At 43.8% G+C, this 285,357-nt stretch overlaps 27 protein-coding genes across 37 annotated transcripts in view; 12 read left to right on the forward strand and 15 right to left on the reverse strand.

Moving 5' to 3' along the window:
* The first annotated feature begins 7,950 nt into the window (after positions 1–7,950).
* On the forward strand, positions 7,951–34,546 carry LOC120905511 (dorsal-ventral patterning protein Sog). Its single transcript, XM_040316357.1, has 9 exons — positions 7,951–8,188; positions 9,384–9,678; positions 10,331–11,103; positions 23,230–23,333; positions 23,930–24,062; positions 28,859–28,921; positions 29,005–30,840; positions 30,931–31,430; positions 31,519–34,546. The coding sequence occupies exons 3-9, from the start codon at positions 10,965–10,967 to the stop codon at positions 31,711–31,713; spliced, it is 2,970 nt and encodes a 989-aa protein (XP_040172291.1). The 5' UTR covers positions 7,951–8,188; positions 9,384–9,678; positions 10,331–10,964; the 3' UTR covers positions 31,714–34,546.
* Positions 34,547–47,151: 12,605 nt separating this feature from the next.
* LOC120906309 (F-box/LRR-repeat protein 4-like) lies at positions 47,152–53,334 on the reverse strand. Of its 7 annotated transcripts, none has more exons than XM_040317875.1 (5): positions 52,812–52,862; positions 49,667–50,146; positions 49,359–49,562; positions 48,480–49,258; positions 47,152–48,409 (listed from the first exon to the last, which is right to left on the reverse strand). In XM_040317875.1, the coding sequence occupies exons 3-5, from the start codon at positions 49,539–49,541 to the stop codon at positions 47,671–47,673; spliced, it is 1,701 nt and encodes a 566-aa protein (XP_040173809.1). In that variant the 5' UTR covers positions 49,542–49,562; positions 49,667–50,146; positions 52,812–52,862; the 3' UTR covers positions 47,152–47,670. The 7 variants fall into 7 exon arrangements, with proteins under 7 accessions (XP_040173809.1, XP_040173807.1, XP_040173808.1 ...); XM_040317873.1 differs by having other exon boundaries at positions 52,712–52,862; XM_040317874.1 differs by lacking the exon at positions 52,812–52,862 and adding an exon at positions 51,784–51,872.
* Positions 53,335–54,451: 1,117 nt separating this feature from the next.
* Positions 54,452–58,605, reverse strand: LOC120906452 (probable methylthioribulose-1-phosphate dehydratase). 2 transcript variants are annotated; one of them, XM_040318149.1, is made up of 6 exons: positions 58,454–58,605; positions 56,340–56,363; positions 55,953–56,047; positions 55,741–55,854; positions 55,314–55,670; positions 54,452–55,231 (listed from the first exon to the last, which is right to left on the reverse strand). In XM_040318149.1, the coding sequence occupies exons 1-6, from the start codon at positions 58,493–58,495 to the stop codon at positions 55,144–55,146; spliced, it is 720 nt and encodes a 239-aa protein (XP_040174083.1). In that variant the 5' UTR covers positions 58,496–58,605; the 3' UTR covers positions 54,452–55,143. The 2 variants fall into 2 exon arrangements, with proteins under 2 accessions (XP_040174083.1, XP_040174084.1); XM_040318150.1 differs by lacking the exon at positions 56,340–56,363.
* Positions 58,606–64,430: 5,825 nt separating this feature from the next.
* Positions 64,431–69,118, forward strand: LOC120906531 (sorting nexin-25). Its single transcript, XM_040318277.1, has 4 exons — positions 64,431–64,755; positions 64,818–65,107; positions 65,191–65,299; positions 65,383–69,118. The coding sequence occupies exons 2-4, from the start codon at positions 64,987–64,989 to the stop codon at positions 68,645–68,647; spliced, it is 3,495 nt and encodes a 1,164-aa protein (XP_040174211.1). The 5' UTR covers positions 64,431–64,755; positions 64,818–64,986; the 3' UTR covers positions 68,648–69,118.
* Positions 69,119–73,028: 3,910 nt separating this feature from the next.
* LOC120906302 (protein GPR107) lies at positions 73,029–81,610 on the forward strand. The gene is made up of 9 exons (XM_040317861.1): positions 73,029–73,224; positions 73,314–73,481; positions 73,572–73,682; positions 73,783–73,928; positions 74,019–74,301; positions 74,370–74,758; positions 74,850–75,240; positions 80,163–80,332; positions 80,421–81,610. Exons 2-9 carry the CDS (start codon positions 73,380–73,382, stop codon positions 80,575–80,577), a joined length of 1,749 nt encoding a protein of 582 aa, XP_040173795.1. The 5' UTR covers positions 73,029–73,224; positions 73,314–73,379; the 3' UTR covers positions 80,578–81,610.
* Positions 81,611–83,244: 1,634 nt separating this feature from the next.
* Positions 83,245–160,337, reverse strand: LOC120906463 (probable cyclin-dependent serine/threonine-protein kinase DDB_G0292550). Its single transcript, XM_040318167.1, has 4 exons — positions 159,613–160,337; positions 129,683–130,222; positions 91,802–91,889; positions 83,245–84,765 (listed from the first exon to the last, which is right to left on the reverse strand). The coding sequence occupies exons 1-4, from the start codon at positions 159,713–159,715 to the stop codon at positions 84,567–84,569; spliced, it is 930 nt and encodes a 309-aa protein (XP_040174101.1). The 5' UTR covers positions 159,716–160,337; the 3' UTR covers positions 83,245–84,566.
* On the forward strand, positions 126,006–128,129 carry LOC120906464. The gene is made up of 2 exons (XM_040318168.1): positions 126,006–127,005; positions 127,080–128,129. The coding sequence occupies exon 1, from the start codon at positions 126,176–126,178 to the stop codon at positions 126,998–127,000; it is 825 nt and encodes a 274-aa protein (XP_040174102.1). The 5' UTR covers positions 126,006–126,175; the 3' UTR covers positions 127,001–127,005; positions 127,080–128,129.
* Positions 160,338–167,615: 7,278 nt separating the features above from the next.
* Positions 167,616–168,768, reverse strand: LOC120906278. Its single transcript, XM_040317824.1, has 2 exons — positions 168,100–168,768; positions 167,616–168,020 (listed from the first exon to the last, which is right to left on the reverse strand). The coding sequence occupies exons 1-2, from the start codon at positions 168,735–168,737 to the stop codon at positions 167,936–167,938; spliced, it is 723 nt and encodes a 240-aa protein (XP_040173758.1). The 5' UTR covers positions 168,738–168,768; the 3' UTR covers positions 167,616–167,935.
* A 2,143-nt stretch (positions 168,769–170,911) lies between these two features.
* On the forward strand, positions 170,912–171,746 carry LOC120906029. Its single transcript, XM_040317430.1, has 2 exons — positions 170,912–171,499; positions 171,567–171,746. Exons 1-2 carry the CDS (start codon positions 171,095–171,097, stop codon positions 171,570–171,572), a joined length of 411 nt encoding a protein of 136 aa, XP_040173364.1. The 5' UTR covers positions 170,912–171,094; the 3' UTR covers positions 171,573–171,746.
* Positions 171,747–182,084: 10,338 nt separating this feature from the next.
* On the reverse strand, positions 182,085–182,958 carry LOC120906038. Its single transcript, XM_040317436.1, has 2 exons — positions 182,376–182,958; positions 182,085–182,308 (listed from the first exon to the last, which is right to left on the reverse strand). The coding sequence occupies exons 1-2, from the start codon at positions 182,778–182,780 to the stop codon at positions 182,303–182,305; spliced, it is 411 nt and encodes a 136-aa protein (XP_040173370.1). The 5' UTR covers positions 182,781–182,958; the 3' UTR covers positions 182,085–182,302.
* A 5,249-nt stretch (positions 182,959–188,207) lies between these two features.
* On the reverse strand, positions 188,208–189,770 carry LOC120906251. Its single transcript, XM_040317788.1, has 3 exons — positions 189,669–189,770; positions 188,692–189,574; positions 188,208–188,612 (listed from the first exon to the last, which is right to left on the reverse strand). Exons 1-3 carry the CDS (start codon positions 189,751–189,753, stop codon positions 188,528–188,530), a joined length of 1,053 nt encoding a protein of 350 aa, XP_040173722.1. The 5' UTR covers positions 189,754–189,770; the 3' UTR covers positions 188,208–188,527.
* Positions 189,771–191,494: 1,724 nt separating this feature from the next.
* On the forward strand, positions 191,495–192,373 carry LOC120906525. The gene is made up of 2 exons (XM_040318270.1): positions 191,495–192,082; positions 192,150–192,373. The coding sequence occupies exons 1-2, from the start codon at positions 191,678–191,680 to the stop codon at positions 192,153–192,155; spliced, it is 411 nt and encodes a 136-aa protein (XP_040174204.1). The 5' UTR covers positions 191,495–191,677; the 3' UTR covers positions 192,156–192,373.
* Positions 192,374–202,484: 10,111 nt separating this feature from the next.
* Positions 202,485–203,356, reverse strand: LOC120906526. Its single transcript, XM_040318271.1, has 2 exons — positions 202,776–203,356; positions 202,485–202,708 (listed from the first exon to the last, which is right to left on the reverse strand). The coding sequence occupies exons 1-2, from the start codon at positions 203,178–203,180 to the stop codon at positions 202,703–202,705; spliced, it is 411 nt and encodes a 136-aa protein (XP_040174205.1). The 5' UTR covers positions 203,181–203,356; the 3' UTR covers positions 202,485–202,702.
* Positions 203,357–208,465: 5,109 nt separating this feature from the next.
* Positions 208,466–210,152, reverse strand: LOC120906518. Its single transcript, XM_040318261.1, has 3 exons — positions 210,043–210,152; positions 209,066–209,948; positions 208,466–208,984 (listed from the first exon to the last, which is right to left on the reverse strand). Exons 1-3 carry the CDS (start codon positions 210,125–210,127, stop codon positions 208,894–208,896), a joined length of 1,059 nt encoding a protein of 352 aa, XP_040174195.1. The 5' UTR covers positions 210,128–210,152; the 3' UTR covers positions 208,466–208,893.
* A 949-nt stretch (positions 210,153–211,101) lies between these two features.
* Positions 211,102–211,751, reverse strand: LOC120906529. The gene is made up of 2 exons (XM_040318274.1): positions 211,562–211,751; positions 211,102–211,495 (listed from the first exon to the last, which is right to left on the reverse strand). Exons 1-2 carry the CDS (start codon positions 211,593–211,595, stop codon positions 211,176–211,178), a joined length of 354 nt encoding a protein of 117 aa, XP_040174208.1. The 5' UTR covers positions 211,596–211,751; the 3' UTR covers positions 211,102–211,175.
* Positions 211,752–223,920: 12,169 nt separating this feature from the next.
* On the reverse strand, positions 223,921–224,843 carry LOC120906524. The gene is made up of 2 exons (XM_040318268.1): positions 224,244–224,843; positions 223,921–224,176 (listed from the first exon to the last, which is right to left on the reverse strand). The coding sequence occupies exons 1-2, from the start codon at positions 224,682–224,684 to the stop codon at positions 224,171–224,173; spliced, it is 447 nt and encodes a 148-aa protein (XP_040174202.1). The 5' UTR covers positions 224,685–224,843; the 3' UTR covers positions 223,921–224,170.
* A 1,803-nt stretch (positions 224,844–226,646) lies between these two features.
* LOC120906519 lies at positions 226,647–228,064 on the forward strand. Its single transcript, XM_040318262.1, has 3 exons — positions 226,647–226,793; positions 226,888–227,770; positions 227,847–228,064. The coding sequence occupies exons 1-3, from the start codon at positions 226,709–226,711 to the stop codon at positions 227,929–227,931; spliced, it is 1,053 nt and encodes a 350-aa protein (XP_040174196.1). The 5' UTR covers positions 226,647–226,708; the 3' UTR covers positions 227,932–228,064.
* Positions 228,065–230,415: 2,351 nt separating this feature from the next.
* LOC120906522 lies at positions 230,416–231,638 on the reverse strand. Of its 2 annotated transcripts, none has more exons than XM_040318265.1 (2): positions 231,550–231,638; positions 230,416–231,405 (listed from the first exon to the last, which is right to left on the reverse strand). In XM_040318265.1, the coding sequence occupies exon 2, from the start codon at positions 231,388–231,390 to the stop codon at positions 230,617–230,619; it is 774 nt and encodes a 257-aa protein (XP_040174199.1). In that variant the 5' UTR covers positions 231,391–231,405; positions 231,550–231,638; the 3' UTR covers positions 230,416–230,616. The 2 variants fall into 2 exon arrangements, with proteins under 2 accessions (XP_040174199.1, XP_040174200.1); XM_040318266.1 differs by having other exon boundaries at positions 231,504–231,592.
* A 2,218-nt stretch (positions 231,639–233,856) lies between these two features.
* On the forward strand, positions 233,857–234,724 carry LOC120906527. Its single transcript, XM_040318272.1, has 2 exons — positions 233,857–234,420; positions 234,488–234,724. The coding sequence occupies exons 1-2, from the start codon at positions 234,016–234,018 to the stop codon at positions 234,491–234,493; spliced, it is 411 nt and encodes a 136-aa protein (XP_040174206.1). The 5' UTR covers positions 233,857–234,015; the 3' UTR covers positions 234,494–234,724.
* Positions 234,725–245,848: 11,124 nt separating this feature from the next.
* On the reverse strand, positions 245,849–246,702 carry LOC120906528. The gene is made up of 2 exons (XM_040318273.1): positions 246,122–246,702; positions 245,849–246,054 (listed from the first exon to the last, which is right to left on the reverse strand). The coding sequence occupies exons 1-2, from the start codon at positions 246,524–246,526 to the stop codon at positions 246,049–246,051; spliced, it is 411 nt and encodes a 136-aa protein (XP_040174207.1). The 5' UTR covers positions 246,527–246,702; the 3' UTR covers positions 245,849–246,048.
* A 2,234-nt stretch (positions 246,703–248,936) lies between these two features.
* LOC120906520 lies at positions 248,937–250,161 on the forward strand. 2 transcript variants are annotated; one of them, XM_040318263.1, is made up of 2 exons: positions 248,937–249,025; positions 249,170–250,161. In XM_040318263.1, the coding sequence occupies exon 2, from the start codon at positions 249,185–249,187 to the stop codon at positions 249,956–249,958; it is 774 nt and encodes a 257-aa protein (XP_040174197.1). In that variant the 5' UTR covers positions 248,937–249,025; positions 249,170–249,184; the 3' UTR covers positions 249,959–250,161. The 2 variants fall into 2 exon arrangements, with proteins under 2 accessions (XP_040174197.1, XP_040174198.1); XM_040318264.1 differs by having other exon boundaries at positions 248,983–249,071.
* Positions 250,162–252,432: 2,271 nt separating this feature from the next.
* LOC120906523 (sex-lethal homolog) lies at positions 252,433–253,696 on the reverse strand. The gene is made up of 2 exons (XM_040318267.1): positions 253,024–253,696; positions 252,433–252,946 (listed from the first exon to the last, which is right to left on the reverse strand). Exons 1-2 carry the CDS (start codon positions 253,629–253,631, stop codon positions 252,862–252,864), a joined length of 693 nt encoding a protein of 230 aa, XP_040174201.1. The 5' UTR covers positions 253,632–253,696; the 3' UTR covers positions 252,433–252,861.
* Positions 253,697–257,725: 4,029 nt separating this feature from the next.
* On the reverse strand, positions 257,726–258,599 carry LOC120905848. The gene is made up of 2 exons (XM_040317076.1): positions 258,000–258,599; positions 257,726–257,932 (listed from the first exon to the last, which is right to left on the reverse strand). Exons 1-2 carry the CDS (start codon positions 258,438–258,440, stop codon positions 257,927–257,929), a joined length of 447 nt encoding a protein of 148 aa, XP_040173010.1. The 5' UTR covers positions 258,441–258,599; the 3' UTR covers positions 257,726–257,926.
* Positions 258,600–260,349: 1,750 nt separating this feature from the next.
* On the forward strand, positions 260,350–261,866 carry LOC120905844. Its single transcript, XM_040317070.1, has 3 exons — positions 260,350–260,423; positions 260,518–261,400; positions 261,478–261,866. Exons 1-3 carry the CDS (start codon positions 260,405–260,407, stop codon positions 261,560–261,562), a joined length of 987 nt encoding a protein of 328 aa, XP_040173004.1. The 5' UTR covers positions 260,350–260,404; the 3' UTR covers positions 261,563–261,866.
* An 8,461-nt stretch (positions 261,867–270,327) lies between these two features.
* LOC120905850 lies at positions 270,328–271,187 on the forward strand. The gene is made up of 2 exons (XM_040317078.1): positions 270,328–270,907; positions 270,975–271,187. Exons 1-2 carry the CDS (start codon positions 270,497–270,499, stop codon positions 270,978–270,980), a joined length of 417 nt encoding a protein of 138 aa, XP_040173012.1. The 5' UTR covers positions 270,328–270,496; the 3' UTR covers positions 270,981–271,187.
* A 10,560-nt stretch (positions 271,188–281,747) lies between these two features.
* Positions 281,748–282,588, reverse strand: LOC120905852. The gene is made up of 2 exons (XM_040317081.1): positions 282,018–282,588; positions 281,748–281,950 (listed from the first exon to the last, which is right to left on the reverse strand). Exons 1-2 carry the CDS (start codon positions 282,408–282,410, stop codon positions 281,945–281,947), a joined length of 399 nt encoding a protein of 132 aa, XP_040173015.1. The 5' UTR covers positions 282,411–282,588; the 3' UTR covers positions 281,748–281,944.
* Positions 282,589–284,290: 1,702 nt separating this feature from the next.
* LOC120905845 (polyadenylate-binding protein 6-like) overlaps positions 284,291–285,357 on the forward strand; it is a 1,218-nt gene continuing 151 nt past the window's right edge. Inside the window, exons 1-2 of one of the 2 annotated variants that reach the window (XM_040317072.1) lie at positions 284,291–284,372; positions 284,517–285,357. The exon at positions 284,517–285,357 is cut by the window's right edge and continues 151 nt beyond it. In XM_040317072.1, the coding sequence (XP_040173006.1) occupies positions 284,532–285,305 (774 nt within the window). In that variant the 5' untranslated portion in view covers positions 284,291–284,372; positions 284,517–284,531 and the 3' untranslated portion in view covers positions 285,306–285,357. Of the gene's footprint in view, positions 284,419–284,516 lie in introns of both variants that reach the window. The other variant, XM_040317073.1, reaches the window with a different exon arrangement.

A 285,357-nucleotide genomic window follows, 5' to 3' on the forward strand; every position in this document is an offset into this window, starting at 1 on the left:
AAAAAAGCAAACAAAAGACATCATGATCTTTACAGTAGACTGCTAGGAAAAAAAACTGCGTGAAACGTACGAAATGTTGTATTGAGGAGATACTACTTTGCAAATTACATTTTTCTGTTATTCCTTTTTTTATTCTTCTTCTTCTTCTTCTTCTTCTTCTTCTTTTATTTTTGCATAACCTTCATCAGCCAAAGCATCCAATTGGTTGTAAAAACTCTCGATATCCGACAGAACATGAGATAAGCTAATTTGATCTAGAACGAGATTTGAAGTCGCGTACCACAGCAGGACACACACGCCCGAGAGACGCTACACGTCGTACGACTATCCGACTGCTCCACGAGCCTACCGGCTCGGTATGCCGGTCAATCTTCGTACTTATTCAGGCACTGCTTTCTAAGCAGAACATTACAAGCAAAGGCTGCTGTCACTACGTAATTTCGCAAATTAGTTCTAGTCCTAATTAAAAAAAAAAAAAAGGTTGCGTGTAAAAATATTTCACCGGCGAGGATGGCTGAGACCCCCCTCCTTCCCGGCCGGCCAGGCCCATCCCGGGCAAAACTCGGTACACCGTCCCACGATGAGGTCATACCGGGACTGTGCCATGTACGCGCCGGGGGCTGGCTTGGCACACACCGGGCTGCCGGGCACGTACCGCGAACGTACGTATTCATCATCGCTCGGGAATGTCGGTACGGTATGCTGCACGGTGAAAGACACACACACCTTCCGCTTACCCCGGGGGCCTACAGACAGTGGCGTGGCTGCCCGCTCAAAGGGATAGGAATAGACGAGACGTGACCCACCAACACGGGACACACCTTCCCGAACGTCGTCGTTGTCGTTTGCAAGCTCGATCACGATCACGCGAGCAGCAGTGGCACAAAGAGAGAGAGAGAGAGATAGAGAGAGAGAGAGAGAGAGAGAGAAAGAGAGAGAGAGAGAGATAGGGGCGAAGCCTTGCATTCCCGTCCCAAAAACCCACCCAGGGGGAGGAGAAGGGGAGAGTTTGTCTGTACGTGGTTAATCGAAGCAATGATTTGCCGCTAGCGGGGGGGGGGGGTTTGTTTTTGTTCTCTTTGCAGTGACACACACACACACAGACACACATTGAAAACAAACCAAAAAACACGCCAACTACACGACGTTAGATAGTGAACGGTCGCGTCAGTCCTCGGTCCTGGCGACTCCACTTCCTCACCCTTCCCCCCTCTTTCCCAGGTCTTTGGCTCAATCACATCAATCAGCGCCAATGACCATCCCCCGCCCGTGCTCTCTGTATGTGTGTGTGTATGTGTGCTCCCTCAGAATGGAATGTGACGCCGCGCTCGTAAAACGAAAAATGAGAGCAGCGCGGCAATATTGCGGATTAGGGCGAGTGTAACGTAAATTGACGGAGCGCAGATGTCGCAGACATCTTACTACATTACTCCACCCAGCCCCACCCCCTCCCATTCTACTTCATTTCGGCCAACCCTCTCCGATCCATTTCGCGTGAATTATTGCCGATTGGGCCTACCGGTTAGAAACCACCGTGTGAGAGAAAGAGAGAGAGAGAGAGCGAGAGCGAGAGAGAGAGAGGATTGACACGATCGAACCACAAATCGGTACGGATCGAGCAGCTTTTGTAGAGGGGGAGCAGCAGCACCATTTGGAGCAATCGATTGAGAAATGCAAACACACACACACACACACTCACACGCGATAGGCACACGTGACATTTGCGAAGCACTGCTTTCGGCATATTCTACGAGCATGTAGAATAGTTCTCCAGGTCACTCGCTCAAGATTGGGACTTCAAGTAAATGCGTACTGCGAGGGGGAGTAGTTGTACGCTTCTATTGCAGGGGGTTTCAAATGATCTGATAAAGGGGGATTTTTATGACACTTGCTAGCTTTTCGTATGGAGTTTGACTTGGCGATTGAAATCTTGTCAACACACCAAGTACAACGTCAAACAAGCTACCGATTTTCAGTCTACATAATTTCAGCCTGGAATATGTACACAAACGGCTATTCGTTGCAGGTCCTGCTCATGAAGGCTTGAATATTATTTTTGATAAGCATAAATATGTTGTCAAGAAAGGTCAAAAACTGCTTGCATGTATATTTTTAATATATTTTGCATCTATGAACTATACCTCTAAAGTTAACATCCTTCCTTTTTTCTCTGTTGACATGGTGAAATATGCAAAGCGCTATATATTTTTTTGATGAGAGTGTCAGATTGTTCTTAAAGTTCTTGACAATTTAGTGTGAAGAAAGATATATTTTTACTAATCAGTACCTTTGAATTTTCAATCCTTAAATTTCGTGCCCCAATTTGGTACCAGATAGACAAGGCTATTAGCGGCTAAAGCAGGCCTAAAACGAAACAGAATTACGCTCATAAATAGTCATTAACTGAACGTCTGATAAGGATGGATGAGGCAATGTCTATCTATTACGCCAAAATCCTAAAACTTGATATTACTTGATCTAATAATTATAACATGAATTTAAAAAACTGATGTAATTATTGATGCAAGAATCGGGATATTATCAACTGCAAGGAACTTTGAACGGGCCACTTTAAAGTGAAAGGCATTGGGAAGAATGATGCTATGACGGAAGCTCGGATACGCAGGCCAGCGGGCTGCTTTGAACTTTATTCGTTGATAGGATGCGGATGGGAGTTGCCGACAGCCGGGAAACGGGGAGTGGGAAGAAAGGATTGGGTTGGATCAGTCTCGGGCAGAAAATTGGAAACATTTTTGGTACATAAGGGCGGCTCAAGCTGAAGCCAAATCAAATAGAAACAGAACTCTTGAAACTCCTAGAAACGGAAAAATGGAACTTGCCGTTGCAGCCAAAGCTCTCGAAACTATACAAACAACAACATAGAAACGGAAAACCAATGTGTTCAGGATTTTCAATCAAGATCATCCGAAAAGTCCGCTGAAACCTCTATAAGGGAAGGATTCCTCTTGTAGCAGCAAAGTAGTGTTGGGAAAAATGAAGTTTTTGTCGGAATCGATTCTGGCAAGCTCCGAAGTTTTTTAGAATCGATTCCGGATAGTAGGTCCGGAATTACTTTCCACAATTGGCTCTGGAAATGGTTCCGGAATCAGAATCGGTTACGGAATCGTCTCCGGATTTTGGAATTGGCTCCAAAATCAAAATCGGAGTCAGTTTCGGCAACTACATAAAAATAGCCGTGTGGGTCCAATGATGCTTCATACTGATATTCACAAAGAATCCAAATTTAATCGTAAACGATACATTCTCGTGGAGATTCCCGGATTGATTGCACTTCTAAATCTTCTCATTTCAATTCAAGAACTGATTCTTATTCTGGAGCTAATTTCAATTCTCGATACAATTCTGATTAAGTTTCTGGGGCAAATTGCGATTCCCAGGTCGATTCCGATTCCGGAGTCGATTCTGATTTCAGATCTAATTCCGATTCCGGAACCGATTCTGGATTCGGAGTCGACTCTGGAATCTGCTCTGGAATCGGAGTTGGCTCCGGAATCAAAATCGGCTCCGGAATTCTTTCTAAACATCGATTCCGACCGGGTCCGATTCCTAGCTCTCACCACTACAGCAAAAGCTCCCGAGATGTTTGATATTTGATAAACTGGGAAGCCCGACTGTCAAATCGGTAACAACCCATTGGTGATGAATATTGTTCCACAGACTCCAGCTTGTTGGCTTCACACAGCAAAACGGCTCATTATCAGAACGCGCCGAAAACCCCTGTGCTGTTCTCACCTCTCCCTCTCTCTTTTCTTTTTTTGTTTGTTGTTTTGGGGAAGAGCATCCCCAGAATGACAGGTAGTCCGGTATAGACAGGTGTGAAACAAAGAGATGGAGGGGGGGGGGAGATGATAGAGATGAAAAGCAGAGACTCCCAGAGCCATCGCACATGTCGTGATAGGTGTACGCGTGCGCAAGTGGGAAGCGGAGATTGGAGCGCGGACCCCACCATTACAGGGTTTACCAATTCGGCATCGTCAAAACGTTATCGGTCGCCGTAAATACTTTTTCGGGCGACGTAAACCCTCAATTACATAAGTTAAATTATATAAGTTAAATTACATAAAAAATGGTTTATCCAACAAAATACAAAGTAGGACGCTTTCATTCTGTACTTTGCCCGATTCATACTTCACAAGGCCCGAATAGAAATGACAGTGCCCAATTGAGGGTTTACGTCGCCCGAAAAAGTATTTACGGCGACCGATAACGCTTTGACGATGCCGGATTGGCTAGGTAAACCCTGTATCATGCCGCACAGCAGTGAAGTGAAGGAACGCACCGCGACACAACGCCACAACGGTTTCTGTTGGATTTTGGGTCTGTAGTTCGCTTTGCGTTTTTTTTTTTTTTTTAATTTCGCAAACCAACTCGTACGCGTGTTTGCGCCCCCGGTTGCGCAAAAGCGATGGTGCGCGAGCGCGCGCGCGCGTACATACGCTCGCGTATCTAGCGGCCAGCGCAGCCAGCAGCCAAGGAGCAGTAGGTATTAGCCACAGCGTGCGTGAAGTTGTCCGTGTGCCTTGCCACTGCGCTAGTGATGCGACCGCGACCGCCGTGCCAAAGCACGAACCACAACGGCTGCCAAACCGCTGCCGAGTCGGAAACGAGCCGAGCGCCAATGCCGTGGTGGTGACCGTGCGACCGTTTTGTGCGCTAAGCAAGTGAACTTTTTTTCTCGCCCCGGTGTGAAGTGTGTAACCTGGGGAGCGTGCAGCGGAAGACTCCAGCAGTTGCGGGACTAGGGACGCTCGTTAAAAGCGCCCAGGTGTCCCTAAAGGCTGCGTGTACAGTGTGTGTAGGTAACAGTAACGGACACTTTTTTGGTACAGCGCAGCCAGGCAGGCAGGCGTCGGTCAGTCTTCGGTCGCTGGTGTGTGTGTGTGTGTGTGTTGGTTAGTTGTTTAGCGGTTGCGCGCGCGCGCGAGAGAGAGAGCGCCATCTACCGGGCGCCGATAATACGCAAGGGTGAGTTCTGATGGGATAGTATTATTCTTTCTGTTTTTTTTTTGCTAATTGCACTCGATATAGGAAGGAAGGAGAGCTCGTGATCTATATTCCGTCCTTTTAAAGGGCCGACTGTGTGTGTGTGTGTGTATGTACGAGCACGATTGTTGGAACAATAATAAAAAAATAAATGTATTTTTAAAAAAATAGTGTCTGTTTGTGTTCCAGCACATACAGCACCGCTTATCGGATAGTATCTACACGCTTACGTGTCTGTCCCTCGTCCTTCGTATCATCGCGTGCACACACACACACACACACACACACACACACACACACACACACACACACACACACACACACACACACACACACACACACACACACACACACACACACACACACACACACACACACACACACACACACACACACACACACACACAACATCTCATTGCGCCCGTAAACTGCTAGAGAGTGCTGCCGCCGGCACCGGAAAACTCGCTCTGCAAACACAAAAAAACACACACAAACACACACCCTGAGTAGTATGAGTGAATGGTTTATCTATTTTTCTATTCTCCCAGCCGCCCACTCAGCAGCAGCAGCAGCAGCAGCTGCCAGCACAGAGAACTTCGCACGGGAGATCGACGATCAAACGCATATCGAACGACAAACGACGACGACGACGACGACGACATCCGATACAAACGACCACAACAACAACAAACCACTACATTGGCAAGGATCGTGCGAGTGGTTTGCTAATCTCGTGTTCTTCTTGACACACGCAAACACAGCACACACAGCACAGCACACAATCGGTTTGCCGAGACGGGCCGGAAAAGGCAAGGAAAAACAAATCGCTCCCCCGGTAATCGGTGGGCAGAAGATTTATATCAACAACAACAAAAAAAGGTGAGAGAAAAACCACCGTACCTCCGCCTGCCGTAATCTGCCGTAGAGACCCGTTTGTGCGTGTGTGTGTGTGTGTGTGTGTGTGTGTGCGCCTGCACGCTCCGATCGTGGTGAGCGTGTGGGGGCGCGCACCTGGATCGTCCCCAGCACCCAGCAAGGTGTGAAACGGCGGCGGCAGCAGCTGTAGTGGAGCCCCGGAGCCACCGTGACACTCAGAACCAGAACGTGGATACCCCTCCGTTGGATACAGCGACCAAGAGAGAGAGAGAGAGAACGGAGCTGTAACTGAGTATCCGCTGGGTGCGGGTGTGTGTGTGTGTGTGAGAGTGAGGGGGTGGGAAACCCGCGAGGCGAGACAATTTATCATCGACCGCGCACGCCGCCGCGTGTTGTAGTTTTCGCACCGTTCCGGCCGCCCAGGGCACAAAACGAGAGCGCGCGTACGCGAGAGAGAGACAGAGAGAGAGAGAGAGAGCGCATATCGTGCAGCATCTTCACCAGCAGTCTCGAGAACCGCCAGGCGACGCATAAAAACGAAAAAAAAAAACGCAGCAACGAGACACGCCAGAAGGCGTCCACCACCACCACTACCCCACTCCTTGCCGCTGTCAATTTTGCAGGGGACGAATCAAAACCGCGCAACGCGAATGATTTGCAACTCGCACCAAGGTAGGTTGTATTTGAAGAAGGGTGAGGGGGGGAGGGAGGGAGGGTTGGTGATTATCACTCGTGGCGCGTGATCTTATTTTAAACCCGGCGGGTGCCGGCGGGCTCCTCCGCATTGCTTGCGGTTGTGCAGCGCTTAGACAGCGCTTAATCAGCTGCACATTCTGGAGTGCGTTCAGCAGGAGCGGCGGCGTAGTTGAGCGATTCACACGCACGCACCAGCACGAACGTCACCTGTCAGAAAAGGCGCCGAACGGCCAGAAAAAAAAAGAAATGCAAAAAAAAACCGTTGGTTCCGTTTTGAACCCGTCCGCGCAGCCGAAGCTGCTTCGCACGCATTAAAGCGTGATTAGCACTTTCTTGCACAACTTTTTTCTATCACCGCCTGCTGCTTCGATGGGGGGGAGGGGGGAGGGAAAGAAACCCAATAACACACAAAAACCAAACGCCTACCCCCCCTCCCCTCGGCATCGTGCGTGAACAAACTCTCGCGGGAGCGCATCAGTGTCCCCGCGAATTATTGTGCGATAATTACTCAACCCTTCCGCCTCCCACCACCCACCCAGCTAGGCCCAGACGCCGGGCGGGTAAACCGGCTCAGAGAGATCGGGATGCACTAAAATTTAACCCCTCCTTGTCCCCTCAAAATGCGTATGCCGAGGGCCCCGCTCAATCTGCTCTTCATATTTGCATCCCATCCGTTTCTTTTTTTTTCCTTCATTCTCTCTCTCTCTTGCTCTGTCGCGGCGAGTCCGGCTCAAGTGACTACGGCGTTTGCCCGTTTGCCGGAAGAGGGTTGGGGTTTTGGGAGGGGGAGGGGGAGTTGCATTTTGCACCCACCACCATCAAGTCCAACAACAACAACAACAACAAAAAAGGCAACGCGAGATGCACGCGAGGGCGAGAGAATATCACCCGAGCGAAGAGCGAAACAGCAAAAGACAGAGAGGGAGAGAGCGCGCGCGCGGCCCATAAGTCGTCGCGCAAGTGTGTGGCGCAAAACAAAATGAAAAGTGAATAATAAAAAAAACGCCAGCCTGCCCCGTTGCACGAAGGGCGAAAAAAGCAACAACAACAAAAACAGAAAGAAAAAGGGAGTAAAGCTGCTGCAAAAGGGAGTCTGTGCGCGCGCGAAAGAGAGAGAGAGAGAGAGAGCGACCGAGCGACCGAGCGCACACACGGCTCTCCGATGCACCTCGCAAGTAACGCAACCGACACCGGCGCAAGAGTGCGGTGCGAGCGAGCACGAGCACGCAGCACAGCGAACGAGCGTGGTGCGCGAGAGCGCGCGAGAATGAGCCGAGTGCGACCTAAAAAAAGAGAGAGAGAGAGAGTGCGAATGAGGGAGCGCTCGAGCGCTCGCAACCGGTGGAGCAGCCAAAAAGGTTCGATTTCCCATCGAGCGGATCGCACAAACGCGCGGTTGCTCGGTAGAGTCAGAACGTGAGCGTGCAGCCAGCCAGGGCCAGTAGAAGTTTAAGCAAAGCAAAGCAAGCAAGCAGCAGCAGTGTTTCGTGCAACCCGGGCGCGCAGGCAGTGTTGCTAGACCGTTGGAAGCGTTGCCTTTTTGGGGCCGTCTATTGGTCCGCCCTTTACACTCAGTTGGCGGTGGAGCACCCGCGCGACCGTTTTTTGAAAGGTTGTTGTTTGGTTTGTTTGTGTGCATCTTTTTTCTTCTTCTTTCTTGTAGCTGTGTGTGTGTGTGTGTGCAGTGTGACATTTGAGACAGCGGGCGCTGCACAGCAGCAGCAGCGATCGCGCAAAAGAGCATCCCCTGCCTGCGCTCTTCTCTCCTTTTTGGTGGCTGCGCGAAATTTCGCATTTTTTTTTTGGCAAAGAGAGAAACAGAGAGAGAGAGAGAGAGAGAGAGGGAGAGAACGCAAACTCGTGAGTGTGAGCAGTGTGTGGTGAGGGGAAGGAGGAGGAAATAAATTGAAAAATTAATAAAGACATCACAAGTCATCGTAAAGTGGTAAGGGGAGGGGTGGCAATGGGGGAGGGGGGTTGAAATGGGTTGCAAAAAAAAAAAAGGTGATCCATCCTGCGCTGCACCGTTTCACCCAGCCCACCATCCGTGTGACCGACCGAGACAGTGTGTGTGTGTGTACAGTAGTATTTGTGTGCCTGGGTGGTGAGGAGGAGCAGAGGCGATGGAGTGATGTACGTGTGAAAAAGGGGGGAGTTCCCCCCCCCCCTCTCGAGCCCGGATGGTATCGTGTTTCATGCGCTCGCCTGTGTGTCTGTGTGTGTTTGTGTCGCACGATCCTGCCAACGACGACGACGACGAGTCAACGGCGCAGCGCTGCAAGCCCGTCGGCGCATCTCATCAACCTCAATCGCGCACCCAAAGGCAGGGGGGAAGGGGGGCGGGATGAAGTGATATGGTGCCAGGACGCCTTGGTGCAGGTCATGTTTGCCGCCAACAAACAACCGCAACGCCGCTAGCAGCAACAGCAGCAGCAGCAGCAGCAGCAGAATAATTACGCTCTACCATCAACAACAACAACGGTCACACGCTCAAAAACCCGCCAAAAAGAAGACGAAGAAGAAGAAAAAATTGTGATTTTGCCTCCCCCCCTACCCTACCCCTGTACCCTTCTAGTGTAGAGAGAAAGAGAGAGAGGGAGAGAGAGAGAGAGAGAGAGAGAGAGAGAGAAGAAAAAGAAAATTGGGTTTCCAAATAGGAGTTGCGTTTGGGGTTTTTTTTTCTTATAAGTATTTTAAAATAAGTATTTTAAATTTAAATTCTTTTTTGTTTTTTTTTTATATTTTGATTCAAATTCGTTGCAATTCATCCTAACGTACTCCTTTTCCTTTACCGTGTCCCCCCCCAGTGTTTGGCCGCGAAGCGCAGGAAAATGTAAGCAGCCGCCGGGCAGCAGCAGCAGCAGCAGCAGCCGGTGCCGCTACTAGACGGACGATCGAACGAACGGAAGCAACGCACGGTGGGACCGCACCGGGCAGCAGCGTCGGCAGGAGCAGCCAGTGCAGCAGTGCCGTCGGCCGCCGGCCAGCGTACCGGTGGACGCGCCCGAAGCAGCGCAGCACCCGCAAGCGCCGGAAACGCAAGCCGCCGACCGCCGCCGCCGCCGCCGAGTGAGCCAGCAGCAGCAGCAAAAGCGCAGGAAGGTGAGCAGTGTGGGGGCGCACAAACCAAACAGGATTGATTTACGGGGTGCAAATAACGCACACACACACACACACACACGCAGAGCTGAAAACAGAGTTTTGGGTTTTTCTTCTCCGGGAAATCCCGCTCGGCGCGAGTCCTGGCGCGCCCCCTTCGCGGGTATATAAATTGGCTGCAGTAGCGGCGCAAAAACCCCCTTTGTGGGAGAGAGCGTGAGAGAGTGAGAAGGGTAGGACGAAAGGTAGAGGTGTGTGTGTGTGTGTATGTGTGTGCGTGCGTGTGTGTGCGCTCTCTCGGCTCTCGTCTACCCTAACACGGGCAGGTCCTTCTGGGTGCCGGCGCGCGCGCGTGTCTCGGGTTGTATGGGTGCGTGCGCATGTATAGGCGCGCGCGCGCGCGTGTGTGTGTGTATGTGCGCAGGTGACCCGTGCTGAGGGCTTCGCAGCGGCAGGACGGTTCAGTCGCTCGTGAGAAGCTGCCCAGTGCGCACATACATAGCCGAGCAATCACACACTGTTCGGAGTCGGGAAAAGAAAGGAAAACCAATCCCAGAAGCACAAACAGTTTTTCTGCTGTGTGTGTGTTTTTTTTTTTGTTTGTTTCTAATTTGCTCTAATGTTCTCTTCCCTCCGCACCCGGTGGTCGCTGCAGCAACAGAACACCCTGCGCTGGTGCAAAAGTGCCGCCCAAAAAGGGATAATACGTCGGCCGACCGGCCGGTCGCAACATTAACCCAGCCAAAACAAAAACCGTGCAGTGCAACACAAAAAAGAGCGAAAAAAAGCAAGAAAGTGCATCAAAAAACGCCCCGAAGTGTGTGAGTGAGTGTGCAAAAACGTCACGAATTGTTAGTGTAGGTGCAGTGTTTTGAGAAACCACCGGCCCGTTTGTTTTTGCTTTCAAACAAGGAAAAGAAATAAAAACCGCAAGCGAGGAACCCTCGCCGTGAGGAAAACCAAAAAAAAAATACAAAAGTGTGTGATTTGTAACAAAAAAAAAAACGGTGAAAGTAAAGCAACAAAACCTGCAGAAAAAAAACAGTTTTGTTAAACATCAATCAATCAAATAGTGAAACAAAAGCCCTGTGCAGTAGTGCAAGTGTTTGTTTGTGCTAGAGTGCAGTAGTGCCGAAAGGAACCAGCCAATCCTCAATCCAACCAGAGCGCAGAGAGAGAGCGCGCGCGGTAGCGCTCGTACGCGCGGGAAGGACGCTCCAACCAACCTCAGCACCCAACCCCATACACACAAATTGCCAGCCAGCCAGTCACAACCTGCGCAGCCTGCGATGGCTAAATTTATCGCGACACTTTGTCTCCTGTGGCTTTCGGTGCTGGTGCTGGTCGGGTTCGCCGCCCGACCGGTAGCGGCCCGCCGCCACCCGCTGCTGATCGAGGACGAGGGAGCGCGCCGCAACCGGCCCGCAGGTAGGTGTCCTTTTAGCGTGTAGGCACTAGCACAAAATCGGTAGTATTAAGCCGCCCCCTTTAACATTTTTATTAAGGTGTCTTGCCCGAATTCTACAATTCGGTGACGAAACGCGAACAGCAAACAATACAAACAAAACAAATAAAAACCCTCACGCTTTACGGAAGTTTCGAGCTCTGCGAACGAGACCGAGCGTGAGCATGGTCGTGTCAGGTTTGTGACGTGCAGGGAAAGGGAAGGAGCTATGTAGGGGGCTTGTTGTGGGGAGAGACACCCGGCAGCCCCATGGGGCAGGCCAAGCAGCGGACGTCAGTTGCTGATCACGAGATATCTATTTTCGCCCTTTTTTCGTTGTTGTTGTTAGTTGGTGTGTTTTGCGCCCGCCCGTGTATTTGCAATCGCGCTCTAGGGCGCGCCCTTTTGCAGAGGGGAAGGGAGGCTGCAAAACCAAAAAAAGACAACTTACAACTGCTGCTTGCAAAACCGCACGGGCCACACCTCCTTTTAGGCAGGGCTTTAGCAGGGCTCGCGCGTACGGCGGGGAACCTCACGTGAGCGCTGGCTGGCGCGTGTTCTAAGGAGAGCGGGGGGGGCACCTAGCCAGTGCATCTTCGCAGACGAATTTCTAGCGTGCATCTGCCGGCCAGAACCGTGCTCAGAATTGGCTTATCGCTTTCCGTCGGGCGCAGAATTGCGAATGTCTGAAAACACCTGGAGTTTGTTTAGCTCAAAAAAAAACCCCTGGAAAAAAAACATGTGTGTGTGTGTGTTTTTGTTAATTTGACTTTTAAACTCAAAGCCCTCAATCCATGCCCTGCCCGTAAATAATGCTCTCTTGACCCGTCGTGATGTGAAAAGAAGAGCAGAGCGGGGGACATTTCCCCCATGCCGCAGAGCAAAGAAGAAAAAAATCATCCCGTCGGGGCAGCGCGCACACGCGCGCGGGGGTAAAATATTTCATAATTTCTTCTAGCTTCACTCAAAGGCAGGTGTCTTTTTGCTGTTGTTGGTTGGTCTTTTGCAAACCAGAGCAAGCCGTGACCACACACGTTAACGCAACAAGAACCGAACGCGTTCGCTTCCGCCGATGTGTGATGATGATGTTTTTTCAATTATTTTTGTGTCCCGACAACTGTCCAACTTCGGTTTCGGTTTGGCTCGGGGTGTGCTGGTTGCGTCGTTGGCGGATTTGGCCGCATCGGCAGCTTTTTTGACTTTTGGGAGGAGGAAGAGGAAAAACAAAAACCTTCCCGAAAGCAAGATTTTTGAGCGTGTATAAATATATTGAAATGCTGAAGAATGCGTGCTCTTTTCCGAAAGAGCTAGAGAGAGATAGAAAGCAAGTGCTCTGCGTGCCGAAGATGTGATGTGTAGATCGTCCTGAAGTTCTTCCAACACCAGGTGTGTCCAGATGACTGTGTGTGTGTGTGTGTGTGTGTGTCTGTGTTGGTGTGAATCGGAAGTGACGCTTCCGTGATTTCCGCCCCAGGGGGGAATGTACAATCGGACACCCTCTTTCCCGCGTCGCACATTCTTTGTCTTTTCCGACCAATTTTTTTGTTGCTTTCTTCACCTCCCATCCCCGGAACGGGCGGTCCAGGTTCGGAAGGGACATTCCAGTGTGCGAGCCAATTTGTCTTGCAGTCCTGCAGCTATTGTCTGTGTAAAGCTACCCGCTGCGTCAATGCTCCCTCCTCTATTTGACACGTTTGGTCGCCCGCCCTTGTAAACCGTAGTTTGCTTTACGGTTGCTTTATGGTTTATCTTTTTTTTTTGGTTTTTGTTGGGTTGTTGGGACGTGTTCTCAGATCCCAGGCGCGCTTTACCTGCTGCAGCGGTGTCCCCGGTGCTACCTGAGAGGCTACCAATAAGCAGGAAAGGAAACGATACATTGAGCTATGAGCGGTAAATTCATTCTGAAAGTGTTGGACGTGACCGGCTGTGTAACATCCCAGATGTTGATGTCGCAACCTATGAGACCACCATGCTCCCTCACAACGGCTGAACATCGGGGTGTACATTAGGATCCTGACATTCTCAAACACTGTTCGGAAGTTTGAAGTCTTTCGCTCTCCGACGAGTTGCGAGACCATTCCTCGGAAGTGTCCAGCGTTTTCTTGCTTCCACTTTGTTTGACCCACGTTCCCGGCGCTGGAACGTAGATTCTTTGGAACTCCCGGCGTGTATGAGCCTTCTTGTGAGCCTAGGCTTACGACCACCTCGTAAGCCTGTTGGCATTCTGGGCCAATTTCTGTACCTCATCATCAGTCCGCGTCCGTAAATAGCTGCTGACTCCTATCGCTCTGTCTTTATCTCTCTCTCTCTCTCGGGGGGGCATTCAACCTCTCAAGCCTGGAAAGCGCTCTGCACCGTGTAACCGGAAACGTAACGGAACACGCGCCTCGGAAAACCGGGCTGCGCAAATATTTTTGCGTACCTTGTTGTGTGCCGCTTTACTCATTTGCATTTGCTGCACGAGGGACGGGCACACACACAGGGGGGAGATGACGAGTAAGAGAGCTTAGAAATTGTACACTGGGGCCGCTCACCATCCCACCTTGCGAGCCCCAAAAACTGGCTCAGCCGGCCGGGGGAGCTCGAACACCTTGGCGGGGAAGAGATGCAACGATTGAATTACACCGCTTTCCCCCTTCTCACAACAAACCCTTTTTGGCGAGTCTGTGTGTTTCTGGCTTTTTGAGCTGAGCTAATTGCATTGTTGGCTACACCTAGTCGCCTGGGTCCTGCCACAAAGTGACCAGTTATAACCTCGAAAAACAAAAATGCATAGTTTTCAGCATGCACGGTTTGCTTTGGTGTTGGCTGCGTGTGCTATTGGAGTAATTGAATGCCTCACTAACGGAACTTTACTCCTCGAACCGTGCCCCCCCCCCCACACACACACACACACACACACACACACACACACACACACATGCGTTAAAAATGCATTACAAATGGGTGAAATTGGAATTGGCCCGCACGTCTCGTCGTGTGCCCATTGCGTAGGTTGACAGTTAGCGCGTTTGCGTTGACCTGGATGACGGTAATTAATTGGATGGCGGACCGTTGGCTGGTTGGCGATAGGCGGAACAACCCAAGTTTTTTTTTCACCAACAACCAACCTTCCAAACTAAGACATCCACAGCACAAGTCCACATTTGGGCTTTGGCGCGAGGACCTCAGACATCTGTGTCATCTGGATGTTCGCATCACATCTTCCTCTCCCGGAATTCCAGGGTTTTGGAATTGGGAAAGGAAATTGGGAGCCACTCGCACTTCACATCTGACTCACTGTTTCGCCATGTTGGGTTAGCGGACGCAAGAAGTCGGACAACTAGAAACGAGGGAGACCTCATCACAGCGCGTAGGTTACCATTTTGATTTTGCGCGTAGGTTTGCGGGGAGGAAGTCGTTTTTTGTTTAGCAAATGTAAACGTACTTGCCAGCAGTTCATTGAACTCTGAGAGCGTATGTGACGTTCGAAACAGTCCCGGAAAGAGGCGGGTCGGGAAGATTTGCACGGGATTTTGCAAAACAAGGATTGCCGTCGTCGTTCCTGTGAGCGCACGCCACAAGAATGTGCACACAGAGACGGCATTTCCACGTAGCAGGAGGGGAGGTAAAAAGATTTCCCACTTTTAAAGAAGGGGAGTGGTGGGGGGTGGGAGGGAGGGTCGAAAATAAGGGGCACAATCAAAACACACACAACCGCGCGCCCGTTGGAGGTTTTTTTTGTTCTTCGTTCGCATACTTCAAAACACAACACACCGTCCCAGACATATCAGAATGAGCCGCCCTCGCTCCCTGAGGCCACCCGCTCAACAAAGTGAAGTGGTGAAAATTGTTCACACACAAACAACAACAACGGAAAAGAAGATACCCGTCCAATTAATCGTGCAGACCACAGGCGCACGTCTGCGGCACGATGCGCTCAGGTCAGGAGGAGTCAGGGGCCGTGGTGTTACGATTTGTAGGGGAGCTCCCTGTACTCAGACAAAAAAAAAAACAAACATACACACACACACTCAGACATACCTACACCATGCAAAGATGGCGCTGCAAAGACCATTCAACCATTCATCGGTCATGCTCTATCGTAGACTATTTTTAGTGAAGTCACCGCCGTCTTGACGGGCGCACGGCCACTACTCTAGTCGACATTCGCTACCGACTTTAGTGTGTCTTTTTTCATCTGTTTCCTTCTTTATAGTTGTCTGTGTGTGTGTCTGCTGCGTAGCGAATGCTCCTGGTACACCTAAGCGGAGCTGCGAAATATCTCTGGAACTGGTCGAAAGGCTCCTCAATTCGAAGGCGTCGGTTTTGGCGTCGTCCGTGCGGTAGCCATTTTTATACAGCCTCACGACACACCACCATGGCATGTGTGTGTGTGTGTATGTGACACAGTGGTTCGCGATCGAGATCGAGATATCGCCCTCAGTGATCGCAGAGACGTGCGATTGGGGAATAAGAGCTGTAGTTGCTCAGCATTCTCCCCCCATTAGAGTCGATCAGCACTCAGATCAGGAGACAACAGGGTCAGGGGAGGGGCATGCAACATTCCTCACGCACACGCCGCAAAGGGGGATGGAAGTAAACCGGCCTTGCCTGCGTGTGCGTTGCATGCGTGCGTTGGCTGCTACTACACAACGCAGCACGTACTTCGAGCGGCTACTAAAAAGGCCTCTGTGCGTGCGTGTCTGTGTGCGCACTGCATACGATTTCATACACACACACGCGCGCGGGTCCACAGCTCTAGTCTCTTAGAAGAAGAGGTCTGGCGGTGGTGTAGGAGATGTGGCGGGCAGGCAGGGTAGTCGTCGGCGACAACGGTGGCGCGCGACATGAATTGACTTCGCGCAATTTAAAGTTCAAACCGCGCATACCGTTTGCTATTTTTGCAAAATCCATTTCAAACGGCGTTGACAAACACCGAGAGAGAGAGAGACACGGTGGTATTGGTGCAGGAGAGCACAGATACGCATATGCACACATGGTGCGGCAGCACAACCGCTTCTTGGGTTCGGTTGGCTGATCTGATCTGACCAAGCGGCAGACCACGGCAGACCAGAAGATTTGTCGCATTTTTGTTGTCTCACTTCCCCGAGGTGTACGGCGAGTGGTTCTGTGGTGCATCGCGTTCCCACGGCCTCAAACTTCCTCTCCGAAACGGTTGGAATGTGTGGCGGGGACACTGCACAACAGCACAGCGGAGGCATTCTTCCTCTTCGCGTTAATCGATCTTCCGTGTCCGGTTTGCCGATGCTCCAAGCGGTAGTGGAACATGAAACCGTCATTACTACGACACCGTCTCTGACAGTGCTCCATCAAACGGGGATCTTCAACTTGTCACGCATAGGAGGGGGGACGGTTTTCACACGCATATTTGCACGATCAGTGCCTACTTGTTCGATCCCGGTGGCGTCTCCAAAACTCCAGCTTCAAACGCTTTGCGTTATCTGCGTGCTGTTGCTTTTCCACGTCCCCACAACTTCTTGGGTTGTAAAGCCGGCTGGAACACTCGCCCTACCAAGCAATATTATTGGGTATATCTTTACATTGCAGAGCTCTTCCCATCGATAGGAGGAGGTCCAGAGTGACTGCCCAAACAGACTCGTCGAAATGTTCTCTGCCGTTCTTAGATCCCGAAGGTTCGAAGGTACTCCACTTTCACCGGGGCTAGAGGAGTGCCGCCGCTCGGTCTGGTCAGATCCCCCGAGCTGTCGGGAAGCGGTGTCGGCACATCCTATCAACACTACCGGCCCTCACCTCAACAGTCGTCCCACCAGTTTCCTCGCGCCACCTGCTGATGTGATGTCGCGCCCAGGGGTCTCCTGGGTGGTTGTGCCTGACGACCAGTCCAGAGTACTTTTCTGTGTCTTCTTCTACTTCTCTCCGTTTCTGTTTGTACCCCCTTTGCTCCCAAATGCAGACAGTGCGTCTGGGCGAAACGATCGATCCGATGGGCGGGGAGACCACCTGGGAAAAGAACCTGGAGGAGCGGGTCTCTGTAATCGAACATCGTGTTCGGAGTGTGCGCGCGCGCGCTCGCTCGCTCGCTCGCATTCTTCGGGGAAACCAGTCCAAACGCCGGGCCGGGAAATGTAAACAGACGGGCCGCGGATCTCCCGTGCGCCCCGGCTTCGCTCCCTTTCTTTGGCTCTTTCCTTTCGCCGCGAGTGCTATCGAATCGTCTTGCAACCCCACCTCCCGAGCACGGCTATGTTTATCGGCACTCTGTCAACGACCTCTTTCAGGTTTTCAACTTCCAGCGGGGTTTGGTTTCGTGGTGCTCTCCACCCCAACCCCGCATGCACTTGGAGAGATGGAAGAGTTTTATTGCCCGATTTTATATTTTTTTTCACTTCTCGTCAGTCAGTCGCGCATCTGCCCGCCGCCTCGAAACACCCAAATATTGTGTGACCCTATCGAGTGTCAGTTTGTTTGAACAGGTCGTAAATTACTCTGCCACTCTGCCACGTACCGGCGTACTTCAAACGGGTACCTCTTCCGGTTTCGCAACCAGCAACCCCCGCGAGGGCCCCCCGGTGTTGCGGTTGCTCTCCTGCCACCACCACTCTCCTCAGAGAAAGGTGCAATAGTTCGTCAACGACCAACCGCCGCTGAACGTTGGAAGAGGATCCTGCGTGTGCGCGAGCGCGCGCTCGTTCGCGTGTGAATAAAATACGGCACGCCAGCTGCAGTCGTTGTGCTCTGATTCGCCCACACACACACACACACGTACCTCCGCTTTAATTAATAGGCCTCTTGAAAGGACTGACCTCATCTATCTTGTCCACAGCGCGCCACAGCAGCGCCGAGTGTGCTGACACTCTCCCTGGGTTAAAGTCTTTCTGGGCCGCCAACACGTTACCTACGCCACCAACGATGGTGTTGTTCACTACCCGTCGTCTCCGGCAAGACATTGGAGCTCCGCTGGTGTTGGAGACTGACGTCTCGGGACTCAGTCATCATCGATAATGCAATACCATCGGCCATCTTCGATGTCTGAGGTTGAAACACGTTCTTCTGGAGCTTGATGTTGAGATCCGAACTCCTGCCGAACATCTCAAGGCTTTCCAACAAGAGATTTAACCCTATCTTTGAACAACATTGAGATTTTGATTCTGATCAATCGGGAGAACTCCCGAATATCCAAAGGCTTTTCAATAAGAGATTGAACCTTATGTTTTAACAATATTGAGATTGAATTCTGATCAACCATACCTCAACTTCACGCTGTTCGGGAACTTCTGAATATCCCAAGGCTCTCCAAAAAGAGATTGAACTTGGTGTTTGAACAACATTTAGATTGAATTCTGATCAAACACAACTCAACTTCGCGCTGTTCGGGAACTTCCGAATATCCCGAATATCCCAAGGCTCTCTCCAAGAAGAAATTGAGCTCTATCTTTGAACAACATTGACATTGAATTCTGATCTCAACTTCACACAGGTGAACTCCCGAATATCCCAAAACATCTCTCCCTCTTTCCTCCTCCTCCTCCTCCTCCTCCTCCTCCTCCTCCTCCTCCTCCTCCTCCTCCTCCTCCTCCTCCTCCTCCTCCTCCTCCTCCTCCTCCTCCTCCTCCTCCTCCTCCTCCTCCTCCTCCTCCTCTACAATGAGGACCAACTCGAATGTGCGAAGTGCTACCACTGCCCCACACAGGGGCCACTGTTGAGTGACCGTTTTGTCGCAACAAGACGACGCGGGGGCCCGTTTTGCCCGTTTAAGTTTAATTTAATGATGATATCATCCGATCAGGTTTTAGTTGGCGTTTTGCTACTTTCGGGGTTGATTGTTTGGAAACGATGAGTGGGGTGCGTCGCGTGGGCCCGTCCCACACCGCTGATGCGCGCGCGCACCAAAAGCGCATTGTTGTCTGTTTTAATTCGTGTTCGTTTGTCCCTCTCGCTGTCTCTCTCTCGTTGTTTGTGAGTGGAAGAGGCAATCAGAAGTCATTTTTTGTTGTTGTTCCTGCAACAAAATGAAAAGTACCCGAATTAGTCGCTTGTCCAGAGTACGGTTTTTTTTTTTCTTTTTGGTGGGCCTGTAGGTGGGCCCCCGGTGATGACCCTTTGTTTGGATCGCCGCACGCAAAACCCGCTCCATCCCACATCCTTAATTGGGGAAGAATCAATCATGCATTCGGGGTGTATATGTATGTAGGTATGTGTGTGTGTGTGTGTGTGTGTGTGTGTGTGTGTGTGTGTGTGTGTGTGTGTGTGTGTGTGTGTGTGTGTGCTCTCTCGCCGTTTCACCCCTCCAATTGATCTTGTGTCCACCTTCACGGCGTGCGAGCTCTCTTGCGTCTCCTACGCAACCGGGAGGGTATGCGGGGGTGCGTTTTTTTTCGTTTGTTTGCGCCCCAACCGAAATGCGCATAACGCGGGCAATAAATTTCAATTTCTGCACGGTCGAAAGATGATGGGCTCGGTGTGTGTGTATGCGTGGGAGGGAGGGAGAAGAAGCAACATAAAACACTTCAAACTTTTTCGAAGCGAAACGAACGAAAAATATACATTAAAAACACACACATACATGCAAAGAACGGACAAGAACAGTGTTAAAGTTGTTGTTTTGTTTTTGTTTTTGCAAAATTAAGGAGTAAACAAGGCAAAAGCAAGGAAAGAAAATGTCAAACAACAAATAAAAAGAGAGAGAGAAAGAGAGCGACAGAGCACACAACCAGTGAGGAAAATAAAATTCAAACAAAACGGCTACAAAAAAGTGTAAAAAAAAGTACCTCCAGAGAATCGCTGGGCGCGCGCAAAAAGGCAAAAATAAAAACGTCAAACATTCCAGATCTAGTAAACAACCACCCCGCACGCCCCCCCCCCCTCCCCTTCCACGGGGAAAAGAAAAAGGAGCGTGCAAAAGGAATGGGAAAAGGAGACGTGTGCACCGCGGAAAGGAAGGCAGCAAGAGTGGAAAAGAAGCACACAGAAGAGGAAAAGGTGTAAAGTGTGTACATCTTCACCGCAGGAAAGCAACGGGAACGGGAAGGGTGAGGTGGGGGGGGAGAGGGGGAGAAAATTAACCTCCTTTCTTCCTCCTCGGCACACCGTACGCGGGGGCGCGCGCGTGTGTGTGTGTGTGCTTCATATTTCTTTATTTATTTATTAATCGCGTAGGCGGAGGCGCAAACGGTCCGGCGAGTCCCTGCCTGCCTTCTGAGGCCCCCGTCTGGAGTCGTCGCTGTGTTGTAATGATCGATAGGTGGCGGGTGGAGATGTGATGATGATCATCATCACCGCGTGTGTGTGTGTGTGTGGGGTGAGGGGCTGAAGAAAAATGGGGTTGGGTGGCGCGGGCAGAGTGCCGCCAACATGTGGAGGCGATTACTTGAGACTCGATGGAGCCATTTGGTCCACCAGATGGTCCGCGTGATGGCCCGTGATCGACCCCATGTGTGTGTGTGTGTCTGTGAGGAGTTATTAGGGTTTTTTTTATTGCTTCTTGCTTCTTTTGTGCACCGTTCATCTCTAAGAGGACGGGGGAGAAAAAAGCAGGAGAGAGAGAGAGAGAGCGTGTGCAAGATTCCGTTTTTATTGGAGGTTGAATTGGTTGCTAATGCATATGATTGCCTTTAATTGACGAGCGCGCGAGACTACTCCCCCCCCTGGCGGAATCTCAATCTCCTCCCCCCCTCCCCAAACGGGCCGTCTCTTTCCTCGTCTTGCGGCGGTTGGCTGGGGAATGGGGGAATGGGAATCGGAAAGCAAAATCCTCCTCTTTCCAAAAAAAAAACACAAAAAAACATTTCATCCCACTTTTCACAACCACATAATTAAGCGAAGGAAGGGGCTTGAGCGCGGCAACAGATGCGTTTCCGAGGCGCGCAAGAGGTGCTGCTAAGGGGCACGCGCGAGAGCAGAAGGAACCCCTTTCCGGGCAGCGCGCGCGCGCGTGTGCGATCTCATTTTTCCATCCGCCCACCCACCCCCTATTTCCACTGTGTGTGTGTGTGTGCTTTCCGTTTGGGGGGAGGAAAACGCCCGAAGATCATTTTCTATTTTTGTGCGCATCATTGGCGTATGATTTGTTGTGAGCGCGTTTCGCAATCTTTTATGGGAGCTTTTCCGAGCGCGCGCTTCTTTAATGGGGGGGAGGGGAGGGAGGGGGCGTGGTGATGGGACTGGACGGGGGTTGATGTCGATCAAGATATTATTATTACTATTTAAGAGGCAAACGAGCAAACAGGGCGTTTTTGGAGGGGGGAGGGGGAGGGGGTGATATATACCCGTCACACACACGCGTGTCCTCTTCGTTGGGTTTGGGAGTTTGGGAGGTAGCGGGCGCTCATCAGCAGGAATTTTCCATTCCAAGCACACACACACACACACACACGCACACAGACACACACAGAGGCAGAGACGCGTCTAAATGCGCCATTTGGAGATGTGCTTTTTTTTGTTGCTCAAAATCAGATTTGTGACATTCACTTGACACACACCATGTTTGTGTGGTGGTGAGGGGCGACGGGGGGGAGGGGGGGTGGCACAAAATCACATCCGGTAGAGGGCGGCCACGGCCCATTGGTTGCGCAGAATGGAGCGTACTGTAAGCGAGCTCGCGCGCCCTCCCGTGCATACTAAAAACGCGTTCGTCTCGTCACACACACATACACACACACACTTAATATCGCTCAACTAAATGTGTGCGTGTGTGTCACAGGCGGGAAGAAGGGTGGTTTTTGCGTAGTTTTAACGCCCGCCCCGGGGTAGGTAACAACACGTCAAAACCGAAACGCAACAAAATAAAAACAAAAAAACCACAACCAACAACAACACACACACAGAGCGTTTGACCTTGATCTTCGCTCGCGTTTTTCCCGCCACTCGGGACCAACCCTCCTGCCCTCGGCTGCCTACCTCCCCGTGGAGGAGTCGTCGTCGTCGTCACCCTTTCCCCCCCCCCACTCCCATTACATCATGGTTGTTGTGGATTTTCTTTGTTGTTGTTGTTGTTGTTGTTGGGATTTGCTTCCTTTTTGGTAAGATCTTCCTCGACCATGTGCGACAAAATAGTGTTTTTTTTGTTCCTGTGTATACCGGCCAGCAAACACACACACACACACAGGTATTTTTATCCCACAAAAACCCATGCCTGCGCCTGTCCAACCCTTACATAATGCACTCTGTGTGTGTGTGTGTGTGTGTGTGTGTGTGTGTGTGTGTGTGTGTGTGTGTGTGTGTGTGTGTGTGTGTGTGGTTGATGTTTTTTTCCTTCTGTTTTTCGGCTTCGAACCGGATCGGAAACCCGAGCGACGAAGATGAATGGGACCATAAATTAGCTCTCGGCAACAGCAAAAACCGCCCCCAATAATCAACCCTTCCCCCCCCCCAACGCCTCCCCCCACCGTTCCACTTCACTGGTGATGAATGTGAAATCGATCGACCGATCGATACAGTGCTCCAGCACCAAATCCAAACGCGCTGAAGAGCGTTGGGGCCTCCGGGAAGTCACCGAACCTGCCCGGGGGCGCTGCTTCGGCACCTCGACACCATCTGTCATTTGTGATCTTGGGGGAAGGGTGGGGAGGGGTGGGGGTGTAGAGCAAACGCCAGACCCTTGACAACTAAGCAACGGATACGTTCGTGTTCGCGCCTTGAATGAGGAAAACAACAAAAAAAAAAAAACACGAAAAATCCGCGGATAACTTGAATTTAGCGGTTCTGCTCCAAACTTCCTTCCAGCGCGCGATAATGCTCCAACCCGGCGAGGAATTGCCGGTGAACAGCAAGGAAGGTGGCAAAAGACGGCCATTGCGGTCTTCCGCCACCTCTTTCGCTGTCCGACGACCTACCGACAGCAGCAGCAACAGCAGCAAAAAAAGCAGATCGATCGCGCAAATTGGTGGCGCCAGTTGTTAACTAATCTGTTCCTCCTACCCTGTCTCTCGCTCTGGTTCTCCTCCTTCTCCACCTCCTGCTTTTAGCGGCTAGACCATTACCGGTTCTCAGTTTTGTGATGCCACTGTTGTACCACTTCTTTCCTTTTGGTCTCTTCTTGGCGTTCGCTCGCTCGCCATCCCCACTTCCCCGACAGCATCCAAATGTTTTCTGTCTTGCTCAATCAATCTAACGTATGCTCCTCTATCCCTTTCTCTCTCTCGTTACAGAGTGCCAGTTTGGCAAGACCATACGCGAGCTGCACACGACCTGGTTCGCCGATTTGGGCCCCCCGTTTGGCGTCATGTACTGCATCATGTGCGAATGTGTACCGGTAAGTAAGGGGCCGTCATGGCCCACCACCTGAAAGACCACACAGACTTAGACCTGACACTGTCGCACCACAAACTGGGAAAGCTATCGGTTGTGGGATTATGTGTTTGGGCTAGTCTCCCAGTTTTTTTTGTTTTTTTTGTTGTTGCTGGTTTTGTACAGTCAAAACCGGAATCCGGCAAACACTACCACTCCCTCCCCCAGGAGACATTCAAAACCCGTGCGGCTCATTTCAAATTCATTCGGGCGATCATTTTTCCCCATTCATCTTCTTCCTGTTTTCCTGCCCAGACGATCGCGGCAGGATTTATTGCCTCGTCAAAGTCATCGATTATCTCGTCCAAGCTGCACGAAAGCATCCTTTCCCCCGTGCTCCATCCCTGATACCTCCCCCTCAATGAATTAATTATTTCCCCGCCACATGGTTGGGTGCCTTCGGGAGAAGTCATCCTAACACACCCACCCAACAGCAACAAAAAAACGAAAGAAGCGGGGGCTTGGAGTTTGCAAATTCATTCACACCAGCGCAGACACCTCTGATCGTTCTCTCGCTACATCTCTCACTCTCTCTCTCTCTCTTTCTACCTCTCTTTCCAGTTCCAGAAGAAGCGTCGCGTCGTGGGCCGCGTCCAATGTCGCAACATCAAGAACGAATGTCCGAAGCCGACCTGTGACGATCCGATCCTGCTGCCGGGAAGATGCTGCAAGACCTGTCCGGGAGATGCTCAGAGTAAGTACCACTCTATATGTCTGTGTGTCTCTCTGTGTATGTGTGTCTGTGTATGTATGTGTGTGTGTGTGTCTTGAGGAGCGTAGACCACCCTTTGCGGAGGCTTTGCGAGAGGCTAAGTCCTCACTGTTGTGCCCCCTTCTTATAGGAAAAGGTTCTGAGGTAGCAGTTAAACCGTTTCACACAGTGCCTCACAGGCTTTAGTGTTTATGAGCAGAGGGGGGGGCACAGGAGCCAACCATTTAGCGCCGGTTCATTGGCGTGTGTGGTTTTGTTGCTTGTTTTAGTGTTTTGTTGTTGTTGTTGTTGTTACCCCTTCAGCCACCATTCACAGTGAGTTCAATCGCTCGGCTCGCGGCGAAGGTGGCGGAGACAACGAACCCTCCCCTCTAGAGAAGATAGACAGACAGAGAAAGAACGTAACAGAGGCAAAAAAAAACACATCACAACAAACGAGTATGCTTCGCGACAGGAGGCAAAAGGACGACTTAATGGGGAGGGGGGTGGTAGGGGGGAGGTGGACAAGAAGTGACCGGGTGACCGCACCGCAACAAGGGCAAAAAAGTGGTGGCAGCAGCAGCAGACTCGCCAAACCATCGCCACCACGACCGAATGACGTAGTCTCTTGAAGCGCGACGGCGCCATCACGGTGCGCGCTCGCGCTCATTTCATACCGCCGGCCCCCCTCCCCGTCTCCGTCCCGATTGTGCGCCCGGCAGTAGATTTTACGCGCGTTTATTTTGCCCTTACCCCCCCCCCTCCCCCATCTTTGTCTACCCCGTCCCCGTCTACTCTCACTTGGTTGATCTCTTTGCCTACGGTACGGCTTTTGGCACTTTGGCTCGCTACGTGTGGTGTGGTGTGGTAGTACTCCACACCTTCTATATCTGGTGAGGCTCCGTCGTCTCCGTCGCAAGGAACGGTTCAGCTTTTTTTCTTTTTCTTTTTTTTTGTACGAGCTACTGGCGACACCCACACCTACACCACCACCTGGTGGCGAGGCGTGGCGAACAGAGCGTTCGCTTTTTTTTTGTTGCCCTCTCTCTCTCGCTCTCGCCCCTCTCATTGTCCAGTAGCCTGGCGCTACGTGCACTGGACCGTGTTGACCGCAATCGTTATCACCTTGTCAGGGCGCCGCCCGGCGGCTACCCAACACCTGATATCACACCCCCTTGGTAAATCGCATCTGCTTGCTGTGCTGCTGCTGCTGCTGCCGTTAGTGTCGTCGCCCGTCACCCCGCATCGCTCATCACCATACTTCCACTGCTTCCTTCCTTCACACACACACACACACAAGTTCGCACAAACGACGTGTGTGTTGGCCTTGAGCTTTTCTGCAGGAGGGCGCCCCCGGTGACGACGGCGGCGACTCTGTGCGACTGGTGCCATCTCAGCGAGTCCTCAGAATTCTGAGGATCTTAAGGACTATTAGAAGGGGTTAGAAAGGGGTCATCTTGCCATGCATGCATTGGGATATACGCCAACACCACTTCCGGGAATGGAGATAAGCGCTCATTGTGCTACCACACTACTGCCCGCGACGACTCGCTAGCAGCCTAATATGTCAGAGCGTCTGAGGAGTCCTCACTGCAAGAGACGAAGATCTTCGCACCAGACGTCAGGTTCACTTCCTTCTTCCAGCCATGTGTGTGAGGCATGTTTTGCACAAGCGCCTCCGGTGTGTGTGTGTGTGTGTGTGTGTGTGTGTGTGTGTGTGTGTGTGTGTGTGTGTGTGTGTGTGTGTGTGTGTCTGTGTGTGTGTGTGTGTGGTTTGCCTTCCCCATGCAAGTCACCACACACACGCACACCCCAAAGGGGGGCCCCGACCAAAGATACCAGTGTGTGGCGCCCGGAGCCACTGGTTTGCGCGGGTCTGACCTCGACCGATTTTCTCCCCCAGTGTGTTGCCGTGTGTGTGCGTGTGCGTGCCTGCCCGCCAGCCCGCGGTTTTGTTTGCCCGTGGAAGTGTTACTATTATTGATAGCAGTGCGCCGTGGCTTCAGCAAGCTTGTGGAGAGGAAGGGTGAATCGGGGGTTGTTATGGCTCCTTCCGCTAATCGCGCGCTAGTCTGGCCTATGCCGCCTATCGCACACTCCAATCGCTCGTCAGAGCTCCCTGCCGCCCCTTTGCAAAGTACCACCCCTCCCAACACATATATGGTTGGAGCAGTTTTTCCAAGAAACCACCCAGAGCACCTGATCGATTCCTTCGAACCGAACAACACCAAAGCGCGTGTGTGTGTGTGTCAACAACTCTTTCCACATTGCACAGCTGCGACGACGACGGCGACGACCCATTACTACTACATATTGATCCCCATGCGAACGTTCGATCGTGTCTTTTCGTTTTTTTGGGGGGCGTCTTGTTTTGGCGTTCAGCTGGAGTCTCCTCTTACTCCTCCACCTGCTCCACCTGCCACTTCCAACACCTCCCCTTTGGGGTGGATTCACACACAATGCCGACATCTGTGCCAGTTCCGTTGCCCGCTTTTGGGGCGGCGTCGTCATTCCGGAGAAAGTGTGGCCAGTTTTTGGAGTTTTATCGGTGCCGTCTTTGCCGTTTTTGCGTGTGTGTGTGTGCCCCTCCTCCTCGTAATCTGCGTGCGCCTGCCCGCAGCCGGAATTTACGCACTTACCGAGATATGCAAAGATAGCGTTGTGTTGGGGCGCAACTAAGGCCTGCTTCTCGTTCTAGAGCGCACAAAACAAGGCTCTTGCACAGTTGCGTAACCCTGGCACCCGGTCGTCGTGGCTGGCTGGCTGTAGCCCCCGTTCGGGACGGATCGACGCTCTCGGACGAAGAAGCTGGCTCTGTGGAGGGATTTTGTGAATGGACACACGGTGGGCACACCAAGCGCGGTGATCCCCTTTTCGCGGTGGGTAGCAGCAGCAGCAGCAGCAGCACAAGACGCCGGAGACCGTGTGGACGTGCAAACACAGCTCGGGGGCGCACACAGGCAAACAAAAGGCAAATCGTGCAAATAAACAACCGTGCCACCACCAGCGTGTCGTCTTGGCGCGGCTTGACCGCGCCCCGCCCCGCATATCCCCCAGACAGGTAGACAAACAAGGAAGGGGAGCGGCGACGACGGCGGCAGCCCCTCGGGTCTGTGACGCAACCACTGTATGTGTTGCACGGACCACCCCCGCCCGCACTCACACACACACACACACACACACACACACACACACACCGGGAAGGGGGGAGGGGGGTAATCTGACACGCAGACACACACACACTCGCACGCACACACACATACATACACCTGGTCTGTATCTATCGGGAAGAAATTGCGCCGCTCGGAAAGGAATTAGCACGCAAAACTTGACATCAAACAAACCATGACTGACGCTTCGAGAGCCTTCCGTTTTGGGGTTGGACGGGTTTCCGGGGGCCGTTTATTGCCCCCCCCCCCCCTCGGGTTGTGGGGGATGTGATCTTGAAATTAGAAAAGAAAAAGAAACCATAGGGCACAACGATTCACAGCAAACCATAGTGTTCGTTCGTTTCCACCACACTTACAGTGCGTAACGTAATGTTATAGTTACCTTTTTTTTTAATTTATTTATTTATTTATATTTTTTTTGAAAAAAACCCATGCAAATTGTGGGTGTAATGGTGATCCTTAACTCAAGTTTTTTTTGATAATGGTTGATAACCAAAATATTATATTCAAATACAGTGGTGGTTGGGTCATGTCAAGCGGAACACTGTTAATGTTTAGATGCTGGGCCTATTTGAAAGCTGAAGGAGCGATTAACGAGAGTGATTTTCGCATTTTGAATGTGTGTGTGTGTGTTTATAACTTCTTCTTCTTCTTCTTTGGCTCAACAACCGTTGTCGGTCAAGGCCTGCCTTTACCTCTTGTGGGTTTGGCTTTCAGTGACTAATTGATTTCCCCCCATAGCAGGATAGTCAATCCTACGTATGGCGGCGCGATCTATTTGGGGATTGAACCCATGACGGGCATGTTGTTAAGTCGTACGAGTTGACGACTGTACTACGAGACCGGCCTGTGTGTGTTTATAACAGCATAGCAAAAAAAGAACAAAAATAGGCATTTTTTCAACCGACTTTTTATGTTGATTTTTAAGTGCACTGAAAACATCATCCTTACCTGTCGCTCCCATTTGTAACTATTTGCAAAAAAAAATAAAATAATAATAATAATAAAATCTGCTAGTTGCATAGTTACGCTAAGTACTGTAAGTTGTCAGCGCGCCACACAAGCGCGATAAGCGCGACCTGGCGTATCCGAAACCTGTGCGCGCCCCGGGGCCTTTCACTACCTTGACCAGGGAGGGGTGCGGGGGGTGGTAGAGGGGATGGAAGGTAAGGGGGGGAGGGGGGCTGGTGTGTAAACGCAAAAGTGTTACGTCCTTAACGCCAATAAGCAGATAACAAGACCATGGAAGGGGGGGGGGGAATGGGAGATGGTGCAGTAAAAGGTAGTGAGGTTCGTCGCTTAGGGCCCGGCGCCGCTAGTTTTCGCACAGAAGCAGTTGCTTCCTCTTTTTTTTGCTTCTTCTTCTTTGATTGCTTTGCCAGCAGGCATTGACAGGGCAAGGGTTCAACGCAGGTCATTGCTGTTTGTAGAACGACAGACCAAACCCTGCACCATTCCCCACTGTCCAACCCTCAAAAATCACCCTTGCCGATCGATCGTTATCTTCGTATTTTGCACACACACACACACACACACACACACACATGGCAACAGTATCTTATCATGCAGCAAACGTGTACTTATGTGCTTTCTTTTCTTTTCTTCCCCTTCTCTCTCTCTCCCTTCTAGGTCCTGACGTGGTGCAAGATCTTCCCCAGGCGACGATGCCGGAAGAAGAGGAGCGCAGCAAACGTAAGTATTCTCCCCCACTTTTTCCCTTTCTCTCTTTCGTTGGTTGGTTGTTCTAACGCTCTCTCTCTCTCCCTTCTTTTTAGACTTTGCGGCCCTGCTGACCGGGCGCACCTCCTCGCTGCTGAAGAAGGACGACATGGGCACGATGTACTCGACGCTGAACCCGCAGAACGTGGTCGCGACCGGCCGGTTCTCCTTCCACAAGAAGAACCTCTACTACAGCTTCTACGTGTCGGAGCGGGCGGCCCGGCCCCGCTCGATCCAGTTCGTGCACGCGAACGGCAACATCCTCGAGGAGCACACGCTCGCCCTGCCGTCGGACGAGGGCCGGCTGAGCGCGTACCAGAACGGCACCGGCAAGGTGTGCGGCGTGTGGAGGCGCGTGCCGCGCGAATACCGCCGGCTGCTGCGCGACGAGCTCGTCAGCGTGGTGCTGCTGTGGGGCAGCAAGCACCAGGCCGAGCTGGCGATTGCCGGCCCGATCGCCAAGTATCCGGCCCTCGCGCACGAACTGTTCAGCTCACTGCTGGAACCGGCAGCGGCGGCGTCGACGTCCGACATGATGGGCGGGGCGGGCGGTACCGCCATCGTATCCACCAGCAGCGGCGTCACCTCCTCCATCCACCTGACGATCGTGCTGAACGGGCTGTTCGCGCTGGACGACGTGGCCGACGTGCCGCTGAGCGTGCGGCTCGAGTCGCTCGACAAGCGCCAGCTCATCCTGGAGGACGTGCAGCGCGTCCGCAAGCCGGCCCACGACATCAACGTGCTCGAGGTGTCTTCCCCAGTGTCCGTGAGCGATCTGCGGCTGCTGACGCGCGGCAAGCTGACGCTCACGGTCGAGTCGCGCCGCCATCCCGAGCTGCTGCGGCTGCAGGGTCCGGTGCGTGGTCGGGTCGCTTGCGAAGTTTTCCAAACGCTGCTCACCTCGCACGGGGCGGACGCGCGCAGCGACGCGAGCGGGCTCGCCTGGATGTACCAGAACCGGGACGGGGCGCTCGTGTACCACGTGCAGACGCACCGGCTGCCCCACCACCACGGGGCGGCGGCCAGCCCCGTCCTCACGCTGCTCGACGACAGTGCGAAGCGCCGGCCCGAGCTCGAGACGCTCACGCGCGCCTTCACCGGCGAGCACGCGTCCGGCCTGATCGACCGCATGGGGCCGCGCGTGCTCGAGCCGCTGTACGCGGGCGAGCTGGCGATCCAGGTGGCGAACGAACAGAATCTCACCCTGCTGCACGGCAAGTTCGTGACGCGCCAGGTGGCGGACGCGCGCGACTCGGCTGCCCCGGTGCTGCTGCGCCGCGGTGCGGACGCACCCGCCCCGCTAGCGCACGCGGTCGGGCTCGCCTGGCTCGCGGTCGACAACGAGTGCAGCCTGCACTACGACCTCTCGCTAGCCGGTGTCCCGGGCGCCTACCATCCGCTGCAGCTCTACCTGGAGGAGCTGCCGCTCGAGGCGCCGAACGCGCCGGTCGCCCGCCGCCTGCTGGAGGACTTTAGCGGCAACCAGCTCGAGGGCTTCCAGCTCGGGCTGCCGCCGCGCGAGCTCGCCAAGCTCGAGACGAGCGTCATCTATCTGGAGGTGCGCTCGAACGGCACCGCCGAGCCGGTGCTGCGGGCCCGCCTCCACACGCCGACGCGCGTCCCGCCCCACTGTACCGGCGGGCTGGACAACGAGGTGCAGCAGGACCCGTTCGCCGCGAACGACGTGCCGACGGTGGCCGCCAACGAGAAGTGCTTCCACTCCGGCCGGTTCTACGACGAGGGCGAAACGTGGCGCAGCGCGGTCGAGGCGTGCACCATGTGCTCCTGCGACCACCAACAGTACAAGTGCGAGAAGATGAAGTGTCCCCCGCTGCGCTGCCGCAAGGAGGACATCGTGCAGAAGAAGGGCGAATGCTGCCCGTCCTGTGCCGGTAAGTGTTGACACGCTCTCCGCGAGCTTTTTATTACATCCCCGCCATTTTCTAACTTTCCTCTTCTTTTGTTTTTGCCCCTTGCTACAGCTCCGAAAGTGGCGGCCGCACCGGCCCCTCCAGCGGCGGCACCGCCGCCGGCCCCGGCCAGCAGCAACGGGCGGGGCTGCAGCCTCGGCGACGAGTTCCACGAGGCCGGCACGACCTGGCACCCGTACCTGCACCCGAGCGGCTACGAAACCTGCACCATCTGCACGTGCGAGCTGTTCACGCTGCAGGTGAAGTGTGCGCGGGCCCAGTGTCCGCCGCTGCCGTGCAGCGACAAGGTCGCCTACCGGCCGGACAAGAAGGCGTGCTGCAAGGTGTGCCCGCAGGTGAAGGAACCGAAGGTGTCGAAGCGGACGCACGGCGCACGGCCGGACGTGCAGTACGATGAGGCGGGCGGCTCGGCCGGCACGCTCCGGTCGCCGCAGGCGATACTGGCGGCCGGCGGCTGCCGGTACGAGGAGAACATCTACGAGAACGGGCAGGAGTACCATCCGATACTGGCGACGCACGGCGAGGAGAAGTGCATCAAGTGCCGGTGCAAGGTAAGCACGCTAGCGAACGGAGCAGCGCAACAGGATGAACGATCACTAAACGCACCATTTTCTTCCCCTCTCTTTCTTCTCGCAACAGGATGGGCAGCTTAACTGTAGCCGCAAGCGGTGCAATCGCGCCATGTGCAACCGACAGAACGCGAAGCAGCGTGCACTGCAGCAATCGCAGCAGCAGCCCGCCGACGAGTGCTGCCAGTGCAGGCCCGCCCGCCACCACCGGAAACGGCAACAGCAGCAGCAGCAGCAGCAACAGCAGACGAGCGTCAAGAGTTGAATTCGAGCTGGCGTTGTGCAGCTGGCCGAGTGAAAGTAGTAGCAGCAGCAGCAGCAGTGGCGTTTAGTAGCGACGCGGAGTGCCCGTGGGTTTCCCTGTGCCATGTTAAAGTGTGTTGCTCGCGGGGCTCCGCACCATCCACACTTACCTGTTTGTTTTTTTTTAATTACCACCATCCTCTCCAACCCCCCCCCCTCGTCCTGTGCTCTCGCTCCATCACACCGCCTCTCTCTCTCTCTCTGTCCCTGTGTCTCAGCGATGTCAGAGCGACACCCGCGTGACACGTGATGGCTGGCGTCATATCGGCGCCATTTTGTAGCGTTTCTGTGCGCCGGAGTATTGTATTCTTATTTTTCGAGAAGCTCCGGCACTTTCATCCCCCCCCCATCCCCCATCATTTCCCATTGCGCTTTTGCATTCAGCTTTAGCAATGCCCCGTTACGCGTGTAACGCCCGCCAAAAAACGTAACACCCGAACGCTTTCTTTGCTAGGTTGGGCAAGGTTTAGTGTACGTTATTAATAATTGGACCCTTTTTTGATTCAGAAGAAGAAGAAGAAGAAGAAGAAAACAAAGATACACACTCACAACAGTGTATGGAGCGTGTGCAGCGCTTCCTTGAAGATCGTATTAGGGCGAGCGAGCGAGCAAGAGAGAGAGAGAGAAGGAATGGGAGAGTGAGAGCAAGGATCTATTTATATGTACTTTAAAAAGGAAAAAAACCCACACATACATACATACATACATACACTCTCACATAATACACATTCAACACAAACACACACACATTTTACATTTTAACCATGTAAGGATAAGGAATGCAACACGCATAATAATTTTAATATAAAATCGTATACCTTAACGTATCTTGTAGTGAACGTGCACCCGCAACCCACCCACACACACACACACACATATGCATGCACACGCTTTACGTGTGTTCGTGGCGTGTGTGTGTCCGGCATGGGCATGGGGTACAGGGTAAGCCGATGAGTGACCTTTTTGAAACGATATACCACATACAAACAGAAGAGAACAACAAAACCCCACAGTAACACACGTACAGCAGCAAGTCCCTCCCATAATCCCCCCCCCCAACGTCTGTATGGATATATATTCATATATACCTTTTTTATATAAATATATATACATTTATATACCTTGTACATGTAGGCAAACGTAGGTTAACGGAATCATGATGTACTAACTAGCGCTTAGTACACTACCGATGTAAGGACACGTATTTATTTTTGCAAAACAAAAACACGCACACACACACATACATACATGCTCACACACACTCACACAGATACGGCAATTGAACAGGACCGTCTGCGCGAAAAGCAAATAGGAAAAAAAACAAAGGAAGAGAGAGAGAGAAAGGATGGAGCGGCGTGTGGAGCGTCGCGTTCTGTGTTGCGCCACTCCACGTACCAAAGCGATTTAAGGCGGGCAAATTAGTAGATCTAGCGATAGGTTGGGTGCAAGAGATAGAGAAAGAGAGAGAGAGAGAGAGAGAGAGAGAGAGAGAGAGAGCGAGAGCGAGAGAAAGAGAGAAAAAAGAGAGATAGAAATGAATCGCGCTCGCGATGGAATCGAATCTTTTGCCAAGGTTGTGTGGGAGTGCGAAAAGCGAACTTCTTCCCCCGAAGCAATCCGGCCCGATGCCAGCCGGCTACCCAGGAACGACAAACCCGAGAGCTTTTGGTTTTGGGCGTTTGCCTGTTGCTTTGCTTTTTTGTTTTATTTTTTTTTCGCTTTTGCAACTACTGAGCGTGTGGTTTGGGAAAAGCAGAACAGGAAAAAAGGTGGCAAAAAGGGTGAAGGGGGGGGGGGGAGGGGGTGGTTTGGGAGGAGGGAGGGAAACTGCCGGAAAACATGCCCCCGCCAGAACAGAAAAGGAACGCATTTAACCGGTTTATAGTAGCTTTGTTTGGTGTGTCAGTATAGGTAAGCGGAAGCGGACGGAAAGCAGAAAAGCAGGGAAGACGACAGAAGCAAACGAACAGAAAAGGAAGAAGAAGAAAAAGAAGAAGACGAAAAATATGATAAGGAAGAGGAAGAAGAAGAAGTAGAAAAAACGAAAACAAAACGGTAGCAAACAAAACAAACAAACGAAAGCGCGAACAGAAAGGAAGAATAGAATAAAAGGAAGCAAAAAATAACAAACAAACAAAAACAAAAACACGCCACCCATATTACATCATTTTGTCTTTCTTCCGATGTTGCCCTGGTTTTTTTCTCTCCTTCTTTTCTTGGAAAACTCACGGGGCTGAAAGGGCTGGCAGAGAACTAAGACGTACACTAAGGCCTGTGAGCGCCATCTATACGATTGTGTCTCTGCTTTATTGCACCGAGCTTCGGTCACCCCTGGGTGGTGTTTTACTGCACTCTTTCGGTGTTTATTAACTGGTACAAAAAGCGAAAATAGAGAGAGAGAGACGATTAGAAAAGAAAAACAAAAAAGAAAGGGAAGGAGAGGAAAGGCCAAACCCCCGCTCCCTCCTCCCACCCCTAAAAATCCCAAAAGTCCTAGTAACAATCCTCGCGCGGAATGCTGGTCATAACAGTTATATAGTTGTTTTTTTGGTTGCTTAAAGCGTAACTATTTCGCCATCGTTCCACCATTTTTTTTTGTTTTAATTTGTCGAATCGTTTTTCGCACACCATGGGGTGGTGTGTGGATCGCAAAATTATCGTATCAAAATTATACATTACCTTAGTAGTACTTAGTAGCAGCAGCAGCAGCAGTAACGTTATCGAATGCCAAAAAACAAAGTCACGAGGGAAGGAAAAAAGGATGCTTAGGTGTGTATGGAAGTAAAACAAAATGCTATGTAAGAACTTTTTTTAACGTTTAGGCCTTTCACTTTAATCACACTTTTGGTTTCGAGTAAAAGTAGTACTAAGAGAAATTAAAAAAAAATACAAAAGGGAATAGTACGTTTAAAATCAATCAAACAAAAACAAAACACACAAAAAAGCTGAGAGCGATATACAAAATGATTTCTGCGAAACGAATACTAGGAGAATACTTAGAAAGCAAGAGACGGACAGAGAGAGAGAGAGAGAGAAAGGGCAATGAGTAGTAGAGGAAGAAAATACAAAGCTTAGAGCGACAGAAAGGGCAAAGAAAGGGAAAGCAAATATGAAGCAAAAAGTCGATGCCTCGATCTCTAGTCAAGCGTCGCACACACGTTGCACGTTCGGGAGGCGATGTCACGAGCACACTAACTGACTGAATACTGAGCCCCGGTACAAAAAAGGGTTTTTTGCTTTACTGAGCGGCAGTGGTGACAGCTGCGAACTGTCACGTTTGGTGTTTGGACGGTCACAAAGCAGCCGTCACAAATTCAAATCAAAACACACGTACAGTGGAGACAAATCGAATGGAATTCACACATACAAACAGACAATAATTACATTAAATCACACTTACATACACTCACACTCGTACACTCGTACACACACACACACAAACACACACACACACACACACACACACACACACACACACACACACACACACACACACACACACACACACACACACACACACACACACACACACACACACACACACACACACACACACACACACACACACATACACACACACACACACACACACACACACACACACACACACACACACACACACACACACACACTTTAGGAGGTAAAGCAGATAGGGAAGAGAGGCAAGCATTGTGCGCTGCAAGGTTGTTGCGCAGCCAGTCTTAACAAGTCTTAAAACAAACAAACAAACCAGCCGCTAAATACTAATGACGGTGATCGATACCATATACACCTATATATACATTATATATATATATATATATATATATATATATATATATATATATATATATTATATATATATATATATATATATATATATATATATATATATATATATCTAGAGATGTAAAACGCAAAAAACTACGGTTACTATGTCTAAAATGTAGTATTTTAAGTATTACTACCCGCATACACATATACATATATATATATACAGAAGCAGATATTGCTGTGTACGCGCGCGCACGGCGCCGTACGACTGATAAGCATAATTACAGCTTTTTTGTTGTTGTTTTTGTTTCCTTCGCCATCTCCTTCTCTTTTCCTTTCCTTTCCTGCTCTAACGCAGCGTGCCCAGAGTCCGAATGTCGCAAGCTAGGTTGTGGGTGTTTCCGTTTTGTTTGTTCGTCTCGTTTGGTTTTCGTGCATGCATCGATTGGGAGTAACGTCACGCTGTGTCACGCTTTGCGTCGTGTCAAGAAGCTGGTCGTGTGTTTCGCGCTTTTTGTATGTGGAAGAAGGGCGGTGGGGGGGTAGACGGTAGATGAGGAAGGTACCCTGTGGCAAACTCTAACCTCAGTAAATTAAACTCCCACGGCTACATGTTTGCTGCCCTGCGTTACGGCAGGCCATCTAGGAAAAGCAAAACCTCCCTAAAAAGAGATGGTCAGTACACACTACAAAATACAATGGGTCAGTTGGCAATCAAGAATACAAAAAATAGATAATGGAAACACACACACACAATTAAATACACACAACAACTCTTCCCGTTTTGGTTACCACTTACCAAAGAAGACTGAATATTTTAACAGTATACAGAGACGAAAGGGCGAAAAATAATACGCAAAACCAAACAGGCACAAACAGAAAGCAAAAAAAAGAGGATGGAGGGAGGGGGAGGTGGTGAGACATGCCCAACACTCCAGCTAGCGCGCTACCCCGCGCGCATCTTCACGACGTGGCGGTTGTAATCCAGCTTAGTAGCTTCGGTAGTAAGCAGTCGGTAGTGATGGTCATAGTGGAGCGATTGGGTGGAGCAACCCATCCCTAATGGTAGTTTCCTTTAATTATTGTCTTTTTTTTACTAAACTGTCTGTATTTAAAATGTAAATCGAGAGCTTTAGCCGCACTGGGTGGCTGGACATTCTGTCGAAAACTTAGTGGTAGGTGGTAGCAGGGATCGAACCGATTTGTTTAAACAAAAAGGTCTAGAGAGTATGTTAGAAGCGAGAGAGAGAGAGAGAGAGAGAGATAGAAAGAGAAAGAGAGAGAGAGGGAGGAAACTCAATACACACATGGAATGGAAGTTAGATTGTTAGAAGAAGTCGGTTTTTTTAACTCTTACGCACATCAAACGTGTACTAGGGTAAGTGTACCAATAGTGGTGCAATTTGTAGTGACACAGATGTGTTTTAATGGATTTACATGGTCAGGAAGGTCAATTTGTGAATATTTTAACACATAGCAATTGGAATATGTTTTATCTTCGCAATCACAACCATGTTTACCATGAAACACATCAAATTTACGAAAAAATACATATTTTTGTGACTGATTTGTTGTACCTATAATAGTGGTATGGTTCTTATAGTCGTCGTATTGTGTTCCTATAGTGGTGGTAAACAAAGAACCTCCAAAACAATGTATAATATCAATGAAACTTAGTTTCGAAGTTGTTTTTGTATGAATAGCAAGGATAGCTGCCATAATAATGATTTCTTTCGTAATTTGATCGTAAAAAATGTATGAATTTGGTTGAAGAAAATATTGACTAAAGTACTGAATAACACCTGTCGTCAACCCACACCCGGAAGATAAAGCTTGATTTGAGGTTGATTTTTTCACTCAGCCAGATAAGCGAATTTTGGCCTTTGTTTGGTACATTACTTACAGAAAACTCATTTCTGTTGCTTATTTTAATGACAACAGTACGACATGTCAAAAATTGCATCGAAAAAATCTAAAACGAACTGTTTTTTATTGATTTTATAAATATAACCACTATAGGAACATGCCTGTTTTGTGTACCAATAATGGCACTATGGTAAAAAACACTTAAAAATGCATAAATATGGTCAAAAGACCAATAATTTTAGTAAAACAATAACATTTCATAACAGTCATGTTGAAAAACTAGTAATTGCGTGGGTAAGTGATCATTTAGAACGTTAACAGAAATATGAGCTTCGTTATGAAATCCTAAGGATTTTGGAAAAATGTTGACATATTTCACAAAATAATGGATTTTTCGGTCACGAAGTAACAGAATGGTCCCATTGATCTTTTAAATTCTTTGTAAAAGGCTTAATAACATTTCACACTGACGAATATAACTTAATTACTTTTAATTTACCGTATGGACCGCATTTTAGTGCAATACCACCACTATTGATACTACCACCACTATAGGTACATTTACCCTACGTATAGGTCTAGACGGCAAGCTGAGGGCTGGCAGGCGTTGGAAAACGCAAGTACAAGACGGAAAAGAAAGCTTGGTGGAACAAAATTGGACAGTATTCATTTTGAAAACCCCAAGAAACGAAAAAAAAACAAACTAAGAAACCAACGCCGTAACGCAGCGTAACTAAAGATTGTTCAAAATATCTCTTTTTTACCGAAAAATCCTCCGTTCCTCCCAGTGCACACCGGGAATCGCTATTGCTTAGGAAGGGCGCATTAGTTGCGTAACCCAGTTGCGCAGAAAAGCGTTGGCAGAATAACAAATAAGCAAATAAAAATCGCAAGCGAAAACAGTTTCGAAATTCGGAACGGTCCCTGCCAAGTGTGGCACTGAGCAAACGCGCATAATAATTAATAAAATAAAACCAACCAACTAAGAGCTACAAACACTTAACGAAATTCTTCGTGCTTTATTTCTTCTTCTACCTTTTCTAGTCACAGCTAGATAACGATTAGTTACAGGTGAGTGATATTGTAGGCCGGTCTCGTAGTACAGTCGTCAACTCGTACGACTTAACAACATGCCCGTCATGGGTTCAATCCCCAAATAGACCGCGCCGCCATACGTAGGACTGACTATCCTGCTATGGGGGGAATCAATTAGTCACTGAAAGCCAAGCCCACAAGTGGGTACAGGCAGGCCTTGACCGACATCGGTTGTTGAGCCAAAGAAGAAGAAGAAAATATTGTAAAGCACAAAAAAGTACGATAGGTGCTGTAGTTTCTGGTTGAAAAACGGCTTTTAGATCCTCGTTAGTTCAACGAACTAGTCATAGGTAAAGTTGGCAATCGCCAAATCCGCATAATCCGGATCCGTCCGGAAACGTCCGGAATCATTTGGAGTTGTCCAAAGTCATCCGGAGTCGGAGTCATCCGGAATAGAAATCTAACGGATTTGGAATCGTCCAGAGTCAGAGTCATCCGGAATCGGAGTCGTCCAGAGTCACAGTCGTCCGGAATTGGCGTTAGAGTCATCCGGAATCGTCTGGAGTCGTCCTAAGTCGTCTGGAGTTGTCCTAAGTCGTCTGGAGTCGTCCAGAGTCGGAGTCATCCGGAATCCGAATCCAACGTTGCCGGAGTAGTCAAGAGTCGGAGTCAGCCAGAGTCGATGTCGTCCTGAGTCGGCCGGTGTCGCCCAGAGGTGGAATCATCCAGTATCGGAGTCGTCCAGAGTCGCAGTCGTCCGGAATCGGAATCTAACGGAGTCGGAGTCAATGCCGTCTTGAGTCGGCTGGAGTCGTCTGGAGTCACCCAGAGTCGGATTCCTCTGAAGTCGCCCAGAGTCTGAGTCGTCTGGAGTCGTCCAGAGTCGGAGTCATCCGAAGTCGGAGCCATCCGAAGTCGAAGTCGTCCAGAGTTGCAGTCGTCTGGAATTGGAATCTAACGGAGTCGGAGTCGTCCGGAGTCGGAATCATACGGAGTCGATGTCGTCCGGAGTCGGCTGGAGTCGTCTGGAGTCGCACAGAGTCGGAGTCCTCTGAAGTCGCCGAGAGTCGGAGTCGTCCAGAGTCGGAGTCGTATGGAACCGAAGTCGTTCAGAGTTGCAGTCGTCCGGTATCGGAGTTGGAGTCATCGGGAGTCGGAATAGCCTGGAGTGGCCCGGAGTCATCTGGAGTCGTGCGGAATTGGAGTCGAACGAAATCGAATTCGAACGGAGTCGGAGACGCCTGGAGTCGGCCAGAGTCGTCTGGAGTCGGAGTAGAACCTGTTTACGAAGTGCACACGCAAGACCAGAAGACGAATAACACTATAGGAAATAAAATATCATCTCTGGACCTTGACTTTAACCGACTCTGGGCGACTTCGAGCGACTTTGACTCCAGGTGGAACTACTGGTTCCAATTTTTCCGGAATCGGACTAACAATAACCGGAGTCGGATCCGAGTCGTTCGTCGTCCGAGTCAACGAACATTTACATATTCTAGTTCTGAAGGCTCTCAATCGGAGCCTATTCCCGCTCCGGGAAGTGATCCTGTCATCGATCCTGAATCTCTTCCAGCACAGGAACAATTAACAATCCAACTACATTCAATAGAATAGTTCAATAGAATTTACCAAGGTTCCAGCAACTTAACCCGTATAGACTACAGCACGCGAGTATCGAGCCGGAATCCGTTACGATCCAAAAAACATACAGGCGTACCCCGAGTTAACGACCCTCTCGAGTTACGACGATTCGCAGATACGACGATTTTGATTTTGACAGTTAAAAGTTGTTATTGAGACGAAATTGATACATATTTTTGAATTTCTGTGCAGATAACCGATACAAACATATTTCCTCAGATTCCAGATTCCCATCTTGAATATCTATATTGTGTAAACAGCTTTTGGAGGAAACATAATACATTATCGTATATTGTTTTAAATAAAATATACGATTTCATAGATTCCGAGTCTTCAATTTCGGTTATATTCTGTTTTCTGTTACCTCAGACATTTATTTCACTCTCTATAATAGTTTACAGAATGCACAAAAGCTTATCGTCCTCTTTTGCCGGTGTCTCTATTCGCAATGGCGCCATTGCTCCGCTGTCAGATATGCAGCGCTCTGTCAAAGCACTGTTATACCGTGCTCTGACACTGCAACCTCACACAAAGCAAACATCTATTCGCAAATATACAACATCCTCCTTACACTAAAAAAATTAATACATAATGTAGTCTTTCATTCTAGACGGCAACGTTGTGTTACGTTTAGGTCGAACTTGTTGTGATGTCATCGGTGTTTCAACAGTTAATGAAGATTGGAAGGAATCGGGAGACTGAATGGATTGTTCTTCCTCGATGATTGCTTCTGATGTCGTACGTTCAGGGGATTCTTGCCTTGGCTTCAAATGAACTAACGTACGTCGATAATTTCGCCCATCTACATCAACGACATACGACCGTGAGCTAAGACGTTCAGAAACATATCCAGGTGACCATTGTTTTGTTGTGTCTGGTGTTAGTTGCACAAAAACAGGTGAACCTATTTTGAGTTCTGGTAGTGTCCGTGTTTTCTTGTCATAATGCCTCTTTATCTTCCTCCGTTGGTTTTCAATAGCCGAGGGTACGTTTGTGACCACTTTTGGAAGCAGATTGTTACCCGTGATGGGAACGCCACATTTGGTCGATCTTGAGAAGAGGCGAGCAGCGGGACTAGATCCTATCTTATTTGGAATGTTCCTCCAGTTCAGTAGCGCTAACCAAAAATCGATTCCTGAATCTTGAGCCTTTTTTAGTAATCGTTTTGCGATTTTAACAGCTGCTTCCGACTTTCCGTTTGCCTGTTGATGGTGTGGTGCTGATGTGACGTGTTCAAAATCCCATTCTTTTGCAAAAGATGTCATTTGTTTGTTGACGAAATTTGTTCCATTGTCCGTAACAATTCTCTGTGGTCTGCCATGTCGAGCAAAATTTCTTTTACATGTAGCAATGACAGACTGTGGTGACATATCCTTTAAAATGTCTACTTCGAAGAAATCGGAATAATGATCAACAGTAACTAGAAAATTTCGCTTGTTTCCGCGATATTCCGCAAAAAATACATCCATGGACACTATTTGGAAAGGATGTACTGGGATGATATGGGTCATCATTGGTGGATTGCGTTGTGAATCTGCAAACTTTGCACACACATTACACTTGCTTATCACTTCCTTGATTTGACAGCTCATTCCGGGCCAGAAAAGATTAGCCCTTGCTAACTTCAGTGTAGCTTCAATGCCATTGTGGCTCCAGTGGCAACGATCAATGAGTTTATGACGTAATCTTTGGGGAACCAAAATGCGATCTCCTCTAAATATTATATCATCTTGTACTGCAAGTTCATTACGATATCCATAATATTGTTTAATTATGTCTGGCACTTTATCTACGTTATCAGGCCACCCATTACGAATAAACTGTATCAATAATTGCATAGCTTCATCTTGTTTAGTCTCCTCTTCAATTTCTTTTAAACGAGTATCTGATACTTTCAAGAACTTTTGTAATGGGATATTTTCTATTTCGTCAAATATTCGATAGATATTCAGTTTCTTGTATTGGTCCCAAAGTTGACTTTCTACTTCTGGACCTCTTGACAACGCATCTGCAACAACATTATCTTTACCTGTGACAAATTGTATCGTGAGGTTATATCTTTGAAGATTCAACAACATTCTCTGCAATCTACGGGGAGCTGTAATAAGTGGTTTTTTGAAAATGTTGATTAGTGGTTTATGATCGGTCTTTACTATTGTGTTTTGATTACCGACAATTAGTTGATCAAAGCGAATGCATGCGAACAAAATGGCTAATAGCTCTTTTTCTATCTGAGCATAATTTTTTTCGGTAGAGGTTAACGTTCTTGATGCATAACCAATTACTGCATTGTCTTGATACACTGCTACGCCGAGCCCAAAACCACTTGCGTCACATTCGATTACTAACGGTTGGTTCACATCATAGTATTTTAGAGTGCTTATATCAGTTACAAGAGATTTTACATAGTCAAACTCTTTTTGTTCCACTTGCGTCCATCGCCATGGTTGATCTTTTATGATAAGTTTTCTCAGGTTCGTTAAATTTGTGCTTAAATTCGGTATGAATCGGCTTAAATAATTCACCATTCCAATAAATCTGTGGACTGCTTTGCTATCAGAAGGTGTTGGATAGTTTCGGATTGCCGATATTTTTGCTTCATCTGGTTGTAGACCTTGGTTAGTCAAAACATGACCAAAGAATTTAACCGAAGTTTGGCATAAATTTAACTTATCTCTGTTAAGTTTAACGTTACGTTCTGCTAGTCTGCAAAATAATTTCTCTAAACATCTGTTATGTTTTATCAAAGCTTCTTCTAACGTTTCTCCTGTACCATAAATAAGCAAGTCGTCTGCTATGCACTCGACATTTTCCAAACCCTCTATTACTTCTTTCATTTTCCTTTGGAAAATTTCAGGTGCTGGAGCGATTCCGAACGGCATTCTTAGCCAACGATATCTGCCAAATGGCGTCCAAAAGGTAGTTAATTTGCTACTATCTTCGTCTAATAAAACATGCCAAAATCCTTTCCTTGCATCTACCGTCGAGAAAACTTTTGCTTTTCCCAACTCGGGAAGTATTTCATCAAATGTGGAAAACTGGAGGTTGGGTCTTAAGAGTGCTTTGTTCAAAGGGATTGGGTCTAAGCACACCCGAATATTTCTTTTTTCTGGATCACCCTTTTGAATAAGTACGATATTGCTTACCCAATCTGTATGGGCTGTTTCTTTTGCTATTATTCCATCCCTTTCTAGAGTTACTAACTCGGTTTTGAGTTTATCCCGCATTGCGATTGGAATACGTCTTGGTGGTTGTATAGATGGCGTGACGGACTGATCAACTTCTAAAGTGATTTCTCCTTCTAATTTACCATATCCCGAAAACAGTTCCTGGTGATCTTCGGCTATCTTGTGAGCTTTAGCTCGATAAATGCTGATTAAATTCTTTGTATTAGAAATTGATTCATGTACCGTAATACTATTACAGTATTTTATCAGACCTAAATCTCGACAAACTTTGGCTGAAAGTAATGGACAATGATCACCTTCCACAACTTGAAACACGATGTTGTAACATTTCCCGTATCTACGGCATGCTATTTTGATTTCACCCATAACCTTTATAGGAAATCCACCAAACGCCTGTAGGCGTTTCTGTGACGACGATATTTTTAAGCTAGATTTCCACAGATCCCTAAGATGATCTTGACCAATTAGACATGTACTTGCTCCCGTATCAATTTCGCATAGTACCTTTTTCCATTTGTTATCATATTTAAAAAATAATTCAGCTTGTACATTCCCTCCGTTGTAAGAATTATCAATGACTTTACCAACCATGTACAGTTCTTCATCCTCAAATGAGGTATCATTTATTGACGACATATCTTTCACTTCCTTTACCTTGAATGAGCGTTTTCGACAAACTTTTTCAAAATGGTTTTTTCCGTTACAGTTACGACACTTTTTTCCATAAGCCGGACAGGCACCCTTTATAAACTCATGCTCATTACCGCAGAATTTGCATTTTCTAAATTGAAGATTGTTTCCACGTTTATCGTTATGTTTGGTTATCTTGTTAACTGATGATTCACCATCTGTCGCATTTACTCTTTTCAATGAAATTTCTTCCACTCTACAAATGTCCATTATTGTTTGTGTTGTTAAATCGGTCATACAAAGCATTTTCTGTCGCAAGTGGGGCCATTTATTGGCAGTTGCGAGTTTATACATTATTAATTCGTTATTAATTTGGCCCAATTTAGCTACTTTTGCAAGAAGTTTTAATCTTGTGGAAAATTCGTCAATAGATTCACTGCCCAATTGTTCTGCGTTAAAAAAATCCATTCGATCTAAAAGAATGTTCCTTTTCGGCACAATTTTCTTTCTTATCGCACTTAAGGCTGTTTCTGGAGAAGCACGTTCCTCCTTAGTGAGCTCAAAGTTAAAGTACTTCTTTTTAGCTTCTTCTCCGATAACCGATAGCAAGTAGCTCACCTTTTGTTCTCCCTGCGTCGCTGGCCAATTGTTCATTCCCGTAGCCTTCACGTAGTCATTCCAGCTTTTTTCGAAGAAATCTAAATTCTCTTCTATATCTCCCTCTAACAATAGCGGTGATGGCATCGGTACTGATGGAACATGTAGCAACTCTTTGCTAGGACCCGCTGTATTCTGGATGTTTAGTTGTTTCATCATGTTTCCAATCGCTTTCGTCTGGTGATCCAAAAATTGAGCAAACTGTTGCGCATCCATTTTCTAGTTCGTGATGCCGTCTCGAATCCAAAATGGCGTACTGTCGCTACTTGATGAAAGCTTTTCTCTCAGCTTATTTCCTTTCTTGTTTTAAAACGGTTTACGACGATATAGATGACGTCGAACAATATTTCAACCGTTGACCACTTCTGACACCATGTTTTCTGTTACCTCAGACATTTATTTCACTCTCTATAATAGTTTACAGAATGCACAAAAGCTTATCGTCCTCTTTTGCCGGTGTCTCTATTCGCAATGGCGCCATTGCTCCGCTGTCAGATATGCAGCGCTCTGTCAAAGCACTGTTATACCGTGCTCTGACACTGCAACCTCACACAAAGCAAACATCTATTCGCAAATATACAACATATTCACAGATATTCGACATACGACTATTTCGACTTACGCCTTGCTTTGGGACATTCTTTTGGTCCCAAATACAGTCGTATCTCGGGGGACACCTGTACTCGTAACTTATCTTAAGGCCGGGCTACATTGATCGTACTCGCAAGCGTAATTTTGATTTTCACTAGCGCATCTGGCGGCGACCAGCGCAAGCTAGATGTGGGTATAATTTAAGTGCCAAAATTATTCATACTTGGTGTCTCATCAAGTTTCGACCAGGCTACCTGTTTGCCGTAGGAAATGTTGATAAACGTCAATAAATTGCAACAAAGTAGGCCGTTAATTGTTGTTGTTGGACAAATCGTCATTCATACAAAGCGCTGAGCCACATTTTTCCCCATCTTCCAATCTCTATCCATCACTGGGTAAAATTATAGCCTCCTCGACCCAAAACGTTTTTTGACAGATAAATTATGCCAGCATCTAGCTTCAACCCGCCGCCGCTAGATGGCGTATGCGTTCACAAAAATTACACTATGGAGTATGATCAATGTAGCCCGGCCTTTACGCTGGGCAAACAAAACCTAAAGCTAGGTAACTGTTCTCAGTCAGGGGTTGAAGCGTTACGAGCGTTACGGGCACACTTATTTCGTTCGCCGACTGCTTCCCCTACCGGTTGATAGATGGCGCTAAATAACCCGCAGCGTGTGCGCACTGTAAAAATCAATCGCAAAAAAAAATCCCATCATGTTTACATGCCCTTGAAGACCCTTTTCCACCAAAGAGTTCATACAGCGCCTACCACAACTAAATGGACAGTCGTTTTTCGCGATTTGCAGAAAATCCATAAGAGATAGATAAAAACAGTGAATGTATGAGTTGTGCAGGATACTATTTCACATCTTCCTATATTTTTTCCCAATTTTTTAATACATTTTTACACGGCTTATGTCGAAAAAACAAATTTATGGTCGTACCATAACTATAAAGACACTTCGAAAAACAGGTTTTATGTGCTAACTAACGCGTTTATAAATCGTTCAAAAATATAAATAACATATTCTACAAAGGTACATAAATTCAAAAATACATTTTTGAACGATTTTTAAAAAGTGTTTTTATAACTTATTTTAAGGTTTTATAAGTTTTATAAGAGTAATTATCAAAATATATTTTTTTCGAATATCAAAAAATTTCACAAAATTATTTTTTTTCGCCAGTAATGATTGTTTTGAAAATGCAAACCAAAGTATATAAAAATTTTTTCAAAAATTATTTTGAAATTGCCATGAGAACCTTATCAATTTTGTGAACAACGGTTCAAAACTGATCCGATCAAACAAAAGCGACACAAAAACCTCAACAACGATTTTTTAGCAGAATCTAAATATTTGCTGCTGTTACATACATAGTTGAGGAATGTAATCCTAGTCCGATATTTTTTTCCTCCCACCACCCACTTCACCATCGATGTTCTCTTAGACCACTCCAAAGTCGCCGGTAGCCGTCTGCTTGTAAAGTTTAGTCGTGAATTCGTTAGGTAGTTTATGAGCCTAAATAAGGACTGGCTGAATTAGTGATGTGATATTTACATGTATTAGATAAGTATTTGTAAAGTCGGTAAGAATATGTGCAAAGAGTAATACTCTAGGCTCATTGCAATTGAATATCGTGTTCGTGTGCACTTCCTCCAAAACATTTACGGGCGCCTTTGTAGCGGTCTGATTGTGTTAAAAATGTGTTAAAAAAATGGAAAAAATATAGGAAGATGTGAAATAATATTCTGCACAACTCATACATTCACTGTTTTTATCTATCTCTTATGGATTTTCTGCAAATCGCGAAAAACGGCTGTCCATATAGTTGTGGTAGGCGCTGTATAGGTTCATTTTTCCCATGTACTTTTATGCGCAGGATTGCAAAAAGATGGTTTGTTGTCGTCTAAATGCAAAAGTGCGTTCGCAATTCACTCTGCCACGAGCGAAACAGTGCGAGCAGAGAACAGAGTATTTGAGCAGATGGACACCTCATCTAATCAGGCTAGTAAAAGAAAACACACGCACAGGTGATTGTGTGTTCGAGTTCAGCATCTTCCTTTTTTATTTCATTATAATTCAATAAACAACAGTCGCGTCGGTGTTATAAAACTAAATTCGCTTGCTATAGTTCACATTAGCTAATATAATCCTTTTCAGTAAAGGAACAACATTGTTTAAATTCAATCCGGCGGCTAGCATCCATTACCGTCTACCTAGCTTTGTAGGAGAAGAAATAAAAACTAATAAACGAAAAACTGCCAATACCTCGGCGGATATATACGCGTCCAACGCCTTCGCCCGCGTCAGTGGTCGGCGTTTTAAAACGAAATTCACTTGCAATAGTTCACATTAGCTAAGAAAGCCCTCTCAAATGAAGGAACAACAATTTTTAAATTCAAACTGGCGGTTAGCAGCCATTACCATCTACCTATCTATGAATGAAACGGGCGAAGCAAAACAAAAACAAACCCCCCACCAAACAAACGAAAGAGCGCCAACACCTCGCATGGGCGCATCCGCTTCCACCACACACTCTCCTTCTTCCCCGCCTCAGTATTGGTGCTTCACGTCGACGTGCGGGAACTCGCGGCGCCACATGTCGAACCACTCCTTCTCGATGCCGTTGCAGTAGCTCAGCTCGAGCAGGCGGAGCGCCGGGCAGCCGATGAAGATCGCGTTGATCGCCTCGCCGGACAGCATCACGGAGCTCATGAGGTCCAGGTACTGCAGCCGGGGGCAGTGGCGCGCGATCGCCAGCAGATCGTTGTTGGTGATGCCGCGGAACCCGCCGAGCACGAGCCAGCGCAGGTCGGGACAGGCCGCCGCCAGCCGGGCGAGCGTACCCTCGGCGGAGTCCTCGTGGTTGCTGTAGCCGAGATCGAGCTCCTGCAGCTTGGTGCAGTGCTGCAGCGGCACCAGCCCGTGCGCCCCGAGCGCGTGCGTCTTCCACAGCTTCAGGCTGAGCAGGGCGCGGTTGTGCTCGCCGATCGTGTGCGTGATGTCGGGCAGGCTCGACTCTTCGCAGCTCGCCAGGCTCAGGTGCTGCAAGTGCGGATTTTGCTGCAGCAGGGCCAGCAGCGTTTCGGGCGCGCACTGCGCTCGGCTCAGATCGAGCACGGTCAGCCGCTTGCAGACGGACGGCTGGTAGCGCTGGTTGTCCAGCACCGCGTTCTGCATGCACAGCTCGGTCAGCTCGGGACACAGCTCCAGCACGAACGACATGGCGTGGAGCACGCCGATGCAGTTAAGGCGCAGGTGCGTGAGCGTGTGCCCGTGGCGGTTGAAAAAGCTGCGAAAAAGAAGTAGAAGAAGAAGGTAAATACAATTAGCACATCAGCATCCTCTCTCATGCGGCTTACATCCGCAGGTCGATTATGTTGAACTCGTTGACGATGCCGCATCCGGACAGATCCAGCTTCTTGATGCCGGCGCACCGGGTGCCCAGCCACAGCAGGAAGTGAGAATCGACCCGGTCCCAGTACGGGCGCAGGTTCACCTCCCGGTAGAGGCGGGCGTCAGCCACCACCTCGGCGCACCGGACGCACACCTTCTCCACGTCGGTGAGAGCGAACCAGTCGAGATGGGAGAGGATGTGATACAGTATCTCGTACGGCATATCGGTAAGGTTTGGCTGGCTGGTGCCTCCCGCCGCCTCCACCGGTGGTGGTGGTGTTGGTGATGATGCGGCAGTCGATGCTACTGCTCGAACCTTCGCGCGCACTTCGCGGATGTCCTGCACGCCGCCCACCAGTATGATACCGTCCAGCCCGCTGATGTACCGGTGGTCGCGCAAGTTTAGCTCGAAGCGCAGCACGCGCGTCCGGTGCGGGACGGTGCGCAGGGTCGGCAGGAACAGGCGCGCGGGGCTAGCGCCCCCGTCGCCCGCTACGTGCTTCCACTTGTCGGAGCGGCCGTCCCAGAGACAGACCCAGCCGACCTTCACCACGTAGCACGTGATGCGGCGGACCGTGCCCGGATGCAGCGTTTCGTACACGCCGACCTCGGCCGGATAGACGGCCTGCTCGAAGCTGGCGACGAAGAACTCGTCCACCGGCGGATTGTCGCACGGCGCTACCCTCGCCAGCCCGAACTCGGGCCGGTACGACGGTGCTAGCCGGGACCACTCGCCGTACGATGACTGGCCGGGGAAGGCAAGGGAAAGGGAGAAGAGTGCGGTTAGCATTTTGGTTTCGTTGTTGTCGCCTGTCGCCCGCTCGGTGGGGGAGAGGCACACCTACCAACAGGTACGAGTCCGTATGGTCGCCGTAGTTCGGGAAGTTGGACGGCCAGCCAATCAGATTGATCGAGCCGTAGGAAAGGTTCGGCCCGTACTCGTAGCTGGCCATCAGGATGGACTCCACGAACTGCTTCCGCTCGCCGGCATAGCAGACCGGGGTGAGCAACGGCCGCTCTCGGCTCATCCTTCAGCAGCTAGCAGCGAGCTGGATGGAAGAAAACAGAAAAGATGGATGCTGGTGAGCTTGGCGGACGGAGAAGAAGCGGGGGGACAACTCCCGGATGAGCGTAGTAAGATCGTGCCACTCACGGAAGTTCGCGAACACTTTGCCACAGCGCTCAGCGTCCGGATACTGGCTGGCGGTAGTAGGCATCGCTAGGCGGAAAGTGGGGCAAGGGAAGCGTCGTGCGCGACACGTTCGATTGTCCTTCCTTTTGCGGTCACACACAAAACAGAAAACAAAGCACCAAGCCACCGGTGGCCGGGAAGTCGTAAGCTACTGCCACTGGCCTGCTTCGTTCGATGTCGCTGTCGCATTTGTTTACGTTTAGAGCGGTCCGGCACTGACAGCACAGTGACGTAGACGTAGCCACACGCACACACACAGAGCAGAGCAGAGCTCGCGCGTTCCCATTCCCGCGGATGACGTTTAGCCGGATGACCGAAAACCACTCGTCGATGGCGGACGAAACTTTTCGAAATTAAACAACCTCAAAGATGACAAAAAGCCTGGCGCGGGGCACAGGTCGGGAAGCAAACAATGAGCAGTGCCGAGAATGGGAGACTGAGCTGGAAAGGGTTATAATGCAACGTTGGGTCTCATTAACTCGTAACTCGGACCGTTAATAACTCATTTGGATATTACGGTGTCTACTTCTTCATTCACTAGAGGTGCTAGAGATGCGGGATTTTCAGCAATTCATCCCATTCATCGCGAGACATTTCTACGGACTGTGGGACTGTTGCTATAATACGCTGCACGAATGATTGTTCTTGTGCCGTGTTCCTAGTATCGTCAACACATCTGCTGAAGAGGGCTGCTGGTCTTGAGTTGAGTTGCAAAGTCTTGTATATAATTCATTCATTAAAAAGTATGACGAAAGTATGTAAAAAGTATGATGAAATTGCGAGACGGTATAATTGATTTTCTCTTCTTTTCTGTTCTAACCGAGATCACCCGTGTCCCGAGAATTGAGTAAGGCCCGTGTCTGTGCTCCATCGGATGCGATTTTATCGGAAGGCCTGTCAAAATTTTATATGAGATTTGACAGATAACGTCGGACGTGCGATTTCGTCGTACGACGGAATCAAAAAATTTTGATTTCGTCGGACGCCGTATCCGATTTTATCTGTCAAACTAAATGTGTGGTGTTTGGCAGGAACAATCTCAACTTAATTTTTCATAATCGTTATATTATTAAAATCATCCAAATAATCGCAATATTATACGAAAAAGCGCTTGACAGCACGTGCGATAAAATCGCATGCGATGGAGCACAGACACGGGCCTAAGGGCGGTGGCAACGCTCATCGGATGCGATTTTATCCGACGAGATTTGTATGGGATTTGACAGATAACGTCGGACGTGCGATTTCGTCATCCCGAAATTTGACAGGGTGTCCGATAAAATCGCATGCGAAAAAGCGTTGCCACCGCCCTAACAGAGGAGACACAATGTACCTCGGGCCTGGAACTCTAACCTAACCTTGCATACTGCCAACACAACGCCGCCTGCTCCGACAGTCCGGCAGATACAACTTTCACAGTTTAGCACACTTTTGCAAAACTATCTTTAATACGCAGACCTCAAACAAACCTGCTTCCTATCCTCTTAAGCACGCCAACAAACTGGAGACGCTCTAGCTCATTGATTTCATTTCAATTCCAACCAAAACGAGAAGCGCGTGCTGAGAATTGAGCAACAGATGAAACATAATGTACCTTGGGCCTGGAGCCCTAACCTAACCTCACATACTGCCAACACAACGCCGCCTGCTCCGCCAATCTATCAAGCTCAATTTTCGCAATTTAGCACGCTTTTGCAAAACTATCCTTAATGCGCAGACCTCAAACAAACCTGCTTGCTATCCTCTCAAGCACGCCAACAAACTACAGACGGTTCCAAAGAAGATCACCACTTCCCGAGAATTGAGCAACAGATGAAACACAATGTAACTTGGGCCTTGTAACCTTGCATACTGCCAACACAACACCGCCTGCTCCGCCAACCTAGGAAGCTCAATTTTCGCAATTTAGCACACTTTTGCAAAACTATCGATAATGCGCATACCTAACACAAACCTGCTTGCTATCCTCTCAAGCACGCCAACAAACTACAAACTGTTTCAACCAAGATTACCCACTTCCCGATAATTGAGCAACAGATGAAACAAAATGTACCTCGGGCCTGGAGCCCTAACCTAACCTCGCATACTGCCAACACAACGCCGCCTGCTCCACCAGTCCAGCAAACTCTATTTTCGAAGTTTAACACACTTTTGCAAAACTATCCTTTAGCGCGGACCTAACACAAACCTGCTTCCTATCTTCTTAAGCACGCCAACAAACTGCAGACTGTTCCAATCAAGATCACCCACTTCTCGAGAATTGAGCAACAGATGAAACATAATGTACCTTGGGCCTGGAGCCCTAACCTAACCTCACATACTGCCAACACAACGCCGCCTGCTCCGCCAATCTAGCAAGCTCAATTTTCGCAATTTAGCACGCTTTTGCAAAACTATCCTTAATGCGCAGACCTCAAACAAACCTGCTTGCTATCCTCTCAAGCACGCCAACAAACTACAGACGGTTCCAAAGAAGATCACCACTTCCCGAGAATTGAGCAACAGATGAAACACAATGTAACTTGGGCCTTGTAACCTTGCATACTGCCAACACAACACCGCCTGCTCCGCCAACCTAGGAAGCTCAATTTTCGCAATTTAGCACACTTTTGCAAAACTATCGATAATGCGCATACCTAACACAAACCTGCTTGCTATCCTCTCAAGCACGCCAACAAACTACAAACTGTTTCAACCAAGATTACCCACTTCCCGATAATTGAGCAACAGATGAAACAAAATGTACCTCGGGCCTGGAGCCCTAACCTAACCTCGCATACTGCCAACACAACGCCGCCTGCTCCACCAGTCCAGCAAACTCTATTTTCGAAGTTTAACACACTTTTGCAAAACTATCCTTTAGCCGCGGACCTAACACAAACCTGCTTCCTATCTTCTTAAGCACGCCAACAAACTGCAGACTGTTCCAATCAAGATCACCCACTTCTCGAGAATTGAGCAACAGATGAAACACAATGTACCTTGGGCCTGGAGCCCTAACCTAACCTCACATACTGCCAACACAACGCCGCCTGCTCCACCAGTCCAGCAAACTCTATTTTCGAAGTTTAACACACTTTTGCAAAACTATCCTTAAGCCACGGACCTAACACAAACTTGCTCCCTGTCCTCTCAAGCACGCCAACAAACTGGAGACGCTCAAACCCAGTAAGTGGGCGAAAAAACACGCAATTCAACAACACACACTCACACAGACATAGACACACAGGCACAGGTCGCGTAATGCTGGATGGAGAAGCCGCACAACCGTTTCCATTACCGGAAATAAACCACGGGACTGTGGATCGATTTTCTCACGAAGGTTGCGACGACCACGGACAATGACGACAACGGAATGGTTCTTCGGCGACGGACAGGTAGTAATGGCGGATTCCCGTAGCGACAAAGCTGCTGCTGCAAATTTCATGCCGGTGATTTGTTCTCTCAAACACTTGCCCGCACACCGACACCAGCAAGCCCCGCTAAGAAACATTAACGATTCCACCCAAACAATCCCCAAAATCCTTACCGTGAACGCTCAGCTACGGTTCGTGTCCTAGCCTGTGCACGCCTTTCTCACTTTTGTTGGAGTGTGTGACGCTTTCTTTTTCTTTTTCTTTGACGCCAACTCTCCAACGAACAACGCATGTCACACAGGATCAGCAGCGCCTGTGTACGGTAAAGGGTTCGTTTCTCCCGATTTTTGGACACACTTCCGTTTAAATTTAAGCCTATGCCGGTTGACTCACCTCCAACCCGGGATTTTGATTGCTTATTTATCCGATAATAGTAATCTGATTGACTTGAAATTTAGACTATGAGTGTAAATTACAGTCATCTTGCGCGACGTAGCACGTCATTTTTCTTGTCTTTTTCTTTTAATTCTTTTTTTTTGAATCTACCCGTGTAGCCAAATCAAATTTGATTGGTTATGTCTCTGATTCTAGTTATCCGATTGACTTGAAATTTGGAAGATGAGTGTAAATTACAGTTTTCTTTGTTTATGATTTTTATAAGAATTTTCGGATCAAATTAAACCCGTTTTTTGAATCAATTATTACGGTACCCTTTTCCAGGCAACCGGGTTACACGGGTAGCCAAGTTTGTTTTGATTTCTTATTTCTCCAATTGTTGTAATCCGATTGACTTAAAATTTGAACTGTGTGTAAAGTACAGATATTTTTATCTGAAAATGTTGTTTGAGTTTTAGGATCACAAAAAACTCGTTTTTAGAATTAATTATCACGATTCCAGGAAACAGTCTACACGGGTAGCCAAATCAATTTCGATTGGTTATTTATTCGATTCTAGTAATCCGATAAACTTTAACTGTATGTGTAAATCACAGTTATCTTTATCTATAATTTTTCTTTGAATTTTTGGATCAAAATGAACTCATTTTTAGAATCAATTATTTCGTTCCCCCTTTTCTCATGCAACCGGACTAAGCGGGTAACCAGCGGTTTTGGAAGCTTACAGGTTTTGAGTGCGCAATCCAATAAGAATGCAATTTTAGGATGAAAATTAAAGCAACTAATATAGCTTCCATAGCTGTGCATCGATCGGTTGCTCCTGGCTGCTAGGGAGTATATTAAAGCTGTAACATACGCTATGAAGATCTTTTATACGAGTAACTACAAAGAAAAAGGAGTATCCATTTCAAAATCGCCAGCTAGCACGTGTATCTCGGAAACCTGAAAGAAATAAAGGTTTTTTTTCGGTTGTCAGAGAAAACGTTACAATCAGTTTTGTTTTTTTGTTAAATTGGGATTGGTGCTGAAAACAACAGCGCGCTTGTATTTCTCCAAAAAAGTACCTACACTAAAAACCGTTCGTACAAAAATGTGTATTGTGTGTGTGTATGTGTGAGGGTGTGGGTGTGTGCGCGCGCGCTTCTATCACGGTTCGTTTTGTCGTATGCAAAAAGCCTCGATGAGCGAATGTGGCCTTTCCCTCTTCTCTTTCTCTCTCTCTCTCTCTCTCTCTCTCTCACTCTCTTCTCTCTCTATCCCTCTCTCTCTCTCTCTTTCTTTTGCTACAACATTTGCATTCTGTAAAAATCACTGTGGTTGTGCAGCTTTTCCCTACTTTTGCGTGTGGGGGTGCGTGTGTGTTTGTGTTTACATTTTTTTGTTTAAAATCAATAATTGATACAACAACGCACGACAAACGGAAGGCAAAACACCTCTGGGTACGGGTATTCGGTAAAGGCCTGAGAAAAATTGGCGCAATGCGTGTGTGTGTGTGTGTCTTTCTGTGTGTTTGATCGTGTGGTAGGAAAAAATTCACGGCTAGGCCATGATAACAACTAATTCGCTACGTCCACTATTCGATTATCATGCATCCACGTGGCTCACGAGGCGGGATTCGGTGATTATCCTTGCAGGAGGTTTTGTTATTGCGGGAGGAGGCAGGGTGTGTGAATGCGTTCGTTGCATCTAGTACCGTTTCGGGACGGCGTTCGCGTCCAGGCCCACCTTGTGCATTTCCACGGCGAGCGAGAACAGATAGTCGTAGCACTCCGCCCTAGAAGGGTGTAGAAAGAAAACATAAAATTACATTCTATAGGAAAAACACACACACAAAAAAATGACCCCCGAAAACGTACATCGTCTTTGCCTTCTGCCAGTTGTGGCCCCACACGTACACGCCGTGGCGGCGCACCAGGATCGCGGACGTCCCCGGGTAGTCGCGCAGCGCGTTCGCCATCGACTCCTCCAGGTCCTTCTCGAACAGCGTGTTCTCAATGATCGGCACCACCAGCTCCTCGTCGTACATGAGATTGCGGTTCAGCTCGTAGTCGTAGATGCCCTTGATCATCTCGAGATGCGTGCAGCGGAACTCCTTGCCCGGCCAGAGCAGTGTGGTCATGACGGCGGCCGGGCTGTGCGTGTGGATTACCGCCCCGGCGCTGCGCTCCTTGTACGCGAGCATAAACAGTGGCGTGCACTGGCTCTTCGTTAGTCTGTCGACAAAGAAAAACGGGAAAATATAATATCCAATGGGGTTTTTGGTTTTCGCCCGTGCAGCGTTACTTTTTGTAGTCCGGTGGCGTTTGCAGATCGTCCCCCTCGATGTTCTGTATGAAGAGATCGTCCGGCTGGATCCGTTCCTTCTGCACGCCGGACGGGGCAATGTAGATTTCATCGCTAAAACGGAAGCAACAAAAAAAAAGAAACCATTAGAAAATACGGCATTCCAGGTGGTGAGGCGTTTGGAGGGACGAAAAGGCAAGAACTATACGAACTCCAGCTTAATACTTATACCGCCACCGGTGCCGGTCACCCATCCGAGGTTGTAGAACTGTTTGCACAGCTCCGGTATCAGCTTGCGGGGATGCTCCTGCACAGGAAACGGGAACGCCAGCGCCGATTTTTCGCATCGATGATGATGACAATGGGTGAGAAAGACAGAACAGACAGACAAAGAGATTGTTAGTTAGAGCGCTGGTTTTCTCAGCCAACAAACGACAACGAAATAAAAAATAAATAAACAGAAAAACACAACAAACAGTCAAGAGAAAACTGAAAAAAAAAACACAGAACAACGAAACAAAAAGCCATCGCATAAATCGCGCATGGTAAACTAAACAACGAAACAAAAAACAGTGGCAATGTGTGTATATGAAATTTACCTTATTGATTACATTATCATAAATCTAATACGAGCGAGGAGAATAACCGGACACAACAGAGGCAAATCAAGAAAAGAAAAGGTACATTCATTACCAAGGGTGATCTTTATTTTTTTGTGTTATTTTAAGTTGAGTGCTTGTGTTATTTGTGGCTGCCTTGTGGGCGATACGGGGAATGGAGGGGGAGAGGGATGGGGTGAAACGATTATGTCAGTTTTTTTTAAAACGGGAGGATGGTGGGAAGCGGAAGGGGGTTTTCGATGGGATTTGATTTTTGAACAAGGGACTGAACTGTGTGTGTGTGTGTGTATGTGTGTGCTTTTTGTATGTTGCTACAGCATAATCATGCAGGAAGCACAGCGGCGATAACAGCGACGACAAGAATTGCGGTTCGGTCCGTACTAGTGTTGGGTAAATCTGATTCAGATTCATGATTCTGAATGAATCTTTGGAATGATTCAATGAATCTTGGTTAGAAAGATTTGCAATGATTCATGAATTCCAGAGATTCTCGTAAGATTCATAAGTCTCAAAAGATTCTTATATCTCGAAAGATTCGCGGATCTCTAGGGATTCATGAATCTTTTGGACTGTTTGAAAGTTTGGACTTGTTTTTATTTTTCTTCTTGGCGTAGCAACCTACGTGGTCATGCCAGCCTATAGAGGCTTTCGAGACTTTTTGGAAAGTACCACGCAGCCGGATAGTTTGCTTTGCTAAGGGGAGACGGTCCATGCTAGGCTTGAACCAAAAACCGGCAAGTTTTAGGTGGAATTGGACAAATTCAATATTTTGGAGATCATACATCTCTAAAGATACATGAATCCCACGAGATATATGAATTTTAAAGGATTTATGAGAGATTCATGAATTTTAAAGGATTTATGAGAGATTCATGAATTCTTGGAGATTCATGAATTCTTGGAGATTTAGGAATTCTTATAAGTTTCATGAATACTTAGAGATTCATGAGTTTTTCAAGAATCATGAATTCTTGGAGATTCATGAATACTTAGAGATTCATGTTTCTTGAAGATTCACGCACGTGGTCGTGTTGGTCGAACGGTTGTACTATTTTGTGTGAATTTAACACAAACACACACACACACACACAGATACAAGGGGCTCCCCCAAAGGAAAGGAAGAAAGTCGTGAAAAACCAACCAGAAAAGGAACAAAGAAGAAGAAAACCAAAAGAACGGTCGGGAAACAAGTGGCTATTGTGTCTAGAATTACCCTACTGCTTAAGGAAAGGAATTTTTTTTTTACGAGACACACACACACACACACAGCCACACAAACACAAACACACATACACCCGTCTTGGCGCACGTGCTCGTGTGCTCATCCTGGTTAGCGGCGCCGCGGAACGCGCATTATTGATTTCTCCGTCCGGTTCCCCGGTCGGTGCCTTACATCACATCAGCCCCAAAATCGATCGACTCCTTCAGCTCCTCCCCATCTTCTCCTCCTCCTTTCCCCTCTCTCTCAACCCACAATAAGGACCCACTTATCGAAACCTCAATAGCTTCGCGTTGGTTGCGAAACGATTTGTTCGGTGGCGCTGGAACCAATCGAGCGTCCGCGGATTTTCCCGGAAAACAAAAATCACAACAATTTGCTCCTATCAATGCGGGGGAGTTTTGCCACAACGTCTCGTGTGCCTCTTAATTGATAGCCTTAATTCTCAGGAAATGTACTGGGTGTACCTGTGTCTGTGTATGTCTGTGGCTGCTAAAGACCGGCTTAAAGGTGAGATTTCTAGGCTAAATTATCAGACATTGGCTAGAACAAACATATCCTACGCAACACCGGGATATCGAGATAGAGAGAGATACATTGAGAGGGAGGTGGCTGGGGCAGGGAGGGTGTGGTACAAGTGGTTAAACAAAAGATTAAACATTGAAGAACGGAACGTAAAAACCGTGTCTGCTTCATTCATTCCTTTCCTAAGCAGAGAGAGAGAGAGGTGCGTTCAAATAAAATCCCCCGTCCCGTGTACGTCCTCCCAATTTCCTTTTATTTTGTTTTTGCTTTTATATGCTGCTTTTGGGTTCGCACTACAAGGCACGGTCCCCAATCCCTGGACTCACCCGGACTCCGGAATCGAACGTACCTCGGACAGATCCTGATAGATGGATGACCTTCCCGATGCCATGCCCTCGCGATGCTTTGGGGGGGAGGGGGGGGAGAAACTGGGGAGACCCTAGGAGATAAGCGACAACACAAACTCGTACACACACACACACACACACGTGCGCACTCAAGCACACACACTTGCTTGTCCCGGGAGAAGCCTTGCTGAGAGGCTTCGGATTGTGTGCTGAGCGATATGGAAGCTGCGACACGGTGCGAACGACTGACAGCCCGACACGGGCAACTGTTTATACCAAGGTGGATTAACAATATCAGGTGGTGGATAAGGGCCTTTGGGGGGTCGCCATAGTTGAGGGACTTTACGTCATTTTTGAACCGTTAACCATTGGTTTCCGCACACAAAGCTTAGCAAATAGAACAGATTTCTTTGTTATTATGTGCATTTTTGTGTGTCTATTGATTTTATCGAAAAAATGAGATATATTAACAAAAGATTTGATGATTTGTTTATGCACGAAATTTAAAATCATGTGAGTAAGAGTTCTAATCACACGTAAATTGTTCATGCGGCTCGTAGATAATGGGGAATTTATGTGAACATTGATACAAATAATGATTTCTTAGTTTTTATAATCAAAAATGTCGAAAACACAATGAATTATAGAATAAATTCACGGAATATCACAAAAAAACACAGTTCAATCTATGTTTTAATGTTAACTAAGAACTCGCAAAGTCTTAAATATATTTTTGAGGAATTTTCAATCGAAAAAATGAGGTGGATAAATTATATGGACAAATTTTATAAATGTAAACAAAGTTTGAATCCTGGGGACCTTACGTCAAGTGACGAATTGTCAAAATGCACTACAGTCCACCACCTGATATTTTTAAATCCACCTTGCTCCAACTCTCTGCCCTTTCCCCATCACTCCACAGCACGACCAGTCCAATACACAGTGGTCAGCAGCTGTGTCAATACTGATGGGTTTGTAGTGATGGAGCTGCGTTCCATATGGATTCGGAATCGAGTCCGAAGTAGGGGATGCCAAGTCCACCCCGATATCGAACGTGCATCTAATTTCGGTATAGGACCGTCGCATACAATGTTTTCAGCCATCCTGAAGGTTTTGTAGGTTGTAGGTTTTGTAGCAACAAGCTCAAATATATGTTTCAATCTCGTTAAACTATAAAACGATGCCAATAAACCCTAAGAACTATTCAATAGCATGTGGTAAACGGTAAATAAATTGTTAAATGAACCTAGCAAGATTACCCTGCTAGCATTGAATGACTTCAAAGTCATTTAGAAGGCATTTAATGCTTTAAATGCCTTACAAGGCGATTAGCATGAACTTTCCGAATTTTTTCACCGCATCGAAAATTTACTTGATTTGCTTGAAATTCCTGTCATGAAATGGTTTCAATCAGAATCATCCCACATGATTTAGTTTACATTTTCGGATCCAAACAAAACCAAGCCTTACATTTGTTTTTTAAACGTTTTTTACTGTGTGGATTAACTTGAGTCAAAAAATGGAATACTCGAAACGAATAAGAAAAACTGCAATGCTTTATAGAGCACAGGCTACCCAAGTGCCACAAATCCACTAAACGACCACTAAACGGCTTCTAAACGACTCAAGCACTCTACCTAAACGGAATATAGAAAGACTTCGTTTAGCAGACAGCAAACGACTCATGCATTCTAAAAATTGCAAAAATGCTGGTGGCGCCATCTGTTTGTGGGATACCCAACCAGTTGAGCTTCCTCGTTTGGAGGAGAGCTTTCTCATTTCCTCTGTACTGTTGTATGGTTTCTCATTGAAGTTATGCATCGCTAGAACTAGAACGGCGATACGATTGTTTAAATACTAAACTCCAATGGAAACCACCAGCATTGAAGCAAGTGAGATTTGAGTAATGGTCGTTGGTGTTGATACCCACGTATCCGACCACACGACCATTCATATAGATTTTTGCTCGGAAAGTTAGAAGGCTATATAGGTCATGATAAGATGAAACTTGTCGAAACACATTGCAAGAAAAGGATAGCAATATAATAATCAGTTTTAATACGCCATCTATTGATCAAGCCAATGAAGCTGTGGAGCTTTCATTTTTTTTTCTATGGATATTCAATTTTCCAGTCGTTTAAGCTTAATCTGTGGCGCTTGGGCGTCTATCTCTTAATCAGCCACAAAGTACGACATCGGCCCGACTTTTCGTTAAACAGCCTCAAATCAGCTATGAAGTACGAGTTGGCGATTTGGGTGGTTTTGAATAAAAAAACACGATATCATATATTTCGACTCTTTAACTTCGGGTCTTTATATTGACAGATATTCGACATACTAGGCAGGAAATCCCGGTCTCGTAGTACAGTCGTCAACTCGTACGACTTAACAACATGCCCGTCATGGGTTCAATCCCCAAATAGACCGCGCCGCCATACGTAGGACTGACTATCCTGCTATGGAGGGGAATCAATTAGTCACTGAAAGCTAAACCCACAAGTGGGTACAGGCAGGCCTTGACCGACATCGGTTGTTGAGCCAAAGAAGAAGAAGAAGAAGGCAGGAAATAGACGAACCGAGATCATCGCTGTACCGCGAAAATCGCGTATGACTTGAGCTGTCAATTCTGTTATAACATCTGACATATAGCCGAGATAATCGCGGTTCGTGTATGGAACCATCCGAGGTCTGGTGACGATTGAATGTGCTAAGAAGAAATATTTTTCTATCAATTTGCGAATCAAATTATTTATTTCACATAGTTTGTGCAAAATAAAATACAAAACTCATTTCTTGACACAAGTTTTCACACAAATCCGCCAGAAAAAGTAAAAATAATCGGTTCGTGCTACCGCGAAAATCTCAGCAATACCGAAGTTGGGTATCTCTGCGAAACAGCAGGCGCGATTGGAGGCGCGGAAGATTTGACATCTCTACTGTTCTACAACTGTTAGGCCGCAAATACACGACGCGCGTTTCCGCGGGCGCGTTCAAACGCGTATAACAGTTCCGCAGAGATATCCAGCATGAGCATCTCTGCGTTTCCGCGGTAGCGCGTTCGAATGACATTTCATTTATATGGCTGGATTGTTATACGCGTTTCCGCGGGCGCGGAAACGCGCGTCGTGTATTTGCGGCCTTATAAACAAGGCGCGAATTTCGCGATACCGCGACAATCTCGGTTCGTCTATTTCCAGCCCTACTTTTTCGACTTACGACTCTTGCTTTGGGACATTTTTTCGGTCCCAAATACAGTCGTATCTCGGAGGACACCTGTAGAAATGTTTGAAGGGTATATAAGCCATGATTAGATGCAGTTAGGCGAAACACATTGCAAGAAGGACAGCAATAAACAGTAGAAGGTCGATTATCCTGGGACGGATTAACCGGCGGGTGGCTTAACCGTGCGCGTGAATTTGACAGTTGGTCTAGCGTGGCGAACATTTTCGGCGATGCAGCACCACGCTCTCTTGGGTTAGCAAAAACATTTGTTGTACAGCTATCTAGTGTCTAGTGATATTTTTTTACTTCAGTTTTGATAAAAGACAATTGTTAAATCTATTGTTATTGATTCAAAAAATATTCTACTAGTGATAGTTTGATTGGTTTCATGTGAATTCCTAGTAAGGCCCGTGTCTGTGCTCCATCGGATGCGATTTTATCGGAAGGCCTGTCAAAATTTTATATGGGATTTCACAGATAACGTTGGACGTGCGATTTCGTCGTACGACAGAATAAAAAAAATTTGATTTCGTCGGACACCGCATCCGATTTTATCTGTCAAACTAAATGTGTGGTGTTTTGTAGGAACAATCTCAACTTTATTTTTCATAATCATTATATAATTAAATTCATCCAATTAATCGCAATATTATACGAAAAAGCGTTTGACAGCACGTGCGATAAAATCGCATGCGATAGAGCACAGACACGGGCCTAAATCGGAGAATTTTATAATTTTTAAATGATTTTGACATTTCTTGGATCATTATCCAAATCTTATTATTTCCATATGTACCAAGGATAATGTACAGTAGAACGTCGATTATCCGGGGACGGATTAACCGGCGGGCGGCTTAACCGTGCGCATAAATCTGACAGCTGTTCATACCTACGGCGAAAGTTTGCTGCGATAGTCAATTGGGTAACCAGTTTCTTGTGCAGCTCGGTAGTGTCTAGGGGTATTTTCGCAATTCATTTTTGTTCCTGAACAGTTGTTAAACCTACAGTTATTGATTAAAATAATATTATACTAAAGATTAATCGATTGATTCAAGGTGAATTAATAATAAAACTAGTGAATTTGATATGTTTTGTATGCGTTTGACATTTCTTGGACCATTATCCGTGCAAATCGATTAACCGGCAACCGTCCGGTCCCGAGCTGCCCGGATAATCGACGCTTTACTGTATTTAGAAGGTTGATTTTTATCGCTTTTGCTGGGCGACATTGTGGGGGACATCTGTCACTATCTGCATACAAATTTCATTACCCCGCACCAGCCCTCCCCGATTTTTATACCGGAGCCCCCGGAAGAGATGTGTCAAGTCGAGAAATGTCATTTTGCTCTGAACAACTTCACCTTGTCATTTATAACACCTTGATATGTACGCATGGGGGGGAAGGTGGATTAGCCCTATTCCAGGCAACCGGCTACCCGGGTAGCCAAATCGATTTCGTTTGCTCATTTCTCTGATTCTAGAAATCCGATTGACTTGAAATTTGGAATATGTGTGTAATCCACAGCCATCTTTTACTGGATTTTTTCGTATAATTTTTTGAGTATAATTAACCTGTTTTTTAGAATTAAATTTTTCAATACCCCTATTCCAGGCAACCGGGCTACCCGGGTAGCCAGCAACTTTGGAAGCTTATAGCTTTTGAATGCGTAATCCAATATTGATGCAATATTCCGATGAAAATTAAACAAACTAATCCAGTTTCTATAACTGTTCATAGATTGGTTCAACTCGCTACCGTTTTTTAGTTATAGCTTTTCAAAGTTGGCAGGATTTTTTTTGAAAATAATTACAAAATGTGAAAAATATTTTTTTCAGTACTTTACAAAATTTTCACAGCAAAATGGCTCCAAAAGCTTTGAGAACTGTATGTTACACGTATATTTGAGTAATTATTTTCAAAAAAATCCTGTCAACTTTGAAAAGCTATAACTAAAAAACGGTAGCGAGTTGTACCAATCTATGAACAGCTATAGAAACTGCATTAGTTTGTTTAATTTTCATCAGAATATTGCACCAATATTGGATTACGCATTCAAAAGTTATAAGCCTCCAAAGTCGCTGGCTACCCGTGTAGCCCGGTTGCCTGGAATATGATGTATTTTTGGTTGCCAGTGACAGGGTTAAAAATATCAGATGGATTAGGGCCTTTGGGGAGTCGCCATAGTTGAGGGACTTTACGTCATTTTTGAACCGTTAACCATTGGTTTCCGTACACAAAGCTTAGCAAATAGAACAGATTTCTTTGTTATTATGTGCATTTTAGTGTGTCTATTGATTTTATCGAAAAAACGTAATATGTTAACAAAAGATTTGATGATTTGTTTATGCACGAAATTTAAAATCATGCTAGCATGAGTTCTAATCTCAAGTAAATTGTCCATGCGGCTCGTAGATAATGAGGAATTAATGTGAAAATTGAAAAAAAATAACGATTTCTTAATTTTTATCATCAAAAATGTCGAAAACACAAAGAATTCTAGAATAAATTCACAGAATAACACAAAATAACACACTTTAATGTATGTTTCAATGTTAAATAAGAACTCACAAAGTCCAAAATATATTTTTAAAGAATATTTATTCGAAAAAATGGGGTAGATAAATTATATGAACAAATTTAATAAATGTAAACAAAGTTTGAATCCTGGGGACCTTACGTCAAGTGACGAATTGTCAAAATGCACTACAGTCCACCACCTGAAATTTTTAAATCTACCTTGCTTGAGCCTGCCTCTCCTGACACAACGTCGGTAAACAATCGCTACGCTACACGCCCTGTTGTTCCCCGAATCCAACCACATCCAGCCGTGGCGGAAAATCGTGTGGTCGTGCCAGAAGTAAGATGTTTTCCCTGCTGGCACGGTGCCACTAGACTCGCGCATCGGTTCGTGCGTAAATCCGTCGCAGTATCCGCTGTCCGCCGTGCATCGGTTCGTCGTTCGGTGCGTATGCTTGCGGGTGCATACGGTAAATAGAAACACACACACGCACGCATAGCTACAGGTCTGGAAAGTTGAAGCTCCCGCAATATGTTGCGGGTGGCGCACGCGATCACGAGGGCGTAAGCAGAAACTTTCCCAAATTCCCGCCGGTCAAACCCGCTCAATGTCCTTTTCCAAACAGCGCTTCGTGCGGCAGTGGTTGCCTGGGTGAAAGGAGGGTGGTGGGTGGCTAGTGTGCGAAGCGCGTACCAATATTTGTGGGTACGCGCAAAAAAAATCCATCAAAACCAGTGTTCCAGGTGTAAGCGCACCAGCCGCCAGTGGCTTCTGTGCAGGCGTGACCTTCCGGCATGAGGGTACAGTACTGGATCGGTGCGATAGCAGCTGTCCTCTGTGCCGTGTGCGTGTACTCGCCCATTTTCCTTTACTTTCTGCTGTTCGTCCTCTACTCGTTGGTGCTGATTGCTGTCGGTAAGTCTGGCGCGGCTGTGGAGTGGTTGGGCAGGAACAAAAAGAAAAAGGTAATCTTGGTCGTTCGTTCCCCCTTTCTGCAGCGGTGTTTGGCACCATCTATGTGCACTACAAGCTAACCAACCGTGAACCGGTCTCGTACGTCGACCAAGGGGAAGACCAGCAAGCGAATGTCCTGTACAATGCCACACGGTAAGACGATGCGCGTTCCTCCCTTTACGACACCCTGTGATGCACAAACCCAACTAACCCTCGATTTGAATTTTCTCGCCCAGCTCGCCGCTGTTTGGCAACGGTACGCCCGGATCCTCGCCCGGGATCTCCCGCCACCAGGGGAGCCGTTCGGCGGGCGGCACCGGCGGATCGACAGGCGGGTCCGGGCACCCCCAGCTGCCGATCATCTTCGGGCGCACGGTCGACGGGCTGCTGCAGCAGATCATCGACAACGCGATGCGCGATCTGGTCGGGCCGGCCCTAGAGCTGGTGGTCGCGAACCCGCGCCGCATCGTCGAGCTGCTGCGCGAGGACATCTGGCTCAGCATCGAGAAGCTGCACGAGCGGGCCGCCCGCATCGACGCACCGAAGCTGATCGCTTGCGACTTTGTTGCGAAGGTGACGCTGCATCTGCAAAAGATCCGCCGGCAAACGGCGGCGGCCACGAACGGCGGGACTAAGCGTGAGGGTGGGCCAGCGGAGGCTACGGGCGAACAAGCCGATCCCGTCGTGACCGCCTCCTACCTCGCGTCGACCGAGAAGGAGCTCGACTTTCTCAAGAAGATTGGCGAGATACTGGTCATCTTTCTGCTACCGCGCGGCTACTCGCTCTCCCCAGTGAAGGATCTGCTGAGCGAGGTGCTCGCCTACCGGGTGCTGCACCCGGCGATCCACTACCTGACCGCGCCCGACTTCATCAACCAGCAGATCGTGGAGTGCATCGAGACGCGGCTGGTCGCGGTCGCGATCCAGAAGCGCAGCCACGAGTACGCGGCCAACTTCGAGGACTTTCTGCGCATCATCGACATGACGCAGACGGTCGAGGAACTGCAGTCGATACGGGCGAGCATCGTGAGTGACATCCGGCAGGCGACGGCAATGCAAACGATGCAGCGGACCCGGGGCGGCTTCGCGATGGCGGCCTGTGACGGCGCCGACACGGGCGGGTCGGCCGACAACGGTGGTGCCAGCGGTGGTGATGGGGAGCCGGCGGCCGCCACTCAGCGCCTGAAGCGCTACATCCAGCAGCTGTCGTACGCGAAAAGCCAGTGCGAACAGTGTCTGGCGCGGCTCGGCTGGGAGGGATGCGTGAGCAACGATGTGGACCTGTCGCTCGCCGACATTCTGTCCACGGTCGGGGGTCGCCGCGCGCTCACCGCCTTCCTCGAGCCGCTCAACGCGGCCAGCCTGGTCGGGTACTACACGACGGTGGAGGAGCTGCGCCGGGCGGCCCGCTCCGCCTGGCACCAGCTCGGGGCGGAGATTTTCTACACGTACGTGCGGGCGCCCAGCTCGGAGATCCCGCTCGACAAGGCGACGCGCAAGCGCATGGAGGCGTTCCTGGTCGGGGACGTCGGCGACCCGGACGTGTTCTACGAGGTGCAGCGCGAGTGTCTGGCGCTGCTCGAGCAGAAGTATTACCGGCCGTTCCTGCTGAGCGATGAGTACGGCCGGCTGAAGCGGTCGCTGACGCAGGACGAGTTTAAGGAGCTGATCGCGTCGGGCGGTACATGCGGCGTCAGCGGCGGAGGAGGCGGCGGGCTCGAGAGCGAGCTGATACTGCAGCACGCCACGAGTCAGGACAGCCAGGAGAGCCAGGAAAGCTCGACGGGCAGCGCGGCGAACGGGGGCGGCAGCGAGGGCGCCACCGATCCGGCCCTGGCCGATCTGAGCAACCATTCGCAGTACGCGCGCAACAAGCTGGACCGGCTGGACGAGAAGCTGGCAAACAAGCAGCAGGCGCTAGAAGCGCTGAAACAATCGCTCAAGCCCGACTCGAAGCTGCTGCTGATGCTGGAGCGGGAGATCGAGTGGCTGCGGGGCGAGCGGCGCCAGCTCGAGTCACACCTGCTGCGCACCGCCGTCTGGGGCGAGTACCTCGGCAGCTGGCGGGCGATCGTCGAGAGCGTCGACTTTTCCGACGACCGGGAGCCGCCCCAGTTCATGATCGTGGTGCAGGTGGACGAGATGAACGACTACGGCAGTGGTGGTAGCGGCGGGCGGGACGACACCACCGTCACGACGGCACTCGAGGCGACCGACACAATCTCGACCGGGTGGGTGGTGGTGCGGTCGCTCGCCCAGTTCCACGCCCTGCACCGCAAGCTGCGCCCGATGTGCGCGGAGCTGCGCCAGCTCGATCTGCCCTCGAACAATGCGTTCAAGCTGTTCCTGCTCAAGAACGATCGGGCACTGCTGGAGAAGGCCAAGGCGCAGGTCCAGCGCTATCTCAGCTTCATCCTCGAGGACGACCACCTGAACCAGAGCGAGGCGGTGTACGAGTTCCTCAGCCCGAGCTCGGACCGGCTGAAGCAGGGCGTGCTGACCGGCAACCCGTCGCCGTCGAAGAAGCCGACTTCCAAGTTTTCGCTTGCCACCATCTTCCGCAGCAACAGCGACAAGCTGGAGCAGCTCTGGCATGTCGGGAGCGGTGGTGGTGCTGGCGGCGAGCGCCCGTTCGGCGGTGGCGGCGGCGGCGGTGGCGGTGGCACCGACCACCATCCCGACTTCACGCCGGAAGATGCCGATCAAGTGTCGCTGTATCTGGAGGGTGGTCCCGCACCGTCCGGCCCCAGCTCGTCCGGCGCCTCCCCGCCCACCGACGGTGCCGCCGTCGCGATGGAGCTGCGCGACTCGATTGCCGAGCCGCTGTACGGGCTGCTCGGCGAGATATTCGATCTCGGCGGCGTGTTTCGCTGGCTGCGCAAGAGCCTCATTTCGTTCGTGCAGATCACGTACGGGCAGACGATCAACCGGCAGCTGCGCGAATCGATCGCCGCCCTGTTCGACGAGCCGATGCTGCACGCGTACGCCAGTGCCGTCCTGCGCAGCCTCTGGCCGGGCGGCGGCACGTTGCAGGCGGACGGCGTCCGGCTCCTGCCGCCCGCCGAGCGTACCGAGGACGAGCGCGAGATGATCATGAACGCGGCCCGGTCCCTGCTGCAGGACAACATACCGGAGCTGCTGTGCAGCCTGATCGGGGCGCAGAACGCGCGCCAGGGTGCGCTCAAGCTGTTCGAGGTGCTCCAGAACCCGCTCTACAACAAGCAGCTGTTTTACGATCTGCTCGAAACGCTCATGCTGGAGCTTTTCCCGGAGATACGCCAGCTCAAACCGGCCGCGGCGGGCAGCACCGGCAATGGTGCGACCGTCGCGCCCGGCCACGCTACCGGCAGTAGTAGCAGCAGCACGGTCCTGCGGCCACGCGAGTACCACCATCAACCGGCAGCGGCGGGTTCGTCGCCTGCCGCACCGATCTATTCACCACCGACGCCAACGGGGGCGGTGGGTTCCGCTTCGGGAACACCTATTAGAAGCATATCATAAAATCCCCCCCGCCCCCTCCATCCACCTTTCACTGCAGCTTTTGCGAAGGAAACCGATCTTTTTTTTATATCGATTTTTGTTTTGAAAAGTATTATTATTATTTTATTCTCTGAATTGTAGAGGAAATTTTGGACAAGCATTCCCCATGTGCTTATGCCCATTCCCTGCCTTAAGGGACCCCCCTTATTGACCTATTGCAATTTCCTGATCGTTTGTGTGGGCTGGCGTGGCAGCTAAGACGAGGCCTAAACAGTGCTGCAAAATGTCACTGACAATGTCATACAAAAATTGACTGAAACAAAATCCACGTTAGCGTCACGTACTGAATTGTGATAATCAGAGGCGATACTCAAAACGGTTGGTGAGATAAATGTATGCTTCGTGACATTTTTGCGACCAACGCTTGGTCAGTCACTATGACATGACTTTTTTTCACTGTGATCAGTTCTGCAAAAATGTCGCTGACATAGTCATGACAAGTTCCGGCTGAAACAAAATAATGTCCGCGTCACGTGCTCTATTGTGATGATCAGAGGTGAGACTCAAACAGTTGTTGCGACCATCACATGCTTGGTGACATTGTGTGCAACCATCTCTTGGTCAGTCACTTGGTCGCGACATTTTCTATCGATGATAATCACGATAGTCATGGGAGGTATGCGGTGCGTGCGAGTGCGAATTTGCTTTTATTGTCTGTTGGGTCAAACAGAACGAGAAAGTATGCTCATTTTGTCGCTCGGGACCATATGCCAAGTATATTCCAAGAATATTGTGATTATCACCGACAGAAAATGTCGTGACCAAGTGAGTGATCAAGAGTTAGGTGCTAAACCAAATGTCATCAAGCATGTGATTGGTCCACCAACTGTTTGAGTCTCACCTCTGATCATCTCAGTTGTGCACGTGAGCTGATTTGAGCTTCGTTTCAGTCATGACTGGTGACTGAAACAGTGGCATTTGGCAGCACTGTTCACAGCCAGAAATGATTATGCTTGTGACAGCATTAAGCTCAGCTTGTCAGTCAAAGTATCGCGGTTGACTCAAGCACTCGCATGCCCTTTCATTGAGTATCAGCAATGAGCATCAAGCTACTACGAATATGTTCGTTGGTGAATATCACGTGATGCTCATGACATTTTGCAGCAATGCTTCTAACCATGCACAAACAGTTTGCACCGTTCACGTCCCATAGGATTTGTTTGAAAAACTGAATTGGCCATTTACTAAAAGACATAGATGTAAGCCTCTCGTATTAAATATCAGTTCGAAAAACTCCCCAAACTGGGGTGATAGTGCTATAATAAGGGTGCATCTGGCGTGCATCGACGAGTCTAGTCAAACATTCGCAATGACATAATCGTACATGTTTAGTGTGGTGCACGAAGCTGGCCAATGGGCGAACGTGTTAGGCAAAGCCCCAGGTTCGTTTGCTTAGCAGGTTAGGTTGAGTTACAACGCGCGTTACCCATCCTGAGTGCAGCATTTCCAATCACTATGTTTAAGCGTTTAGCCATAAGCCGGGAACGGGTAGAGTAGGTGGTGTATTTAATGCATTCCTTTGTCGGTACGGTACAGTATTTGCACACATCCTCGGATGCAGTATTGGAGTTTATTTGCCGTTCAGGGTAACCAGAAAACCTGCTAAACGTATTTGCTAAACTAAGACTATCCAGGTGTGGGCCCTTTTTGCTCACTTGTAGGGTTAAGGCAATGTGTAACAAAAACAAGTGAAACCAAAAAAAGGAAACACTGTATGTAGGTCTAATTTTTCCCTCTATCCCATCCCACCCAAAAACACCCACACATACACACACAAAAATAGTGCAAGTGGAAAAAGCGAAAATAAAGCAAAATATGTGTGATGTTGCTGCTCTGCCAGCCTATCCGCGGTATGCATATCGCTTTAGAAAACGGTGTCTAAACCTAGGAGCGGTAAAAGAGCATATAGCAAAAAACGAAGAAAATTGTGTGTCGATGTGCAAAAGAAACATGTTACAGCATGTTAACAAACCAAAGCAAACCAAACAGAGCAAAAAACCAGCATGCGAAGCACCAGCACCTGCTGTGTCCGTGATGTGTCCTTTCCGTATACATATACATATAAATATGCTTTTAAATGTGCTGTGAATGAATCGAACTGGACAACTGTGTGAATGAGTACCATATGAGCTGATAAGACAAACCAGAAAACAATGATAATAAATAAAGATTTAATCAAAGTATGTATCATGCGTTGTGTGGTTTCCTTTGCAACGTTTTTTTTATTACAAACAGAAATCGATTCATGATTTCAAATTTCAAGCAACGGTAGATCTGACGCAATTGGTTAAACACGAAAGAAACATTAACCTAATGAAAGGCTATTTTCGATAAAATCTGTACAAAAATAAACAGAGATGAACGTGGAAAAGGGAAACACGAATGAAACTGAACAGAAAGGCTGCTTTCGGAAATTTACAAGATATACGCGTTTAATTTCGGAGAAGAGCAACATCCCATTCAAAATTTATGACCTACCCGTGTATAGTTCATAGTTATAGAAGTAAGGGTTACACTTTGAAATACAATTTAAAAAAATATTTTAAAAAATTGTAAATTTTTGGCATGTTTTTTGCTGCAATGAAACATGTTTTTCTAGGCATTCAAGTCAGTGGGGCTTATTCTTTTATTTTTTTTTTTATTGGAGTCGAGTCGAGAAACTTGTCTCGATTGCTTTTTGAAATATGCTTATTGTTAGAGAAGTCTGCTAGCTAAAATCCATCGAAACGGGCATCCGAAATCGCAGTAGGCATCAAAGCGCCAGACGACGAAATGCATTGAAAATGCGTGCACAGAATTTGAATATAAGCAAAAATTAGGAATTTCCTAAAAAAAAAGAAATCACCTTTTTTATATAATTTCAATACATTATCTCTTTTGTGCCTTTTGGTCCATCAAATTTCAATTTATTGACGTTTAAATGATTTTGCTTTAATTCATATTAACACATACTAGTACTTCATTTTTCATTATAGGGAAGTGGAATATTATACTCCAAATTATACTCCATTTCCCGCAAGGGTTTTGATTAGTGGCGGGAACTCGGAATCTGACCTACCCGATTCCGAATCCTTGTTTGAAATCAATTCTGGAGTTAACTCCAGTATCGATTCCACAATCAGAATTGGCTCCGGATTCGGAATCGTCCCTCGGAATCGCAATTTGCTCCGGTTACGGAAACATAATTGACTCCAGAATAGGAATTAGCTCCGCAATGAGAGTCAGTTTTGAAATCGAAATAAAAAGTTTCAAAGGCGAAATCAGTCCGGGAATCTCCATGACAATGGATCGTTTCCAAGTAAATTTTGCTTCTTTGCGACTATCAATACGTAAGACCCAAAAGCCTATTCTTATGGAGATGCCGAGACAGACTCCGATTTCGAGGTCAATTCCGATTTCGGGGCCGATTTCGATGCCGGAAACTAATTGCGGACCTACTATCCGGAATTGATTTCAACAAACATCGAAGCTATCCGGAATCGATTCCGACGATTACTTTATATTCATAACTTCATAACTTCATATAACCGTACCGGCGAACTCGTTCGTTCCTGGGAACGTTCGCCGCGACGCTCATTTTCACTCATATCGTAGCCCTCTAGATCAAAAATTAGAAAACCGTATAGATTTTGTACTGGCCAACCTAGTGGTACAACCCTGTCCACTCAAGAGCGACGAATGTTTCTCGTCGAACGAGTTCGCCGGTACGGCTGATTAATAACTTAAAATGTAAAACATACCCGTGTAGGTGGTTATAAAGATGAAGCTTAACAATGCATGACAAGACATTCGACGGCTGAATGTTAAGAGGCGAAAGAACTCCGATGGAGCCAAAGCCTCTATAAACTATTCAAACAACATTCATCAGCTGAATCACACCCAATGTGTGGTCGTAGTGTGATTTTGCAGCTAATAATGTGCTTCAGTGGACAGAGTTAGACGGCGATAAGAAAAGGGAAATTAATGTGTACACCCTCAACGGTTAGTAACAGCAAGGAAAAATGGTACAATGCCGCGCACAAACATGCCCGTCTGACGCACGTACCATGCGAACAGAACCTACACACCCGTGAGTTGTAGCATTACAGCGTGAGACAGCGTGAGGAGAACACAAAATGCATCATCAAATGAAGTGGGAGCAAGGGGATGGTTTCTGCTAGCAAACAAATTAAAATAGTTCAAATCAGAGCAATTTAATTAAATTCTGTTCGATTTGTTTGATTTTCATGCACAGTGTGACCGTGGCGTGACTGCTGTGCCGCGCTGTACCTTTTTCTCACCTCACTACTGCTCACCGCTCACCTTCCGTCAAGCTAGCTCACAGCGCGTTGACAGCAGGCGATATGTCAACACGCACGTCAGCGTACGATTTTCACTGTTTGGTTGTGTTTATACTGGTCGCCCCGCAGTGAAAACAGCGCAAAGGGTCGACGGAACTTTGTCATCATTTTTCCGAGCTGGCACGAGCGCTTGCTGGGGGAGGGTGCGCTGGGTCGATAAAGTTGCGCTACCGCTGGTCAACGGGAAGAAGGCATAAGGTAGGGACAGGCGACCGACACAGTGCTGCGGTGGGAACGCAGTGCCCTTTCCCGCTGGTGTCTGATTGGCGTTTTTGTCCTCGTTGTAGGCAAAAGACAGGGTCAAGGCGCGTACGGCACCGAGCTAAACTGCACGCCGCCAGCCCGGGAGAAGGATGAGCCGGAGGTGGACCGGACCGCTGCGGTCGGCGGCGGCACTGATCGTTGCACTGCTCGTGTCGGCCGCCGTCGCCCGACGGCACCACCTGGAAGTGCGGGTAAGTTTGAGTGGCCGCAGGCTCGCGCAGCAAGGCCGTACGCTAATCCTTTCCCCTCTTCTCCGTGGCATCGAACCATGGTTTTGGTAGGATGATTTCCGCCGGTACATCTTGCTCAGCACGTTCGGGTTTTACGCCGGCGGAGTGCTCGACGTGCGGGTGTCCCACTTTCGCGTCGATCCGGGCACGGAGGAAAACATGGTAAGCGATAGCGCAAGCGGGTGGCGTAACCGTGTGCCCCTTTTTGAACGATTTACTGATTGGCCTGTGCGTTGCTCCCGTCCCGGTTTACTTGTTCCAGTTTGGCCTTTCGTTGGACAAAACCATGTCCGATTCGATGAACCCGTACCTGGACTCGCACCAAGACAAGTGCATACTGACCGAACCGGTCGCGGTGCAGAGTAACGGACCGATCGTGTTCTTCAAGATGGACCTCAAGCAGAATGTGTGAGTAGATTCAAGGGCGAAGCTGTTTTTTGCCGCAAGGGAACATATCCTTAAAACCATTCTCCCTCCCCATTATCGTGTGACCGGCAGCGTGCACGTCAGCTGTTCCAAGGATTGGCAGAACATTCACCTGTACAAGGATCGGAGCGGTGTGCCGGCCCTGCGGTCCAAGCGCCAATCGTTCGCCGAGGCCAGCGACTCGAAGATGGTGTATATGCAGCGGCGCCGCCGGTCCTACCACGTGCCCGAGTCGGACGATTTTGCGCCGGGCGCGGCGGCCATCGACGGCGGCAGTGCGGCGACCGTCTGCAGCAAGCTAACACTGCCGCTCGAAGTGAAGGCGGACGATATGTTCAAGTACTACAGCTTCAATGTGAGTGAGCGTGGGTGAAACTGTACCACTGTACACGGTACTCACACTGTTGTACTCCTATCTTTCAGTTTGCCATTTACGTTGCCACCAAGCAGGAGGAAGGGCTGTACAATCTGTACTTCCACAGCTGCCCGAACTACGCGCCGAACAGCCTGTACGAGCTGAACTTTAACGTCGACATCGAGGAGAAGAACAGTGGCAACTATCTGTCCGCGGGCGAGATGCCGCTGCCGGCCCTGTACTTCATGATGTCGGTGCTGTTCTTCCTGTCCGGTCTGTTCTGGGTGTTTATACTGCGCAAGAGCAAGCATCCGCTGTTCAAGATTCACTATCTGATGGGGGTGCTGGTGTTTCTCAAGTCGCTGTCGCTGATGTTCCACGCGATCAACTTCCACTTTATCGAGGTGCAGGGCGAGCACGTGGAAGCGTGGGCCATACTCTACTACATTACCCATCTGTAAGCCATGTGCGGGCGTCGGTAGAGGAGAGCAGGACATTCATCCCAGTCGCTTTGCGTGCTTTTTTTCTTTTCTTTTTATTCTCCGCAGCCTCAAGGGAGCGGTGCTAATCATCACGATCGTGCTGATCGGCACCGGTTGGACGTTCATCAAGCACATACTGGCGGACAAGGACAAGAAGCTGTTCATGATCGTCATTCCGCTGCAGGTACTGGCTAACGTGGCCGAGATCATCATTGCCGAGAGCGACGAGGGCGACAAGGAGTACGGTACCTGGCGGAACATTTTCATGCTGGTCGATCTGCTGTGCTGTGGCGCGATCCTGTTCCCGGTCGTCTGGTCGATCCGGCACCTCCAGGAGGCGGCCGGCACGGACGGCAAGGCGGCGATCAACTTGCGCAAGCTGAAGCTGTTCCGCCAGTTCTACATCATGATCGTGTGCTACATCTACTTTACGCGCATCATTGTAATTCTGCTCAAGGTAAGGTGCAGCGCAAGCCGGGGGAAGATTGATTTTTCGTTTCCTACCAACTGATGCAAGCATTAGAGGTTTGTGATTTACAGGGTTTTCCAGGAGTTCTCATGGCTGTGGGACACTTTATTGACTCGTTCTTAGGTGAAATGAACTGTGTGTAATGGGAATTGAACTCTATAGCACCCTTGTTCGACACATCCAATAGGAATTTCCATGGAGTTCGTCCATCAAGGGTGCCATGGATTCCAATTTCCATCATATGAAGTTCACTTCACATAGGAAAGAGTGAAGGAAGTGTCTCACAACTATGAGAACCCCTGGAAAACCCTGTATGATACGACGATACGAGATGACATGTTGACACTTGCAGCATTCTAGGGTTTTCCAGGGTTCTCATACTTATAGGATAATTTCATAACTCTTTCTTATACGAAATTAACTTTATGTGAAAGGAATTGGACTCTATAGCACCCTTTTCGGATAAATCCAATAGGAAATTCCAAAAAGTCTGTTCAAAAAGGGTGCAGTAGAGTCCAACTCTTATTATATAAAGTTCATTTCCCATAAGTAAGACTCAAGAAGGTATCCCACAGCTATGAGAACCCATGAAAACCCCTGTATCTAACCCCAACGGATAGTTTTCATTTCAATCAAATTAAATTATTTTACATTACGTTATCGTCGTTTTTTTCCTTTTCCACGATAATTTGTTTTCCAGATTGCTGTTTTAAAATGTTTCTCCTTTTTAAAGGCTAGTAGTGAAAAAAAAGCTTTAGCCGTCAAAACTCCAAGCCAATTCTCGGATTCGTTTTTTTTGCAATACGCTCACAAAATTCGAACATAAGCCAAAACTTAAGCCATTTCTCCGTAGCTGATAGTTTCTATTCAATTTATGCTAAAGTTATATTTTATTTTTATTTTAATGCTTTTCGTTTATTAATTTTAAAGTTTATTTGATCAAAAGTGTTCATTGCAGAAAACTGATTCATTTTAAGTAACATTTTTTTCTTCTTAAATTTGTCCTCGATCCATTTCCAACCTTCGATGTCGAATTAGACCTTCGATGTCGAAAATGACGAGTTAGAATCGATTCGTGGAAACGAAAAAGTATTTGTCTAGCTGAATATTTCACAACAAAAGGCTAAATGTTCGAAAAGTATTTGCTTCACTGGGTTTTAAAATAATATGCGTAAAAAAATATGCGTTAAAATAATATGCCCGATTTATAGTTTCTCTGTGCAATTATGTCTACTTCCAGTACCAGTTGCGACGAAATAACTCACCTCATCCTTCTTGTAAACTTCAGTTAAAATCAGATCAAATAACTAAAACCTACCGCTTCCTGCAAAATTATATGAAAATTTGCCATAATTTGACTGAAAACCTCGAAATTTGACATGCGATAATATTGCCGCATTATAGCTATTGCCTCTGGTTCGCATTATAGCGTATATCGGGGAATACCTGTATGTTTGTATCATGGGAAAAATATTGCATTTTCCCATTAACTGCAAAAAATGTCATTGAATTTGTATTGCGACTCTGTTTTTCGCCTCTTTGATTGGTATTATGTTCGAATTGAATTGCAAGATTCGATAATTTTTTGGTATCCTTTTTCCAGAATTGGAACTGAAATTTTCTTTCAAAAATGTAATATACAAATTCCCAGCTTTTATTCGAATCAATTGATCGTGATTTTCCTGCTTCTTCATCAATTCAATTATTCATCATTCAATTAGGTCTAATAATATGGTACCATCGTGAAATGATGAAACGAGATTTTGCTGTTGCATTTCAGTATTTCAGTATTTATATATTTCCGTTATGTTTATCTCAGATTATACAATAGCCGTCTTATCTCGGTGTGTTGAACCTTTTGTAATCTGTAAACATAAGGTTGTTTTGAAATGACTTTCGTTATTATTTGACACTCTTTGCCAAATTTTTCAAACCATAACAATTAAATACAATATGACATATCTATACACGACATGACTCTTTTTTTCAAATTGTTCTCCATCACGAAATGTACCGATTCATGGGGTCTTTTTGATTTCCTACCCAATTAATAGCTCTTTCCGTTAGATAACTCATAATGGGGAATAGGGTTGTTGATAAGTTTTGTAATCTGATATGATAGTATTATAGATAGATGCAGAATTAGGAAACGATGTTAATTTTGAACTCAATAGAATATTGATGATATTGGACCTTCGTACATGAGTCAAAAGTTGTAAAGACAAATACCGTTTGTGCACCAAATGATGTACAGGTTTTTCCCGATAGCTATTAATGCGGACCGGAGGCAATAGCGTATCTCTTACTTACTTACTTATCCGGCGTTACAACCGTTTTGCGGTCTTGGGCTGCCTCAGGAGTGTCCGAAACCGCTCACGGTCTCGCGCCTTCGTCTGCCAGTCCGTTATCCCGGCCTTAATGGTGGACGCCTCCACGCCATCTTGCCACCTCAATTTGGGCCTACCACGCCTCCTCTGTGCTTGTGGACGGCCTAAAAAGACTTTAAGGGCTGATCCAAGATAGGTGAATTGTGGGACGATTTCAAAAATGCGTTCACCTATCTGCACGTCACGCCTACGTAGATTCTGATTATTTGTTGGTAGGCCCGCTGATGTTGCCACCATCAGTTTGGTCTTTGCCTCGTTTATCTGCAATCCGAGGCTCTCTGCCGCCTGCTCGATCCCTTCTGCTACATAGGAGAGCCGCAGACCAATGATGTCTACGGATGGCCCTCTCTAGCGGCAGGTTGAATAAGAGACAAGCAAGCCCGTCCCCCTGGCGCAGACCTTTGGTGGTAGGAAAAGGTCCTGAGAGTTTTCCATCCACCCTCACCTGGCATGTGACGTTGGTCATAGTCATTCTAACTAGCCTTATCAGTTTGGCCGGGATTCCAAAAGAGCTCATAGCGTCATACAGTTTTACCCTGGCTATGCTATCATATGCGGCTTTGAAGTCTATGAAGAGATGGTATGTGTCGTGTCTGTATTCAGCCATCTTCTCCAAGATCTGCCGCATGGTGAAGATCTGATCAGTGGTTGATTTTCCGTTTCGGAATCCTCTTTGATAGTTTCCGACTATCTCTTCGACGTGCGGGACAAGGCGATCCTGAAGGATCAGGGAGAATATTTTATAGGCGGTATTCAACACCGTAATACCCCTGTAGTTGTTGCAGTTCAACTTGTCTCCCTTCTTGTATATGGGGTAGATGATGCCGAGATTCCAATCACAAGGCATCGATTCGCTATCCCACACCTCAGTAACAATTTGATGAATCTGGTTTTCTAGTCTTGCACCTCCATTCTTGACCAGTTCAGCTGCAATTCCGTCGGTTCCGGGTGCCTTGTTATTTTTCAGCCGACGGATAGCCTTTCGTGTTTCTTCTATGCTAGGTGGCAGTAGCATGACACTATCTGCTAGTGGCGCTTCTAGCTGTTCGTTAAACTGGTCGTTGAGTAATTCATCAAGGTACTGAGCCCACCGCGAGAGGACCTCTGGTTGGTTACTAACCAGATCTCCATCCTTGTTGCGACAGCAGGTAACCTTAGGTACAACGTTGTTTCGGTGACCTGCTATCGCTTGGTAAAACTTTCGTGTCGGTCCGTACGCCTCTCTGGTTTGATCGAGTTCCCGCACTTCCAAAGCATGCTTCTTGGAGCGGTGAACTCGTTTCTCTTCGCGTTTGAGCCGTGAATATTCCTCTGAGCATGCCCGCGTTCTATGTCGTTGCTGCATTGCTCGGTATGCAGTATTCTTTCGTTCGGTCACTTGTCTGCATTCATCGTCGAACCAGCCAGATTTGGTGTTGCCATGATGTGGTGGGAGTATATTTTTTGCACAGTTTATTATTTTTGTGTTTAGAGCGTTCCACCTCTCGCTCGTAGTTCCATAACTGTTTTCTGGTAGTAGAGACTCGTCTAAAGCGGCTTTGAATTCCTGTTGGACAGTAATGTCCCTTAAAGAGTCCGTGTTGAGCCGAGGCTGCGTGTTTTCTCCGCCCCCATTGGCCCGGGTGCGAGCGATTCTACAACGTATCACTAAGCCAGCGTATCTCATATTTAGAAAATTTCAGGGAATTTTCAGTGAAAATTTGTAGGGAAAGTTCAGTTTAATTTTGCTTGAAGTCGTAAGTTTTAACCACTCAATTAATTATTTGACCTAATTCCAGCGGATGATTACCATATTCTACCTTTTAAAATGGGATTTAAAATTAAACCAAAATGGAATTTAATTTGTATTTTGTAGTAAAATTTTCTCAAATAACTGACAAACCTAGAATATCGCGTATATCGAGAATGGCGTATATCGGGGCATACCTGTATTCATGTTTTTAAAATGTTTTCGTGGTTATTATACTATTTGAATGTTGGTTTTTTAGTAAATCATGTGAATTGGATGGACCTTAAATCCTTGATCGTTACTTTTTTCGTCCCAAGCCTGTTGCTACTAGAATTCCTTATGCCTTTTTTCATAAAATACTAGACTAGACGAATGAATTTTGCACGTTTCATTGGAAAGCACGAAACGGTTGTCTAGGAAAGTGTTTCACTGGAATGCACGAAAGCTAATGGCAAAGGAATCCTCTTTTCCTATTTATTTAATATTCAATTTGACGTTGATCTCAATGAAAGACAGACTTGAATCGAATTTCGTATCTACGGAACACGTAGATCAATTCATGCGTAAAGCTATACGACTTGATGTACTTCTGTGAAAACCACAAAACTGCATTTCGAGGCGAATAAGTTTAGGCGCAAAGTAAACGCTTGGTTTCCTAAGCATTTCATTTCTCCACGTCGAGATAACTCGATTAGAAGAATGGAAATAAGCCTGCTTATTTGCACATTAAAAAAAACTGCAATTTACGCTATGCCTGTTTGCAAAATAACGATTGACTTCCATTTTCTTTGTAGATTACGGTCGCATTCCAGTACGCCTGGCTGGATGAAATGTTCAAGGAGATGGCCACCTACGTGTTCTTCGTGCTGACCGGATACAAGTTCCGGCCCGTGTCGCAGCATCCCTACTTTTCGCTGCACGGCGAGGATCTGGATGACGATGACGATGATGGCGAGGTCGAGATGTAAGTTTCTCGCCAACTGTTGCTGGGTTTATTTTTTTGAATCATCGAAATTCATTGTCACTTTGTTTTTTTACTCACACACACGTAGTTTGTCGCAGTCCGGATTGAGTGAGGGTATCAGCAAGATCACTAACCGCTCGCAACCGTCTGCAAATGCTGCGTCCGGTACAACCATGGTAGAGTCGCACGAAGAGGAACGCGAGAATTTAATCAGCAAGCGAGAATCGTCTCACGAGTACGACTAAAAAAACATTACCACCTCCTCCCACCTGGGGAAGGAAAGAAAGCTGTGGGGGTTTCCCACGTGCTCCATTAACGTTAATTTGCACCCTGCCCGGTAGCTGGCTGGAAGGGGTTACACACTATTTACTTGCGTTCGGCTCGGTGTCGCGTGGCAATGGTTGTTTGTAGAAGCAGATGTAGAACGTTTGCAGGCTCTAGGGTAAGGTGTGATTAGTTCCCGCGTATGTGATGTCATTTCAATCGCCCCGCCCCGAGCGCTTTTACCCGTGCACACCCCCATCAGCAAACAAATTCGGCCGATAACAATGGAATTTATTCAAAGAGAGCATTCAGAGCGAGCAAACAGCTCACAAAGTTTTCTGCAATTAGTGCAACTAGACGAACCGGAGCCAAAACTCACCCGCAAGCGAAACTTTCTGTTTTTAGCAAGGCAGCGATTGAGACCAATTTAACCTGGCGGTCGGTGTGAGCACTCATCCCAGAGCATCCTGCAGTGGCGAGGCATCAGATAGGTAGTAGTAATGGTAGGAGTTAGTTGTAACAGCACATTCACTCGCCGTGATGGTCTAAACCGGACCGGAGGAATCGTCTTTTTTCCATTCCCTCCGTTGATTGATTTGCACCGTGCCGTGTGTGATTTGTGGCGCCTCCGTCACGCATGACGTCTGGTCTCGTACTTTGGGGGTAGAGCGTGTCGCGTTTGGGATGATTGATTTTTTTTAAATGAAAGGACCACGCATACTAATAAATTAATGTAGCAAAAAACAAAAAAAAAAACAAAAAAAAACAAAAAAAAACAAAGAAACACTAGAACAAAACGGAAAATCCATACCGTTGCGCGCGCTCTCGAGGATAGCAATGGAAGTGAACGTCCCTCGGCGCCCCCCCCCCCCCACTGGCGTACAACGGAGAATGGGCAAATGAAATGAAGCTAAAACAAAACGACAAAGCAAGAAGGAACTAGACATACATTCGTATCTGTAAACTAAATAAAACCACCATAAATGATAAATATAACTTAAGCGATCCAGTTTACGAGCTTTTCACCGATGCACACACGCGGTTTACGGTATTGCTGCTTCTCTACTCTTTATTTTAGTAAACTTTCAGCAGAGCAGTAGAGCTTTCGATTGCTTCTAACCGGTGAAAACTGGCATAAATGTTTATGATGGCTCCAGCGGAGAGTTCGGAACCGTAGCATTTAGCAAGATATACTTATCGTTCGCCATACCCGTAGCATCATGGAGCATCATGCAGCGGTACCACTTCCCTGGGAAGTTGATCCGGCTGTTAGAGGCCACCATGAACGGGGTGCAGTGCAAGGTGAGAGTGTCGAACTTGACGTCGGAATCGTTCGAATCTCAAAGGGGTCTGAGGCAAGGTAACGGACTCTCCTGTCTACTCTTCAACATCGCCCTTGAAGGTGTCATTCGAAGCGCGGGGCTAAACAACGACATCCGTGGCACGATCCTCTATCGGTCTATCCAATTTCTTGGCTTCGCGTATGACATCGACATCATCAGCAGGACAACAGTGAAGCTGTGTGAGGCGTACACCCAACTCAAACGCGAAGCAGCAAGAATTGGAATGAGAATCAATGCGACGAAGATGAAGTACCCAGTGGCGATTTTAACGGTAAGCAAAGTAAGCAATTGCGGGGGCCCCGGAATCTTTAGTCCATTATCCATCCAAGAGTTGATAGAATATGGCACTGTATTAGCAAGGAGGGCCCCGTGGGTGATGGACGTTGGGGCCCCGCGCTAGACGAACCTTAAGCATCCCCCCCCCCGGCAGCTACAAAATTTAAGTTGAAATGTTACATAATCAAAGACAGATGCCGAGCACCCCCGGAAATCATGTACAGAGGGTCTCATCAATTCTTACTGCTTAGGGCCCCCGACACTGTAAACCCGCTACTGGAAGTATCTGCTTGCCGGAGACTCAGACCATCTGGGGAGCAGTGTATTAGTTGGCAGCGACAATCTCGAGTTAGTAAAGGAGTTCTGTTATCTTGGGACGGTCGTTACTTCGGACAACGACATCAGCAGCAAAATCCGGAGACGCATTGTTCAGGAGAATCGGGCATACTATCGGCTTCACCGACTGCTGAGATCCAGAAGACTTCAAGCCCGCATGAAATGTGTTATATCGCACATTGATTCGCCCGGTGGTCCTCTATGGACACTAGTCCTGGACCATCCGAGCGGAGGATGCAAACGCTCTGGGCGTGTTTGAATGACGCATACTCCGTACCATCTTTGACGGTGTGTTCGTGCATGGAGCGTGGAGGATAAGGATGAACCACGAGCTTGCTGAGCTGTACGGCGGCCCGAGCAATCTGACGGTGGCGAAGGCTGGTAGAGAGATGGCAAGAGAGAGATGGCTGGGGCATGTCTTGAGGCCGGACTCATGCCCCACCAAGAAGGTGTTCGATAGTGATCCCCAGTTCGGCATAAGGCGCTGGGGAGCACAGCGAACTTGATGGCTGGACCAGGTGAAGCGAGACCTGACGGAGATCGCGTGTCTGCATGGATGGGAGGCTGCAGCCAGGGACCAATCATCCTGGAGAACAATTGTTGACCGGGTCTTGTCACATGGACGTGCTCTAACGTGAGCAGGCCAACAAGAAAGAGAGAAACCCGCAGCATTACTCGGTTCCAAAACGCGTGTTTTACATGTTGGTATATGTCCTTTATTCATACTACTTGATTATTAGCCACAGAAACACAGCTTACAGCTGTCGAAGTGTACTTTGATTTCTTTGGGATTTGTTTTTTATGCGTGTGTCTGTGTTTAGTTTCATTTCTTAATTCATATCGCCTGTTTTGGTTGCATTTCTACTACAGTTTTGCTTTTTTTTTAGAAAGAATGATATAGTTTTTTTGTTGCGTTGCTTTCCTTCTCATTTTTTATCATTTCAAAGCTACCTGTTTTCCATATCATTCTCCTTCGGTGCACCTCTTTCTGCTCTTGCATGCCTTCAAAATCCTGCAGCTGTCCGCGGTCGTGTTGTAATGATATGAATATTTTAATAGAATTTGGTTCCACGTCGTTTTTTCTGCCATCGGAATGCCTAGGTAAACCTTGGGTATGCATGGGACGACAAAATGTTTGGTATGTTTTGTTTCACTTTTTGTGTTTGTTGGGCTTTTTCACCATTGATATCCTCAACACGCTGCGTTGGATACACATCGCACCCTTTTTTTTAACTCGTGATGTGCCTGCGTGTATTTGTATGTGTATATGTGTGTGTATGTTTTCCAGTAAATATGTTTGGCATTATAATTTCCGGACCGTGTGTGGGTTCACACAGTCTGTTGCTAGTCTATAAATGTATCTCAATGTTTTTGGCTTTGATATTTACTTTATTTTGTTTAGTTCCTATCTGGTAGCTTTGGGATTGTTTTGCGCACAATATTATTTGCTTATACGTTCTTTCGTCATTTGTAACGGTCGTCTGTCTTTTCTAAGGGTTCGTGTGAAGTACAAATAAGCTTGGAAAATAGCAACCGTTTTGTTTTTATAGACACCTTAGACACCAACAAGGGAACAACAAGGGCGCAGTTTGGTCTGGTGGCACATAGTTGTGCTGCTAAAGAAGGAACTCATCCGACGTGTCTGGGGGAACTACGGTTTTGGGAAAGTCTTTCCCATACAATACGTCCAAGACAGTCGAATTCAAAACATTGCTGCACTTGCCACGCAAGGAAGATACATTTCATACAGCTACGGAAGGATTAATATCTCTGTGGATAAGCAACGCGTATAACATATAGTGCGGTAGGGCAACAATCATCATAACATCACCAATATTTTAGTTGTCTTCTTCTTCTACTACTTTGGCGGCTACAAACAGCGAGTTCCAAAAAATGTACAGCGGCAATGAAAAATCTCTTGCTAAACATAACTCCCTTCAACACGTAACAAGCTTCACAGAGTTCGTCCGGGTTTGTCAGGAGATGACCAGCACCGCCCCTCGTCAGAATGCCGCTTACAGCAGCCGCTCGAGGTCCTCACTTTCCGCGTCGCTGGTGCCCGACTCGGTGTCGGTGTAGTCGTCCTCGTCCCGGCGGTTACGCCGGCAGCACGGTAGTCGCCGGTCGTCCTCGTAATCGCTCCAGTGCTCGAACTCTTCCTTGTGGTGCTCCAGCAGCATCAGCGACGAGAAGAGGCTATCGCAGCCACTGCAACTGTAACGACAAGGGGAATGGGGTGAGCGTGCTGGTTGGAATATTGGGCACAGCTGGAATGCATCACATGATACGTGCGTGTGCAGCAGACGGGGTCGGCTGACGGCTCGCTTCTCACAGCCCAACCTCCGAGGCATGTTGCATCGGAAGCGGCCCACGCCAACGCCATCTGTATTTGACAAATTTTGCAAATTTGTTTCAAACTTGCTTAATACACCGTGTGACATTCCTCGACCAGTCTCTTGATTGATTTTAAAGCTGTAGGTGACAGGCCAGGGGTAAACTCTTTGTAACGCTCGGTTTGTGTGCCAGTCAAGCTGATCTGGCTAACTAGAATGACGTCATGTGCCATGTGAAAGTGGAAAGAACCAAAGATTATTTGCGCCAGTTTACTTGTGTTAGTAAAACGATTGACCATCAGAGCGATTTTACTACTGTATTTAACCAAAATTCGTCTGTCTAGCAAGTCTAGCAATTTATTTATGACATACAATAATTATACAACATTACATCTTCAATCGAAAGAGTTATATGTTTCTGTCAAACTAATAGCCATCGCAGTCATTCGATCATTATTTTCATATGCACTCCTGGTTTGGTCAGTTCATAACAGCCTATATAAGATATTGTCGCAGGCCCTTTGAAATTTACTTTAAGTCAGCGGTCGGCAACAACTTTTAGCATGAAATTTCATACCGTTGCATTCTTCGTTATGGTCGAACATAAGGTCAAATCTCCCGTATGTATCACGTATGTATTAAAAAATATCTTCAGTCTGGATGCAGTTGGTTTATACAAAATATTTAATGTGAACTTCACATTAACATGCGTTAACATGCAAATGATGCAAATAGTAGGTGCATCTTTGATGTGTGATATTCATTTCCTACAAATTTGCAATAAAAAGATCTAGAAACTATGAAATAGCTCCATACATTATTCCCCGGATACTTTATGATATTTATCCCCAGAGCTCCTCACAAATAGCTGCATTTACTTTAAAACTGAAACGAACCAATAAATTCCCAGTTAATTATTTGCGTTTGCTTTTTACGAGAACAACGATAATCAATGAGCGTGAGGAATTAGTTAGAAATTTGTCTGAAATAGCATTACTTATTCGATAAGCATTTTGATAGTTACCTAGCAAATATAGGTTTTTTTTCGGCCGTTAAGGATTTTGCACCTCACAAAAAATACCTCTAATATTTTTTTGCGGTATACAAGGTGGGGATCATCAAGAAGCGATATTGCTTTTGCTTTGTTGTTTTGACTTATCACATTTTTTCGCACTCTGTTGTTGATCCTTAACTGATGAACCTTAGCAATTCGTTATAATAATTAGAATTACCAATTTTGAACCCTGCTGTGTGGTGGTTGTGGTTGATATCATTAACAAACTATTTTTCTTCAAAAATTGTTAGAGGATGTATTAAAAAAACGCAAACATAAAGAAACGCATTTTACTGGCTCTCGATCATTTAAAAAATTTTACCTTTCGCCTAAAAAGTTTGCTGACCGCTGCTCTAGGCCATGCGTCCGGAGAATCAATAATACCTTGAACAATTTCTCTCATGACATGACATGACATTTTTACAGCTACGCGGCATAGCACGATTATTATTTACGATTATTTTACTGGATTTTGAAAGAGATACTCAGTCGGACTAATCTACAAAATCACTTTAGCTGAAAAACAACTAAAAACCTTTTTACATAATACGTATAACATATTACGTACCACAAATGGTTCATTCATCCTCATCCTCATAAATTCTCATCCGTCCTCAACATTCATTGAAAATCTATTGACCGATTCTGGAGCTGTTTAGCTCTAAGAAAAAACGTGTGTTAGTATTTTTGATAGTGCAATGCCAAATGATAAGTCTTTATTCACTGGTTGCAGTTTAATTAACCCCTTCACTCTTTTGTCATTTTGAAAAGTGAGATAAGAAATTGTCTAAATCTAAATAAGAAGCAGAAAAATAGGTTTCAGACATTCCATGATGGCTGAAGAGTATGCATCTATGCTAGTACTATGTAGAAATAGAGTAGTTTCCAATCGAGGGAAAACGATAATTAGTTCAATATGGTTCAATTGCAACGACTAGTATCATGTTTACGTACAAACATGTACAGACGTGTTTTCGAAGCAATTTCGTTCGAAACCATTGCAGCGCAACGAAAACAGAAACAAAACGGACGATAAAATTCTGCCCAAGACTTACTCGGGCAAAACTGGTAAGGGGTTAGTATCCTTCAGTCTTTCAGTCACAAATCAAATGTTTTTTTTTTTTATTTTATTCAGAGGTACGGATATAAATTAAAGATTTTAGCGCAACGAAATTAGTTTTTTAAAGATCCGCCTAAAAGAGTGCTATAAATACGCATCATTACGAGCTTTTTTATAGCCATCTTATGAGGAAACTGCCTCTAATTTACGCTTCAACGTTGTGCAGGTAGTTCCCGAGATACGCGAGATACCTCTTATACGCGGATTCGGAGATACACGAAAACCATGAGATTCGTTGAAAACGCGGAAATTCGAGATACGTGATTTCTTCACGGTCCAAATTAAAAACGTAGTTCGGGGACAACCTGTAATCGGCATTTCTTTTGAAGAATCGCTCTTTGACGGGTTACATTTGTTTACGCCATGAACCACTGCAGACCACCGGCTGGAGAGGCTGCCGGTAAGCGTGTGAGCCCCATTTTTTTGTTAAAGATTTTTATGGTCCAAAAGATCGATGGTCTAATTTAAAAGGGTGTTGGATGGTTTCGACCAGGTAGTAAGAGAAAACGGGGCAAAAATTTTACCTCTTATTTAAGCATTATTTCACTGCAAGGATAAATTCCAAAACTCAATATATATTCATTGGAGTACTTTTGAAAACTATATAAGTTTTGTGATCCGTTATGAAACAACAATAAAGAAACATACGAATTAAGATTGAATAGTCAAATGACGTAAATTGTATAACTTTGAAAATAAGCTTTAAGTATTGTCGCAGAGCTACTTGAAAGTTTTACATGGTATATTTTAAAAGTTATGATATTTATAAACAGTTTGTGTATTGATGTAACAAAACATACAAAATTGCTTCACGTGGGGCAAAATGGGCGGTTACGCTTGGTATATGGTGATGCTATGGTGATGCTATATATATATATATATAGCATTGTTTATCCAAAGATAAATAGTAAAGGCATAGAATAACGATACAATAATTGTGTTGCGTGGAAAATTCATATGGCTATTCATTAAACTGCCTAACATGCCCGTTTTGCCCCGCTTTCTCCTATTCTCGAATAGCCTTGAACATTTAGCTCGGAGTTGAAGATGTAGATTCTTGCAAGTTATGGTACGGAATCAACTCTGCACGAAGAATTGTGTATGACTCACTCCGACTCTCCATGCATACTCATTCTTTCGGGGGTAAATTGACGCTCTGTGAGCTTTTGAGCTGAAGCGCAAACGAATGCAGGTTTTGTGTGGTGGATTTGTTATGAGTTTTCTTTCTACACTGATTCAGCTAGGGTTTTCGTAGAGCACCCGTTGACACATTGGATTAAGTCGGTTAGATTTTTGGTAGTGTCTCACGTAAAGTTCCGTAAACGAGCCAGGTAGGTGCCCCAGAGCCCTCCAGAAGCGACACAGTCACTACCTCGTCGTTCTCTTCTGCGGCAGCATAATCAGCATAAAAAAAGACTACACAATTAGTTTCGCATTCAGCGCCACTCCCGCGGTTCGGAAAAAGTTTCCGCGAGACATATCTTTGCGAGACAAACACTGGCGGAACTGCTTGCAGAGAAACATCGTTTATGCGCTACTTGAGTGCACACCTTCCAAATCACGGTTGAAAGCTCGCACGTGTATGTGTGTGTGTGTGTGTGTGTGTGTTTATGTTTCAATCCGTCGCATGCTGGCGAAGCAGAGTGCTGCTTGGCATTGGCTTTATCGTGTTTGCATTCTTTCTCTCTCTCTCTCTCTCTCTCTCTCTCTCTCTTTCTCTCTCTATTTCTCTCTTGTAAAAAAAAGCGGATGAGTTGCTACGCGTTTGATCGTGGCGGTGAAAATTTGAACACGCTCGAGCAACATCCGGAAACATCCCGAAGCCAAGCGGGTGGAAAGTTTCTTCGGTTGCCGCGGAAATTTGGCATTGGGAGGTGCGTTTTCCGAGACGACAGGAGCGGGTCTCGGTGTGTACGTGTGAGCGCTTTCCCATCTCGGCCTCGTGACCGGAGTCGCCGAACCGTTAAATGATACTTCGATCGGTTTGTTCTAACCTTCCCCCTACCCCTGACAGTGCTACTTATACGAAATTTGTTTATATTAAAAAAATTATAATTCTTCGCTTTGCTTACAAACCAACATGCGTGCGCGTGAAGATTGGCTTTTATAAGTGAATGTTAAGCTCAAATTTAAAGTCAGCTTTTTGGTATCTACTGTATATGAATGTTTTTCATTTTTAAATTTGCCTCCATTCAAACAGTCTCGTCCAATTCATTACTGTCGTTACTGTGACGCCGATTGAGAATGCTTGCCGATCGATAGCTTCGTGGTGGAGTGTTCGCCGCAGCCCAAACACAACGTGCGACATACCGAAGCATCGATTGACACGTATGCCACATGCAGCCTTTGCGATCTGCATCCCCCATCCTCATTATTCCGTAACGTCCCGAGATATTTTCCGACACCCATTTTCCCGCCGCCAATATCGGGCCAGGCTAAGCAATCAAAGCAACCATCAAACGGGCTGCAGCGTACACGTATCTGCCGGTCCAACACAGCAAGGGCAATGGAATCCCACTCTTCCACGCACAAGCGTTGCGGGGATTTGCTCTACGCAGTGTGTGTGCAGTGACAATTTTACGTCAGTCATTCCATAAAACGGTGCTATGCTCAAAGGGACCGGAATGCGGTTCTGTGCGCGTTCCGCCATTGGGGACTCCCTGCACCAACATTGAATTACATTTTGGGCGTATTCATGTATGTGTGTACGTATGTGTGTTACGTTGTGGTCCGCTGGATTCGGGACTGTCCTGCCTAACCCCGGTGTTTGCCAAACATTGCGCTGCAATAATGTGTCGGGCGCTCGTGTGCTTTTCTGGGTAACCGCTCCCCGGAGATTAGGCTGTAATGTGTGAAGCATCACCCTTCAGCATCCCACCGGTCCGGCAGGAGTTTTCCACTGCCCGTACGGCAGGACGGCGCCAGCTAATCACTTGACACGGCCCGGGCCGTCCTTTTACGAGGCGGATCCGGTATTCGGCCTAGCGTAGGAACGGCGAACGGGTTCCAGGAAATTAACTGGACTGTATAGTCTGTATGTACCTATGTATAGATGTGTGTGCAAAATCGAAATGGGTACCATGCCAAAAAGGATACATGGGTCTATTGCGACAATAGCTTCATCCGGGGACGTCAATTACGCCGTACGTCGAGCCGGCGAGCGAAAGTAAGTCGCTGTCGTCGTCGTCACCGTCCACAAGCGTACACTACTTATCGACCGACCGGCCGTACATCCCGTGCAAATAGGTGTATGGTAATCGAATCGAATCTTGTTCGTCGCCAGAAATAGTTTCATCCAACCGGCTAACCGGGGCCTATTATCTCAAACGGCGTGTGTGCTCTTTAGGGCATCAACTGGGATCTAGATGGCATGAATGTGAAAGCATTAGGGGTAACATTTAACCTGCCTGTGTGTGTGTCGCACACCAAGAGCCTTCCAACTGGACAGAAATGTGTGATAGAGGTTATCCAGAAACAGTCACATTTTGCCTGGATACGTTCAAAAGTCGTGCGTTTGGAAGTCAAGACCAAGAAGAACCCCAATAAAAACACCCTCGACGACTCGGTGAACAGTTGCACATCAAAACAAGAAGCACGGCAAACGGTGTGAACATTTGCATAATGAATGGAAATAAAAACCTTTGGGTCCTACCCCACTCCAGGTTAGGGAAGGTGGTGGAGCAAATATCGAAAAATGAAACGTTTCATCTTCATCACCATCATCATCATTTTCATCTTCAACCTAGCCGGTACCTGGAATTTAATTTTGTGGGCAGCGTAAGAAGGAACATGAAAATAACGCGTTGAGAAGAGTAGCTTGAGAAGAAAATTATGTATTCCGATTTTCCACCGTGCCCCGTTTGATGCATCATTTACAAATTGTGCACCATCAGCACGAAAAGCACACACAGACACACATACGTACACACTCATTGTGCACAAGGACTATGCTGGCAAGGTACAATTAAACGAGGAAGCGAGTGCGCGTACGCTGCTCAGAGCAGCGGATGGACGGTAAAGAGCCGCCGTAGCGCAATCGCGCACATTCTTTTGAAGTTGAATTTAATCAGTAGGTTCTAGGCGCCACAAGCACTCTGCCGCAAAGGCTGCGGGAATGGATGAACGCCCAGATGAGATCCAGGGGATGCTGCGGAGAAGCGCACGGACGACTCGTTTCGGGAGATCGCCTTCGGATTGATACGCAGCCGGAGACGGCCGACTACCTGGTCGGGTTATCCCCTAGTTACTTATTCAAAAACCTAATTTCTGCTCAGGGTGCTTTATTAAGCTTTATGAAATACCTTGGTAGCTGCCACGATGTGGCCGCTAATGTACTGTTCCTACCGCTGTGTGGCCACTGCCTTCTTCGGTACGGGCGTAAGTGTCCTGGAGTTGTTTGATGTCTGCCTAAATCAATTCGCGGTACCGACGGGCGTTTTTAAAATGGGAGAACAGTTGGAAAGACAACCCCCCGCGCAACTAAAACTGCCGGCTCCAATAATGAAGATGGCAGTTACGAACAATATGGTCTCTGAAATATATTCCGATATTTTGCACCTTCTTGGAGTACGGAAATGCATTCTGGTGGAAAGAATTACGCTCAAGGCTAACGCTCAAGGCTAACGCTCAGAAAATTTAAATTTGATGAATGTGTGCCGTAGCTTCATTCCCCAATTTGAGTGTTCGGGATTAGAATAGCAGAACTTCGTCCTGCCAAGAACGCGCGGTTATTGGATGACTTACCCGAAGTGACGCTTCTTCTGTTGATGGGACGCCAGCTGACGGCGGCAGCGGAATGCCCGATCGCACACGTTGCATGTTAGCGACTCATCTGTGAAAACGAGAGAAAAAGATGGAGATTAAAGTGTACAGCTAGCAGTGCTGCAAAATGTCACTATCAATGTCATAAAAAAATCTGACTGAAACAAATTCCACATCAGCGTCACGTACTCAATTGTGATAATCAGAGGTGATACTCAGTACGATTGGTGCGACTAACACATGCTCATGACATCTTTGCAACCATCGCTTGGTCAGTCACTATATCACGACTTTTTTTTGCTGTGATCAATTTTGCAAAATGTCACTGACATAGTCATGACAAATTCCGGCTGAAACAAAATCATCTCAGCGTCACGAGCTCTACTGCGAAGATCAGAGACGAGTCTCAAACAGTTGGTGCGACCATCGCATGCCTATAGAGCCGTCTAGAGTCATTCGGAACCGTTGGAGTCATCGGTTATCGCATTGCGCGGCTAGTCTGCAGTCAGAAATGGTTCCGGTCGGTCCTACCGATCTTAATGCCTCTGACTGCCGAGTAAAGGCTTCAGTCGGCTCCGAATTGCTCCGAACGGATCTGCACGGCTGCCACCATAAAAAATCAGTTAATATCCAATATGTACGACTTATCTAAAGCGTTTGTAGCCAAGTTCTCACATTCTGCAAGACAAATTGTACTTTGCAACCTCCCCAAAAATCAAAACCAAAATGAAATGATTATGCTTAAGATAAAAGGATTTACATTAAGGATTAAAATAAACAAAATGCCAAAGTCCTGCAATACATAGCTAATTAGTAGGTTAGATCACACAGTCCTTTCCTTAATTCGCGAATCATTTCCCTTCAAGTGTCAAAAAAATATTTGCCAATCTTTTTGGGTTCACACACCACGAATCTGCGTCGGATAAAATATCGTAATTTAACAAAATTATTCATAAACAACAGGTTCTTGTTATAAGAAATGAATATACCACCAGAACATTTGGAGGAGCGAAAACTAATGTTTAAACACGATTTATTACAATTTTTCTCTTGAACTATCAAAAAATTGCAGGCAAATATTTTTGTTATTCATCCAGCGATGGATAGCTCGGATTGCTTATAAAAAAATTCGCAACAGGCAGCTAGATTTCCCCTACCTCAGTGAAAAAGTGAGGATTAGCTATATTTTCTAACAGAACTGCCGTGTGAGAACGCGACAAATGAAAAATATCCTATTTTAATAATAAGGATAAATGAGATTGCATGTGACTTTAAAAGTATATTAAAAAAATTTTAATTAAAAAGAGCACAATGAAATATAACATTGAAATTTTTTAAATAAGAAACGATTCTAGATTTGAGGCGAGGAGTACAAAAAGTTAATTTGTTTAACAATAATGATTGGAAACAGCATTTTATATAAATATTGAGGTATGTTTTTTATTCTCAACTTTGCGGCCCGCGAATCACTGAAAATCTGTATTTGCGGCCCTCTGATGAAATGAGTTAGAAACAGTTGGTCTAGGAAATCGTTTTGCAAATCGTCTTGGAAATCGCATTCCCAGCACGGCGTAAAAGAGGAATCAAATGCAGATGCAAATCGATGAAAACGCGCTTTGAAACAGAACTAGAACCCATAATCTGGTCAATTTATTATCGTCACCAACCAGCAATTGGATGCTCCAAACATCTTCTCGGATAGTCCGTGCGCGTTTCGCACGCGCACTTGAGGACGAAAATAGTTTGCACTGGCCCTAAACCCCACCGATACCCACATCAAATGCCAGCGCTGCAATCCGGTAACATGATTTGAAGCGCACCACCCTCCCCCCGTCCAGCCATGGTCTGGTGCGACTATTTTCTTCCCGGACGGACATTCCGTCAGCCGTCCGCTCGGGCGCAAAGTTCGCGAGCGTGCAATGTATTATTCATGGTGCATCTGTCCGCCAAGCGATCATGCTGCCTAGTGCCACCTAGGGATGGGTAGAGCAGAAGGGAGGGGGGGGGGTGTTCGTTTCAGACCGGATCCGGGGAGATTCCTTTGCGGCGATGTAGAATGCGTGCCCGCTTAGCCCTTAATGGGCTAAACCGCAGTGACAAGGATATTATGCGCTGCCTTCTTCCCTCGTCCGTCACAAGTGTGACTATTCCAACCGTTTTTAGAGAACCGTTTTATTCTTCATGTTTTCGAAATCAATTCACGTGTAACTTCGGTGTTTTGTTGTTTTTGTTGTGTGTCATTGTGTTGTGTTGTTCTGGTAGCCGCTTCTCGGGAAGTATACGTTGGAAGCTGCTGCTGACTGGAGAATTTTGTTTTGAGATGTTGTTGCTGTGTTTATGGGAAAGTTTATCTGAACGTGGTCCTTTTTCTACGGAAATTGGAAAGGGTTCGGTGCACTTGCTGAGATACACGGCACATATATCGTTCTTGCCATGATGCAGCAATTTTCCAAGTAGTACAACTTTCATCTCATACTAGACACGCTGGGTGTAATGATGATTTATTCCTTTTTCATGCTCTCCATCCCAGGTTCGCAATTGATGTGCAGCGCCCAACCGCCCAGTTACTCGTATTCTATTTTAGGGATATTCGATGAAAGTGTTAGCACACAACTGCAGGGATTAAAATTGGATTTGCCTGACTAAGAATAATCCTTGCAGAACGGTAGAGCAGAACCTGGAACGATACGGTACCGTTGCGTGTTTCAATCCTGGAAACAGCTCGGAATACTACAACCCAACGGAAAATAAATACTGCTAGAGTGTGCCTGCCGAGCTGCTTCTGAGCGCTCCTTAAAGCGCCGATTGATAGCAACCATCAATACTCTAGCTCCCGGCCAGCAGCACAGTGTCTGAGCTGGACTGTGGCGTCCTCCCAGCGTGGTTCGATTTTTCAATCAATATCGCACGGTGTGCGCACAGACGCAGATGAGCGAATGGGCACTAAATCTTTTCCCATCCCTGCGCCATCCTCTCGACGGTTGCTGATGCTGCTGCTGCTGCTGCTAATTGAGAATAATGAGTATTATATTATAAAGTGCTTGAGGAGCGATGAACAAAGCGAGCCATCAGCACGCATCTTGGTCGGCTTGGAGTGGCTGAAGTGACTATGCCGACTAGCAGGCCCAGGCAGTTGTGGCAAAACTCGCACGGATGAATTTACTTGGGCGACGTGAATGAGGCATCATCTTCACTTTTTTCGCCCATTTCCACCACACCCACGCTCTCTCTGGCGAGGTTCTTACTCTGGCTCAAGATGGTGGCGCGATTATGTGATTCTGCCGGACGGCTCGACTGGAAAGGGCTAGAACGAATTATGTGATGATGCTGGCAGAAATGACCGCATCGGAAGTCATTGCACAGCTTTTGTGTGTGTGCGTGTGTGTGTGTCTCGTTTAAGTATGAGCGACCATTTTGCTGACACGGGCACACATGAAAATTCGGGACGTTTTTCCCTTTTTTACATTGAAAGATCGTTTCGCTGGAAATGCGGGAAGCACCGAACGGGCGATAAATAAGCTTGTGGGTGGAGGGAGGGACTGCTCATAAAACCGGGCAGTGACCACGGAGGAAATCGCTCCGCTTACCCGCAAAATGGTAACAAATCAGCGATCGGCAGGGATGAAATCGTGCCATAATCCGTAGGCGCCCCTTAAGGAAACGATAGCGTTTGGTCACGCTTTTACTTTGACCCCGTGGCCCCGAAAAAGATGATGATGGTTGCAAGCGGCGGAGTGCGGCCTAGAATTGTGTGCGAAGCAACGGAAAATTTGAGGCGGAGATAATGGAGGTACCCATACCGGGCTTCCGGAGCCTTTCAGCAGCTGCTGGGGAAGGTCTGGAGTGGGATGCTCCTTCAGTGACAGAGCAGCGTGAAAAAAGCGACGATAAAGCAAACGTGGCGTGGGTTTGCCATCCTGCCGGTCACAGGCGGGGGCAATATCGATGGGGAATGGGGACGGAGCTCGAAGGGAGCTATGGAGGCGATGAATGGTCTTGAGCTGGTTATAAAATGATGCGGGTGGAAATGAAGAAGAAGAAGAAAGAAATTGGAGAAAAAAAAAAACAAAAGTGTACAAACTTTACGCTGAGCAAGATTTTAACGGTAGGATATGCCGAGGTGTTAGCGATTGTTAGAAAAGGAAAGAAAGCAGAAATCAATAGCAAAAATCTCCCACCGTCGGTCGATAGAGTTTCGATTTACGTTTTGGCAGATGAGTGTGCTGTTTTTTTTTGTTTGTTAGCCCTCAAGGCATTGCGAATTCTATGGACGGTAGAGAGACAATACGGCTCGGTGGGAGCAAACAGTGGTAGGTAGGCGTCCACGCGCTCGAAAGAAAATCTCCCGGGAAGATGGCACGACATTCATCACTTTTATGGTGGCACGCACAGCGATCATCGATAATTTTGCTGGCCAGTGTTCGCAGGCGAAGGGCGAACGATTCGGCCGGAAATGTTTTAGCTAGACGAAATTGTTAATGTGCGTGGAATATTCTGGTTGGGATGTTATCACAAATTCCAGGTAATATTTAGGATAACAGTTTGCTCATATTACAGACCTTGCTAGAAATCCAGAAGTTCCAGGAAAATGTGCCAACAATATGCGCAGGAGTTCAAAGATATTATAGAGACGATAGCGCGATACAGGTTTGAAAAGATTGCAAAGCGATATGACGTCAAGGAATCTGCTATCTGATATATTCGTTCTAGGTTCAATGTAAGGAAATTTAACTGCGGAAATGTTGCCAACAGCCTCTCGCATTAACTCGACCCGAATATATCATTCATTGGGTGATAGGACATTAACCACCATAGGCAGACAGATCATTCTCACAAACTCCCGAATGGCCAGTCAGCACAGTCCCAGTGTATTTGTCAGCTCATATTACTGCGACAATAACAACAGCCACTTACACTAAGACTCTTCAAGGATGTAATCCAAACCACGGTAGAGCATCGACGAATTCTACCAATGGGAGATTTTACGATACTAACCAGCAGTTGTACACGGATCGCATTGCGCGTACACGGTTTAACACTTGGCGGCTTAAATCATGTCAACACTCCATACCAAACGACACTTCTCAAACTAGCTGCATTTCTTCAGACGCCGAGATTTTTTTTTAACAAACTAGTGATGAGAGCTTCGGATTGGATTCATGAATCCAGTCCGACGCTGTCATTCTTAATCCGGATACGACTCCGAAATAAAGATGGCTTCGAATCCAGTTGCTACGAACGAATACAGATCCAATTGGCTCCGATTGAATCCGGATTACTCGGATCGCATCCAAATGGCTCCTATTAAATCCGTTTTACTACCGTGATTAATTTGTAGAGCAAAATACTTACACTACATAAGTAAGCTTGAAAGCAACCCTAGCTCATAGCTAACATTGCTGTCTTCATAGCTACTCATATAAGCAGAAATTCGATCGTCTATGTGCGTGCCGGCAAAAACCGTGTACTGGTTGTTTCCAGATTTTTATTTTGATAAATCTCGTCTGTTATTGTTTGCTTTCCTAATATATTTGGATTCCTTTTACGATTTAATAACAGTTTCCCGCATTATTTTTATCCATTTCCACAACTAGTTGGCATTATCCTACCATTTTGCATCCAAATAATAACAATTTTGAGCAACGTTACATTGTTGAATAGTTTAAATCAATTAATTGAATCTGAACTATTTTCAAGACCATAAGTGGTACAGACAGGCCTTGACCGACAACGGTTGTTGTGGCAAAGAAGAAGAAATAATTTCTGGAAGCTAACATTAAATCGTGAGCTGAGCCGAAATAAAAATCGAAAAGTATTAAAAAATCACAGGAAACTTATTGCTACGTGAATATGTAGAATACAATGTAACAGTTTGGCTGATAAGTCCCCGGTCTGACACATAGATGGCGCCGCTGATATTAAATGCATATTTTTTTTATATAGTACCAACCTTCAAATGATTCGTGTCACAAATTTGACGTCTGTATGTCAATTAGTTTGTTAGACAGAGCGTCTTTTGTCAAGCAACTTTTGTGTTGTGTTGTTCCACCAAGACAACGCACCGTGCCACAAGTCATTGAGAACGATGGCAAAAATTCATGAATTGCGCTTCGAATTGCTTCCCCACCCACCGGATTCTTCAGATCTGGCCCCCAGCGACTTTTTCTTGTTCTCAGACCTCAGATGCCCAATTCATTTAGCCGGTCTCGTAGTACAGTCGTCAACTCGTACGACTTAACAACATGCCCGTCATGGGTTCAATCCCCAAATAGACCGCGCCGCCATACGTAGGACTGACTATTCTGCTATGGGGGGGAATCAATTAGTCACTGAAAGCCAAGCCCACAAATGGGTACAGGCAGGCCTTGACCGACATCGGTAGTTGAGCAAAAGAAAAAAAAAACTATTTAAAAAATATGCATTTAATACTAGCGACGCCATCCATGTGTCAGACCGGGGACTTATCAGCCAACCTGTTATGATGATGATAAGTCTCACCTCTTACCCCAACACAGGTTTGATAAGGGCCTAAGTATCTTTAAGGTAATATTACTCTTGTAAAAATAGTGAAATAGTAATAGTAAATACAGTAAATACAGTAAATACAGGCTCCAGGTCCAAGGCACTACCTTCCGAAGCAGATGAACCTAATGTATCTGGAATTGGCCACTTACAATAATGAGTGAATCCTGCTGTGATCCCACAGACCGTGTGCAGGCAGTGAAATCGCTAAATAGAATCCGAATGTCCACTTGTACGCGTGCGTCGCAGGCTTGATCGCAGAGCTACCTCAATAATGATTGATGTTTTTTTTCCCGAAGCATACATATTTTGTCAAAAGGGATAAAAACTGTTTAAATCAATATTTTTAAATTTAATAAAAGTACTATAACTCATTTCAGACACGGCGTCATGGAGGAGTTCACTACGGAAATGTCACTAAAACCTTTTCATAATAATTCCAACCGATAGGGGACGGATAGCATCGCCAATTCGTACAACAAGACTTATTCCAGTTACTGCCTAAGCCAAGTTGTATACTCGTATCAGCAAACTTCCAATACCCGTTAAGTCATCAGCTCTGTATCCATCCAATAATCATTCCAAGTACTGGTACTTGCTAAGCTCTGTACTCTTATTCGCTAATTCTTCCAAACAGCCAGATTGCAGCTCGTGCAAACTACGAACATTGTCACCCGCGCGCGCCCAGCGCCGCCAGCCAAGAATTATGCGGAACGATGGCGCAGCGCGCCGCAAGAGCTTATAAACAGAGCAATCAACTGCGCGATTTAACGACACACCAGTCCGCCCTTTAATGTCCGCAGCGCGAAGTGGCACGCGCGTCGCCCCTGCAAGACAGCCCCTTTACGGGGTAGCACTGTTCGGATGGCGGCAGCAACGCACATAATTGATTGGCAAACCGTCTAATGGAGCGAGAGGATTAACTTCGCCGGTAAGGATTTCACTAAATTTGCGCCCCTCGTTTCGAGTTGCGTGCGAGGGGGCACGATGGGTACGATGGGCAGGGGTGACAACGAAACCAAAATCGAGCAATCATAACGAGTCAATAGGGTACGTCGCGGGCGGGTGGCTTTACGCTGTAGCTGTAACGGTATTAATCGTAATGAAATTGATAGCGCCCGTATGGTTGTTTGCACACGCCCACCCACTTTACGATGTGTTATGTTGGGGGACGGGGGTTGGTTGTTTGTGGTATTAAGAATTGTTTCCGCTATGCGAATTTGTGATCCTTTCTCCCGCTGCGCGCTGCGGTTGGTTTCTCTGTTTTCCCACGGCAGTACTCACCGCCGAAGGTTCGCACAGTGGCAAAGAATTATGCAGAAAATAATTTAATAACGTCGAACCAACCGAGACCCACGTCCCTAAGGGGTCGCAAGAGTTGTCTTGCAAGGGAGGCACCGGAACCAAAAAGCTTTCCTTTCAGCGGCGGATAAATGAATTAATGAATGAAAGTAATCATCACGCAATTCGAACGCCGTGTTAGGGCGGGAAAGGTAAGGCTAGGAAAAGAATAGCTCCCAATACGCACACACATACACGCATACACAGCAGCGAACGGGAAAATTGTGGGGAAAACCCATCCCGCGTGGCACCAAGAGCGGCCATCTTTCCTTGCTTTCACAGATCACGTTCGTTTACCCCGTTGGTGGGACGGTTTTTTTTCGTTTCCGTCCAGAAGTTTGTATCGTTGGAGCCGCTTAGCTGCTCACGGCTCGACAGTCCTTCCTCACAGTCCGTACCTCCTCTTGCTGTGTGTGTGTGTCTTGGTTCGATCGCGTTCGCTGTCCAAACAGGCCAAACAGGTTTTGACTGTAAACCATTCCTTGTCTAACCGAAACGGAATCGCTGAACCGAAGGCTGTAAGTTATTTGATGGTTTGAAGCTTAGGATGACAGAGAGGCGGCAGGGGGTTTACCATCGCATGTCATGCGATCGCGGTGTGTTGGGTGTGCTGTGCTGGGAGGAGACGGAGCAAGATTAAAGCAAAAAGTTAGTCCCGGGAGCCCTGGGAAGTTTGGTTGGTTTAGGATTAGTTCGACACAGCAGAACGATTTTTTTTTGTGTTTGTTTACTCCTCATCTCTTTACTCTGTGTCTCGCTCACTCGCACACTCGCAACTTGTCATCTTATTTTTGACGATGAAGTTTGTCGGCTTGCAAGTTATGCTGCTGATAACATGAACCAAACCAGAGTTGTGGCAACAAGCGCGAGCGAAGTTTTCGGTATATTTTCATCATCGCTCGTCCTCGCTTCGACCCACCTTCGGTTTTATGAATTCGTTACGTTCGATTCATTACTTCTCGTGCTTATTGCGGCACGGCGGGGCACGTTGCCCTTGGACTTGCCCGGGTCACATGCGGGACGAAAAAGTCGATCGTCTTGGCGAATGGTTGCCGTATGTTCGGTGTGCGTTTTCTTCCAAATGCAAATGTAGTTCAGTTTGAACGGTTAAGTTTGCCATCAGTTGAGTATCCGCTTGTGTGCCTTTTCGGCACGGGTAGTATGGATGTTCCCAACGTGCAGCTTCGGCAGATCCAAACCCATGCGCAAACAATTAAATTCTCGCTTCCTTCCTTCACACCTTTTCGGCATCTTCGTAACGCTCGCAAACGGTGTTGAGGTGGTCCACATTTTTATGACACCACCGTGAATCATTCAAGCCGCACACACACGCGCTTGCAAAAAAGAATTGGCTCAGCTCGGGCAGATTGATACCGTCTCGGAATTTACTCGGCTCACAGTGACGCGTACTTTACGACTTTTGTTATGATTTACGACCGTGCGCGGAGGTTCGAACACCAAAGCACAGCTTCCGAAAGACTGGAAGATTTCATGCATGCAAAGAGGAGGGTAAGTATGGTAAGGGACGGGTAGGGGGTTCGTGCCTTTGCGCTCATATGCACAATTGCAATCGGACCTTGGCGCGTTGGAATAAAGGCCGCTGGTCGTTGGCCTCTGGGATCGAAAGATGAGGTAAAAAGGGTAGCAGACCGGCTTGTCCTTGCTGGGCTAGAAAGTTTGCGTTCGTCGCATACCAGCAGCGCTTTTTTCTTCTTCGCATGCCTACGGGATGTTTCTTACACAACCGTTTGCAGTGGGTCCCATGTGCACCAGTGCCATCCATGTCTTGGCAGAAAAGCGCACGGCAAAATCATACATAGATTCAGATCGTCCTGTTACGCGTTCGGCACGGGAAAGTCAACCCGCGTGCGGCTCGTAAAAAATAATGAACGATGTTGCGAGTACCCGTATCGACTCCCTTACTCTGCAGAAGAGGGGGGAGCGATGCTATAAAATTAGTTTGCTGCTACATCTTTCTGCGCCTTCTCGGCAATCGTGGGAAAAAAAACATGGGGGCTAAACGGGCCACTCCAGCTTTCAAGCGGAGAACTCTTTCCTATTAAAAACGATGCTCTGTGGGTGTGCGTCTGTGTGAGGCGAAGACTGTGGCAAAATTAGGTTTTGTCGGCTTGCCTGCAGGGTGGTGCCGCACAAGGTGAAAGAGTGGGCCAATTTTTGAGCCCCAATTGTGTGTGCGGGCGCGTGTGTGTGCTGCTTCTCGGAGTAAAAATTGCTTCCGTGCGGTCGGACAGTTTCCGACTTGCTTTTGCTTTTACTTCCAGTGTACAATGATTTACATCCATTTTGAAACACACACACACCCACCGCCTGCTGCAATGATGCCGAAAACGGCAGGACTGGCAGCATAATTTTATTTTCCATGAATAATTTTAATTTTCCAAAGCCACATATTACACACAGACAGTAGTTAAGGTTGGCGAAAAAGTTGCGCGCCACACGGCGGATGCTACAGGAAGTAGGGAAATTTGCCCGACAAAATAGCTCTGTGTGTGTGTATGAGTTTGTCCGTAAACTGGCGCTAGGAGCTTGTCGACATTTGCATAACACAACTGAGATGGGAGGTCCCAAAAAACTCACTCTTTTCTGATGCTTCCGAAGCAGACTTCGGTGTAAGCTTCGGTGTTGGGGTCGGTGTCGTCCGCTTTTCCTGCAAATAACTTCGCACCCCAGCTCTTCACGCATTCGCTCTAGCAAGGAAGCTCCGGTTCGCTTTGCTGCACATATGGGCGGGTTTGGTCGGGGCCCTAAAGTTGGACTAACTTTTGACTTTTTTGTGCACAATTCGTCATTACTTTTTAAACGTACCGACTTTACGTTTAGAAAGTCTGGAACTCCTGAAAAGCCGCTGGGATTCACCTGCGCTCTTGGTAAAGAGTGCTGTTCAGAGGCTGGTACCGATCAGCCATCCAACCTGCTAATCCTCTTTTTCAATTGAGTGTCTTTCAGCCCGTCGGTACACTCGCTAGCCAACGCAGCAGTCCGGGAAAATGGAGCCCCAAACAATGAAACGTAATGAACGGTGAGAGTCCGGGCCAAAAATAGCTTTTTGAACCGAGGTCGAGGCATCCTAACATCCTGTACCGAGGATGTAAACCGAGACGACAGAGTCTATCTCCGTGTGTGTGTGTGTATGTGTGTCGGAATTGATGTTAGAGGCAGGTAATCCTTCACGTCTACACACGGATGAAACCCACTATCCTTTGTACTTACGGTGTTCCCACGGTTGGCATCTCTTTCGGGTCGCTTTTCCTTCCCAAGGACGCATTACGCACCCTTAACCTTTTCCCACAGTAGCCGGTTGAAGCATACCGATCATTGAACGACCGGCACAACTTGCCAGGAGTTTCAGAGATGAAGCGTTCGGTTCATGAACGTCATCAACCATCTAGTTTTAGGCATGCTGGATAGAAGTCAAACCACAGTTTGTATTTTTTTTCTTCCACTGCCTAACTTAATTTTCTCAATTACGGACTCCGGTGTATATCTGGCCTGACTGGCGAAGTCAATTATTCCGCAAGAGCATTGGAGTTGAATGCACCCAGAGCCTGCCCGTACTTTGCATCTGATTCAATGGGCAGTGGTTGGAGCAATTTTGGTAAAGAATGCCCCCATTTTCACTGCTGCATGGGACCTTGGGAGTCCAAGAATTATTGATAGACCTTCCATGAAGGCTACAATGTTGTTGCATGTACAAGGCAGCACTTGAAACCCCAAAGAATATTTTTCGCTCAACCAAGCGTTTGAAATGCCATGGAATACTAACTTTGCCACATTTTCCGAAGGATGGTTGTCTGTTTGCTCGCATCTGTGTCGCTTTGATTCATGGCATCATAATTTGACAACTTCTGAGCTTTAGTTGGAAAAAATCTCAAAACCAGGAACGCATCCAAGTAGAAGCCAGGAAACCATTGAATCGCCTTCCGCCCATCCCAACCAACAATGGAGCATTGTGACAATCAAGTCAGTTATTTCCGAGAACACCTCGTCTGCCATGAAAACGCCACCCGGAACTGCTGTATCTATGCGCACGGGGATGGGAAGCGCATATAGAAGCATCTCTTCCGTTGCTTTTTCTACGAGCCAACATGAACTCAATTTATCTATTCCAGTGTCGTGCGCCAAGTACACGTCTGCCTCGGGTTCTCACTACGTCATGGCTGACTTACTGCGGCTTCCTGCTGCTTCTGCAGCGGAGCGACTGAAGATGCGACCTTACCCGGTTCCGGTCGGGTACCGCTCACTACTCTGTGTTGCTACAAATTTGCCATATTAATGGCCGAACGACTACTCTTCCAGGCGAGTGTTGCGTCTCATAGCGTGCAGGCATGGCGATTTAATATCCTACCAACAAACACCCCCCCCCCCTCCATCACCAATCGACGGTGCGGGAAATGGAAAATTTTGCCAAAATAGACGAGCCGTACGAGGTTTCCTGTTTTGGGGTTCTTCGGGGGAAGGATATCGCCTTGCTCGCACTTCTATTTTATCGTCCTCGTTATTAATGTACCGGTGGTCGAGCTGGACGAGCTCGAGTGTGCCGGGCATACTTCCACGCTCCATCTCCCCGAGCCGTCCTCCCTAGCAAACACACAGCAGCAAATAGGTTGTAATAGTATTCATTAAAACTTCACCCTCAATGACCGACTCCGTACGTGACTCCGTGTACACGCTGTGTGCACTTGAACCACCCTCCACGGTGCCGGGGACGAGCTTTTTATAATTTTATTTTTGATACAGCTATACCCCCGCCGCTTCTCGCCATGGCAATGCCCGGCGGCAGCTTCGGTACAAGTCACTTTGCAAATGGTAATTTATTAATTTCGGATGAATCACAGGCAAACCTCTAGGGCAGCGGAAGGACCTTTCGCTCATGGAATGATGCCGCTGTATTTGTGTGTGTGTGTGAGTGAGTTTCCCACGTTTTCCCGGCTGAATGCTTTTGAAGAAGCTCGTGGGCGGTAAAGCACCGTACATCCATTTCCATATTCACCTTGCCACATCCGAAGAGGGCGGGCGTTCGAGATGGCATTTGGGGACGGTAGCCGTCAATAGCAGGACCGGGTGTTTTTTTCCGGATTTTCTTTTATTCTGTATTTTTTTTTGCATGCCACTTAACATCTTCGGGCATATAGTTGATACGCCACACAGGGCAAAAGGGAAGAAAAACAGAGGGACGCGCAATGGTGGTTGCAAAGGGGTGGGAGACGCATCGCTAAGGTCGTGCCGTTTGCGGCTGTTCCGTCCATTTATTCATTAGTTTTAAGGTACTTTGCTCGCACGGTCGCCGGCAACTTACTTTGCATTTTTGCGGCCGTATTTGCACAGGACTTGTGTCGCCCGTGTGCACAATAAGCTTAGGAGTGTGCTTATTTGATTATAATTTCGACCGTTGGCACGTCCAGGCAGCAGCCGGCCGGCCCTCGCTTGGTAGTAGTCTGTGGAGGGTTTGATGTTTTTTTTTGATAGAGCACACACATATACGCACAAAAAGCACACACGCAACAGAACATTAGAAGTAGAGAGGACTGTATGGGATGTTGCTGTTGGTCGATGAAGGTGACATCTTGCTTGTCATGGGCCCAAATGTTGCGTGAATCCTCTAAAGCGTAGTTCATAAGTGGATTAGGCAGGAAAACATAAGAAAAACAACAACTAGGAGAAAGTTGAGTTTGCCTGTTTTACTTTTACTTACATTATTTTTATTAAACAGAAAGCAATATCTTTCGATGTATCAAAAAAGAGTGTTATTGAAACAGGCGTTATAATTCCTGTTTCCTTGAAATTCATTCCGACTGTTAGGATACGACTGTACCTTACAAAGCTATTCGGCTGCTCAATTCATGAGCATGACATGTCCCCCTAGCTAAGGTCAGGCTTCTTGTCTCCAACACTTCCAGTAAGGGAAGACTTTTACAGGTTGTCATGATTGCCTGCACGAACATTTGCCGATAACGAACACTCGACGTCGACAGGGTTTCAGTTCATCCAACGTTGGTAAAGCGATAAATTTCCATCAATCCGATTCTCGGTTAACAACTGAATTTTCAGCTTCTAGAAGATTATAATCAATTTATTGCTGACTGGTCTAGCCTGGTCTTGAATACGCAAGAAAACGCATATGTCATATGGGATTTCTACGGAATAGGTGTGAATGATCGTATTAAAGCAATCGAAAAGAAATTTCCACCGGATATACGGAAATCGTTTCCCCTTATGCGAGAAGATGCGAACTGTTCTGCCTATAAACGTTAAAACAGAGATGTCAAACTGGCGGGCCAGCTGTGGCCCGCTAGGTCATTCTGTATGAGGTTGAAGCGGTTTATCTTAAGAAATAAGATAATAATGTGATAATAAAATGTGTATTTTGCTGAAACGAGAACTCGATTCCGGACACACTATTTTTGCTTAGTAAAATGGTACACAATAAATGAAAACACTTTTAACTCATTATAAACCTTGCATAACCAAATGCATAACTTTGTAAGGAATTTTTACAATTAAATAAGAAACGTTTAGTTTACGTTTAGCAAACTCATACAAAATCACAAATTTCTGGAATTAGCTGATACATACTGTATGTTGTACTTTAGGTATGGTTGCAGTTAAGAACATTATACTTCTGTAAATCGTTTAGAAATCAGCATTAGAGCATTAGCAAATTAGATGTCAGCACAGACACGTGTTACTTTTGATAGGATGTTACAAACGATCTCAACTTTTCCATAAGGCAGCATCAAGCAGACTAGATAAGCAACAGGTAGACTTAGGGCTCTGATTTTGGTCGCCATAATGAATGAGGATTTTTATGGAGATTAGCAGGTAGAGAGTAACAGTTACTAAAGACTTGTGAAACACATTGCACTTCCCGACTGTCAAATACTATTACCAAGCCAAGATTAACCAATTGGAAGCCGGTCTGGTGGTACAGTCGTCAACTCGTACGACTTAACAACATGCCCGTCATGGGTTCCCCCATACGTAGGACTGACTATCCTGCTATGGTAACAATAAGTCACTGAAAGCCAAGCTCACTTCACTAGTGGGTACAGGCAGGTTGACCGACAGCGGTTGTTGTGCCAAAGAAGAAAAAGATAGGATTAACCATCGTAGTTAGTCGATGACTGTTTTTGCCATTATTTTTACGTATTTAATCTTGCGTTGGGTCGGTATCGTTAAGTCCGTTTCGTATCCTTCTGATGCTTTCTGTAGTCAGTTGTTACGTGAGACTGGGTGACTGGCCCTGCGCCCACGTGGCCGTTTTATTTTTCGTCGGGTTGCCCCCCCCGACGTTCAGGCACCCAGTTTCCCGGGATACCGACGAAGGCGCGAGACCGTGAGCGGTTTCGGACACTCCTGAGGCAGGCCAAGACCGCAAAGCGGTTGTAGCGCCGGATAACAAAACAACAACAAAAATCTTGCTAATTCACACAAAACTATGCAAATTTTTAAAATATCAAAGGGTATATAACTCATTGAAAATAATCTGCTTCACACGTCTTTCAGTAACATGTTTTTTAGACTTAAAAAAATGATTACACATTTAAGTTTTTACTGTTGTAAAATAATACTTATCTCAATATAAAATGGAAGGAATTGCTAACGATCTGATTTTTGTATAATCATATAATATTATATAAAAACTAGGTTGTGGCTTGTCATAATATTTGTAGGGAGTGAAATTGATCCTCAGAACTTCTTGAGCTGCTTAGAATAGAACACCTCTTGTATAGTTCACTACGTCAGATCTTCTTCGGATCGAACAGACCTTTTATCCGATGCATATTGACATTTCATAACTTCGTGTACCGCTTTGAATTTGCCTAGAATTGATTATTTGATTCCTTACTTTCTCTTGATAATCATATCCTGTTCATGTTATCTCTCGGTCCTTATTCTGGACATTACAACCAGTTTTATTTTCTCTATTCTTGTTTATTTTTCAATGTCTTAATTATATGTAATTTGGACCTGATTTGGACCTTCTTTATAAGATTTATTTGGGCGGTGACTTAGACTTATTTCATGAATTACCAATGATAAAATTCCAAAATATTACATCATCTAATCGATGGCACAGCCATCGTTGTCGGTCAAGGCCTGCCTGTACCACTAGTGGCCTTGACTTTCAGTGATTTATTGATTAACCAAAGCAAGATAGTCAGTACTGCTTACGGGGGCACGATTCATTCGGGGCTTAAACCGACGACGGGTATGTTGTTAAGTCTTACGAGTCCGGAAAAACAATAAATAGTTTACAAAATGAAGTTTATGACTTTAAAATGAATAAATCACTCAATCAATTTTTTTCACATAAAATATGAAAAACGTAGATTGCCTATTTTGCGATTCGCCGTCCATTGTTTTGAAATATGATGTGGTGTAAACGTACTTCTTGTTTCCGATCGTTTAGACGGGTTTAAACATGTAAACAGGACTGAAATAAACAAAACCATAATCAGCTCTTTTCGCTACATATCGTACGCCAAAATAGGAAGCAAAAACACCATCTCCAACGTTTTTCTGATCACGAACCAATATACCGCCGGCGCATTACATTCGGGTTGGCCCTATACCCTACATATTCCTCGGCAGTGCAATCCCGTGGACGGGCACGTGTGAGTCGCCATCATCTTCTACCATGCCTGGCGCGAGCAAAGACTCGCAACTATCTTAAGAAGTGATGTCGTGAAATCGTTCCGCGTTGGTGAAAAAGGCACCATCAGCGTATGGATTTGATTTTTGTGCTCCCCTTCTCAATCCTTGGTGGAACGTAAAACCTAACACTGGAAGGTCTTTCGTTCCACCAAGGATCCGCAAAAATGTTCAGTGTGTTGCGTTCGTTTGTAGTGGTTTGCCTCAAGCCATCGAGCTGCTTACGGCGAAGCAATCACCGTAGAGCGTTGTTTACTGGTGGTGCATGAAAAAGTGTAGTGGAGTGTTTCTCTATGCTCGTCTTCGAAGGCCTGCTTTATCTAAAAAAGACTAAAAGTAATGTTATCTTATTATATAATTTTTTATTCAGGAAGAATGTTCCGAAAAGGCCGTATGACTATACATATTATATTATATTTTAATATATAGTATATACTATGTGTATAAAAAGGTAAATTTATGGAAAACACCACGCACTCACATTGCTAAGGTTTATTGATAAGATTTCACAGTCTTTCATGAGGGGGACGCAGGATATGGTATTTCAAAACCATTTTTAGAATATCATTTTGTGGGTCAGAACGGAATATTGAACCACCCAAAATCCAATTCGTCAGTTTGCGCAAAACCATCCCACCCACAAACCACATGTTTGATGTTGCTCGTGTGGGTAAGTTGGGATGGTGGCCCCCTTGTGTGTAAGGTAGGTTGAACAGGCTTTGTAGCAGCGAAGAAAATTGCTAAAAATAAGAAAATGTACGAGATTGCTGCTTTTCCCCATTCGTTTTTTAATGCACATTGCAGTCTTGCGCGGAATGGAAATGGGTGAAAAGGGACCTGGGAAACAATAAGCTTCTTGGCAAACTTTTCACACAGATACACGATTCTATATGTATACGTATCTAACATTTTCACACATCAAAGTACATATAAAACACACACACACACACACACACACACACACACACACACACACACACACACACACACAAAGTACATCACCCTTCCTACGTGGTTACCAAAGCTCGATCCGTTTGCTTTGTTTTGGGCAGGCTTTTCTCGGCATTCCCGTTGATTGGCTTCGTTAGAGCTGGTCTGGGACCAGTTTTCCATTTACGATGGTGAGTGTGTGTGTGTGTCTATTATTTCGACTTCAATGTTTCACTCTTTACTCCTCCCTCCTTCCCCCATCACATTCCTGGAAACAGTGATGCCGAAACGCCACATTGGCAGGAAGAAACACCACACCATGAGCTTCTGCACCCTGCGCATTTGTAGCGACGTGTGTTTTACTTCACGTTGCTATACTGCGTGTGTATGTTTATGGCGAATGCAACCACCAACCACCGTTTTGGAAAACCAGATGCAGACGGGAGGAAATTGTATATGAAGGCTTGAATCAGGCCGATTGTAGAGGTGCCGTCAGCACCGTCGGTTGAAAAGCGGCTAGACGGTTCTTTAATCGTTTCCTACCCTTGCACATTTGGATGTAACTAACAGTGTTGACCCCATTTGTATCACAATGCTACCCCTACTCCCCTCCCGTACGGTACATATTATTTCACAAGTACACAAGTACACAGTATGTGAAATAATACTGCTCTAAAATTGCAAATGAAACGAACCTCCCAAAACTACACGGGTATCGCTGCACATAAACGCTTTCCACAGAAACCACAAACCCATCCACGCACACACACATATATTGCAAGAGGTGAAGCAGTGGGAGGGGGAGGGGAGTAATATTTCGGAAGCAGCATTTCCACACCCGACTGGTATGGCAATCACCGCCAAACATCCGCGGTGGGAGTCCTGTGTGAAAGGCCGGTTTTAATGAAACCGGAAATTGAATCCGGACGGCTTGAATTTACATTTGGGTGGGGTGATGGGAGGGGAAGAGGGAGAGTACTTACGAGCCGTACCACCTGTACACTTAATACATGGGCCTTACCCGCGGGAAACCACTCGAGGGTGTGTGTGTGCCGAGGAGATGATTTATCCCAAACCCTGTGTTTAGACAGCGGGAGATAAAAATAGTCGCAGAATGAGGCCGCGGTTAGGCCAACAATATGACGACAGTAAAACGTGTCACGAACGACGGTCAGCAAATGGTTGTCAGTGGTTAAGTGCGACAACATGTGTTATCGGTCCAGATATACATTTTAAAGACAACGCGTGGGCTGATGCACCAAAAAATTTCTGCTCATACTTCAGTATTATTCACATTCTAAGCTTAAACTCCCATGTCAGTCCGGGATGCAATAATTGTTCGTATTATAAAGTCACAAATCAACACAGAGTAAAGTTATTCGTCCTTTTTAAGCGGTGATTGTAAAAAAGGAGCAACACCACAGGATTTCTCATCAGCACGCGAAACTTACTAGGAAACGGTGTGCTTACTTTTCAACGATCCTATATTTGCAAGGAGTAAAGTCTTCGAAGATTGATGAAGTCGAAAGAGCACGAGGAAGAAGATCGTTAGAGATAGGAATCATTAGATCATTGGTTACACCGGCTCAACAGAGACATGAAGGTAATACCATGGCAATGGTTACTTCCTGACATACATAAATTGAATTTACCGTTGTTAAGAAGGCTGAGATTCGGCGTATAATGTGAAAACAATTATTACCGCCGAGAACTTGCGCTGCATGTGCCGTGGGAGAAGAGAGCAACCTGGAACACAGTGGCGGATTTAGGGTACCGGTAAGGCGGTAAGATGTGCTGAGGCCCCTGTAAATTGTGACCGGGGGAGTGGCGGTGGGGTGATTATGGCTCTCGCCCCAGCCGACCGCCTAGTTAGATCCACCGATGCTGGAACATTATGGACCTCGGTCACTTACAGGGTTTACCAGTTCAATAAATAACTGTCCACTTGTTTATAACAATTGTCTTTTAAATAGACACGGCTATCTACTACTTTTTCACACTTCAGGTGGTGTAAGCTACTCTGGCCAATTTAATAACACAATTGTCATCTTCGATTTCCCAACGGTCAGATTCGGCACAGTTTCAAATCGGTCTGATAAAACATAGGATAATAAATCCTTGCTCGCTAAATAAGAAGAAGAAGAAGACATATGGTCAAGTGGTAGATAGCGGTGTCTATTCAAAAAGACGATTGTTAGAAATAAGTGGAAGAAGAAGGTTAGAAATTATTAACTCTGTATGCTCCCTAGGAATCATCATCACAAGGAAGCGCGCCGTCAACGTGCATGACGTGGTCACGCTATCTATCCTAGCGCAACATCAATTTTCTCAAAAAATCAAGGAAAAAGTGGTTGCTAAGTAGCCTCAAAATTCCAAAGAATTCACTTCTGTCCCACTGGTTTATTCACATCTCTTTGTCGCACGTTCCATAGTATTCACAAAACACATCGGTTTTGCAAATGTGTCAGTTTAGCGTCTCACCACGCGCCGGCCTTTCAATGAGTGCACGTGCCACCAAACATTTCCGTGAATGGGTTTCAGGTGTAAAAAGGCTGTACATATAAGGGGCAGGCAGGTTGATTCGTCGATGATATGGTCATCGTGGAAGGAGTGGGGAAGGATGTATCAATCGACTTTTCCTTAGGTTGGAAATATTTTTTTTTTTTTGAAAGATAAAAATGAGGGTTTAATTCAGCACAATCGTGGACTGGGTTTTTGTTATCCTTTTAGTATACAAGTTTAAAAGGTCGAAAGCATCGCGCTCAGGGATAAATCTGCTCCGTCAACTAGATTGAATAGAAAACTCAATACACATATCTAAAGATGCTAATGCTTCAAAGAGTCGGTAAGCTATTCAACTATCACTCTTTTTGTTTTGTATAATGCACGTTAGTATTTCGCACCGATCTAGAGAGCGGCAGAGTGTGTGATCTCATTCGACCGTTCACTGTGAGGAGTATTTCTTGTTGTCACATGAGTTTCCAACAAGGTGAAATGGTTGCTGGCCGTGTGAGCAGAATAGGAGAAAAAAGAACCAGACCAAAGTCTATCCTTTTTGCGCTGGTAGCTTTGGGGCACCGCTCAAGGATCCAGCGTTTTTCAGCAGACGTGCAATGAATACGGAATGCTAGCGCTATCGCTCAACTTACCGCTATCCTTCGACGCGTTATTTCAGTACGCGTGAAGCCGGACAGGGGATTTCAATCTTCCGAGCGTCTTCAATGGAGCCTACCTCTCACGGAATGCAGGGCGAATATAGCGAGAGAGAGATAGAGAGAGAAAGAGACAGAACAAGAGAGAGAGAGAGAGAGAGAGAGAGAGATCCCAGGCAGGCGGTCGCACACAATATTGTCACGTGCGAAGCCTAAAAGGTATGGCACAAATCTATAATATCCCTTCCCCATTGATACCTGTTTCGCTCTGATGTCTGGTTTGTTTGTGTGGTTATGGTTATTTATGGTTTTCGTCATCATCTACCTGCCCCCCTGTTTTGGGAAATTTGGCATTTTATTCTCCTATCTGAACGCGAGGGGTAAAGCATTCATGGTTGCGAAATTATGCTCCCTTATTATTGGTGGGCACATTTATTGGCGGGTGGCAATAGCCCGAATAACAAGAGGTAATAAGAAGCACCATTACACACATACACACACAAACACACACTTACACACACACACAGCGCATCATTAACCGGGTGGAATTGATTAGTGACATTTCATGCAATACGGGAAAGTCGCTTTTACTGTCACCATTGTGAGCAGGTGGAGTGATTGAAATTGATTGCCGCGTGCCGCTGGGCGCCCTGTCATTTGACGATGGCTGTTTATTTTTATATTCGGCTTCGATTGCCTTCAATAAAGGGCGCTACTTTTATTTGATGTTTAGTCAGCCTAATTTGGCACGCGTAAAACTGAAAGCAATTAATGGAAAAGCGCGATGGCATCGCATCAGAAAGTCAAACTATATTTTTTGGTTTCTGTACTTTCTTCTTCTTCTTATCCGGCGCTACAACCGCTTTGCGGTCTTGGCCTGCCTCAGGAGTGTTCGAAACCGCTCACGGTCTCGCGCCTTCGTCTGCCAGTCCGTTATCCCGGCCTTAATGGCGAACGCCTCCACGCCATCTTGCCACCTCAATTTGGGCCTACCACGCCGCCTCTGTCCTTGTGGACGGCCTAAAAAGACTTTAAAAAGGTTTCTGTACATTAAAAAACGTATTTTGAGTTTTAACTGTCTACGAACTAACTAACTACGAATTAGGTAACTACGAACATATTAACGGCAGTCAAAATATACTAACAGTTAAGAAAGAGTACTGTTCGAGTTCATAATTGTTACAAGTTTGATATAAGTGAGTTATATAGAAAGTAGAGATCAATTGTAAATTGAAGAATATCTATTTGTTTAATACTGAAAGTTGCTATATTTTTCATGTTCTTTTGAGTATCCTTTCTAGTTTTGAATACGTTGTTTACCCATAACAAAATATAATCCTTTCAAAATATAAATAAGTTCTTGAAAGTTGAAGCTGACATACGCTGTAGGCAGAGGCGGATTTTCCTATAAGCGGACTGAGCGGCCGCGTGGGGCCCCGGCCTGAAGGGGGCCCCGAGCTAAACTTTCATATGTTAGTTCACTTTTATAAGCGATTGATTTTTTGTTAATAATGCACAAACGAACGGAAAACTTAATCATTCTCAAAGTAGTACATTCTTACAAGTAAGTGTGTGGAATGTGTTGATAACGTTTATAGCAATTAAAAGTTGTTACGAACTTTGGAGATAACTTTTGAAGGCCAAAACAAATATTAAACTTTCGCACTCTTGCATATTAAAAACAATAAATCCTCTCCTGACAATAAGACATAAAGAAGCTCCTGGGACGATTAATTTATATTTTTTAAGAACTTTCTAAACCGTCTCGATTGCAAGGACGAAAAGACTACAAATACGCAAGAGCAGGATAACCATTGTCGGACGCTTGGATTTCAGGTACATGTTTTATGTATCTGTGAAACAGGAAATCACACAAGCTTTGTATAGTGGTTTTCACTGCTCATGTACATGAATAAGCAAACAAATGTATTGCAAACTCTGCTCTAAAAATACAAAAGTATAAATAAGTAAAATTCAGATTTTTTGTCAGGTTTTCCAGATATAACTTTATCTATATATGCCTAGATCTGTACTGAAATTCAGAAAGTCTGGAGTTTTAATAACTACAGTTTATCATTTCATCGTTCATTGATTCATTTTAATATAAAAGACTCTTTGCTTGGATTAACGATCTAATGCGTACTTGTGTTGAAAAACTACTACAGAGAAAGAAATGCTTCTTTACTCTAAACACTAGTAACACTAGTATAGCTAGTATTTATTATAGTTTTGATGTTTGCAATACCGGAAACAACGATGATGCACATCCTAAAAATATGCAAAATATGTTAGCTTGATTACACGAAGACTATAGAAGCTATTAAAATAATTAACTAACTGCCATAAAAAAACGACAGAAAAAAATTAATCCCTAACGAAATCAGGATGACATATTTGGTATTCGTAACAAGATATTCATAAAAAAGCGATATTATTTTCTGGACTTTTAAGGAAACTAGGGGCCCCAATTCTATCACCCGCTTAGGGCCCGGAGAGGATGAATCCGCCTCTGGCTGTAGGTAAGTACTGTCACAGCAAGCAAATCAGCTGTAGGTCCATTCTTTAATGAAATATGTCTGCAAATATATGATGTTGCAATGACATACATACAAATTACTCCTTCACACGAAATAATTATACTGTACTCTAATTGTACGCAATTTTGATTATGAATTATAAAATTTAAAAAAAGTAAAACATTAACCTTCTTAATCATGATCAGTTATCTAAGTTATGTTATCATAGAAAACTGGCGAGAATTGTCGGTGTTTATAATTAAAGTTATTAAGCAATACGGCCTTTTCGGACCGTTCCTGCTGAATAATTTTTTTTTTTAGTTTTTATGTCCTATTTATATATTTTATTTATATTATTTACATTTAAGTCAGTCCTGTCCCAATATATGTTTAAGATAAATGGTGAGAATGCTAAAAATATTATGTTTAAATGCTGCAGTCAAAACTCTCAAGCATCTTTTTGCAAAACCCGGAGTAACCTCTTATCGTTTGAAAAGGCTCAGGTACTTTTTAAAGGCTTGGTTCAAAGGTATGGATAACACCTATTATAAATACATTGTGAGATTAAAGTGTAGAGGCAGGATTACGTCAACTACGTGTTATAGTAAAAAAAGGTAATGCTCAAGACAAGGTTTCGATGTGTTGAAAAGCTATTACGTTATTAACCATGTAAAAGGATCGCAGGTTTGTTCACACGTTTGTTTGTCTGTTTGAGTAAAAATTTTATTCATTTTTTATAATATATTTTTTGATTTCAACATTTCTTCTTGTTAGTGTGAGGTTGCTCATAATATTGTGCTCGTTAGCTGATTTAGTTTTTCAAAAGTAGCTACGTTCTGTCTTTGTAAATCAGTCATTAGTTATTTGTTTTGGGTTGCGTTTGAAGCATTGACATTGGTTTTTGTTTGAAGCATTGGTTTTGATTTTTGAAGCATTAACAACTACTCTATTAATTCTTATACCTTTTTTATTGGGAAGATCTAAATAAGTTGATTTGGAAGCAAGTATCATCCGGTGGTAATATCCAAATGCTTCTTCATGATACAATAAGTATATTTTATGTTTTGAGTCTTTCTAATCCGTCAACGCAAAAGCGAAAATTGTTGCAATGTTGAATGCATTTGGCAATTGAATGCAAAAAAAAAATGTTTGAATGCGTTATAAATAGTTTATAACTATCATTTGAGTTGTTGTAAACCCCAAAACAATGCAATAAAATTCATAATTGCTTTTAATATTTGTCAAAGGGCAACACGGCAAGAGTTTAGTGTGGTCAACGTCCGGGCAACAGTGACCGGGCCAAGTATTACCGATGGCTCACAATACGGCCACGGGAGAGAAGAAAGGTCATACTTTCTTCTAAGCCCGAGACATGCGACGGATTTTTATTTTCACAAATAAATATCGATGCTTCAAAACGGCTTGTTTTTATTACTCGTAATAATTTACACCGGGCGAAGGAAAGAATACTGTTGATTTGTTGCATCCATTTTCTTGTAACTTGAATTTAGGTTGCAGGACTTTATACCAACAGAGCTTTTCAGTATTGATGGGTTTCTCTGAAGTAAAACAACTGTACTCGTTGTATGCGATTTGGGTGGGACATTAATTTACAAAATTAACTAGTAAAGCATACAGGGTTTCTCAAGCAAGCACAATATCGTAACACTATTTTTCGAACACATTAAACGAGTGTCAACATCGTACATACAATTCGAATCCATAAACTCTTTTCGATTTGGTAACACTAGGTTTTGAACGCGTAAACTCCCAACTCGAATCTGGAAAATGTATAATGGGTGACAAGACAGCCAATGGGCAAAATACGGCTCACGAGCCGCATGCGGTACGTTGCTTGATTTATCTATTTGGCAGTTTTGGTCTTAGTGTATCTGTTTAGCATTTTACGCGAAACTCTTAGAACATTTTTGGAGAATTAGGCACTTTTGGTTGTAAAGCGGTCGGTTTGGGTCGGTTCGGTTTTAACGTATATGTTACATAAGAATAGCATTACAAATTCTATAATTGCATTACTATCTGTGAAACAATTAATGAAGTTTTATACACTTTCACAATGCACTTTGTACCAGTAAAGATGTGTCAATATATAATATTTTGTTTTGTGTTTATGTTTTCACTGCTCTTCATAAAATTATACATCAAACGATTTTTAAGAATTAAGATTGACTTACGTTCAAAATTTTGTCACATCGAGATTAAAATAGTTGTCTTTCAGAAAGACTTAAGAATTAAGCAAAATAGACTGTATTATCAAAAATATTACAACATTTTGATTTGCTGTACATTACAGAGTTTTCTTCGATTTTGTATTCTCATATTATTGAATCTACCCCACCATTATTGAATGTATGCCATTCAGTACACCATAAAATCGACTACAACTAATTATAAAGAAAAAAAATCTATGCGAACTCTTTACATTAATTGTTTGAGACATGCGCTGCATACATGTTTTTAAATTTGTTGATTGAACAAATATAGTGTAACGTTGAAACAGTTTATTTTCACGTATTCATTGATCATTGCGTTACTTATGGCAGGAGCAAACCGAGTTCGAACATGCCTTTTTCATTTGTCATGTCTGCTTATACCCCACCGACTCCAACCCGAGTAAGTAAGGGACATACTGCTCACTAACACTGCGGGTTGCAATCTCATCGCCAGTAAATGTGGAAATGATGATGATAATGTACCGTTTACTCTTCCCTCCTTATACCTAATATCGCGAATAATATAGGAGGGGTTGAAGAGGATGGTTAAGGTGTTGGGGACAAAAAACAGTTTGTACTGCATATTGAACTCTACCAACGAATGAGCGAAGAAAAACAAAGCATTAAACATCAACAACACTCAAAGCAGAATATAATGGTGTAAGCACTAAGGTACTTATATGCTTTACGGCAACCGTTTACAACAGTTGCAGGTGTACGGTACAGCTTCCCAGCGTGTACAGTGCTCCTTGTCAATGCGTTTGCATACTTTGTTCTCTTCTACCCTTCCTGCCCCGCAGTTAAGCAAAAAGCGTATATAGCGATTGTGGCATCGATCGCAAGGCACTATCGAACGCCGGCGCCGACAGTGTAATTACTAAATCTGATCAAACTCACCCCGTCCTGGCTAGTTTGAAAAAGATTGCACTGCACCGGAGGGTGGGCGTTGGCAAAGAGATAACAGGAGGAAAGAACGTCGGGTACTCATCGTTCCAATGCGTCCATACACAAAAAGGACTATCGCTGCGCTATCGAACCGGTAGCAGTGGAGTGCGGTTTTGTGCAGTATAATGTAAAAGTGTGTGTGTGTGTGCATGCACTTACTAGCAATAGCAACTCTGGCACAGTAGCTTTTTCTACCATCAGCTCTTTCTCTTTCGCCCTCCCCATTATGCTGTGCGTTCCTGCGGCTAGATGTGCGTCCGCTGGGAGCGCTTGCGAAAGGATGGGAGGGTTGTTGATGCTTTTAATGGAATTTGCTGACGATGCTACATTTAGCGCCCGTTTCTGTACTCTTACCAGGGAGGGGGCTGGGCTTATTAAATATCTCCCTCCCCTGGGAAGATAGCATTCCGAAGAGAAATTCTTTGGACATATTCGGGACAGGACGCAGCCGCGAGCACTTAACGGTGCAGATTAGACCGGCGCTCGACCGAGTGCAACTGCCAGAACTGGACCACGTCTGGTAAAACACGAGAGACGATGGCAGCAAGAATTGCCCGACGGATTGCATAATTCGAACTTGTAAACAGGAGACTCGCTCGCTCCCTTGTTTCAATGCTACCAAGTTGCTCCGTTCTGGGTCTGTAGTTCCGTTTGGCTTCAAAGGCTCGTTGCTTTACGTAGCAGAGGTTTGACGGAAAACTTTGCAAGCAGTCGCAACGTTAATGTAATCGAGCAGGCAAGGAGAAAACCGTCCATCAAGCCAGATAAATTTGACATATCTTTCCGTTGCAGTGCGTAGAATGGCAATAACACTTGCTGTGCCCCATCTAGATATAGAAGAGTGTGACAGCTTAGCGCCAAGAAGACGAAGGGAATAGACCAACCGACCCGTAAGTATGACTCGTAGAATAAATGGCGTTTTAAATCCTGCAGTGACACCAGGGGCTTTCCGCTTTATCTCTGCCCACCGGGATCGAGAAACTTCCTCGGTCTCGGAGATGACATTCGTAAAACGCTTTAACCGAAATGGTGGCGAAGGTGGAGTGTTTGTTGTGTATATTTTATGTGTATGTGTGTGTGTGTGTGCTATCTTGACTTTAACTGCCAAGTGAAGCGATAAAATTGATATCCAGAGCGGATCAGATTTCGTATGTGTTTCTTCCCTCTTCTCCCTTAATTCTTCTCCGCAATTTCTCTCAAAATCATCTTCTCAAATGATGTGGCACATGGAGCGTCTGTGTGATCTATTGCAAAAATATATTTTTGGCTGTTGGTGCTTTGAGATGATTTTTTTTATTACACTGTCGTGCCAAATATTTCCAATTTCCCCTTCCCCGGGAATCCCAGGCGTTGGTACGGAAGAAGATATAACTTTCGCGCAACGTCATCGCCTCCGTGCCCACTGTCGTCCCGTGCACGAGAGATCGCTGTTTGCGCTGAGGCAAGGATGCGAAAATTTTGAGCTGTCTCATCGCTGGCTGCTTGGGGATGCCTCCTAATCCACCACCACCGCTAAAGCAACCTCACCGCGCGGTCCCACTTGCGAACGGGATGCTTCATGGGAGATCCAATCAGTTACCGTCAGAGCCGGGCGGGTTGGCCCACCATCCAATTTCGGGTACGCTCGCGCCCAGTGTGGGAGGCGGCAGCAGAATGTTTGTGTGTGCCCAGGCTTAATCAATCTTAATTATCCGGTAAACTGAAAGTTTAATGGAATTAAGTTGGATTTGCACAACGGGCTTTGCGGCACCAGCAGCGGCAGACGTGTGACGAATGAGGTAAACGAAGCGATCGGCCCACCATACGACAGGTGCCGCAGTACACTCTACGAGACGTACGAGAAGATAAGGATACGAGCACGCCTGCGTGTGTGTGAGTGTGTGTATGTGTATTGTAAATGAGCATCGTTTGCCGGCTTATAATTAGCTCCCATAGCTGACACACGTACACGAACTTATTAAATTTTGTAGAAATTGGCGTATAAACGCCTCGGTGTCTAGAAAGTGCACTACAGATGTCACCCGGGATGAAGCTTCGACGTCGAGGATAGGCACTTGACAGGTGAAATAATCACTCCAAGCCAAAAGGGGTGGGCGATTGGGTTGTTAGATAAATGCTTTGGTTTCCGAAGAGACAGCCCAAAAGTCAGAGATCCTTTATAGAGTGAATGCGCAAAAGAGAGCTAACAACTTGCCCGGAATACTGAACGCCTGGTTGCAATACAGGTAGATATAAATATTTGATACACAGAAAAGGAAGAAAGGATGGGGAGTAGACGGGGAAAAAGGTGTAAACAGACCATCTTCGCCTTTCTTTCCGGGCAACGACGGATATGAAACATGGCCAATCTCGTGGCTAGGGTCTTGATGTATGTGGCGCATTCTAATCAAACATTCCAACCATTTTCCACTTCGGGCGATTTCGCAAGCCCAAGTCCAAATGTGGTGTGGAATTTCAGCTAGCTTAGTGACGCATACATACTTACTTACTTACCTTTCGTCGGTGAGCCCCAAAAAGTTCCGCACGAAGGTTCGAGAGTTCACCGGAGATATCGTTGGCCGGGTGTTAAGGATGTTTCAGTCCCCTTTCTGAATCTCCAGCCCTCCCTCCTCTCTCATCCCTCCATCATGTCCTCATCCTCCTCATTCTCTCAACGAATAGAGGAAGGGAGGAGTGTTGGTAAATTGCGCGCAATAAGGAATTCGTCGAAAACACAAACTTTGTTAAAGCCTTCGCTGCCCCCGTGCGCGAAACAACCCGCATTGGGAGCGTACACACGCAAACGAAGCTTGCGGAAAATTGATCTTCATCTGGCGCAGCGTATCACCGGTCATACCCTTTACCCTTTCACACTCACTCTCTCCCTCGTCCTCAGGGATGTACGACCTGTAGCATCGTCACATGGGGCCCAGAAGAAGCCGAAGCCGAATTTTCCGTTTCGTTTGAGCCCCATTTTACGCTACAATCACATCATCCTTCCCTTCACACCCCGACATCCCTGGAGCGGAAATCTTCGTGAAATTGATTGACTTGATTTGATTTGCGTCCGGATCCGGTCGCCAATGCTATTTCGTCCTAGTCGGCTGAGACGAAACAGACTATTATGGGTGGTAAGGGGCGGGAATTTATCAACCACCTCTGAACACATCGGGATGGGAATGTTGACACGGGAGTCTTTCAAATTACATATACAAATCATGGACACTGTCCGACACGTTTCTGCTCGGCTCGGTAAGCCTCTTATTGTGACACATGGGAGTTACGGAAAAGGTTACCAAAGCGAGAGGGAAATGAAAAAAAAAACAGTTTAAATCCTCCGAGCGTTATAAACTAATCGGCACAGCTTAACGACTCGAGCGCCCATTTTGAGTGTGCATTGGCGCGTGTCACGTACGATACGCACGAGCTGGCGAGTTTGCAAGTCGATACCAAAATCTAATTACTGCCCCTCTGATCCGGAGTTGTAAACTGATTCTTCGCGCGATCCGGTATCCAGACTGCCGGATATTGGCACTCGATAGTCACGTTAGATAATTTGTCCATTCCGCATCTGTTTCGACTGCGTGTGCATATTTCATCAGCATTTCATCATGTGTTACGATAAAATGCATGTGTTTCCACACACACACCCTCTCTCTCTCACTCACACACACAGACATAAGGAAAAAGTGAAGAATAAATCACTAGAATTCTCTACTCGTTCGCAGTACAACTCAGTTACTCACACAGTTTTGTGGTATTTGTGGTATTCGCACACAGTGCGCACACGATCGGGAAAGCGGTTATCACACACAGCAAAACCCTGCCTTTCCCGAAGGAGTTTATTTGTCAGATGGTGCTTGACAGATAAACGCCGTTCTGAAAATCTTAATTGGACTTGAACGATTCGGTTTTGCTCCAAATTGGGTTTTAACTATCAGATAGAGTATGTTAATATCATGCATGAATAACGATCAAAACAAAGTAGTAGTAATCATTTATAAGGTTATTGATTTTGAAAAAGCATAAAATATCATTAAACAAACGTAATCATGATCCATTGTCTTGGCAGCAAATGGGATACTACACATACGACAGTTACGATGTCAAAGCCCGCGTTGGACGGATAAATTCCAATCGAATATGACAGTATTTAGCCGTGTGTGATAACCGCTTAAGGTACGGCTTGCGAGCAGCAACCGGTGCTTTGCTGTCTAGATTAGTGATTAGGAAAACATGAAGTTTTCGTCGGAATCGATCCGGGCTAGCTCCGAATCGGAATCGGTTATGGAATTGGCTCCGAAATCGGATCTGAAATCAGAATCGGTTTCGGAATCGGAATCAGTTTCGGTATCTTCCTAAGAATAGGCGTCCAATGATGCAACGTATTAATAGTCGTAAATAATCAAAATTTACTTGTAAACGATTCATTCTCATGGCGATTCTGGGATTGATTTTGCTTCTGAAACTTCTTATTTCAATTCAAGAACTGATTCTTATTCCGGAGCTAATTCCAATTCTGGAGTCAATTCCCAATCCTGGTTCCGGAGCCAATTCTGAATTGATCCGGGATCCGGAATCGGAATCGTTTCCAGCAACTCAATCGGCTCCGGAATTGATTCTGAACACGAAATCGGAATCGGGAAGGTCTGTTTCCGAGCTCCCATCAATATTCTAGATCGCGGCTCTTTAGCACCTTCATAATAGGTTGGCTGATAAGTCCCCGGTCTGACACATAGATGGCGCCGCTAGTATTAAATGCATATTTTTTTATATAGTACCAACCTTCAAATGATTCGTGTCACAAATTTGACGTCTGTATGTCAATTAGTTTGTTAGACAGAGCATCTTTTGTCAAGCAACTTTTGTGTTGTGTTGTTCCACCAAGACAACGCACCGTGCCACAAGTCATTGAGAACGATGGCAAAAATTCATGAATTGGGCTTCGAATTGCTTCCCCACCCACCGTATTCTCCAGATATGGCCCCCAGCGACTTTTTCTTGTTCTCAGACCTCGAAAGGATGCTCGCAGGGAAAAAATTTGGCTGCAATGAAGAGGTGGTCGCCGAAACTGAGGCCTATTTTGAGGCAAAACCGAAGGAGTACTACCAAAATGGTATAAACAAATTGGAAGGTCGTTATAATCGTTGTATCGCTCTTGAAGGGAACTATGTTGAATAATAAAAACGAAATTTGACAAAAAAATGTGTTTTTCTTTGTTAGACCGGGGACTTATCAGCCAACCTGTTAGTTTTGCCAGAGCACTACTTGGACTGGGAGAACGGGTCAATACAGTTTTGCCCAGCTGTTTACAGTTTTTGGTTACAGTATGTAACTAACCTTTGTTTTCAACAATTCGTTATAAATTTTCCAATTGTTAACAAATTTTAAGATACAACGTCATACGAATGAAAAGCTAGTCATTGAACATTTCTATAATGTTGTTTTTGCTCAGGCAATTGAGAGCTTCGATACTAGGAATATTTTAACATATGGATGATGTAAGTAATATTTTAATATTTTTAAGACAATGGATCACAAATAAATAGTGAACTACAAATATCTTTGATATTGTTAGCAAATTAAAAATTTGCATTTTTTATGTTACGTGATTGCTGGATGATGCCTGAAACCAACTCCCTGAAATCAATTGCAATTGGTTTCAATTTTCATATCAATTATATGGCTCTTCGTTTATTATTTGGCTCTCTAGGTAGAACTCTACGAACAATTTGATATAATTTGGTTCATTCCGGGGAAACAAGTTTGTGGAACCCTAATGTCTACGATATTCGCATTGGCATTGCTCTTTGCTGAGGCACATAAAAACACGATCAGCAAAATCGGCTACTTGAAAACACGAAGCGTTTATTGGTACAATGCATTCGAAGTGTACGAAAGCATCAAGAATGTCAGCGTGTCTAGCCGCAAAAAGACCATGATTTCTTCACGAATAGCGTCATAACAGATAATGATGATGATGGACTGTTGTTCTGAGCCTGAAGCTCGCTAGACAGTCTACCACTTAAGACGAGATTCAATCTCTGTTCTCCCTTTCTGTTGCAAGCGAAAGTATAGTGGAAATATTATTTGAGTTACTTTCGATTCCGTCCGTTCCCTTTCATTTTACCCCCCGATTTGGTTTTGCTCATCCGAAACTTTCAAACTTCCTCCCACTGATTCCACCGTTTGCGTATGCTATTGATCCAAACTAGTGATAGATAAAGTTTGCATAAATCCGGAATCAACTCCGAACCGACTCCGATAAATTTGAAATCGACTCCGGAAGGTAGATCCGCCCTGCATCATCAGGAGTTGTTAGGAATCGCCCGGAATCGCCCGGACTCGTCTGGAGCCGTCCGAAGTGGTTCGGAGTTGTGCGGAGTAGTTCGGAGTCGTTCGGAGTCGTTCGGAGTCGGAGTTGCTCGGAGTCGTCCGGAGTCGGCCTCCGGACAACTCCGACTCCGAATGTCTCCGGATGACTCCGAACGACTTCGGACGACTCCGAACGACTCCGAACGACTCCGGACGACTCCGAAAGACTCCGAAAGACTCCGGAAGGCTCCCGACGACTCCGGGCGACTCTGACTCGGACTAACAATAGTTGGAGTCGGCTCGGCGTCGTGGGTGTGCTCCAGAGAGCACATCACCAATCCAAACTCCTCTCTGGAGATAGCAACGAACGAAACATCTCAACAGAAATTTTTTGGCCCGAAAAATAATTGCTGATTATTACTAAAGCGCAAATATCGCACACAAAGTAAAAAAAAACACAAATACGTTCATCCACGAAAAAGTGCGATCACGTGGACACTCGTACGTCGTTGATTCCGACTGCAGCTGCGTGTAAAATCAAAACTGAATGGACATAAACATGCTTTCTCGTTTTACCCAATATCCCATTCCGTCTGGCAGAGCTAGTTGATTTTATTGCCCGGTAGCCAATAGCAAACGAGGACAATACACTCGCCGATACACACACCGAATCGATGAGTAATACATTTGTGTGTTTGGCAAAGCCATGCAGATGCGCACAGAAGACATTCGCTTCAAAAAGTGCGACAAAGAGAGAGAGACAGAGAGAGAGAGAGATAGAGAGAGAGATAGAGAGAGATAGAGAGAGAGAGAGAGAGAGAGAGGGAGAAAGAGATATTAATTTATATATTTAGAGAAGGTGAGAGCGAAATACTTGCTGAGAAGAAATTCTACGCGAGTATAGTCGCATGATCAATAGTCTCATTCGTCGTGCGCAGTTCACTTTAAGCAGTCGTCCATCTGGAGCGGGTTTTCGTTTGGATTAAATGTGTTAGTGGAAATTCAGAAGCAATCCGATCAAATCCTGTGCATAATATTAAGGACTGTGTACCGTGTAGAATCAGGGAGCTCTTTTATTTTGGGAAACTGTGTGCCTTTGCATCATGATACTATTAGTAGTGAATCAAACACACAACTGTGCCGAACAAGGTGACTAATAGCACTGACTATTAAAAAGGTTCGTTATTTGCTAGCCGAGAGGCAAATCTGTGCGGTATGACAGCGTGTGATCAATCCGAGTCGACGTTTAAATGTGACTTAGGAAAAGTGAATGCAGAAGTAATTCGATCAACTCCTGTCAACAATATTTGTGACTGTGTACGGTGTATATTCGAGGAGCTGCTCTTTTATTGACAATTGTAAAACTGTGTGCATGCCTCTTTTACTGTTTTGCATCTTGATACTATTACAAGAAATCAAAAATACTGAGCTGTGCCGAACAAGCTGACGAACATCACTGATTATAAAAACGGTTCGTTGTTTGCTAGCCGAGAGGCACAACCGTGTGGCGTGACAGTGTGTGATCAATATGTGTCGTATTCAATCCGACTTAAGCTAGCTTATTTAACCCCTTCATTCTCTACCACAAGCACTGATCTGGCAAGGTGAGCGGACCTTCACAGTCTAGCCTGAGCAGGGCTCAGGCTATCCCTATAGGATTCTTGAAAAAAAAAAATCCACTAGAATTATTGTTGTATGAAGTGTACTTTAATTTTTAATCGGAAACAGACATAATTGGCAGATATAATTAAAATGGATATACGCGGCACCAATACATTCAGTGAATCTGAGTTAGAAAGTGATTTTGTGCAAAAAATCAATGCTCTCTCAATTCAATTATTTACCGAGAATCTACCGAGTACCGATAACAGCACCGAGAAGGGGCCAGAGCTAGAGAGAGACACTCAGGATGTTGGTAATGCAACAGCTGCCAGTCGATCTTCGATCCCACCGGAAGGGAGTGATGGAGCGAGTTGTTCAGGGCTGCTGAGCAAACGAAAGCGTAGCCTTCAAGACAATCTGGAGCCGGAAGCTACTGGCGTAGTCAAGAGGCGTTTGAAAGAAAATTCGCAAACGACAGGGAAAGACACTATCGAAGAAGACTCATGCTCGGAATATTCGACCACTTCATCGATTGGCACAGATGACGAGAGTTTGCCACTGACGTCGGAAGATACCATCGGAGAAGATTCAGACTTTGAATATTGGTCCACATCTTCCATAGGCATAGATAGCAATATTGTGTTAAAGTCGTCGGAAGATACCATGGGAGAAGACTCAGACTCAGAATATTCGACCACATCATTGAGAGAAATTATACCACAGACATCGGAAGATGTCATCGCAGAAGACTCAGACATGGAATATTGGTCCACATCTTCCACAGGCATAGATGACAATATTGCGTCACATATGATGAAAGAATCGGAAACCGAATATTGGTCGTCATCAGCTGTGGATCAAGATGAAGACAGCAAATCAGTGACGTTGGAAAATTCGCAGGAAAGACCCTCTTCGCCCTCCAGCAACGGAAAGCTCGCAGGATGTAGCAGTCAGCAAAATGAAGGAAGAAAGTGAGAGTCGTAAGTATGGTCAACTATACTAGTTTCAAGTTGCTTGATAATGAGCTAGTGTCATTACACGATTTTCCTCGCAGGTAACGCCAGTGATGGGGAGGTTTCCCGCGTCCAGGCACACCGTCAAATAGCATCGCGTGAAGTGTGTATTTCATGAGAAATCCCTAAAAAAATCATCTACTTTACGACGAATTTGCCATGCATGAGCTCGACCTCGACCCGGATGCAAATCGCGAACCATAAGACTGGGGGAGATGGCTTCATACTGCTTTTGATAATCTTAAATTTTTTATTGTATAAACACTAATTTACTTTATATTCATACCATGATTTACGTTGCGTGCGTAAATTTTTGCCTCTAAAGTATACATTTTTGACATAGTAATTCAAATACTTTTTTAAATTTAATAATCAATTTTAATATCGAAATAGTCAAAAAATAATTTGCTAAAAATTCACATTGATATTGATCTCAATATCATTCAAATTTATTTATGAAAAAATAAAACAAACGATCATGGCAAAACACATACAGTGCATATATATGCATTTTGTAGGGGAAGTTAGGTGAAGACAGACACAAAAAGAAAATTGTTAAAAATCTAAAGATATATAATTACAGCGACCATGAAATTGTGTATAGCTTACACCCATATTTCATTAGAAAATGTGTTAAATTTTTCAATTTTTGATGTTTCTATTTTATTTTAATGTCTTTGTTATCAACTAAATTATTTTTTCGCGTAGTTTTGGCATATTTGGGTGAGACGATAAGATACCTGATGCGGGAAACATGGACACCTGTAGAAATCGTTGAAAATTGAAAAAGTTTACTGTATTTGAACATTGCCTGTTGCTTTCCCCTTCCTGGAACGTGCATAGAAATCATCTTGGTCATTTGCAACGTCCGTTCGTTCAGCAGTTGATTTAGGAATTGTAAGCGCCGCTTCAACCATAACGTAAAATCCAAAATGTAAGGCATTTGTTTGGATTGTTGAGTTATTAAATAATTACATTTATCAAGTAAATTTTTATGAGCAGTGTTCATTTTTCCCGCGATGCCCGTCTTTACCATCTTTCCCCTACTCATAATATATTAACGTTTTACACCTGTTTATAATCACTATTAATCGAAGTAATAAATATTTTTCATACAATTTAATGCACAAAAGGGAAACTACGTCCTTAAACTTGAAATAGTTCCGAAATAAATTGTACTTAAGTAAAATTTGAAGTGTTTCACAGACAAGGTATAGTATTGGTGGGTATCATATATCACAGACAAAATCAAAGTGACGAGTTCGAGACGATGTTTGTCATGTTTCATTAAACTACTGCACTAAAAAGCTAAAACTGAGAAATAAACTTAAACGAAAAAGCGATATTACACTGAAAAGCTAACCGCGGAAAAAGTTCAACGAAAGCAAAAAAAAAAACAAATTGAAAAAGATAGAAAAAGATATACAGCGGTTTTTTGAGTCAATTTAGAATGTCAACAACATTTTTCATTGCTTAGGAAATGGTTTTTCAATAGCTGTCACATTTTGTACTTGCATCATAACATTTTTTTAGTTTTTCTATATGATTTTCAATACGCTTCACGCTGGATTCAGTTTGACAGTTCTTTGTGATGCGTTGAAAATTATGTGGAAGAATTGAATGTTTATTGTGATGCGAATACAATATATGGCAGCTGTAGAAAATCATCGTGAAGGAGGTGAATAATGATGTGCGCATTCGAATATGACTTCGAAAACCCTGCAATAAAGTACGGCAAGAACTCGATTGACAACTAATTAGCGAACCGCAACGTTCGCGATTGCACCGGCTAGGGTCCAGATTGGTCAGGACACACGGTAGCAAGTCCGCCAACCACAAAACACTTTTCATGGCGCTTCATGGAAAACAGAAACCAATCGTGTATTGTTTTTTTTTCTTGTTTTGTTGCCCTTCTGCATCCTTTTTTTAACCCCTCGGTTCTACAAATTCAATTAACTGTCAGCAGAGTAAAGGGATGGGCAAAGAGGCCAGTGAATCCGTGGAAAAGGGTATTTTGTGAATTTAATTGAAATTTACTACCAATGGGGCAGCCACCAGGCTGACTTCCGGATTCGTCCGTGGTTAGATGGGGTTTCGCAAGTTGATTTATGCGGAAATTACTTCACTATTGCTCTTCCCGCCCACTCCCCCTTACGGCTCGAAGCTGTCGGAGTGCTTTGGGGCGGTCGTACACTTTTGGCATTCCATTCATTGTTTCGTCACCGTTTTTCACCACGACGGTGTCGGTTGTAAACACCCGCCGTAGGGGTGGGCAAATTTACAATTTTCACACTGTTGTTGTTATTTTACTTACACCTCAAAGCAGAAGGAAGGGGGAGGGAAACAATAAACGGATCGTTTCTTCTCTTACGGAGTGACGGGCGTCGGCCGTGCTGGAATGGAATTCATAGTGACTTTGCAAGACGCGAGCAAATTGCGATAAAAAAAGTGTCCGTGGGCTGGAGGAGAAGCTCGTTCGCAGTGGATTGTCTTGAATTTGGCTAGAAACATCATAAACACACACACACACACACAACCATTACAGCAAACATTGAGTTGGATTGCGCTCGGCACGTGCGTGGAAATGGACCCGCGCACGTGATGTGCAAAATCCGCGGGCGTATTGCCCGGGCACTCTACTTACCGTAGTCGTCGTCGTCGGACAGGGCGATCGCGTGCAGCCGGGCCAGGGTTTGCTCCTCCAGCCGCTGCTCCTTGATCTTGCCGTCCAGCTCGAGCTCCGAGTCGGTGTCGTTGTAGTTCGAGTGGTTCCGGTTGATATCTGCAGCGCCGCCACCGCCGTCGTCACCATCGTCGTCATCATCATTGTCGACACTGTTGAGCGCCATGCTGCCGTGTGTTTGATTGCTGCCTGCGTGATTGTTGTTGAGGATGTTGCTGTTGTAATTGTTGTTGTTGTTGTTGTGATTGTTGCTCTCGGGACAGGCGTAGCCGGTGCAGCAGAAACTGTTGCCGTTAAGCTGCTGCAGCTCGCCACAAGCGCAACCGGGCGCTGTTGTCTCCGAGCCTGCCGCCCCATCGAAGTCGATCAGCTTAACGGTGTAGGGCGGGCTGGCCGACGAGCCAGTCACATCGTACCGCGCTCGCTGATGCGACTGCGAGTCATCCGGCTCGCCGCTCAGCCTTCCGTAGGCTTTGCGTGGTGGACGAGGGTTACTCCTTTCTGAAAAAAACAGGGAGGAAAATATAGATAGAGTGTGTGTGTGAGAGAGAGAGAGAGCGAGAGAGAGAGAGAGAGAGAGAGAGAGAGCGAGAGAGAGAGAGAGAGGGAGAGAATCAAATTCCGAGCAAGCAGTTGGCATTATTGAATAGATCTTATAGCTTTGAGCTTACAGCTTATAGCGAGTTGCGAATCTTCTGGTGAGGTTCGTACATTCAACAGGAATGTTCCATTTGTTTTCTCCCAGCCCGCTCACTTTCCTACCCTGCTGCAGTGCGAATGGTAAAGCCAAAACACGACACTCTCATGTAACAATCTCTCTGCCAACTCGTCTGTGTGCGTTCCGCTATGTGTAATCAAAGACGTGTAGTCGTTCCTTTGACAGAGAAACACCATGCAATTGTCTTCGGGGCATCCTTTGGCATTCCGCCCGTTATGTTCTTGGACCGCATCCCGGGGCTACTGTGCCACCACTATTAATCGTCCGTCATCGCTGTACTCTGAGGTTGCTTCAACGTAGCTGAAATTCTACACCCGCTGGGTTCCAGGTTCGTGTGCAAGGGCACATCGTGAAGACGTGAGGACCGGTGGGACGATAGGGGATGTAACAGAACCGATCCGCGGCCGGCAGCAGCAAAGCGAAAGCATTGTTTCGCAAATTGCTAAAGTGTTCGGAACGAGAGCCGCACCAAATACGTGACCGAATCGTGCCCGACGTCTTCGTACCTCAAACACCGGGCACTCGAGCTTCATTGATTCACTCTCGTTTAATTTCGTGCTTGAAAGTGTTGATTTAGTGGTACTTGTAACAGCTGAGTAGGGTAGAGGGGTATAGGGGGGATCCGATGGGACGATACAATTAATTTCTTACCTAAAAAAAAATACACTCTCCGGACACCCTGGATCAAAGGTGTAGGGGTTTTCAGCTCGCGAGGACCCTGCTTTTGCATTTATCTTGCCTGAATATATCTTCTCCGCTGCTCTGTTTACAATTTTTTGTTCTTGGATGTCATTTACATTGACAGCAAAGGGACCGCTAGGCGTTTTAATTCCGTTCTGCTAAGATCGCGCACCGGTCTTAGTAGTATATCAAAACTCTTCATCATCATCTCCGTCCGTCGTTCTCCGTTACTTCTCGTAGCAGGTGTAGCAGGCAGATCACCTTGCAGCATGTGCTGTATGTCAATCAAAATCTAATTACAACTGCCTCCATCCGACCTTCCCCGGTACTTCCAGACGACTTTTGCACGCTATTCTTTCTAGCCAGCATCCGTGCACGAACAGTGTCATGTCTGGCTTCCAGTTCGCATTGCTGGCTGTCCCGTCCCAAATAAAAAAAAAGCCACACACACACACTCACACAAATGGGGTCACTAAAGTACCCGTGGGACCGCCGTGGGTGGCAGATAGCTAAAACCAACTAATTCTCTTTCACGCCCTCAGTTGAAAACAACGAACAGGAAGAAGAAGCAAAACAATGAAGGGAATTCACTCGAGGGAATGGAATGGACACGTTCCAAAAGTTTTCGTCAGCAGCGAGAGGCAGAAGCAAAAATAGAAGAAACGGACAAGCGGGAAACCCCTCGAAGGAATGTCATTCCCAATGCGATGGGAAGAAAAGCAGAGAACAAGAGAAAATAAAAAGAAAACACACTCACCCAAGCACACATTTACAAACGAACGTTGCAGGAGAGCGCCTCTTGGTGATTATCGTTTGCCGCCTTTTGCCATTTACCTCACTCTCTCTCTGATCCGATCCTGCAAGCTGCTACAGCTTCCTGTCCGGCTGACGGGCGAACGTTGACTTTCGCGTCGAGCTCCTGGCAGGACGTGCAAGTGTGTACGTCCCGGCGTTTTCCTTCCCCCAATTCCCAGCGGGCGTACCTCTTCTTGTGTATTTTTTGTTTGAAATCCAAAAACACACAACTACTTCCCTTTTCGGACACGGCTTGAGCACGAACACAGTGCCTCTGACGCAGACGAGCACCCTTCCCGAAATGGGTTGCAGATGACCATGGCGGCAAATTGAGAAGGGCTTTAAATTAAGCCTGGAATTCCCGGAGAATGGCTCCAGGCCACGGACGAGATTTGGTTGATTGATTGGGGGGACGCATTTAGCGAAACTAAATGGCGATAGTTAGAGGAATATGCGAAAAAAAAGCGTACATATTTTTCATCGAATTCGAAAGCAACTACACTACCAGCGGGTCAAGGCACCTAGCCTAGTTCCACTCCGTCTGATCGTGCTGTGTGCTGACATTCGTTTGAACTCTCCGTCGCTGTTGGTCTCCCACATAAGACGATTTTGCCGAATTTCCCGGAGCTGCCGGGGCTTTATTTTCTGGTAGAACATCAAAGCACGAGCGCAGGAGCCATGCAAATATCTTTGCCTAACGCAGACAACAACGAAAAAATACTCAAAGCCTCTCCCTCTTCTTCCCTCGTTCTCTCTCTCTCTCTCTCTCCTCTCTCACTCACACACACACACAGCAAGTAGACAAACCGAATCAACCAAAGGCAAGACCTCGCCAAACACAGTTACAGTTGCTGGGTAAATAAATTTTGGATATTTGATAAAAGACTTGGTGGTCTTCTGCCGCCGGACGGTGACGGCACCGGCGGACCCGTCAGTTTTCATTTCGGTGCGGCGCTGCCGGCTTCAAAGGAAAGCGAGCGGCCGCTGCGTTTGTTTCGTGCTGGTTTTCACTCGCAACACGAGAAGAATTGGATGTCTCAAAATTGAAAATAAAAACACCGGAAAAAGAAACCGGATAACGGCAGGAAAGGAAATCGAAAATAAATAATAGGAAAATCTGTGTAACGACGGGGCTTGCGTACGCGCCGCACGTGTCGTTCAGCGAGCATTGTGGCCCGAGGGGTATGTGCGTGTCCAGGAATCGCGAGAGAGAGAGAGAGAGAGAGGGAGAGACAGAGAGAACAGAGAGAAAAAGTGAGATAGTGCGATGAACCCGGCTGGAGCACTCCGCCATTGATGCCATTTCGTATTTGCAAAAATCGCTTAGCGTCGAAAATAATAAGAAGTATCAAGCAACACACACACACACACACTCACATACACACAATCGCTCACGTAATGAAACAAATGAAGCTGGGCTTTCCTCTGCACCGCAGCAGGTGACATTGTTTGTATTGGTTTGTTGTTTTTGTTCGTTGTGTTTGATTTTGTACAAAAATTCGCCGAACTCACCGGGTTTGTTGGGTTTGAACTTCAAGGGCCTCCCACTCCCACGGAGATGAGATCAAGTGGGTTTCAGCTTCGACGATATTTCCCGGGATCGCAACCCACGTTGAGCTTGCTAGAACACTATCTTCCCCCTCGGCCCCCCTCCCAATTGATGCAAACTGGGTGTAAAACAAATTAAATTGAAATACTGCAAAAGCAAATACGCTAATAAATGACCGACCGCCTTTGCCCATCGTATCGATGGAGGCGCCCAGTACTTTACATCGATTTTAAAATGATTCGCTGCAAAAATCATTTTTTCTACCAATCATTGAGCTGCTTTGTATTTCCCGCTCTGAGTTTTGTATTGAAAGCAGAAACACCCTCCCGCCCATATCCACCATTCCAGTTTAGATGCTTGAACAAAGAGGCACGCGTTCTGAAGCGTGCAAATAAATCCTTTCAGACTACCGAAGGCAGATTCAACATTGCTTCCCCTTGGATCGACCGTTCCATCTGGCTGTGTATGCGTGTTTGTGTATGTATTCAATTTTTGTTGAGCTTTGCTGCACATCGAGCGCACTGCAAAACAATAAACCGATCGAACGAGTAGAAGCGACTACACAAACGATTGTTCCGCATATGTCAACACTTTACTCGCTAAAACAATTGCACACAGAGAAAGCGTAGCGCAAAGAGGAGAAAGGGTGGGTCAAGAGGGGGGAAAGGGGGGGGGGGGGAAAGGGAAGGGGTTTGTGAGTTTGTCTGAATGGGTGGCAAAGAGCAGGCAACAGAGTGGAAAAACTGTACACAAAATCCCGCAAAACCATTGCACTCACTGACTGCGGTCGGGCGCAGTATGCAGTCAAAAGCTGAAAAAACCCATCAAGAATTACTCATAATGCTTATCCGATGGGGGAGAGCAGCGATGCAATATCTAATAATGGCACTGGAAGCAGCAGCAGCTACAACAAAAACTGAACGAGAAACTATCGTACTGTTCCGGCACAGTTCGCCCGGGGAATCTAATACGTGTTGCGGGGTTTGTTAGCTTTTTCCGGTCATCTCGCATTTTTCGCACTTATTTTCTTTGTGTTTTTTTATAAACACTCACCATGCGCAAATAGTGGCTATTGTGCGGTACGATGAGCGGTGGGGAAAGTCTTGTACCAACCGGAACGATGGAACAATGAAATCGCTGCGAAACACTCGTTGCCATAGGAGCCCATCTTTCCTAGGCAACATGGCATTCGCCTGCCGCATGGTTACTGAATGAGCCTAAGCGCTTTTGCCCTTTTCCATCTACTCTCAAGCAGCGTAGTATATGCGAGTAAGGTACACTTGTGCAGCTGCACGGTTGTACTCGGAGCCAGAGCCAGAGTGTGTTAACTGCGCATAACGAGGAAATTGGAGTCATTTTGAAAGCGCGAATGGAAATCGAAGAAAAAGGGTGGAGTTGGAATTTATTCATCGTTGTCTATAAATACATCAATCGCCGAAACGGCAGACGGGTACACACATGTCAGCCTTCCTGACAATGCAATGCAAAAGGCCGAGACATGCTGCGGCTGACAGAGGCAGAGTTTGATTGCGTTTCTGTTTCTGGGAGCGAAAATTTCGTTTTTATTTCCTATTCAAAATGTTTTATCTATTTCTTCTTCAATTGTTTAGAAAACAAAAAGCAAAATCACACACATCACATGACTGTGACTCATTGCTGTAGAAAGTGAATTCGAAAATCTAATGTAGAAAAGGTCCCTCCCACCCATGTGAACAATTGTTAAAAGCCAGCCTTCCAGAAGAAATTAATTGATTTAACTGTGGTACTGTGGCACCTACCATTCGCATAAACTTTCGCTTTGTCTGCAGTGGCGGATCTAACGGTAGGCGGACTAGGCAGTCGCCTGGGGCCCCCGTAGATCGCCATTCTATAGTATGCCGTATGGACAGAGTTCAAGCGACAAGGGCCTGGTCGTTGGGGCCTCAAGGCTGGCGAATCATTTGCACCCCCCCCCCCCCCCGTCAGCAAAAATTTTAGAGCCTGTGACTAATGATCGACGGGGCCCCCGACGACATTTCAATCTCCTAACAGCAAGTTAAGTGCCGCTAACACCCCCCCCCCCCGCACGCCACAACGACATTTACGATTTACAGGGGGCCTCAGCTCATCTTTCCGCCTAGTGAAAGATAATACCCCCAATACCCTTAATCCGCCACTGTTTGTCTGTTGTTATAAAGCAATTTACACAGAGGATACATGAGTGATCAACCAACAAACAAACACACGCACATTATTACATAATGTGCCGACCAGTCTAGTGTCTCCAATAAAGACATTAATTGAGGCGCGTGTATGCAAACGCTTATAAGCCCTGTAACTCCAGTGGGATATTAACGTTTAAGCAAGAAAGAGAGAAACGTGCTTTCTAGAAAAATCATATGTTTGAATAGTTTGCTTGGATGGAATATGTATAACAAATACAAATAATATATAAATATATTAAAAAAAAGTGTCTGTTCCCGAGTTACGCGGTTTGTGCATTTCCGAGGAATCCGCGTAACTCGAATATCAGCGTAAGTCAAATTTCGCGGTTTTCGGCCAAAATACAATTGATAATTTGGTAATTTTTATTCAATTGAGTACTTGTATAAACCTTACCTCTTGTTTGATACGATTTGTACCGAACATTCTGATGTTTTTGGCTTTTAAGTGGATTAAATTTATTAACAAAAATGAAATTTACACTGCAATCGACAATTCGTGAAGCAAATTATATTGATTTGACGTTTGATCTGTAAAATTTATAAAACCGCGTATCTCTGAATCCGCGTAAGTTGAGAACCGCGTAACTCGGGAACAGACTGTATTAGGTAAAGTGCAAAAAAAGTAATTTTAGCTTTAGGCAGAAACATACTAACTCAGTGCATAACCTATCAAAGAGAGGTTTATACAACCTAAACCTTAACTCGATGGGAAACACCAGAGCTACATGCACCAACTTTAAACTAGTAAATAACGCTGTTTTAAGTTATTCAACTAGATGACTAATTATGTTTTGACAGCTCTGGCATTATGCTTAGTAGATGCAAACTCTGGCGATATTTGTAGATCTATTTATCATTTAGATTTCCTGTAAATTCTTCTATTTCTACTAAATTATTTCTATTGTAAAAAGAATTTGTATTGTGTCCAGGCGGTAAATTATTCTTAAAGTTTTGTTTGATTTTTTTTTCGATACTAATGCAGTAATCCATTTCGGCACTGTGCAGGTTAATGTTCAGAGTTTTTTTTGTTTTCCAGATGTAGTTTAAATACCACCTTCATAAATGAATATACTGTTTTTTTTCGATGTGAGTGTTGAATGTCATGAGCTATTCAAAAAGTATTCATAAATATCGAACCTGATCTTTCCATGGAATGTTGCCTCGCAAAAAAACCAACTTCGTGTATAGGTAGTCTTAAGAATTTCTTGTGAAATTACCTATGTCAATTTCATGTGATACAGATTGCTTTTGATTTATTGGAGTTTGTTTTAGTCTTCGAATTGTTTCACATCTTTATCTTAGTTTTTATCCAAGCACTTAAAACCTTAATTATTGATTTAGGATAGCGGTTTCTACCGGGGTTAGTATTGGCCTTGTTAGGAATTTTGTTTTACTCATTTTGTGTTTTACTCCTTTTGTATCCATTTTTTTAAAAGTCCGTCTAAAGGAAAGAAGAATTAGAGTGTTACAACAAAAAATGCTGCCTGTAACTGATGTAGGACTTTTGATCGTAGCTGAGATATCAAGGTTGACTAGATATAAATAGTTTTTTTTACAATTATTTGTTGTGGGAACCGTCTTGTTTATCCGGCGCTACAGCCGCTTAGTGGCATTGGCCTGCTGCATGAGCGTCCGAAACCGCTAACTATTTCCTGCATGGGTACTAGACATGGGCAAATGTAATCAGAACGAAATTATTCCTTCCAATCTTTACACTTAGTTTACTTGTACCGCACAGCCAGATAAATTTAATGAGCAGTGCGGTATTGATTCTCCGTGCGGAAACTCTCCATGCTGACTATGAAAGTGTGCACCAAACCTTCGCAAGCGGTGTGGTCTCGATTCTCCTACTGGCAGATTTGACTATAAGGAGAAAGAATGATCAATTTGTTATCCTTGTCTTCATTCAGAAAATAGCTTTCTTGCTCAAGTAGCTTTTTTTTGCAACAGAGCGTAACAGCATGTAATTTTACAGTTGTAAGAAGAGTAATCTCGTGTCGACTGTAAATGTATGCAACAGTTTTTCCTTTCGGGCTATACATAATAAAATACTTTTTTTTACTGTGCGATGGATTAAATTAATGCTATGAATCTTGTTTTATTGATTGTTGATAAATTTCAATTTTTTTTAATTTTTTTTAATCCCAACGAATAAAAAAATAACTAATAAATAATTAAATAACTCATAATCAATTGAATGTTTTTATTTCTTTGCTTGTAAATTGTATTTTGTCAAAAACTAGGGTGGAGATTTTTGCAACATGAATCGACGTGTAAAAATATAGCTTTCGCAAATGTGGGTGTGCGAATAAATCACTGCACGCATTGAGTTCATTTTATTGAGCGAACTGCACCGCACCTGATCTTTACAAAGAACCATTTTTCCATATCTAAGGGGAAATTCCGAAATAAATTTATGAAATAATGGTATATTATTAATGATAATATACTTTCCGATGGACTTTCAGCCAGAGGTTCAAAAGAGTTGAATTTCTTTGTCTCATACAGAATCTGAGTTTCGGGTATACAGACTGGGTTTTTTGGGTTTACAGACTGAGTCTATTGCTAAACACCGAAAATATTACTTATGTAAAATATGTAGAGTATAAGATATGTGTAAGATATGTATTGGGTAATAGCAAATGAAGTTGAATGTTTTTTTCCGTGACTAACATAACTAGATTCTTCATTCTGTCCCCAACCACGAAGCGAATCAGACGTGATCGATACGCGCTCCAAGTGGATGGATTTTTTGCCGGACAACAAGCCACTGACCTCGACCATACGCACTGCAAAGGAATACGTGCGAGAACGATCGGAAAGCGATCTGTGCTTAGTGTATAGTGCGTACAGTGTGTAGTGCGTAGAGTTGTGTGCAGCGCGTGTATACGCGCTGCGTGTGTACTGTAGTGTAGGTTTGTGAGTGTAGAGCGCATTCGTTGGACAGGTGCGTAGCGCTCGTTCGTCGTGTACTCTCGCTCTCGTGTGTCTACTTGTGGTAAGTGATCCTCTCTTGTTTACCTATCCTTTCTCGTCACACAGTTGGGTTTTTTTTCTCTCGCTCCGACTCTCTCATGGAGGCGGAGCCGATGGATGAATCGGAGGAGGGCTTTACTACAGTGAAGCGAAAAAGTTCTGATCCAGGACAGAATGCGAAAAAAAAGGCTAGTAACGAGCCCTTACCTTCAACGTCCCGTGATCAATTCATGGGACAATCGTTGAAAGGGAGTCCCAGATTCCGATCGTATCCCGCATCTTATAACGGGATACATGATGTATTTTTCATGCCGAAAAATAAACAGCTCGATGTAAGAGCAATTACGGCATCAGTTTATAAAAAATACCCAGGTGTCTTAGACATTATTCGCCCGCGTCCAAACAAGCTGCGGGTCACCGCAAAAGACCGGATGCAAGCCAATGCTATTGCGGCCGATCCGTCCTATACGGAGGATTACCGGGTATATATTCCCGGTGGATTGGTGGAAGTCGTCGGTGTCATTGATGACTTAGATTACCCCTTAGAGGACATCCTAAAGTACGGACAAGGGGCTTTTCTACACCAATCCTCCCCTCGGGTAAAGGTCCTTGAAGTTAAAAAACTTTACGCTTCAAGTGCGGTCGATGGAAAGAAGGTGTTCCGTGAGACTTCCTCACTCCGGATCACCTTCGAGGGTACAGTCCTGCCAAACACGCTGTACATTGAAGGGCTCAGAGTGCCCATCCGTCGACCATTTGTGCAAAAAATAGCATGCTGCACAAAATGTAGCCAGATTGGACATTCAGAGCCTTACTGCACAAACTCCGTGAAGTGTGGCAAATGCAAGGGATCGCATTCAACATCCGAATGCAAGGCCGAAACCCAGAAATGCATTCACTGCAAGCAGGAATGGCACGAAATGTCGTTGTGTTCTGTTTACCGAAAAAAACAATCGGAACACAAACGGGCCGTCTTGCAGAATACAAAAGGATCGTACGCCGATGTTTTGAAGTCCACCTCAAATGTGAATCCGTTCGATAACCTTTCCCTATTGGAGGGTAATGAACCGTTGCCCAATCTGGCACCATTAAATGGAGTTAAAAGATTGTATACAACACGGGTACCAAACAAAAAAACGATTAAAAAAATTGTTAAAGCTTCACCCAAAAAGGCACCTCGACGTCACGACAACGCGACCCCACGCCAAACCCAGGGCTCCAAACCCCCTCGTGACGCTCGCACCCATCCACGTTCCCGTAACCCTTCCAATCCCAGCAATCTGGCGTTCCCTAGCGAACCCAGATCTTTCTCCAGGCCATCCCTCCCAAGCCTGACAGAGATTTTACACTCTCTCCTTGACTCCCTCCACCTCCCGGAACCCCTTCCCGGATTGATCCCCCTGGCATTTCCTTTCCTAAGAGGAATGGTCAAGCAGTGGTTATCAAAATGGCCTTGTCTTAGTATGATGGTCCGTTTGGATGATTAATTTCTCCAATGGCCACTATACTACAGTGGAACTGCAGAAGTTTTTTGGGAAAAATAGATTCTTTTAAGGTATTACTAGGGCAATATAATTGTAATGCATTTGCCCTAAGTGAAACTTGGCTCTCACCCGATAAAAATATTACCTTCCCGGGATATAATATTATTCGTCAAGATCGACATGATCCAACTAGCGATAGGCGTGGTGGGGGAGTGTTAATTGGTATTCGTAGCAGTCACAGCTTCAGCAGAATACTCCTCCCCACACCCGAGGTAATCGAATACGTCGCGATCCAGGCAAAGCTAGGAGATCTTGACGTTTCTATTGCCTCAATTTATATCCCACCGGGAGCCAATCTGGATCCAAAGAAGATCAACAAGGATCTTGAGACAGTAGTAACGGTACTACCAAAACCATTTTTCATCCTGGGCGACTTTAACGCCCATGGATCAGATTGGGGTTGCACGCATGACGATAATCGTGCACCAATCATTAGGGATATTTGCGACACACACAGTTTGACAATTCTAAACTCTGGTGAAGCAACTAGGGTGCCCTCACCTATGGCACGACCCAGCGCAATAGACCTTTCTCTTTGTTCGTCGTCTTTAGGGCTGGATTCTATGTGGAAGGTAATCCAAGACCCGCTTGGTAGCGACCATCTGCCAATAAAGATCTCGATTATCAAGAGGAGTCGCACAGTCGATCAAGTCCCCGGTAATTGTGACTTAACGAGGAACATCGACTGGACGAAATACGGCGACCAAATGACCGCTTTGCTAATCCGCGTAGAACCCAGTTTCTCCGTAAATGAGGAGTATGCAAATCTCGTTATGGCGATAAACGAGTGCGCCCTCGGTGCCCAAACGAGGCCGCCCCCCCAGGCAAGGATTTTTAAAAGACCACCCACTCCTTGGTGGGACGCGGATTGTAAAGCGGCATTCTCAGCGAAGCGGAAGGCTTTGCCAGGTATAGAGACACCGGCTCCATGGATCTATACATCCATTATAGAGGCCTGGAGCGTAGGTGCAAAAACTTGCTTAAAGCAAAAAAAAGGTCATACTGGCCGAGGTATGTCAAAAACCTCAAGCCTTCCACTTCGCTAACGGAGCTTCAGAGCATGGCGAAAAGGATGCGCAACAGCAAAGCAACAAACGAGAGCGAAAGGGTTTCTGGGGCATGGCTAGAGCCATTTGCACAAAAAGTCTGCCCTGATTTCGCTCAAGCACCACCATATCAACAGAGTGCTCATGGGAGTGATCCGCAAATGGATTCACCGTTCTCAATGGTTGAGCTATCGCTTGCTCTGTACTCCAGCAATAATTCGTCTCCAGGACTGGATCAGATTCGGAACAAATTGCTCCATAATCTGCCAGATCTGGCGAGGAAACGGCTGTTGAGATTATTCAACATTATGTTGGAGCTTAACACCGTCCCGTTGGAGTGGAGAGAAGTGAAAGTAGTCACCCTTTTGAAACCTGGTAAACCGGCATCAGAATATAACTCATATCGACCGATAGCAATGTTATCTTGTCTGCGAAAATTATTTGAGAAAATGATTCTTTTTAGACTGGACAATTGGCTTGAATCCAAAGGCCTCTTGTCAAATACCCAATTTGGCTTTCGCAAAGGCAAGGGTACCAACGATTGCTTGGCGCTGCTTGTGTCCGAAATCGAGATGGCTCATTCTCGTAAAGAAATGATGGCATCTGCATTTCTTGACATCAAGGGGGCTTTTGACTCAGTATCAGTCAATGTTCTGTGTCAAAAGTTAGAATCTGCGGGCTTAACCCCAAGACTGAATAACGTCTTATTCAACCTCCTTTCAGAAAAGGCAATGAATTTCGACAATGGCTTCATGAAAATTCGGAGAGTCAGCTTTTATGGACTACCACAAGGGTCCTGTTTGAGCCCCTTGTTGTACAATTTTATGTCAACGATATAGATACTTGCCTTGCACCCGGCTGTAGCCTTAGGCAATTGGCGGACGACGGTGTTGTATCAGTCGCCAGCAACAACATCGCCGACCTTCAAAGTCCTTTGCAAACCACACTCAACAATTTAGAAGTGTGGGCCACAAACCTAGGTATCGAGTTTTCTCCAGAGAAAACGGAAATGCTGATATTCTCTTTCTTTTACAACACTGAGAGTAATAGACGCTTGAATTTGGTTGACCCAAAGGTCGATATCTTTTTATATGGTAAAAAGATATCCATTGCAGATCTTTTCGATACCTAGGGGTTTGGTTTGATAGCAAAAATGTATGGAGGACACATATTGACTATCTGGTACAGAAGTGTACAAGAAGAATCAATTTTCTCAGAACGATTACCGGACTCTGGTGGGGTGCACACCCCAAAGACGTCCTTAACCTATATAAGACTACGATACTATCCGTCTTGGAGTATGGTTGCATATGCTTCCACTGGGCAGCCAAGTCGCATTTAATCCGACTTGAGAGGATTCAGTATCGCTGTCTTAGAATCGCGCTAGGTAGCATGAAGTCGACTCATAACATGTCACTCGAAGTGATGTCCGGAGTGATGCCGCTAAAGCTACGTTTTGAGCTACTATCGCTTCGCCTTTTCGTCCGCTCTACAGTATCAAATCCCTTGATAATCGAGAACTTTGAAACACTGCAAGAGATAGGTTCTAAATGCAAAATCATGAAGGTCTATCATGATTTTGTTTCCTTACAGGTGCACCCTAGTACTTCTCAAAGTATAACTAGTGCCAGCTTACCAGAGTCCTGCAGTTCCATTTTAAGTGTAGATACCTCATTGGAGGAGGAAATTAAAGGTATCCCCGATAACCTTCGCCGGATGACAATTCCCAGCAAATTTGTGGAGAAACATGGCCATGCTAACAGTAACCATTTTTATACTGACGGATCCTCATCAGAGCAGGGCATTGGATTTGGTGTATACAACACGTGCTCCGAAGCATTCTTTAAATTACGCCAACCATGCTCAGTATATGTAGCGGAGCTCGCCGCAATCTTTTATGCCTTATTATTGATAAGTGCATGCCCAGCGGATCAATATGTAATTTTTTCAGACAGCTTAAGCGCTATTGAAGCATTAAAATCCGTAAAGGCTGTTAAGAGCCCAGACCATTTTGTGAAAGAAATTGTAAAGGTTTTAAGCTCACTGTTTGAAAAGTCGTTTCGCATATCGTTAGTATGGTTACCTGCTCATTGTGGTATACCAGGAAATGAACAGGCAGACCATTTGGCCAAAAGGGGAGCTGCAGAAGGGTCTTTCTTTGATAGGCCTATCCTTCCTCATGAGTTCTTGCAGGCCCCACAGGCGTTTTGCATGGCACGTTGGCAAAATCTGTGGGACTCGGATGAACTCGGAAGGTTTCTGTATACAATCACTCCTCGTGTAAGCTTGAAGCCTTGGTTCCATAACACCCCTGGCGATCGTGCGTTCATTCGAATGATGTCTAGACTTAGGTCTAATCATTTCGCATTGGGTGCACATCTCCAGCGTATAGGACTGGTCGACTCCAAGGTATGTGGCTGCGGGCTTGGATTCCACGACATCGATCATCTTTTGTGGTCCTGCGTGGAATACGAGTCTGCTCGACCTGCCTTGGTGGACGCGGTCGAAAGACTGGGAAAATGTACTGATATTCCGATTCGGGATATATTAGCGGCATCGGACTGGGAATTCCTGAAGGCCATATTCGATTTCTGTAGAGAGAACGGCTTAACTGTGTGACTTTCCTTAAGCAAAATGTCTGTGAACCAACCAACATTGTTGGCAACAGCAATCTTGCATCCTATGTTATTTCCTCTTGTTTGTCTATGTGTTACATGTTGTACATCGCTTGTATGTTTGTGATGGATGAATGTATGCATGAATGTAAGAATGAATGAGTGCAATGTGTATGGCTGAGTAATCGGCATTGACGGCAGACAGAAGATCCTTGCTCGAACGATGTTCTTGCAAGGATTTACTAGATAACTGGAACGATACAGACCCCCGCCATGTCACTCGGACCACTGAAGGAAAGGACTACAACGATACAGACCCTCGCAATGTCATTTGAGCCACTAAATGGGAATATACTCGGACCGCTTTTGATGGATGGATCCGACGAAATGCCTGGAATCCACACGATACAGACCCCCGCAATGCCATTTGGAACACTGAACTGGAATAGACAACCTCGAAACCCGAATGATGTAGACCTTCGCCACGCTTATAGGACCGCAAAATCATGGACTGGATTGATTAAAACCAAACCGTCCGAGTACACCCGGGATAAGGTGCCCTTCCATGGCTCAGAGAAGGAAATGTCTCCCTGCCAATATGGATTGTAGCGCCATGAATTACATTTGTATTTTCTACTCTTAAGCAATACGGCCTTTTTGGACCGTTACTCCTGAATAAAAAAAAAAAAAATAACTAGATTCTTCTTCTTCTTCTTTGGCTCAACAACCGATGTCGGTCAAGCCCTGCCTGTACCCACTTGTGGGCTTGGCTTTCAGTGACTAATAGATTTCCCCCCATAGCAGGATAGTCAGTCCTACGTATGGCGGTGCGGTCTATTTGGGGATTGAACCCATGACGGGCATGTTGTTAAGTCGTACGAGTTGACGACTGTACTACGAGACCGACTCACATAACATAACATAACTAGATTATTGGATCTTAATAGCACCTTGTTAAAGATAGTTTATACATCTATATATCTTCTTCTTCTTAATTGGCACAACAACCGTTGTAGGTTCTTTTTCTTCTTCTATTTGGCGTGACGCCTTACACGGACATGCAGGCCTATACAGGCTTTCGAGACTTACTTCATTACCATGCAGCCGGATAGTCAATCCTTGCTACGGGTGGACGGTACATTCTAGGCTTGAACCCATTACGGGCGTGTTATTGAGTCATTCGAGTTGACGACCGCCCCTATGGGACCGATCAACGAAATTATCGTTGTAGGTCTGTACCACTAATAGGCATGGTTTTCAGTGTCTTATTGAATACTCTTAGCAGGATAGTCAATCCTACGTTCCTTTTGGGGCTTGAACCATGACGGGCATGTTTTTAAGTCGTACGAGTTGACGACTGTATCACGAGACCGGCCAAATTTGTCAGCATTATTTATTTAATTACTGGTGGCGTTAATGACTATGTACGTTGTATGTCCTTCTTTAATGAGGAGTTTTTGCGACTGCAGTGGTAATAACACAATCCTATGATTTTAAACGTGCGTCAAGGTTGTCACATATAAGATTGTGATAATATAAAATAGAGTTTCGTAAAGAAATTGTGAAGATAAATTGTTTTTTTGATTGGAAACCAAATTATGACTACAGGTAATGTTATTTTGTGCTATGTGGGAACGTATATTGAGTGCAACCTTTAATAGCAATAAACTTCTGAATCGTATGTTCAAAAAGCGAATGAATTTGTATTTTTTTAGTGCTAGCTGCTGTTAAGTACCTTGTATCCTAAACACCTGAACACTTAGCTTCGATTATTCCTAGCTTCATTGTATTTTGATAAAAAGTGTCTCAAAGTGCCTTTGATAGATTTTAAAAACACTCCTTTTGGTCCCGACAATCTAACAATTATGTATAAGTTATAATGCGGAATAGAAAAAGTGTGCAGTTTTAATAGTGTTACATCATCATACTTAGTGTTTTTATTATATCAGTGTGGATGATAAACCGATGTATCTTTCGATTGCAAATGGCGTTAGCATTCCAGTAGAACGCTTTAATTTCCCAGGTGGTCCAGATCACGGAAAATACAGCTTAGTTTCAAAATATATTAATCCTGACGTGGTTTCATTTAGTCAAAAATCCACAAATTCTGCGGTGCTTTGTTCTAGTCATTTCCTACCCTGAGTTGGTTTTGACTGTGGGAGCTCATGAATATTATTTCTTTCTTTTTGAAAGCTGTTGTACGTTTAAGGATTTATTTTGATACATTCGACAAGGATCGTTTTGGATATCCACTGAAGGTAAAGGTATGGTTACAGCCACAATTAGCGCATTTAAGCTTATGCTCTGGCACTTTACCATTTGCAGAAGATCTAACCTAATTATGAGCGGGCATATTGATGAATTACGCTCGACAGCACATTTGTTACACTTAGCAACACGATTACAGTTGTTTGCACCGTACCTGTTAGTGGGCAACATTTACACTGCATCGGTTCTGCTCTTACAGAATAATAATTCCCTTTTACTATGCTTATGGGTTCGATCGATGGTTCGGTTTACAATTTTCATAGTACATAAGGGAAAGTGATGTAATTACACAGCATCGTCGTAATGGTTTTGCCTGATTTGCATGTTTTTACACTAGTTGGTTGTAAATTCTGGCTGCAAGATAATGTAAACCATACAGCCAACTAATTTAGTTGACTTTTCTTCATCATTGATACGCTACTTTGAAGGTTTGCAAGTGTTTTATCATTTGTTTATGCGCAAATTGTACCCATATCGTTTTTATTAAAATAGAAGGCACTTTACGTGTTGCCGTCGCAATGTTGATGTATTTTTTCGTAGATTTTTTCGTGGCTGCCTCCTGCTGGATCGTCTTTACATTCGCATATCAGCGCGTAGTTGTTATTAGAACGATGAGATCTTACACAAATATGATCATACGGGCCTAAAACTTCTACACAAATGTCTTTCTATCTCCCTTCCCTAGTAGGGAACGAGACACCTGCTGCATATTAGTATTTTGTCCACATTTTGTTTTTGCTATCGATTGCTTATCAGATTATAGATCAATAAGTTCATGTCTGCTTTTGTTCAGAGCTGGATTGTGACTGGGCATCGAAAGAGTGAGAACAGCGTTAAATGTCGTTTCCGTCGTGTTAGTCCAATAGTAAATTATTTAAAATTTCAAACTTAACTTGTAAGAAACATTTTACAACAGTTACAGCTTTTTATGACAAAGTAATGCAACATTTTTGTCAGTTACACCCATGCTAGCCCGGTTTACTTTGATTTTAATGAATTCCATTCGGTAGCTGACGAGCGCATGCTACCTTTTCCACACATTGTAATTAAGGGTTACTGGGGATTGGTTAGGAGTGATCGAATTATTCGCTCTCTCGCTCTCTCTATTTATATCTCTCTCTATTTATCTCTCTCTCTCTTTCTCTCTCTCATTTTATCTGAGTGTCTGGCTTTTTCCTGTAATAGACAACGAATATGAGATGCAGATTTAATGTTTTTTATTCTTCTGTGCTGTATCGTAACACATGCAATCATTTTCCGAACTCATTAGCATTCACGAGCGTGATGTGTGTGAGCTTTCGAATAATTATGGGCCGTTTTAAATCAGTACGCACCGCGCCTGTAATGAGGTTGAAAACTGGCCTTGTTGTTTGATTTGAAGTGCGCCCGTTCTTCACTGCTTGTGTCACTCACAGTCAGCCAGATCAATCAAATCAAGCCAATTTTTGGCTGATGAAGCCACCGCTGCCAAGGTTGCAACGTATCGTGCCTGGATGCCTGTTGTGTTCGTGTTGTTGCAGTTTCATTTAGAACTTTTCATTTCATTGCAGATTAAATCTTGAAAGCACGAGCAAACTGCACTCCACTGCATGTGCTTTGGTAGTCTGCAATGGATCAGTCCACACGAACACACACATATAGTAACAACTTTTCAACTCTTTTTTATAGTAACAACTATATGTGTGTGTTCGTGTGGTTATTACTGATCCATTGCAGACAACGAAAGACGCAAACTGCACTCCCTGCAGCTGTGCTTTGTAATGCTCGCTCACTTTTGCATTTTCAACCAAACCCAAGATCGCGTTTGCACTTTTGCATCACACACAGACATACAACTAAAGGTGGTAAATGCTCTGTGGGCTGTACGATCGGTCCAGGCACAGACAAGATGGTCATGGCCAACCAAATGTGTTATAAAACGCGCAAGGGGGGCATTTAATTATCGAGCCCGACCGAATGGCTCGTTGGAGTGACTCATAAAAGAGCTTTTTTTTGTAAAAATGTTCCTTCTAAATGAATTTACTCGCTTGCTCTGCACAAGTTTGAACGGAACGGAAAACGAAACCCTTTGTCCGTGGCGATCAGTTATGTGCGGTTCCAGTGGATGAATGTAGCACGCACAGAGAATAAGCGAGAGAAAGAGAGACAGATAAAATGAGTAGCAAATGCCCTCAAGGGACAGGGAATTTATGACGACCGTCTGGCAGATGTATGCCCCGGATAAGACTACTGGGGTCAAGAGCGACTAAAGTCGTATTTGTAATTATCGAACTGTCCGGCATCCGGTCCATGCTGGTGTGCTCAACTTTGGTCAATCTTAAAACGGACAAAACTAACTCCAACCTTGTACACCCCTTTACCCCGTCGATCCCAATCTCTACAGGATTTCAAAAATGTATGTACTGTGCATCATGTATTGAGATTTTATAATTTCCATCTACCGGGTCTCGGTTATATGTAAACAACCAATATCAAACACAGCGTGGAGCAGTTGAGCTGGTGGCGATACACCTTCTTCACACAGGATTTGCGGCACGTGTACGTGTCAAAAGCAGAGGGGTAAGCTTCACCGGGTATCCTGCCTCGTTCTCGTCGCGTCCAAATTCCGGACGAGTGAAAATACAATAAAAAAGCTCGAAAAAGATCATTGATCTCGCTACACCGCTATTTTGTTTGGTAAGTCCTGTGCAAGACCATCAAAAGCATATTCCGCTCTTAACCCCATTTCCTTCCCAGGGGGACGGTATGCAGATGTTTGTGTTTGCAGAACCCAACACATGAGGCTGCTGCATCACCCCATCTATCCGAGGGTGTTTCGGTGGGTGTTTGCTGTTATTTCCGGACTCTTTTTTTTGTACCCTCCGCTTAAACCCTCCGCTCAACACCTCTTTCTCGCATCCTCTCGGGGTCTGTCTCTCTCTTTTGTACGGGCGTTTGTTTGCATTCGCTGTTATGGACGACCAGCGCAGTACACGAAAAATAGCCCTAATGGTTCGTCTTAAGCCGTGCGCTTCTGGTCGCATCTGGCCCTTTTCCAAAGTGCCGAGCTACGGACGCCGGCAGCAGTTTCTCCGATCCAAGCGTGCCACCCTTTTGCCGGTGAAGTTTTCAGGCAACTTTAAACTGCCCAGGCCGGCCCTGCGATATCCTTTCGACCAGTACCGGCATCCGTGTTCCGTGCCGCGTTCGCGTTCTTAGACGTCTTTTGACGGGCGTGCCAAAGCGTCAACGGGAACGGAAGGAATGCAGTAACCTTAATACCAGAATCATGCTGCCGAACGGCATCGATTTGAGGCGCGCCCGGAGGATAATACCCGTTTCTACGCAAGAGCACATTAGCAAGACGTTTGAGCTGCCTTGCATGCGAGGGCGAGTTTTTGTCCCTTCATTGGGACCTTACCGCTTGGAAAACGATGAATGAAAGAGCTTTTTATTATTTTTTGTTAGTTTTTCTTGTTCGTGTCTAATTTACTGAAGAACCCATGCGTCCGGTTGTTTGCAAAGGTTTTTGAAGCTTCCTAGAAAATAACACAATAACAAGAATCTCCGAAAATAGTGCGTACTTGGCATTGGGCAGAGGAGAATCGCGCCGTACATGCGATGGAATAAAAAAAGCCCTTCCACATTTGCCATTCCGAAAAACGAAGATGAAGAAGATAATTTCAGTATCAAATGCCCCCCTTTACTACAGCCCCTCGGGTCCCACTTTCTGCCATTTACATCCGTAAGAGATTGTTTGTCGATTGGTTGTTCGTTCCTCCCCCACCGTGTGCTCGCTGATGAAGCAAAGAAAATAAATAATTTTGGGTAGCTTTGGTAGCTATTATTTAATAAACATACTGAAATAAGTAAGTGTTACGTTTCAAAGGATGGGTTGTATGGAATTAAACTGTTTTAAATGTATCGTAATTTCCTACTTTTTCCATCGTTATTTTCTAAAATTGTTATACTGGTGACCTACAATTGTCTGGAAATGATAAATGTTATTCATTAATAGAGTTCAACTCGATATTAAATTATTTTGGGGTTGGCGTGATGTTGTGTCATGTGACGACTGTACCGTCCAATTTTCTAGAGAATGGAAATTAAATAAACTATTCATTGGTGCATCAAACCGAATATTTCGGCATGTTTCTATAAATTAAATTTTAGCACACGATTAAACTTTCATTTTCATTTATACGCTAGCTATTTCTGCAGCTCTGGGAGCTATCACCGATACGGGCGGATGGGTAATGCTCAGTGTGTCCGGTGTCAGTGTGTCGTTTTGTAAGGCACTGTTAACGCGTCTTGAGCGCGTTTTAAAAGTGCTTCCCCGAAAATCAGCACAACCCACTCTTGCACGCGGATAAAGAAAATTTTGGATGGTAGATGACGACGAGGAAGCCATAAAAACACATATACACGCACAAAACAACGCTAAGAAATGGATCGCTCCTACAGAGAGCCAAAAGGGCACACACTTCAAACTCGTTTCCCAACCCAGAGCGAGGCGGGGAAGTTGTAAAATGGTTCGTTCATGCTGCCAAAGCTCAGTGTTGGCAAAGCGTAATAAGATCGTAATCCCACTTGATCACGATTTTCAACGGCCTCGCCCGTTCACTTGTGTTAAGCCTAAGTGCGTGTTTTCCAGTCTCTAGTGCCGGCTCTCTAGAATAGAATGCTCGAACAGCAAGGGCATCAAATTATACAAGAAAAAAAACACAAAACAAAAAAGAGGAACGCGTGTGTGTAGTAATCTGTGCAAAATGTTGTTGAGTGTAGTTTTTATTCGGGTTTTCAATCATTACATTCATCAAAGATAAGGTACGGTGTAAGGTTTCCGAGGAGGCAGGAATTCAATGAATCATGTCCATGTGAAAGCGCCACCTTCCTAGAAACGTGTTTGTTGTTGTCGTTGTCTCTCCCCGTATTGTGCTTTACATCTCGAACGTTCTTAATGGTGAAAAAAGGCAATAGTTTTGCTGAAAGGGATCCCTTTAATAACGGCTCTCTCGAAAACGTCTTTTCAAACCTACTTGTTTGAGTGTGTGTGCGAGTTTTTTTTCTATACATCACACCCTTTCGAATGCAGGACGTTTCGAGTGTGTTCGGGTACCGTGTGATGGGGTTAAGCGCATACCTTTCCTCGTAGCTTTGCTATCTTCCACACTGTTTTGTCACCCAACACTTATTTCCGCTTCTGAGAACATGAGGTGAGGACGGGTTATGCAGAGATGGGGGAGTAAGCCATATTAAACTAAAACTAGCAGCATTTCATACAAAAAAAAAACTTTGCAACATCACAATCCACACCAGACAATGTATCTTTTTTTGTTTCCGGTTTTCAACTTCTTTTTGACAGATGTCAGTGAGCAGAGGCAGTGCGTGAATGACATCTGTATACAGTATGTCAGAATCCTTTTGGGCATAATTTGACGTCCTGTTAAAATGAATAAATTAAATTAAACTCAAAAAATGATGATCCACCTGCTGATCCTCTTGCCAGCGCCCGGCGCAAGGACAAGCAGTAATCCCATCTTTATAATCCTTTTGATTAAATTTATGTTTTTTCGCAAAGAAAGGTAAAGAGGAGGGAAGGGAGGCAAGCAAAAAAACATCATAGCAAACAAATCCTTTCACAGCTTCCTATCCGATCCGATCGATCAATTATTCAGTCTAGCGTCAACGACACACAACACACCTGTGCAAGAGTGTTGCTGTATGTGTGTGCGATTTCCACAACTCAACCCCAGTCCCGTTTTGTAGCTCGATTTCCATCATTTATCATCTCTCAAATTTTCTTCACAGTGACGGAACTGGAGGGAGGGTGGCACACCGAGGTTAAAAGCGGCAGGTGAAATCGGATATCAACCCAACCGGACTCAGAGCCGCATGAGCCTTTTCGGTGGGATGGATAGCGGCGCTGTGAGTTGATTAATTATTGAAATCGCAACTGGAGCTTAAATCACACACACACACACACACACACACACACACACACACACACACACACACACACACACACACACACACACACACACACACACACACACACACACACACACACACACACACACACACACACACACACACACACACACACACACACACACACACACACACACAAACATACACACACACACACACACACACACACACACACACACACACACACAAACATACACATACTCTATCCAGTTGGACATCCACTAGCCACATACCTGTCACCGAAACCGAAGGGTAGACTGAGCCGGCAAATTATCATGTCATTGTTAACATTATTATCATTACAGCTTCCATTCTGGTGGGCCAGTTTTCTCGTTCTGCAGTGGCGTCCCGAGAGCGCCAACAAGGTGGAAAAGTGGCGGATGGTGCACCGGTGTCAATTAATTACAATCCTGCTCCTAAGGTCTGGGTGAACAAATAGCGTAGAGAAAGGGTTTGGTGATGTTCGTCTTTTGTGTGAGCAACATTGTGCTACAATAACAAAAAAAAGGAAACCCACCCCCGAAAAGTATATGCACAAGTGCAATAAACAGTCGATTCAATCATCTAACGACAAGCTCAATATTGCTGCAATCCCAATCCAATTGTGATGACCTGGGACCAATCCTCCTGGGCTGCTGCTCGAGCAATAGCTATTGTATTGCTTCAGCCAAAAACAAGACAAAGCAAAGTACTAGAAAAAAAAATTGGAAAATAGAACTTTGCCCGCTCCCACGTAACCGGAGAACGCCGAGCGCGCGTCGTTGCGAGACGAGAAGATCCGTTTACAGTAATAAAACATCATCCCAACCCCAACCCCCGGATGGGTGAACCGGAAAATGGACCGGTAAATGGCTTTCTTGTTTATTACATTGCATCGTCATGGCCGTGTCCAGCACTGTTCGCCGCTTTCTCGCCTTTTACCATCACAGTCCGGCCGAGCAAGAACTTGGCAGCAGCGGCCAAGCAGGCAGTAGTCTTGCCAGCACGATTGCGGACGCTATCGACGGTTTCGATTTGTGCCGATTTGCTCAATTGAATGGAATAATTTGCAGTTTAACTGCTTCGTCAGGGGTTTGGTAATGCTGGTGTGGTTAACATGAAAGGTGCTTTGGCGTGCGTATGACGTTTTAAGTTTCGTAGACATGCATCAATTTTGTTTTGCATGCAAAGTCGGTTGCTACGTTTATTAAAAAAAAAAAAACACAAAGTTTGATTCGTTTGCAACTACATATGATTCATTTAATAGTAAAATTGTTTCTTGACAGCTCCCAGCAGCAGGTGTCATTGATTTAAGCTGAAAACAGATGCATTTTCTGGGAAATATCTGATAACTCTCGTCATTCACTACATTTTGGCTGGTATTATTGAATCCGTTCGTAGCGGGAACGTACGGCGCTCACATGAAATTCTAGGGATGGCAACACATTTCTTGTGCCCGTTCCTACAACGCCGCGTTGAATAACTGTAGCAACCATCTAGTACGTTAAGAAAATGAGTGTTGGGACGTACGCCGCCGCTACGAACGGATTCAATAATACCAGCCTTTAGCTCGGCTCGACACATTTTTCGCGCGCACACACCGAACGGGGAATGCTAAAAGCCCTAAATAAAGGGACAGAATGTGAATGACGCACCCAGTTGCGGAACTGGGCAGCGCACAAATCATTCCAGCGAGACGGTTCTGGCAATTGAAAAGCGTTCGATAATTGAAATTGTTACCCGAGTGAGGCTCGAGCTTTACTCCCCCCTCGCTGCACCTCCAAAAACACATTTTAAGCGTGGTGCTTGGGTGCTCTGATAACTTAACGCCGATTTGATTAGATCAGCAAACGAGTGGTGAGGCGTTAGGGCAAATGGTTTTGCTAGAAATCGTTGTTCTCGTTAAATCTTCCTTATTCCACGAAGTGTACTGAGAGTTTAAAAACGAAATAAGAGAAACAATTTACTGATAAGCCATAAGGACTGTTTCCCCTTTTCGCAATGTTGCCCTGTTAAACGTTTCCTCTCTTGGGGTGCGCTCTTGAAAGTCCTCCTGCTTGTCCTTTTCGCCCTGCAATCTTACAGCATCCAGATGGCCCCAAGACACGATGGCCGTCCCCAACTGGTGTTTAAATTAATTTTATGTGCACCAGTGCGAACCAGTTTCTTTACAAGCTAGGGATTACTGGCCAAGCGCGCCTGGGCCTTATCAGGCAGTTTTGGAGGGAAATACACTCCGTCAGCAAATGCGAAGTTTCACCGTCGCCCACCGATCCCATCGAGCTCTGTCGATCCAACTGTCGCTCTGTCCCTCTTTCTCTCTCTATCTATATCTTTCCATCTCTATCTGTTGCTTTCTTTCAACTCTAAAATAGACGACAAGAACGAAGACCATGCATGTCTTCCCTGAAACCCCTTTTCTCGCTTTAATACGGCCTTCAGCTCCAGCCTTGCCTGGGACGCGTGAAGTAACCCCTGACCTTCAGATTTTTTTCCATCTCACTCTGTTCCTTAAAACCACCTCTAATCCAATCGTTTTATGTTATTGTTGTTGTTTTTTGTGTGCATTGATCTGTGCATCGTCTTAAGCTGTCCGTTTTTTACTTTTTCCATTGCATCCGCTTAGCTTTATGGTCTGGGAAATGGTAACCTCAGCAGCCTTAGTGGATGTACACTCACTATGATCATATTAAAAAAAAAAAACACACACACACACATAGTGGACTCGCTTTCAACGTAGAAACATTACTCCGAATGAAACATTCCCTGTACTGACTTCTACTCCGATCCAACCCCAATGAATACGTTTTCTGTGAAGAGAGATTCAGTTATGTGTCTGTATTTTCGATTCTCGCTTATACTGTAGTCTTGCTAACAAGACTTTTCCAAAACTGACCGGCTGTCAGTGGTCTAAACAATAATAACAACAACAAATGGGCAGTTGGTGTATGTTTATTTGTGTGTGGTTTATTTCTTTTCCAGTTTTCCCGTCCCATGTTGTGCCACTGTGCTTCAGTATTGGAAAGAAAAACATCACTGGTACAGCCCTCCCGTGTCGTATGCCCTTGACCTATTGTGGTGGGAAGAGTGAGGATAAAACTGAAAAAATGTGTTTTTGGAGTGGATGGGAGACATCATCACAACATTCACCCAGCTGTACAGGTTTATGTCCGATACGCCAAAGTAAAGCCGGCCGCTGCAGTACAATCAATCATCAGCTTCAACGCACGGGTTGGCGCATGAAAGTTCAGTCTGGCAGTGGTTGTGGAGTAAAAGTTTATACTAATGTGTGTTCACTCAATGTTATGAATGGAGGAAGAAGGAAAACGTAAGGTAAGAATGACTCCCCTCCAGCTTCGTCCGGAATAAGATATAGCATTAGCTCGATCGTAGCCTGGCATGCTGATGTATCGTTTTTTGTGACTATATTTTTTTCCTGTTTTCGTCATCTGATTGTTGAGCTAAAACTCTTTACAGGGGTTTTCCAAGTTACTTTCAAATGTGCGAATCATGCTGAAAAAAAAAAATGATAACGAAAATGAAATACCAGAAAGCTGTGGAATAACTCCTAGCACGCGGTAAAAACAATGTTTGAATTCGAAAGTTACTTGGAAACCTCTGTAAAGTTGCTCATTAGAAACGCACTAGGAAAGAGAGGCGACGATCCTTTCTAATCAGAAGAATCAAGTGCCCATCTTGAACATTTCTTTCCAAAAATGTGTGCGAGGAGAACCTGATGATCTGTACTAGTGATGTTTTGTGGTTTTTGTTTGTGAAAATTGAAATTTGAAAAAAACCCTTGTGACAAAGACAAAGATAAAATAATGGGATATCTCGTGAAAGTACGTCCCATAAAACAGAGCAAATTGAAATGGAAAACAACATAAAATCAAAGATGCAAAAGAAAAGTACAAAAAACGCACAAAAACATAAAGCCTACAAACTCAGAACATTGATCTCTCGGTGATGATCCTTGCTCGGCATGTAATTTTCCCATTTTTGTCTGTACAGCCTAAAACGACGCGCTAGGGACTCTAAAAAGAGTAAGGCCCAAAAAGGGCAGCAGATTGACGTTTCTTTTCATGTTTTTTTTTCTTTCCTTATGCTCTGTTGCTCCGTTTTGTTGTGGAGCCGGGTACTAATTATGGACACAGGATAGGATAGGAATAATTGAAAAACTTTATCCAACTAAAGCTCTCCTTGCCTTTCCATGATACACCATGAAGAAAGCGCATAATGGCAAGAGATTATGAGGTTTTATTTGTGTGAGCGATTTTTTGCGATGTGAAAATTGGGGTGGCAACAATTAGAAAGCATTTTCCGCATACCCAGCCGCTAAACACGACGTAGTAAAGCATCTTTTTGTATTTTTTATAGACACATCCCTTCAGAATTACACAACGTGAAATCGAATTAAGGGTTACAAAGGATTTTGGACCGGGTTTTTTGAGGAGCAAACCAGTGTCCAGTTGATTTCAATAACATTTAGCAATTTTGTAGATACATTAAGTTAGGCTTATTGAAAAACAAAACGATCAAGAAGAACTAAACTAAACTAAACTAAGATGAGCCACAAACTTTAATTATAAGTAAAAAGTTCATGGCAAAAGAGATGCATCGAAGAAAATCGTAATAAACACAGCTTTATTTGATGCGGAGGCGTTTTCCAAAATTTAACCTCAATTTAAATGTGTCTTCATTTAACACCATTTGTGTAAAGATTCATTTTTTTTGGGAGCTGATCTGAAATCAAAATCACGATTGTGTAGCATTTCTTTCAATTATTATGAAGACATTTTTCAGCTTTGCAGATATATTGATACCATCACGTTTTCGGTCCTGAAACCAATTATCTCACTCTTCATATAAATTATATGAAAAAGAGTCACCCGCAAATCGAGTTATTCGCATAATGAGTGTGTCACTGGAACGAATTAAACCACATGGGTTCTACTGAACTAAATAAGGATGGTGCCGTGGTACAGTCGTCTACTCACACAACTCAACAGCATGCCCGTCATGGGTTCTAATATGGACCGTCCCCCCGTAGCAAGGAATGACTATCCGGCTGCATGGCACTTCTTAATTTGTCTCAAAAGCCTGTAAACGCCGGCCTGATGGTATAGGTCGTTACGCCTAAAAGAAGATGAGGCCAAATATTTTACACTGCTAACGTTTAACACAGTAACTGTGCACAGTGACGATTATTTATGTTGGAAATAGTTAGCTTACAATTTTTAGCAGGTTTCAACACAAAACCAGGACTATTGTTCTCGACTGCAGCGTTTTGAACTTTACAATACGCTTGTTACGCTTGGCTGACTTTCCTGGCATGTACGACATGCTTCGCCTGATGCTATAGCATCCCTGGACAGGAAGGGTAACGGGTCGATTTGGGGCACACTATGTCCGCTGAAAGTGCAGAGGCACAAACAAATCGATTCTTCCATAGGGTTCCACTACCGTTTCATCCACCGGAGAGGATGTCGCGCAAAAGCACGCAAAAAAAACAACAAAACTTGGCCAATTCGAACTTGCGAGCGGATGCACAGTTATAGCAGTGTACATTAAAAGGGCAGCTAGCACAAACCCATCCAATGGCACCGATTGCGACAGATATCAAATTAATACACCCGAACCACACGCAACTGCTGGATGAATCGAGAACGAGCCCCATTGGTCCCATCCAGGGTAACGAATTTGAGTGTAAAATATGACCCTATGGGTCCCTTTGGATAATTATCCCTTTGCACAGCCGGTTAGGGTACGTGCAGCATGCTCGCCAGCTAGCACACATCGAGATAATTTGTCCCAGCTCGTTGCAATTAATCATAATACACAAATATCCACATTAGTGCCACCAAGAAGCAGTACTGTTTGGGGTTACTGTTTCAATGGAATCATCTGCCATCGTCTCTTAGCGATGTCAGAAACGGAGAGCATCCAACAATTTCAACATCCGATGAAGACTCTCGGCAGTTCCTTCTGCTACAAAAACGGACAAAGGGATAGCAAAAGTTTTGCATGTTAAAAAGCAGAGGTGTTGGCAGATGCCACCGCACACCGTCAGGGATCGGATCGGGAGGCTTTTGTTTCATCTTAGGTTTTGTTTTTTTTTTACTTTGCAGAAATAACCAGATCAAAAAGAAAAAAATAACGATGGAAATGTTTCTTTCCGCCAGCATTGTGTTCCTTTTCGGTTTGCAGCTACCAAATCGGATTCGGCACGGATTCCTCCATGCTAAGCATTCAATGCCGGAGACGGGAGAACGTTTCCTAGTCGTATTTCCTGTTCAAATGAATAATCTTACATACCCACACTCTTGACAACCGCATCCATTACGGAAAACATCACTTCACCCTTTTCCTTCTCTTCTTGAATGCTACACTTTTGAGCCGTTTTGAAAAAAGGCCTCCTTTCCACCTCAGCACGCAACCACCACTTTGTACACACCAGTTTGTAATTTAATTAAGCCATCCCGGGGTAGAAGTTGTGCCCGTTTCTGCTATTTCGCTTCCTTTCCGCTGCAGTTCGGGTTTTCATAAACCCTATGAGACATGTGCAAAATTAAGCACCACATGTCAAAGTTTTATAAGCCCTTGGGAGGAAGGCGTTCATTCGCGCAAATGTAAAGGTGAAACTGACGCAAACCGGCATTTTGTGATATGTTTATCATCTATTATGACTCGACTGAGTGAAGAAATGATGGCATAAGTTAAGCGATATGCTCATTGCATTCTCGTTGTTGCACAGGACGCTTAGTATCCCGATCCGAGGTCACGAGGAAGTACGTGTTAGCCTTACAAAGACAATGCCTCCGGAAGTGCGCATAGTGGAACTCGTTCAGAAGATAAGATATGAACATTTTTGGCAGCTAGGGCAGGTACGGTGCTCCAAGCCGAACACACGAAATATGCCGCGGCCCTTCCCAAAAGTCAACTTTGACCTGTGTGGTGACACTAACACCTGCGTTGCCCAAGCGAAAATTCAATATTGGTAAATTGCGCGCAGCTACTATTGCTTCTTAAAATGTTTGCATAATAGCAGAATCCCCGCAGTACACTGACACCACCACTATGTGACGAAGTGTTCCGCCCAATTTAACGACGCGCGCTGTTATCAAACAAATTGTGTACATTGATTGGTGTACCACAAGGCTGATGAGAGTTTCTGTTTTTTTTGTTATATCGGCTTACTTTTGCAATGTAATACGACCAAGCAACAAAAAAAGAGCACGGTGTAAAGCATGTTGAGCCACCTTTTAATCGATATTTGAGGCAAATTAATAATGGCGCACGGCACGGTGCAAATAATTGAATGATATTATGCTGGCGGATGGCGACCTAACCCCAGCAAGCCCCGCTCATTCTCACCCTCTCAAAAGTACAAAGGATCGCTTTTGAAAAGCGACCGCTAAATTTGTTGCTGGTGTTGCTTGTTGCTTTGATTCTCTCATGCTATTGTGATCGGAATTTATACAAAAAGCCGAATCCAAATTGCATCGGCGTGATAGGGTGTTTTTTCCGCAAGGCGAACGTCACTTACCCGAGTTGCTGCTGTGGTTGGACCCCGTTTTGGCTGCGTTACCGTTGCCGTTGATGGAGTTGAACAAGTTGACTGCGCCGGTACGCCTCAGGATCCAGAACATTGTTGCCACACTGGCGGACGGATTGACAGATGGGGAGAGTGGGTTGGGTGTGGAGGTGTTGGTGGAGTTGACGGAATAAGATCTCTTCTGTATAAAGTACACAACTTTCAAACGTTTGGCTGCTCTTATCCTAAGCTAACGATATGGGACGGGTTTTTCGATTTTGTTTAGTTTTGCTTACTGAGTACTGGAATTTGCTTTTCCTACACCTTGCCCTGCTGATAATGATGTTTGCGTACGAACATCGTCGCAGTGCGTTTTATATTATGTTTTCCTATTTGGCTTGTTCCTTTTTAAACAAACACATACAAACACACACACTCACACGGAGGTATTAGATCGTCGATTGTTGATTGCTAATAATAGACGTACACGGTCTGCCCACTAGGCCATGGGAGATTATGACAATGGTCACTTTGGGGCGGGCTGAAAGCACCTCACACCCTACCACACTGCTCCCCTTTTAACAAATATAGTGCACACTACCACATGAGCGACACGCTTGCTTGGCCTACTAGTTCGGGCGTTGCATCGTCACAGGTACGGTTGATTGGTTTCTTTTGGTGGCACAATGCTTCCAGGTTTTGCTTCCGGCCCTCAGCTCGTGCGGTCTCGCACACGCTCGCGGCCAAACTGGCTTGGTCCCAAAATCGTCCGAACGGCATAGGCGTTCGGTTCCGTGTTGGGCTGGCAGTAGGGTTCACGCGTGTAGCCGAAGCGCAAGGATTTGTTTCGTCAACGTCGGGTGTTTATTTAGGTTTGTGCGTTTTTTGTAGCGCCGGTACGATAGGATGAACACCTACATCAGTGAAATGAACCCGTGCCCGTAAGGATGCAGCTCGCAACTAAATGAAGGAGGCTGAGTGAACTGGTATCAGTTTGTTGTTGTTGATGTTGTAAAAACTTCTATCCACCATTAATCGTGCCTTTATTATCGGTGTGTTAATTAAGAGAACACAATGAACATTTAATATTAGTTTCACACAGTCCCGGGTGCATGCAAATGTGGTGACAACATTTATGATATGGCAACTCGCTAATATTTGGCTATTTATTTCGAAAACGGTGTACATATTTGCATGCATGGAAAACTTTAAATAACCTGGGTACTATTTTCTATACATTTAGATTTGCAAATGAGCTGCACAATATTACTGCAGAAAAGATTTGGAAAAGATGAAAAGAGATTTGTTTATCATGCATCAAAAATGTTTGTTCAATATCTATTTGAGAGTACGTCCATAAGGTTTGACAACATTATAATTTCATAGACCAGAGACACAGTTGAACAGCATACTAAAAGAATGCAAAGAGATCAAATTGCAGTTATAATTCGTTTGCAACTTATGGCAAAGGATACAACGTGTGTAAAAAGGAGAATGAATATATCCGAACCTGACGTTCGGGATTGAATGAAACCCTCCGAGTGAACACAGCTCCCCGAAGGACGGCCACGAACGACACTATGCAATCGTGTCGTATGCAATCGTGTCGAAATCGGTTTGATCACAATCACGATACAAACAAATCGCCAACTGTCATCAGTTCTTCTCCTTTTGAAACCTTCAGTAACGGAATTTGGGGCAAAGTGCCACAAAACATCTTTTTCACTAAAAATTTAGTTAAATGATCAAATGAGTATACAGACAGCTTCCTAATGACTGGATGTACTGTGACGAATTTTATGTATAATAGTCGATTATTCTAATTGGCTTCAACTATTTTTTGTTGTGTAGCAAAAATAAAAAGAAAATTATAGTTTTTTTTAACATATCAAAAATGTTCTCAAACTCTTAGGAAAAAAACTAAAAAAAAGCTAGCATATAACGGTACAGTCCAAACAGGATACATAGGTGACTAAAGACAAGTAGGACACATTCCCATACTTTGGTGCCAAATCCATTTTTCAAGCAATTCTTTCATTTTATATAGGCGACCATCTTGTCACGTACGAGTGGCACTCTTGCCCCACTGCCTAAAAAAATATGTCTTTTTAACAAATTTTAGAACGGTTAAAAAACATTTATGTTTGCACTAATTTCCACTGAAACTCAGTAATAAGTGAGAAAATAGATGTAAAAAGCTATGAAATTTAAATGGGCTTTTGATTATCATGTTTGAGTTATACAATACTTAAGGTGCCACATTTGCCCCAAATTACTCTAGCGAGTTTGATTTTTTGCGAACGGTTGCCCAACACAACATACAAACTGTAGCAAAGAATGAACACCTTTGCTCTTTCTCTCTCTATCTCAATTAATGTATTTTTTCTTTCGCAAGCTAACCGTTTCTATCACACCAACGTTTATTTGGCTGTGGATGAGAATGTTCATTCTACCTCATGCATTCTATAATGTCGTAGCATCTCCTGCTTAGTACAGCTCACTTACCTGGTTGGCATACATCCACCACTGTGTAACGTTTGCTATTCGTTTGGATTCATTCAGAGCCAATTATGTAGAGTGCAATGGAAACAACAAGTTTCACGTACTATTGCCAATCGACCAATTCTTTGGCTCAACAACCGTTGTCGGTCAAGGCATGCCTGTACCACTTGTGGACTTGGCTTTCAGTGACTAATTGATTTCCCCCCATAGCAGGAAAGTCAGTCCTACGTATGGCGGCACGGTCCATTTGGGGTTTGAACCCATGACGGGCATGTTGTTAAGTCGTACGAGTTGACGACTGTACTACGAGACCGGCTCATCCTGGCGACCAATAGCAGTAGTATTAAGTGATTGATAACACTCCTAACCAAAACTCGTAGCAAGCATGTGTAATGACAAACATACTGTTATTGTTATTCCGAAATGTTGCTCTGCTTCTAGCGGCACAAATTGTATCGTTCCGATCTACAGTGGAAAGATAAATGGCCGCTTTGCATAATTTGAATACTAACCAGTGCGTGTTCAAATAGACTGCATGTACCACACGCGGACATATTTAAATTAATAGAAGTCCACAAAATCATTATTTTCTCTATGACTGGTGGTTCAGACACGGCTTGAGACAGAAGATATTTTTATGGAGGAGATCATTGCCAAGATATTAATCCTCGATCTTTGCATATCAAAAACCTCGCCAAGAGCAAGGACGAGGTCCTTTCCAAGAAAAAGTCTGCAATACTTGCAAAAGATGCATATTTTCACGCACAAATGCCTTTAAAGCTAAACCTGATTAAGACCCCTGCTACGCTTACTACACCTCTCAAAATGGGTTGGATCGAACCTGTGATGGGTACCTCGGATACTGGAAGACTATCCTTGTGATGAGCCGGACAAGCACACCGGATGACAATGAACAAGACTCTCGACTCCTGTTACGTTTACTAATGGACTTCTGAAAGCGAACTGTATCAGATGATTACGAATTGCACGATCTCCAACCTTACTATACAAAATTAGACCTTTCGTAAGGATCGGATAATATCTGCAATGTCCGAGTATACCCGGGATAAGGCAACCCTGGACTTACGATCAGGAAATGTCTCACAACTGTATAGTGTATTATTATTCTCTAAAATTAAACAATACGGTCGAAGGAACGATTTGAAGACATCATTTTTTGTTGTGACATATGTGGATAAATAAATTGTATCTGTTTCATTCGATGGAACACTTTCACTCATCTACTGCTTTTGGTGGCTATCAGCACCACGTGCAGTTATTTGTCTTACTCAATCTTGATATTTCCCACGGTCTCATAGGATTAGCTTCGTAAAACGACAGGATGGGAAAAGTTGTGTAATATAATGTTACAACATATTTTATTTCGCTCATGCTCGTGACGGAATGGTACGTCCTATATGATTGTTTGCAAGTGTTCGCGTAGGGATGACGATGCGATGAGTAATCGCCACCACAGCGAAACTTCGATGTGCAGGATTTGCTAACATTTCAATATTTTTCATAACAATGCCATTCAAAAACTCCATCCTAACTTTAAACTTATATTTAAATTAAAAAAAAAACCTTAAACCTTTTGCCCTTCGAAGTAAAACGGTATTAATTTGTCTGAAAGTCGCACAAATTCCCAGACCAGAAAACGCTCAAAAGAGAGCAATAAAATTGATAATTATATTTTCTGAATGCTCACCTCAGCAAAAAGGTTTGATCGATTGACGTTGAGGTGCATATCTAAGTGTAGATGATCGCAGGTCTCTTTATATCTAAAGGCATCGCCACAAGCACCATAACTGTTTTTATTGTCGTCTTTTGTTGGGATTTAATGAGCTAAGCGTGAGCATAGTTTGCCATCCGAGGGGTGTCACGCTGAAGTCATCCACAAATGATGCTCAAAAGCATCCACAAATATCAAAAGATATGTCTGTCTCGAGCACAAACTGCTCCCCGGTAGCTTTAATGCTTTCTGCCGACACCCCAAGAGAGCAGGCTTATAGGTTGCTTTATGGCTCTTTGTGAACACTCTCAAACGCTCAACACTCGAGAAATCCTAAGAGAAAAAACGTACGCTGTGAAGTGGATGTATCGCATGCACGACAAACAGCACCAATAAGAACCAAAATAGTTACAGAAATGAATATCTGAATTGGTATTCCAGTACCGAAACAATACAATAATGATAAAAGTTGAAAAAAGGAAATGTGAATTCTAACCTTGATTGTACTGTAATATCACTTTCGAATGGTTATATTGCTAGAAGTTGGAATCAATCATCAAACATGGATACATTTATCTCTACCAATGGGCCATCGTGGCTGCTTCCATCCTCAATAAGACGGTATGTCTTATTCTTCCTCAATCCTCAATGCTTCCAATCCTTAATAAGACGAGATGCCTTGGCTAGTGAGCCTTATTGTTTATTATGTGCCTGTTTCTCTTGTATACCCGATACCACATGCATATATAAATGACATCGTCGCAAATTAAAGAATTATCCTCAAAAATAAGAATAAAGAGCAGCAGAGCATTGCCCTTGCGAGAACGTCATCAAAAGACTCTGCTTTGCATTAAATGTTGTGAATCTGAAGCAACAGTTTTATTGCGAAAAAAGATGATCTTGTCCCTGGTTTACGTATTGGAGCTGCATCAATAAACGCATAGAAGCAACGACCGATTTTCGCTGTTTGTCACGGTTTGAAGCCTTGCGATCTTCGTCCATCCAGAGTATCGATCACACCGACACGGCTCCAGACACGGTGAGCTGTACGATACCAGTCATGTCAGACCGCCGGAACGGTGTCCGATGATTTATGGCCCGCGCGCTGGTCTTGCGTTAACAACAGTGGCGGATTAAGGGTATCGGGGGCAGTAAACTTGAAATGCCGTCGGAGGCTCGATACGGGGATACGATCATCAGTCCCTGGCTCTAAAAGTTTTGCAGTTTGGGGGGGTGGGGGGTGCAAATGATTCGCCAGCCTTGGGGCTCAACGGTCATCCTTCCGGGGGCCCTTGTCGCTAGTACTCTGTCCATATGGCATACTATAGCATGGCGATCTACAGGCGACCGCCTAGTCCACCTACCATTAGATCCGCCACTGGTTAACACGATATTCCAAGAATTATATGATCCATCCCAAGAGCATGGTCAACAGCTCAATGGAACAATAGCTGACAAACAATAAAGGAGTGTAGTGGTAGCACATCGAAGTTAGGGTTAAGAAGACACTCCGGGATGGGGACTTTTGGACTTTTGAGATTGCAGTGGACGCAATTGCGTTCGAACATTACCTAGTAACTTACACAGATGCACAAATGGACACTCTAACCGGATGACGTGTGCATGAATGTGCATCCTGAAACGATTTGCTTGAGCAGATATCCGAAAACTCATCCATTAGTTTTTTCACGGGGAAAGAAAGGTTGAGTGCGGGTGAAATTACCATGCTATGGTCACTGACATACAGTTTCGCGCAGATTGTCTGAGCGTAATTGTCTGCCCAAGGTTTGTCGGACGAATTATTACATGCTGCTGTGCGGTTTTATTTCACCCGATTGCTTTGCCAGGCGAACGTCTCGGCGCAAGCGATGTGATATGCATCCTATTACAGTTTGAGTCAATGAAGGGGATGGTGAATGGTTATTTCAGTGTCGGTATATCATTTGCATTCCGCTGATCGTCATGTATCGGAACAAGAATATAATTAAAATTCATAAATTTGGCAATCGAATGAAAGCAGATGTAAATGTTTTGCCATTGCTTTATTTTATTGTGCATCATGAGTTTCGGAGAAAAGATTTTTATAGAGAAGCAACGGCATATCAAACTTAAAAAAGAAAATTGTGTTTCAAGTGGCACTGACTCATAAACAATACATATGATAAGTCATATAAGTTTCCACATTCTCCTGCTAAAACAGATCGAACAGATCGATACAGTCCAATGTACTGGCAGCGAAGTGGATGTTTTCTACGTCTTCTTTTTGTCACCAATCGATCAGTGCCTTGTTAGATTTTTCTTTTATTTTCCTGCAAAGTATTTTTCAGCAGTAGCAAGCGAAAACAATGGCAGGAAAGTAGCATTAATAGAAAGGCTGACGCGAGAATGGTCGTCCGAGCTTTGCGAACATTATGTTTTTGCTTTTCACACACGTGTTATCAGCTCGTTGAGCGGTCGTCTCGTTTACGCGCTCCGAAAGCCGGTGCAACGTTCGAACCGGCCCCATAAGGACTCCACGTAGACAAGTTGTCTAGGGCAGACAGGTGGTAAGACGCATCTTGTCACAGGCCACGAGCTTATTTTGAGACATGTCCGTCCTTAACCGCCAAACGGTACAAGGCCTACTTACATGTAAATGACTAACAAGAACAATTTGTTGTATGATAGAGGATTGCTTCCTTAATGCATTGCTGAATTCGATTTTAATATTTGATAAACTAAGCCTCAAATATGCAGACAAATATTTAAAGCTTATTTGCACGAATTTAGAAGCCTCAATAACCGAGAGCTTCTGGTTATAGTTCCTCTTGTCCACTTTTACCAACGATGAGCAGTATTGTATCAAAATGTACGAATATAGGACAATTTTGAATAGAAATCACTATTTAAATAGGTACATCAAAAGTGAATGTGGGAAACAATGCAATAAATATGCTCGACCACGTCAATATGCCGGAAGAAACTCTCCAAAGCATCGGGGTATTGACCGAGCAAAATAGACAAACGTAAATGATAAAACAGCTGAGCCTTAATCTCTTTACTGCAAAGGAACATGGTGGAAGACGAAGAAGCAAGCGAGAATGAGAGAGAATGTGGGACTAAACGAGAATGAGAAAGTGAACGTTTGGAAGACAGCATGTTCTTGGACGCTTGGTTCCATTCTACTGATTCTTCGGCCCACTCCATCACCCTCTTTCATACTTCCTTCGCAGCATCATTCGCCGGGGACTTTCAAAGGTGCTTGCGATGCGACGCAAACCGTATGTTTTTGCATAACCACCCCCGGGGCCATGTCATAAACCGTCCGTCTGCGTCGGACGGCACAAACGGCGGCGATCGCGGTGCCCAATCGATGAATGAAGATCACATATCTTCGTCCGTCGTGTTATTTTACGAGGCTTTATGGCATTCGTCTCTCGTGCGGCTCGAGATGACTGTAAGCATTATGGCTCGTAAAACGCTGGAAGTTTGGTCAGCAGCTCCAGAGCGCCTCAGTGGCTTATATCCATTACTGCATACAAACATCCCAACTATCGTGTCTGTCTGTGGCAGTGAGAACGCCTATTGATTAAAATAGTTCCAAAATTGCCTTTTCTTATTTATGATTTATTTCGCTAGCAAGACAAGCATTATTGACTGCATCTTCATATTGAAATCTCTTAACCGTAACAAAAGCTGTCTTGATAAAGGAATTAATAAAAGAATTTTAACACATTAAAAATTGTGTAAGTTTATAACGTATTGTATTATAGTGTATACTATATTTTTAACGTAGCTCGTATAGACTGATAATGGAAATGGTATGCGATTCGCAGTAAGTACAATGGTCATTTATTCAAAATTCATTCATATCAGTAAAAAACAACCTTCTTCTAATGCACTGAGCTCCACTCCTTGCTCAAGTGAAACTAAACGTGGACCTTGAATCTATATACAAAGATAAAAAAAACTTGCAATTGCACGTTTTACTTGCACTCGATCACTATTCTTCAGCGTGGGATCCACTTCACTCTGCCAGGATGCATGGTTCGCTGATGAACGAAGCTTTAGAATGAGCGATATGGAATCCAACAGCGCCTGGACGAAAGCACGTGGAAGACATTACACACCCAACCAGGCTCTTGGGAAGAGGGATGTGGCAGCCGATGAGGCCGCCGGAATAAATGCTGTGCTCAAGTCGATCGGACTGGGAAATGGTAGGAAAAACACATCACTGAATGAAATTTTCCACTTCCACACACACACAAACACACACTCATACTTACACAGCGTCAGTGAACGGCAATAGTTGGTTGGACAGCTTCACGACCTTGAGACGGAAATCGTCCACCACGGTGTTGTCCATAATGCGGGAGACGAAAAGGGCCTGTTTATCGCTCTGGTAGCGCAATATCGCCCAACCGAGCGGCTCTCGGTGCTGATCCCGCAGCACGGACACATCCCTCAGGAGGCCATACGTCCCAAACAGTTCGCGCAGCCGCACCGCTCCGAACGACTGCCCCAAGCCGGACACGCGCACGTACCCACCGAGGAATCGGTTTGTCTGCAGGCGCTGGAACTCGGCCGGCGAAACTGGTGCTCCACCGTGCACGGTGTAAGAATGTCGCACGCGGAGCGCAAACCCATCGCCCATATCCCATCCGTTGAGCTGCAAGTGTGCCTCCTCCGTGTCCATGGCCGACCTAAACGACACATACGCCTCACGGTACCCGTACACGCTCCGGCCCATTACAATTTGCATCACCCGGCCTATCCGACCGAAAAGCTCGTGTAGTACTTCCTCGTCGATCCATTCGCTGAAATTGGTAACGTGCAGCTCGGTGGACGTCAGGATTGGCCGGCTGGTGGTAGTAAAGCTGGCCGCCGCGTACATCCGAGTGCCCGCCAGCCAAGCACCGTTCATGTGACGGGCCGCGTTCTCCAGCGGTTCTGGCTGGTCGTAAACGACGATTGCGCTTTTACTGCGCCGGGGAATGTGGGGGCGAGCAGATCATCTCCCGGAAAGGGCCATATAGGTTCAACAACATACCAAGCATTCTATCGTCGTAGAACGAGCTAATGTTGCCCAAAAACAGACAAAAGCGCTTATTCCGCGCAAATGCTTCTGGAAGTGGCACAACGCTGGCCGACCTGTCACGCACTTGGTCTGAAAAGAGCAGCACACATATCCACCACACACACGGACAAGCACGGTGGCAAATTAGCTCCAACTTTTGAATATATTTATGATGAAGCTTACCTCCTGTGTAAGCATGCATAATGTTGTTTAGTTTTTGTTTTCCACTCGCACTACAAAAGAAATCACTTACGAAATATGCATTCATCTTGCATCGAACTTTCCTCACCGAGCTGCCGTACCGAAATGACGATCGAAAAGGAAGCGACATGCTGGTACACTGAAACACTCTCGCTGACCGACGCATTTGTGGGAGATTGAGAGAGACGTTGTCCTTGTTCGCTCTCATTTGAGCGCTGAGTCCGATGTACTGCAATATGCGCAAAAATGCACTCGCACATATCGGTTGAATGTATTGCACTTTTCAGCAACACCAACAAGTTAAGGTTGTGTTGAAGACTTTCGCTACAGCAAACTCATTTGACTACGTGGGCCAAGATCGTATTTGAAATCATAACACACAAATAGATAACGCGCGCGGTAGATGTTTATTGGTTTATTGTTTATTGGTGTTCCAAATATTGGTTCGAGAGCAGTTCATGCTGGGATAACAACTTCGTTAAAAAATTAAGAACTTTTCTAATATTCAACGTTCTCTTAATTTAAGAAACAAATTATGCAAGGACTTTTGTCTTATAATATTTCCAGTTGCGGGATAGGCCATGATATTAACCGTCATAACCGAGCTTGGCCATACCATATCTGGGTTGCTTTAACGATTTCAGAATAGTCTTTTATTTTGCTGGTTAAATGAATTTAATACAAATGTGTTGAGTAAATTTAATGTATCTATCTATTAGCTCAGAGGACTCCAAACTACTGCTCCAGGATCGCATGCGGCCCGCGATGAGTTTTAAAGGTTTAAATTAATAGCTTAGTTTTTGGATTAATTAATCAAAAATATGATTCATTACTTTTGACAGATGAAAATCAAGATTAATTAGAAGAAAGCTGCATACATATGATACATTCAGTAAGTATTTTCTAAACAAAATAACATTTGAGCTTTCAAACATTCTAAAGGTAACGTCAACATGGCCCTCAACAACGTTATTTGTAAATCAATGCGGGCCGCGAACTGGAAAGTTTGGAGTCCATTGCGTTAGATGAATGAATGCAGCCAGACCTCACGCGCTCTCTCTGCCATAAGCCGACATTACTTTAAAGAGCCGTGCGTGCCTGAGAAAGATAGATCGGTGAAGATCGTTTCGGCTGTATTTCGCACTGTCGGCACTTCGCATCCGGACAGCTTATCTACATTTGGAAATATATTTAATGAATATTTAAACAACCTGAATGTTGTTTTTACAACGATTTTATGCCAATATGCCTTTTAGTACATCCGTAGAATATCATCAATAATTTTTGCAGCTAATCCTGTACAGCGAAGTTGCGCTGTTGTGGTGAAGGATTACTCATCGCATCGTCATCCCTACGCGAACACTTGCGTACAATGAGCGAACGATGTTTGCGATCATATAGGCACGTACCGAACGAAACTGCGCTCTGGGCAGGGCTTTCCAGCGCAAGGTATACAAAGTACATCAAATACGAGCAGAATATCATCCGAAACGGTCCCATCTCGAGCATGAGAAAATTAAATTCAATTGATAAACAAGACAGCACTCCACGGAAGGATGACATACGTATCAAAACACAGATTTTGATACCATGCAGATCATACACAAATTAAAACATTATTATCATTCTATTACACGATTTAACCTATCCTGTCTTTTAACGAAGCTAATGCTGAGAAACCCTGGGAAGTATCAAGAATGAGTCAGGCAAATAACTGCACACGGTTGGTCACTTACACTAAGAATACAATTACACAAACACATTGACATGTTTTGTGCATTAGAGGGCTATAAAAGCCGATCGCTCATTGCGCACGCACCCTTTCGTTGTTCAAATATTGTGAAGCTAGTAACATCTTCGTGGCGAGCGTTGTGCAAGTGTCTAAGTGCAAGTCTAAGCTAGTGGAACTTTTCCTATCGAGCGCTACAATTCTTGTTTGTCGTCCAGTGACATTATCCGTGAGCGGTTTCAAGTATTTCAGTGTGCAGAACAGCGGCTAAGCCATGGCTACCACCCCAGAGAAAAAGCTGAGTGCGTCGGAATTGGTCGACCTGGCCCCCTTGGCGACTGAGCCAGGGAATGATCTGATATCGACCGTACAGGAACGGGATGAGCAGAAGGCCGCTCAAGATCAGAGTGTCGAGAAGCCGGATGAGGATCAGTCGAAAATCGAGAAGGCTCTAGAAGATGCAATGAGCGACATTGTGGAGCGAGGTGAAAGTGAAGACATCAGTGGAAAGCCGATAGAAGCTTTGGAGGAAATCCCGCAAGAGGCAAACAGCGTGGACGAGGATCACGTCGAGCAAGAGACCACTCACGACGAAGCTCACGATGAAGCTCACGATGAAGCCATCGTGGAGGCCTCGGAAGATGCAGCCGAAGGCGTTGATCGCTGTGCACGTGTGGAGGTCGGTGGGCAAGAAGCTAGTGTGGTTGTTGATGAGTTTGCTAAAGTTATGTATTTTGCTTCCGTAGGTTTAAGCTGTTGAGCAGAGGAGCTGGCGATGAGCTGAGTTGGTGTGCCGATTCCTGCCAGCAGCGTGAAGAGTGAAGGGAGCGAATGAACCGGATAAAGTCCTGTGTGTGTTCCAATAATAGTGGATGTAGTCTTGCAATTTTCGATACATGGATAAAAAATGTGATGTACTTTCGGTCAAAGAAAATTATTGAATAAAATTGAAGCAAATATTTAGAAAAAAAAAAATGCAACTTGTACTCAGTCATTCTTTCGAATCCGTCCGCCTGTTGTGTTAGCAGTAGTTTTTGTCTGTTCTCTGTTGTTGTCTGTTGTTGTACTCTTATACCGCTAGAAGGGCTAAAATCTCTTGAGTGATGAGAACATGTGTCATAAGCGATTATGTAACTTGACAAGTCATATATCGTTGAGAATATTTTCTTCCGTGGAATATTCGTGGAAATCCCGTTGGAGTTTTGTGGTGCAAAAAACGCATGCAAACATAATATTTCAAATCCTCGTGGCATAACCCCAAACATGCACTAGAGCTTAAATCTTGGAGCTTTGTATTTATCCGCTACTTTATTGACTGTGATGTTTGTTGCGTTATTTATCTACGGAGTTTATATATTAAAGGGACTTCCTTCTGCGGCCGCTCAGTCCGCTTACCGTTGAATCCGCCACTGCTATGTCAGCGACGTCATGTGAGTTAAGTATGTTTCATCTGCAGGTTATTTCCTTCCGCTTTTCTTCTTTTGCATCCAATTTACTTGCCTCGATTTGGCTGTATGTACCTTGCCGCAGTCTAGATCGCCGTCATTCTTCAGCAGTTGTAATACGACATACTTTACAGTGCGTGTAGCTTGTGTGGTGGACAAAGGTTTTTTTCCATCTAACTTGAAATAACTACACCGATTTAGGAATACTTTTTACTTCTATATTTTTCGGGCAGCGTTTCCTCTAAGTATACAGTTTCCTTAATGACCTAATTCCTATTCCTAACCCTTATTTATACTACTCCTTTTCGCGCCAAAATTTACCCTGCGTTTTTTTCTATTGGCTAAAAGTATTTATCTTAAACATATCTTATGTGGCTATTAGCTTATCTCCCTATCCTATTCTATCATATGCCCTATATTCTGTCCTTATCTAGCTAATGCATTTTATGTAATTTACTTGCTATAATTATTCCTATCCTTCCTATCCTTCCTATCATACCATAAACGATCGCTACCATAATTGCTTACTATAATTGATTATTCCTAGTATTATACTAATTGCCTAACCATCAGGCGCTACACTTGGATGATCGCGGTGTCAATTGAAGCTCAGGATGAACCGCTGAACCGATATATTTTCCTTGCCATATTTTGACCGATGTCTGCGGGAGTTTCGAAAAACACGAAGAATAAGTTGATCAGCAATACCGATTGAGGTCACTTTATTTAAATCATTTATATTTGTTTGTTTATGATAATAAGTGGTTTAAAGTTCTCTTTCATTCCTAAATTTACTTTTGTTGAAAAATGTTACAACTTAACTAAACAAACTAAATCTAATCAATCCACCAGTCAATTTGACGGGTTCCATAGAGATAGGTACGCCATAAATATATCTGAATATCTATCAAAGTTATGAAAATAATACGTATGCTACAAACTCATAGTATGTAATGATAAATTTATGAAAAGTAACAATCAAAATTAAACAAAAGATATTTTTAGTATTTCACTTCAAAGTTTAAATTCCGTTCAATTGACGGAGTCCATAAACCTAATGTTAATCCACCTGTTAACGTATTCTTAAGCACGTTTAAAGACTTGTTATTTGAGACTATGACACTGATAAGACTGTCTATTAAAACTTAAATTGGAGTTTCAATGGCTATCTTGAATCATCCTGTAAACGTATTCTTAAGCACGGTAAAAGTCTTGTGTTTTGTAAGACTAAGGCATCAATATCAATCTTATCTTATTAAATGCATATAAAGTCTTGGATGAAGCGAGCTTGGATAGACTGAAGTTGTGTTCAGGGATTTTAAGACTGAAAGCTCCTATCTACAGAACTCTGTTAAGACTACTCGTTAAAACCATTTCTCTACCATCTTATAGGTAAAGGTGAGGCGCAAATAAACTATCAAAATCACAGCTTATTGCTATGGATATATTCTTGAGACGGCAATGAAGTAATGCATATGAAGTCATTATCATGCAGGTGTATTCTATTCGGATATTTCGATTCGAGTCGAGAAAATAAACTTCAAACTGGACTTTTCCGCTTTTGACTCTGTATATTACTTAAGATATATTACATTGTAAATAAAACTACTATGAAACACTGCAATGGGAGTTTTATTTCCCCTGCTGTGTAGCCTAGACTTTGATCCTTCGAATAATTCAGACGTATTCTACTCTATTCTATAAATGAACACACAAAATTGATCATCTCAACGTCGAGTCGACTTGATCATAAAAAAATACGCCTGATTGTCTGTTGTAGTCGACGGAACTTGATCTGGCCAACCAGCATGTCTTCAATTACGATTAGCTGAAGAAAAAGACCGTTGCATGGATAGTGTCAAAACAGTCAACCTGGTTTCATGATAAATACCGATTAAATCGAATACCAAAAACATAGGAAAAAGAAGCATAGAAAAATAAAAAATCCTGATCATGCAATGTATTGTCGAAATGTCACAAAAAAGCTTCAATTTTCGCAAAGAAATGCGCACAAACATGATTCAACTCCTGTATCGTACTCACCTTAGTTGCTTTTACAAACAAATCAACTCCTTCAGCACTTGTTGTAACTCCCGAGTGGATATTTGTCTGTTTGCCTCTGGTATGGTTCTTAGCATTCTCGCCAATCTCATAAGTCGGTATATTTTCTGTCTCGTCGATGTACACATCGGCCTCTAGTAGAAAGAAATCTTCAAATATAGCATAGAACGTGATGAATACACATCGGCTGAAATTACATGTGCTGGGAATAATTCCAGGATATATACATGCTTCATACTAGCTATTAGAGCGAGAGCGTCAATGTGGTTGTTGAGTGTGGTTGGGTATTTCAGGAAAATAGGTAGGTGCCGTAGGTGCTACTTTGAATGTTTAAGATTTTCAGTCGTGGTACTATTTATGTTACGACGGTGATTGTATTATGTTTTGTGCGTTTGGGGATGAAGAATCTAAAATATTCGAAGGATCCAGCTCTTTTCTGGATTCCTCTCGTCCAGAACGGTGGAAATTCTCCAAGCCTATTCGCTAGTTCTCTTCGCTTTTTCTGGAGTTATTCAGACAGAAAGCGATTCGATCCTTTTTTGAGACTTCGGCGGACTGTTCTGAAATAAGATATTAAGATGTCGCCTTCCGTTCGAATCTGATTTGGATCAATCTTATCATCAATCCTTTGTATAGTCAAATTTTTTCCCGATCATATTTTCATCCATCTCTCTACTACTCATTTCCTGTTTCCCGGTTGTCCTCAAATCGTTTCGCGATCCCAGTGGTCCCGCTTATTGACACTTGTTTCCCAGCCAGCTTAAAACCGTAAACCATTCCAGGGACTGTGATCAACCGATGCTTGATCTTTGGCGGTACCGATGCTGCGCGCGTGGTTTTGTCGCGACCGGGGATGTAGCTGGCAATTATGGGTGATTCTGCTGCATGCGCTAAATACACGTAAGGTAGCCATTTTTGCATGCTTTATTTTTCTTTATCCTCGTATTACAGTTTACTTCGTATGCAACCATTAGAGTACGTAAACAAAAACTCCCTTCCAATGAACTACCAATCAAACGATCAATCCAAATTGTCAGAATGCTTGGATACGTTACGAAACAGTTTCATTTACAGATATTAACAATTAACCTACCAGCCATTCTCCCCACCATCCCATCCTCTACAATCCAATTACAATTGAAAAACACCACTCGTCGCACTCACTTTAATCAGAACTACGTCGCACTCACTTTAATCAAAACTACGTCGCACTCACTTTAATCAGAACGACTGCTTCGCTTCACTTATACAAATGAGCTATTTGACTTAACACTTGCTTCAACTCTTTGGTTATCAAGTATGTCAAGGCCATTGAGCTGGTATCTCATATGATGGGATGGTAAGTCATCGTTTATACTCCTTCTCTTCAGAAAAGCCATCACCCGTTTTTAGCAACACAAATTTTATATTCCGCTACATCATGTTTGTTTATTTCTCTCTCTATTCCTTTTATTTAGAGCTGCCTCAAACCTCAAAGACAACTGAAGCGTACTCTATCACATGATGAACAGTAAACAGATTTGAAAGAAATATTAGAAGGAACTTTTTACAACTTCCAGTTTCCTACTGGCTCTAGAAATATCGTTGTTTAAAGTTGCGGAATTTTTGGAACGGAAATTACGAAGAATCGGAAGGTGTGCGCTGTTCTGATTCTCGAGCACGAATGCCGTTTTATTCTGACGATTACGCCTACGATACTTAAATATTAACGTATGACCGCGAACAAGGTGTTAATGTTTTTGAGGTGTATTCACAAACAATTTTCGGTTTCTACAGTTGTGAAATTTGTTATTTGTTATTCATTCATTAAAATTCAACGGACTGTGAGTGGCCTACTTGAAGCGAATTCGCTTATATTCATTAAATAAAAGTCATCTTACGGTCATCGATTATTCCCGTTTAGTCTTAGTAAAATAATTAACAACTATTAACACGAAGATCACACGGCACGAATACAATTTAATAAAACAACGTGCCACATGTCAGGTAGATGACGATCACAAATGACATTAAACTAACGGCACATACGAATAAACGGATCAGAGGAGCCGAAGCGAGTGCGGCGTTCCTCCACGTCGAGTAGCGATCTTGCTCGGAGCGATCTCGGCGGGACATACATGTTGAGCTTCGAAAGAAGCGCGGGCGAGTCGATCAGATTGTCAAGAAGTCCAGCGACAAACAGCCTCTGAGCGTTGCAGTTCTGTTGCTTCTGTTGTGGCCGTATTGTTGCTCACCCCTGGATTGCGGCTGGCGACAGCCGCCGATACCATTCAGACGGCCGACGCAACGAGAGAGGCGAAATTCAACAATCAACATCAACAATGCGAAATCTGATTAGGAGAATTAAAATTAAGGAATTGCTCGCTCTCTTCCGATCTGGGTTTGGTGGCGAACAGTTGTGTGTCAGCGCGGCACGGATGTATTATTTTATTATAATATAAGTTTTAAATTGTAGTTTGTGTTCGCGTCGTTTCATCAACGCTTTATCGGTCAACCGAACACAAAAGCTTAAATGTCTCGATGCCAAGCAGCGCACAGCGTTTCTCATACTCTTGTTGGACACTCCAGGAGCGCAAAACGAACCGCGTAAATTTGCGCTGGATCGACTTTAAACGCTGTATGCCACCATACTACCGAACCGTATTTTAGCACTGGCCGCAACAAAGCGCAGTATAGCGTCTTGATGCAGACCGGGTCAGTGATGTATCGTGCTATTTGTTTTAGTAAGCCAATCAATTGATTACCCTTTAGTGACAACGTGCTCTAGCTGTGTCGTGGAAGCTCAACTTTTCGTCAAGGAGCACTCCTAGATCCGTAACACAGCTTTTGCGTCCAATAGTAGATTAATTTAACGCATAATCATACTCTAATGAACACCGCTTTCTCGCAAACGCAACTACAACAAATTGTTTCTCCAAATAATAGCCGGCTTCGCAAATAAATGAACCCATTTTAACAGTCGTTTAAAGTTCATATTGGTTTAACCGAATTGTTGTTCCTTCCTGTTAAAATAAATGATCGTCAAAACAGCTAACGTCTGCTCAATATCGCATATAGGCAAACACGGGGAAACAATTCGAGCAGAAGGGTAAATGTACCAATAGTGGTGCAATTTGTAGTGGTACCGATGTGTTTTAATCGATTTAAAGTGTCAGGAAGGACAATTTCTGAATATTTTAACACAAAGCAATCGGAATATGTTTTATCTTCGCAATCACAACCATTTTTATCATGAAATACATCAAATTTACGAAAAAATACATATTTTTGTGACTGCTTCGTTGTACCTATAATGGTGGTATGGTTCCTATAGTCGTCGTATTGTGTTCCTATAGTGTTGGTAAACAAAGATGCATCAAAAACTGTGTATAATATCAATGAAACTTAGTTTCGAAGCTGTTTTCGTATGAATAGCAAGGATTACTGCCATAATATTGGTTTCTTCCGTAATTTGATCGTAAAAAAATGTATAAATTTGGTTGATGAAAATATCGACTAAAGTACTGCATCACACCTGTCGTCAACCTACACCCGGAAGAGTGTGCTTGATTTGAAGTCAATTTTCCATTCAGCCATATAAGGAAATTTTGGCCTGTTTTTGGTAAATTACCTACAGAAAACTCATTTTTGTTGCTTATTTTAATGAAAACAGTACGACATGTCAAAAATGTCGTCGAAAAAATCTAAAACGACCTGTTTTTATTGATTTTCTAACAAATACCACTAAAGGAACATGCCTGCATTGTGTACCTATAATGGCACTATGGTAAAAAACACTTAAAAATGCATAAATATGGTCAAAAGGCAAATAATTTTAGTAAAACAATAACATTTCATAACAGTTATGTTGAAAAACTAGTAATTGCGTGGTTATGTGGTCATTTAGAACGTTAACGGAAAAATGAGTTTCGTTATGAAATCCTAAGGATTTTGGAAAAATTTTGACACATTTCACAAAATAATGGATTTTTTGGTCACTAAGTAACGGAATGGCCCCATTCAACTTTTAAACCCTTTGTAAAAGGCTAAAGAACATTTCACACTAACGTAAATAACTTAATTACTTGTAATTTTCCGTATGAACCGCATTTTAGTGCAATACCACCACTATTGGTACTACCACCACTATAGGTACATTTACCCTATAATTAAACGACTGTTAATTTTTATCACATACGCTCTTGACAGTCGTTTGTTTAACGACGGCATAGGACCAGTCGTTAAAATTAACAAATAAACTCAAGTTCGCAATGCCGAATTCTAGCAATTTTAAACGACTCTGGTTAATTTTTAACGACTGTTAATTTTAAACCATTTCTTCCGCGATGCCAGCTAATATCTACAATATAATACTGTACCTTGATTCCAGATTGAGTTATAAACGTGGCAGTGAAGTGACAGGAAAACACAGAATTATAACAAAACGGCCCTCTGGTTCAAATGAAATATAAATCAAGAATCCACTAATATCTACCAAACTTAACCCTTTACAAGCCAATCATAACGCTCCAAAGGTTAAATCAATCAAATACCAAACGTTTTACGCAGTACCTCATACTCACATCAGGTTTTGAATTTGGAGAAGTGCAACTAACTACAATTACTTGACTAAAATAAAACTGTATTATGCAGTCAGGGAATATTAAGATACACAATTGGTCTTCTTACAAGAGCCAGCTGGATTCCATGGCTTGTTGTTGCAAAGGTTCCATCGCATCGTCCGTCCCTGCTAGACAGTTGTGCTCGATTAGCGAACGATGACTGCGAAAATGAGTGAACTACCAGGCGTCCCCATTGGGCTATTTAAAACAGGGTTCTCCCGTTACTCCAGGTTTAAAAGAAAAATAATTCTTTTCAAATTAAATATCCCAAAACGAGCATCTCAAGCAGAAGTGGTTAGGTTCAATTCTATTCCGACCGGTGAGTTTTTTTGTATTGTGTTTTTTAGGAATGACTAACAATTTTTCGTAAATAATCATAAGCTGACCGGCTCCATGGAGAGATCATGATACATCATGCCCGTCGCGTGTGACCCTTATTGTCCGTGGATTGACTATCTTACCATGGTTAACCAATAAGTCAATGTTGGATAAACCCATAACGTGGTAAATACAATTCTTCAACAGCGTTGGTTGTTGCGCCAAAACAAAATTGAAAAAAAAACATAACTTTGACAACTACGACAATAATAGTCATTTAAATAAAAACATAATCATATAAATGCTGTAGATAAAAATTATTTTTATAAGCATTATTTTTAGTTTCACTACAACAGTGGAACGCCTCATAACCAGGTGTATCCGTTCTAGTGGCTCAGTCGTTCTACGAAAAACTCGTAATGCGGGAGGCTCTTTCCATATGATTTTTAGGAAAAATGAAACAATTGGTTCCCGGATTGCAAATATGCTGATAAAAAAGGGCTTATTAACATCTGAAAATCTTTTTCATACTAATAATTTGAAAGATATTTGTTGTTCACTATTTTCCTGTTATTATAATTGTTCCTTTTTCATGGAAAAGTTGTCGATTGGTTTATTCTTTAATTTTAGAAAAACATGGTTTCTGTCGGTGTGTTCCACTATTAGACATTAGCATGAAATCTTTATTTGTCTCAAAAAAAATCTAGCATTTTTCAGAAATTGAAAATTGATTATGTTAAACATTCTTCAGCATTAATAAGATCATCAAAGATTCAGATAGTTTTGTTGACAATAAATCAACAACACACTTTAACACCAGATATGTGATCAAATGAAATTTCAACAAGGGTAGCGCATCGGCAGGACAAACTCTCGCCTTCATGGAGAAATAGATCCAGCCAGACCATCCAGAGAGCTCAACATAAACCAGACAATTGTGCCTGTATTATACGACACTTTTCCTCCTGACAATAGTTTTTTATTAAACGTTTGGCTACTAACAATGCGCAAATAAAACTTGAGAGATGGTTAAAATCAAATAAATAGTCAATATTTACCAATCGTGATTTTGATTTCACATCGACATCAAACATACGCACCAGCAACACAAATGATATTGGTCATGATACGAGATATTACTCGTAATGAGAGATATTTATTGAGCATTCAGATTTGCTCATTATGCAAAAATCTCGTTCTGATGGGTACTCGTTCTGAGTGGTTCCACTGCATTATTAAGTTAATGTGCATTTCTGTACATTCTATTCCAAAAACAAAAACCTACCATCTATCAACTTATGGAAAAAAGTAAAAAAATGCTGTGCATTCTTTCACGCCTCGTACGAATGTATATTGTTCTACAAAACTAAACTAAACATAACACAATCACTCATTATTATATGCATACAAATAGCAAACTGACGAAACGAATTTTGGCGCATTTATGGCGTGAGTGTGGAAAGTGTATGATTGAACCACGTGTCGTAGTATTGTAGTGTAGACGCGCATGTATGCACACGTCATATGGGTTATTTGAATCGATATATTTCAGTTAGATTATTAACTGTTAGTGTTAAGATTCATATAAAAGTACTGAATAAACTCCATCAGTGACAACTGGTGAGCAGTATCATCATTCGTTGCTACATCGTCCATCTGAGGATCTTGAATCTTCCAGATGCTGCAACAGCGGAAATCTCTACAAAGGTGTCGATCTCGTCCATACCTCACCGGAATGTCTTTTCTATCAACACGCATAGGCAGCATGTGCTATTTAGCGAACATGTTTCCCTGCAAACTGTGCAACTTATCATCATCTATTCGTTTGGAAACGAGCATTCCGCAAGCGCTTCTCAATCCATTCTGATGACTAAACGGCTCGCGAAGCTACTTAGACTTCCTCGGACTAATATGAATGTACCGATTACCGAAACCGGCAGAAGTGCACAAAACGATCAAGAAACGGCTTCGGCTGAAATACCATGGATAATGAGAGCTTAGTTGCACAGACACTGTTTTGCTGATGAACAAGCTAGCAGAGAGCTTGCCTGCCAATAATATACTCATTCCCGATTAGCGTGAGTATGGGTGCAATTGCGTTCACCCGATAGCAAGAAATGACAAATGCTTACCAAACACAACGAAGAGAGACGAAGCTGACCGAAGTACGATACGCTTGCCGCATCATCCTGAACTTCAATTGGCATCGTGATCATCTAAGCTACACGCACTGTAAAGTATGTCGTATTACAAATGCTGAAAGATGACGGCAATCTAGGCTGCGACAAGGTACATACAGACAAATCGAGGCAAGTAAATTGGATGCAAAAGAAGAAAAGCGGAAGGAAGTAACCTGCAGATGAAACATACTTAACTCACATGACGTCGCTGACATAGCAGTGGCGGATTCAACGGTAAGCGGACTGAGCGGCCGCAGAAGGAAGTCCCTTTAATATATAAACTCCGTAGATAAATAACGCAACAAACATCACAGTCAATAAAGTAGCGGATAAATACAAAGCTCCAAGATTTAAGCTCTAGTGCATGTTTGGGGTTATGCCACGAGGATTTGAAATATTATGTTTGCATGCGTTTTTTGCACCACAAAACTCCAACGGGATTTCCACGAATATTCCACGGAAGAAAATATTCTCAACGATATATGACTTGTCAAGTTACATAATCGCTTATGACACATGTTCTCATCACTCAAGAGATTTTAGCCCTTCTAGCGGTATAAGAGTACAACAACAGACAACAACAGAGAACAGACAAAAACTACTGCTAACACAACAGGCGGACGGATTCGCAAGAATGACTGAGTACAAGTTGCTTTTTTTTCTAAATATTTGCTTCAATTTTATTCAATAATTTTCTTTGACCGAAAGTACATCACATTTTTTTATCCATGTATCGAAAATTGCAAGACTACATCCACTATTATTGGAACACACACAGGACTTTATCCAGTTCATTCGCTCCCTTCACTCCCTCTGCTGCTGCTGGCAGGAATCGGCACACCAACTCAGCTCATCGCCAGCTCCACTGCTCAACAGCTTAAACCTACGGAAGCAAAATACCAAACATTAGCAAACTCATCAACAACCACACTAGCTTCTTGCCCACCGACCTCCACACGTGCACAGCGATCTTCGCCTTCGGCTGCATCTTCCGAGGCCTCCACGATGGCTTCATCGTGAGCTTCATCGTGAGCTTCGTCGTGAGTGGTCTCTTGCTCGACGTGATCCTCGCCCACGCTGTTTGCCTCTTGCGGGATTTCCTCCAAAGCTTCTATCAGCTTTCCACTGATGTCTTCACTTTCACCTCGCTCCACAATGTCGCTCATTGCATCTTCTAGAGCCTTCTCGATTTTCGACTGATCTTCAACCAGCTCCTCGACACTCTGATCTTGAGCGGCCTTCTGCTCATCCCGTTCCTGTACGGTCGATATCAGATCATTCCCTGGCTCAGTCGCCAAGGGGCCAGGTCGACCAATTCCGACGCACTCAGCTTTTTTCTCTGCGATGGTAGCCATGGCTTAGCCGCTGTTCTGCACACTGAAATACTTGAAACCGCTCACGGATAATGTCACTGGACGACAAACAAGAATTGTAGCGCTCGATAGGGAAAGTTCCACTAGCTTAGACTTGCACTTAGACACTTGCACAACGCTCGCCACGAAGATGTTACTAGCTTCACAATATTTGAACAACGAAAGGGTGCGTGCGCAATGAGGGATCGGCTTTTATAGCCCTCTAATGCACAAAACATGTCAATGTGTTTGTGTAATTGTATTCTTAGTGTAAGTGACCAACCGTGTGCAGTTATTTGCCTGACTCATTCTTGATACTTCCCAGGGTTTCTCAGCATTAGCTTCGTTAAAAGACAGGATAGGTTAAATCGTGTAATAGAATGATAATAATGTTTTAATTTGTGTATGATCTGCATGGAAAATCTGTGTTTTGATACGTATGTCATCCTTCCGTGGAGTGCTGTCTTGTTTATTAATTGAATTTAATTTTCTCATGCTCGAGATGGGACCGTTTCGGATGATATTCTGCTCGTATTTGATGTACTTTGTATACCTTGCGCTGGAAAGCCCTGCCCAGAGCGCAGTTTCGTTCGGTACGTGCCTATATGATCACAAACATCGTTCGCTCATTGTACGCAAGTGTTCGCGTAGAGAAGATGATGCGATGAGTAATCCTTCGCCACAACAGTGCCACTTCGCTATACAGGATTTGCTATCGCTTCAATAATTTCCGTAACAATACAAAGGGAGCTTACAGATCGTTTCAATGCAAATTGCAGACAGCTTCAAACTCCTTTCATTCATCAAGTTTTTATTTAATTTCTTCATAACCAGTCCCTAGCCAAGCCGCTTTTAAATTTAACATATGGGCCATGCGCTATTACATTCACTTCACATTACATGTGTGTGATCTCCAGTAGGCTCTGATGTCCCGATGCATTAGCATTTTCTGTCGCATTATCTGGTAAGTTCACAACCGGAGGCATTCTTGCAATGTAGTTTCAAACCGACACCAATTATATGTGACCAAAGAGTACTTGTTCTTTATTCAGAAAGGACGGCTTTGCCGTATGCTTGCCAAAGAGTGCTTAATTCGAGGCAAAACAGTATTTATTCACCTGAAAGATGCACAAATCCCCAGACTAGAAAACGCTCAAAAGAGCAATCAGCAAAGCAATAAAATGTATTATTACATTTTCTGAATGCTCACCAAAGCAAAGATCTACGACCGATTTTGCGTTGACGTTGAGAAGCATTTCCAGGTGTAGATGACCATTGCCTCTCTCATTTGAAGGCATTATTGTCAGAAACCCAAAAGATCTGCTTTTCTGTTCCTTTTGTTGGGATTCAATGAGCTAAGCGTGAGCATAGTTTGCTATCCGAGGGGTGTCACGATGAAGTCATCCACAAATGATGCACAAAAGTATCCACAAATATCAAAAGAGATGTATGTTTCCACCACAAACTGCTCCCCGGTAGCTTTAATGCTTTCTGCCGACACCCCAAGAGAGCAGGCTTATGGGTTGCTTTATGGCTCTTTGTGAACACTCTCAAACGCTCTACACTCGAGAAATCCTTGGAGAAAAAACGTACGCTGTGCAGTGGATGTATCGTATGTACAATTTGCGAACAAATTGTTACTTACTTACTTATCCGGCGCTACAACCGCTTTGCGGTCTTGGCCTGCCTCAGGAGTGTCCGAAACCGCTCACGGTCTCGCGCCTTCGTCTGCCAGTCCGTTATCCCGGCCTTAATGGCGGACGCCTCCACGCCATCTTGCCACCTCAATTTGGGCCTACCACGCCTCCTCTGTCCTTGTGGACGGCCTAAAAAGACTTTACGGGCTGGGTCGTCCGTTTCCATGCGTATAACATGGCCAGCCCACCGGAGCCTGGCGAGCTTTATACGCTGTACGACAGTGAGGTCGCCGTACATCTCGTATAGCTCGTCATTATAGCGGCTCCTCCATTGTCCTTCCACACATACGGGGCCAAGTATCCTTCTGAGCATCTTCCTCTCGAACGCGGCTAAGAGGGCTTCGTCAGATTTGGACAGTGTCCATGTCTCAGAGGCGTATGTGAGTACTGGTACTATATAGGTACTATATAGTCCCAGCTTCGTCCGTCGCGACAGGTTCTTTGAGGTGAACTGCTTTTTCAGGCTGTAGAATGACCGGTTGGCAGCCAGCATCCTTGCGCGCAACTCAGCTTCCATGCTATTGTCGTTGCTGACCTTTGATCCCAGATAGGTGAATTGTGGGACGACTTCAAAAGTGCGTTCACCTATCTGCACGTCACGCCTACGTAGATTCTGATTATTTGTTGGCGGGCCCGCTGATGTTGCCACCATCAGTTTGGTCTTTGCCTCGTTTATCTGCAATCCGAGGTTCTCTGCCGCCTGCTCGATCCCTTGGTAGGCTTCTGCTACATAGGAGAGCCGCAGACCAATGATGTCTATATCATCAGCGTATGCCAGGATCTGGGTTGACTTATAGAAGATGGTTCCCGTAGTCTCCACCCTCGAGTCGCGAACAAATTGTTACACAAATAAATATCTGAATTGGTATTCCAGTAACGACAAAAAGTTAATGATAAAAATTGTAAAAACAGAATGGATCTACTATCCCCTTGAAGTTAATGTAATATCAACGCACCGTCGTAGCTGCTTCCATCCTCAATAAGACGGGATGGGAAAGTCTTGGTTCACAAGGGTGCGAGAACGTCATTATAAGATTCTGCTTTGTGGTGAATATTGTAAATCTAAAGCAACAGTTTTATTGCAAAAAGAGATGGTCTTGTCCCCACTGTACGCATTGAAGCTGCTCCCAATAAAGCGAACGCATAGAAGCAACGATCGATTTTCGCTGTTTGTCACGGATTGAAGCCTTGCGATCTTCGTCCATCCAGAGACCGGATATCGATCACACCGACACGGCTCCAGACACGGTGAGCTGTACGATACCAGTCATGTCAGACCGCCGGAACGGTGTCCGATGATTTATGGCCCCCGCGCTGGTCTTGCGTTTGCAAGATATTCCAAACGGAGCAAAAAATATATGATCCATCCCAAGAGCATGGCCAACAGCTCAATGGAACAATAGCTGACAAACAATAAAGGAGTGTAGTGGTAGCACAGCGAAGTTAGGGTTAAGAAGTTACTCCGGGATGGGGACTTTAAGACTTTTGAGATTGCAGTGGACGCAATTGCGTTCGAACATTACCTAGTCACTTACACAGATGCACAAATGGACACTCTAACCGGATGACGTGTGCATGAATGTGCATCCTGAAACGATTTGCTTGAGCAGATATCCGAAAACTCATCCATTAGTTGTTTCACGGGGAAAGAAAGGTTGAGTGCGGGTGAAATTACCATGCTATGGTCACTGACATACAGTTTCGCGCAGATCGTCTGAGCGTAATTGTCTGCCCAAGGTTTGTCGGACGAATTATTACATGCTGCTGTGCGGTTTTATTTCACCCGATTGCTTTGCCAGGCGAACGTCTCGGCGCAAGCGATGTGATATGCATCCTATTACAGTTTGAGTCAATGAAGGGGATGGTGAATGGTTATTTCAGTGTCGGTATATCATTTGCATTCCGCTGATCGTCATGTATCGGAACAAGAATATAATTAAAATTCATAAATTTGGCAATCGAATGAAAGCAGATGTAAATGTTTTGCCATTGCTTTATTTTATTGTGCATCATGAGTTTCGGAGAAAAGATTTTTATAGAGAAGCAACGGCATATCAAACTTAAAAAAAGAAAATTGTGTTTCAAGTGGCACTGACTCATAAACAATACATATGATAAGTCATATAAGTTTCCACATTCTCCTGCTAAAACAGATCGAACAGATCGATACAGTCCAATGTACTGGCAGCGAAGTGGATGTTTTCTACGTCTTCTTTTTGTCACCAATCGATCAGTGCCTTGTTAGATTTTCTTTTATTTTCCTGCAAAGTATTTTTCAGCAGTAGCAAGCGAAAACAATGGCAGGAAAGTAGCATTAATAGAAAGGCTGACGCGAGAATGGTCGTCCGAGCTTTGCGAACATTATGTTTTTGCTTTTCACACACGTGTTATCAGCTCGTTGAGCGGTCGTCTCGTTTACGCGCTCCGAAAGCCGGTGCAACGTTCGAACCGGCCCCATAAGGACTCCACGTAGACAAGTTGTCTAGGGCAGACAGGTGGTAAGACGCATCTTGTCACAGGCCACGAGCTTATTTTGAGACATGTCCGTCCTTAACCGCCAAACGGTACAAGGCCTACTTACATGTAAATGACTAACAAGAACAATTTGTTGTATGATAGAGGATTGCTTCCTTAATGCATTGCTGAATTCGATTTTAATATTTGATAAACTAAGCCTCAAATATGCAGACAAATATTTAAAGCTTATTTGCACGAATTTAGAAGCCTCAATAACCGAGAGCTTCTGGTTATAGTTCCTCTTGTCCACTTTTACCAACGATGAGCAGTATTGTATCAAAATGTACGAATATAGGACAATTTTGAATAGAAATCACTATTTCAATAGGTACATCAAAAGTGAATGTGGGAAACAATGCAATAAATATGCTCGACCACGTCAATATGCCGGAAGAAACTCTCCAAAGCATCGGGGTATTGACCGAGCAAAATAGACAAACGTAAATGATAAAACAGCTGAGCCTTAATCTCTTTACTGCAAAGGAACATGGTGGAAGACGAAGAAGCAAGCGAGAATGAGAGAGAATGTGGGACTAAACGAGAATGAGAAAGTGAACGTTTGGAAGACAGCATGTTCTTGGACGCTTGGTTCCATTCTACTGATTCTTCGGCCCACTCCATCACCCTCTTTCATACTTCCTTCGCAGCATCATTCGCCGGGGACTTTCAAAGGTGCTTGCGATGCGACGCAAACCGTATGTTTTTGCATAACCACCCCCGGGGCCATGTCATAAACCGTCCGTCTGCGTCGGACGGCACAAACGGCGGCGATCGCGGTGCCCAATCGATGAATGAAGATCACATATCTTCGTCCGTCGTGTTATTTTACGAGGCTTTATGGCATTCGTCTCTCGTGCGGCTCGAGATGACTGTAAGCATTATGGCTCGTAAAACGCTGGAAGTTTGGTCAGCAGCTCCAGAGCGCCTCAGTGGCTTATATCCATTACTGCATACAAACATCCCAACTATCGTGTCTGTCTGTGGCAGTGAGAACGCCTATTGATTAAAATAGTTCCAAAATTGCCTTTTCTTATTTATGATTTATTTCGCTAGCAAGACAAGCATTATTGACTGCATCTTCATATTGAAATCTCTTAACCGTAACAAAAGCTGTCTTGATAAAGGAATTAATAAAAGAATTTTAACACATTAAAAATTGTGTAAGTTTATAACGTATTGTATTATAGTGTATACTATATTTTTAACGTAGCTCGTATAGACTGATAATGGAAATGGTATGCGATTCGCAGTAAGTACAATGGTCATTTATTCAAAATTCATTCATATCAGTAAAAAACAACCTTCTTCTAATGCACTGAGCTCCACTCCTTGCTCAAGTGAAACTAAACGTGGACCTTGAATCTATATACAAAGATAAAAAAAACTTGCAATTGCACGTTTTACTTGCACTCGATCACTATTCTTCAGCGTGGGATCCACTTCACTCTGCCAGGATGCATGGTTCGCTGATGAACGAAGCTTTAGAATGAGCGATATGGAATCCAACAGCGCCTGGACGAAAGCACGTGGAAGACATTACACACCCAACCAGGCTCTTGGGAAGAGGGATGTGGCAGCCGATGAGGCCGCCGGAATAAATGCTGTGCTCAAGTCGATCGGACTGGGAAATGGTAGGAAAAACACATCACTGAATGAAATTTTCCACTTCCACACACACACAAACACACACTCATACTTACACAGCGTCAGTGAACGGCAATAGTTGGTTGGACAGCTTCACGACCTTGAGACGGAAATCGTCCACCACGGTGTTGTCCATAATGCGGGAGACGAAAAGGGCCTGTTTATCGCTCTGGTAGCGCAATATCGCCCAACCGAGCGGCTCTCGGTGCTGATCCCGCAGCACGGACACATCCCTCAGGAGGCCATACGTCCCAAACAGTTCGCGCAGCCGCACCGCTCCGAACGACTGCCCCAAGCCGGACACGCGCACGTACCCACCGAGGAATCGGTTTGTCTGCAGGCGCTGGAACTCGGCCGGCGAAACTGGTGCTCCACCGTGCACGGTGTAAGAATGTCGCACGCGGAGCGCAAACCCATCGCCCATATCCCATCCGTTGAGCTGCAAGTGTGCCTCCTCCGTGTCCATGGCCGACCTAAACGACACATACGCCTCACGGTACCCGTACACGCTCCGGCCCATTACAATTTGCATCACCCGGCCTATCCGACCGAAAAGCTCGTGTAGTACTTCCTCGTCGATCCATTCGCTGAAATTGGTAACGTGCAGCTCGGTGGACGTCAGGATTGGCCGGCTGGTGGTAGTAAAGCTGGCCGCCGCGTACATCCGAGTGCCCGCCAGCCAAGCACCGTTCATGTGACGGGCCGCGTTCTCCAGCGGTTCTGGCTGGTCGTAAACGACGATTGCGCTTTTTACTGCGCCGGGGAATGTGGGGGGCGAGCAGATCATCTCCCGGAAAGGGCCATATAGGTTCAACAACATACCAAGCATTCTATCGTCGTAGAACGAGCTAATGTTGCCCAAAAACAGACAAAAGCGCTTATTCCGCGCAAATGCTTCTGGAAGTGGCACAACGCTGGCCGACCTGTCACGCACTTGGTCTGAAAAGAGCAGCACACATATCCACCACACACACGGACAAGCACGGTGGCAAATTAGCTCCAACTTTTTGAATATATTTATGATGAAGCTTACCTCCTGTGTAAGCATGCATAATGTTGTTTAGTTTTTGTTTTCCACTCGCACTACAAAAGAAATCACTTACGAAATATGCATTCATCTTGCATCGAACTTTCCTCACCGAGCTGCCGTACCGAAATGACGATCGAAAAGGAAGCGACATGCTGGTACACTGAAACACTCTCGCTGACCGACGCATTTGTGGGAGATTGAGAGAGACGTTGTCCTTGTTCGCTCTCATTTGAGTCCGATGTACTGCAATATGCGCAAAAATGCACTCGCACATATCGGTTGAATGTATTGCACTTTTCAGCAACACCAACAAGTTAAGGTTGTGTTGATGACTATCGCTACAGCAAACTCATTTGACTACGTGGGCCAAGATCGTATTTGAAATCATAACACACAAATAGATAACGCGCGCGGTAGATGTTTATTGGTTTATTGTTTATTGGTGTTCCAAATATTGGTTCGAGAGCAGTTCATGCTGGGATAACAACTTCGTTAAAAAATTAAGAACTTTTCTAATATTCAACGTTCTCTTAATTTAAGAAACAAATTATGCAAGGACTTTTGTCTTATAATATTTCCAGTTGCGGGATAGGCCATGATATTAACCGTCATAACCGAGCTTGGCCATACCATATCTGGGTTGCTTTAACGATTTCAGAATAGTCTTTTATTTTGCTGGTTAAATGAATTTAATACAAATGTGTTGAGTAAATTTAATGTATCTATCTATTAGCTCAGAGGACTCCAAACTACTGCTCCAGGATCGCATGCGGCCCGCGATGAGTTTTAAAGGTTTAAATTAATAGCTTAGTTTTTGGATTAATTAATCAAAAAATATGATTCATTACTTTTGACAGATGAAAATCAAGATTAATTAGAAGAAAGCTGCATACATATGATACATTCAGTAAGTATTTTCTAAACAAAATAACATTTGAGCTTTCAAACATTCTAAAGGTAACGTCAACATGGCCCTCAACAACGTTATTTGTAAATCAATGCGGGCCGCGAACTGGAAAGTTTGGAGTCCATTGCGTTAGATGAATGAATGCAGCCAGACCTCACGCGCTCTCTGCCATAAGCCGACATTACTTTAAAGAGCCGTGCGTGCCTGAGAAAGATAGATCGGTGAAGATCGTTTCGGCTGTATTTCGCACTGTCGGCACTTCGCATCCGGACAGCTTATCTACATTTGGAAATATATTTAATGAATATTTAAACAACCTGAATGTTGTTTTTACAACGATTTTATGCCAATATGCCTTTTAGTACATCCGTAGAATATCATCAATAATTTTTGCAGCTAATCCTGTACAGCGAAGTTGCGCTGTTGTGGTGAAGGATTACTCATCGCATCGTCATCCCTACGCGAACACTTGCGTACAATGAGCGAACGATGTTTGCGATCATATAGGCACGTACCGAACGAAACTGCGCTCTGGGCAGGGCTTTCCAGCGCAAGGTATACAAAGTACATCAAATACGAGCAGAATATCATCCGAAACGGTCCCATCTCGAGCATGAGAAAATTAAATTCAATTGATAAACAAGACAGCACTCCACGGAAGGATGACATACGTATCAAAACACAGATTTTCCATGCAGATCATACACAAATTAAAACATTATTATCATTCTATTACACGATTTAACCTATCCTGTCTTTTAACGAAGCTAATGCTGAGAAACCCTGGGAAGTATCAAGAATGAGTCAGGCAAATAACTGCACACGGTTGGTCACTTACACTAAGAATACAATTACACAAACACATTGACATGTTTTGTGCATTAGAGGGCTATAAAAGCCGATCGCTCATTGCGCACGCACCCTTTCGTTGTTCAAATATTGTGAAGCTAGTAACATCTTCGTGGCGAGCGTTGTGCAAGTGTCTAAGTGCAAGTCTAAGCTAGTGGAACTTTTCCTATCGAGCGCTACAATTCTTGTTTGTCGTCCAGTGACATTATCCGTGAGCGGTTTCAAGTATTTCAGTGTGCAGAACAGCGGCTAAGCCATGGCTACCACCGCAGAGAAAAAGCTGAGTGCGTCGGAATTGGTCGACCTGGCCCCCTTGGCGACTGAGCCAGGGAATGATCTGATATCGACCGTACAGGAACGGGATGAGCAGAAGGCCGCTCAAGATCAGAGTGTCGAGAAGCCGGATGAGGATCAGTCGAAAATCGAGAAGGCTCTAGAAGATGCAATGAGCGACATTGTGGAGCGAGGTGAAAGTGAAGACATCAGTGGAAAGTCGATAGAAGCTTTGGAGGAAATCCCGCAAGAGGCAAACAGCGTGGACGAGGATCACGTCGAGCAAGAGACCACTCACGACGAAGCTCACGATGAAGCTCACGATGAAGCCATCGTGGAGGCCTCGGAAGATGCAGCCGAAGGCGTTGATCGCTGTGCACGTGTGGAGGTCGGTGGGCAAGAAGCTAGTGTGGTTGTTGATGAGTTTGCTAAAGTTATGTATTTTGCTTCCGTAGGTTTAAGCTGTTGAGCAGAGGAGCTGGCGATGAGCTGAGTTGGTGTGCCGATTCCTGCCAGCAGCGTGAAGAGTGAAGGGAGCGAATGAACCGGATAAAGTCCTGTGTGTGTTCCAATAATAGTGGATGTAGTCTTGCAATTTTCGATACATGGATAAAAAAATGTGATGTACTTTCGGTCAAAGAAAATTATTGAATAAAATTGAAGCAAATATTTAGAAAAAAAAAAATGCAACTTGTACTCAGTCATTCTTTCGAATCCGTCCGCCTGTTGTGTTAGCAGTAGTTTTTGTCTGTTCTCTGTTGTTGTCTGTTGTTGTACTCTTATACCGCTAGAAGGGCTAAAATCTCTTGAGTGATGAGAACATGTGTCATAAGCGATTATGTAACTTGACAAGTCATATATCGTTGAGAATATTTTTTCCGTGGAATATTCGTGGAAATCCCGTTGGAGTTTTGTGGTGCAAAAAACGCATGCAAACATAATATTTCAAATCCTCGTGGCATAACCCCAAACATGCACTAGAGCTTAAATCTTGGAGCTTTGTATTTATCCGCTACTTTATTGACTGTGATGTTTGTTGCGTTATTTATCTACGGAGTTTATATATTAAAGGGACTTCCTTCTGCGGCCGCTCAGTCCGCTTACCGTTGAATCCGCCACTGCTATGTCAGCGACGTCATGTGAGTTAAGTATGTTTCATCTGCAGGTTACTTCCTTCCGCTTTTCTTCTTTTGCATCCAATTTACTTGCCTCGATTTGGCTGTATGTACCTTGCCGCAGCCTAGATCGCCGTCATTCTTCAGCAGTTGTAATACGACATACTTTACAGTGCGTGTAGCTTGTGTGGTGGACAAAGGTTTTTTTCCATCTAACTTGAAATAACTACACCGATTTAGGAATACTTTTTACTTCTATATTTTTCGGGCAGCGTTTCCTCTAAGTATACAGTTTCCTTAATGACCTAATTCCTATTCCTAACCCTTATTTATACTACTCCTTTTCGCGCCAAAATTTACCCTGCGTTTTTTTCTATTGGCTAAAAGTATTTATCTTAAACATATCTTATGTGGCTATTAGCTTATCTCCCTATCCTATTCTATCATATGCCCTATATTCTGTCCTTATCTAGCTAATGCATTTTATGTAATTTACTTGCTATAATTATTCCTATCCTTCCTATCCTTCCTATCATACCATAAACGATCGCTACCATAATTGCTTACTATAATTGATTATTCCTAGTATTATACTAATTGCCTAACCATCAGGCGCTACACTTGGATGATCGCGGTGTCAATTGAAGCTCAGGATGAACCGCTGAACCGATATATTTTCCTTGCCATATTTTGACCGATGTCTGCGGGAGTTTCGAAAAACACGAAGAATAAGTTGATCAGCAATACCGATTGAGCTCACTTTATTTAAATCATTTATATTTGTTTGTTTATGATAATAAGTGGTTTAAAGTTCTCTTTCATTCCTAAATTTACTTTTGTTGAAAAATGTTACAACTTAACTAAACAAACTAAATCTAATCAATCCACCAGTCAATTTGACGGGTTCCATAGAGATAGGTACGCCATAAATATATCTCAATATCTATCAAAGTTATGAAAATAATACGTATGCTACAAACTCATAGTATGTAATGATAAATTTATGAAAAGTAACAATCAAAATTAAACAAAAGATATTTTTAGTATTTCACTTCAAAGTTTAAATTCCGTTCAATTGACGGAGTCCATAAACCTAATGTTAATCCACCTGTTAACGTATTCTTAAGCACGTTTAAAGACTTGTTATTTGAGACTATGACACTGATAAGACTGTCTATTAAAACTTAAATTGGAGTTTCAATGGCTATCTTGAATCATCCTGTAAACGTATTCTTAAGCACGGTAAAAGTCTTGTGTTTTGTAAGACTAAGGCATCAATATCAATCTTATCTTATTAAATGCATATAAAGTCTTGGATGAAGCGAGCTTGGATAGACTGAAGTTGGGTTCAGGGATTTTAAGACTGAAAGCTCCTATCTACAGAACTCTGTTAAGACTACTCGTTAAAACCATTTCTCTACCATCTTATAGGTAAAGGTGAGGCGCAAATAAACTATCAAAATCACAGCTTATTGCTATGGATATATTCTTGAGACGGCAATGAAGTAATGCATATGAAGTCATTATCATGCAGGTGTATTCTATTCGGATATTTCGATTCGAGTCGAGAAAATAAACTTCAAACTGGACTTTTCCGCTTTTGACTCTGTATATTACTTAAGATATATTACATTGTAAATAAAACTACTATGAAACACTGCAATGGGAGTTTTATTTCCCCTGCTGTGTAGCCTAGACTTTGATCCTTCGAATAATTCAGACGTATTCTACTCTATTCTATAAATGAACACACAAAATTGATCATCTCAACGTCGAGTCGACTTGATCATAAAAAAAATACGCCTGATTGTCTGTTGTAGTCGACGGAACTTGATCTGGCCAACCAGCATGTCTTCAATTACGATTAGCTGAAGAAAAAGACCGTTGCATGGATAGTGTCAAAACAGTCAACCTGGTTTCATGATAAATACCGATTAAATCGAATACCAAAAACATAGGAAAAAGAAGCATAGAAAAATAAAAAATCCTGATCATGCAATGTATTGTCGAAATGTCACAAAAAAAGCTTCAATTTTCGCAAAGAAATGCGCACAAACATGATTCAACTCCTGTATCGTACTCACCTTAGTTGCTTTTACAAACAAATCAACTCCTTCAGCACTTGTTGTAACTCCCGAGTGGATATTTGTCTGTTTGCCTCTGGTATGGTTCTTAGCATTCTCGCCAATCTCATAAGTCGGTATATTTTCTGTCTCGTCGATGTACACATCGGCCTCTAGTAGAAAGAAATCTTCAAATATAGCATAGAACGTGATGAATACACATCGGCTGAAATTACATGTGCTGGGAATAATTCCAGGATATATACATGCTTCATACTAGCTATTAGAGCGAGAGCGTCAATGTGGTTGTTGAGTGTGGTTGGGTATTTCAGGAAAATAGGTAGGTGCCGTAGGTGCTACTTTGAATGTTTAAGATTTTCAGTCGTGGTACTATTTATGTTACGACGGTGATTGTATTATGTTTTGTGCGTTTGGGGATGAAGAATCTAAAATATTCGAAGGATCCAGCTCTTTTCTGGATTCCTCTCGTCCAGAACGGTGGAAATTCTCCAAGCCTATTCGCTAGTTCTCTTCGCTTTTTCTGGAGTTATTCAGACAGAAAGCGATTCGATCCTTTTTTGAGACTTCGGCGGACTGTTCTGAAATAAGATATTAAGATGTCGCCTTCCGTTCGAATCTGATTTGGATCAATCTTATCATCAATCCTTTGTATAGTCAAATTTTTTCCCGATCATATTTTCATCCATCTCTCTACTACTCATTTCCTGTTTCCCGGTTGTCCTCAAATCGTTTCGCGATCCCAGTGGTCCCGCTTATTGACACTTGTTTCCCAGCCAGCTTAAAACCGTAAACCATTCCAGGGACTGTGATCAACCGATGCTTGATCTTTGGCGGTACCGATGCTGCGCGCGTGGTTTTGTCGCGACCGGGGATGTAGCTGGCAATTATGGGTGATTCTGCTGCATGCGCTAAATACACGTAAGGTAGCCATTTTTGCATGCTTTATTTTTCTTTATCCTCGTATTACAGTTTACTTCGTATGCAACCATTAGAGTACGTAAACAAAAACTCCCTTCCAATGAACTACCAATCAAACGATCAATCCAAATTGTCAGAATGCTTGGATACGTTACGAAACAGTTTCATTTACAGATATTAACAATTAACCTACCAGCCATTCTCCCCACCATCCCATCCTCTACAATCCAATTACAATTGAAAAACACCACTCGTCGCACTCACTTTAATCAGAACTACGTCGCACTCACTTTAATCAAAACTACGTCGCACTCACTTTAATCAGAACGACTGCTTCGCTTCACTTATACAAATGAGCTATTTGACTTAACACTTGCTTCAACTCTTTGGTTATCAAGTATGTCAAGGCCATTGAGCTGGTATCTCATATGATGGGATGGTAAGTCATCGTTTATACTCCTTCTCTTCAGAAAAGCCATCACCCGTTTTTAGCAACACAAATTTTATATTCCGCTACATCATGTTTGTTTATTTCTCTCTCTATTCCTTTTATTTAGAGCTGCCTCAAACCTCAAAGACAACTGAAGCGTACTCTATCACATGATGAACAGTAAACAGATTTGAAAGAAATATTAGAAGGAACTTTTTACAACTTCCAGTTTCCTACTGGCTCTAGAAATATCGTTGTTTAAAGTTGCTGAATTTTTGGAACGGAAATTACGAAGAATCGGAAGGTGTGCGCTGTTCTGATTCTCGAGCACGAATGCCGTTTTATTCTGACGATTACGCCTACGATACTTAAATATTAACGTATGACCGCGAACAAGGTGTTAATGTTTTTGAGGTGTATTCACAAACAATTTTCGGTTTCTACAGTTGTGAAATTTGTTATTTGTTATTCATTCATTAAAATTCAACGGACTGTGAGTGGCCTACTTGAAGCGAATTCGCTTATATTCATTAAATAAAAGTCATCTTACGGTCATCGATTATTCCCGTTTAGTCTTAGTAAAATAATTAACAACTATTAACACGAAGATCACACGGCACGAATACAATTTAATAAAACAACGTGCCACATGTCAGGTAGATGACGATCACAAATGACATTAAACTAACGGCACATACGAATAAACGGATCAGAGGAGCCGAAGCGAGTGCGGCGTTCCTCCACGTCGAGTAGCGATCTTGCTCGGAGCGATCTCGGCGGGACATACATGTTGAGCTTCGAAAGAAGCGCGGGCGAGTCGATCAGATTGTCAAGAAGTCCAGCGACAAACAGCCTCTGAGCGTTGCAGTTCTGTTGCTTCTGTTGTGGCCGTATTGTTGCTCACCCCTGGATTGCGGCTGGCGACAGCCGCCGATACCATTCAGACGGCCGACGCAACGAGAGAGGCGAAATTCAACAATCAACATCAACAATGCGAAATCTGATTAGGAGAATTAAAATTAAGGAATTGCTCGCTCTCTTCCGATCTGGGTTTGGTGGCGAACAGTTGTGTGTCAGCGCGGCACGGATGTATTATTTTATTATAATATAAGTTTTAAATTGTAGTTTGTGTTCGCGTCGTTTCATCAACGCTTTATCGGTCAACCGAACACAAAAGCTTAAATGTCTCGATGCCAAGCAGCGCACAGCGTTTCTCATACTCTTGTTGGACACTCCAGGAGCGCAAAACGAACCGCGTAAATTTGCGCTGGATCGACTTTAAACGCTGTATGCCACCATACTACCGAACCGTATTTTAGCACTGGCCGCAACAAAGCGCAGTATAGCGTCTTGATGCAGACCGGGTCAGTGATGTATCGTGCTATTTGTTTTAGTAAGCCAATCAATTGATTACCCTTTAGTGACAACGTGCTCTAGCTGTGTCGTGGAAGCTCAACTTTTCGTCAAGGAGCACTCCTAGATCCGTAACACAGCTTTTGCGTCCAATAGTAGATTAATTTAACGCATAATCATACTCTAAGGGACACCGCTTTCTCGCAAACGCAACTACAACAAATTGTTTCTCCAAATAATAGCCGGCTTCGCAAATAAATGAACACATTTTAACAGTCGTTGAAAGTTCATATTGGTTTAACCGAATTGTTGTTCCTTCCTGTTAAAATAAATGATCGTCAAAACAGCTAACGTCTGCTCAATATCGCATATAGGCAAACACAGGGAAACAATTCGAGCAGAAGGGTAAATGTACCAATAGTGGTGCAATTTGTAGTGGTACCGATGTGTTTTAATCGATTTAAAGTGTCAGGAAGGACAATTTCTGAATATTTTAACACAAAGCAATCGGAATATGTTTTATCTTCGCAATCACAACCATTTTTATCATGAAATACATCAAATTTACGAAAAAATACATATTTTTGTGACTGCTTCGTTGTACCTATAATGGTGGTATGGTTCCTATAGTCGTCGTATCGTCCTATAGTGTTGGTAAACAAAGATGCATCAAAAACTGTGTATAATATCAATGAAACTTAGTTTCGAAGCTGTTTTCGTATGAATAGCAAGGATTACTGCCATAATATTGGTTTCTTCCGTAATTTGATCGTAAAAAAATGTATAAATTTGGTTGATGAAAATATCGACTAAAGTACTGCATCACACCTGTCGTCAACCTACACCCGGAAGAGTGTGCTTGATTTGAAGTCAATTTTCCATTCAGCCATATAAGGAAATTTTGGCCTGTTTTTGGTAAATTACCTACAGAAAACTCATTTTTGTTGCTTATTTTAATGAAAACAGTACGACATGTCAAAAATGTCGTCGAAAAAAACTAAAATGACCTGTTTTTATTGATTTTATATCTAATACTACTATAGGAACATGCCTGTTTTGTGTACCTATAATGGCACTATGGTAAAAAACACTTAAAAATGCATAAATATGGTCAAAAGGCAAATAATTTTAGTAAAACAATAACATTTCATAACAGTTATGTTGAAAAACTAGTAATTGCGTGGTTATGTGGTCATTTAGAACGTTAACGGAAAAATGAGTTTCGTTATGAAATCCTAAGGATTTTGGAAAAATTTTGACACATTTCACAAAATAATGGATTTTTTGGTCACTAAGTAACGGAATGGCCCCATTCAACTTTTAAACCCTTTGTAAAAGGCTAAAGAACATTTCACACTAACGTAAATAACTTAATTACTTGTAATTTTCCGTATGAACCGCATTTTAGTGCAATACCACCACTATTGGTACTACCACCACTATAGGTACATTTACCCTATAATTAAACGACTGTTAATTTTTATCACATACGCTCTTGACAGTCGTTTGTTTAACGACGGCATAGGACCAGTCGTTAAAATTAACAAATAAACTCAAGTTCGCAATGCCGAATTCTAGCAATTTTAAACGACTCTGGTTAATTTTTAACGACTGTTAATTTTAAACCATTTCTTTCACGATGCCAGCTAATATCTACAATATAATACTGTACCTTGATTCCAGATTGAGTTATAAACGTGGCAGTGAAGTGACAGGAAAACACAGAATTATAACAAAACGGCCCTCTGGTTCAAATAAAATATTAATCAAGAATCCACTAATACACAATTGGTCTTCTTATAAGAGCCAGCTGGATTCCATGGCTTGTTGTTGCAAAGGTTCCATCGCATCGTCCGTCCCTGCTAGACAGTTGTGCTCGATTAGCGAACGATGACTGCGAAAATGAGTGAACTACCAGGCGTCCCCATTGGGCTATTTAAAACAGGGTTCTCCCGTTACTCCAGGTTTAAAAGAAAAATAATTCTTTTCAAATTAAATATCCCAAAACGAGCATCTCAAACAGAAGTGGTTAGGTTCAATTCTATTCCGACCGGTGAGTTTTTTGTATTGTGTTTTTTTAGGAATGACTAACAATTTTTCGTAAATAATCATAAGCTGACCGGCTCCATGGAGAGATCATGATACATCATGCCCGTCGCGTGTGACCCTTATTGTCCGTGGATTGACTATCTTACCATGGTTAACCAATAAGTCAATGTTGGATAAACCCATAACGTGGTAAATACAATTCTTCAACAGCGTTGGTTGTTGCGCCAAAACAAAATTGAAAAAAAAACATAACTTTGACAACTACGACAATAATAGTCATTTAAATAAAAACATAATCATATAAATGCTGTAGATAAAAATTATTTTTATAAGCATTATTTTTAGTTTCACTACAACAGTGGAACGCCTCATAACCAGGTGTATCCGTTCTAGTGGCTCAGTCGTTCTACGAAAAACTCGTAATGCGGGAGGCTCTTTCCATATGATTTTTAGGAAAAATGAAACAATTGGTTCCCGGATTGCAAATATGCTGATAAAAAGGGCTTATTAACATCTGAAAATCTTTTTCATACTAATAATTTGAAAGATATTTGTTGTTCACTATTTTCCTGTTATTATAATTGTTCCTTTTTCATGGAAAAGTTGTCGATTGGTTTATTCTTTAATTTTAGAAAAACATGGTTTCTGTCGGTGTGTTCCACTATTAGACATTAGCATGAAATCTTTATTTGTCTCAAAAAAAATCTAGCATTTTTCAGAAATTGAAAATTGATTATGGTTAACATTCTTCAGCATTAATAAGATCATCAAAGATTCAGATAGTTTTGTTGACAATAAATCAACAACACACTTTAACACCAGATATGTGATCAAATGAAATTTCAACAAGGGTAGCGCATCGGCAGGACAAACTCTCGCCTTCATGGAGAAGTAGATCCAGCCAGACCATCCAGAGAGCTCAACATAAACCAGACAATTGTGCCTGTATTATACGACACTTTTCCTCCTGACAATAGTTTTTTTATTAAACGTTTGGCTACTAACAATGCGCAAATAAAACTTGAGAGATGGTTAAAATCAAATAAATGGTCAATATTTACCAATCGTGATTTTGATTTCACATCGACATCAAACATACGCACCAGCAACACAAATGATATTGGTCATGATACGAGATATTACTCGTAATGAGAGATATTTATTGAGCATTCAGATTTGCTCATTATGCAAAAATCTCGTTCTGATGGGTACTCGTTCTGAGTGGTTCCACTGCATTATTAAGTTAATGTGCATTTCTGTACATTCTATTCCAAAAACAAAAACCTACCATCTATCAACTTATGGAAAAAATTAAAAAATGCTGTGCATTCTTTCACGCCTCGTACGAATGTATATTGTACTACAAAACTAAACTAAACATAACACAATCACTCATTATTATATGCATACAAATAGCAAACTGACGAAACGAATTTTGGCGCATTTATGGCGTGAGTGTGGAAAGTGTATGATTGAACCACGTGTCGTAGTATTGTAGTGTAGACGCGCATGTATGCACACGTCATATGGGTTATTTGAATCGATAAATTTCAGTTAGATTATTAACTGCTAGTGTTAAGATTCATATAAAAGTACTGAATAAACTCCATCAGTGACAACTGGTGAGCAGTATCATCATTCGTTGCTACATCGTCCATCTGAGGATCTTGAATCTTCCAGATGCTGCAACAGCGGAAATCTCTACAAAGGTGTCGATCTCGTCCATACCTCACCGGAATGTCTTTTCTATCAACACGCATAGGCAGCATGTGCTATTTAGCGAACATGTTTCCCTGCAAACTGTGCAACTTATCATCATCTATTCGTTTGGAAACGAGCATTCCGCAAGCGCTTCTCAATCCATTCTGATGACTAAACGGCTCGCGAAGCTACTTAGACTTCCTCGGACTAATATGAATGTACCGATTACCGAAACCGGCAGAAGTGCACAAAACGATCAAGAAACGGCTTCGGCTGAAATACCATGGATAATGAGAGCTTAGTTGCACAGACACTGTTTTGCTGATGAACAAGCTAGCAGAGAGCTTGCCTGCCAATAATATACTCATTCCCGATTAGCGTGAGTATGGGTGCAATTGCGTTCACCCGATAGCAAGAAATGACAAATGCTTACCAAACACAACGAAGAGAGACGAAGCTGACCGAAGTACGATACGCTTGCCGCATCATCCTGAACTTCAATTGGCATCGTGATCATCTAAGCTACACGCACTGTAAAGTATGTCGTATTACAAATGCTGAAAGATGACGGCAATCTAGGCTGCGACAAGGTACATACAGACAAATCGAGGCAAGTAAATTGGATGCAAAAGAAGAAAAGCGGAAGGAAGTAACCTGCAGATGAAACATACTTAACTCACATGACGTCGCTGACATAGCAGTGGCGGATTCAACGGTAAGCGGACTGAGCGGCCGCAGAAGGAAGTCCCTTTAATATATAAACTCCGTAGATAAATAACGCAACAAACATCACAGTCAATAAAGTAGCGGATAAATACAAAGCTCCAAGATTTAAGCTCTAGTGCATGTTTGGGGTTATGCCACGAGGATTTGAAATATTATGTTTGCATGCGTTTTTTGCACCACAAAACTCCAACGGGATTTCCACGAATATTCCACGGAAGAAAATATTCTCAACGATATATGACTTGTCAAGTTACATAATCGCTTATGACACATGTTCTCATCACTCAAGAGATTTTAGCCCTTCTAGCGGTATAAGAGTACAACAACAGACAACAACAGAGAACAGACAAAAACTACTGCTAACACAACAGGCGGACGGATTCGCAAGAATGACTGAGTACAAGTTGCTTTTTTTTCTAAATATTTGCTTCAATTTTATTCAATAATTTTCTTTGACCGAAAGTACATCACATTTTTTTATCCATGTATCGAAAATTGCAAGACTACATCCACTATTATTGGAACACACACAGGACTTTATCCAGTTCATTCGCTCCCTTCACTCCCTCTGCTGCTGCTGGCAGGAATCGGCACACCAACTCAGCTCATCGCCAGCTCCACTGCTCAACAGCTTAAACCTACGGAAGCAAAATACCAAACATTAGCAAACTCATCAACAACCACACTAGCTTCTTGCCCACCGACCTCCACACGTGCACAGCGATCTTCGCCTTCGGCTGCATCTTCCGAGGCCTCCACGATGGCTTCATCGTGAGCTTCATCGTGAGCTTCGTCGTGAGTGGTCTCTTGCTCGACGTGATCCTCGCCCACGCTGTTTGCCTCTTGCGGGATTTCCTCCAAAGCTTCTATCAGCTTTCCACTGATGTCTTCACTTTCACCTCGCTCCACAATGTCGCTCATTGCATCTTCTAGAGCCTTCTCGATTTTCGACTGATCTTCAACCAGCTCCTCGACACTCTGATCTTGAGCGGCCTTCTGCTCATCCCGTTCCTGTACGGTCGATATCAGATCATTCCCTGGCTCAGTCGCCAAGGGGGCCAGGTCGACCAATTCCGACGCACTCAGCTTTTTCTCTGCGATGGTAGCCATGGCTTAGCCGCTGTTCTGCACACTGAAATACTTGAAACCGCTCACGGATAATGTCACTGGACGACAAACAAGAATTGTAGCGCTCGATAGGGAAAGTTCCACTAGCTTAGACTTGCACTTAGACACTTGCACAACGCTCGCCACGAAGATGTTACTAGCTTCACAATATTTGAACAACGAAAGGGTGCGTGCGCAATGAGGGATCGGCTTTTATAGCCCTCTAATGCACAAAACATGTCAATGTGTTTGTGTAATTGTATTCTTAGTGTAAGTGACCAACCGTGTGCAGTTATTTGCCTGACTCATTCTTGATACTTCCCAGGGTTTCTCAGCATTAGCTTCGTTAAAAGACAGGATAGGTTAAATCGTGTAATAGAATGATAATAATGTTTTAATTTGTGTATGATCTGCATGGAAAATCTGTGTTTTGATACGTATGTCATCCTTCCGTGGAGTGCTGTCTTGTTTATTAATTGAATTTAATTTTCTCATGCTCGAGATGGGACCGTTTCGGATGATATTCTGCTCGTATTTGATGTACTTTGTATACCTTGCGCTGGAAAGCCCTGCCCAGAGCGCAGTTTCGTTCGGTACGTGCCTATATGATCACAAACATCGTTCGCTCATTGTACGCAAGTGTTCGCGTAGAGAAGATGATGCGATGAGTAATCCTTCGCCACAACAGTGCCACTTCGCTATACAGGATTTGCTATCGCTTCAATAATTTCCGTAACAATACAAAGGGAGCTTACAGATCGTTTCAATGCAAATTGCAGACAGCTTCAAACTCCTTTCATTCATCAAGTTTTTATTTAATTTCTTCATAACCAGTCCCTAGCCAAGCCGCTTTTAAATTTAACATATGGGCCATGCGCTATTACATTCACTTCACATTACATGTGTGTGATCTCCAGTAGGCTCTGATGTCCCGATGCATTAGCATTTTCTGTCGCATTATCTGGTAAGTTCACAACCGGAGGCATTCTTGCAATGTAGTTTCAAACCGACACCAATTATATGTGACCAAAGAGTACTTGTTCTTTATTCAGAAAGGACGGCTTTGCCGTATGCTTGCCAAAGAGTGCTTAATTCGAGGCAAAACAGTATTTATTCACCTGAAAGATGCACAAATCCCCAGACTAGAAAACGCTCAAAAGAGCAATCAGCAAAGCAATAAAATGTATTATTACATTTTCTGAATGCTCACCAAAGCAAAGATCTACGACCGATTTTGCGTTGACGTTGAGAAGCATTTCCAGGTGTAGATGACCATTGCCTCTCTCATTTGAAGGCATTATTGTCAGAAACCCAAAAGATCTGCTTTTCTGTTCCTTTTTGTTGGGATTCAATGAGCTAAGCGTGAGCATAGTTTGCCATCCGAGGGGTGTCACGATGAAGTCATCCACAAATGATGCACAAAAGTATCCACAAATATCAAAAGAGATGTATGTTTCCACCACAAACTGCTCCCCGGTAGCTTTAATGCTTTCTGCCGACACCCCAAGAGAGCAGGCTTATGGGTTGCTTTATGGCTCTTTGTGAACACTCTCAAACGCTCTACACTCGAGAAATCCTTGGAGAAAAAACGTACGCTGTGCAGTGGATGTATCGTATGTACAATTTGCGAACAAATTGTTACTTACTTACTTATCCGGCGCTACAACCGCTTTGCGGTCTTGGCCTGCCTCAGGAGTGTCCGAAACCGCTCACGGTCTCGCGCCTTCGTCTGCCAGTCCGTTATCCCGGCCTTAATGGCGGACGCCTCCACGCCATCTTGCCACCTCAATTTGGGCCTACCACGCCTCCTCTGTCCTTGTGGACGGCCTAAAAAGACTTTACGGGCTGGGTCGTCCGTTTCCATGCGTATAACATGGCCAGCCCACCGGAGCCTGGCGAGCTTTATACGCTGTACGACAGTGAGGTCGCCGTACATCTCGTATAGCTCATCATTATAGCGGCTCCTCCATTGTCCTTCCACACATACGGGGCCAAGTATCCTTCTGAGCATCTTCCTCTCGAACGCGGCTAAGAGGGCTTCGTCAGATTTGGACAGTGTCCATGTCTCAGAGGCGTATGTGAGTACTGGTACTATATAGGTACTATATAGTCCCAGCTTCGTCCGTCGCGACAGGTTCTTTGAGGTGAACTGCTTTTTCAGGCTGTAGAATGACCGGTTGGCAGCCAGCATCCTTGCGCGCAACTCAGCTTCCATGCTATTGTCGTTGCTGACCTTTGATCCCAGATAGGTGAATTGTGGGACGACTTCAAAAGTGCGTTCACCTATCTGCACGTCACGCCTACGTAGATTCTGATTATTTGTTGGCGGGCCCGCTGATGTTGCCACCATCAGTTTGGTCTTTGCCTCGTTTATCTGCAATCCGAGGTTCTCTGCCGCCTGCTCGATCCCTTGGTAGGCTTCTGCTACATAGGAGAGCCGCAGACCAATGATGTCTATATCATCAGCGTATGCCAGGATCTGGGTTGACTTATAGAAGATGGTTCCCGTAGTCTCCACCCTCGAGTCGCGAACAAATTGTTACACAAATAAATATCTGAATTGGTATTCCAGTAACGACAAAAAAGTTAATGATAAAAATTGTAAAACAGAATGGATCTACTATCCCCTTGAAGTTAATGTAATATCAACGCACCGTCGTAGCTTCTTCCATCCTCAATAAGACGGGATGGGAAAGTCTTGGTTCACAAGGGTGCGAGAACGTCATTATAAGATTCTGCTTTGTGGTGAATATTGTAAATCTAAAGCAACAGTTTTATTGCAAAAAGAGATGGTCTTGTCCCCACTGTACGCATTGAAGCTGCTCCCAATAAAGCGAACGCATAGAAGCAACGATCGATTTTCGCTGTTTGTCACGGATTGAAGCCTTGCGATCTTCGTCCATCCAGAGACCGGATATCGATCACACCGACACGGCTCCAGACACGGTGAGCTGTACGATACCAGTCATGTCAGACCGCCGGAACGGTGTCCGATGATTTATGGCCCCCGCGCTGGTCTTGCGTTTGCAAGATATTCCAAACGGAGCAAAAAATATATGATCCATCCCAAGAGCATGGCCAACAGCTCAATGGAACAATAGCTGACAAACAATAAAGGAGTGTAGTGGTAGCACAGCGAAGTTAGGGTTAAGAAGTTACTCCGGGATGGGGACTTTAAGACTTTTGAGATTGCAGTGGACGCAATTGCGTTCGAACATTACCTAGTCACTTACACAGATGCACAAATGGACACTCTAACCGGATGACGTGTGCATGAATGTGCATCCTGAAACGATTTGCTTGAGCAGATATCCGAAAACTCATCCATTAGTTGTTTCACGGGGAAAGAAAGGTTGAGTGCGGGTGAAATTACCATGCTATGGTCACTGACATACAGTTTCGCGCAGATCGTCTGAGCGTAATTGTCTGCCCAAGGATTGCCGGACGAATTATTACATGCAGCTGTGCGGTTTTATTTCACCCGATTGCTTTGCCGTGCGAACGTCTCAGCGCAAGCGATGTGATGTGCATCCTATTACAGTTTGAGTCAATGAAGGGGATGGTGAATGGTTATTTCAGTGTCGGTATATCATTTGCATTCTGTTGATCGTCATGTATCGGAACAAGAATACAATTAAAATTCATAAATTTGGCGATGGAATTAAAGCATATGTAAAAGCTTTACTATTGTTTTGTTTTATTGTGCATCATGAGTTTCGGAGAAAAGACTTTTATAGAGAAGCAACGGCATATCAAACTTAAAAAAGAAAATTGTGTTTCAAGTGGCACTGACTCATGCACAATACATATGATAAGTCATATAAGTTTCCACATTTTCCTGCTAAAACAGATCGAACAGATCGATACAGTCCAATGTACTGGCAGCGAAATGAATGTTTTCTTCGTCTTCTTTTTGTCACCAATCAATCTGTGCCTTGTTAGATTTTCTTTTATTTTCCTGTAAAGTATTTTTCAGCAGTAGCAAGCGAAAACAATGGCAGGAAAGTAGCATTAATAGAAAGGCTGACGCGAGAATGGTCGTCCGAGTTTTGCGGGCATTATGTTTTTGCTTTTCACACACGTGTTATCAGCTCATTGAGCGGTTGTCTCGTTCACGCGCTTCGAAATTCGGTGCAACGTTCGAACCGGTCCCATAAGGACACCACGTAGACAAGTTGTCTAGGGCAGACAGGTGGTAAGACGGGTCTCGCCACAGGCCACGAGTTTCTTTTGAGACATGTCCGTCCTTAACCGCCAAACGGTATACGGCCTACTTACATGTAAATGACTAACAACTACATGATAGAGGAATGCTTCATTTATCAGTTGCTGAATTCAATTTTAATATTTGATAAACTAAGCTTCAAAGCTTATTTGCACGAAGCCTCAATAACCGAGAAATTGGGGTTATAGTTCCTCTTTTCCCCTTTTACCAACGATGGGCAGTATTGTATCAAAATGTACGAGTATAGGACAATTTAGAATAGTAATCACTATTTCAATAGGTACATCAAAAGTGAATGTGGGAAACAATGCAATAAATATGCTCGACCACGTCAATATGCCGGAAGAAACTCTCCAAAGCATCGGGGTATTGACCGAGCAAAATAGACAAACGTAAATGATAAAACAGCTGAGCCTTAATCTCTTTACTGCAAAGGAACATGGTGGAAGACGAAGAAGCAAGCGAGAAAGAGAGAAAATGTGGAACTAAACGAGAAAGAGAAAGTGATCGTTTGGAAGACAGCATGTTCTTGGACGCTTGGTTCCATTCTACTGATTCTTCTTCGGCCCACTCCATCACCCTCTTTCATACTTCCTTCGCAGCATCATTCGCCGGGGACTTTCAAAGGTGCTTGCGATGCGACGCAAACCGTATGTTTTTGCATAACCACCCCCGGGGCCTTGTCATAAACCGTCCGTCTGCGTCGGACGGCACAAACGGCGGCGATCGCGGTGCCCAATCGATGAATGAAGATCACATATCTTCGTCCGTCGTGTTATTTTACGAGGCTTTATGGCATTCGTCTCTCGTGCGGCTCGAGATGACTGTAAGCATTATGGCTCGTAAAACGCTGGAAGTTTGGTCAGCAGCTCCAGAGCGCCTCAGTGGCTTATATCCATTACTGCATACAAACATCCCAAATATCGTGTCTGTCTGGGGCAGTGAGAACGCCTATTGATTAAAATAGTTCCAAAATTGCTTTTTCTTATTTATGATTTATTTCGCTAGCAAGACAAGCATTATTGACTGCATCTTCATATTGAAATCTCATCACCGTTACAAAAGCTGTCTTGATAAAGGAATTAATAAAAGAATTTTAACACATTAAAAATTGTGTAAGTTTATAACGTATTGTATTATAGTGTATACTATATTTTTAACGTAGCTCGTATAGACTGATAATGGAAATGGTATGCGATTCGCAGTAAGTACGATGGTGATTTATTCAAAATTCATTCATATCAGTAAAAAACAACCTTCTTCTAATGCACTGAGCTCCACTCCTGGCTCAAGTGAAAGTAAACGTGAACCTTGAATCTATATACAGAGATAAAATAAACTTTAAATTGCACGTTTTACTTGCACTCGATCACTATTCTTCAGCGTGGGATCCACTTCACTCTGCCAGGATGCATGCTTCGCTGATAAACGAAGCTTTAGAATGAGCGATATGGAATCCAACAGCGCCTGGACAAAAGCACGTGGAAGACATTACACACCCAACCAGGCTCTTGGGAAGAGGGATGAAGCAGCCGATGAGGTAGCCACCGCCGGAATAAATGCTGTGCTCAAGTCGATCGGACTGGGAAATGGTAGGAAAAACACATCACTGAATGAAATTTTCCACTTCCACACACACACACAAACACACACTCATACTTACACAGCGTCAGTGAACGGCAATAGTTGGCTGGACAGCTTCACGACCTTGAGACGGGAATCGTCCACCACGGTGTTGTCCATAATGCGGGAGACGAAAAGGACCTGTTTATCGCTCTGGTAGCGCAATATCGCCCAACCGAGCGGCTCTCGGTGCTGATCCCGCAGCACGGACACATCCCTCAGGAGGCCATACGTCCCAAACAGTTCGCGCAGCCGCACCGCTCCGAACGACTGCCCCAAGCCGGACACGCGCACGTACCCACCGAGGAATCGGTTTGTCTGCAGGCGCTGGAACTCGGCCGGCGAAACTGGTGCTCCACCGTGCACGGTGTAAGAATGTCGCACGCGGAGCGCAAACCCATCGCCCATATCCCATCCGTTGAGCTGCAAGTGTGCCTCCTCCGTGTCCATGGCCGACCTAAACGACACATACGCCTCACGGTACCCGTACACGCTCCGGTCCATTACAATTTGCATCACCCGGCCTATCCGACCGAAAAGCTCGTGTAGTACTTCCTCGTCGATCCATTCGCTGAAATTGGTAACGTGCAGCTCGGTGGACGTCAGGATTGGCCGGCTGGTGGTAGTAAAGCTGGCCGCCGCGTACATCCGAGTGCCCGCCAGCCAAGCACCGTTCAGGTGACGGGCCGCGTTCTCCAGCGGTTCTGGCTGGTCGTAAACGACGATTGCCCTTTTTACTGCGCCGGGGAATGTGGGGGGCGAGCAGATCATCTCCCGGAAGGGGCCATATAGGTTCAACAACATACCAAGCATTCTATCGTCGTAGAACGAGCTAATGTTGCCCAAAAACAGGCAAAAGCGCTTATTCCGCGCAAATGCTTCTGGAAGTGGCACAACGCTGGCCGACCTGTCACGCACTTGGTCTGAAAAGAGCAGCACACATATCCACCACACACACGCATAAGCACGGTAGCAAATTAGCTCCAACTTTTTGAATATATTTATGATGAAGCTTACCTCCTGTGTAACTATGCATGATGTTGTTTAGTTTTTGTTTTCCACTCGCACTACAAAAGAAATCACTTACGAAATATGCATTCATCTTGCATCGAACTTTCCTCACCGAGCTGCCGTATTGAAGTGACGAACCGAAAGGAAGCGACAGCAACATGCTGGTACACTGAAACACTCTCGCTGACCGACGTATTTGTGGGAGATTGAGAGAGACGTTATCCCTGTTCGCTCTCATTTGAGCGCTGCGTCCGATGTACTGCAATATGCGCAAAAATGCACTCGCACATATCGGTTGAGTGTATTGCACTTTTCAGCAATACCAACAAGTTAAGGTTGTGTTTGTGACTTTCGCTGAGCAGCGGCCGTTTAACGTCATTAGTAAAAGCTCGTGATGCCCAACACAATTAACATGCTTTCTCGTTCTTCCCAACAGATCGTCAAACCTGACAGAGTGAGACAGCATGCTGGCCGTGTTGCTTGGGTGATATTTTATCCCGTTTATGAATTATTTTGCGGTGGTGCCGGAATGGATCATATTCCTGATCTTAAGAATGTCTTTCAAATGTATTTGTTTGTATAAATGTGTATGTGTTACGCGAAAACGTCATCCATACGCGCGAGCTGAACTGGACGGTCACGGAGAGCGTGAGAGTGCGAGTGTGTGTATTTGCAGAATCACCACAGTTTTTGTGTCGATTAAAGATGTTTAAAACGGATCGTTTGATCGTTTGAGAATGATGATCCGATAAATTATTCTTGCTCACTTGCTCACATGGCCATGATCGGCCTCTATTTCCCTCAGCAAAGCGGTGAACCGGATCTATCAAACATTAATCCATGTTTGACTTGCTCACTTTACAGATCCGGATCATTCGACCGGATTCGGATCTGATCAAACATCTTTAGTTTTGCAAAAACTTTTCGATGCATATAGTGGAATGCATTACAATTTATAAATGCAGATTTACAATTCACAGCGTATTTACGACAACACCTTCGAGACTTCACCTTGTCAACTTGTTTTCGTGGATAGTGAAACTTTATTAAAACATTAATACATTCGGTAGGTTAATAAATAAGGCCACAGTTGCTTAGGCCCTCTATGGGCCTTTTGTATTATTTGATTTGCGCGTTTGCTAGGTAGGTGGTGGCTTAGCTCTCATCTTCGCTTCCTCCGATTTCTGCGACGGATTGAAGCTGGTGGACGCGTTCATTCGGCAGCCTAGCATCCACACGCCGTTCAGCTGACCGGCGGCATGGTTCACCTGATCCCTCCGGCCGTACTCAATCTTTGCCATCCCGAGGCCATTGCCGTGCGCGTCTCGCGGGTACAGAATGCTTAGGATGGTGCCGTATCGATTGAGCATGTTGGATAGGTGATTCTTTGTCACAGCTGGGCTAATGTTGGTGAGGTAAAGCGCATGCGGCGTGACAGTTGCTGCGCGAAAGGACGATTCTAGAAACAGCAACAACAAAAAAGTTTAGATTGATTCAGCGCTGGATCCATCTACAGGTGGCTTACCGAGTGTAAAAGAGTCGGGGCTCGCTTGGTTCATTGTGGCTTTAGGCGCGATCGGTACACGTGTTGATGGTGCTTAATGTTTCCAGGAAAAACAACACACACATGGAGAGAGAAAAACCGCCCTAACCGGACAGCGAAACTGTACCGCAACTGTGATGGCGGATGAGTTGTGTAAATGTGTGTGATTGTAATGGGCTGACACAGTAGACTGAACAAGCCACGGTGGAGTGTGTGCATTTATTTGTTCGGAATAGTGGCTAACTTTTAGTTGCGTATGGTGAGAGTGTGAATCAGCCAAGCGTGATCATCAACACTCACTGATGTACGTGCAAGAAGCAAATAGCCATCGCTCTTGTAAATCGCTCGCGGAGAGCAACTAGTGCAGGAGAGACAGTGGCTATACTAAAAGTGGCAGATCGGTGTGCAGGGCGTACACTGGGACAGAAGTGTCAAACGTGTTGCTTTGCTAGTTGTGTACGTATGCGTAATTCAGTGTACAGTTACAGTAGTCTTTCGATTGCGATACGAATTGTGAAACATCGAGCTAAACGGAGAATGGATCTCAAGTGCAGAAAAAGAGTTTATCATTCGTTTAGAGAAAGTGTCGACTAATTAGGATCTGTACGGGAAGGATCGGTGAAAATTGATATAGTCATGGAATCGCATACAAGATTGTGGCCAAACACTCCCGATGATAGTGGGAATGCGAGCACCCGGCTCTCCCGCTTTCGCCCATTGTTTGTCGTTGTGCTACATGCGGTGACGGTTCTAATATTCAACAAAAGTGAGTGAATTTTAGGGAGTTTTGGATATCCGATTGGACATCCGATGTCGTTGCTGTTGGCGATGCAGGGTTACTCACACGTTACTACAGTGATGACAATCTCGGTTACGGTTCAAAATATTCTCTCCAGATACCTGCTAACTTTCAGGCTACCTGGATAGTTCTTTAATCCTCGTAGATTGCCTTCACACAATGACACAAGAAGTACAAATGCTGCATTTTGACAACGGTAATGACCAATAACGAAATAAATTATCTCTACATCGGCAAATATTGGTTAGATATGTGGCTGTTTTGGTGAGGAAAAGAGACTACCAGCATACAGTCGACCTAATACAGTTCATACCTTTTTTGTGTACTTGGCTTTTCATGGTTTTTAAATAAATCGAACTGATTTTTGCATAACCATATCTAAAGAGTTCCCTCATCAGCTTTCCAGAAAGTCGGAAAATGAGTGAAAATATCCCATTGGGTCCAACATAAGAGTGCTCTCAGGAAACAACTACTAAAACACTTGCTACATGCCATCTTCGCGGAAACCTTCCCAAACAAGTAGCTATGCGTAACTATTAAAACTGAACCTTCTTCTTCAGTGGATACACATTGACACACCCGTTTTTCTAATAATTTACAATCTATTTCTGCTTCATTCAAATAACTGCCAGATTGAGAGCCTTCGCGGGCCGTATGTTTGACATGTCTGCGTTATTACATCGTTGATGAAAATAAAGGAACTCTGCACGAACGGGAAGAACTCGACAGGAATAAGATGGTATTGTATCACAAATTGAGTAGCAACCAAGGTTGGTAGATCCTCTATTGAGTTACAAATAAATACGTTAAATAATTTGGAATGGAGTAATAAATAAATGGGCCGGTCTGGTGGTACATTCGTCAACTCGTGCGACTTAACAACGTGCCCATCATGGGTTCAAGCCCCGAAAAGACCGAAGAAGAAAAAATAAATGGAATGTAGCTAAACCACCCAGCTGCATGTGGGGTTAACATTTTATATTGTGTTTAATATGGTGCAAATGTTTTTAATAAAAAAAATAAAAATAGGTCATTTTGGACCGTCCACAAAGACATCGGATGGGTAGTGGTTTATATACAAATGATATTGCAATATTTTCACCTTATTGTTTCTTGGATTACTGATTGTGTTTGCTTACAACTTTATTACTAATAAATGCTGAAATATTTGATTTTCTTATTTTCGTTCTTAGATTTGTTTTAATTACAAGCTCTTAAATGTTGCTCGGCCTGTCTGTTTGTAACCTTGGGGTTCATTATCCGAGCATTGTCCGATTTCAATGATCCTCCTTACTGAATTGTTATAATTGTTTATTTATCGTTCAATTGATAACAGTGATCCCTGTCTGATTTTTATCTAATCTAAGTTTAATGTCATTAGATGGATCAACTTAATAACTCGTTTCGAAGGCGATTTTCAAAAGATTGTGATGAGGATTCAAAATCGAAAGTATGACATGCTTCATCAATCATGAAGACCCAAAATATGGAGCTGAGGGTGTCTCCAGAGACATATCCGATTTGATTACGGTCCAGGGCAAGCAGCGCACGGGAACGAAGCTGAACTGTGAGCGCATAAAAGTTGAACTGCTGAAGCAGGAATGGACATTCGATGTTACTTTGCAGTGAACTAGCCATAAACAGTTGTTGCGTGGTGCGGTGTCTGCGGGGCGGTTGCAGTCCGAGGAGTAGAAGTCGCGTTTCAGAAGGTAGTAACTGAAGGGTGTCCAAGGTAACAGGCGTGATGCATATCGGGATAAACATGAGGGCATACAGACAACACAGCCAAGGTAACATTTTAAATCTTATCATAGTTTTAACGTTGTTGTTACGGTTATTCCATTAAGCCTCCCTTTTTCATTTGAATGTCTTGTATGACCTATTAAGACTATAATAAAACTCTCTTAAGACTGATAAGGCCCATCTACAAAACTCTGTTAAGACTACTTGTTAAAACCATATCTAGACTTTTAAGATGTGAGGCGTAAATAAATTATCAAAATTACAGCTTATTGCTATGGATATGTTCTTGAGACGGCAATGAAGTAATGATTATGAAGTCATAATAATGGTTAATAATTATTTGAGAATTATGATGTTGTCTTTTTTTCTGATTCTATAATTGCTCGCGTTTGAGCAGAAATCCATGCGAAGAAAATTTCATTGTTGAAATACATTTTTATAATTTGTAAACTATTGAAGCGCCTATAGATCTTTTCCGTTTGAACATATCTTTAAAAAATAATTTAAAAAAATATTAAAACATTAAAAAATTAAAGTAAAAAATTTAAAGATTTAAATTTAAATTTTTAAGATTTAAAAAATATATTTTTGTTTGAAACGCTCTCAATTTGCACCGAAAGCTATTTCAAGGCTGTGCCATAATAAACATGACGAAAAAAACTTTTTGAAAATTGCCATTTTTCTATTTGCCTTGTAAATTATGAATTGGTTTATCTACACATCAACATGACTGACATATTTTTAATACACAAATCAACGATCTTATGCATTAAAATGGATTCCTTTGGCTTAAGATCAAGAGGACTTTCTTGATCAAAAGTTCAGTCGAATGGTAGGGCTGTATGTGTGGCTAAGATAGTTTTAAACAGCACATAGCTTCAGCAAGCACTTGTGCAGACTAACACAGTTTTGAGACTCTTCACGTACAGGTAGTGTTCGAGATACGCGGATCCTGGTATATGCAAATTTACACCATCGTGGGTTTCTGAATTTGACAGTTCTTTGCACAAATTTTATTGATTTGATACAGTATCAGTTAATAGCAACATGATTGAATAATAACCACCCACTGCAAGCAATAGGAAAAGAAACGATTCGAAACGAAAGAAAGCCTTCAGAACGTTTCAAAGTTGTAACAACTTTAAAGACTGTTAAGCATCTTCAAAATACATGTTAAAGCTACTAGCATGTTATAGGACTTAGTACACTCATAGTAAAACATTCTTTAGACATGTTTAAGTGTAAAAGCTTTAGGAAATGTTTCTTGGGAGGCGTATTCGAGTCCTGGACGGATAATATCAAAACATAATGTTTTGTTTCAGATCGGGTCTTAGAATTCTTTTTGTTATGGCCAGCTGTGCCGACCCCTGGACTTACCGTGGCAGTTGCGCTGCCACCGGTCACCGTCCAGGACAACACACTGGATGCACATTGTCGCACACACTAAGTAGCGCAAGGCTAAGTGTGTGCCAAGCGCACAAGCAGAGTGTGTTTGGGAGCCGATCGAGCAGGAGCTCTCGGCAGGGGCGGTCGGTGCGGCTGGTGCGCGGCCACTGCACGTTTTATTTTAAAGTGTATTATTTATTATAGGTTTCATTATTTATATTGTGTGTTTTATAAGTGTAATGAATAAATGGAAATGTGTCAAACACAACACTTTTATTACCTGAAACAACAGACCAAGAAACTGATTACCTTCTACGCTTGTTGGTCAAAGGACAGTTTTGAATCAAGTATGATACCGAGATCCCTAATTCCATTAGTTCTATTGGTAAACCGTTAACAGTGTAGCTGGTGTTCCTGATTTCTCGTGCTCTTGTGGATGAAATAAATCAACAATTTATTGCACAATAAATCAACAGGACAGTTGCGATTGCACCATTGGTGGAAATCGGATAGGTATTGCTGTTGAGGGCCAATTCCCAACGCACTACCTTTTCATCGACTTCAAGGCGGCCTACGACACCATAGACCGGAAGGAGCTATGGAGCAGCATGCAGCGGTACCACTTCCCTGGAAAAAGTTTCGGCTGTTAGAAGGATTCATGAACGGGGTGCAGTGCAAGGTGAGAGTGTCGAACTTGACGTCGGAATCGTTCAAATCGCACAGGGTGCACCCGACTCAAATGCGAAGCAGCAAGTATTGGATTGAGAATCAATGCGACGAAGACGAAGTACCTGCTTGTCGGAGACTCAGACCATCTGGGAAGCAGTGTATTAGTTGACGGCGACAATCTCGAGGTAGTAAAAGAGTCTTTATATCTCGGGACGGTCGTTGTTTCGGACAACGACATCAGCAGCGAAATCCGGAGAGGCATTGTTCAGTAGAATCGTGCATACTATGGGCTTCACCGATTGCTGAGATCCAGAAGACTTCAAGCCCGCATGAAACATCGCACATTGATTCGCCCGGTGGTCCTCTATGAACACGAGTCCTGGACCATCAGAGCGGGGGATGCAAACGCTCTGGGCGTGTTTGAGTGATGTGGTTTGGCGGTGTGTTCGTGCATGGAGCGTGGAGGAGAACAGGCCAACGAGAGAGAGAGAGAGAGAGAGAGAGAAAGAGAGAGAGAGAGAGAGAGAGAGAGAGAGCTGTAGCTCGGATTGGTCTGAGTCATTTTTTATCGTCATGCAGATTTTAATGTCATCTGCATACATTATATGATTAGCTGCCGATAATATATAACAATAGCGGACCCAGGTTCCTGCTTTGTGGTATATCAGACGATGCAATCTTGAATGGCACTGTTGGAAGGGTACGGCATAAAATCGATTGAAAAGGCACAATTTTAAACAGCATATTAAATTGCGCCCAAGTCCCAACTAAAAGCTGCGAGTCAAACAATAAACAAGACATAGCCATTGACTGACCCTTTCCACAATTGCTTCTAAGTGTGTATCAAAAGAGAACACATTTTATAAACATACTCCTAGATCACTAGTACAGAGTTTGCCCTGCCAACTGCTGCCGTTGTAAGTATTTCGTATGATTACTCATTAAAGCGTGTTGTAGAATCTATGCCAATAAAACTATCGAAATCCTTAATAACCTTACTTAAGCTGAAGAATATTTGCCAAAGAAAATTTTCAACGGTGGAAAAATACTGCTAGTTTATAAAAAAAAGTCTACCTGTAAATGTATAATAATGGAACAAACTGACACAAACCGTGTTTTCTAAAATAAAAGACTGAACCAATCGACCACCACTTATAATCAATTATTTAATTTGTCATAAAAATCATATGGAAAAGAGACTATGATATGGCTTAATTTGATCGTAATGTCCCGAAACGCGAGCGTTGCCTTTCTGTGAAAATTTCAGAAACCCGCGACAATCACGGTTGCCTCTGATTTTGTTCTAAAACTGAAATGTTGTTTTAGAACAAAGAGCTCGCAGAAAATTTGTCACGTTACAAAAGTTGATCGTCTAGAAGCAGTGCTAGACTTTGCGTAAAAGTGAACGTGAGGTTTTGTTTTTTATGCTATATTTTTTCTTCGTGAACAAAGCGAGTATTCACTATGAAGTGCATTTAAGATTTAGTCATTCCTAAAAATACAACACGAAAAACTCACCTATCCGAATAGAATTGAACCTAGCCACTCATGTTTGATCGTTTCGAACCCTGCTTGGATGAATGTCAGTCTTTAATTTGAATCGAATTATTTTTCTTTTGCGAATGCGAAACGTGAGAACCCTATTTTAAATAGCCCAATGGAGACGCCTGGTAACTATTTCGCAGTCATCGTTCGCTCATCGGGCACAACTGTCTAGCAGGGACGGACGATGCGATGGAACCTTTGCAACAACAAGTCATGGAATCCAGCTGGCTTTTATAAGAAGACCAAATGTGTATCTTAATATTCCCTGACTGCATAATACAGTTTTATTTTAGTAAAGTAATTGTAGTTAGTTGCACTTCTCCAAATTCAAAATTGTTTGGTTGCTAATAAGTGGTGCTGCGTAAAACGTTTGGTATTTGGTTGGTTTGGCCTTTGAAATGTAAAGCTATAAGTTTGGTGGATATTAGTGAATTCTTGATTTATATTTTATTTGAACCAGAGGGCCGTTTTGTTATAATTTTGTGTTTTCTCGTCACTTCACTGCCACGTTTGGAACTTGCAAAGGAACCAAGGTACATTATTATACATACTGTAGACATTATTTAGAGAAACAATTTTAAAACGTTGTTTCTATAGCTAGTAGGAGACTGGAACTTTTAATATTTTCCTTCGAATATTACTTTCAAATCTATATACTGTTCGTCATGTGATAGAATACGCTTCAGTTGTCTGGTTTGAGGCAACTCAAAATAAAAGGAATAGAGAGAGAGAAATAAAGAAACATGTTGTAACGGAATATAAAATTTGTGTTGTTCAAAGCGGGTGATGGCTTTGAGTGGCTTTGATGGCTTTGATTCGAGTGAGAAGGAGTATAAACGATGACTTACCATCCTATCATATGAGATATCAGCTGAATGGCCTTGACATACTTGATAACCGAAGAGTTGAAGCAAGTGTTGAGTCAAATAGCTTATTTGTATAAATAAAGCGAAGCGGTCGTTCTGATTAAAGTGAGTGCAACGAGTGGTGTTGTTCAATTGTAATCGGATTGTAGAGGATAGGATGGTGGGGAGAGTGGCTGGTAGGTTAATTGTTAATATCTGTAAATGAAACTGTTTCGTAACGTATCCAAGCATTCTGACAATTTGGATTGATAGTTTGATTGGTAGTTCATTGGAAGGGAGTTTTTGTTTACGTACTCTAATGGTTGCATACGAAGTAAACTGTGGATTGAACAGAGGATAAAGAAAAATAAAACATGCAAAATGGCTACCGTACGTGTAATTAGCGCACGCAGCAGAATCACTCATAATTGCCAGCTACACCCCTGGTCGCGACAAAACCACGCGCGCAGCATCGGTACCGCCAAAGATCAAGCATCGGTTGATCACAGTTCCTGGAAAGGTTTACGGTTTTAAGCTGGCCACTGGGAAACAAGTGTCAATAGGCGGGACCACTGGGATCGCGACACGATTTGGGGACAACCGGGAAACAGGAAATGAGTAGTCGAGAGATGGATGAAAATATGATCGGGAAAAATGTGACTATACAAAAGCAGTTCGAGCTTGATGTTATTGAGTCGTTCGAGTTTATAAGCCAGCGTCTCCCACCACGTCGTGGCAACACCAAATCTGGCTGGTTCGACGATGAATCCAGACAAGTGACCGAACGTAAGAATACTGCATACCGAGCAATGCAGCAACGGCATAGAACGCGGGCATGCGCAGAGAAATACTCACGGCTCAAACGCGAAGAGAAACGAGTTCACCGCTCCAAGAAGCATGCTTTGGAAGAGCAAAACATGCGGGAACTCGAGCAAACTAGAGAGGCTTACGGACCGACACGAAAGTTTTACCAAGCGATAGCAGGTCACCGAAACAACGTTGTACCTAAGGTTACCTGCTGTCGCAACAAGGATGGAGATCTAGTCAGTAACCAGCCAGAGGTCCTCTCGCGGTGGGCTCAGTACCTTGATGAATTACTCAACGACCAGTTTAACGAACAGCTAGAAGCGCCACTAGCAGATAGTGTCATGGTACTTCCACATAGCATAGAAGAAACAAAAAAGGCTATCCGTCGGCTGAAAAATAACAAGGCACCCGGAACCGACGGAATTGCAGCTGAACTGGTCAAGAATGGAGGTGCAAGACTAGAAAACCAGATTCATCAAATTGTTACTGAGGTGTGGGATAGCGAATCGATGCCTTGTGATTGGAATCTCGGCATCATCTACCCCATATACAAGAAGGGAGACAGGTTGAACTGCAACATCTACAGGGGTATCACGGTGTTGAATACCGCCTATAAAATATTCTCCCTGATCCTTCAGGATCGCCTTGTCCCGCATGTCGAAGAGATAGTCGGAAACTTCAAAGAGGATTCCGAAACGGAAAATCAACCACTGATCAGATCTTCACCATGCGGCAGATCTTGGAGAAGATGGCTGAATACAGACACGACACATACCATGTCTTCATTGACTTCAAAGCCGCATACGATAGCATAGCCAGGGTAAAACTGTATGACGCTATGAGCTCTTTTGGAATCCCGGCCAAACTGATAAGGCTAGTTAGAATGACTATGACCAACGTCACATGCCAGGTGAGGGTGGATGGAAAACTCTCAGGACCTTTTGCTACCACCAAGGGTCTGCGCCAGGGGGACGGGCTTGCCTGTCTCCTATTCAACTTGGCGCTAGAGAGGGCCATCCGCGACTCGAGGGTGGAGACTACGGGAACCATCTTCTATAAGTCAACCCAGATCCTGGCATACGCTGATGATATAGACATCATTGGTCTGCGGCTCTCCTATGTAGCAGAAGCCTACCAAGGGATTGAGCAGGCGGCAGAGAACCTCGGATTGCAGATAAACGAGGCAAAGACCAAACTGATGGTGGCAACATCAGCGGACCTACCAATAAATAATCCAAATTTACGTAGGCGTGATGTACAGATAGGTGAACGCACTTTTGAAGTCGTCCCAGAATTCACCTATCTTGGGTCAAAGGTCAGCAACGACAACAGTATGGAAGTTGAGTTGCGCGCAAGGATGCTGGCTGCCAACCGGTCATTCTACAGCCTGAAAAAGCAGTTCACCTCAAAGAACCTGTCGCGACGGACGAAGCTGGGACTATATAGTACCTATATAGTACCAGTACTCACATACGCCTCTGAGACATGGACACTGTCCAAATCTGACGAAGCCCTCTTAGCCGCGTTCGAGAGGAAGATGCTCAGAAGGATACTTGGCCCCGTATGTGTGGAAGGACAATGGAGGAGCCGCTATAATGACGAGCTATACGAGATGTACGGCGACCTCACTGTCGTACAGCGTATTAAGCTCGCCAGGCTCCGGTGGGCTGGCCATGTTGTACGCATGGAAACGGACGACCCAGCCCGTAAAGTCTTTTTAGGCCGTCCACAAGGACAGAGGAGGCGTGGTAGGCCCAAATTGAGGTGGCAAGATGGCGTGGAGGCGTCCGCCATTAAGGCCGGGATAACGGACTGGCAGACGAAGGCGCGAGACCGTGAGCGGTTTCGGACACTCCTGAGGCAGGCCAAGACCGCAAAGCGGTTGTAGCGCCGGATAAGTAAGTAAGTAATAGGTAAATATTAGTAAATGCATGGTAAAGAAACGTTTACTCTCCAGGAAAAATGTCAAATGTCCTAGAACCTGTCATGAACCTATATCGTTCCTGGAATCGATCATGAACCCATATCCGTTCTGAAACCGATCATGTACTCCTACCGGTCGTGGAACATATCATGAACGCATACCGGTCCTGGAACCGATCATGAATCCATACTGGTCCTGGAAACAATCATTAAACCTTACCGGTCATGCAACCGATCTTGAACCCGTACCGGTTCTGGAATCGAACGTAAAACGTCGATCACGAACACATATCGGTTCTGGAATCTATCATTAACCTAAATCGATTCTTGAAACCTATCATGAACCCACACTGTTCCTGGAATCTAGCATGCAGCATACCATGCCATTCCGGTCCTTCCAAGGAACATGTTCAATCTTATCATAGTTTCAACGTTATTGTTACGGTTATTTCATCAAGTCTCCCTTTTTCATTTGCATGTCTTGTATGGCCTAATAAGACTATCCAGCATATTCTATTCCTATAACCGAGTCGTCTCGACGTCGCGTTGACGAATTTTGTGTGTTCATTTGTATGCAAAAGTTAATTTTGGATTTCATTTTCTCGACTCGAATCGAATCGAGTTAAGATTTTTTCAAATGCCCTCAATTTGCACCACAAGCTATGTCAAGGCTGTGCCATAATAAACAAGACATAAAAAGTGTTTTGGAAACTTCCAGTCATGTATACTTTTGTATTACAAAATATCATTTTGGCTTTTTGAGGAATTTGTTTGACAAAATATCTTCATGGCTGACACATATTGGACACACAAATGAACAATCATATCAATAAAAATGGATTCCATTGGCTTAATATCAGTATGACTTTCCAGATCACAATTTGCAGTTCTATTGTTGTGGCTAAGATAGTTTTAAACAGCATACAGCTTTAATAAGCACTTGTGCAGACTAACAAGTTTTAAGACTCTCCACGTTGAGGTAGTGTCCGAGATACGCGGAACCTGGTATATAAATATTTACACAATCGTTGTTACGTTCGCGATAATTATTCTGTAACGAATGTCTCAAACTGTAATTTCGCGTGGTGCGCGATCATCTTAATCTAGAAACCGGGAACGCTACGTGTAAAAGCGGAATAAATATGTGTCACAAACACTAACATACGGCACTCACGCGTACGTACACTTATGTACTATTTATCCTCGGAAAGGATACACTAACACCCTAAAATGTATGGGCTTCCGGGGGTATAATAGGGACCGAACTTTTAATAAACAAACCATTCGGATTATGCAACTCTAAGAAACCTCGTCTTTTTTTAATTTTGCATATTCGGATCACGAAAGAAATCTCTCATTCCTCTTCACCCACTTCTGCGGCATAGGCTCCTCAAATTACTTGAGAGAGCAACTAGCGGGAAGGTTAATCATTGATGTCGAACGGTTGAGAAGATCGCTGTTACCCGAGCGGGTTTGATTTATAAGGCCGCATCCTTCGCGTGGCCCACATATCCGTTCGCCCTAGTAACAATCGTGGTTTTATGATTTAATACAGTATCAGTTAATAGCACCATGATTAAAAACAAGAAAAATTCCTTTGATTTTTCAAAATCAATAAGAAGCGAGAAGATGTTTGCATTCTTCGGAATCGTATTTAATAATGTATACCGGAGATGAAACCACCCACCCGCATGCAAAATGAAAATAAACTTAAATCTATAAAACCGCTTCGTTTTTCGTAAATAGCGTCGCTCAGGTATAGTCTGTATAGTGTGTTCCAAGTTCCTTAATATGCATTTAATAAGATCAGTTGATCTTGATGCTTCTTCTTCTTCAATTTGGCATAACGTCCTACGCGGACATGCCGGCCTACACCAGGCTTTCGAGACTTAATTCATTACCACGCAGCCGGATAGTCCATCCTTGCTACGGGGGAACGGTCCATTCTAGGTTTGAACCCATGACGGGCATGTTATTGAGTCGTTCGAGTTTATAAGCCAGTATTATAAGCGCCTTCAGAGCGTTTTAAAGGTTTTACAACTTTAGAAACTGTTAAGCATCTTCGAAAGTCATGTTAAAACGATATGTTAGTACACTCATAGTAAAGCATTCTTTAGACATGTTTAAGTGTAAAACGTGTAGGTAATGTTTCTTGGACTGGAACGTATCATGAACCGATACCGGAGCTGCAGTCGATCATGGAGCGATACCGATCCAGAAATAGCTCCCGATTTCATTCATATCATAAACCAATACCTGAAACTGTTCGGAATTCGGAACGATACCTGACCTGGTCCGGGTCAAGAACTGAAACGGTTCCAGTTCCAATTGATAAACCATATCCAGTAGTAATTTAGAAATAGTGTACGAATTGAAATATCGTAGGAGTTCACGGTACAAATTAGCGTAAAAATTACCGTACAAATTAAAAAAAAAACTTGTAACATGAATAAGAATATATGTTACGCGAAAATGTCATCCATAAGTATTAATTAAGCTAAACCGGTTTCTGGGTCGTTTATTTCCAAACAAAACAAACGGTCTAAATTTTTCACCGCGAGTATATGTGTGTATTTTGATATTTCGAGAACATATTGTGACTACTAAAATCAAAACAGGCGGAGTATTATATAATTTATAAGCCCAAGGTTTTTTTTCTAAGTATTTGCTTCAATTTTATTCAATAATTTTGATTTACCAAAAATAAAAATTTAAAACTCTTTATCCATGGATCGAAAATTGCAAAACTACATCCAACATCATTGAAACACACAGGACTTTATCCAGTTCATTCGCTCCCTTCACTCCCTCTGCTGCTGCTGGCAGGTATCGGCACACCAACTCAGCTCATCGCCAGCTCCACTGCTCAACAGCTTAAACCTACGGAAGCAAAATACATAACATTAGCAAACTCATCAACAACCACACTAGCTTCTTGCCCACCGACCTCCACACGTGCACAGCGATCAACGCCTTCGGCTGCATCTTCCGAGGCCTCCACGATGGCTTCATCGTGAGCTTCGTCGTGAGTGGTCTCTTGCTCGACGTGATCCTCGTCCACGCTGTTTGCCTCTTCCAGGATTTTCTCCAAAGCTTCTAGCTTGTCACTCTCAGCTATCGGCTCTCCACTGATGTCTTCACTTTCATCTCGCTCCACAATGTCACTCATTGCATCTTCTAGAGCCTTCTTGATCTTCGACTGATCTTCAACCAGCTCCTCCTCCTTCTGATCTTGAGCGACCTTCTGCTCATCCCGCTTCTGAACAAACGATATCAAATCACTCCCTGGCTCAGTGGCCTCCTCTGCAGCCCACTGGTGCAAAGGAATGCTCACGTATAAGTCTCCCAATTCGAATGCACTCAGCTCCTTCTCTGGGGTGGTAGCCATGGCTCAGCCGCTGTTCTGCACACTGAAACACTTGAAACCGATCACGGATAATGTCACTGGACGACAAACAACTCCTTCCACTAGCTTAGACTTGCACTTAGACACTTGCACAACGCTCGCCACGAAGATGTTACTAGCTTCACAATATTTGAACAACGAAAGGGTGCGTGCGCAATGAGCGATCGGCTTTTATAGCCCTCTAATGCACAAAACATGTCAATGTGTTTGTGTAATTGTATTCTTAGTGTAAGTGACCAACCGTGTGCAGTTATTTGCCTGACTCATTCTTGATACTTCCCAGGGTTTCTCAGCATTAGCTTCGTTAAAAGAAGGATAGGTTAAATCGTGTAATAGAATGATAATAATGTTTTAATTTGTGTATGATCTGCATGGAAAATCTGTGTTTTGATACGTATGTCATCCTTCCGTGGAGTGCTGTCTTGTTTATCAATTGAATTTAATTTTCTCATGCTCGAAATGGGACCGTTTCGGATGATATTCTGCTCGTATTTGATGTACTTTGTATACCTTGCGCTGGAAAGCCCTGCCCAAAGCACAGTTTCCTTCGGTACGTGCCTATATGATCGCAAACATCGTTCGCTCATTGTACGCAAGTGTTCGCGTAGAGAAGATGATGCGATGAGTAATCCTTCACCACAACAGCGCAACTTCGCTGTACAGGATTAGCTGCAAAAATTATTGATGATATTCTAGGGATGTACTAAAAGGCATATTGGCATAAAATCGTTGTAAAAACAACATTCAGGTTGTTTAAATATTCATTAAATATATTTCCAAATGTAGATAAGCTGTCCGGATGCGAAGTGCCGACAGTGCGAAATACAGCCGAAACGATCTTCACCGATCTATCTTTCTCAGGCACGCACGGCTCTTTAGAGTAATGTCGGCTTATGGCAGAGAGAGCGCGTGAGGTCTGGCTGCATTCATTCATCTAACGCAATGGACTCCAAACTTTCCAGTTCGCGGCCCGCATTGATTTACAAATAACGTTGTTGAGGGCCATGTTGACGTTACCTTTAGAATGTTTGAAAGCTCAAATGTTATTTTGTTTAGAAAATACTTACTGAATGTATCATATGTATGCAGCTTTCTTCTAATTAATCTTGATTTTCATCTGTCAAAAGTAACGAATCATATTTTTTGATTAATTAATCCAAAAACTAAGCTATTAATTTAAACCTTTAAAACTCATCGCGGGCCGCATGCGATCCTGGAGCAGTAGTTTAGAGTCCTCTGAGCTTATAGATAGATAGATTAAATTTACTCAACACATTTGTATCAAATTTATTTAACCAGCAAAATAAAAGACTATTCTGAAATCGTTAAAGCAACCCAGATATGGTATGGCCAAGCTCGGTTATGGCGGTTAATATCATGGCCTATCCCGCAACTGGAAATATTATAAGACAAAAGTCCTTGCATAATTTGTTTCTTAAATTAAGAGAACGTTGAATATTAGAAAAGTTCTTAATTTTTTAACGAAGTTGATATCCCAGCATGAACTGCTCTCGAACCAATATTTGGAACACCAATAAACAATAAACCAATAAACATCTATCGCGCGCGTTATCTATTTGTGTGTTATTATTTCAAATACGATCTTGGCCCACGTAGTCAAATGAGTTTGCTGTAGCTGATCGCAATGACTATTCCTCTTTTGTGTTTTGTGAAAATCGTTGATCAACGGGGGAAAGGACCGCCACGAGTTTCTACAAGTGACGTCAGACGTGCGCTACTTAGCGAAAGTCTTCAACACAACCTTAACTTGTTGGTGTTGCTGAAAAGTGCAATACACTCAACCGTTATGTACGAGTGCATTTTTGCGCATATTGCAGTACATCGGACGCAGCGCTCAAATGAGAGCGAACAGGGACAACGTCTCTCTCAATCTCCCACAAACGCGTCGGTCAGCGAGAGTGTTTCAGTGTACCAGCATGTTGCTGTCGCTTCCTTTCGGTTCGTCACTTCAATACGGCAGCTCGGTGAGGAAAGTTCGATGCAAGATGAATGCATATTTCGTAAGTGATATCTTTTGTAGTGCGAGTGGAAAACAAAAACTAAACAACATCATGCATAGTTACACAGGAGGTAAGCTTCATCATAAATATATTCAAAAAGTTGGAGCTAATTTGCTACCGTGCTTGTCCGTGTGTGTGGTGGATATGTGTGTTACTCTTTTCAGACCAAGTGCGTGACAGGTCGGCCAGCGTTGTGCCACTTCCAGAAGCATTTGCGCGGAATAAGCGCTTTTGTCTGTTTTTGGGCAACATTAGCTCGTTCTACGACGATAGAATGCTTGGTATGTTGTTGAACCTATATGGCCCTTTCCGGGAGATGATCTGCTCGCCCCCCACATTCCCCGGCGCAGTAAAAAGCGCAATCGTCGTTTACGACCAGCCAGAGCCGCTGGAGAACGCTGCCCGTCACATGAACGGTGCTTGGCTGGCGGGCACTCGGATGTACGCGGCGGCCAGCTTTACTACCACCAGCCGGCCAATCCTGACGTCCACCGAGCTGCACGTTACCAATTTCAGCGAATGGATCGACGAGGAAGTACTACACGAGCTTTTCGGTCGGATAGGCCGGGTGATGCAAATTGTAATGGGCCGGAGCGTGTACGGGTACCGTGAGGCGTATGTGTCGTTTAGGTCGGCCATGGACACGGAGGAGGCACACTTGCAGCTCAACGGATGGGATATGGGCGATGGGTTTGCGCTCCGCGTGCGACATTCTTACACCGTGCACGGTGGAGCACCAGTTTCGCCGGCCGAGTTCCAGCGCCTGCAGACGAACCGATTCCTCGGTGGGTACGTGCGCGTGTCCGGCTTGGGGCAGTCGTTCGGAGCGGTGCGGCTGCGCGAACTGTTTGGGACGTATGGCCTCCTGAGGGATGTGTCCGTGCTGCGGGATCAGCACCGAGAGCCGCTCGGTTGGGCGATATTGCGCTACCAGAGCGATAAACAGGCCCTTTTCGTCTCCCGCATTATGGACAACACCGTGGTGGACGATTCCCGTCTCAAGGTCGTGAAGCTGTCCAACCAACTATTGCCGTTCACTGACGCTGTGTAAGTATGAGTGTGTGTTTGTGTGCGTGGAAGTGGAAAATTTCATTCAGTGATGTGTTTTCCTACCATTTCCCAGTCCGATCGACTTGAGCACAGCATTTATTCCGGCGGCCTCATCGGCTGCCTCATCCCTCTTCCCAAGAGCCTGGTTGGGTGTGTAATGTCTTCCACGTGCTTTCGTCCAGGCGCTGTTGGATTCCATATCGCTCATTCTAAAGCTTCGTTCATCAGCGAAGCATGCATCCTGGCAGAGTGAAGTGGATCCCCTCGCTGAAGAATAGTGATCGAGTGCAAGTAAAACGTGCAATTGCATGTTTTTTTTAAATCTTTGTATATAGATTCAAGGTTCACGTTTACTTTCACTTGAGCAAGGAGTGGAGCTCAGTGCATTAGAAGAAGGTTGTTTTACACTGATTTGAATGAATTTGGAATAACTCACCATTGTACTTACTGCCAATCGCATACCGTTTCCATTATCAGTCTATACGAGATTCGTTAGAAATATTTTTGAAACAAAATAAAACTTTACTTTATAAACATCCACAAATACTTATTATTTCATGTTTTTTGAAACTCTTTTACCAAGACTGATTTTGTTACAGGGATGAGAGTGAAGTTCAAGAATGCTTTTTTCGCTAGCGAAATAAATCATAAATAAGAAAAAGCAATTTTGGAACTATTTTAATCAATAGGCGTTCTCACTGCCCCAGACAGACACGATATTTGGGATGTTTGTATGCAGTAATGGATATAAGCCACTGAGGCGCTCTGGAGCTGCTGACCGGACTTCCAGCGTTTTACGAGCCATAATGCTTACAGTCATCTCGAGCCGCACGAGAGACGAGTGCCATAAAGCCTCGTAAAATAACACGACGGACGAAGATATGTGATCTTCATTCATCGATTGGGCACCGCGATCGCCGCCGTTTGTGCCGTCCGACGCAGACGAACGGTTTATGACAAGGCCCCGGGGGTGGTTATGCAAAAACATACGGTTTGCGTCGCATCGCAAGCACCTTTGAAAGTCCCCGGCGAATGATGCTGCGAAGGAAGTGTGAAAGAGGGTGATGGAGTGGGCCGAAGAATCAGTAGAATGGAAATAAGCGTCCAAGAACATGCTGTCTTCCAAACGATCACTTTCTCTTTCTCGTTTAGTCCCACATTCTCTCTCATTCTCGCTTGCTTCTTCGTCTTCCACCATGTTCCTTTGCAGTAAAGAGATTAAGGCTCAGCTGTTTTATCATTTACGTTTGTCTATTTTGCTCGGTCAATACCCCGATGCTTTGGAGAGTTTCTTCCGGCATATTGACGTGGTCGAGCCTAACCGCTGTTTTATTTCCCACATTCACTTTTGATGTACCTATTGAAATAGTGATTTCTATTCAAAATTGTCCTATATTCGTACATTTTGATACAATACTGCTCATCGTTGGTAAAAGTGGACAAGAGGAACTATAACCCCAAACTCTCGGTTATTGAGGCTTCGTGCAAATAAGCTTTGAAGCTTAGTTTATCAAATATTAAAATTGAATTCAGCAACTGATAAATGAAGCATTCCTCTATCATGTAGTTGTTAGTCATTTACATGTAAGTAGGCCGTATACCGTTTGGCGGTTAAGGACGGACATGTCTCAAAAGAAGCTCGTGGCCTGTGACAAGATGCGTCTTACCACCTGTCTGCCCTAGACAACTTGTTTACGTGGAGTCCTTATGGGGCCGGTTCGAACGTTGCACCGACTTTCGGAGCGCGTAAACGAGACGACCGCTCAACGAGCTGATAGCACGTGTGTGAAAAGCAAAAACATAATGTTCGCAAAGCTCGGACGACCATTCTCGCGTCAGCCTTTCTATTAATGCTACTTCCCTGCCATTGTTTTCGAATACTACTGCTGAAAAATACTTTACAGGAAAATAAAAGAAAATCTAACAAGGCACTGATCGATTGGTGACAAAAAAAGACGTAGAAAACATCCACTTCGCTGCCAGTACATTGGACTGTATCGAACTGTTCGATCTGTTTTAGCAGGAAAATGTGGAAACTTATATGACTTATCATATGTATTGTGTTTCAATTTTCTTTTTTAAGTTTGATATGCCGTTGCTTCTCTATAAAAATCCTTTCTCCGAAAGTCATGATGCACAACCAAATAAAGCAATAGCAAATCTTTTACATATGCTTTAATTCCATCGCCAAATTTATGAATTTTAATTGTATTCTTGTTCCGATACATGACGATCAACGGAATGCAAATGATATACCGACACTGAAATAACCATTCACCATCCCCTTCATTGACTCAAACTGTAATAGGATGCACATCACATCGCTTGCGCCGAGACGTTCGCACGGCAAAGGAATCGGGTGAAATAAAACCGCACAGCTGCATGTAATAATTCGTCCGGCAAACCTTGGGCAGACAATTACGCTCAGACGATCTGCGCAAAACTGTATGTCAGTAACCATAGCATAGTAGTTTCACCCGCACTCAACCTTTCTTTCCCCGTGAAACAACTAATGGATGAGTTTTCGGATATCTGCTCAAGCAAATCGTTTCAGGATGCTATTGTTGAAATGCAACAAGACTCGATCAAATTCTACATCCTACTAAGGAGAGTAAGCTTTATTTCAAGTAAATGGGTGCGTTGTGACAATTGAACAAACAGAAGCTGTTGTTTAATATATTAGATAATATTAAAGTTTAATAGTTCAATAAGAATGCTGCGTTATTATAATCAAAGTAGAGTACACGAAATAACAATAGTTCTATCAAATGGGATGTTAATAAAATTGTAGTGCTCAAAGATAGTCAGTGTATGTACAAATCAATGAATATTGTTCGTTATTATTATTGGAATACATCATCGTTGAGAACCAGATTTCCAAAGATTTTAAACACTGCATCGTCATCTTCAATTCCAGGAGCTTTGGAAGCTTTGCGACCAAAACGCCCGGCCTGTTGTCTGGTAGTGACGTTGAGTTTGGGTACAACAGCCTGACTTGGCCTCGGATCGTCCGATCGCGCGCCACGTACTTTTCTTTCACTACTGGTAGCACCATGCGAGGGATTCCGCTTGGGCTCGAGCTCGGATGTCTCCGTTCTCCAGCGAACCTCATTCATTCGCTCCCGGTATGTTTTGACAAACCAGCAGCCGTGGCGGGTCTTCATAACAAGACTAGCTACCTCCGCTGATTCTAACAGTACGACCACAGCGTTGGACGGACGGTGCCGGATCTTGGGCTGCATGCACAACAGAACTCGGCCGTACGGTGCGAACCGCTTGCAAATGGCGCTATGCGTTAGGTAATGATCCTTGTTGCCGATTACGACAGTGCGCTGGTAGTGGTGCAGCTCGCTCGAACAGTCCCCATACGAGCACACCAGCAGCGGCTTGTCGTGGAACACCTTTCCGTTCAGTCGGCGGATCACATTTTGGACGTCCCGAGTGGTCGCGAACACGGCCGAGCCGTACAACAAGGACTCTCCAGTCATTGCATTTCGTGTGATCTTCGCTGATATTACGGTCCCGGCCTTCGAAAGGTAACGGCGTAGCAGCTGGTCGTTTACGTTGGGCGCCAGATTTCCGACGTACACGTGCGTGAGGATAGCTTTTCGCTCCATCGTTTGCAATAACGGCTGTACAGGGGATACATGTGAACATACAGTTAGATGCAGTTTAGTGTAAAAGTAGCACCACAAAAACCGAAAAAACACACACTCACTCTCATACGTACATACAAACTGAGCAACTTTGCAAAGGCACTATATTCCAATACTCACACAATAATGGAAAGCTGAGTCTGCAAAAACAGATCCGATCAGTAGCACGGTCAAAGAGAGAATGCGAGCCACGCTCTAGCGCAAGAAGGTACGCATCGAAAGTGTTTTGAAGTGCTCGCATGCACATTCATGCACACGTCATCCGGTTAGAGTGTCCAGTTGTGCATCTGTGTAAGTGACTAGGTAATGTTCGAACGCAATTGCGTCCACTGCAATCTCAAAAGTCTAATGCCCCATCCCGGAGTGACTTCTTAACCCTAACTTCGCTGTGCTACCACTACACTCCTTTATTGTTTGTCAGCTATTGTTCCATTGAGCTGTTGGCCATGCTCTTGGGGTGGATCATATATTTTTTGCTCCGTTTGGAATATCTTGCAAACGCAAGACCAGCGCGGGGGCCATAAATCATCGAACACCGTTCCGGCGGTCTGACTGGTATCGTACAGCTCACCGTGTCTGGAGCCGTGTCGGTGTGATCGATATCCGGTCTCTGGATGGACGAAGATCACAAGGCTTCAATCCGTGACAAACAGCGAAAATCGATCGTTGCTTCTATGCGTTCGCTTTATTGGGAGCAGCTTCAATGCGTACAGTGGGGACAAGACCATCTCTTTTTGCAATAAAACTGTTGCTTTAGATTTACAATATTCACCACAAAGCAGAATCTTATAATGACGTTCTCGCACCCTTGTGAACCAAGACTTTCCCATCCCGTCTTATTGAGGATGGAAGCAGCTACGACGGTGCGTTGATATTACATTAACTTCAAGGGGATAGTAGATCCATTCTGTTTTACAATTTTTATCATTAACTTTTTTGTCGTTACTGGAATACCAATTCAGATATTTATTTGTGTAACAATTTGTTCGCAAATTGTACATACGATACATCCGATTCATAGCGTACGTTTTTTCTCCAAGGATTTCTCGAGTGTAGAGCGTTTGAGAGTGTTCACAAAGAGCCATAAAGCAACCCATAAGCCTGCTCTCTTGGGGTGTCGGCAGAAAGCATTAAAGCTACCGGGGAGCAGTTTGCGGTGGAAACATACATCTCTTTTGATATTTGTGGATACTTTTGTGCATCATTTGTGGATGACTTCAGCGTGACACCCCTCGGATGGCAAACTATGCTCACGCTTAGCTCATTAAATCCCAACAAAAAGGAACAGAAAAGCAGATCTTTTGGGTTTCTGGCAATAATGCCTTCAGATGGCAATGGTCATCTACACCTGGAAATGCTTCTCAACGTCAACGCAAAATCGGTCGTAGATCTTTGCTTTGGTGAGCATTCAGAAAATGTAATAATACATTTTATTGCTTTGCTGATTGCTCTTTTGAGCGTTTTCTAGTCTGGGGATTTGTGCATCTTTCAGGTGAATAAATACTGTTTTGCCTCGAATTAAGCACTCTTTGGCAAGCATACGGCAAAGCCGTCCTTCCTGAATAAAGAACAAGTACTCTTTGGTCACGTATAATTGGTGTCGGTTTGAAACTACATTGCAAGAATGCCTCCGGTTGTGAACTTACCAGATAATGCGACAGAAAATGCTAATGCATCGGGACATCAGAGCCTACTGGAGATCACACACATGTAATGTGAAGTGAATGTAATAGCGCATGGCCCATATGTTAAATTTAAAAGCGGCTTGGCTAGGGACTGGTTATGAAGAAATTAAATAAAAACTTGATGAATGAAAGGAGTTTGAAGCTGTCTGTAATTTGCATTGAAACGATCTGTAAGCTCCCTTTGTATTGTTACGGAAATTATTGAAGCGATAGCAAATCCTGTATAGCGAAGTGGCACTGTTGTGGCGAAGGATTACTCATCGCATCATCTTCTCTACGCGAACACTTGCGTACAATGAGCGAACGATGTTTGTGATCATATAGGCACGTACCGAACGAAACTGCGCTCTGAGCAGGACTTTCCAGCGCAAGGTATACAAAGTACATCAAATACGAGCAGAATATCATCCGAAACAGTCCCATTTCGAACATGAGAAAATTAAATTCAATTGATAAACAAGACAGCACTCCACGGAAGGATGACATACGTATCAAAACACAGATTTTCCATGCAGATCATACACAAATTAAAACATTATTATCATTCTATTACACGATTTAACCTATCCTGTCTTTTAACGAAGTTAATGCTGAGAAACCCTGGGAAGTATCAAGAATGAGTCAGGCAAATAACTGCACACGGTTGGTCACTTACACTAAGAATACAATTACACAAACACATTGACATGTTTTGTGCATTAGAGGGCTATAAAAGCTGATCGCTCATTGCGCACGCACCCTTTCGTTGTTCAAATATTGTGAAGCTAGTAACATCTTCGTGGCGAGCGTTGTGCAAGTGTCTAAGTGCAAGTCTAAGCTAGTGGAAGGAGTTGTTTGTCGTCCAGTGACATTATCCGTGATCGGTTTCAAGTATTTCAGTGTGCAGAACAGCGGCTAAGCCATGGCTACCACCGCAGAGAAAAAGCTGAGTGCGTCGGAATTGGTCGACCTGGCCCCCTTGGCGACTGAGCCAGGGAATGATCTGATATCGACCGTACAGGAACGGGATGAGCAGAAGGCCGCTCAAGATCAGAGTGTCGAGGAGCTGGTTGAAGATCAGTCGAAAATCGAGAAGGCTCTAGAAGATGCAATGAGCGACATTGTGGAGCGAGGTGAAAGTGAAGACATCAGTGGAAAGCTGATAGAAGCTTTGGAGGAAATCCCGCAAGAGGCAAACAGCGTGGGCGAGGATCACGTCGAGCAAGAGACCACTCACGACGAAGCTCACGATGAAGCTCACGATGAAGCCATCGTGGAGGCCTCGGAAGATGCAGCCGAAGGCGAAGATCGCTGTGCACGTGTGGAGGTCGGTGGGCAAGAAGCTAGTGTGGTTGTTGATGAGTTTGCTAATGTTATGTATTTTGCTTCCGTAGGTTTAAGCTGTTGAGCAGTGGAGCTGGCGATGAGCTGAGTTGGTGTGCCGATTCCTGCCAGCAGCAGCAGAGGGAGTGAAGGTAGCGAATGAACCGGATAAAGTCCTGTGTGTGTTCCAATAATAGTGGATGTTTAATTGTTTAATTGTTTAATTGCAATTTTCGATACATGGATAAAAAATTGTGATGTACTTTCGGTCAAAGAAAATTATTGAATAAAATTGAAGCAAATATTTAGAAAAAAAAAAATGCAACTTGTACTCAGTCATTCTTTCGAATCCGTCCGCCTGTTGTGTTAGCAGTAGTTTTTGTCTGTTCTCTGTTGTTGTCTGTTGTTGTACTCTTATACCGCTAGAAGGGCTAAAATCTCTTGAGTGATGAGAACATGTGTCATAAGCGATTATGTAACTTGACAAGTCATATATCGTTGAGAATATTTTTTTCCGTGGAATATTCGTGGAAATCCCGTTGGAGTTTTGTGGTGCAAAAAACGCATGCAAACATAATATTTCAAATCCTCGTGGCATAACCCCAAACATGCACTAGAGCTTAAATCTTGGAGCTTTGTATTTATCCGCTACTTTATTGACTGTGATGTTTGTTGCGTTATTTATCTACGGAGTTTATATATTAAAGGGACTTCCTTCTGCGGCCGCTCAGTCCGCTTACCGTTGAATCCGCCACTGCTATGTCAGCGACGTCATGTGAGTTAAGTATGTTTCATCTGCAGGTTACTTTCTTCCGCTTTTCTTCTTTTGCATCCAATTTACTTGCCTCTATTTGGCTGTATGTACCTTGCCGCAGCCTAGATCGCCGTCATTCTTCAGCAGTTGTAATACGACATACTTTACAGTGCGTGTAGCTTGTGTGGTGGACAAAGGTTTTTTTCTATCTAACTTGAAATAACTACACCGATTTAGGAATACTTTTTACTTCTATATTTTTCGGGCAGAGTTTCCTCTAAGTATACAGTTTCCTTAATGACCTAATTCCTATTCCTAACCCTTATTTATACTACTCCTTTTCGCGCCAAAATTTACCCTGCGTTTTTTTTTTCTATTAGCTAAAAGTATTTATCTTAAACATATCTTATGTTGCTATTAGCTTATCTCCCTATCCTATTCTATCATATGCCCTATATTCTGTCCTTATCTAGCTAATGCATTTTTATGTAATTTACTTGCTATAATTATTCCTATCCTTCCTATCCTTCCTATCATACCATAAACGATCGCTACCATAATTGCTTACTATAATTGATTATTCCTAGTATTATACTAATTGCCTAACTATCAGGCGCTACACTTGGATGATCGCGGTGTCAATTGAAGCTCAGGATGAACCGCTGAACCGATATATTTTCCTTGCCATATTTTGACCGATGTCTGCGGGAGTTTCGAAAAACACGAAGAATAAGTTGATCAGCAATACCGATTGAGGTCACTTTATTTTAATCATTTATATTTGTTTGTTTATGATAATAAGTGGTTTAAAGTTCTCTTTCATTCCTAAATTTACTTTTGTTGAAAAATGTTACAACTTAACTAAACAAACTAAATCTAATCAACCCACCAGTCAATTTCACGGGTTCCATAGAGATAGGTATGCCATAAATACATCTGAATATCTATCAAAGTTATGAAAATAATACGTATGCTACAAACTCATAGTATGTAATGATAAATTTATGAAAAGTAACAATCAAAATTAAACAAAAGATATTTTTAGTATTTCACTTCAAAGTTTAAATTCCGTTCAATTGACGGAGTCCATAAACCTAATGTTAATCCACCTGTTAACGTATTCTTAAGCACGTTTAAAGACTTGTTATTTGAGACTATGACACTGATAAGACTGTCTATTAAAACTTAAATTGGAGTTTCAATGGCTATCTTGAATCATCCTGTAAACGTATTCTTAAGCACGGTAAAAGACTTGTGTTTTGTAAGACTAAGGCATCAATACCAATCTTATCTTATTAAATGCATATAAAGTCTTGGATGAAGCGAGCTTGGATAGACTGAAGTTGTGTTCAGGGATTTTAAGACTGAAAGCTCCTATCTACAGAACTCTGTTAAGACTACTCGTTAAAACCATTTCTCTACCATCTTACAGGTAAAGGTGAGGCGCAAATAAACTATCAAAATCACAGCTTATTGCTATGGATATATTCTTGAGACGGCAATGAAGTAATGCATATGAAGTCATTATCATGCAGGTGTATTCTATTCGGATATTTCGATTCGAGTCGAGAAAATAAACTTCAAACTGGACTTTTCCGCTTTTGACTCTGTATATTACTTAAGATATATTACATTGTAAATAAAACTACTATGAAACACAACAATGGAAGTTTTATTTCCCCTGCTGTGTAGCCTAGACTTTGATCCTTCGAATAATTCAGACGTATTCTACTCTATTCTATAAATGAACACACAAAATTGATCATCTCAAAGTCGAGGCGACTTGATCATAAAAAAATACGCCTGATTGTCTGTTGTAGTCGACGGAACTTGATCTGGCCAACCAGCATGTCTTCAATTACGATTAGCTGAAGAAAAAGACCATTGCATGGATAGTGTCAAAACAGTCAACCTGGTTTCATGATAAATACCGATTAAATCGAATACCAAAAACATAGGAAAAAGAAGCATAGAAAGTAAAAAATCCTGATCATGCAATGTATTGTCAAAATGTCACAAAAAAGCATCAATTTTCGCAAAGAAATGCGCACAAACATGATTCAACTCCTGTATCGTACTCACCTTAGTTGCTTTTCCAAACAAATCAACTCCTTCAGCACTTTTTGTAACTCCCGAGTGGATATTTGTCTGTTTGCCTCTGGTATGGTTCTTAGCATTCTCGCCAATCTCATAAGTCGGTATATTTTCTGTCTCGTCGATGTACACATCGGCCTCTAGTAGAAAGAAATCTTCAAATATAGCATAGAACGTGATGAATACACATCGGCTGAAATTACATGTGCTGGGAATAATGCCAGGATATATACATGCTTCATACTAGCTATTAGAGCGGGAGCGTCAATGTGGTTGTTGAGTGTGGTTGGGTATTTCAGGAAAATAGGTAGTGTAGTAGGTTTGGAGATAATATGGTCGTCATATAGTATGTTCGGTTTTTGATACGGTCGCCATGTAATATGATGAGCGTACAACGGTACAACTGATCAACGCGTACCATCGCGGTAGGTCAGTGTTTCGCTGACAAGTATCGAGGTTGAATAACACTTTGTTCGAAGCGGACTTTTCGACACTTGATCGTCCAGGCGATCATAGAAACCTTTAGGAGATTTCCCTTACTGGAAACGTTGGAGTTTAGAGGCCTTACCTTGGGTAGGGGGACATAACTAAACTCTTTAAATGAGAAGTCGATAGATGTTGGATGGGCATAGTCCTATCCTGACAGTCCGAACGAATCTGACTTGCCACGGTCGGATTTGGTTTTATTTATACTCAATAAGTTTCGTACATTTGGTTTTGTAATGTGTTTTTGTCCTAATTAAAGGTTATTGATATGAGGTGCAATTTATACATTATATTGGAGTGAGGTGTCTATGTTTTTACGAAGATTCTGGAAAGTATAAACTGTTCTAGCTAAAGAACGGGTGCGTTCGTCGATCTTTGCCTACACTGCGCTTTTAGCAATAAGTTGCTATGCGTTCTCTGTTTCTCCACTTTGCTGCAGTAACGCTTGAATTGCTTATGTTGCCCGTTTCGGTTGTTTTTGATAAGTGTGTCACGTCTGTTATTTGTTTGAATGGACGGCCTGAACTCTTCCGGTTGCGGTGCTATGGTATGATCTGATTTGCTGAATGTGTTATAATGAATGTGTTACAATGGTGTGGTTTGGCTTTCCGAAATGTGTTACGATGTGTCTATAGCTGATAGTGTGTATTATAATAAGTGCTGTATAGCAGATATGCTACAGTAGGTACCGTACGTGCTACTTTGAATGTTTAAGATTTTCAGTCGTGGTACTATTTATGTTACGACGGTGATTGTATTATGTTTTGTGCGTTTGGGGATGAAGAATCTAAAATGTTCGAAGGATCCAGCTTTTCTGGATTCCTCTCGTCCAGAACGGTGGAAATTCTCCAAGCCTATCCGCTAGTTCTCTTCGCTTTTTCTGGAGTTATTCAGACAGAAAGCGATTCGATCCTTTGCCTTCCTTCCTTTCTTTTTTTGAGACTTCGGCGGACTGTTCTGAAATAAGATGTTAAGACTTTCGCCTTCCGTTCGAATCTGCATCCCTCTACTACTCATTTCCTGTTTCCCGGTTGTCCCCAAATTGTTTCGCGATCCCAGTGGTCCCGCCTATTGACACTTGTTTCCCAGCCAGCTTAAAACCGTAAACCTTTCCAGGGACTGTGATCAACCGATGCTTGATCTTTGGCGGTATCGATGCTGCGCGCGTGGTTTTGTCGCGACCAGGGGTGTAGCTGGCAATTATGGGTGATTCTGCTGCATGCGCTAAATACACGTAAGGTAGCCATTTTTGCATGCTTTATTTTTCTTTATCCTCGTATTACAGTTTACTTCGTATGCAACCATTAGAGTACGTAAACAAAAACTCCCTTCCAATGAACTACCAATCAAACGATCAATCCAAATTGTCAGAATGCTTGGATACGTTACGAAACAGTTTCATTTACAGATATTAACAATTAACCTACCAGCCACTCTCTCCACCATCCCATCCTCTACAATCCAATTACAATTGAAAAACACCACTCTTCGCACTCACTTTAATCAGAACTATGTCGCACTCACTTTAATCAGAACTTCGTCGCACTCACTATAATCAGAACGACCGCATTGCTTCACTTATACAAATGAGCTATTTGACTTAACACTTGCTTCAACTCTTCGGTTATCAAGTATGTCAAGGCCATTGAGCTGGTATCTCATATGATGGGATGGTAAGTCATCGTTTATACTCCTTCTCTTCAGAAAAGCCATCACCCGTTTTTAGCCACACAAATTTTATATTCCGCTACATCATGTTTGTTTATTTCTCTCTCTATTCCTTTTATTTAGAGCTGCCTCAAACCTCAAAGACAACTGAAGCGTACTCTATCACATGATGAACAGTAAATAGATTTGAAAGAAATATTAGAAGGAACTTTTTACAACTTCCAGTTTCCTACTGGCTCTAGAAATATCGTTGTTTAAAGTTGCGGAATTTTCGGAACGGAAATTACGAAGAATCGGAAGGTGTGCGCTGTTCTGATTCTCGAGCACGAATGCCGTTTTATTCTGACGATTACGCCTACGATACTTAAATATTAACGTATGACCGCGAACAAGGTGTTAATGTTTTTGAGGTGTATTCACAAACAATTTTCGGTTTCTACAGTTGTGAAATTTGTTATTTGTTATTCATTCATTAAAATTCAACGGACCGTGAGTGACCCACTTGAAGCGAATTCGCTTATATTCATTAAATAAAAGTCATCTTACGGTCATCGACTATTCCCGTTTAGTCTTAGTAAAATAATTAACAGCTATTAACACAAAGATCACACGGCACGAATACAATTTAATAAAACAGCGTGCCACATGTCAGGTAGATGACGATCACAAATGACATTAAACTAACGGCACATACGAATAAACGGATCAGAGGAGCCGAAGCGAGTGCGGCGTTCCTCCACGTCGAGTAGCGATCTTGCTCGGAGCGACCTCGGCGGGACATACATGTTGAGCTTCGAAAGAAGCGCGGGCGAGTCGATCAGATTGTCAAGAAGTCCAGCGACAAACAGCCTCTGAGCGTTGCAGTTCTATTGTTTCTGTTGTGGCCGTATTGTTGCTCACCCCTGGATCGCGGCTGGCGACAGCCGCCGATACCATTCAGACGGCCGACGCAACGAGAGAGGCGAAATTCAACAATCAAAATCAACAATGCGAAATCTGATTAGGAGAATTAAAATTAAGGAATTGCTCGCTCTCTTCCGATCTGGGTTTGGTGGCGAACAGTTGTGTGTCAGCGCGGCACGGATGTATTATTTTATTATAATATAAGTTTTAAATTGTAGTTTGTGTTCGCGTCATTTCATCAACGCTTTATCGGTCAACCGAACACAAAAGCTTAAATGTCTCGATGCCAAGCAGCGCACAGCGTTTCTCATACTCTTGTTGGACACTCCAGGAGCGCAAAACGAACCGCGTAAATTTGCGCTGGATCGACTTTAAACGCTGTATGCCACCATACTACCGAACCGTATTTTAGCACTGGCCGCAACAAAGCGCAGTATAGCGTCTTGATGCAGACCGGGTCAGTGATGTATCGTGCTATTTGTTTTAGTAAGCCAATCAATTGATTACCCTTTAGTGACAACGTGCTCTAGCTGTGTCGTGGAAGCTCAACTTTTCGTCAAGGAGCACTCCTAGATCCGTAACACAGCTTTTGCGTCCAATAGTAGATTAATTTAACGCATAGTCATACTCTAAGGGACACCGCTTTCTCGCAAACGCAACTACAACAAATTGTTTCTCCAAATAATAGCCGGCTTCGCAAATAAATGAACCCATTTTAACAGTCGTTTAAAGTTCATATTGGTTTAACCGAATTGTTGTTCCTTCCTGTTAAAATAAATGATCGTCAAAACAGCTAACGTCTGCTCAATATCGCATATAGGCAAACACGGGGAAACAATTCGAGCAGAAGGGTAAATGTACCAATAGTGGTGCAATTTGTAGTGGTACCGATGTGTTTTAATCGATTTAAAGTGTCAGGAAGGACAATTTCTGAATATTTTAACACATAGCAATCGGAATATGTTTTATCTTCGCAATCACAACCATTTTTATCATGAAATACATCAAATTTACGAAAAAATACATATTTTTGTGACTGCTTCGTTGTACCTATAATGGTGGTATGGTTCCTATAGTCGTCGTATCGTCCTATAGTGTTGATAAACAAAGATGCATCAAAAACTGTGTATAATATCAATGAAACTTAGTTTCGAAGCTGTTTTCGTATGAATAGCAAGGATTACTGCCATAATATTGGTTTCTTGCGTAATTTGATCGTAAAAAAATGTATAAATTTGGTTGATGAAAATATCGACTAAATTACTGCATCACACCTGTCGTCAACCTACACCCGGAAGAGTGTGCTTGATTTGAAGTCAATTTTCCATTCAGCCATATAAGGAAATTTTGGCCTGTTTTTGGTAAATTACCTACAGAAAACTCATTTTTGTTGCTTATTTTAATGAAAACAGTACGACATGTCAAAAATGTCGTCGAAAAAATCTAAAACGACCTGTTTTTATTGACTTTCTAACAAATACCACTAAAGGAACATGCCTGCATTGTGTACCTACAATGGCACTATGGTAAAAAAACACTTAAAAATGCATAAATATGGTCAAAAGGCAAATAATTTTAGTAAAATAATAACATTTCATAACAGTTATGTTGAAAAACTAGTAATTGCGTGGTTATGTGGTCATTTAGAACGTTTACAGAAATATGAGTTTCGTTATGAAATCCTAAGGATTTTAGAAAAATGTTGACACATTTCACAAAATAATTGATTTTTTGGTCACTAAGTAACGGAATGGCCCCACTCAACTTTTAAACCCTTTGTAAAAGGCTAAAGAACATTTCACACTAACGTAAATAACTTAATTACTTGTAATTTTCCGTATGAACCGCATTTTAGTGCAATACCACCACTATTGGTACTACCACCACTATAGGTACATTTACCCTATAATTAAACGACTGTTAATTTTTATCACATACGCTCTTGACAGTCGTTTGTTTAACGACGGCATAGGACCAGTCGTTAAAATTAACAAATAAACTCAAGTTCGCAATGCCGAATTCTAGCAATTTTAAACGACTCTGGTTAATTTTTAACGACTGTTAATTTTAAACCATTTCTTCCGCGATGCCAGCTAATATCTACAATATAATACTGTACCTTGATTCCAGATTGAGTTATAAACGTGGCAGTGAAGTGACAGGAAAACACAGAATTATAACAAAACGGCCCTCTGGTTCAAATGAAATATAATTCAAGAATCCACTAATATCTACCAAACTTAACCCTTTACAAGCCAATCATAACGCTCCAAAGGTCAAATCAATCAAATACCAAACGTTTTACGCAGCACCTCATACTCACAACAGGTTTTGAATTTGGAGATGTGCAACTAACTACAATTACTTGACTAAAATAAAACTGTATTATGCAGTCAGGGAATATTAAGATACACAATTGGTCTTCTTATAAGAGCCAGCTGGATTCCATGGCTTGTTGTTGCAAAGGTTCCATCGCATCGTCCGTCCCTGCTAGACAGTTGTGCTCGATTAGCGAACGATGACTGCGAAAGTGAGTGAACTACCAGGCGTCCCCATTGGGCTATTTAAAACAGGGTTCTCCCGTTACTCCAGGTTTAAAAGAAAAATAATTCTTTTCAAATTAAATATCCCAAAACGAGCATCTGAAACAGAAGTGGTTAGGTTCAATTCTATTCGGACCGGTGAGTTTTTTGTATTGTGTTTTTTTAGGAATGACTAACAATTTTTCGTAAATAATCATAAGCTGACCGGCTCCATGGAGAGATCATGATACATCATGCCCGTCGCGTGTGACCCTTATTGTCCGTGGATTGACTATCTTACCATGGTTAACCAATAAGTCAATGTTGGATAAACCCATAACGTGGTAAATACAATTCTTCAACAGCGTTGGTTGTTGCTCCAAAACAAAATTAAAAAAAAAATATAACTTTGACAACTACGACAATAATAGTCATTTAAATAAAAACATAATCATATAAATGCTGTAGATAAAAATTATTTTTATAAGCATTATTTTTAGTTTCACTACAACAGTGGAACGCGTCATAACCAGGTTTATCCGTTCTAGTGGCTCAGTCGTTCTACGAAAAACTCGTAATGCGGGAGGCTCTTTCCATATGATTTTTAGGAAAAATGAAACAATTGGTTCCCGGATTGCAAATATGCTGATAAAAAGGGCTTATTAACATCTGAAAATCTTTTTCATACTAATAATTTGAAAGATATTTGTTGTTCACTATTTTCCTGTTATTATAATTGTTCCTTTTTCATGGAAAAGTTGTCGATTGGTTTATTCTTTAATTTAAGAAAAACATGGTTGCTGTCGGTGTGTTCCACTATTAGACATTAGCATGAAATCTTTATTTGTCTCAAAAAAAATCTAGCATTTTTCAGAAATTGAAAATTGATTATGGTAAACATTCTTCAGCATTAATAAGATCATCAAAGATTCAGATAGTTTTGTTGACAATAAATCAACAACACACTTTAACACCAGATATGTGATCAAATGAAATTTCAACAAGGGCAGCGCATCGGCAGGACAAACTCTCGCCTTCATGGAGAAGTAGATCCAGCCAGACCATCCAGAGAGCTCAACATAAACCAGACAATTGTGCCTGTATTATACGACACTTTTCCTCCTGACAATAGTTTTTTATTAAACGTTTGGCTACTAACAATGCGCAAATAAAACTTGAGAGATGGTTAAAATCAAATAAATAGTCAATATTTACCAATCGTGATTTTGATTTCACATCGACATCAAACATACGCACCAGCAACACAAATGATATTGGTCATGATACGAGATATTACTCGTAATGAGAGATATTTATTGAGCATTCAGATTTGCTCATTATGCAAAAATCTCGTTCTGATGGGTACTCGTTCTGAGTGGTTCCACTGCATTATTAAGTTAATGTGCATTTCTGTACATTCTATTCCAAAAACAAAAACCTACCATCTATCAACTTATGGAAAAAAAGTAAAAATGCTGTGCATTCTTTCACGCCTCGTACGAATGTATATTGTTCTACAAAACTAAACTAAACATAACACAATCACTCATTATTATATGCATACAAATAGCAAACTGACGAAACGAATTTTGGCGCATTTATGGCGTGAGTGTGGAAAGTGTATGATTGAACCACGTGTCGTAGTATTGTAGTGTAGACGCGCATGTATGCACACGTCATATGGGTTATTTGAATCGATATATTTCAGTTAGATTATTAACTGCTAGTGTTAAGATTCATATAAAAGTACTGAATAAACTCCATCAGTGACAACTGGTGAGCAGTATCATCATTCGTTGCTACATCGTCCATCTGAGGATCTTCCAGATGCTGCAACAGCGGAAATCTCTACAAAGGTGTCGATCTCGTCCATACCTCACCGGAATGTCTTTTCTATCAACACGCATAGGCAGCATGTGCTATTTAGCGAACATGTTTCCCTGCAAACTGTGCAACTTATCATCATCTATTCGTTTGGAAACGAGCATTCCGCAAGCGCTTCTCAATCCATTCTGATGACTAAACGGCTCGCGAAGCTACTTAGACTTCTTCGGACTAATATGAATGTACCGATTACCGAAACCGGCAGAAGTGCACAAAACGATCAAGAAACGGCTTCGGCTGAAATACCATGGATAATGAGAGCTTAGTTGCACAGACACTGTTTTGCTGATGAACAAGCTAGCAGAGAGCTTGCCTGCCAATAATATACTCATTCCCGATTAGCGTGAGTATGGGTGCAATTGCGTTCACCCGATAGCAAGAAATGACAAATGCTTACCAAACACAACGAAGAGAGACGAAGCTGACCGAAGTACGATACGCTTGCCGCATCATCCTGAACTTCAATTGGCATCGTGATCATCTAAGCTACACGCACTGTAAAGTATGTCGTATTACAAATGCTGAAAGATGACGGCAATCTAGGCTGCGACAAGGTACATACAGCCAAATCGAGGCAAGTAAATTGGATGCAAAAGAAGAAAAGCGGAAGGAAATAACCTGCAGATGAAACATACTTAACTCACATGACGTCGCTGACATAGCAGTGGCGGATTCAACGGTAAGCGGACTGAGCGGCCGCAGAAGGAAGTCCCTTTAATATATAAACTCCGTAGATAAATAACGCAACAAACATCACAGTCAATAAAGTAGCGGATAAATACAAAGCTCCAAGATTTAAGCTCTAGTGCATGTTTGGGGTTATGCCACGAGGATTTGAAATATTATGTTTGCATGCGTTTTTTGCACCACAAAACTCCAACGGGATTTTCACGAATATTCCACGTAAGAAAATATTCTCAACGATATATGTCTTGTCAAGTTACATAATCGCTTATGACACATGTTCTCATCACTCAAGAGATTTTAGCCCTTCTAGCGGTATAAGAGTACAACAACAGACAACAACAGAGAACAGACAAAAACTACTGCTAACACAACAGGCGGACGGATTCGAAAGAATGACTGAGTACAAGTTGCATTTTTTTTTCTAAATTTTTGCTTCAATTTTATTCTATAATTTTCTTTGACCGAAAGTACATCACATTTTTTTATCCATGTATCGAAAATTGCAAGACTACATCCACTATTATTGGAACACACACAGGACTTTATCCGGTTCATTCGCTCCCTTCACTCTTCACGCTGCTGGCAGGAATCGGCACACCAACTCAGCTCATCGCCAGCTCCACTGCTCAACAGCTTAAACCTACGGAAGCAAAATACATAACATTAGCAAACTCATCAACAACCACACTAGCTTCTTGCCCACCGACCTCCACACGTGCACAGCGATCTTCGCCTTCGGCTGCATCTTCCGAGGCCTCCACGATGGCTTTATCGTGAGCTTCATCATGAGCTTCGTCGTGAGTGGTCTCTTGCTCGACGTGATCCTCGCCCACGCTGTTTGCCTCTTGCGGGATTTCCTCCAAAGCTTCTATCGGCTTTCCACTGATGTCTTCACTTTCACCTCGCTCCACAATGTCACTCATTGCATCTTCTAGAGCCTTCTCGATTTTCGACTGATCCTCATCCGGCTTCTCGACACTCTGATCTTGAGCGGCCTTCTGCTCATCCCGTTCCTGTACGGTCGATATCAGATCATTCCCTGGCTCAGTCGCCAAGGGGGCCAGGTCGACCAATTCCGACGCACACAGCTTTTTCTCTGGGGTGGTAGCCATGGCTTAGCCACTGTTCTGCACACTGAAATACTTGAAACCGCTCACGGATAATGTCACTGGACGACAAACAAGAATTGTAGCGCTCGATAGGGAAAGTTCCACTAGCTTAGACTTGCACTTAGACACTTGCACAACGCTCGCCACGAAGATGTTACTAGCTTCACAATATTTGAACAACGAAAGGGTGCGTGCGCAATGAGGGATCGGCTTTTATAGCCCTCTAATGCACAAAACATGTCAATGTGTTTGTGTAATTGTATTCTTAGTGTAAGTGACCAACCGTGTGCAGTTATTTGCCTGACTCATTCTTGATACTTCCCAGGGTTTCTCAGCATTAGCTTCGTTAAAAGACAGGATAGGTTAAATCGTGTAATAGAATGATAATAATGTTTTAATTTGTGTATGATCTGCATCGAAAATCTGTGTTTTGATGCGTATGTCATCCTTCCGTGGAGTGCTGTCTTGTTTATCAATTGAATTTAATTTTCTCATGTTCGAAATGGGACTGTTTCGGATGATATTCTGCTCGTATTTGATGTACTTTGTATACCTTGCGCTGGAAAGTCCTGCTCAGAGCGCAGTTTCGTTCGGTACGTGCCTATATGATCACAAACATCGTTCGCTCATTGTACGCAAGTGTTCGCGTAGAGAAGATGATGCGATGAGTAATCCTTCGCCACAACAGCGCCACTTCGCTATACAGGATTTGCTATCGCTTCAATAATTTCCGTAACAATACAAAGGGAGCTTACAGATCGTTTCAATGCAAATTGCAGACAGCTTCAAACTCCTTTCATTCATCAAGTTTTTATTTAATTTCTTCATAACCAGTCCCTAGCCAAGCCGCTTTTAAATTTAACATATGGGCCATGCACTATTACATTCACTTCACATTACATGTGTGTGATCTCCAGTAGGCTCTGATGTCCCGATGCATTAGCATTTTCTGTCGCATTATCTGGTAAGTTCACAACCGGAGGCATTCTTGCAATGTAGTTTCAAACCGACACCAATTATACGTGACCAAAGAGTACTTGTTCTTTATTCAGGAAGGACGGCTTTGCCGTATGCTTGCCAAAGAGTGCTTAATTCGAGGCAAAACAGTATTTATTCACCTGAAAGATGCACAAATCCCCAGACTAGAAAACGCTCAAAAGAGCAATCAGCAAAGCAATAAAATGTATTATTACATTTTCTGAATGCTCACCAAAGCAAAGATCTACGACCGATTTTGCGTTGACGTTGAGAAGCATTTCCAGGTGTAGATGACCATTGCCTCTCTCATTTGAAGGCATTATTGTAAGAAACCCAAAAGATCTGCTTTTCTGTTCCTTTTTGTTGGGATTCAATCAGCTAAGCGTGAGCATAGTTTGCCATCAGAGGGGTGTCACGATGAAGTCATCCACAAATGATGCACAAAAGTATCCACAAATATCAAAAGAGATGTATGTTTCCACCGCAAACTGCTCCCCGGTAGCTTTAATGCTTTCTGCCGACACCCCAAGAGAGCAGGCTTATGGGTTGCTTTATGGCTCTTTGTGAACACTCTCAAACGCTCTACACTCGAGAAATCCTAAGAGAAAAAAACGTACGCTATGAATCGGATGTATCGTATGTACAATTTGCGAACAAATTGTTACACAAATAAATATCTGAATTGGTATTCCAGTAACGACAAAAAAGTTAATGATAAAAATTGTAAAACAGAATGGATCTACTCTTCCCTTGAAGTTAATGTAATATCAACGCACCGTCGTAGCTGCTTCCATCCTCAATAAGACGGGATGGGAAAGTCTTGGTTCACAAGGGTGCGAGAACGTCATTATAAGATTCTGCTTTGTGGTGAATATTGTAAATCTGAAGCAACAGTTTTATTGCAAAAGGAGATGGTCTTGTCCCCACTGTACGCATTGAAGCTGCTCCCAATAAAGCAAACGCATAGAAGCAACGATCGATTTTCGCTGTTTGTCACGGTTTGAAGCCTTGCGATCTTCGTCCATCCAGAGACCGGATATCGATCACACCGACACGGCTCCAGACACGGTGAGCTGTACGATACCAGTCATGTCGGACCGAGGGAACGGTGTCCGATGATTTATGGCCCCCGCGCTGGTCTTGCGTTTGCAAGATATTCCAAACGGAGCAAAAAATATATGATCCATCCCAAGAGCATGGCCAACAGCTCAATGGAACAATAGCTGACAAACAATAAAGGAGTGTAGTGGTAGCACAGCGAAGTTAGGGTTAAGAAGACACTCCGGGATGGGGCATTAGACTTTTGAGATTGCAGTGGACGCAATTGCGTTCGAACATTACCTAGTCACTTACACAGATGCCCAACTGGACACTCTAACCGGATGACGTGTGCATGAATCTGCATGCGAGCACTTCAAAACACTTTCGATGCGTACCTTCTTGCGCTAGAGCGTGGCTCGCATTCTCTCTTTGACCGTGCTACTGATCGGATCTGTTTTTGCAGACTCAGCTTTCCATTATTGTGTGAGTATTGGAATATAGTGCCTTTGCAAAGTTGCTCAGTTTGTATGTACGTATGAGAGTGAGTGTGTGTTTTTTCGGTTTTTGTGGTGCTACTTTTACACTAAACTGCATCTAACTGTATGTTCACATGTATCCCCTGTACAGCCGTTATTGCAAACGATGGAGCGAAAAGCTATCCTCACGCACGTGTACGTCGGAAATCTGGCGCCCAACGTAAACGACCAGCTGCTACGCCGCTACCTTTCGAAGACCGGGACCGTAATATCAGCGAAGATCACACGAAATGCAATGACTGGAGAGTCCTTGTTGTACGGCTCGGCCGTGTTCGCGACCACTCGGGACGTCCAAAATGTGATCCGCCGACTGAACGGAAAGGTGTTCCACGACAAGCCGCTGCTGGTGTGCTCGTATGGGGACTGTTCGAGCGAGCTGCACCACTACCAGCGCACTGTCGTAATCGGCAACAAGGAGCAGTACCTAACGCATAGCGCCATTTGCAAGCGGTTCGCACCGTACGGCCGAGTTCTGTTGTGCATGCAGCCCAAGATCCGGCACCGTCCGTCCAACGCTGTGGTCGTACTGTTAGAATCAGCGGAGGTAGCTAGTCTTGTTATGAAGACCCGCCACGGCTGCTGGTTTGTCAAAACATACCGGGAGCGAATGAATGAGGTTCGCTGGAGAACGGAGACATCCGAGCTCGAGCCCAAGCGGAATCCCTCGCATGGTGCTACCAGTAGTGAAAGAAAAGTACGTGGCGCGCGATCGGACGATCCGAGGCCAAGTCAGGCTGTTGTACCCAAACTCAACGTCGCTACCAGACAACAGGCCGGGCGTTTTGGTCGCAAAGCTTCCAAAGCTCCTGGAATTGAAGATGACGATGCAGTGTTTAAAATCTTTGGAAATCTGGTTCTCAACGATGATGTATTCCAATAATAATAACGATCAATATTCATTGATTTCTACATACACTGAGGGCCTTTGAGCACTACAATTTTATTAATATCCCATTTGATAAAACTATTCAGCTCAATGTTATTTCGCGAACTCTACTTTGATTATAATAACGCAGCATTCTTATTGAACTATTAAACTTTAATATTATCTAATATATTCAACAACAGCTTCTGTTAGTTCAATTGTCACAACGCACCCATTTACTTGAAATAAAGCTTACTCTCCTTAGTAGGATGCAGCATTTAATCGTGTCTAGTTGCATTTGAACAATAGCATCCTGAAACGATTTGCTTGAGCAGATATCCGAAAACTCATCCATTAGTTGTTTCACGGGGAAAGAAAGGTTGAGTGCGGGTGAAATTACCATGCTATGGTCACTGACATACAGTTTCGCGCAGATCGTCTGAGCGTAATTGCCTGCCCAAGGATTGCCGGACGAATTATTACATGCAGCTGTGCGGTTTTATTTCACCCGATTCCTTTGCCGTGCGAACGTCTCGGCGCAAGCGATGTGATGTGCATCCTATTACAGTTTGAGTCAAGGAAGGGGATGGTGAATGGTTATTTCAGTGTCGGTATATCATTTGCATTCCATTGATCGTCATGTATCGGAACAAGAATACAATTAAAATTCATAAATTTGGCGATGGAATTAAAGCATATGTAAAAGCTTTACTATTGTTTTGTTTTATTGTGCATCATGAGTTTCGGAGAAAAGATTTTTATAGAGAAGCAACGGCATATCAAACTTAAAAAAGAAAATTGTGTTTCAAGTGGCACTGACTCATAAACAATACATATGATAAGTCATATAAGTTTCCACATTCTCCTGCTAAAACAGATCGAACAGATCGATACAGTCCAATGTACTGGCAGCGAAGTGGATGTTTTCTACGTCTTCTTTTTGTCACCAATCGATCAGTGCCTTGTTAGATTTTCTTTTATTTTCCTGTGAAGTATTTTCCATGGGCCGGTCTGGTGGTACCGTCGTCAACTCTAACGACTTAACAAAATGCCCGTCATGGGTTCAAGCCCAGAATATACCGTGCCCCCATACGTAGGACTGACTATCCTTCAACGGTAACAAAAAGTCACTGAAAGCCAAGCCCACTTCACTAGTGGGTACAGGCAGGCCTTGACCGGCAGCGGTTGTTGTGCCACTAGACGAAGAAGAGGAAGTATTCTTCAGCAGCAGTGAGTATGGAAACGCTGACGCGAGAATGGTCGTTCAAGCTTTGCGGGCATTATGTTTTTGGTTTTCGCACACGCGCTATCTTGCCGCTGCTCGTTCAGCGGTCGTGTCGTTCTCGCGCTTAGCCGGTACTACGTCCGATATAGACAAGTTGTCTCGCGCAGACAGGTGGTAAGACGCATCTTGTCACAGGCCACGAGCTTCTTTTGAGACATGTCCGTCCTTAACCGCCAAACGGTATACGGCCTACTTACATGTAAATGACTAACAACTACATGATAGAGGAATGCTTCATTTATCAGTTGCTGAATTCAATTTTAATATTTGATAAACTAAGCTTCAAAGCTTATTTGCACGAAGCCTCAATAACCGAGAAATTGGGGTTATAGTTCCTCTTGTCCCCTTTTACCAACGATGGGCAGTATTGTATCAAAATGTACGAGTATAGGACAATTTTGAATAGAAATCACTATTTCAATAGGTACATCAAAAGGGAATGTGGGAAATAAAACAGCGGTTAGGCTCGACCACGTCAATATGCCGGAAGAAACTCTCCAAAGCATCGGGGTATTGACCGAGCAAAATAGACAAACGTAAATGATAAAACAGCTGAGCCTTAATCTCTTTACTGCAAAGGAACATGGTGGAAGACGAAGAAGCAAGCGAGAATGAGAGAGAATGTGGGACTAAACGAGAAAGAGAAAGTGATCGTTTGGAAGACAGCATGTTCTTGGACGCTTGGTTCCATTCTACTGATTCTTCGGCCCACTCCATCACCCTCTTTCATACTTCCTTCGCAGCATCATTCGCCGGGGACTTTCAAAGGTGCTTGCGATGCGACGCAAACCGTATGTTTTTGCATAACCACCCCCGGGGCCTTGTCATAAACCGTCCGTCTGCGTCGGACGGCACAAACGGCGGCGATCGCGGTGCCCAATCGATGAATGAAGATCACATATCTTCGTCCGTCGTGTTATTTTACGAGGCTTTATGGCATTCGTCTCTCGTGCGGCTCGAGATGACTGTAAGCATTATGGCTCGTAAAACGCTGGAAGTTTGGTCAGCAGCTCCAGAGCGCCTCAGTGGCTTATATCCATTACTGCATACAAACATCCCAACTATCGTGTCTGTCTGTGGCAGTGAGAACGCCTATTGATTAAAATAGTTCCAAAATTGCTTTTTCTTATTTATGATTTATTTCGCTAGCAAGACAAGCATTATTGACTGCATCTTCATATTGAAATCTCATCACCGTTACAAAAGCTGTCTTGATAAAGGAATTAATAAAAGAATTTTAACACATTAAAAATTGTGTAAGTTTATAACGTATTGTATTATAGTGTATACTATATTTTTAACGTAGCTCGTATAGACTGATAATGGAAATGGTATGCGATTCGCAGTAAGTACGATGGTGATTTATTCAAAATTCATTCAAATCAGTAAAAAACAACCTTCTTCTAATGCACTGAGCTCCACTCCTGGCTCAAGTGAAAGTAAACGTGAACCTTGAATCTATATACCAAGATAAAAAAAAACTTGCAATTGCACTTTTTACTTGCACTCGATCACTATTCTTCTGCGTGGGATCCACTTCACTCTGCCAGGATGCATGCTTCGCTGATGAACGAAGCTTTAGAATGAGCGATATGGAATCCAACAGCGCCTGGACGAAAGCACGTGGAAGACATTACACACCCAACCAGGCTCTTGGGAAGAGGGATGAGGCAGCCGATGAGGCCGCCGGAATAAATGCTGTGCTCAAGTCGATCGGACTGGGAAATGGTAGGAAAAACACATCACTGAATGAAATTTTCCCCTTCCAAACATTCAAACACACACTCATACTTACACAGCGTCAGTGAACGGCAATAGTTGGTTGGACAGCTTCACGACCTTGAGACGGGAATCGTCCACCACGGTGTTGTCCATAATGCGGGAGACGAAAAGGGCCTGTTTATCGCTCTGGTAGCGCAATATCGCCCAACCGAGCGGCTCTCGGTGCTGATCCCGCAGCACGGACACATCCCTCAGGAGGCCATACGTCCCAAACAGTTCGCGCAGCCGCACCGCTCCGAACGACTGCCCCAAGCCGGACACGCGCACGTACCCACCGAGGAATCGGTTCGTCTGCAGGCGCTGGAACTCGGCCGGCGAAACTGGTGCTCCACCGTGCACGGTGTAAGAATGTCGCACGCGGAGCGCAAACCCATCGCCCATATCCCATCCGTTGAGCTGCAAGTGTGCCTCCTCCGTGTCCATGGCCGACCTAAACGACACATACGCCTCACGGTACCCGTACACGCTCCGGCCCATTACAATTTGCATCACCCGGCCTATCCGACCGAAAAGCTCGTGTAGTACTTCCTCGTCGATCCATTCGCTGAAATTGGTAACGTGCAGCTCGGTGGACGTCAGGATTGGCCGGCTGGTGGTAGTAAAGCTGGCCGCCGCGTACATCCGAGTGCCCGCCAGCCAAGCACCGTTCAGGTGACGGGCCGCGTTCTCCAGCGGTTCTGGCTGGTCGTAAACGACGATTGCCCTTTTACTGCGCCGGGGAATGTGGGGGCGAGCAGATCATCTCCCGGAAGGGGCCATATAGGTTCAACAACATACCAAGCATTCTATCGTCGTAGAACGAGCTAATGTTGCCCAAAAACAGGCAAAAGCGCTTATTCCGCGCAAATGCTTCTGGAAGTGGCACAACGCTGGCCGACCTGTCACGCACTTGGTCTGAAAAGAGCAGCACACATATCCACCACACACACGCACAACCACGGTAGCAAATTAGCTCCAACTTTTTGAATATATTTATCGTGAAGCTTACCTCCTGTGTAACTATGCATGATGTTGTTTAGTTTTTGTTTTCCACTCGCACTACAAAAGAAATCACTTACGAAATATGCATTCATCTTGCATCGAACTTTCCTCACCGAGCTGCCGTATTGAAGTGACGAACCGAAAGGAAGCGACAGCAACATGCTGGTACACTGAAACACTCTCGCTGACCGACGCGTTTGTGGGAGATTGAGAGAGACTTGGTCCCTGTTCGCTTTCGTGTGAGCGTTGCGCCCGATGTACAATAATCCACTCGCTCACATCTGTTGAGTGCAGCGCACGTTTGACGTCACTAGGGTGTAGTCAACATTTTTTCTCGTTCTACTCAAGAAATCATCAAACCTGACAGAGTGAGACAGCATGTTGGTTGTATTACTAAGGTGATGTTTCATCTCATTTATCAATAATTTTATACAAAAAAGTGGTAGCTGTTGTACCCGATGTTGTGATAATTATTGACACCGAATTGTTTCATTCGATGTGTTTGATGAATCGAATTACAGATTCAAAAAAACATTCGACAGTCATTCTAAAAAATGTCATTTGTCACAATGACACTTTTCTCGTGCCTTCTGTTGTGGGCCGCCGTGCGTGCCGACCCCTGGACTTGCCGTGGCAGTTGCGCTGCCACCGGTCAACGTCCAGGGGGACGACAGTGTGTACACGCACATTGTCGCACACACTAAGCGCGCGAGGCTTAGTGTGTGCCGAGCGCCATACAGGCAGAGTGTGCACGAAGGCCGATCGAGCAGGAGCTCTCGGCAGGGGCGCTCGGTGCGACTGGCACGCGGCCTACGTTGTAAAGTGTTGATTGTTTGTGTCTCCTATTTATTATGTACGTTATAAGTGTTTGAATAAAGCAAAAGTGTTTAAACATAACACCTTCCTTTGTCTTTGATTTTTCCCATTTCATGTGAACTAGATCTCCATTGAAAATGGAATCTTTTTTTTTCGTGTTTTCGTGCGAATTTCTGTACTCCTGTAATTCTAGATAAATGTTCTAATTGTTCGAGTGTAAATTTGAGTGGTTGAATAGGTAAATATTAGTAAATGCATGGTAAAGAAACGTTTACTCTCCAGGAAAAATGTCAAATGCCCTAGAACCTGTCATGAACCTATATCGTTCCTGGAATCGATCATGAATCCATTTCCGTTCTGAAACCGATCATGTATTCCTACCGGTCGTGGAACCTATCATGAACGCATACCGGTCCTGGAACCGATCATGAATCCATACTGGTCCTGGAAACAATCATTAAACCTTACCGGTCATGCAACCGATCTTGAACCCGTACCGGTTCTGGAATCGAACGTAAAACGTCGATCACGAACACATATCGGTTCTGGAATCTATCATTAACCTAAATCGATTCTTGAAACCTATCATGAACCCACACTGTTCCTGGAATCTAGCATGCAGCATACCATGCCATTCCGGTCCTTCCAAGGAACATGTTCAATCTTATCATAGTTTCAACGTTATTGTTACGGTTATTTCATCAAGTCTCCCTTTTTCATTTGCATGTCTTGTATGGCCTAATAAGACTATCCAGCATATTCTATTCCTATAACCGAGTCGTCTCGACGTCGCGTTGACGAATTTTGTGTGTTCATTTGTATGCAAAAGTTAATTTTGGATTTCATTTTCTCGACTCGAATCGAATCGAGTTAAGATTTTTCAAATGCCCTCAATTTGCACCACAAGCTATGTCAAGGCTGTGCCATAATAAACAAGACATAAAAAGTGTTTTGGAAACTTCCAGTCATGTATACTTTTGTATTACAAAATATCATTTTGGCTTTTGAGGAATTTGTTTGACAAAATATCTTCATGGCTGACACATATTGGACACACAAATGAACAATCATATCAATAAAAATGGATTCCATTGGCTTAATATCAGTATGACTTTCCAGATCACAATTTGCAGTTCTATTGTTGTGGCTAAGATAGTTTTAAACAGCATACAGCTTTAATAAGCACTTGTGCAGACTAACAAGTTTTAAGACTCTCCACGTTGAGGTAGTGTCCGAGATACGCGGAACCTGGTATATAAATATTTACACAATCGTTGTTACGTTCGCGATAATTATTCTGTAACGAATGTCTCAAACTGTAATTTCGCGTGGTGCGCGATCATCTTAATCTAGAAACCGGGAACGCTACGTGTAAAAGCGGAATAAATATGTGTCACAAACACTAACATACGGCACTCACGCGTACGTACACTTATGTACTATTTATCCTCGGAAAGGATACACTAACACCCTAAAATGTATGGGCTTCCGGGGGTATAATAGGGACCGAACTTTTAATAAACAAACCATTCGGATTATGCAACTCTAAGAAACCTCGTCTTTTTTAATTTTGCATATTCGGATCACGAAAGAAATCTCTCATTCCTCTTCACCCACTTCTGCGGCATAGGCTCCTCAAATTACTTGAGAGAGCAACTAGCGGGAAGGTTAATCATTGATGTCGAACGGTTGAGAAGATCGCTGTTACCCGAGCGGGTTTGATTTATAAGGCCGCATCCTTCGCGTGGCCCACATATCCGTTCGCCCTAGTAACAATCGTGGTTTTATGATTTAATACAGTATCAGTTAATAGCACCATGATTAAAAACAAGAAAAATTCCTTTGATTTTTCAAAATCAATAAGAAGCGAGAAGATGTTTGCATTCTTTGGAATCGTATTTAATAATGTATACCGGAGATGAAACCACCCACCCGCATGCAAAATGAAAATAAACTTAAATCTATAAAACCGCTTCGTTTTTCGTAAATAGCGTCGCTCAGGTATAGTCTGTATAGTGTGTTCCAAGTTCCTTAATATGCATTTAATAAGATCAGTTGATCTTGATGCTTCTTCTTCTTCAATTTGGCATAACGTCCTACGCGGACATGCCGGCCTACACCAGGCTTTCGAGACTTAATTCATTACCACGCAGCCGGATAGTCCATCCTTGCTACGGGGGAACGGTCCATTCTAGGTTTGAACCCATGACGGGCATGTTATTGAGTCGTTCGAGTTTATAAGCCAGTATTATAAGCGCCTTCAGAGCGTTTTAAAGGTTTTACAACTTTAGAAACTGTTAAGCATCTTCGAAAGTCATGTTAAAACGATATGTTAGTACACTCATAGTAAAGCATTCTTTAGACATGTTTAAGTGTAAAACGTGTAGGTAATGTTTCTTGGACTGGAACGTATCATGAACCGATACCTGTGCTGCAGTCGATCATGGAGCGATACTGATCCAGAAATAGCTCCCGATTTCATTCATATCATAAACCAATACCTGAAACTGTTCGGAATTCGGAACGATACCTGACCTGATCCGGGTCAAGAACTGAAACGGTTCCAGTTCCAATTGATAAACCATATCCAGTAGTAATTTAGAAATAGTGTACGAATTGAAATATCGTAGGAGTTCACGGTACAAATTAGCGTAAAAATTACCGTACAAATTAAAAAAAAACTTGTAACATGAATAAGAATATGTGTTACGCGAAAATGTCATCCATAAGTATTAATTAAGCTAAACCGGTTTCTGGGTCGTTTATTTCCAAACAAAACAAACGGTCTAAATTTTTCACCGCGAGTATATGTGTGTATTTTGATATTTCGAGAACATATTGTGACTACTAAAATCAAAACAGGCGGAGTATTATATAATTTATAAGCCCAAGGTTTTTTTTTCTAAGTATTTGCTTCAATTTTATTCAATAATTTTGATTTACCAAAAATAAAAATTTAAAACTCTTTATCCATGGATCGAAAATTGCAAAACTACATCCAACATCATTGAAACACACAGGACTTTATCCAGTTCATTCGCTCCCTTCACTCCCTCTGCTGCTGCTGGCAGGTATCGGCACACCAACTCAGCTCATCGCCAGCTCCACTGCTCAACAGCTTAAACCTACGGAAGCAAAATACATAACATTAGCAAACTCATCAACAACCACACTAGCTTCTTGCCCACCGACCTCCACACGTGCACAGCGATCAACGCCTTCGGCTGCATCTTCCGAGGCCTCCACGATGGCTTCATCGTGAGCTTCGTCGTGAGTGGTCTCTTGCTCGACATGATCTTCGTCCACGCTGTTTGCCTCTTCCAGGATTTTCTCCAAAGCTTCTAGCTTGTCACTCTCAGCTATCGGCTCTCCACTGATGTCTTCACTTTCATCTCGCTCCACAATGTCACTCATTGCATCTTCTAGAGCCTTCTTGATCTTCGACTGATCTTCAACCAGCTCCTCCTCCTTCTGATCTTGAGCGACCTTCTGCTCATCCCGCTTCTGAACAAACGATATCAAATCACTCCCTGGCTCAGTGGCCTCCTCTGCAGCCCACTGGTGCAAAGGAATGCTCACGTATAAGTCTCCCAATTCGAATGCACTCAGCTCCTTCTCTGGGGTGGTAGCCATGGCTCAGCCGCTGTTCTGCACACTGAAACACTTGAAACCGATCACGGATAATGTCACTGGACGACAAACAACTCCTTCCACTAGCTTAGACTTGCACTTAGACACTTGCACAACGCTCGCCACGAAGATGTTACTAGCTTCACAATATTTGAACAACGAAAGGGTGCGTGCGCAATGAGCGATCGGCTTTTATAGCCCTCTAATGCACAAAACATGTCAATGTGTTTGTGTAATTGTATTCTTAGTGTAAGTGACCAACCGTGTGCAGTTATTTGCCTGACTCATTCTTGATACTTCCCAGGGTTTCTCAGCATTAGCTTCGTTAAAAGACAGGATAGGTTAAATCGTGTAATAGAATGATAATAATGTTTTAATTTGTGTATGATCTGCATGGAAAATCTGTGTTTTGATACGTATGTCATCCTTCCGTGCTGTTTTGTTTATTAGTTGAATTTAACTTTCTCATGCTCGAAATGGGACCGTTTCGGATGATATTCTGCTCGTATTTGATGTACTTTGTATACCTTGCGCTGGAAAGCCCTGCCCAAAGCACAGTTTCCTTCGGTACGTGCCTATAAGATCACAAACATCGTTCGCTCATTGTACGCAAGTGTTCGCGTAGGGATGACGATGCGATGAGTAATCCTTCACCACAACAGCGCAACTTCGCTGTACAGGATTAGCTGCAAAAATTATTGATGATATTCTACGGATGTACTAAAAGGCATATTGGCATAAAATCGTTGTAAAAACAACATTCAGGTTGTTTAAATATTCATTAAATATATTTCCAAATGTAGATAAGCTGTCCGGATGCGAAGTGCCGACAGTGCGAAATACAGCCGAAACGATCTTCACCGATCTATCTTTCTCAGGCACGCACGGCTCTTTAAAGTAATGTCGGCTTATGGCAGAGAGAGCGCGTGAGTTCTGGCTGCATTCATTCATCTAACGCAATGGACTCCAAACTTTCCAGTTCGCGGCCCGCATTGATTTACAAATAACGTTGTTGAGGGCCATGTTGACGTTACCTTTAGAATGTTTGAAAGCTCAAATGTTATTTTGTTTAGAAAATACTTACTGAATGTATCATATGTATGCAGCTTTCTTCTAATTAATCTTGATTTTCATCTGTCAAAAGTAATGAATCATATTTTTTGATTAATTAATCCAAAAACTAAGCTATTAATTTAAACCTTTAAAACTCATCGCGGGCCGCATGCGATCCTGGAGCAGTAGTTTGGAGTCCTCTGAGCTAATAGATAGATAGATTAAATTTACTCAACACATTTGTATCAAATTTATTTAACCAGCAAAATAAAAGACTATTCTGAAATCGTTAAAGCAACCCATATATGGTATGGCCAAGCTCGGTTATGACGGTTAATATCATGGCCTATCCCGCAACTGGAAATATTATAAGACAAAAGTCCTTGCATAATTTGTTTCTTAAATTAAGAGAACGTTGAATATTAGAAAAGTTCTTAATTTTTTAACGAAGTTGTTATCCCAGAACCAATATTTGGAACACCAATAAACAATAAACCAATAAACATCTATCGCGCGCGTTATCTATTTGTGTGTTATTATTTCAAATACGATCTTGGCCCACGTAGTCAAATGAGTTTGCTGTAGCGAAAGTCATCAACACAACCTTAACTTGTTGGTGTTGCTGAAAAGTGCAATACACTCAACCGTTATGTACGAGTGCATTTTTGCGCATATTGCAGTACATCGGACGCAGCGCTCAAATGAGAGCGAACAGGGACAACGTCTCTCTCAATCTCCCACAAATGCGTCGGTCAGCGAGAGTGTTTCAGTGTACCAGCATGTTGCTGTCGCTTCCTTTCGGATCGTCACTTCGATACGGCAGCTCGGTGAGGAAAGTTCGATGCAAGATGATTGCATATTTCGTAAGTGATTTCTTTTGTAGTGCGAGTGGAAAACAAAAACTAAACAACATCATGCATAGTTACACAGGAGGTAAGCTTCATCATAAATATATTCAAAAAGTTGGAGCTAATTTGCTACCGTGCTTATGCGTGTGTGTGGTGGATGTGTGTGCTGCTCTTTTCAGACCAAGTGCGTGACAGGTCGGCCAGCGTTGTGCCACTTCCAGAAGCATTTGCGCGGAATAAGCGCTTTTGTCTGTTTTTGGGCAACATTAGCTCGTTCTACGACGATAGAATGCTTGGTATGTTGTTGAACCTATATGGCCCCTTCCGGGAGATGATCTGCTCGCCCCCCACATTCCCCGGCGCAGTAAAAAGCGCAATCGTCGTTTACGACCAGCCAGAACCGCTGGAGAACGCGGCCCGTCACATGAACGGTGCTTGGCTGGCGGGCACTCGGATGTACGCGGCGGCCAGCTTTACTACCACCAGCCGGCCAATCCTGACGTCCACCGAGCTGCACGTTACCACTTTCAGCGAATGGATCGACGAGGAAGTACTACACGAGCTTTTCGGTCGGATAGGCCGGGTGATGCAAATTGTAATGGGCTGGAGCGTGTACGGGTACCGTGAGGCGTATGTGTCGTTTAGGTCGGCCATGGACACGGAGGAGGCACACTTGCAGCTCAACGGATGGGATATGGGCGATGGGTTTGCGCTCCGCGTGCGACATTCTTACACCGTGCACGGTGGAGCACCAGTTTCGCCGGCCGAGTTCCAGCGCCTGCAGACGAACCGATTCCTCGGTGGGTACGTGCGCGTGTCCGGCTTGGGGCAGTCGTTCGGAGCGGTGCGGCTGCGCGAACTGTTTGGGACGTATGGCCTCCTGAGGGATGTGTCCGTGCTGCGGGATCAGCACCGAGAGCCGCTCGGTTGGGCGATATTGCGCTACCAGAGCGATAAACAGGCCCTTTTCGTCTCCCGCATTATGGACAACACCGTGGTGGACGATTCCCGTCTCAAGGTCGTGAAGCTGTCCAACCAACTATTGCCGTTCACTGACGCTGTGTAAGTATGAGTGTGTGTTTGAATGTTTGGAAGTGGAAAATTTTATTCAGTGATGTGTTTTTCCTACCATTTCCCAGTCCGATCGACTTGAGCACAGCATTTATTCCGGCGGCCTCATCGGCTGCCTCATCCCTCTTCCCAAGAGCCTGGTTGGGTGTGTAATGTCTTCCACGTGCTTTCGTCCAGGCGCTGTTGGATTCCATATCGCTCATTCTAAAGCTTCGTTTATCAGCGAAGCATGCATCCTGGCAGAGTGAAGTGGATCCCACGCTGAAGAATAGTGATCGAGTGCAAGTAAAACGTGCAATTGCAAGTTTTTTTTTTATCTTTGTATATAGATTCGAGGTCCACATTTACTTTCACTTGAGCCAGGAGTGGAGCTCAGTGCATTAGAAAAAGGTTGTTTTTTAGTGATATGAATGAATTTGGAATAACTCACCATCGTACTTACTGCCAATCGCATACCGTTTCCATTATCAGTCTATACGAGATTCGTTAGAAATATTTTTGAAACAAAATAAAACTATACTTTATAAACATCCACAAATACTTATTATTTCATGTTTTTTGAAACTCTTTTACCAAGACCGATTTTGTTACAGGGATGAGAGTGAAGTTCAAGAATGCTTGTTTCGCTAGCGAAATAAATGATAAATAAGAAAAAGCAATTATGCGACGATTTTTCCGACAGACATGATCTTTGGGATGTAATTGTATGCAGTAATGGATATAAGCCACTGAAGCGCTCTGGAGCTGCTGACCGGACTTCCAGCGTTTTACGAGCCATAATGCTTACAGTCATCTCGAGCCGCACGAGAGACGAATGCCATAAAGCCTCGTAAAATAACACGACGGACGAAGATATGTGATCTTCATTCATCGATTGGGCACCGTGATCGCCGCCGTTTGTGCCGTCCGCCGCAGACGGACGGTTTATGACAAGGCCCCGGGGGTGGTTATGCAAAAACATACGGTTTGCGTCGCATCGCAAGCACCTTTGAAAGTCCCCGGCGAATGATGCTGCGAAGGAAGTGTGAAAGAGGGTGATGGAGTGGGCCGAAGAATCAGTAGAATGGAACCAAGCGTCCAAGAACATGCTGTCTTCCAAACGATCACTTTCTCATTCTCGTTTAGTTCCACATTCTCTCTCTTTCTCGCTTGCTTCTTTGTATTACACCATGTTCCTTTGCAGTAAAGAGATTAAGGCTCAGCTGTTTTATCATTTACGTTTGTCTATTTTGCTCGGTCAATACCCCGATGCTTTGGAGAGTTTCTTCCGGCATATTGACGTGGTCGAGCCTAACCGCTGTTTTATTTCCCACATTCCCTTTTGATGTACCTATTGAAATAGTGATTACTATTCAAAATTGTCCTATACTCGTACATTTTGATACAATACTGCCCATCGTTGGTAAAAGGGGAAAAGAGGAACTATAACCCCAAACTCTCGGTTATTGAGGCTACGTGCAAATAAGCTTTGAAGCTTAGTTTATCAAATATTAAAATTGAATTCAGCAACTGATTAATGAAGCAATCCTGTATCATGCTACGAATTGTACTTGTTAGTCATTTACATGTAAGTAGGCCGTGTACCGTTTGGCGGTTAAGGACGGACATGTCTCAAAAGAAGCTCGTGGCCTGTGGCGAGACCCGTCTTACCACCTATCTGCCCTAGACAACTTGTCTACGTGGTGTTCTTATGGGGCCGGTTCGGACGTTGAACCGACTTTCGAAGCGCGTGAACGAGACGACCGCTCAACGAGCTGATAGCACGTGTGTGAAAAGCAAAAACATAATGTTCGCAAAGCTTGAACGACCATTCTCGCGTCAGCCTTTCTATTAATGCTACTTTCCTGCCATTGTTTTCGCTTGCTACTGCTGAAAAATACTTTACAGGAAAATAAAAGAAAATCTAACAAGGCACTGATCGATTGGTGACAAAAAGAAGACGTAGAAAACATCCACTTCGCTGCCAGTACATTGGACTGTATCGATCTGTTCGATCTGTTTTAGCAGGAGAATGTGGAAACTTATATGACTTATCATATGTATTGTGCATGAGTCAGTGCCACTTGAAACACAATTTTCTTTTTTAAGTTTGATATGCCGTTGCTTCTCTATAAAAATCTTTTCTCCGAAACTCATGATGCACAATAAAATAAAGCAATAGCAAAACATTTACATCTGCTTTCATTCGATTGCCAAATTTACGAATTTTAATTATATTCTTGTTCCGATACATGACGATCAATGGAATGCAAATGATATACCGACACTGAAATAACCATTCACCATCCCCTTCATTGACTCAAACTGTAATAGGATGCACATCACATCGCTTGCGCCGAGACGTTCGCACGGCAAAGGAATCGGGTGAAATAAAACCGCACAGCTGCATGTAATAATTCGTCCGGCAAACCTTGAGCAGACAATTACGCTCAGACAATCTGCGCGAAACTGTATGTCAGTGACCATAGCATAGTAGTTTCACCCGCACTCAACCTTTCTTTCCCCGTGAAACAACTAATGGATGAGTTTTCGGATATCTGCTCAAGCAAATCGTTTCAGGATGCACATTTATGCACACGTCATCCGGTTAGAGTGTCCATTTGTGCATCTGTGTAAGTGACTAGGTAATGTTCGAACGCAATTGCGTCCACTGCAATCTCAAAAGTCTAAAAGTCCCCATCCCGGAGTAACTTCTTAACCCTAACTTCGCTGTGCTACCACTACACTCCTTTATTGTTTGTTCCATTGAGCTGTTGGCCATGTTCTTGGGATGGATCATATATTTTTTGCTCCGTTTGGAATATCTTGCAAACGCAAGACCAGCGCGGGGGCCATAAATCATCGGACACCGTTCCCTCGGTCCGACATGACTGGTATCGTACAGCTCACCGTGTCTGGAGCCGTGTCGGTGTGATCGATATCCGGTCTCTGGATGGACGAAGATCGCAAGGCTTCAATCCGTGACAAACAGCGAAAATCGATCGTTGCTTCTATGCGTTCGCTTTATTGGGAGCAGCTTCAATGCGTACAGTGGGGACAAGACCATCTCTTTTTGCAATAAAACTGTTGCTTTAGATTTACAATATTCACCACAAAGCAGAATCTTATAATGACGTTCTCGCACCCTTGTGAACCAAGACTTTCCCATCCCGTCTTATTGAGGATGGAAGCAGCTACGACGGTGCGTTGATATTACATTAACTTCAAGGGGATAGTAGATCCATTCTGTTTTACAATTTTTATCATTAACTTTTTTGTCGTTACTGGAATACCAATTCAGATATTTATTTGTGTAACAATTTGTTCGCAAATTGTACATACGATACATCCGATTCATAGCGTACGTTTTTTTCTCTTAGGATTTCTCGAGTGTAGAGCGTTTGAGAGTGTTCACAAAGAGCCATAAAGCAACCCATAAGCCTGCTCTCTTGGGGTGTCGGCAGAAAGCATTAAAGCTACCGGGGAGCAGTTTGCGGTGGAAACATACATCTCTTTTGATATTTGTGGATACTTTTGTGCATCATTTGTGGATGACTTCAGCGTGACACCCCTCGGATGGCAAACTATGCTTACGCTTAGCTCATTAAATCCCAACAAAAAGGAACAGAAAAGCAGATCTTTTGGGATCTTTTGGGAGCAGACAATAATGCCTTCAGATGAGAGAGGCAATGGTCATCTACTCCTGACAATGCTCCTCAGCGTCAACGCAAAAAAGGTTGTAGATCTGTAGTAGTAGTGATAGTAGTAGTAGTAGCTTTATTGTTTGGTTTGTACATGAAAATGTTATTACATTGTGCATTTTTACAATGGGTCCATATGCATACTCTCCTCATTGGTTTTACTAATTTTCTATTGGCTTTGCCGATTTGTATTTTAGATAATTATATGCCTTTTAATTTTCTAGAGGGAAAAATGTATAAAAAACCCCTGCAAAAATAATTTGTTTCTAATCTAATTCTATCCTAACTTACAATCTTACTTGATATAATTAACCTAAAGTCTTCCTAGATTCTGTTTTATTCACGTATTACCTGGCGGGTGCTGTTGTTGCATTTAACTCTATATTTTGAATTATGTTTTACTATAATGCTAGTTAGTAATTCGGTGTTTGTGTAGGAGTGTAGAGTTGAAGTTCTAAACCAAGGTGGAACGTTAACAATCATTCTAAGTACTTTATTTTGGAGTACTTCAAGGGTTTTTCAATGTTTTTTGGCAATCTTATTCCATACTGGACAAGCGTAGATTAACAATGGTCTAATAAAACAATAGTAAATGAATAGCTTGTTTTTTAGATTTAACTTGGATTTCCTGTGCAAGAATGTGTATAATATTTTAATTGTTTTTTCAGCTTTCGTTATTACATTTTCGATATGATACTTGAATGTTAAACGTTTGTCTAGGAGTACCCCTAAATATTTCACTTTATTACTCCAAGGCACTGATACACCATCTATCATCAAATTGCTGTTTGGAGTTTTTCGATGACTTACATATCGTGTGAAGAATATGGCCTCTCTTTTAGATCCATTAATTTTTAACTTCCAATCTCGACAGTACTTGCTATACAAGGCTAGTGATTTGTTGAGTGATTTTATAATTGTTTTTGGATGTTTGGCAGTACTCGTCACAGCAAAGTCATCTGCGTATAAGTATTGAGTGCAATTTTTCATTTTAGGAATGTCTGCAATAAATATGTTGAAAAGTAACGGGGAAAGAATACTACCTTGTGGCACCCCTGCCACAGGAGTGAAGCTATTTGATGTTGTATTCGAAATGTGAACCTTGTTTTTCCTGTTGGATAGGAATGATTCAATAAGTTTAATGAGCGTAATTGGATAACCATTGGAAATAAGCTAAAATAATAAACCTTTATGCCATATGGTATCAAAAGCTTTTTCACTATCCAGAAGAACCATTCCGGTTGGTTTTTTTGTAGTTCTATTGTACTTTATTGATTTGGTGAGTCTGTGTAACTGATGTGTTGTTGAAAGGGACGGTTGAAAACCAAATTGAGAGGCAGGGATAATGTTGTGAGCTTCCGTGTGAACTCGAATTCTGTTCGCGATTAACTTTTCAAATATTTTACCTATACTACTTAGCAAACTAATAGGACGGTAACTTTCTGGTAGGGATTTGTCTTTACCAGCTTTAGGGATAGCTATTATTTTGGCTTGTTTCCAGTGGATAGGGAAATATCCAATTTTGAAACAACCATTAAATATAAAATTCAAATAAATAATTACCTTTATGGGAAGCTGTTTTGAGACATTTGTTATTAATCATATCAGTGCCAGTGGCTTTCTTGTTATGAAGATTTTTTGTTATTTTCATTAGCTCTGCTGGAGAACTCAATAAGGTGTTGTCAAGGCTGAGCGAACGATTAGTTTTTAAGAATCTTCTAACCGTTGAATTTACTTTATTTTCCATGGAACTGATCAAATCGCTAGTAATTTTGTGGGCAGATTCAAATTGCTTTTTAATTAATTCACATTTTTCTTCAGGTGAAATGTAAATTTTGTTATCTACTTTTAATGGTGGCATATAACTTTGTTTGTTTTTAACTATTTTAACGAATTTCCACATTTTGTCGTTGTTATTTGTATGTTGGTTAACCTTAATGAGATTCTGAGACCACGAATCATTACGAAGTAAATCTAGTTCATATTGAATTCTTACATTTAGGCTAGTGTATGTTTGTTTTAAACTATTACATTTTCTATGTCTTTGCCATTTGCGTCGTATAAGGTTTCTTCTTGTAATTAAATCTTTTATAAACTGTGGGATTTGAATATTGTAAAGGCTTGGCTTAATCCTTGGTACTGCAATATTATGAGCTTCAGTTATATAGTTATTAATATTTTTGATCATATGGTCTAGTTGTTTAGGATGTTTTATGCTTTGAAGGTTTAGTTCGGTCAAATCTATGTTATTGTTTATGTGTTTCTGAAATGACTCCCAGTTGGCGGCTCTATAATTAAATATTGATCTGTATGTATTATCTGTATGACTATTGGTTTAGTACGAAGGATTTTGAAAACTACTGGGAGATGATCTGATGATAGTTGGGTAACAGTTTTTGGGTCAGAAATATTGTGTGAGATATTGGTTAGTATTAAGTCCAAGGTTGAAGGGGACTTTTTGGGGTCTGATGAATAAAAGGTGGCGGATTTCGGCCAGTGTATCGAAAATAATCCAGTTTGCATTTTATCAAACAGGACCTTTCCAGCTGAGTTAGAAGATAAACAATTCCAATATTTGTGTCTTGCATTCAGGTCTCCGCAAATAATGTAGTTTTGATTGTGTCTAGTTAGGTTACCAACATCATTTTTGAAAGCTATCAAGTTTTTGTTTGCACCCGGATTGTATACAGATATGAGTGTTAAATTTCCACCTGGTGTTTCTATTGAGATTGCTATAGCTTCTAACACTTTAAGATTAAGAGAGTTCATTAACCTATGTTTGATTTCATTTTTAATCAATATAGCTACACCGCCCTTATCTCCTGTAATTCTATCAAACCTATGTACTTTACAATTAGGAATGTAAAAACTTATTTTCGGCTTTAAGCATGTTTCACTAATCAATAATACGTCTATATTAAATTTTTCTATGTAATCTACTATTTCAATACGCTTGTTTTGGACACTATTGGCATTCCAGTATGATATTTTGAGAGCGTCATTGATCATTTAGATGGCATGCAGTATTTTGTTACGATGGCAAAAAAAGTCATCAACTGTTCTTGCTTCGATTTGCATGGTGCGAGATTGCAAATAACTTCATCTATTATCGGTAAGATTTCAGTCCTGTCGAACAGGTCGTTGTTAGTGTTAGCGTATCGTTGCTGGTTTGTATAGTTTGAACCCTTTGAGTCCATCCTTGAAGAGGAGGTTTTTGTGGTAGTGATGGAAAGTCTGTGGCGCATGGTGCAAACTTACGATTTGTGTGTGTTCTGTTTTTGGCTACGGGAACCGGTCTTTGTGAGCACTCGTGGAATCTAGCGGTGTGATTGCCGTCGCAGTTTGCGCATTTGAGTTTGTGTGCGGGTAATCGTCCGTCTCCTGCTGATGACCCGGCTGTTAGTGGACAGATGATCGAATCGTGCTCACCAGCACATAGATAGCATATTTTGGCACGGTTACAGTTAGCTGAACCGTGACCGAAGAGTTGGACCTGGTTTGCTTGAGAAGTATTCCCAATTTACTCGGCAATGATTGACTGCTCTGATATTTTTTAGCAATTGAAGGCTCACAGTGCCTTTAGGGAAGTGCAGTATATATACGACGTGTTCGTCGTACTTCTTGTTCTTTATTGGAAGTTTCTTTACCTCCACTGGGATGATGTTTTCTTCTTTAAGAAGTTCTGTCACTTCGTTGGTGGATAGATCAAATAGACCATGCAAAACTACTTTCGTTGTTTTGTCTTCCTCTAGGTGATATGAGTGGTAGCTTAGATTCCTTTCTTTGAATGTGTTGATCACTTTTTTATAGTCTTTTATTTCATCGACTTGCACTATTGTTCCATGTCTGGTTGGTTTTGTGGTGTACCGTACTAAACCGAAGTTTACAATGGTCTTATGTATATACGCCACTGACGTACTGTTAACCGTTATTGGTGGAGGTTTTGTCGATTTAGAGTTTGGAGCACTTTGATTATTGATAGCAGCTTGTTTAGCACGAGGTTCGTTTTTGTCGAGTTGACCCAGTAACTCGAAGCTATTCTCATTGTTTGGCCTCTTCCGACTTTGTATTAGTGTGTCAACACTAAGCGTGGATGACGCTAGGGATTTTGTCCCTCGCAGCGACCTACTCTTTCCCATGACGGGTAGAGTGGTGTGAGAGAGTGATCGCTATAATATTCGGATACTGTTTTGCAACGCAAGAGAAACACGTCCATTGCCTTCCACCTCTGAGCTGCTACTAAGGTTGTAGATCTTTGCTTTTGTGAGCATTAAGAAAATGTAATAATCCATTTTATTGCTTTGCTGATTGCTCTTTTGAGTGTTTTCTTGTCTGGGGGTTTGTGCGTCTTTCAGGTGAATAAATACCGTTTTGCTTCGAAATAAGCACTCTTTGGGCCGTTTCCGTACAATTGAAGTCGGTTTGAAGCTGCATTGATTAGAATGCGTCCGGTGGTGAACTTACCGACAGAAAATGTTAATGTACCGGGATATCAAAGCCTACTGGAGATCACACACATTTTTGAGTGAATGTAATAGCGCATGACCCAAATGTTAAATTTAAAAGCGGCTTGGCTAGGGACTAGTTATGAAGAAATTAAATAAAAACTTGATGAATGAATGGAGTTTGAAGCTGTCTGTAATTTGCATTGAAACGATATGTAGGCTCCCTTTGTATTGTTACGGAAAATATTGAAGTGATAGCAAATCCTGTATAGCGAAGTGGCGCTGTTGTGGCGAAGGATTACTCATCGCATCATCTTCTCTACGCGAACACTTGCGTACAATGAGCGAACGATGTTTGTGATCATATAGGCACGTACCGAAGGAAACTGTGCTTTGGGCAGGGCTTTCCAGCGCAAGGTATACAAAGTACATCAAATACGAGCAGAATATCATCCGAAACGGTCCCATTTCGAGCATGAGAAAGTTAAATTCAACTAATAAGCAAAACAGCACGGAAGGATGACATACGTATCAAAACACAGATTTTCGATGCAGATCATACACAAATTAAAACATTATTATCATTCTATTACACGATTTAACCTATCCTGTCTTTTAACGAAGCTAATGCTGAGAATCTCTGGGAAGTATCAAGAATGAGTCAGGCAAATAACTGCACACGGTTGGTCACTTACACTAAGAATACAATTACACAAACACATAGACATGTTTTGTGCATTAGAGGGCTATAAAAGCCGATCGCTCATTGCGCACGCACCCTTTCGTTGTTCAAATATTGTGAAACTAGTAACATCTTCGCGGCGAGCGTTGTGCAAGTGCCTAAGTGCAAGTCTAAGCTAGTGGAACTTTCCCTATCGAGCGCTACAATTCTTGTTTGTCGTCCAGTGACATTATCCGTGAGCGGTTTCAAGTATTTCAGTGTGCAGAACAGCGGCTAAGCCATGGCTACCACCCCAGAGAAAAAGTTGAGTGCGTCGGAATTGGTCGACCTGGCCCCCTTGGCGACTGAGCCAGGGAATGATCTGATATCGACCGAACAGGAACGGGATGAGCAGAAGGCCGCTCAAGATCAGAGTGTCGAGAAGCCGGATGAGGATCAGTCGAAAATCGAGAAGGCTCTAGAAGATGCAATGAGCGACATTGTGGAGCGAGGTGAAAGTGAAGACATCAGTGGAGAGCCGATAGCTGAGAGTGACAAGCTAGAAGCTTTGGAGAAAATCCTGGAAGAGGCAAACAGCGTGGACGAAGATCATGTCGAGCAAGAGACCACTCACGACGAAGCTCACGATGAAGCCATCGTGGAGGCCTCGGAAGATGCAGCCGAAGGCGTTGATCGCTGTGCACGTGTGGAGGTCGGTGGGCAAGAAGCTAGTGTGGTTGTTGATGAGTTTGCTAATGTTATGTATTTTGCTTCCGTAGGTTTAAGCTGTTGAGCAGTGGAGCTGGCGATGAGCTGAGTTGGTGTGCCGATTCCTGCCAGCAGCAGCAGAGAGAGTGAAGGGAGCGAATGAACCGGATAAAGTCCTGTGTGTGTTCCAATAATAGTGGATGTTTAATTGTTTAATTGTTTAATTGCAATTTTCGATACATGGGTAAAAAATTGTGATGTACTTTCGGTCAAAGAAAATTATTGAATAAAATTGAAGCAAATATTTAGAAAAAAAAAGCAACTTGTACTCAGTCATTCTTGCGAATCCGTCCGCCTGTTGTGTTAGCAGTAGTTTTTGTCTGTTCTCTGTTGTTGTCTGTTGTTGTACTCTTATACCGCTAGAAGGGCTAAAATCTCTTGAGTGATGAGAACATGTGTCATAAGCGATTATGTAACTTGACAAGTCATATATCGTTGAGAATATTTTTTTCCGTGGAATATTCGTGGAAATCCCGTTGGAGTTTTGTGGTGCAAAAAACGCATGCAAACATAATATTTCAAATACTCGTGGCATAACCCTAAACATGCACTAGAGCTTAAATCTTGGAGCTTTGTATTTATCCGCTACTTTATTGACTGTGATGTTTGTTGCGTTATTTATCTACGGAGTTTATATATTAAAGGGACTTCCTTCTGCGGCCGCTCAGTCCGCTTACCGTTGAATCTGCCACTGCTATGTCAGCGACGTCATGTGAGTTAAGTATCTTTCATCTGCAGGTTACTTCCTTCCGCTTTTCTTCTTTTGCACCCAATTTACTTGCCTCGATTTGTCTGTATGTACCTTGTCGCAGCCTAGATTGCCGATGGACGATTCAAGATCCTCAGATGGACGATGTAGCAACGAATGATGATACTGCTCACCAGCTGTCACTGATGGAGTTTATTTAGTACTTTTATATGAATCTTAACACTAGCAGTTAATAATCTAACTGAAATATATCGATTCAAATAACCCATATGACGTGTGCATACATGCAATACTACGACACGTGGTTCAATCATACACTTTCCACACTCACGCCATAAATGCGCCAAAATTCTTTCGTCAGTTTGCTATTTGTATGCATATAATAATGAGTGATTGTGTTATGTTTAGTTTAGTTTTGTAGAACAATATACATTCGTACGAGGCGTGAAAGAATGCACAGCATTTTTTACTTTTTTTCCATAAGTTGATAGATGGTAGGTTTTTGTTTTTGGAATAGAATGTACAGAAATGCACATTAACTTAATAATGCAGTGGAACCACTCAGAACGAGTACCCATCAGAACGAGATTTTTGCATAGTGAGAAAATCTGAATGCTCAATAAATATCTCTCATTACGAGTAATATCTCGTATCATGACCAATATCATTTGTGTTGCTGGTGCGTATGTTTGATGTCGATGTGAAATCAAAATCACGATTGGTAAATATTGACCATTTATTTGATTTTAACCATCTCTCAAGTTTTATTTGCGCATTGTTAGTAGCCAAACGTTTAATAAAAAAAAACTATTGTCAGGAGGAAAAGTGTCGCATAATACAGGCACAATTGTCTGGTTTATGTTGAGCTCTCTGGATGGTCTGGCTGGATCTACTTCTCCATGAAGGCGAGAGTTTGTCCTGCCGATGCGCTACCCTTGTTGAAATTTCATTTGATCACATATCTGGTGTTAAAGTGTGTTGTTGATTTATTGTCAACAAAACTATCTGAATCTTTGATGATCTTATTAATGCTGAAGAATGTTAACCATAATCAATTTTCAATTTCTGAAAAATGCTAGATTTTTTTATCTTTATTTCATGCTAATGTCTAATAGTGGAACACACCGACAGCAACCATGTTTTTCTAAAATTAAAGAATAAACCAATCGACAACTGTTCCATGAAAAAGGCACAATTATAATAACAGGAAAATAGTGAACAACAAATATCTTTCAAATTATTAGTATGAAAAAGATTTTCAGATGTTAATAAGCCCTTTTTATCAGCATATTTGCAATCCGGGAACCAATTGTTTCATTTTTCCTAAAAATCATATGGAAAGAGCCTCCCGCATTACGAGTTTTTCGTAGAACGAGTGAGCCACTAGAACGAATAAACCTGGTTATGACGCGTTCCACTGTTGTAGTGAAACTAAAAATAATGCTTATAAAAATAATTTTTATCTGCAGCATTTATATGATTATGTTTTTATTTAAATGACTATTATTGTCGTAGTTGTTAAAGTTATGTTTTTTTTTTTTCAATTTTCTTTTGGCGCAACAACCAATGCTGTTGAAGAATTGTATGTACCGCGTTATGGGTTTATCCAACATTGACTTATTGGTTAACCATGGTAAGATAGTCAATCCACGGACAATAAGGGTCACACGCGACGGGCATGATGTATCATGATCTCTCCATGGAGCCGGTCAGCTTATGATTATTTACGAAAAATTGTTAGTCATTCCTAAAAAAACACAATACAAAAAAACTCACCGGTCCGAATAGAATTGAACCTAACCACTTCTGTTTCAGATGCTCGTTTTGGGATATTTAATTTGAAAAGAATTATTTTTCTTTTAAACCTGGAGTAACGGGAGAACCCTGTTTTAAATAGCCCAATGGGGACGCCTGGTAGTTCACTCATTTTCGCAGTCATCGTTCGCTAATCGAGCACAACTGTCTAGCAGGGACGGACGATGCGATGGAACCTTTGCAACAACAAGCCATGGAATCCAGCTGGCTCTTATAAGAAGACCAATAGTGTATCTTAATATTCCCTGACTGCATAATACAGTTTTATTTTAGTCAAGTAATTGTAGTTAGTTGCACTTCTCCAAATTCAAAACCTGTTGTGAGTATGAGGTGCTGCGTAAAACGTTTGGTATTTGATTGATTTGACCTTTGGAGCGTTATGATTGGCTTGTAAAGGGTTAAGTTTGGTAGATATTAGTGGATTCTTGATTTATATTTCATTTGAACCAGAGGGCCGTTTTGTTATAATTCTGTGTTTTCCTGTCACTTCACTGCCACGTTTATAACTCAATCTGGAATCAAGGTACAGTATTATATTGTAGATATTAGCTGGCATCGCGGAAGAAATGGTTTAAAATTAACAGTCGTTAAAAATTAACCAGAGTCGTTTAAAATTGCTAGAATTCGGCATTGCGTACTTGAGTTTATTTGTTAATTTTAACGACTGGTCCTATGCCGTCGTTAAACAAACGACTGTCAAGAGCGTATGTGATAAAAATTAACAGTCGTTTAATTATAGGGTAAATGTACCTATAGTGGTGGTAGTACCAATAGTGGTGGTATTGCACTAAAATGCGGTTCATACGGAAAATTACAAGTAATTAAGTTATTTACGTTAGTGTGAAATGTTCTTTAGCCTTTTACAAAGGGTTTAAAAGTTAAATGGGGCCATTCCGTTACTTAGTGACCAAAAAATCAATTATTTTGTGAAATGTGTCAACATTTTTCCAAAATCCTTAGGATTTCATAACGAAACTCATTTTTCCGTTAACGTTCTAAATGACCACATAACCACGCAATTACTAGTTTTTCAACATAACTGTTATGAAATGTTATTATTTTACTAAAATTATTTGCCTTTTGACCATATTTATGCATTTTTAAGTGTTTTTTATCATAGTGCCATTATAGGTACACAAAACAGGCATGTTCCTATAGTGGTTATAGTTATAAAATCAATAAAAACAGGTCGTTTTAGATTTTTTCGACGACATTTTTGACATGTCGTACTGTTTTCATTAAAATAAGCAACAAAAATGAGTTTTCTGTAGGTAATTTACCAAAAACAGGCCAAAATTTCCTTATATGGCTGAATGGAAAATTGACTTCAAATCAAGCACACTCTTCCGGGTGTAGGTTGACGACAGGTGTGATGCAGTAATTTAGTCGATATTTTCATCAACCAAATTTATACATTTTTTTACGATCAAATTACGCAAGAAACCAATATTATGGCAGTAATCCTTGCTATTCATACGAAAACAGCTTCGAAACTAAGTTTCATTGATATTATACACAGTTTTTGATGCATCTTTGTTTACCAACACTATAGGAACACAATACGACGACTATAGGAACCATACCACCATTATAGGTACAACGAAGCAGTCACAAAAATATGTATTTTTTCGTAAATTTGATGTATTTCATGATAAAAATGGTTGTGATTGCGAAGATAAAACATATTCCGATTGCTATGTGTTAAAATATTCAGAAATTGTCCTTCCTGACACTTTAAATCGATTAAAACACATCGGTACCACTACAAATTGCACCACTATTGGTACATTTACCCTTCTGCTCGAATTGTTTCCCCGTGTTTGCCTATATGCGATATTGAGCAGGCGTTAGCTGTTTTGACGATCATTTATTTTAACAGGAAGGAACAACAATTCGGTTAAACCAATATGAACTTTAAACGACTGTTAAAATGGGTTCATTTATTTGCGAAGCCGGCTATTATTTGGAGAAACAATTTGTTGTAGTTGCGTTTGCGAGAAAGCGGTGTCCCTTAGAGTATGACTATGCGTTAAATTAATCTACTATTGGACGCAAAAGCTGTGTTACGGATCTAGGAGTGCTCCTTGACGAAAAGTTGAGCTTCCACGACACAGCTAGAGCACGTTGTCACTAAAGGGTAACCAATTGATTGGCTTGCTAAAACAAATAGCACGATACATCACTGACCCGGTCTGCATCAAGACGCTATACTGCGCTTTGTTGCGGCCAGTGCTAAAATACGGTTCGGTAGTATGGTGGCATACAGCGTTTAAAGTCGATCCAGCGCAAATTTACGCGGTTCGCTTTGCGCTCCTGGAGTGTCCAACAAGAGTATGAGAAACGCTGTGCGCTGCTTGGCATCGAGACATTTAAGCTTTTGTGTTCGGTTGACCGATAAAGCGTTGTTGAAACGACGCGAACACAAACTACAATTTAAAACTTATATTATAATAAAATAATACATCCGTGCCGCGCTGACACACAACTGTTCGCCACCAAACCCAGATCGGAAGAGAGCGAGCAATTCCTTAATTTTAATTCTCCTAATCAGATTTCGCATTGTTGATTTTGATTGTTGAATTTCGCCTCTCTCGTTGCGTCGGCCGTCTGAATGGTATCGGCGGCTGTCGCCAGCCGCGATCCAGGGGTGAGCAACAATACGGCCACAACAGAAACAATAGAACTGCAACGCTCAGAGGCTGTTTGTCGCTGGACTTCTTGACAATCTGATCGACTCGCCCGCGCTTCTTTCGAAGCTCAACATGTATGTCCCGCCGAGGTCGCTCCGAGCAAGATCGCTACTCGACGTGGAGAAACGCCGCACTCGCTTCGGCTCCTCTGATCCGTTTATTCGTATGTGCCGTTAGTTTAATGTCATTTATGATCGTCATCTACCTGACATGTGGCACGCTGTTTTATTAAATTGTATTCGTGCCGTGTGATCTTCGTGTTAATACGTGTTAATTATTTTACTAAGACTAAACGGGAATAGTCGATGACCGTAAGATGACTTTTATTTAATGAATATAAGCGAATTCGCTTCAAGTAGGCCACTCACAGTCCGTTGAATTTTAATGAATGAATAACAAATAACAAATTTCACAACTGTAGAAACCGAAAATTGTTTGTGAATACACCTCAAAAACATTAACACCTTGTTCGCGGTCATACGTTAATATTTAAGTATCGTAGGCGTAATCGTCAGAATAAAACGGCATTCGTGCTCGAGAATCAGAACAGCGCACACCTTCCGATTCTTCGTAATTTCCGTTCCAAAAATTCCGCAACTTTAAACAACGATATTTCTAGAGCCAGTAGGAAACTGGAAGTTGTAAAAAGTTCCTTCTAATATTTCTTTCAAATCTGTTTACTGTTCATCATGTGATAGAGTACGCTTCAGTTGTCTTTGAGGTTTGAGGCAGCTCTAAATAAAAGGAATAGAGAGAGAAATAAACAAACATGATGTAGCGAAATATAAAATTTGTGTGGCTAAAAACGGGTGATGGCTTTTCTAAAGAGAAGGAGTATAAACGATGACTTACCATCCCATCATATGAGATACCAGCTCAATGGCCTTGACATACTTGATAACCAAAGAGTTGAAGCAAGTGTTAAGTCAAATAGCTCATTTGTATAAGTGAAGCGAAGCAGTCGTTCTGATTAAAGTGAGTGCGACGTAGTTTTGATTAAAGTGAGTGCGACGTAGTTCTGATTAAAGTGAGTGCGACGAGTGGTGTTTTTCAATTGTAATTGGATTGTAGAGGATGGGATGGTGGAGAGAGTGGCTGGTAGGTTAATTGTTAATATCTGTAAATGAAACTGTTTCGTAACGTATCCAAGCATTCTGACAATTTGGATTGATAGTTTGATTGGTAGTTCATTGGAAGGGAGTTTTTGTTTACGTACTCTAATGGTTGCATACGAAGTAAACTGTGGATTGAACAGAGGATAAAGAAAAATAAAACATCCAAATGGCTACCGTACGTGTAATTAGCGCACGCAGCAGAATCACTCATAATTGCCAGCTACACCCCCGGTCGCGACAAAACCACGCGCGCAGCATCGATACCGCCAAAGATCAAGCATCGGTTGATCACAGTCCCTGGAAAGGTTTACGGTTTTAAGCTGGCTGGGAAACAAGTGTCAATAGGCGGGACCACTGGGATCGCGAAACGATTTCGGGACAATCGGGAAACAGGAAATGAGTAGTAGAGGGATGCAGATTCGAACGGAAGGCGAAAGTCTTAACATCTTATTTCAGAACAGTCCGCCGAAGTCTCAAAAAAAGAAAGGAAGGAAGGCAAAGGATCGAATCGCTTTCTGTCTGAATAACTCCAGAAAAAGCGAAGAGAACTAGCGGATAGGCTTGGAGAATTTCCACCGTTCTGGACGAGAGGAATCCAGAAAAGCTGGATCCTTCGAACATTTTAGATTCTTCATCCCCAAACGCACAAAACATAATACAATCACCGTCGTAACATAAATAGTACCACGACTGAAAATCTTAAACATTCAAAGTAGCACGTACGGTACCTACTGTAGCATATCTGCTATACAGCACTTATTATAATACACACTATCAGCTATAGACACATCGTAACACATTTCGGAAAGCCAAACCACACCATTGTAACACATTCATTATAACACATTCAGCAAATCAGATCATACCATAGCACCGCAACCGGAAGAGTTCAGGCCGTCCATTCAAACAAATAACAGACGTGACACACTTATCAAAAACAACCGAAACGGGCAACATAAGCAATTCAAGCGTTACTGCAGCAAAGTGGACAAACAGAGAACGCATAGCAACTTATTGCTAAAAGCGCAGTGTAGGCAAAGATCGACGAACGCACCCGTTCTTTAGCTAGAACAGTTTATACTTTCCAGAACCTTCGTAAAAACATAGACACCTCACTCCAATATAATGTATAAATTGCACCTCATATCAATAACCTTTAATTAGGACAAAAACACATTCCAAAACCAAATGTACGAAACTTATTGAGTATAAATAAAACCAAATCCGACCGTGGCAAGTCAGATTCGTTCGGACTGTCAGGATAGGACTATGCCCATCCAACATCTATCGACTTCTCATTTAAAGAGTTTAGTTATGTCCCCCTACCCAAGGTAAGGCCTCTAAACTCCAACGTTTCCAGTAAGGGAAATCTCCTAAAGGTTTCTATGATCGCCTGGACGATCAAGTGTCGAAAAGTCCGCTTCGAACAAAGTGTTATTCAACCTCGATACTTGTCAGCGAAACTCTGACCTACCGCGATGGTACGCGTTGATCAGTTGTACCGTTGTACGCTCATCATATTACATGGCGACCGTATCAAAAACCGAACATACTATATGACGACCATATTATCTCCAAACCTACTACACCACCTATTTTCCTGAAATACCCAACCACACTCAACAACCACATTGACGCTCTCGCTCTAATAGCTAGTATGAAGCATGTATATATCCTGGCATTATTCCCAGCACATGTAATTTCAGCCGATGTGTATTCATCACGTTCTATGCTATATTTGAAGATTTCTTTCTACTAGAGGCCGATGTGTACATCGACGAGACAGAAAATATACCGACTTATGAGATTGGCGAGAATGCTAAGAACCATACCAGAGGCAAACAGACAAATATCCACTCGGGAGTTACAAAAAGTGCTGAAGGAGTTGATTTGTTTGGAAAAGCAACTAAGGTGAGTACGATACAGGAGTTGAATCATGTTTGTGCGCATTTTTTGCGAAAATTGAAGCTTTTTGTGACATTTCGACAATACATTGCATGATCAGGATTTTTATTTTTCTATGCTTCTTTTTCCTATGTTTTTGGTATTCGATTTAATCGGTATTTATCATGAAACCAGGTTGACTATTTTGACACTATCCATGCAACGGTCTTTTTCTTCAGCTAATCGTAATTGAAGACATGCTGGTTGGCCAGATCAAGTTCCGTCGACTACAACAGACAATCAGGCGTATTTTTTTATGATCAAGTCGCCTCGACGTTGAGATGATCAATTTTGTGTGTTCATTTATAGAATAGAGTAGAATACGTCTGAATTATTCGAAGGATCAAAGTCTAGGCTACACAGCAGGGGAAATAAAACTTCCATTGTAGTGTTTCATAGTAGTTTTATTTACAATGTAATATATCTTAAGTAATATACAGAGTCAAAAGCGGAAAAGTCCAGTTTGAAGTTTATTTTCTCGACTCGAATCGAAATATCCGAATAGAATACACCTGCATGATAATGACTTCATATGCATTACTTCATTGCCGTCTCAAGAATATATCCATAGCAATAAGCTGTGATTTTGATAGTTTATTTGCGCCTCACCTTTACCTATAAGATGGTAGAGAAATGGTTTTAACGAGTAGTCTTAACAGAGTTCTGTAGATAGGAGCTTTCAGTTTTAAAATCCCTGAACACAACTTCAGTCTATCCAAGCTCGCTTCATCCAAGACTTTATATGCATTTAATAAGATAAGATTGATATTGATGCCTTAGTCTTACAAAACACAAGACTTTTACCGTGCTTAAGAATACGTTTACAGGATGATTCAAGATAGCCATTGAAACTCCAATTTAAGTTTTAATAGACAGTCTTATCAGTGTCATAGTCTCAAATAACAAGTCTTTAAACGTGCTTAAGAATACGCTAACAGGTGGATTAACATTAGGTTTATGGACTCCGTCAATTGAACGGAATTTAAACTTTGAAGTGAAATACTAAAAATATCTTTTGTTTAATTTTGATTGTTACTTTTCATAAATTTATCATTACATACTATGAGTTTGTAGCATACGTATTATTTTCATAACTTTGATAGATATTCAGATGTATTTATGGCATACCTATCTCTATGGAACCCGTCAAATTGACTGGTGGGTTGATTAGATTTAGTTTGTTTAGTTAAGTTGTAACATTTTTCAACAAAAGTAAATTTAGGAATGAAAGAGAACTTTAAACCACTTATTATCATAAACAAACAAATATAAATGATTTAAATAAAGTGACCTCAATCGGTATTGCTGATCAACTTATTCTTCGTGTTTTTCGAAACTCCCGCAGACATCGGTCAAAATATGGCAAGGAAAATATATCGGTTCGGTTCAGCGGTTCATCCTGAGCTTCAATTGACATCGCGATCATCCTAGTGTAGCGCCTGATAGTTAGGCAATTAGTATAATACTAGGAATAATCAATTATAGTAAGCAATTATGGATGCGATCGTCTATGGTATGATAGGAAGGATAGGAAGGATAGGAATAATTATAGCAAGTAAATTACATACAAATGCATTAGCTAGATAAGGACAGAATATAGGGCTTATGATAGAATAGGATAGGGAGATAAGCTAATAGCCACATAAGATATGTTTAAGATAAATACTTTTAGCTAATAGAAAAAAAAAACGCAGGGTAAATTTTGGCGCGAAAAGGAGTAGTATAAATAAGGGTTAGGAATAGGAATTAGGTCATTAAGGAAACTGTATACTTAGAGGAAACGCTGCCCGAAAAATATAGAAGTAAAAAGTATTCCTAAATCGGTGTAGTTATTTCAAGTTAGATGGAAAAAAACCTTTGTCCACCACACAAGCTACACGCACTGTAAAGTATGTCGTATTACAACTGCTGAAGAATGACGGCGATCTAGGCTGCGGCAAGGTACATACAGCCAAATCGAGGCAAGTAAATTGGATGCAAAAGAAGAAAAGCGGAAGGAAGTAACCTGCAGATGAAACATACTTAACTCACATGACGTCGCTGACATAGCAGTGGCAGATTCAACGGTAAGCGGACTGAGCGGCCGCAGAAGGAAGTCCCTTTAATATATAAACTCCGTAGATAAATAACGTAACAAACATCACAGTCAATAAAGTAGCGGATAAATACAAAGCTCCAAGATTTAAGCTCTAGTGCATGTTTGGGGTTATGCCACGAGGATTTGAAATATTATGTTTGCATGCGTTTTTTTGCACCACAAAACTCCAACGGGATTTCCACGAATATTCCACGGAAAAAAATATTCTCAACGATATATGACTTGTCAAGTTACATAATCGCTTATGACACATGTTCTCATCACTCAAGAGATTTTAGCCCTTCTAGCGGTATAAGAGTACAACAACAGACAACAACAGAGAACAGACAAAAACTACTGCTAACACAACAGGCGGACGGATTCGCAAGAATGACTGAGTACAAGTTGCATTTTTTTTTCTAAATATTTGCTTCAATTTTATTCAATAATTTTCTTTGACCGAAAGTACATCACATTTTTTATCCATGTATCGAAAATTGCAAAACTACATCCACTATTATTGGAACACACACAGGACTTTATCCGGTTCATTCGCTCCCTTCACTCTTCACGCTGCTGGCAGGAATCGGCACACCAACTCAGCTCATCGCCAGCTCCTCTGCTCAACAGCTTAAACCTACGGAAGCAAAATACATAACATTAGCAAACTCATCAACAACCACACTAGCTTCTTGCCCACCGACCTCCACACGTGCACAGCGATCTTCGCCTTCGGCTGCATCTTCCGAGGCCTCCACGATGGCTTCATCGTGAGCTTCGTCGTGAGTGGTCTCTTGCTCGACGTGATCCTCGCCCACGCTGTTTGCCTCTTGCGGGATTTCCTCCAAAGCTTCTATCAGCTTTCCACTGATGTCTTCAGTTTCATCTCGCTCCACAATGTCACTCATTGCATCTTCTAGAGCCTTCTCGATTTTCGACTGAACCTCATCCGGCTTCTCGACACTCTGATCTTGAGCGGCCTTCTGCTCATCCCGTTCCTGTACGGTCGATATCAGATCATTCCCTGGCTCAGTCGCCAAGGGGGCCAGGTCGACCAATTCCGACGCACTCAGCTCCTTCTCTGGGGTGATAGCCATGGCTTAGCCGCTGTTCTGCACACTGAAATACTTGAAACCGCTCACGGATAATGTCACTGGACGACAAACAAGAATTGTAGCGCTCGATAGGGAAAGTTCCACTAGCTTAGACTTGCACTTAGACACTTGCACAACGCTCGCCACGAAGATGTTACTAGCTTCACAATATTTGAACAACGAAAGGGTGCGTGCGCAATGAGCGATCGGCTTTTATAGCCCTCTAATGCACAAAACATGTCAATGTGTTTGTGTAATTGTATTCTTAGTGTAAGTGACCAACCGTGTGCAGTTATTTGCCTGACTCATTCTTGATACTTCCCAGGGTTTCTCAGCATTAGCTTCGTTAAAAGACAGGATAGGTTAAATCGTGTAATAGAATGATAATAATGTTTTAATTTGTGTATGATCTGCATCGAAAATCTGTGTTTTGATACGTATGTCATCCTTCCGTGGAGTGCTGTCTTGTTTATCAATTGAATTTAATTTTCTCATGTTCGAAATGGGACCGTTTCGGATGATATTCTGCTCGTATTTGATGTACTTTGTATACCTTGCGCTGGAAAGCCCTGCCCAGAGCGCAGTTTCGTTCGGTACGTGCCTATATGATCACAAACATCGTTCGCTCATTGTACGCAAGTGTTCGCGTAGAGAAGATGATGCGATGAGTAATCCTTCGCCACAACAGCGCCACTTCGCTATACAGGATTTGCTATCGCTTCAATAATTTCCTTACATATCGTTTCAATGCAAATTACAGACAGCTTCAAACTCCTTTCATTCATCAAGTTTTTATTTAATTTCTTCATAACCAGTCCCTAGCCAAGCCGCTTTTAAATTTAACATATGGGCCATGCGCTATTACATTCACTTCACATTACATGTGTGTGATCTCCAGTAGGCTCTGATGTCCCGATGCATTAGCATTTTCTGTCGCATTATCTGGTAAGTTCACAACCGGAGGCATTCTTGCAATGTAGTTTCAAACCGACACCAATTATACGTGACCAAAGAGTACTTGTTCTTTATTCAGGAAGGACGGCTTTGCCGTATGCTTGCCAAAGAGTGCTTAATTCGAGGCAAAACGGTATTTATTCACCTGAAAGATGCACAAATCCCCAGACTAGAAAACGCTCAAAAGAGCAATCAGCAAAGCAATAAAATGGATTATTACATTTTCTGAATGCTCACCAAAGCAAAGATCTACGACCGATTTTGCGTTGACGTTGAGAAGCATTTCCAGGTGTAGATGACCATTCCATTCCAGGAGAACGAGATGTAACTCGAATGTAATGAGTCACCGTTGCTGTGAATATTGTGAATCTGAAGCAACAGTTTTATTGCGAAAAGAGATGGTCTTTTCCCCACTGTACGCATTGAAGCTGCTCCCAATAAAGCGAACGCATAGAAGCAACGATCGATTTTCGCTGTTTGTCACGGATTGAAGCCTTGCGATCTTCGTCCATCCAGAGACCGGATATCGATCACACCGACACGGCTCCAGACACGGTGAGCTGTACGATACCAGTCATGTCAGACCGCCGGAACGGTGTCCGATGATTTATGGCCCCCGCGCTGGTCTTGCGTTTGCAAGATATTCCAAACGGAGCAAAAAATATATGATCCATCCCAAGAGCATGGCCAACAGCTCAATGGAACAATAGCTGACAAACAATAAAGGAGTGTAGTGGTAGCACAGCGAAGTTAGGGTTAAGAAGACACTCCGGGATGGGGCATTAGACTTTTGAGATTGCAGTGGACGCAATTGCGTTCGAACATTACCTAGTCACTTACACAGATGCCCAACTGGACACTCTAACCGGATGACGTGTGCATGAATCTGCATGCGAGCACTTCAAAACACTTTCGATGCGTACCTTCTTGCGCTAGAGCGTGGCTCGCATTCTCTCTTTGACCGTGCTACTGATCGGATCTGTTTTTGCAGACTCAGCTTTCCATTATTGTGTGAGTATTGGAATATAGTGCCTTTGCAAAGTTGCTCAGTTTGTATGTACGTATGAGAGTGAGTGTGTGTTTTTTCGGTTTTTGTGGTGCTACTTTTACACTAAACTGCATCTAACTGTATGTTCACATGTATCCCCTGTACAGCCGTTATTGCAAGCAATGGAGCGAAAAGCTACCCTTACGCACGTGTACGTCGGAAATCTGGCGCCCAACGTAAACGACCAACTGCTACGCCGCTATCTCTCGATGGCTGGTACCGTGGTCTCAACGAAGATCGCACGAAATGCAATGACTGGAGAGTCCTTGTTGTACGGCTCGGCCGTGTTCGCGACCACTCGGGACGTCCAAAATGTGATCCGCCGACTGAACGGAAAGGTGTTCCACGACAAGCCGCTGCTGGTGTGCTCGTATGGGGACTGTTCGAGCGAGCTGCACCACTACCAGCGCACTGTCGTAATCGGCAACAAGGAGCAGTACCTAACGCATAGCGCCATTTGCAAGCGGTTCGCACCGTACGGCCGAGTTCTGTTGTGCATGCAGCCCAAGATCCGGCACCGTCCGTCCAACGCTGTGTTCGTGCTGTTAGAATCAGCAGAGGTAGCTAGTCTTGTTATGAAGACTCGCCACGGCTGCTGGTTTGTCAAACCGTACCGGGAGCGAATGAAGCAGGTTCGCTGGGGAATGGAGACATCCGAGCTCGAGCCCAAGCGGAATCCCTCACATGGTGCTACCAGTAGTGAAAGAAAAGTACGTGGCGCGCGATCGGACGATCCGAGGCCAAGTCAGGCTGTTGTACCCAAACTCAACGTCGCTACCAGACAACAGGCCGGGCGTTTTGGTCGCAAAGCTTCCAAAGCTCCTGGAATTGAAGATGACGATGCAGTGTTTAAAATCTTTGGAAATCTGGTTCTCAACGATGATGTATTCCAATAATAATAACGATCAATATTCATTGATTTCTACATACACTGAGGGCCTTTGAGCA

The sequence above is a fragment of the Anopheles arabiensis genome, chromosome X (genome assembly GCF_016920715.1).
Source record: "Anopheles arabiensis isolate DONGOLA chromosome X, AaraD3, whole genome shotgun sequence".
In the NCBI taxonomy this organism is placed as follows: Eukaryota; Metazoa; Arthropoda; class Insecta; order Diptera; family Culicidae; genus Anopheles; species Anopheles arabiensis.

Bases quoted from the DNA above. Each gene is read 5' to 3' on its own strand.
- LOC120906278 (XM_040317824.1), bottom strand. From the start codon at position 168,737: ATGAACGGTGCTTGGCTGGCGGGCACTCGGATGTACGCGGCGGCCAGC. The intron at 168,021-168,099 runs GTAAGTATGAGT...ACCATTTCCCAG, and splicing joins TTGCCGTTCACTGACGCTGT to TCCGATCGACTTGAGCACAG.
- LOC120905852 (XM_040317081.1), bottom strand. From the start codon at position 282,410: ATGGCTATCACCCCAGAGAAGGAGCTGAGTGCGTCGGAATTGGTCGAC.
- LOC120905844 (XM_040317070.1), top strand. The intron at 261,401-261,477 runs GTAAGTATGAGT...ACCATTTCCCAG, and splicing joins TTGCCGTTCACTGACGCTGT to TCCGATCGACTTGAGCACAG.
- LOC120906527 (XM_040318272.1), top strand. From the start codon at position 234,016: ATGGCTACCACCGCAGAGAAAAAGCTGAGTGCGTCGGAATTGGTCGAC.
- LOC120906531 (XM_040318277.1), top strand. From the start codon at position 64,987: ATGAGGGTACAGTACTGGATCGGTGCGATAGCAGCTGTCCTCTGTGCC. The intron at 65,108-65,190 runs GTAAGTCTGGCG...CCCTTTCTGCAG, and splicing joins GTTGGTGCTGATTGCTGTCG to CGGTGTTTGGCACCATCTAT. The intron at 65,300-65,382 runs GTAAGACGATGC...TTTCTCGCCCAG, and splicing joins GTCCTGTACAATGCCACACG to CTCGCCGCTGTTTGGCAACG.
- LOC120906464 (XM_040318168.1), top strand. From the start codon at position 126,176: ATGGATATACGCGGCACCAATACATTCAGTGAATCTGAGTTAGAAAGT.
- LOC120906520 (XM_040318263.1), top strand. From the start codon at position 249,185: ATGGAGCGAAAAGCTATCCTCACGCACGTGTACGTCGGAAATCTGGCG.
- LOC120906526 (XM_040318271.1), bottom strand. From the start codon at position 203,180: ATGGCTACCATCGCAGAGAAAAAGCTGAGTGCGTCGGAATTGGTCGAC.
- LOC120906463 (XM_040318167.1), bottom strand. From the start codon at position 159,715: ATGTTCTGGATCCTGAGGCGTACCGGCGCAGTCAACTTGTTCAACTCC. The intron at 91,890-129,682 runs GTAAGTAGAGTG...TCGTTTTCACAG, and splicing joins GTCCGACGACGACGACTACG to ATGAGTCGCTAACATGCAAC. The intron at 84,766-91,801 runs GTAAGTCATCCA...TTGTCGTTACAG, and splicing joins CAGAAGAAGCGTCACTTCGG to TTGCAGTGGCTGCGATAGCC.
- LOC120906523 (XM_040318267.1), bottom strand. From the start codon at position 253,631: ATGTACGCGGCGGCCAGCTTTACTACCACCAGCCGGCCAATCCTGACG. The intron at 252,947-253,023 runs GTAAGTATGAGT...ACCATTTCCCAG, and splicing joins TTGCCGTTCACTGACGCTGT to TCCGATCGACTTGAGCACAG.
- LOC120906029 (XM_040317430.1), top strand. From the start codon at position 171,095: ATGGCTACCACCCCAGAGAAAAAGCTGAGTGCGTCGGAATTGGTCGAC.
- LOC120906251 (XM_040317788.1), bottom strand. From the start codon at position 189,753: ATGAATGCATATTTCGTAAGTGATTTCTTTTGTAGTGCGAGTGGAAAA. The intron at 189,575-189,668 runs GTAAGCTTCATC...TGCTCTTTTCAG, and splicing joins TATGCATGCTTACACAGGAG to ACCAAGTGCGTGACAGGTCG. The intron at 188,613-188,691 runs GTAAGTATGAGT...ACCATTTCCCAG, and splicing joins TTGCCGTTCACTGACGCTGT to TCCGATCGACTTGAGCACAG.
- LOC120906525 (XM_040318270.1), top strand. From the start codon at position 191,678: ATGGCTACCACCGCAGAGAAAAAGCTGAGTGCGTCGGAATTGGTCGAC.
- LOC120905511 (XM_040316357.1), top strand. From the start codon at position 10,965: ATGGCTAAATTTATCGCGACACTTTGTCTCCTGTGGCTTTCGGTGCTG. The intron at 23,334-23,929 runs GTAAGTAAGGGG...CTCTCTTTCCAG, and splicing joins TCATGTGCGAATGTGTACCG to TTCCAGAAGAAGCGTCGCGT. The intron at 31,431-31,518 runs GTAAGCACGCTA...TTCTCGCAACAG, and splicing joins GCATCAAGTGCCGGTGCAAG to GATGGGCAGCTTAACTGTAG.
- LOC120906309 (XM_040317876.1), bottom strand. From the start codon at position 49,541: ATGAGCCGAGAGCGGCCGTTGCTCACCCCGGTCTGCTATGCCGGCGAG. The intron at 49,259-49,358 runs GTAGGTGTGCCT...TTCCCCGGCCAG, and splicing joins ATACGGACTCGTACCTGTTG to TCATCGTACGGCGAGTGGTC. The intron at 48,410-48,479 runs GTAAGCCGCATG...TCTTTTTCGCAG, and splicing joins AACATAATCGACCTGCGGAT to CTTTTTCAACCGCCACGGGC.
- LOC120906038 (XM_040317436.1), bottom strand. From the start codon at position 182,780: ATGGCTACCATCGCAGAGAAAAAAGCTGAGTGCGTCGGAATTGGTCGA.
- LOC120905850 (XM_040317078.1), top strand. From the start codon at position 270,497: ATGGCTACCACCCCAGAGAAAAAGTTGAGTGCGTCGGAATTGGTCGAC.
- LOC120905848 (XM_040317076.1), bottom strand. From the start codon at position 258,440: ATGGCTACCACCCCAGAGAAGGAGCTGAGTGCATTCGAATTGGGAGAC.
- LOC120906529 (XM_040318274.1), bottom strand. From the start codon at position 211,595: ATGAACCAAGCGAGCCCCGACTCTTTTACACTCG. The intron at 211,496-211,561 runs GTAAGCCACCTG...TGCTGTTTCTAG, and splicing joins CCCCGACTCTTTTACACTCG to AATCGTCCTTTCGCGCAGCA.
- LOC120906302 (XM_040317861.1), top strand. From the start codon at position 73,380: ATGAGCCGGAGGTGGACCGGACCGCTGCGGTCGGCGGCGGCACTGATC. The intron at 73,929-74,018 runs GTGAGTAGATTC...TGTGACCGGCAG, and splicing joins ATGGACCTCAAGCAGAATGT to CGTGCACGTCAGCTGTTCCA. The intron at 74,759-74,849 runs GTAAGCCATGTG...TATTCTCCGCAG, and splicing joins CTCTACTACATTACCCATCT to CCTCAAGGGAGCGGTGCTAA.
- LOC120906522 (XM_040318265.1), bottom strand. From the start codon at position 231,390: ATGGAGCGAAAAGCTATCCTCACGCACGTGTACGTCGGAAATCTGGCG.
- LOC120906452 (XM_040318149.1), bottom strand. From the start codon at position 58,495: ATGGCATCGGGAAGGTCATCCATCTATCAGGATCTGTCCGAG. The intron at 55,671-55,740 runs GTAACGCTGCAC...CTTTGTCGACAG, and splicing joins ACGCCACCGGACTACAAAAA to ACTAACGAAGAGCCAGTGCA. The intron at 55,232-55,313 runs GTACGTTTTCGG...ACACCCTTCTAG, and splicing joins TGGCAGAAGGCAAAGACGAT to GGCGGAGTGCTACGACTATC.
- LOC120906519 (XM_040318262.1), top strand. From the start codon at position 226,709: ATGAATGCATATTTCGTAAGTGATATCTTTTGTAGTGCGAGTGGAAAA. The intron at 226,794-226,887 runs GTAAGCTTCATC...TACTCTTTTCAG, and splicing joins CATGCATAGTTACACAGGAG to ACCAAGTGCGTGACAGGTCG. The intron at 227,771-227,846 runs GTAAGTATGAGT...ACCATTTCCCAG, and splicing joins TTGCCGTTCACTGACGCTGT to TCCGATCGACTTGAGCACAG.
- LOC120906528 (XM_040318273.1), bottom strand. From the start codon at position 246,526: ATGGCTACCACCCCAGAGAAAAAGCTGTGTGCGTCGGAATTGGTCGAC.
- LOC120906524 (XM_040318268.1), bottom strand. From the start codon at position 224,684: ATGGCTACCACCCCAGAGAAGGAGCTGAGTGCATTCGAATTGGGAGAC.
- LOC120906518 (XM_040318261.1), bottom strand. From the start codon at position 210,127: ATGAATGCATATTTCGTAAGTGATTTCTTTTGTAGTGCGAGTGGAAAA. The intron at 209,949-210,042 runs GTAAGCTTCATC...TGCTCTTTTCAG, and splicing joins CATGCATAGTTACACAGGAG to ACCAAGTGCGTGACAGGTCG. The intron at 208,985-209,065 runs GTAAGTATGAGT...ACCATTTCCCAG, and splicing joins TTGCCGTTCACTGACGCTGT to TCCGATCGACTTGAGCACAG.